Below are 252387 nucleotides of genomic sequence, written 5' to 3'. Positions count from 1 at the left end.
GATGGGTTGGCTTCAGTCCCAAACACTGAAGTTCCTCATACTTGCTTTAATGTGACTGAATGTTGTGCTGAGTCAGATAATCTGAAATGCTAAGTTTGTGCTGAAGTTCATGTTTTAAACAGGATACAGTGGACCCTCGACTTACAGACGGCTTGACTTACAGACTTTTCGAGTTACAGACTTCTCTGGCCGCAAAATCTAGGTTCGACTTGCAGCCGGAGAATTGACCTACAGACCAGAAAAAAACCAAAATGGAACAAAAATGGGACAAAAACAGCCGGTTATGGATTAATCGGTTTCAATGCATTGTAGGTCAATGGAGACTCGACCTACAGACTTTTCGACCTGCAGCCACCGTTCGAATACGGATTAATTCCGTAAGTAGAGGGTCCACTGTAGGTAACTGCTGGATAGCTCAGCGCTTTATGTATCTGGGTGCAGAGACAGAGGTTAGGAGTTTGATTCCCCTCGCTGTGCCTTCCTGACAGGGACTGGACTGGATTATCTATAGGGTCCCTTCCAGCTCTGCAGTTGTAAGATTATCGATAACCTGTGGTCCACAGGCATCTTATGAACTCTCAGCCTCCCAACCTTGATTTTATTTTGAATTGGAAACATTGGGTTTTTTTGCTCAAAAATGTTTCTGTGGTAGCTAGGAATTTGGTGGATAATTTTGTCGTGGTTTGAAGGTCCCCCAGAAATTCTGAACTTCCATACTCCTCAAATATTTCATTGTTTTTACTGCAGAAAGTGGGAGGAGCCTTTTTCAATTAGCCCTCCCCCTTTTTATTGTCACACCTTTTTATTGTCACACTGTTTTCCAGTTAACAAAAACCTATTGCAACAACCTTTACAAAATAAAGAGATAGAAATGAAAACTGTGCTCTTTTGCCATGCTCTTCCCTTTGGCTGGCAGCTCTGCTAAGTTCTCAAGACTCACAAAGAGAGTATGGTTCCGTAAGAAGCTGACAACATATACCAAGATCCAGGTCTATAGAGCCTGTGTCCTGAGTACACTCCTGTACTGCAGTGAGTCCTGGACCCTTTGTGCACGGCAGGAGAGGATGTTAATCACATTTCATATGCGTTGTCTCCGACGCATTTTTGGTATCACCTGGCAGGACAAAGTTCCAAATAGAGTAGTTCTGGAACAAGCTGGAATTTTTAGCATATATACATTACTGAAACAGTGACGTCTACATTGGCTTGGGCACGTCGTGAGAATGGCTGATGGTCGGATTCCAAAAGATCTCCTATATGGAGAATTAGTGAAGGGAAATCGCCCCAGAGGGAGACCACAGCTGCGATACAAGGACATCTGCAAGCGGGATCTGAAGGCCTTAGGAATGGACCTCAACAGATGGGAAACCCTGACATCTGAGCATTCAGCCTGGGGGCAGGCAGTGCATCACGGCCTCTCCCATTTTGAAGAGATACTTGTCCAGCAGGCGGAGGCAAAGAGGTATTCCCGAAACCAGCAAAATCAGGGAGCTGGACGTGGTAGAGATTGTATTTGTCTTCAGTGTGGAAGGGACGGTCACTCTCGAATTGGCCTTCTCAGCCACACTAGACGCTGTTCCAAGTCCTCCATGGAGAGCACGATACCATAGTCTCTTGAGACTGAAGGATGCCTAACTTCTGCTAAGTTCACCCACCCCTCATGTAAAACAAGGCAGAAGATTCTTGCAGAGGGGAATGGTGAAATGGGGGTGGCCCAAATAGGACTGATCAGATCTTTTAAACTTTTTTCTGAATGGTCCCAAAGAGGTTTTACAGGAGGCGCTGTGCTGAGGCATATATCATCATGGCAGCACATAAATCAGGGATGCCCCCTTTCTGTTTTGATAGATTTTAAAAGCACCACTGCATTTTTTGCTGAGTAGGAATTGTCTCTTGAGCTCAGACTTTCTTGTTTATGCAAAAAAGGGGGCCAGTTCATTAGCAACTGTTCCTTTACCCTGCCTCCCCTTGGGTAGCGCCCTCCTGCCCCACCGATTTGGCTGGAGCAGCTTATGAACGGTGCGCCTCATCAAGATCCAGACCCAGGTAATGAAACTCATTTGCCGGGATATCTCCAATTAATTTTCTGCCGTGCATAAAACTTCACTCCTCCTGACATTTCAGTGGAATTACTAATTATAAGTATCACTCAGGGGCAACATTTGCATAGTTTGCAGGAAATATGAGGCATACTGTTTGGGAAATAGATCCAACCCATCTTGTAATCTGAACCCGTACTGAGGAGGGGCAGTTCTGAGGGGAGGGCCCTCTTCAGTTTTTCACACTTCAAAAAAAGTTTCCCCTAAATGCCACAGCACATGCCCTCTCTTTCCCTTTCTCCCTGCCACCCACATGTCTGTTGTTTGATTGTGCTTAGGAGCATGGATGCTTTTCAGTGCTGGATGAGGCCATTTTCTGCTAATAGAGGCATCCCTATATTTACTGCTTGGTGAGGCTATGTCAATGTGTGTGTGGGTTTTTTGTAGCAAATGATGCCCTGAACTCATTCAAGTTGAGATGTGTGGTACTCAAACCTAGGGGAAAACCCACAATAACAGTGATGAATTAAATACCTAACCATTTTACTGCTCTTTTGTGTCACCTGATATCTGCTGTCTGGAGTGGTACCCTCACTCTTCCTAAGGATAAGATGACCATGGCTATTGAAAGACCTTTCAGTCATTCAGCAACTATGGTTATGATTCACGAACCATTTCTCTTCTTCTCACTTGACTCGTTGGCTCTAGAACCTTTCCTCATTGGCTGGCCCTTCTGGCTGTGCACCTTTAACATCAGCTTTGCCAGTAAGCATTAGGTGGTGATAAAGCTGCTCTTCTTGATTTTTAAAACATTTCCTGCCCCTACCTGCTGGCCAAGCTGATGCCAAGGGCACATGGTGAGGCTAGCTTGTTCCCTCCTCAGTCAGTTGGCAGCTCCTCCCTTACCCCTGCCACTGGAAGATTTCACAAGTTATGTCGTGAGCTAATGTTGTTAATTTTACAACATCTTTAAAAGATTTAAGAGGGGAGCTTCGGAGAAGGCTGCCTGTAAATCATTGTTAATTGGTTCCTCAGATGCTCCCTTCACTCATTAGCCAGGTCCCTGTTCCTACAGAGAGAAGTGACTCTAGTCCTGAAAAATTGCACAGAGACAACTCCAGTTCCAACAGCTGAGGGAAAATGTTTTCTAAAAACAGAGACCAAAACTTGGGCAGTACCATTTATTCTCATATCAGAAAACATGTCCTTTAAGAGTGCATAGATGTAAGAATAATCCTAGCTCTTTCCCTTTGTCCCTCTATGAGATAGTGATCTGCCTGGATGCCCATTCCAAAAATGGGACCCCACTGGACCCCACCCCATCCCCACTGCAATAAAGCCAGAGCAGTTCTACATGGAGATGCACACCAGTGGGGAACAATGTACAGGTTCCTGTTGAAGGTGTACCAATGAGTCCCAGAAGCCTTTAACTGTTTCATTAGTGTATTTGTGCACATGCACATGCGCCTGTGTGGGCAGTTTAGGATTTCCTTCACAATGCAGTTTGGAGCTTCTTGGCCTGTGTACACAACAACTATGTCAAAGGCAAATATCCCTTTGCCTCCAAACAACAACAGCAACAAAGAAAATAAAGTTATAGCTACTGTGGAGAAAAGATCAAAATATGATACAACAAATGTTCATATAAACACATAACTCTTTAAACAGATCCATGAAAGAATCCAAGAAGAGGCCTTTAGGCCTTTAGGGTATGCCAAATCACACCCTCCCAAAAAAGCCTTTTTCACTGTTCCTATCCATCTCCGTTGAAACAGGATTGCTACTATTTCAGTTAGTACCCCAAGATTATTAATTTAAGAACATATTATGCCATTTTTCTATTTTTAAAAAAATCACATTAATTTGCTACACTAACATCATCATTTTTATTACCAGTTGTTTGATCATTGAACATTGATTGATTGATTGATTGATTTTAATTGATTGATTGACTGATTGATTGAATGCATTTGCATACTGCCTGGCTAAGTGGCATGCCCTACTCTTTCATATTTATTATCTTTTTCATATTTAACTGGTTCTCCCACACCAGAGGTTTTGACTCACCCACAGAAGTCTGAATGGGCAGAGCTTGGCCCTCCAGATTATCTTGCTCTCCTTATTATTAAGAGTCTGGAGTTATCTGAGTTTATAGAGTGAGCAGAAATGAGTCATCCTAGGAGTCATGACACTCAGTGGGTCATTTGGAGTTGGGAAGTTCCTTCCACTCCAAGATATGTGTTTTCACCCACATATCTACCAAGCCCTTGTTCTTGGGAGTGCTGTTATCCTTCATTCGGTTACCTCATAATATGAAACAGTTGATGTATATGATATAGGAGCCTTGTGGTACAGAGTTTAAACCAGGGGTGTCCAACCTTTCACCTTCCCTGGGCCACATTAGAAGATGAAAATTTGGTTTGGGCCGCACATACATTTGGTTTGGGCCGCATGCCATCCTCCGCAGCCCCGCTCCAAGAGTGCTTACCGGCAGCTGCGATCTCAGACAGCAGAAGCTGCCAGCTTCAACTCCGGCGGCTCTATGGGGCCGGGAGGGGGTCCACCTATTGACAGGGATGGTGCAATGCAGTCACGCAGCCCCCCTGTCCCCTCCCCTCCCACTCCTTCCTTCCTTCCCTCTCTCCCCCTCCACTGTTGTGACAGGCCCCGGCCACATTCTGGCCACAAACGCTGGCAGTATAACTTGAATCTTTGGAATTTCTTTAAAAATAAAAAATTGCACTGGGCCGCATTATGAGCTGACCTGGGCTGCATGCGGCCCTCGGGCCGCAGGTTGGACAAGCCTGGTTTAAACAGTAGTACTACAACGAAGACTCTGCTCACAGCCTGAGTTTGTTCCAGGGCTCAGGTAGCTGGCTTGAGGTTCACTCAACCTTCCCTCCTTCTGAGGTCAGTAAACCTCAGGGGGGCATTGTGTAGTCTACATGATTAAATTGTAGACTGTCCAGAGAAAGTTTGAAGAACTATCAGGCAGTATGTAAGCAACAGACTTTGCTTTGTTGTATAGTTAGTATGGGGTGAAATTAATTGTTTTCCTTATTTCTTCTGAAGTGCTTCCAAGCTCTTTGACTTGATGGGCAAGTACGAGGAGGGAAAAGCAACTAGGCCGTTTCCCCCCTCTTCTGGCTAGTTTCTTTCCCCTTGCCCCCCCCCCTTCTTCAACTTTCATAGTTGTTATGACTTGTCAGCTTTGGTGACAGGCTGTGTCCGTAAACTCATCATAAACCATTAGGGTCTATTCCTGGCCAATGTAACACTAAGTTTTCATTTCAAGAATTGGTAGAGTACTGGACAGAAATGGAAAGGTTATTGCCCTGGCTGAGGAGTTTGAGGAGTTTAGTCCAAAAAGCCACTCTTTGAAGGTCCACTTGTTTGTAAGGCCAGTTCACCACACAATTTCCAAGAGAACTTGGTCTGCGTATCTGCCCAAGCTCTGTAATGCCCAGCCTGATGAAGACTCCCACAGGAGTTGAAGACCAGCTTCTGTTCATGAGATTTTAGTGGTCTAATAAAAGTATCACCCGCTCTTGCCTTTAGATTGTTTACAAGGGCAACACAGGGATATTTTTTCCCTTTTTGTTGGAGGAACTGTGAGTCACAAGCCCTTTCCAGTTGTCTCTTAGTCTGGTTCGAGGGCAGTGCACTGACATGCTCTTTGCCATAATCAAACACGACAAACGAGTCTAGCTCTCACCCTAGGTAAACATGAGCCAAGCAACAGGGAAAGTAAATAAAAAAAAGAATTTTGAAGAAAGGAATCAAGCAAGTTTAAGGGTCATATACTGCAGTTCATACGATGACTTCAGGTATATATGAACCTGTAGTTTATCAGCTTTTCTAGTTAAATATCTCAAATTTTTTTAACTGGGAGGAAGACACTGTACTTCCTTGAGCACCTTCTTCTGCAAGAAAGCATCAGACCTCTAGCTTCTCTGCGAGGATGGAGTGGAAGCCTCTTCCCTTACTCCTGTAACAAGGTGGACTGGTTTTGGTGAGAAGGATCAATCCATAAGCACAGAAAATCACTCCATCAAAATCAATGGTTTTCTCTTTTTTTAAAAAAGTTTAGGAGTGGTGCATTCATGTTAAATATGCTATGGTCTTTTCACTTGTTTGTGTGGTGGACAAAAAATAATAATCCAAAGACATATTGAGGACAAATTTGAAGGAATTTAATATTGATCATGTCAATTGGTAAGCTTTCACTCAAGACTGAAATGTCTGGTGATATGGTGTCAAACAAGAAATGGAAAAACTTGAAATGAAAAGAATCAAGGATACACAAAGGAAGAGAGAATCGAGAAAGCAAGGATATAAGATCTCAACAGCCCAATGAGTCCAGGACCAATTCCTGTATCTGTTGGGCTCATATTGAGCTAGTTAGGCCAAACTTACCTGTTGTTCCTTTTATCTCTTGACTCCCTACTTTAGCATTCCAATCCTCTATAATGAGAAGAACATCTTTCTTTGGTGTCAGTTCTAGAAGGTGTTGTAAATCTTCATATAATTGGTCAGTTTCAGCCTCTTCAGCATCGGTGGTTGGTGCATAAACTTTGATTATTGTGATGTTGAAAGGTCTGCCTTGGATTTGCACTGAAATCATTCTATCATTTTTGAGATTGTATCCCAGGACAGCGTTTCCCACTCTTTTGTTGACTATGAGGGCTACTCAATTTTTTTCTACGGGAATCTTGCCCACAAAAGTAGATGTGATAATAGTCTGAATTGAATTTGTCCATTCCCATCCATTTTAGTTCACTGACGCCCAGGATGTCAATATTAATTCTTGCCATCTTCTGTTTGACCACATCCAGCTTCCCAAGGTTCATAGATCTTACATTCCAGGTTCCTATGCAGTATTTTTCTTTGCAGCATTGGACTTTCCTTTCACTTCCAGGCACATCCACAGCTGAGCATCCTTCCGGCTTTGACCCAACCACTTCATTAGCTGTGGACTTATACTTGTCCTCCACTCTTCCTCAGTAGCATGTTGGACGCCTTCTAACTTGAGGGGCTCATTTTCCAGCATCATATCTTTCAGCCTTTTGTTTCTGATCATGGGGCGTTCTTGGCAAAGATACTGGAGTGGCTTGCCATTTCCTACTCCAGGTGGATTGTGTTTAGTTAGAACTCTCCAATATGACCTGTTTGTCTTGGGTGTCCCTGCACGTCATAGCCCATAGCTTCTCTGAATAACTCCTTCGCCACTACAAAGCAGCCATCGTGAAGGGGATACATTGCATAGAATTTGCAATTTACAAGGCAGCTGTTCATGAATTACGGCCTGTTTGTTGCCCTCTTTCTGTAGCCCCCGGCAGGCTGCAAAACAGGGAGTTTCTTGTGCCTCATTGGTCATACAACCATATATGGCTGAGGATGAGCACTGGTCAGGCTAATGAATTGCAGCCTATATGTGAAAGCAACCTAATTTGCCTTTAAAATGCAAAAGGATGCTTCCAAGATAATAACTGGTTCAGACTCTGCTTGTGACTTTGATTGCTCTCTAACAGAACTTCCACACCATCTCACGCAATGATCTCTCAAACAATCAGATAGGCTGTGGCTGAAGTCCTGTTGTGTGGCTCCCTGTGCGGCAAGAGGGGTGATATCACCACCACTAGCAGATAGCAGCTTGTTAAAGGGGATTTTGAAGGTGCAGGAGAGCCATATGCAATGTGACAAAGTCATGCGCACCCTCAAAACACCAAAGGTCTGCTTTTGAGTTAGCAATCTGTCTGCTGTTAAAGATAGCATTATGGCAGTTGCGCTTATGCAGTTATTATTATGTATAATGAGCAGTGATAGGCATTCTTTATTGTGTGCTACTAAGTTGATTCTGACTTACCCCTTTCCAGGATTTTCTAGGTAGAGAATGCACAGAAGTGGTCTACCATTCCCTTCTTCTGGGGTTGCCCTGGGACTGTGCGGCTTGCCCAAGGCCACCCAGGCTGGCTGTACTCATAGGAGGCACAGTAGGGGAATTGAACTCCCAATCTTTGGCTCCACAGCCAGGTATCTAAAACTACTGGGCTCTCCAGCCAGTTCTTTATTACTTTTGTTGTTGGTGATGATATTTAAGGCAGAGACTGGAATACTTATGCTCCTTATTGAGTAACTTTGCTGGCAGGGAAAGTTCCAGGCCAGTTATTAAAACTCATGCTTTGTTATAAATAGATGAACTGCAAAGTGGGGGCAGATCTGTAAGAAAAGAGGAGCTAATTTCAGAGGTTGAAAGTCTTTGCTAGTAAATCTGCTCATGGATAATCCTCTAGTTGTCTGGGGAATTTATATAGCTGGCTGAGGCACTCTAGTGTGAAAAATATGTCCTCCAAGAAGGAACTATAAACAGCACATTATTATGGAGAGGAATACCAACAAGGGGATAGTTTCTCTCTCACCTCTTCCTGGAAAAGAACTGGGTGAAAGGAACATGTCATAACCTCTACATAGCCCTTCCTAATGGCCTCACAATGACAGCAAATAAGCAAGCAGATAAGATGCAACCTCGTAGGTACTGGAGAAGGATGAGTAATCATGTATCATCAGGAGGAAGACGTCCTATCCTGAAAATGCTCACCAAGCCTCATATTCATGACACTTTCACTTTCTTGAAATTGGAAGAAAGCCTTCCTCCTGCACAGCCCTGCCGGTGTGTTCAGGTCTTCAGCAGCAGCTCTTTGGTCTCCGTCTCTGCTGGGACAAGTTAAATTGTATGTCTTCACCCTGGTTACTTTTCAGTTGTTGTTGTTGTTTAGTCGTTAAGTCGTGTCCGACTCTTCGTGACCCATGGACCAGAGCACGCCAGGCCCTCCAGTCTTCCACTGCCTCCCGGAGTTGGGTCAAATTCATGTTGGTGGCTTTGATGACACCGTCCAACCATCTCATCCTCTGTCGTCCCCTTCTCCTCTTGCAGTCACAGTTTCCTAACATCAGGGTCTTTTCCAGGGTGTCTTCTCTTCTCATGAGATGGCCAAAGTATTGGAGCCTCAGCTTCAGGATCTGTCCTTCCAGTGAGCACTCAGGGTTGATTACTTTCAATATGGATAGATTTGATCTCCTTGCAGTCCAGGTGACTCTGAAGAGCCTCCTCCAGCACCACAATTCAAAAGCATCAATTCTTCGGTGGTCAGCCTTCTTTATGGTCCAGGTCTCACTTCCATACATCACTACTGGAAAAACCATAGCTTTGACTATACGGACCTTTGTTGGCAAGGTGATGTCTCTGCTTTTTAATATGCTGTCTAGGTTTGTCATCGCTTTCCTCCCAAGAAGCAGTCATCTTTTAATTTTGTGCCTGCTGTCACCATCTGCAGTGATCATGGAGCCCAAGAAAGTAAAATCTGTCACTGCCTCCATATCTTCCCCTTCTGTTTTCCAGGAGGTGATGGGACCAGCGGCCATGATCTTATTTTTTTTTTTTTATGTTGAGCTTCAGACCATTTTTTGCACTCTCCTCTTTCACCCTTATTATGAGGTTCTTTAATTCCTCCTCACTTTCTGCCATCAGAGTGGTATCATCTGCATATCGGAGGTTGTTGATATTTCTTCTGGCAATCTTAATTCCGGTTTGGGATTCCTCCAGTCCAGCCTTCCGCATGATGTATTCTACATATAAGTTAAATAAGCTGGGGGACAATATACAGCCTTGTCGTACTCCTTTCCCAATTTTGAACCAATCAGTTGTTCCATAGCCAGTTCTAACTGTTGCTTCCTGTCCCACATACAGGTTTCTCAGGAGATAGATAACGTGGTCAGGCACTCTCATTTCTTTAAGAACTTGCCATAGTCTGTTGCGATCAACACAGTCAAAGGCTTTTCAGTAGCAAATTAAAACACTGTTTAAGGATTTCTAACCATTTGTAAATTAACTTGTACATTTTAATTCAACTTAAATTGACTTTAGATTGGTTGGTTGGTTTTGGTTGACCAATTTAAATAGCTTTGATGTTCCTCGGATAGAATTTTAATACTGAAATAAATACTACTTTCATTTCCAGTTGGAGGCATGAATGGGACTTGTTAAGTCAACATGTGTAAACATCTACCCTAGGTGGGATGAACAATTGGATGTAACCTACAGTATTGTCTTTAAAATATTGAGTATATCCCACAAGCCACAGGAACACTTAGTTAGCACATAGAATCTGGAAACTGATAAGGACTTAAGGACGCAATTCCATCCAGCGGCCAGCTGCAGCTTCAGAGAAAAAAAATTATCCCAAAAATGAATGTTGAAACTCTCTCCCAAAAAAGGAAAATTGGGGAAAATGTGAATAGTAAGAGAAGGCTTCTGGGAGCAACTATATTATATACATAGGAGTTTTACAGATGTGGAATTGTCTGAAGGACAGTTGAATGACCAACAGCTGACAGTCTAATGCTTCAAGTAACAGCTTGAGATACAGGCTCATGTTTACACATAGTGCTGCCATCTGCTGGGGACTTGCATGTTTTTCATATAATTGACTAAGATTTCATGACCATGAGATAGCTTTTCTGTCACAGATAAGTAGATTGTCAACAACAACAACAACAACAACAACAACAACAACAACAACAACAACAACAACAACAACAACAACAACAACAAATACGTCAAGTCAGTTCTGACTTATGGAGACCCTTTTCACGAACCCTTTTCTAAGTGGGGAGTACTCAGAAGTAGTTTCGCATTCCCTTCTTCTTAGGGGTGCCCTGGGAGTGTGCAGCTTGCCCCCAAGGCCACATAGGCTGGCTCTGCCCTCAGGAGGCACAGTGGGGAGTTGAACTTCCAACCTCTGGCTCCCTTGATAGATATCTAAACCACTGAGCTATCCAGCCAGCTTTGGTGGATTCTTGAGAGAATGAATAAGGAACCTGGTGGTAAACAATTGTAGTAATTATTAATAGCTATTAACAAAATGGTGAGCCCTTTTGTCACATATAGCAAAACATCTTTAATAATCATTAAGATAGAATGTATATTGACTGCACTTGAAAAAACATGGATAATTAATAATATCAAAATCCACTTCTTTGTACAACTCAGTCTATAGAAACTAACAATTTTCATTATAGAAACTAGTTTCCTTGTCTAATAATTCGCCATAATATTGAGAATGTTGCTTAGATTAATGTAATCAATTGAGCGTTGGTAATAGAAATGCTTTGTCGTACATCTACTTAAAAACTCCAGCCCTATCTGCTGCTTCACCGTCTCCTTTGCTGTAGGCATGGCGTTCTGCTTCCAGGCAAGCTGGTCCCAGAGGCGAGGTCTTTGCAGTCTGGGCCATGTGTCTAATAAACAAGGGTACTATCAGATAGCCAAGTAAACTAGGTGTAGCAGATCCAGAGCCAAAATCCAAGGACAATCCAAAAGTCAAGCCAGGCCTCTAGTCAACCCAAAGAAAGAAGGAAAGCCCAACAATTGTGGTCGAGACAGTCTAAAAAGTCAGACACAAGCAGGGAGTCAGCAACAACAGCTAGGTTACATAGAAAACATCATTAAGGACCAGAACAAGCATTGTCCAAATCAACTTCACAGTCCCAAGATAAAGCTTATGTAGCTGCGTTGCTGGAGCATCTCCCACTTCCCCAAGCTCAGCTGTAGGCATTTGGCCAGATCTACCATCTGCTACAGCAGTGGTCCTCTGCTACAGCAGGAGGTCTGCTACAGCAGTGGTCCTCAACTTTGGGCCTCCAGATGTTCTTGGACTGCAACTCCCAGAAGCCTTCAGCACCACCTCTGCTGGCCAGGATTTCTGGGAGTTGAAGTCCAAGAACATCTGGAGGCCCAAGGTTGGGGACCACTGTGCTCCAGGAAACTTTGGTGTTTTACAGAAATTTGTTTATTGACTTACTCACTTAATGCTCTCTTTTCTCGAAACAGAAGATCTTCTCCCAGTTCATTAAAGGAAGCTTACCTTTAATAAAGCAAATGCTGAAACACCTAAAAAGACAGTAAACTATAATACAATAACACTAAACATATTACCTTTTAAAACTAATGAATAAAAACCATTTAAAACAATTTAAAAACACATTAAAAAGGTTTTCAAAAATGCAACTGTATTAAACTCATTCCTGAGCAGCTAGTTACTTACAAAAAGGCTGCCTAAAATGAAAGGTCCTTGTCTTTCAATTGAAGGATGGTAGAAAATTCTAAAGACTAGGAGCAGCCATGGGGAAGGTCCTTTCTCGTGCCCCGACTACATGCACTTGTGGAGGTAGCAGGACTGAGAGGAACATCCCCCCCTTAAGATATCTAGCTGATTTTTTTATTGTTCAAAGCCAGCACTTTGAATTCCGCCCCAAAAGGACTGACAACCGCTGATGCTGTCAGAACAGGTAATTTCTATTTTCGCTGTATCCAGCTTTAGTTGGGAATTCAGCCCTAGAGTATGTCGTGGAGCATGAGAGGAGGCAGGCCCATGGCTGGCATGGAAGTTTCTAGTTACTTCTGATAAGGTTTTCTTGGCATGGATATTGAAGTACCTCAGCACAACAAGCTGAAGGGCCTCTGACATCACCCCAAGACCAGCTTGGCTCCTTAGGAAGGGAAATTGTTATGTAACAGCATGATTGGTACATTAACAGAACCCCCATTTTAGTCTTCTCCTACGCAGTCTTTCCATGGATCCAAGCATTTCAGCTGGAAGCTTCTATCCAAGCTTATGCCTTCAATCTACAATGTTCTCAAGGACTAGGAGGGTTTGTAAAACTGAGGAGTTCCCCACCTGTGTTGGGTTTGGGGAGGCCTATGGCGCATTCCTGCTACGGGGTTCAACCGGAGGGACCATGACACAGATTAATAGGTGGTGCATGTGACTGGATGTGACCAGAGTTCTAATAATTTAGTAAGTAAGTATTTGTATCTGTACCTCAAATTAGCCAGAATGTTTACACTTCATCAACCATTAGATTTGTAAGCTATTTGTTTTACGTATTTGTTCACTAAATACTTTTATCCTATCTGTAGAATTTGAAGGACAAAACCAAAACAAAACCAGCTGTCTTAAAAAGACAAAACAAAAACAAATGAAAACTAAAAAATAATTTCTATGTAAATGATATATTAGTAATTCAGTTTTGTAACAGCTGCAAATACTTGAAAACCCAGCTTTTTGCCAAAAGTAGTTTGTATCACTGGTTTGTCTTTATAAGTTTTGCAGTTGTGTTATATTTCAGTGAAATCAGTTAGTAGGTCACAACTAGAGTAGGCCCATTGAACATACATAGGAGTTGACTTACCAAATCCCCATTGAGTTTATGGGCCTATTCTAGCTGCAGTGTACTACTACACACAGAGAGAGAGACAGAAAGAGAGAGAAAGAGAGATTGAGATTGTAACCAATTAATTTTAAATCCCAAGAGCATACTCATTAGTTACATGCTTACACAGCAACTGTAGCTCATTGCTGTGCATGTTTACTTCTGAGTATAAGAAGTTCTAAAAGGGACGTGGTGGCACTGCGGGTTTAACCGCTGAAGCCTCTGTGCTGCAAAGTTAGAAGAAGACCTGCAGTCGTAAGATCGAATCCATGCGACAGAGTGAGCCCCCATCGGTTGTCCCAGCTCCTGCCAACCTAGTGGTTTGAAAGCATGCAAAATGCAAAAATGCGAATAAATAGGTACCACCTCGGTAAACAGCATTCCGTGTCTAGTCACACTGGCCACATGACCATGGAGGATTGTCTGCAGACAAAATGCTAGCTCTATGGGTTGGAAATGGAGATGAGCGCCGCCGCTTAGAGTCGGACACGACTGGACAAATTTTCAAGGGGAACCTTTACCTTTTATAAGAAGTTTTACTGCAGAAACTGTATACTAGGTTATAATCTTTAAAACAACCTTTATCTCAGAGGATACTAGTATGTGCTTTAGATTCAGAAGGCTGACATCTCCAAATATCAGGGCCTAGAGCTAGGAAAAGTTTTGCCTGAGATTTTGAGGCAGTCACTAGTCCTATTGAGTCATTAATAAACCGGGTGCTATGAACATGCTTAAAGGAGAGAATCTGGTCCTGTGCACTTTCATTATTATGTTTTTCACAATTTCATCACCAGGTCCAAAGAGAAGTGCCTTGTTTACTTGTAAACTGTACATGTATGCTAGAACACAGATTTTCCTGTATTTTTGCTTGCTTGTGTAGCCTGCATGAGAACAGGGCCCTTTATTTCAGAACAGTGACTGAATAACCTTACAATTAGGTTAGACAGTACCAGAGTAGATAAAGACTAGTACAACCCATTGGGAATTTATAATTATATATTTCCTAATTGTTTGTATCTCAATGAAAGTTTTGTTTTCCAAACTTTTGAATCAGAACCCTAAATTATTTGCCTGTAACACTGTGAAAGGTTGATTCTGTGCTCCTCTTTTGCAAGTCTTTGCAAGTTTTGGTTGTGGGTTTTTTGGGTTGTTTGGCTGTGTTCGGATCCTGGCCATGAAAACCTTCGAGAACACATCTTTAAATTTTGTTTTTGTTATGCTCTCTTTCTCCTTTTGTGTTGTTATATTTCTCATCTTCATTTTTTGCTCAGCTGTTGGTTCAGTTCACAACCTGGTTTGGGCATCCTGTTTTGCTGAAGCAAAATGAAGCACTAAACTGTTCCCCCCTTGGCATTTTGTTACGCTTTGGCAAAATGGATGCGTGCACACAGACCCCATTCTCACTGCCCCCGTTGCCTCTCTTCTTGGTCCTGCCGCTGTTGCCTCCTCCTCCTCCTCCTCTGCCACCATTGTCAGAGACAGAGAGCTGGCTTCCCATCCTATAGCTGGCTGCTGTCTCTGCACAAGTGCCCACCACTCAGCTGGTGGCGACAGTGGTGGCAGTGGCAGCAGAAGAGGTGGTGGCAAGGAGGTGGCAGGACAGGTAGGGATGCGACGGGGCAATGGGTAGGAGGCAGATGGGCGAGCAGTACCACCACCCCCCCCAGCATGAACCCTGCCATGAACTGGTTCCTTTTTTGCAGGGTTTGTGATAGTTTGTGGGTAGCCACAAACCATGAACCATCCCGCTTGCGCCCATCTTTAGTCTGTACAATGACCAAAGTGAAGGGTCAAGGGGCATAGTAGCTCTCTGTTTCAAATGGTCTTTTACAATTTTTTGAATTTTATTTTATTTCATTTTTACTTTTATACTAAGGTGAGTAGCTTGGAAGCCAATGAGAATCCAAACAATGGGACAAGAAGATAGTCAGTATTCTATTCCCTAAAAGCAGAGTGGAAAGGCAATTATATACTGTACACAGTCTCATCCCCTCCTCTCATGCCCATTCTCCCCTTGGTTGCAAGACCAGTCATGCAGCTGATCCCTGTGCTGTTGTCTTTTGGGTCTACATTGAGGCAACAGGCAACTGGCCTGTATGTTCAACAAAGGTGCACATCTCTTGTTTGGTGAAATGTGGGAGCATTCACACGACCACTGCTGCATTGTACAACACTGCAAACATCTGTTTAAGTCACATCCTGTCCATGTTTTGCTCTTGGTGAGTGAACTGGCCTGAAAAGAGAGGAGTAAATGCTTCTCTGTTGGTACTTAAGATTTAAAGCACTTGGTGGTGGCATTTGATCAAGACAAAGCAAAGGCTTATCCCATAGCAGGTTCAGGAGCTGGGAGTTGGAGAATTTGTCATTGGAACATGCACAATTGATCTTATTGATATTTCTGGAAATTATCATATTTTCTCTATGAATAATTAATTGCCAATAAAAAAAATAACTGAATGCTACTTTTTGATGCTAACCACCACCACCACCAGGCTTGATGTTTAATAGGATACCTCTTTTGGAAGATTACCATCGGCACTTCTCTTTGCAGTGTGGCACTGCATTTGCTGCTGGTGGTGGGGTGTGTGGCCCCCAGTGGGTTCAGGAGATAGGGTTAGGCTCCAGGTCCTGCCACAATGGGTGTTGATGCATGCAAGGGGGAGGTACGGTTTGCATTGCATCCTGAGGCAAAAAACCCCCAGGAGCAGCCTGTCCCAATTACCATCCTGAGGGGCTTATTGTAGGAGGAAACAGCAAACAAACACCTGGGTGCCTTGCCTTGAGCATGTGAAAGTACCCGCATAATATCATTATTGGATATAATCCATTGAAAATACCTTAGGCATGTGATAATTTAGCACACACTCAAACAAGCAACAAAGGACACAGCTGCAGCCATGCCAAAATACGTTATACAGTGAAATATTATGTAGTATACAGTAGTTGTATGTGACAAGCAAAATGAACCCCCCACCTTCATTTTCAATTCCTATCTCATTTTCAGTCCCTTCTCTATGAGTTTTTAATGTTTATTTTTCCTTAAACGTTTAGGTGTTTCCCATTTTGCAATGCTTTTATTTCATTCAGAGTGATCAGGTTTGACTTACTCGCAGACAAATATTTTTGAACGCTGGGCTTGGACGGATCTCACTGCGTTATTCTGGCACAGAGAAAGCACAGGCAACATTATCCCTGTCTGGCACGTTGGCCTTTCTTTATGTGCCCCAGGCAGCATGACGATGAGCATTCCTAAGGTTGGTAGGTCTAGCCAGGGGATTTCCTAGGTCTTATTTATTGTTGTTAGGGTGGAAAAGGAATTTTCCCATGGCTGAAATGACTCTTCCCTTTCTGCCTTGAGAGCTGCCTTCCTCTGCTCACCCACCTGCACTTTTAGAGTTCAAAGACACTTGCCACAAAGAGCTTTGGTTATCCTGGGCCCTAACAGAAAGGCATTGGGCATTGTCTGGTCCCAAAAGTATTGGTATTTGGTTGAGAGCCTCCCCCTTAAAACCACCTATTAGTAGTAAGACAAAGAAAGTCATCTACTGCTTCAGCATCTCTCTCTCTCTCTCTCAATAAAGTGCTTTCACAAGGGATGTGTGTACATAAAAAAGATGCACTCATTCAAGTGTCTTTGACCGCAGAGTGTTGTCTGGGTTCCTGGGTGAGTAGGATGGTTTTAAGGGACCTGCCTGAGGTACTCAGTTTCAGGGCAGAGACAGGGCATGACCTGGTGCTGATGAGAAGGTAGGTGGTTGGTTGATTGGTTGAGCTCAAAGGATGTTGGAAGCCAAAGGATGTTACAGTGAGGAAGTGTTCCAGTGAGGTTCCTTGGACTTGGCACCTAAATCCTGAACCCACACACTCCAGCTGCATTCAGTGGATAGCAATTTAGCCAAAACCACTACATAGGCGAACAGTTGGTCCCTTCAACAGCTGCAGTTTATGTATTGCCCACCAGAAATAAAAACAGGGAACTCAACTGCTTCAGTTCTCCCCCAAGTCTCTGACTCAACAGGGCATAAGGGCAAAAACTTGTTTCCCGCATATTTCCTATGAGAAAAAGATCTGGAATTAGGCAAAGCCAATTGCCTTTACAAGACAACAATATTTTACATAAAAGTGTTTAAGTGTGGCTTACAAGCTTCAGCTGGTTGAATATTTTTCTTTTTCATTCAGAATCCAGATGAGGATCGTGGTCTCCTAATTCAGTTGCAGTACAGACGCAGGCATTGCACATAGCTGAATTTTCATGACGAGTCATCTGTCCAAAATTATTTGTCTTTGAAATCTCAAATGTGAAATCAGGTACACACATCTAATCTGTGTCTTTAGAGTAATAGCAATATTGCAGTGTAAAATATGTACATAATAAATCTCATCATCATAAATAGCAGGAAAGAACAATTACTGAAAAGTATTGGTTACAAACATAGTTCATTTTAAAAGCAGTTTGGTTTGCTCATTATTGTTAATTGCTCCATCCCCCCCCCCAAGTTGTTTTATCAACCTCATGGTTAATCATTGCTTGATACTGTGTGAAAAATGGATGCAAAGGCAGGATACCTCCATGCACTGTTTTGTAACACAGGAAGTAAAGGCAGACTGTTGACTCATAGTCTATGGTTAAGTATGTTACAGGCAATCTGTCATGGTGGTAAGAGTATTGTTCCACATAAGCCAGCTGCATAAATTTCATATTTGTTTGTATTTATATTCTAATTGTCTAGAATCATTGTCACACCTATTACATAGGCCTAATTCCTAATCTCAGCTAGAATTGGTGCATTTAATTAATGAGATTTACCAAAGGGTTTACTTACAAGTCAGCAGCAGATTTGCTATATCATTTATGGTTGGGAGTAGCAATAGGAATCACTGGTCTAATTAGTCACTTGGACCAGTGGTTCCTAACCGTGAATCCCCCGATGTTCTTGGACTGCAACTCCCAGAAATCCTGGCCAGCACAGGTAGTGGTGAAGGCTTCTGGGAGTTTTAGTCCAAGAACATCTGGGGACCCAAGGTTAGGAACCACTGAGCTAGACTCTTAAAAGTATAGCCACACAAACATTCATACTACTTCTGTAGCCCAAGAAACTTTCCTTCTGTCTGGGTTGTTTTTTCCTATATCCCATCATGCTCACTGAAGCGCTTTCTTTTTCCCCACCTTAGCCATTAATATTTCTTATCTCCTTTATACATCCAAGAGTTCCTTTTGTAGAATCCAGTTCCTTATTGTAATCTATAGGGCCGTGAGTCAAGGAATAGCCTGGGAACACTTAAAAATATAAGGAGCCACACTTCAACTGATTGGTTTACAGACTGAATACTTGGCAGTCATGAATGTATGGAAAGTATAATTCTTTTACCTGCCATAGGGGTGCACCAGCTGTCTCTACACTTGATATGTGCACCATTTGTGAAAGGCGTCACAGCGTCTGTACAAGCTGAAGTGAAAACCAAGGCTGGCACAAAAGAGTTTGCCGTCTGAGAGTAAAAACAAAAACAAAACCCGATGGTGCCTTTCTACCCCCAGCCCTCATCAAAGTGTGTAGTGCTCAAAGTGAATCATTTTGTTTTAGCACAGGAGCCAGGAAATGCCTCAAGTACATTTCCCCATTCTTAGCAGTAAAAATATAATAACAACAGCAAAAATGGCTTACAATTTTCTGTGCTGCACTCAAGGACTAGAACCGGTAATCAATTGTAAACAGAATGGGCTCATTGGAATCAATGCGAAGTTGGTTAGTCAACTCCTCTGTAAGTTTCCATTAATTAAATGGGCCTACTCTAGTTGTGACTTACTGCTGGATTTCAGCCAAGGTTTGCCTTCTGAGGTGACCGCTTCACCTCCCCTTAAGCTAAGTTCAGCCCTGTGATAATGGAAGGGTTTTTAATTGTGTCTCTTCCTACCAAATGCATGGAGACCAGTGCTGGAAAGATGCTAGTGGCCAGAATCCCAAGAGAATTTGCTGCCTGAGAGTAAAAGAAGATAGTTCCTTCCCACCCACCCTGCCCCCATCAAACTGTGTAGTGCCCAAAGCGAGGCTATAGTGTGATGACTACGCAAACAGGCCTCACTCCAGATTTATCCCTGTGATATAATGATAACTTGCATGCTATACACAACGCTTCTAAGTTACATTTTTTTTTTGGAGTATAGTGCCCAGAATCCCACAGCTATTATGGCTGCTAGCTGGGATTTCAAGGACCTATAGTAGAGGGGAAAAGTAACTTGCACAGGCTCTGTTCACACAGATGAGCAATGACATAAAGTCTAATGTCAGAATGATTTGTTTGGCCTTTTGGAAATAAGAACTCCGGAAAATGTGGTTGTCACAGTGGCTTCTCCCCAGTGAAATTGAGTCAAAACAAGTAAGTAAGCAAGCAAGCAAGCAAGCAAGCAAAGCCATCACTTTTTTTTTGGAGCTGATTACAATTACAATTACTAAGGGCAGCCAGTTCAGCTGATGGCATTCGTGCTCATTCTGGGTCTGGGAGAAAATATACTTTTCTACTGTGAAATACATTAAATCAATAATGGGGCTTATTTTCAGATAAACTACGGTTACAGCCTGGGGGGGGGGGAAAATAAAAACAAGGCGACGAATAGAGCCAGACCTCTAAAACAGTGGTTCCCAAATTTGAACTCCCCAGAAGTTCTTCAAAACTCCAGGAAGCCTTCACTACTAGCTGTACTAGCCAGGATTTCTGGGAGCTGTACTTCAAGAACATTTGGGGTCCCAAGATTGGGAAGCAGTTATCTAAAATAAAATCATCCAGCAAGTCACCATAATCATCCATCAAAACTGCTATAGCAATGGAGGACACTTTGTGGACTTATTGTGGGAGAATATCTGGACTAGAACCCAATGATTGTCAGGTGCAGTAACTTGAAAAATACAAAAATCCCGCCTGATGATAGCAATCTTGACTCCGAAACAGGGAAGGCAAGCAGGGTAAGAACATGCATTGTTGTTCCCTCTGACAAAGACTCTAAGGTTGTTGTGGGTTTTTCGGGCTCTTTGGCCGTGTTCTGAAGGTTGTTCTTCCTGACGTTTCGCCTGTCTCTGTGGCCGGCACCTTCAGAAGACTGGAGTAGGAACTCTGTTGGACACAGTTCCTACTCCAGTCCTTTGAAGATGCTGGCCACAGAGACCGGCGAAACGTCAGGAAGAACAACCTTCAGAACACGGCCAAAGAGCCCGAAAAACCCACAACAACCATCAGATCCCGGCCGTGAAAGCCTTCGCAAATACAAAGACTCTAAGCTCCATGTCGTGGCTAAGCTGACACACATCTTGTTTGATATGCTGAGAATCACTGGGCTCAGATTGTCACAGGAGTTTGTGACATATTGGCAATTTCCCCCCTTTAAAAATACATTTATATGTGAGCAGAATCATTAGAAACCAAGAATCGAGTACAATGAGACACTTGCAAGCCGTTCCTTGCAAATAATTCCTTATGAAAGCATTAGCTTGAAACACAGCTGTCATCAAATTGCTTTTGCTGATCAGCACAGCGCAGATATTGCTCTCCAGTTGCTTGGCTTATTTAGCAGCATTTTGTGCTTATTGCTTAGGATGTGTTTGGGTGTCTTGGGGAAGGAGATTATTGGTAACCATAAAGCATCAGAATCTGTTGGCTGTCTGGTTTAGGAATGAACTAATTTAGATGAAATTTCCCAGTTCTCCAGTTCATAATGAGTTGGTCAGTTGTTGGTAAGGAATCTCTGCTTTCTCTCATGTTATGATACAGATTATTTTCCAATGTTGCCTTTTGCTCAAGACCTCTATTCTTCTTTTACTGGCTCATCTTGTGCATCATTTTATGAAGGGTACATCAAGAATATTGCAAAGTTTAAGGCTTCTGGGAAGGATGCTGTTGCTGACAGAAAATTCATCATCTGTAAATGTAACCATCTGAAGCTAATTATAGAGGTATTTGCTGTGAATAGTATTTATGTGAGAATTGCAAAACATTAGAAGTATCTAAAGTCAAAATTCTAGGTGTTCCACACTAATAATCTCCATGAGAGAATGTGTGATAATCATGGTGGCCCACTTCACTGAAAAGGGTTAAGAGAGTAGTATTTATAATACCTGGGTTAATTTCCTTTACAATTGACTTAACCTAATTATATCCTATAAATACTTTATATATTGCATAATAAAGTCCCTCAGGCTCACATGGGGAACCTTGAGGGATTTTATTAAGCAGTAAAGAAAGTTGTAGGAGACAACTTTCCTTACTGCTCAGCTATGCAAGCCAATAGGCTGGAGAGAGTGATTATTCATTCTCTCCTCCAAAATGCTACTTTTCTACTTCACCAGAGTGTCAGCGAGCCAATGTATACAAAGGTTTTGCCTGGAAAACACAAGCCCTGGGACGTTCTACTACGCTGTCTGAGGCCCAAGCATGAAGGTACGGAGAAGCTCATCACCAGAGGACAGAGTTTCAACAGCAACAACAAACACATTGATGGTGTGAAATAACTGCATCTGCGGTGGCGAAGAAACTACCATACTTATGAAACCACAGGTCTTTAAGTGGGGTGTGTGGCTGCATTTTGTGTGCCTTTGGCAATGGATCTCTATTGAGGATATTCAGTGAGATATACTGCTGTTGCAGGTGGATATCATGTCTTGCAAGCACCTACCTTGCCTTTCTAGGAGTGATGCAAGTAGAATCTGCAAGACCGACATGCTGCTTTTTCTGTGTGCCCTTCTTGCAGCAGCTCATTTACAAGCGCACTTAATATTAATATCCAGGACTACCGATGTACGTAAAAATTTGGAAGATGTCTATCACCCTTGCCTGGCCAATGGTCTATGTTTTTCTAATAATTCAGAATAAGCAAGTGCTTCTGTTCTGTTCCGCACTCCCTCGGTCTCACATTTGCTTTGCAATGTGCTTAAACCAGAACAGCTGATTTCAAGGTGCGTGAAACAGCTGAGACACAGTGTTTTTTCCTGAAAGGACACATTCTATGTTTCCAACTTCATTATATAAACCATAACTTTATAATTGTATCGAATACCTGTAGTGTTAGGAAACCTGAAATAAACCTTCATATATCCTGGTTCCAAACTTCAAAAATGAGACAGTGATGACACCAAAGCACCCATGTAAAAAAAGAGTAAATTATGAATTGGAAATTCCCCTCGCCATAGTTTTTTTGCTGAACATCAGCAAAATGTCATCACTTGTACACTTCAGTGATTTGGCATAATTTGCCAGATTCATGGACTGACGGTTCGCAGGCATTTCAAATGCCATCAACACTAGAAGGCGGCCCAGGTTATGCGGTCTTGCTTCTCGGATGTCAACATAGCTGTTGAATCACTCACACTTAACTACATTCTGTCTGCTATAAAAAGAGCCAGTCATGTAGAGTTAATGCTTAAGCCTGATTAATAGGAAATAAGTGTCTGAATAGGTAACACAGATAAAATAGGAGTGCTCCTTTTATTTATGTGCACGCAGGACTATTAGACATCTGAGTCAATTTCTATGGAGGACCAATGTGATTTTTGTATGTTTGTTTGTATAGAAAAGGTTCAGACATGAGATCATTATATAAATACATCAATGACTTTCAAAATGTTCCCAGTGCCCTCAGCGATATCTGTTTTCCAGATCCTGCGTAGGTGAATGATTTACCATCAGCCTTTGTGGTCCAAAGAGAACCATTTCTTAGTATCTTGCCGGTAAGCAGCTAAGGTAGCAAACTTTGCACTGAAATCATTGGTCTTTAGGTTTGCGTATGCATTTGTCAAGAACAAATTCGTTTGCCGATGATTGTTAGGTATGTTAACATAATGACCACAATCACAATGACCAGTAAAATTCAGGTTGAAATAAAAAGGTTTAAGTTGATTGCTGACTTTAGTGGATTGTAACTAAAATTAAACAACAATAAGAATTCTAAGACCTTGCTTGCCCAACCTTGAGAAGTGCAAGTGAGTTACACTTCTTCCTTTGTGTGAGTACGCCCACCACATAGAATCATAAAATCAGAATACAGTGGTGCCTCGCCTAACGAGCGCTTCATTTAATGATGAATTCGCTTAGCGATAACTTCTTCGGAGCGATCTTGCGCTCCGTTTAACAATGTTCCCTATGGGCAATTTTTGCATAGCGATGTTTGGGACCATGCTTCGCATAGCGATGACAGTTTGGCTGTTTTTAAATGTTTAAAAATGTTTAAAAATGTTTAGAATGCTTGAAATCATAGGTGCACTTAATAAACCCTTTGTTAAACTAACTTGACTTTGTTCTGACTCTTTTTTAATTTGTTGTTGATTTTTTTCCCCCATTAAGATGCATTGAATAGGTTTTAATGCATTTCAATTGGGGAACCGTGTTTCACTTAGTGATGTTTCCTATGGCGATTTTCGCTTAAGGATGGCAATTCGTTCCTATTGGAACGGATTATCCAGTTTTCAATGCATTTCAGTGGGAAACCGCGTTTCGCTTAACGATGTTTTCCCATAGCGACAATTTTTTTGGAACCAATTAAAATCGTTAAGCAAGGCACCACTGTAATTGAGTTGCAAGGGGACTGTAAGGCTATTGAGCCCAGTGTCCTGCTCAACACAGGAATCCAAAACAAAGTTGATCTGACAGATGGTTTGTCCAATTTTCTCTTGAATGCCTCCAGAATTGGAGTGCCCAACAACTCCTGAGGTAATTGATTTCTTTGCTGTACTGCTGTAACAGTAAGTTTTCATGATATTCAACTAAAATGTGGCTTCCTGTTAACTTGAGCCCATTATTATGTTTCCTACACTCTGGAATGATCAAGAACAGATCTTGATCCTCTTCTGTATAACTCCCTTCAAAATATTTGAAAAGTACTATCATATCTTCCCTCAGCCTTTTCTCAAGACTAAGCATGCCGAGTTCTTTCAATCCTTCCTCGTAGGGCTTGGCTTCACGTTCCCTGATCATCCTTGTTGCCCTCCTCTGAACTTGCTCCAGTTTGTCAACATCCTTCTTAAAATCAAGATGAGGCCTAATGAGTGTTGAATAGAGGGGAACTAGTACTTCATGAGATTTGGACACTATACTTTTGTTTATGCAGCCTAAAATACCATTGGCCTTTTTTTCCAGTCCCATCACACTGGAGTCTCATATTTTGCTTGTGATCTACAACAGTTCCAGGATTCACATGCCGTACTGCTGAGCCAAGTATCCCCCATCTTGTAACTGTGCATTTGGTTTAATTTCCTTAAGCATAGAACTTTGTCCTTAGCTCTGTTAATTTTTTATTTTTACTTTTATTTTTATTCTACTTTATCTTCCTTTTTTATTTTATGAATGTTTTTGGTGTTCCTTATTACTATTCATTGTATATTTCTTAAATTTTATTTGGTAACTGTTCTATATCTTGTCATTCTGCCATTATTGTTATTTATATTGTTGTAAACCATCCTGCCAACCTAGCAGTTCGAAAGCATGCAAATGCGAGTAGATAAATAGGTACCACCTCGGTGGGAAGGTAACAGTGTTCCATGTCTAGTTGTGCTGGCCACGTGACCACACAAACTGTCTACGGAGAAACACTGGCTCTACGGCTTGGAAACAGGGATGAGCACCGTGCCCTAGAATTGGACATGACTGGACTAAATGTCAAGGGGAACCTTTATCTTTACCTAAACCATCCAGAGTGGCCTTGGCTGCCAGATGGGCAGTATAAAAATCAAATGAATGAATGAATGAATGAATGAATGAATGAATGAATGAATGAATGAATGAATGAATGAATTTCATTCTGTTGTTTTCAACTCAGTGCTTGAGAGTAACAAAATCTTTTTGAATTTTGTTTCTGTCTTCCAGGGTATTAGCTATTCCACTCAATTTTTCTGTCATCTGCAAATTTGATTAGCATTTCCTGTATCCCTTTATCCAAGGCACGAGAAATATGCAACACCCGAGCAGTACAAAGGAGGTCTGCAGCAGCAGCCCACTCTAGAACATCTGGGCTCACAAAGTCTCTTTATACCTTCTAAAAAGTATGGGTGAACTTTGCCCTATTTTGAGGGGACCACCATGCCTAAGGCCACCACAACTCCCCCCCCCAAAAAAATTTTAAAACATGTTTTTTTTTCCAGAAAAAAAATCCTACATTTTATAAGAATTTTTTTGGGGGGGATGTTACTGGAGTGGGTACAGCTCTCCAAGTTCTAGGGGATCAACATGTGCAACACCTGCCCCCTGCCCCCCCCAATGTGGGAGCAGCTCACTCTGCTCTGTAGGGTCGATACAAAATAGAGATGGAGTGGGGGAGGGGCAGAGGGGCAGTTGCTGTACAACTTTCTAAATCTTGTATTTCCCCAAATGAAATAGGTAGGCCTCTTTCCCCTTTCTGACTGTAGAATACATTAGCTGCTGTTTTGGAGAAGGAAAATCGGTTTACACAGCATGCACATTCAAATACAAACGATTTCCCACCAGCGTTGCAAAGTGGGACCGTCCAGAAGAAGATGCATCACACAGGGCTTCTAATCATGTAGTTTGCCCCTTCCTCGTTTCCACTTGGGTGCTGGCAATCAAACAGACCAGCAATTTTGAGGAAGCCTGTCTTCCTTGGCCATCATAATCATCCTAAAAAATAGATCAGATTTAAGCAGTGAACTGTGGAGTGATGTTAAACTCGGTATCATGTTGCACAGCGTGCTCCAGAGGTTTTTTTGGTACTGTCTTTCATTATTTTCCAAGATTGGGCTGCCATGCTGATTAGGCTACTATAAAATAGGCAGTTGCTTATTATGTTACCAATGCCTGGTGTTACCAATGTCTTACTTAGTTATTTAAACTGGGGGGGGGGGGGGATCTCATCCCATGTACATAATAGCTGCCCAGTTAAACAGATAGATCTCTGCCAGTACTGTCAACATACCAATGGCCCGAGGTAGTGCAACATCAAGGGGTTCTATGTGGCAAAATAATAAATATATGCAGCAATGTTTGTGTGTGTGTGTTTTTTTTGGGGGGGGGGCTAGGCTACCTTTGGAAGAAGCTGCTGCTGTTCTGTGCTGTCAGGCCACCTCTGACTTATGGCAGCCCAATGAATGAAAGTTTATTTATTTATTTATTTATTTATTTATTTATTTATTTATTTATTTATTTAATGTATATGCCGCCCACACTACCCAAAGGTCTCTGGGCGGCTTACAGCATTTAAAATACAATAAAGATATGTACAATTAAAATACAATTAAAATATATATAAAATTGCCATCAGACCCACAGTTAATATTATTTCAGTTAAAAGCCTTCTGGAACAGGAAGGTTTTGACCTGGCGCCGAAATGTCATCAGCGTCGGCGCCAGACGAATCTCAGTCGGGAGGGCATTCCATAGTCTGGGGGCAGCTGCCGAAAAGGCCCTTTGTCTGCAAGCCATCCCTCTTACCTCCTTGAGGGACGGCTCTTTCAAAAGGGCCCCCTGGCTAGATCTTAACTGCCGGGTAGGCTGATATGGAAGGAGGCGGTCCTTCAGGTATCCAGGTATCCAGGGCCCAAGCCGTTTAGGGTTCTCCACAGCCCTATTCAGGTTTTGTAAACTGAAGGCTGTGGGTTCCTTTATGGAAACAATCCATCTCACGTTTGATATTCCTCTTTTTCTGCTGTATTCAATTTTTCCTGGTATTATGTTTTTGTTTTTTTTAGAGAATCTTGCCTCCTCATGTTGTGTCCAAAGTATGCCAGCCTTAGTTTCATCTGGAGAGTTTAGGCTTGATTTGCTCTAGCACCACTTGTTCATCTTTCTTGAGGTCCAAGGTATCTGCAAAGCTCTTCTCTGGCATCATATTCCACACAAATCAAACTTTTTTCTGTCATCTCTCTTCATTGTCCAGCTTTTACACCTGTACATGTGGGGAAACATCCTTACCCTTGATGATCTTTTCTAAATCCTTCATTGCTCAATCTCAACCTTCTTCTGATTTCTTGACTGTAGGCTCCATTAAGAAAGAGAACCATTACCTGTAACTCTGGTTCTTCGAGTGGTCATCTGTGAATTCAAATTAATGGGTTAATCTGCGCCTGTGCAGAGGTTTCCGGAATCTTCTAGAGATCAACACTCGTTCACCAAGACCACCCCCCTAGCACACGTGGTCCGCCCATCCTGGCTAGTGTCTCAGTTCCCAAACTGCCCGCCACTGAATAAAATGAAACAGACATGATGGACATAGGCAGATGGGCGGGAAGTGTGGATTCACAGATGACCACTAGAAGAACAACGGTTACAGTTAAATAACCTCTCTTTCTTCTTCAGGGTCTCTCTGAATGCCCACTAATGGGTGATTAACAAGCTTACCTGACTGGAGGAGGGATGCCATGGAAGAACAGATGACAGGACTGCTCATCCAAATGCAGTATCTGACTTAGCACAGAGGTCCAAGCAGTAATGAGAGGCAAAGGTGGCCGGTGTGGACCACATAGCAGATATCAGGGACAGGAATGCTGCAGAAGTAACCACTGCCCTCATCGAATGAGCTTTAACTCCAACTGGAAAAGTCTTTTTAGCCAGCTGATATGCCAAGCGAATGGTTCAAGCCACTTAGAGATGGTTTGGGAAGAGATAAAGCATCCTCTGTGTGGTAAGTGCGGAGAAATAAAAAGTCTCTTGGATTTGCGGAAAGAGGCGGTCCTTGAAACATAGAAGGCCAACGCTCGCCTAATGACTAAGAGGTGCAGAGAACACTCCAAGTCAGTAACAGGTGATGGAAAAAAGGTGGGTAAAATGATGGGTTGCTTAAGATGAAACTCAGAAACAACCTTTGGAAGACAGGAAACATAGGGATAAAGAGTGACCTTGTCTGGATAAAATTGAAGAAAAGGTAGGTTGACTGAGTGCAGCAAGTTCTGAAGCTCTACGAGCAGAAGTAATGGCCACAAGGAAGAGGGTCTTGTAGGCAAGAAGGCAACCAGACATTGTGGCAAGAGGTTCAAAAGGGTGTCATTAGGCTCCGTAGAACAGTATGTGGTGACCACTGCGGAGGGAGCTGTGGTCTGGTGGGTCATAGATTGGGGATCCCCTTAAGAAACTGTTTTATCATAGGGTGACGAAAGAGTGAAGAGGTTTTGGAATCAGGCAGCTGATGAGCTACTATAGTGGAGAGATAGACCTTGATGGTAGACAAGGACAAATGCTTGCTGGAGAGGTGAGTGAGGAATTGCAGCATGGTGTGAAGAGTTGTAGGTGCAGAAGCGAGATGACATTGAGTTACAAATTCATGAAAAGCAGCCCATTTATATCAGTACAACTGCGTAGTAGCAGGTTTTCTAGCCTGAGCTAGGATTGTTGTTGTTTAGTCGTTTAGTCGTGTCTGACTCTTTGTGACCCCATGGACTACAGGACGACAGGCCCTCCTATCGTCCACTGCCTCCCGGAGTTGGGTCAAATTCATGCTGGTAGCTTCAATGACACTGTCCAACCATCTCATCCTCTGTCATCCCCTTCTCCTCCTGCCTTCACACTTTCCTAACATTAGGGTCTTTTTCAGGGAGATTTCTCTTCTCATGAGATGGCCAAAGTATTGGAGCCTCAGCTTCAGGATCTGTCCTTCCAGTGAGCACTCAGGGAAGTGATTTCCTTCAGAATGGGTAGGTTTGTTCTCCTTGCAGTCCTGGGGACTCTCAAGAGCCTCCTCCAGCACCACAATTCAAAAGCATCAATTCTTTGACGGTCAGCCTACTTTATGGTCCAACTCTCACTTCCGTACATCACTACAGGCAAAACCATAGCTTTGACTATTCGGACCTTTGTCGGCAAGTTGATGTCTCTGCTTTTTAAGATGCTGTTTAGGTTTGTCATTGCTTTCCTCCCAAGAAGCAGGCGTCTTTTAATGGCATTGCTGCTGTCACCATCTGCAGTGATCATGGAGCCCAAGAAAGTAAAATCTGTCACTGCCTCCATATCTTCCACTTCTATTTGCCAGGAGGTGATGGGACCAGTGGCCATGATCTTAGTTTTTTTGATGTTGAGCTTCAGACCGTTTTTTGCACTCTCCTCTTTCACCCTCATTACAAGGTTCCTTAATTCCTCCTCACTTTCTGCCATCAGAGTGGTATCATCTGCATATCGGAGGTTGTTGATATTTCTTCCGGCAATCTTAATTCTAGTTTGGGATTCCTCCAGTCTGGCCTTTCGCATGATGTATTCTGCATATAAGTTAAATAAGCAGGGGGACAATATACAGCCTTGTTGTACTCCTTTCCCGATTTTGAACCAATCATTTGTTCCATATCCAGTTTTAACTGTTGATTCCTGTCCCACATATAGGTTTCTCAGGAGGTAGATAAGGTGGTCAGGCACTCCCATTTCTTTAAGGACTTGCCATGGTTTGCTGTGGTCCACATAGTCAAAGGCTTTTGCATAGTCAATGAAGCAGAAGTAGATGTTTTTCTGGAACTCTCTGGCTTTCTCCATAATCCAGTGCATGTTAGCAATTTGGTCTCTAGTTCCTCTGCCCCTTCGAAATCCAGCTTGTACTTCTGGGAGTTCTCGGTCCACATACTGCTGAAGCCTACCTTGGAGGATTTTGAGCATAACCTTGCTAGCATGTGAAATGAGTGCAATTGTACGGTAGTTGGAGCATTCTTTGGCACTGCCCTTCTTTGGGATTGGGATGTAGACTGATCTTTTCCAGTCCTCTGGCCACTGCTGAGTTTTCCAAACTTGCTGGCATACTGAATGTAGCACTTTAACAGCATCATTTTTTAAGATTTTTAATAGTTCAACTGGGATGCCATCACCTCCACTGGCCTTGTTGTTAGACAAGCTTTCTAAGGCCCACTTGACTTCACTCTCCAGGATGTCTGGCTCAAGGTCAGCAACCATACTATCTGGGTTGTCTGGGATATCCAAATAGTATACGTAGTTCATCTCTGTATTCTTGCCACCTCTTCTTGATGTCTTCTGCTTCTGTGAGGTCCCTTCCATTTTTGTCCTTTGTCATGTTCATCTCTGCACAAAATGTTTCTTTAATATCTCAGATTTTCCTGAACAGATCTCCGGTTTTTCCTTTTCTATTATTTCCCTCTATTTCTTTGCATTGTTCATTTAAGAAGGCCCTCTTGTCTCTCCTTGCTATTCTTTGGAAGTCTGCATTCAATGTTCTGTAACTTTCCCTATCTCCCTCGCATTTTGTTTCCCTTCTCTTCTCTGCCATTTGTAAGGCCTCGTTGGACAGCCACTTTGCTTTTTTGCATTTCCTTTTCTTTGGGATGGTTTTTGTTGCTGCCTCCTGTACAATGTTACGAGCCTCTATCCAAAGTTCTTCAGGCACTCTGTCCACCAGATCGAGTTCCTTAAATCTGTTCTTTACTTCTACTGTGTATTCATAAGGGATTTCGTTTAGACTATACCTGACTATCCCAGTGGTTTTTCCTACTCTCTTCAGTTTAAGCTTGAATTTTGCTATGAGAAGCTGATGATCAGAGCCACAATCAGCTCCCGGGTTTTTTTTTTGCTGACTGTATAGAGCTTCTCCATCTTTGGCTGCAGAGAATATACTCAATCTGATTACGGTATTGCCCATCTGTTGATTTCCATGTGTAGAGTCGCCTCTTGTGTTGTTGGAAAAGAGTGTTTGTGATGACCAGCTTGTTCTCTTGACAAAACTCTATTAGCCTTTGCTAGGATGGCAGCTATCAAGGGTGAATTCTCCACACTGGGAGGTGGAGTGCGAGAAGATCTGGGTGGTAGGCTTGACCCTGATTCTTGGTGAGGTATTGTGGGAAGACGGATGAAGTCTATGGAGATGGAGTGGAGCATGGTGAACCATGGTTGTCTCGGCCACTACGGGGCAATGAGGATTGCATTGGAACCCTCCTGGTGCAGCTTGATGATAGTCCTTAGAAGTAGAGGGATCGGAGGGAAGAGGTAAACTAGACATGACACCCATGGTGTCATCAGAGCATCTCCGATGGAGCCAGGGCCTATCCCTGCTCTGGAGCAATAGAGGGGACATTTTGTGTCTTCTGTTGATGCAAAAATGTCCATGCGTGATTGTCCCCAGAATGGTTAGATGACGAAAGATGGAGGGACCATTCATGTGTCTGCGAACTGAGTCTGCTGAGAGAGTCCGTGTGGTGCCTCTTGGCATGACGGTGCGGTGAAAGTGAACCATGGAATGCGAGTAATCCTGTCGATGTCTGTGGAAGTGGAGCATCAATATCAGTAGGACCATTCTCTTGTGTATTATGTTTTTTTTTTTTTAGTCCGCTTGTATGGAGGTTGTGGATCAGCGGTGGAAGCTGAATCTGACTGGCACTCAGAGACAGAGCAACCCGAAGGGCTCAAGTGGTCATAATGAGGCAGTAATGTAACGTCAGCCAAGGTATTAGCCCATGAGGGGGACTGAGCCAAGAGAGGCGAAGGTGGTTGGCCTGAAGGTGGAGGCAGATAATCGTCATCTTCTACAGATATGGAATCGAGGCAAATAGTTTGCTGCTCTTGTAGCGGGATGGAAGAGGTTGTCTTATTGTTCTGGTGTTTGGAGGATCGAGACTCAGAGGCTTCTTTGCTTTGGACTGTTTGTCTGGTACCGGAGGAGACTTTGGTACTGGTCTAGACTTCAGGGCCGAAGCACCCGTGGTAGACTTAGATTTCGATTTCACTGAAGATGCAATTGAGGCTCCAGGGGAAGCCGATTGAACCTGAAAAGGTGGTGAAGGCGCCATCGTTGGTATGGGATGAAGGGAACGTTCCCAGAAATAAGATTGTAGGTGTTGCTGCTTTATTTTAAGTACCTATTTTTAAAACGTTTTACAAAAAGGGCAAGAAGCCGGTTGGTGAGCTTCGCCCAAACAGAAAAGTCAGGAATCGTGACCGTTGGTGAATGGGATTTTATTGGAGCACAAAGTGCACCATTTAAACAGTCCAGAGGAGGCCATAAACATTTAAAATAAAGAAGGAGATTCAAGGCAGGGGGAGGGGGGTAGCAGAAGGAAGGAAAAAACAAATAATCTCACTATCTGAAGATCTCTAACGAGAAATATTCCTTTTTGAAAGCAGGAGGTGAATGCAGCTCATCTAAGAGAAGGAACCTCAATGGTGGCAAAAAGGAACTGAGGCACTAGTTAGGATGGGCAGACCATGTGTACTAGGGGGCGGTCCTGGCGAACAAGTGTTAAGCTCTAGAAGATTCCAGAGACCTCTGCGCAGGCGCAGATTAACCCTTAGCCCATTTGTGTGCATTCACAGAGACCATGAAGAAGAAATTGTAGCTGGTCAAAAATGTGGAAGTGCCTTCCCAGAATGCTGATGACTCTTTATATGGGAATGACCCATCCTGCAGGGTCTGCATGTGACCACATATTTTTGACTTTTTTTATATAAAAAAACTAGCCTAACATGAAATGCATTGTTTCCAATCAAGTCAAGGTGATGACCTCTAAAGCCTCAAAGATTCCAGCTGCTTCTTCCATACTAGCCCTTCTGGGTGGAAAGTACTGATGAAGACTGGACTCCTTTGCAGCCTCCGCAAGCGAGGGTGAGGACAAGAGAAAGGATCTCCCCATTTTCTGCATTTAAATGCTGAGATTCCTTGCCCATCACGGAGGCTAAGCTGGCACCTGTGTTAACTGCATTTCATCATATGGCACAGAACTACCTACGTATGCACAGAGGCATTTGCTTCTTAAGCTGTAGTGTATTTAATTACACTACCTGTTTGATTATGTTTTTAGAACATTCTAACATTTGATCATTGGCTTTAGCTTGCTAGGCGTCCTGAGTGATGTGTAAATCCTAGACAGATGAGAATACTCCTAAATAAAATAAAGTTTTTTTTTTTTTAAAAAGAAGAATGACTCCTAGTGAATGGTAGGACAGTGATTTCAACTTTGCATTTTCCATCTCTTGATTTTTTTTATGAGTTTTAAATTCTATACTCCAAAGTTCTAGGGATTTTTAGAATGCGGGGGGGGGGGAGAGCACATTTAGCTGTGTTAGAAATACGAGGTGAATGCAATCAAAGCTCTTTTTTGTTATTAAAGGCAACTGCCCTCTTCTGCACTTCACTCATCCTGACATAGGGCACAGCTGGAGAAAGTTAGGGCATAGAAAACAAAAAACTAAGGGGTAGAAATTGGCTGAGCATCTGGTATGTTTTCAAAAGTGATGAGTCTGAATACTGGATGTTACACATGGACAATTTATCCAGATGTTTCTTTCTTGGATATCCCCAGGCTATTCTATCAGTTTCTCTGGATGTATTGTGATGTTTTGGGTTGGTCCACATCTTTCTTTTCATAGATGTTCTCACAGGCAACAACTGGCCATTTCTGTACCCTATTAATATTCACACTCAAGGCTCTGGGGCCTCTTGGACCTATCCTTACACTATTTGCAAGGCTATATTTAATCTTCAGGAACCCTCTGTTTATGAATGTGGGATAGTGTGCTTCTCCATCTATGATTCAAAGTGCCAGGAAATGAATCAATATTGCTGCAACGAAGAAAAAGGATGCTTACATAGCAAAAGGGAGACTGAATGCCAATGCCACCAGTCAGGATTGTCTACAGGATACCCTCTTTGCTCATTACCGTTCACAAAGAGACACCAAGCAGAGGAAAATCCCAGAACTTGACTCTTGAACACTTCTCACTTAAACACAAAGCAATTTTCACGGCTGTTTTTCAACAAGTTCTCTAGGTATCTAGAAAGCCCTTCTTCCTGGCAAGTCTCTATCACATATGCTCAGTGTTATTTTAAAAATTCAGTTTCTCCCATTTTTTGAGGATAAATATTTCAGCCCCTGCAGCCCGGATTCTTTCCAAATAAAGAAAAGAGGGTGGGGCTAGCAATTATATTTTAGGATTGGTCTTCTCAATTCTTATGAGCTACAGTATTTAAACCTGAGGTAGCTTGAGGGTTGCCTATTTCTGAATTAGGGAGGGAGGAATTGGTTTACTTTTAAAAACAATTATTCAAAAACCCTTTGTCCAAATATCCCTAAATTTGGCACAGAGCAAATTCATCATTAATGCTTCTTCATTAATGATCTGAGGTCCAGTTTAAAATTTATAATTTTTTGCTTGTGCTGCCTCCGTTTTTAGAATTTCCTTATAGAAGGTTGATTTGCTCTGCTTCACAAAACCAAACATTAAGCAAACATCATGTCAGAAAGAGACAATTTAACAGCCCATTCTTATAATGTATGTGCAAATGTAAGGCCCACTGAGTTAAATAAGTCCCACTGTGTTCACTGAGGCTTAGTCCTCATGTATGTATAGTACAGCTCCATGCATTTTGCAATTCAAAAGTGTCCTGGGGTTTTTTTTCTACCTCCTAGCTTGGGATCAAATGAGGCAAGAAAAAGAAGTCACTCACCCCGAATCCCTCCTGGCATCTGGGAGGGCAAAAACGTATTTGAAAGAGGGGGAATTATAATTCAACAAAATGAAAGAACTCACGTATGGAATCATTCAAGGTTAAGTTGGGAAAGAGGAGTCTCATATTTTAATAGACTGCTTAAATAGGGTGTTATTTTGTAAAATCTAATAATTATAGGAAAGCTATCAGTGCAAGCCAAAACATGCCAACCATTTTCTTAAAAAACCAAAACTTGTGTCTCATTGAAATGGATAAATAGTATTTAGAATCAGGCCCTGTTATAGTAAGAATTAGAGATAATGTGCTATTTATTAATGATGTTCAATGTTAAGTAGTATGCAAAACACAGAATATATTCCCTGTCTCAAAACCTAAATTAAGACTAAATAGAATATTAAATCTTATCTGGAACAAGAGAGATCAAAAACTGAGAAGACAGGTAAATGTGGCCCTTATTAGTAAGTCTGGCTGCACAATCCTGCTTGTCTGCTAAATCTATTAAAAAGCACTACCCTTTGGGCAAAATCCAATTTAGATTTAAATAGAGCAAACCCATTGAAATGAATGGAACTTGTGTTAGTTGTGATAAAAAAAATCCCATTCATTTAAAATTGAGACTAAAATTAGATGTATTATTTGATTTTAATGGGGCTTACTTCAGGATTAAGGGACGTGGTGGTGCTGCGGGTTAAACCGCAGAAGCCTCTGTGCTGCAAGGTCAGAAGACCAGCTGTCGTAAGATCGAATCCATGCAAAGGAGTGAGCTCCTTTCACTTTGTCCCAGCTCCTCGCCAACCTAGCAGTTCGAAAGCATGTAAAAAATGCGAGTAGATAAATAGGTCCCACCTCGGTGGGAAGGTAACGGCATTCCGTGTCTAGTCGCGCTGGCCACGTGATCATGGAAACTGTCTTTGGACACAACACTGGCTCTATGGCTTGGAAATGGGGATGAGCACTGCGCCCTAGAGTCAGACACGACTGGACTAAATGTCAAGGAGAACCTTCACCCAACCTTTACTTTACTTCAGGATTAAGTGGGACTAGGATTGTAGCCACACTGTTCTTTCTTAAATAAAGGAAGATAATTGGGCAAATAACTACAAAGTGGCAATGAGTTCCAAAAGAAGGACACAGCAGAAGAAAAGGAATGAAGACCAGTGGCATAGAAGGAGAGCAGTGGAACAAAAGAATCATCACACATGAAAGCAAGCCGCTGAATGGGATGGACAAAAGGGGCTATGTAAGAAATAGAAGGCAATAAAAACAAAGGAGTATCACGATTAAGAGTCAATATATAAAATGTTATTATATAAGCTGCTTTGAGAGGATTTTTCAAAATCATTTTAAACAATTAAAAAAACATTGACATGCAGAAGAAGCGAGTCTGAGTTCATGTAATGCAGTCCTGAACAGAAACTTAGTTGTTATCCCTCCCTTGGGCACCAATGAGGCTTAATTATTCAAAGTGAGTTTAGGACAACAGCCTTGAGATGAGAAAAGCAAGAGCACCTCAAAGGGAGGTGCCAAAAATGTAAGGGGGATCAAATAAGTTAGCACATGGACATTCCTGTGTCCCCAGACACCTCATCTGGCATCTGCCAAAGCCTCCGCCTGTGATTGTTGTTGCTATAATTACAACAGCGAGCGCTACCAGAGAGGCTAGGAGCTGGGCCTGCTCTGTGGTGGCCACTTCTTTATGGGATGCTCTGCCTGTGGAGCTGCGCCAGGTTGCCTCCCTCCTAATGTTTAAGAAGCATATAAACACTCTGTTTCTCAGGAGGCATTTGAAGATATCCTTCCTTCATAATTGTCAGTCCATTAGTCTTATTTTGATCATTATATTCTTGTCTGTTGCTACCATCTTGATTTTTAGATATGTCATTCATGTGACTATCTCTGGAAAGTGGAAAAACGGAGGAGACAGGAAAGGTGGCTAACAAAGAAAGGAACAGGAAGGAAGGGTGCTCTCAAAGACTCTGAGGTATGGGAGAAAAAACGATCTCTGTGCTTAGTGGAAGATACCAAGATACCAGGCATGTTCCCCACAGCCACCCAGTGTTAATGGAGAAGCATGCAAGATTGCATTTTTTCCAGTTCTAATTTCCACTGATTTTTGGCAGAGGTAAGCAGTTGCTTACAAATGCTTTCAGTGAAATTGACAATCTTGGCTTGAGTACACCCTATAGATCTGAGCCAGCTAATTTTAATGGGGGCATTAAGGAAGTGCTTAAATCTCTCCTGTGAAAATAAATTGGGTTTAATTTTCAGTGCATTGTACCATTTTTGTCATGTGCACCAGGGATTTAAAACATTGCATATGGTGCCCTTCAAACATCACCCAGCATTATTTTCTAACAAGGTCTTGTGTGTTTAAAGAATACTTTTAAAGACACAGAGAAAAGGACACAGAGAAAGACTAAGGGGCTCTGTAATTCTCATTGAAATCAATGGACTTGCAATGCATCAAACTGCATTATATGTAGAAAGCATTCAGAGCAAAAATACAACAAACCAGTGTTTTCTCTATTTGGCTGGTGGAATGATTACAGGACAAAGGCATTTATCTATGATCAGTTTCTCTGTCCTTTCCAAATACAGTAACTTCATTCCTAATTTTCTTTTATAATCCTGAGATTATATATAGTAATTGGAAAACTGAAGCAGGAAAAGCTGTAACTACAACAACATTAGGGATTGGCACATGGCTACTTCCAGGCCAAATAGTTTGAAAAGAGGCTCCTTTCCCTTTATTTCTGCAAGGAACCCCACACCCTCTTTGCATGCCACACCACCTTAAAAATGAAGGCAATTGCCAAGTGCAGGATTGCTTCCTAGGGGTCTAGAACAGAAAGTTACTTGTTTGGTATCCTTTAGCTGCATGGCAGTCGAATTACAGCCCCTGAAAGGAACTTTCCCCCATTCAGGGTCCTGAGGCACATTTCTGCTTCACACCGTTTTGGATGAACTCCAGCAAAATATTATTCACAAGCATATGTATAAATGGAAACAGAAGCAGCAGTAAAAGTGGCTCAGGAAGAAAGGTTGCGTTGACATTTGTGTTTGCAATCTCAGTGCCAGCAGCAATTCAAGCATTTATCGTGGCTGGGCCTTAGAGGAGTTTCCCACAATATTGGAAGGTTGTGAAGCTGGCTGTCTTGGAGTAAATAATCCTAAAGGAGATGTACCACTAGCTGTTTCTTGTGTTTTGACATCTGCCTGAAGAAGAGAACATTCTTTCAAAAGCTTACAAGTTTTAATTTTTGCATACAATTCATGACATTTTGGTTCCCCTAATTAAAAAGAAAGAAAAGCATACTGCTTAGACACCACCCCATTGAACTTAGAGCACTCTCTGGGAGGCTTACAAGTAAATTATGCAGGCTACACATTGCACCCCGCCCCCCAAGCGAGCTGGGCACTTATTTTACCAACCTCAGAAGGATGGAAGGCTGAGTGGACCTTGAGGCAGCTAACTGGGATTAAACCCCAGGTCGTGAGCACAGTTTTGGCAGCAGTTCTGCAGTTTAACCATTGCATCACAAAACTCCATGATAATTTATCATATTGGTATGCATTTGAGAAATGAATAAAACAGAAAGAAATATGTACATATCTAGTTGCTTGATCATTATATTGATGATTTATTTCTTTTTCATTGTGTTTTATTTTACCTAATGTTGTAAATCACCCAGAATAGAGCTTTGCACCAATGTTGCCGTATATAAATAAAATAAAATAAAATTTAAATAGCATACTGTGATTCTATGCAGGTCCCTTTTCTCCATCTGATGCGTCTCAGTATAAGGAACATTTAACAAAACATATTGATTTTTTAAACGTCAAATTCACTATTAACAACCGATCCTGTCTCTTGCTTCAGGGATGGGCCACCACTTCTCTTCTCCTCGAACCATAACAAATCCCCTTTCAACAGCAAGGGTGATGAACTCAACTCTCTAGAATACTACTTCTGTATGCCCGATTCATTGTGTACAGCTGTGCTTAATGTCATTGGAAACCCCAGCCCACCTGTGGCTCCCGTATCTTCTTGCCTGGGTTTTGCCTCAACCTCGGCCGGAATGGGCTTGCCCTGTGGGGTTTCTGTACATGGGCTCTCTGTACATGGTTTGTGCTCTTGTCTCTGGATCTCCCTCCGCTGCCACACTCTGAACTTTTTTCTTCTTTCTCTCTCCTCAGTCTCACCTCAACAGGGTGGCTTTCTATAGACCTGTCTGTTCCATTCTTTTTCTGTGTACTCCCTGGGAACCTTAAACTCAGTCCACTCCCCCGTCCAGGGGTCCTCCTGTAATTATTTCCACCCAGCCTTTCTTTCTGTCATCCTTCTCTCCTCCTGCACCCAACAAGCTTCTGCCTCTTCTATTCCCAACTGCCCTCTTCCCCTTTCACCTCTCCTTTTATATCTTCCTCCTTTCCTGCCGAAATACCGCCCTCTAGTGAATCCTTCTCCAAACACAGTCCCTGTAAGTCTTCTACCAGGGTGGACCAGTGTCCCTTGGTGTCCTTGATCGAGGAGATGGGCGGTACACTCCGAGATGTTCCTCTGGAGGTACTCCCAGCCTCACATATACTAAAAGGAAACATTCTGAGATTTCCCTTGCATCAAATATCAAAAGAAGAAGTGGACAAGCATGCATTTAGAGCAGTGCTTTCCAACCTTGGGGCCTGAGATGTTCTTGGACTACAACTCCCAGAAATCCCGGCCAGCACAGCTAGTGGTGAAGGCTTCTGGGAGTTTTAGTCTAAGAACATCTGGGGACCCAAGGCTGAGAACCATTGATTTAGAGGCAACGAAAAGTGTTGTGGCTGAGTCCAAGTGCTCTGCTGTGGGAAAAGTCTGAGGGCATAATTGTAAGTAGTAGAGAAGTAAGGGGGTAATTCCTGCTTTGCTTCTAACTGAGCATTCATGTAAGATCATCCCTTGCTTTCAGTTCTGGTCAGATCGTTCACATGTCTGAAAGGACTCCCATCTTCAGGAAAAGCCATAATAGTTTTGCATCCAGAATATGCAACTGAATTCTGCTGTTCTAGGCAGAACTTTGGTTCTGCTACAGCTCTGTGTAGACTTCCACGTACAGTGAATAAGATTAGGATTGGGACATATGTAACAAAAAAGAAGTCCATGAATAAATTCGCTCCAGATTTGCTCTAGTAACAATTCCTGTTAAATTGGGAAAATCTAAATTATTTTGACGGATCTCTCCTTCTCTGCTTAGACATTCATGACACAACTCTTTGAAAAAGAGAAAGTTATAATGAGAATATTCCCCAAATGGGTTCAGAGGCGAAAAAAACACCTCAATCCATATTGCATAGCATAGGGGTGGGACATTTAACTATTCAGATATTGCTGGATGTTTGCTCCCATGATTCTTCACCACTGGCTATGCTTAGACACATTGGGTACCCCAGGCTCAGCAGGATAATAAAATTAGTTGATTTCCCCCCCAAAAAAGTGGATATCTTTAAAGGTATTTTTAAAGAGATAATGTGAATATATGCTTCTTATACCACAGTCAAACTGATAGTAGTCTCTTTCTGCCCAATGTCATAAATCCTATAGGTCTCAAATGTATATACAGCATATATATATTGAAGAAGATAAAATTGTGTGCCATTAAGTCAAGTCTGACTTATGGCAATTCTTTACAGGGTTTTCTAGGAAGAGAGTATTCAGAAGTGGTTTACCATTCCCTTCTTCTGCTGGGACTGTGCAGCTTGCCCAAGGCTACGCTCCTGCTGGCTCTACTCGCAGGAGGCCCAGTGGGGAATCGAGCTCCCAACCTCTGGCTCCACAGTCAGACACACAAACCACTGGGCTATGCAACTAGCTTGTCCTTCTGATAGAAAATTGATAGTTCATATTTGGTTATTTAGGATTTATTATTTGGAAAACATATGTATGGAAGAAATTTATTGACTTTGCCATTTCTGTGATTATATATGTGGATTTCTCACAGAAAAAACCCTGACATGTTTCTTTACATCCAAAGCCTTTCCATGTACATAAATGTGTAAAAACCGCATTTGATATGCATACCTATGACAAGTGCTTTTAAAAAAAGAGAGATACATATATAGTTATAATATGGGATGATTTACATGTCCATTTGATGCATTCCCCCCCCCAAAAGTCTTTCTGTGGAGAAAATGGTCACAAATGTCTTTGGATGAACTGTAAGCTGTAAGCACGTGTAAGCTTCATGTTTGGAGCATTTATATTTAGGCATAGAGAGTATCAAGAAACCAGGAGCTAGGTTGATCGGGAGAAACTTTGAAATTCTTCTGGGATAAAAATAGAACATATTCTATAAGAGCACAGCTTGAATTATTTTTATGAGCTGGGCTGAAATATTTAGTAACCTTTTGTCAGACAAAGGCTGAATGTAAAGCTATAAAATATGGGTTGTATTAGATGCGACTTGGTGATTGCACGCTTTCTGTCTGTACACATTATGAATTATTGTGGATTGCGCCAAAGCTGCAGATTAAAGGAAGAATTAAAGTACTGAATGGAACAGTGCTGATTACTGAAGTATAATTGTGAGGCAATTTTCGAACAGTAAGTGCGGCAGGTGCTGAAGAGACTAGAGAAATGTTTGAAACCTGTTTTAATAATAATGCAATCTAAAGACAGGTAAGTGCTCAGAAACTCTTAAGACGCAAAATGTTCAAACATGTTTAGTTTCCAGTGATTTCAGTGGGTGCCACATGTTCTCTTGATTGTGCTCAAATGTCCTTTGCCACCTCATTAATGAAAACAATGTTCTAAGGTTATGCAGAACTTAAGAAACAAATCAGACTTGGTTGAGGTGAATGGAAGACCACCCTGTCAAAGAGACTCTTCCCCACCCACCTCACCCTCCTGAACACCACATGGAACTCCTTGGATTCAAGCCCGTGCTGCTGTTTAGTAGCAAAAGCAGGCGAAGGAAACTATTCACAGAAAACCAAAGCCATTTCTACACATCCAGGACGATAATATGCTTGGGAAAATAATAGCTCCCATGAAGTAAAACTGAGCAGTGGTGACTTGGGCTCCATTGAGGCAAACAGGCCAAGTTTCTTTTCACTTCAGTTATGCCAAGAATGTTCTCTGGACAAAAATAAACCAAAATGGGATTATTTATAAATACGCTGATGGATTCATCCCCCAAGACCCCAGGGAGTCGGGGTGGGTGGGGAAGAATTCCAATGACAAGCAGAACATGTATCAGTTGAGACATCTGTGCTGAGAATTTGTTAGCAGTGTGTATATTAAAAAGCATGCTTACCTTTCAGGACGGGCAGGGCTTTCATTCTGGAAAGTGCCGGAACATGCTAGCTGCATCCATCACAGGGTGTTTGGTTTTGGCTTTTTTGCTGGATCTTTTATTTATCCTTGGTGTAGAATTGAACAGATCCCCAGCATTGTTGTATTAGCAGTCAAGGAACAGGAGGTGAGGCAGTACAATGTTCTTTCTTCCAGCTGTTAAGGGGTGTTTTTTTTTTTTTTAAATAAAGTGACTTGAGTTAAAATTTCAAAAAAATTACAAATAAAAATAAGGAGGACAACACGAAGACCAAAGAGTACCGAACGACAGAATGCCGGTTGATTTACAAGTGCTTGTGTGGGAAAAGGTTAAATTTAGATTGACGAGCAAATGTGTTCGCAGACTGCTGGCTGACAAATGGCAAAGCTATGCCAACGTATTTCTTATGCGGGAAATATATTGGAAGCGAGCAGGAGGACAGTCACTCTGTGTTAGTCCAATACACTCAAACGTATGGTAAACAAAGAATGCTGGGGTGACGAGATGCCTGTCGGAGATGCGTGTGCATATCTACAGCAATACAAAACTGACAGTATTGAACTGGGCAGAGGGATTACTCATATTTTGTGGACAGGTCTAGAAGAATGGCTTTGTTATGCTATTGATGGTAAAATTCTCTTTGGATGACTTTCCAGCAGCCTGCAGATAAACCTGTTCCATCAAACTGTTATGACTAATGGTCCTTTCCTGCTCTTAGAGAACTGCCGATAAAGACGTACAGTGCAAAGAAGTTATGAGTGTTGCTTATTTTGTCCTGCAGGTTCAGCACATTCTTTTCGAATATCATATGATAATCTATTCGGCTAAACAGATTTTGAGTCCTGTTTGTACTTTGATCTTCATTTTTCATGATCTAGACTATGCTACTCCTGCAAATATTTTGTAATAGAAATTAAGGTGGTGAAACCAATTCGCTTGAGTTCTGAACTGATTGAGTTTCTTGAGGCTGATTCGGATCAGTTCTGAAACAGGCATGTCATAGAGCCAGGTTGGTTTGAACCCATTTCCTTCTCTCCTGAGACTTTCCTGCAGCCAGATCACGCAGGGGAGAGTGGAGAAATACCACTGACCTCCAGAAAATCTCTGAAAGCGTTCCTGAAAGTTCACAAAAATCGATAATACCAATCCTGTTTAGGAATTGGTGATTCCTACAAAGGAATTGGTGGGCCACAGAATTGGAGAACTGTGGGGAGTGAAAAAGATAAACTATCAAAAGCCTTCTTGCAGCAATGTTGAGAAATCCTTTCTGCCAGGGAAGGCTTCACAGAATTTTTCTGCATGACAAAACTGAAAAAATGGTAAAGAACTGGATATTTCTCATGTCCCTAAACTAGAAGGCTTACAGACAAATAAAAAAAGTTAAAGCCATTTTACTTTCTCTTGGCAACTCAATGAGAGGTATGAAGATGTGGATTACCACATTTTGATTCAGATTCAGATCTAATCCAGACTGAGGCTGTGGCTACACTGGCAAGCCAAATCAGAGCAATTTGGTTTTTTCTGTGGCTTGATCCACAACCTATGTTACACTTCTTTTTGGATTAGGTGATCACATGAAGAGCACAGATATTATTTCCAGCACTAGTGTCCACATCCGATGTGGCTTGATCTGCACCACTGCCCAGCTTCCTTTGATTCCACCCTCTGCTTACCCCCAGCCTTCCGTTTATGGTTCATTGTAAAGATGGATGGCTGTTTAAAGTGTTGGTTGTTAGTGTCATTAGAAGACATAAGAACTAAGCCCCCAGAACACTATAAATTATTGTAACACTCCTTATTCAGCCTATGAAATACGTCACAGCCAACAATCCCTGTGTTCGGGTTTCGTATGTAGCGTGAATCAGAAGATTTATTATATCCTAATAGCCTTCACTCTCTGGATATCTTTGGAATAATCTGCCCAAGGAGTACACAAAGGGTTCAGAAAAATTATTTTTCCTCCTCTTATTGAATATGCAAGCAGAATTAAATATAATAAATTTTCTCTGAAGTTCTAATTTCTCCAGATGGAAAAAAGTAGAGGGGAAGAAAAACTCCACTTTAGAAGCAAAATGGGCCAGGCTAAATTGCATTGGCCTTTTCACCATGTGGTTATTTTAAAAAAATTGAATGGGTCCCTTTTACTTCTGCAGCAATTCCTGTACTATTTACCTGTGTAGTTGCAGCCTGAATCAGATCTAAATTGGAAATGGTATAACCGTTGTGCAGGCGGCTTTTGAACTAAAGGACCAGTCACATATTCAGGTGAATGGCTTGGTGACAGAACTGTTGTGGAGGCTGGTACCGTATGTTTTGCTCCATAAGACGCACCTCTCCATAAGACGCACCGAATTTTTAGGAGAAGAAAACAGGGAAAAATTAATCTGTTTTCTTCTCCTAAAAATTTGGTGACCCTTATGGAGAGGTATGTCTTATAGAACACACCCTAGCCCCCTCTGGCCCTGTGGGGGGGGTGGGGGAGCCTCCAAAAGGTCCTAGGGTGTGTTCCAGGACCCTTTGGAGGCTCACCCTGCCCCCCATGGGGCCACAGGGGGCAAAATTGCCACCTTCAGGAACTCTTCTGAAGCTTCCCAAGACTCAAAAGTGTCCCAGAAGGTGGCGATTTCGGCGCACTGGTCCTGTGGGGGCTGGGGGGAGCGTTGCAAGGGTCCTAGAAGGCTCACTTGGACCCTTGCAACACTCCCCCACCCCCCACCCGGCCAGCATGGGCGAAATTGCCAGCTTCCAGGACCTTTTGTGAGGCTGGAAAGGCTCAGAAAAGGTCCTGGAAGCTGGCGATTTTGCCCCTGCTGGCCCCGGGGGGGGGGAGCCCTGCAAGGGTCCTGGAAGGCTCACTCGGACCCTTGGGAGGCTTCCCCCATGGGGTCAGTGGGGGCGAAATCACCACCTTCGCTCCATAAGATGCACAGACTTCCCCCCACTTTTTTTGGGGGGGGGAAGTGCATCTTATGGAGCAAAAAATACGGTAATTCTCTTTCGTTAGCTCAGTTTAAAATACTAACAAGACCTGTACAGAGAAAGTGTAAGATAATAGCTCCAGTCTCAGAGCTGCCTTCCTTCACAGTAACTAGCACTTTTTATTTGTCAAACATAACTCTAGAAGCATTTTAAGTTGAAAAAGAAAATGCATCTTTACTTACAATTACAATCAACAGTTACAAACAGAAGAATAAAAGGAAGGTTGCTATTTCCATATATGGGAAAAACTACCTCCATGACTGCATGGTGGGAATGTTCAGGGAAAGAGAGGGCAAACAAAAGCAAGCAGGTCAAACAGGATGAGGAGAGGCACAAGCATGAGCCTTGCCTCAAATGCCAAAGGTGGGGGGAAAAGAACTTCACTAATTGGTTAGTGGCAACAAGAGATAGTCACTTTAGATTAGGAAAACTTCTTCCCACCAATAGTTAGTGCAAACTGTGTACAAGATGTTTATTATCCTAACAACAACTAGCCCCAACCTTTCATATCATCACTAATAAGGGTTGGGAGGGAATTTAAGCTGGTCTCCACATTTAAGTGAAGGGATGTAATTCACACTTCTAGACTAATATATGGATCAAAACAGTGATCCTTTGGACTGTGAGCTATTTTGAATTTTGTGATGGAGTTTTTAGATCAAACTGGGTAAACATGTACTGTATGTCAGTGAAAATTGTGTGATAAAAATCTAAATTTCCATGCAATTTTTTAAAAAAAAAAACATATTACAGACTGATGTGAGAATTGAACAGGACTGACTTAACGAAATGGACTGAAATAGATTTCTTTGTCCGTCTTTAACCACCATTGTGGCACATCATCAAATACAATTCTCTTCCATCATATCAGTTCTTGCCTTTGGCTTCAAAAATGATCAGATAAGGAGACATCAAGCAATAGGTATAAAGAAAAAAAATAGGCCAGACACTGGTTATTTTACCAGGTGAGGTTGGTGTGGTGACATTTAACTGATGGCAAAACGTGCTGGATTATACAGCTTGAAATTTATTTGCTAAAGATGAATCCATCATTTTTAGCAAGCAGTACTTCTTATCTTTTTAGAGTCAACAGTGTTAATTAATAATTATTGATGTGAAGCTGTAATGTGGAGGAGGTGAGTAACTTGGGGGGGGGGGGTTTGCTTCTAAAGATATGCTGGGGCTGTAACAGGCCACCCCAAAAGCCACAATTTGGAAAAACTGAAACTAGAACCAAAAAGGAGTTCTCTTCAGTTTTGAAAAGTTAGTATTTGGGCTTGTTGAATCACAGGGTGTTCTGTGACCTATTTAAAAGGTAAATTGCCACCACTGGAAACTTCCGTCAATTAATAGTTCACCGTTCCCCCCCCCCCCCCCGAAAAATAGCTGGCGGGGAAGACTTTGCTCACCTTGCTCTCATGTTCTAGCCATTGTGAAGATTTTGGCTACTTTTGGTTACTCTGAATTTTTTTTTGAACTTTAAAGATAACATATGGCATTATTACTTATCAGCTTAATGGATTATGTTTATAACATTCATTAAAAGAAAAAAAAATTAAGATTAACAAATTAATCCTTGAATTAGCACAATTTGGCATTTATTTATAAATTTTAACATGAATGTTGCCAAGTTCTAGCAGATAATGGTGATGCATGGAAAAAGACTTTCCAAAACTAGGATTTGAGGGGGAAAGGTGAGAATGGACATGGGAAGTTAACAGAATTTGGTCCCTTGAACACTTTGGTGCTCCTCCTTGTTGCTTATTATTGGAGAATCGGAGATGTATTCTTTGTGGTGTCATCAGCTATTTTTATGACCAATATTTGGTATAAAATATTAAAGGCTAGCTTAAGGCATTGATTCTCACAGTACAACATTTCTTTTCATAATGGGGTAAGAGGCCAGCTATTTTTTGTAAACAAACAATCCCTCAAAAGTCCACACTCTAGATTTGTTTTTATTTGTAAAGTATCGATTCTTTTAGTTGCAGGCATCCAAGCTCCAGGTGTGAGGGTTGAGGGCTGGATGTCAGGTCCAGAAGAGATGAGTAAACTGCAAGGCCCCATAGTCTTGCATACACAAAAAGACTCTTCCATGTGATTGATACACAATAGGGGGCTTCAGAGTCTTCGTCTTGCAAACTGGCATGTAAGGTGGATGTTCCAAAGATGCAGTTTTGTTTCTCTACATTATTGATGCATATAGTATCATTTCTTCAACTCTTTTCTTTCCCTCTTGGGCCACAGACATTGTCTATGTGAGCTCAGAGTTCTGGACTGAATAAGGATTCCACTACGCTCCCCCTTTCCAAGCCTATGATGGCCTTGGCTGGCATTCCACACGATTTAAGGAAAACTATTACAAAGTAATATGGAGATGGTATTTAACTTTGGTGGAATTGAATTTAATGAACAATGAAGTGCCACCTATTTCTTGGAGCTGTATGAAAGGATTTGGTACATACTTTCATACAGGATGGACATGTGAAATGATGCAGAAAGATTGGACAATGGTACTTAATGAGAGAAAGAAAATGATGGGTGTAAATATACAAAAGCATCCAGTGATAGCTTTGTTAAACATTTTTAATAATACTCCAATAAAATGGGGGAAAAGAATTAATTATTATGGTAATTGTAGCAAGATTGATATTTGCAAGAAATTGGAAGATTAACAATTATTTTAATGTGGAGGAATGATATAAAGAAATGTGGAATACCTGTATTGCTATTAATGATAAATTAATGTGTGAATTGAAAAGTTAGAAAAGGAATATTGCAAGTAAACTGTGTTAAGGATATATGGAATGTACATAGAACATGAGCTTGGGAAAGGTAAAAGTCCTACCCCATGACAAGACTCATATTTTTGGAGAGAAATCGGGTACATAAATTAGAAAGATTTTTTTTTAAAAAAATGGTTATATCCCAAGTGTGGAGGGTTACACTGGATGTAAGATATGGTTTGTGTTGTGTTGTGGTTTAAATTTGGTTTGTATTTCTTTCTTTCTACTTCTGTATTATTTTGCAGTGTTTACTTTAAATTTTTTAATAAAAATAATACAGGGGGGGGAAATTAGAAGTCGAAAATATAGCAGCCAGGCTGTTCTCTGACGTATGCTTTCAATACCATGTAACACCAGCCTTAAAACAATTGCTCTGGCTTCCAGTTTGCCTCCAAGCTCAATTCAACATCTGGTTTTTGTTACATAAAGCCTTTTAAATGAGCTGGGACCAGGATATTTGAGAGACTGCCTCCTCCTATATGTACTTGCCCAGAGTCTGAGATCCTCATCAGAAACTCTGTTGCATATCCCCTCACCCCGAAAGGCTCAGCTGGTGGGTACAAAAGACAGGGCTTTCTCTGAAGTGGCACCTCAATTGTGGAACTGCCTCACAGGAAAGTTAGGGTGACTCTTTCTCTGTTGCACTGCAGCTGAAACAGTTATCCTTCCCAAATGCTTTTGGTCTCGAGGATTTTTTTTTTTTTTTTTAAACCCTGGCTTTTAGAGATCGTTTTAGACCTGATTTTGACTAATGCTCTTAATCTGTTTCTTTTAAAATAATTTTTGAAAGCTATTTTAAATAATTTTAATTGTCTGTCAATTCCATGGGCAGCACTGGCAGAAGGATGACAAAATAAATACTTTGAACGAATGAATGAATCATGTATGTGAGAAGTAAGGGAATAACAGAAGCCCCCCCTTCCTTCCAGGATAAACAAACTTCTACTTGTTACATTATCTTTGCTTGAGATGCTGATTTTTCTTTTGAAGTGCTATGTCTAACTAGCATGGGAATTTTTAAAAATAAATTTATTTTATAAAAAAGCATAGTAATTATGTTGATACTTCCAAGTATTTTTCTTGCCAGCCTTGTGAATCTAATAAGCAGCATAACTGTCTTCAGTTTCCTTCCTTGGAATGAGAGTCTGTAGGAACAGATGTACAAACAATTTCAAGGAGATGATGTACAAAGCCCGGGAACGAAAACTTTGAGACATTTTGTGGAAGTTGTTTACCAGGTTTTGAGGGGAAGGGGGTTTGCTAGTCTAGATTTGGAAAGTGGCATGGAATGAGACACTTGCATTTTTTTTTGCAAATTAAATTTTTTTGCTGTTTTGGGTAAACCTTTGTATTAAGTTCCTTGTACTGAAGACATTACTTTTAAGTACAGTGCTAAGAAGCTATCGGGCACCTGGGTTCTTGGCTGTGTTTCAAGATAAAAAAATCAGTGAAAAACAGAACAAATATAAATACCTACATTTAGTTCTTGTCTCCTTTAAATGCATATCACTAAGACAACCCTTCTTTCCTCAGCTGAGATGGCTAGCCCAAGATTTTGGGGACCATGGAGAGCGTTTGTTGTGTAATTATATATATATATAGTATGCCATCAAGTCAACAACTAAACCACTGAGCTCTCAAGCCAGCCTGCTTAATGAGCCTTTCAATATTAGAGAGGTAAACGCAACACTCTATAATTAGTTCTTGTCTCATAATACAATGAAGTTTCCCTCTAGTGGCTGAAGAGAGTAAAGCTTTTTAAATCCTTTCCCCCCCCCCCCAAGGGAAAGAAGGGAACAGATTCTTCTGCTGTTCTGAAGAATGAAAAATTCTGCAGTTACTAAAAGGAAAACGTTTTCTGAGGTGAGCAAATTACAGGGCAAAGATCTTTGGATAACACTTAAAAAAAAACATTCCCTCTGCCCCTTAAAACCTTGTGTGGAGTTCGCAGGCCGCTTTCACAGAGGATTTCTTGCTTTGTGCATACTTGTGCTGGTCATGTGACCACCATCTGGATTCAATGAGATTCCCATTCACAGGCTGAGATATACAGATGGTGCTGTGTTCTTTTCCCAGAGATAACTGGCGTTATTATTTCAGCAGCAAAATATTTTCAGGAAGGGAATGGACTGAAACTGATGAGAAGCTCTTTCCCTCCCTTTTGAGCCAAAGCAACATCCCACAATAAAAATGAATAATGTGTGTTACGACTTTTCATATTTAACCCCCCCCCCCATCTTGGATTAAAAATGGAAGATTATAGAGCCTCTGTGTGTATATGTAACATGTTGTTTTCACTATAGTGTAGGGTGGGAAACTCACAGTTCTGTTCAGGTAGATGTGTTTGCTAGTGGCCTGTGCCATGCCTCCCAGTGAACCCCCTATTACAATGAAAATTTGTATATTTAAGCAGCAAGTACTAGCAGCTGTTAAACTAGTGCCAAGTAGATGCGATTACTTAATGGTCCCTATGTTGTGCCTATGGCGTACTTAAGGAAAAAAAAAATCATGATTTATGTTATTCCTATCCTTCTCTATGGAGAACCAACCCAGTGAAACCAGTTCCTCTAGGCGGTGTCGGTTCTGACCTCTAAAGCCTTCCCATCACCTCTTTCCAAAATAAACCTCATGGAGGACAGCCAAATGGTACCAGATCATCTGCCCTTATTCTCCTATACCCAACTTCCAAGGCTGGCTTGACAAATGGGAGGAGAGTGCTTATTCCAATGATACCTGCCCTTTGTCCTTCCAGAGGTTACGGGAACAGGAATCAAGAAAGACATATCCCTTTCCTTTCTGAAAAGTGACACTTCCTTTCCAGTTTGCTGCCTATGTAAGAGGATGGTAGGAAATGAAACAAAGCAGAATAGGTGCCAGAATTTTTTGTGTGAAGCACATTCTCAGTTTGCTCGGGGAATCCGTGAGACGTCTCCTGCCATCTGCCTGTGAAAGCCAAGTATGCGCAGTAGCAGATGCCCCACCCTGCCCCCCAAGTTCTTCCTACAAAAGTAGGACACTCAAGAAGCAAGTGGAGGAAATGGCAGCCTGGCCAGCTCTTCAAGCAGGCTGGAAGCAGCGGATGGCAAAGAGAAGCCAAAGTGCTTCTCTTCTAGGTGAAGAAAATCCTTTCACAGCGTTCAGACGGAGGAAGTGCTTTCTGTTCAGGGAGACTGAGGTCACTGAGATTCAGGGGCCCTTATCTTCAAGGAAGTGGGTAGTCTCAAATGATTGGACCTCGAGAAATCAAACACTGCTTGTTCCAATTATGCGTTGCTCATCTTCACTTCATAGTTACATAGTTAAGCATTTTTCTTCCTTGGAAAGGATATGGCCACAATATTTAGACGTTTCCTATTTTTTAAAAAACTGACGAATTAGAGCAGTTTCTTTACTTAACTGTTTAGAATCTGATATTCAGCTATAAGCAGCCTTGTTTGGGAGGGAGGGTGGAAATCAGGGGCAAAAAGCCAGGTTTCGTTTTTGATCTTTTTTATTCAAAAGTTTTCAAAAGAAATAAAACAGAAAAAAAAGCTAACAATCTAATCAAATTTACAGTTCAAAAATGTCTTTTGGCATTTAACAATAAGTCCTAGGAAACAAAATGACAGAGTTATCTTGAACCGGACAAATAAGTTACCACTGGCAAGTTTGTGGCACTAGTAAAACAAAATAAAAAATTAACTCTCTTGATCATATAGATATCTCTATGAAAATCTTTTTTTTCAATCTGTACAAAAGGTCTTTCTTCATAAATTATTTTTTTTTATAATTTAATGGCTGTCTACTATGTGATGTTTAAGTAACTGATTATTTCTTTATGTACAGAGGTTACATTTTGCAAATCTTACCCAGATAATGAGTATGGCACTTAGTCCAGACTTTTTTTTTTTAGCAGCTTCTATTCCCTCCCTCTGACCTAACAATGTTTAGCTAATTGAAAGAAAACAAGTAGCAAACAACCCCCTTTGCCCCAGATCTGGAAATACACCAGCTACAGGGAATGAGTTGCAAGAAGTCTGAACTGTTTGACAAAGCAGTCAATTCCAGGGAGCATAGAACCAATAATACCACAACTTTTTTTCCTTTAAAAAAAGAATTTAAAAAAATAAACAAAAAGAAACAAACACATTTCTTATGACTATGTAATTTACTAGAATCTACACTTCTCAGAGCAGCATTGACTTTTGAAACTATGAAATGTCACTGACATCTGTACTTGGAATACTCACATAAAATTTAAAAACTTTTTTTAAAAAAAGGAAAAAAAGAAAAAAAGAAGAAGAAAAGAAGTGAAAAGAAAGAATTGCTTAGGCCTAGCTCCTGAGCTAGGATGATTTGGTCTGTGGTAACAGGGAGGGCCAGCAACCTGTCCCATTACAAAAGGAAATAAACTTTGAGGTAGATAACTGATCATACACAGTTGACCAGACACGTACACAGTTTTGGAAGACAACTTAATTTATCACTTGATTTAATACACATGCGATCATAATAAAAACGAGCTTTAATAGCGGTGAGTTTATCTAATACGTAAAAAGTACAAATAACAGTGTATTTGTGAAATCAGGAATTTCATAGTTTCAAAATGTTTTTTTTCTCTTTACACTTAACACTTGTAGTGATGATGTAAAGTGTGGCACTGCTTGGATCCAAGTCTTCCTTCATGCTTTTTTTGTTTGTTTGTGTCCATACATCAATTAAAAATTATAAAACCTAAATGCAAATGTACAAAAAAAGGCACATTCTTCTAACCGCAAACTGGTCCGGCAAAAATAATAATAATAATAATAAAGAGTACAGAAGACGTAACTGCTGAGACAAATCAGGATTATTGGTTACTGGCTCTTTGTTCTTTGGTAAAGTTACCTTTAAAAAGTGCCAAGTCTTTATTTACCTAATATAGAGAGCTAGTACCCAATCTAGTATGTTTTCTACTTACATCTCAGCTTATGTTTTGGAAAAAAAAGAAGTCTTTTAGCTTTTGCTGTAAAAGCAAATGCTTCTAATCGGCTAGGTCTCAGTACAGTATCATTCTAAAGCACTATCATTACTAGAAAGGAAGGACAGAAACATTCTGCAATTTCCCCCCCACCCCGCCCCCCCACAAACCTCCCCACCCTAAAACTAGAACATCAATTAGCTTCTGGAAAAAGGCAAAAAGATTTGTTTACATTGCATCATACAGCAGAGTTCCTAACTAGCAGAGGAAAACTAATTGGCGTAAGGCCTTACAAACAATTTATCCTATTAAAATTTCCCCAGTCAGAAAAATGTGTTTCACACAAAACATTTCCCTACCCCCCAATCTTGCATTTCACAACCTTACATTATTATGTGAGGAAAAAAATCATTAAAAACACCTACTACACATTTTTTAAAAGCCAGATTTTTCAGCAATTTTAATTGACTACCTCTTAAAAGCCCTATCCTGCTGTTTTACAAAGGCATAATAGACCAGCTCATTTGGTCAAAAGCATTCTACACCATTAGTTTGGACTACGTACTGAAACAGCTACAGCATTAAAAGAGTTAAGGCAAATTGGAATTGATAGAAAAAGGATAAGACACTTCACACTACCTTAAAAGAAACAAACAGAAAGCTATGGAAACCGACACTACAACTGCAACACGGCACTAGAGCGACACTCACACAGCAAGCACAGAGCATCGGCATGGATGATTTAAACTAGTAACTTCAAAAAAAAATCTTATGCAATTTTTTAAAAATTATAAGAAAATAAAATAAAAAACCCAAGAGACGGATTCTGTCATGCACATGAATATGTCTCCATTGCAATCTGTGCATGGCTAGAATTTTTCTTTTTTTTTTCTTTTCCTTTTTTTTTGTCATTAACACTTGATAAAAAATTTCTTACTAAAATAAACCTGTCTGGGGCGGGCTGGGGGGGGAAACAGCTACTAGGATGAATTTAAGGATTTTTTTTCTTTTTCTTTTTTATGCACCTTATAGAACTTATAGCAAAAATAGTTTCAGTTGATTTCATTATAAATAACGTTTTCAAGAACCTGTGCAAAACTGTCAATAATTTCTAAAGCACAATTGATCAGTAAAATCCATGATTGTTTCAGCCTTTGCATCCTTCTCTAGGCAAGGTCAACACAACATATCTGAAAATGAGAAGAAAAGAAAACATGTCTCAGTCTTTATCTTATTCGTAACCTCCGGCCTGTGTAGCCCTTCATTGGCTGGAACCCTACACAGGGGGCCCAAGACCAGCAGCGTAACTTCCAGCAGCAAACTGCCACAAGCCAAGACGTTGTTGTACTCTGGGTACACTGTGAGAAGACTCACAAGAAAAGGCAATAATGCTGAGAAAAGTGGAAAGCAGCAGGAAAAGAAGACGGCCCAACGTAAGATGGATTGACCCAACAAAGTTTGCAGGTGTTGAGCAGGACTGTTAATGACAGGAAATTTTAAATGCCATTTATTTTTAATGTCATTTATTGTACCTATTACACTGATTCACACGACTGGTGTGTGACAGGAAATGCCTATGTCGACTTCTTCTCTTGAGGCAATTCACCGCGGAAAGATATGCCACAGCATTACATGGATAGGCATAAGTCATAGGATTCTGATTACTGAGATGTAAATTCAGAACTCAACCTGAGTAAATGCATATGACGACCCATTATAAGCCATGCATGCATGCATATGTACACCCTAAATCTGGCCACATAACAATCGTCACATATTTCTGAACGGAGAAACTGGAGCTCATATTCCTCAGGTGGAATTACCGTATTTTTTGCTCCATAAGACGCACTTTTTTCCCTCCAAAATGTGGGGAGGAATGTCCGTGCGTCTTATGGACCGAAGGCAGCAATTTCATTGCCGCTGGCCCCGTGGGGGGAGCGTCGCAAGGGTCCGGGTGAGCCTTCCAGGACCCTTGCGAGGCCCCCCCAAACCCCCGTGGGGCCAGCGCCGGCGAAATCGCCAGCTTCCATGTGAGGGGAATGTCGCAAGGGTCCTGGAAGCTCACTCAGACCCTTGCGACGCTCCTCCCACCCCCGCACGGGCCAGCACCGGCAAAATCGTCAGTTTCTGGGAGTGTTTTGAGGCTTCCCAGAAGCTGGCGATTTTACCCGCCTGGCCCCGTGGGGTGGTGTGGGGGTGGCAAGGGTCCAAGGGAGCCTCCCAGAAACCCTTGCCACGCTCCCCCCCCCACACAGGGCCAGCACCAGTAAAATCACCAGGTTCTGGGAGTGTTTGGAGGCTTTCCAAGCCTCAAAACACTCCCAGAAGCTGGCAATTTTACACCCCTGGCCCCGTGGGGGTGGGGGGTGGGGGGAGCGTGGCAAGGGTCCAAGGGAGCCTCCCAGGACCCTTGCCACGCTCCCCCCACCCCTCCACGGGGCCAGCCCTGGCGAAATCGCCAGGTTCTGGGAGTGTTTGGAAGCTTGATAAGCCTCCAAACACTCTCAGAAGCTGGCTACTCTAACCCCCCTGGCCCCATGGGGGTGGGGGGAGCGTGGCAAGGGTCTGAGGGAGCCTCCCAGGACCCTTGCCATGCTCTCCCCCCCCCGCACAGGGCCATCACCAGCAAAATCGCCAGTTTCTGGGAGTCTTTTGGGGCTTGGGAAGCCTGTGAAGAGTCCCAGAAGGTGGCGATTTTGCCCCCTCTGACCCTCGGGGCGGGGGGGGGGCAGGGTGAGTCTCTAAAGCGTCCTGGAACACACCCTAGGACCCTTTGGAGGCTCACCCTGCCCCCCCGCTGGGCCAGAGGGGGGGAATCGCTAGCTTCTGGGACTCTTCTGAAGCTTCCCAAGCCTCAAGTCCCAGAAGCTGGCGATTTCGCCCCCTCTGACCCCCGGGGGGGGGGCAGGGCGAGCCTCCAAAGGGTCCTAGGGTGTGTTCCATAAGATGGACCTCTCCATAAAGCTCACCAATTTTTAGGAGAAGAAAACAAATTATTTTTTTCCTGTTTTCTTCTAAAAATTTGGTGCGTCTTGTGGAAAGGTGTGTTGCGTCTTATGGAGTGAAAAATACAGCAGTTCTCAGTCCATTTCCCACCACTGCATGAAAATACGATGGTCATTTTCAAGCAAGAGTAAGGCAACTAATGGGATTAGAGTGGTGATGCTTGTAATTAAAATGTATTTGAAAGCGAACTTAAAAACTGCAGGTCAGTATTTAAATCCAAATGTGACACTTCGACACATCTGTCACAAGTGTCAATGAAAAAATGAACATTGTAAATCTCTTAATGAAGTGCCCTAAGCAAGCCAAAGAAAATTTGTTTGTCACCGCCATATATTACGGTGATCAACGGGAGTGGACATATCTGTCCTCTATTATCCAGTAACCTGATAAGTTGTGCAAGAGGCATCTCAGTCAAGTTACAAACACTGAGAAGGCATTCAAAGTCCCAATCGATGCATTAGCAGATCATATGTGTAAATTCTCTAATTTTTACACCACTATTGAAGACCCCACCAAATAAATAAATAAATAAATAAATAAAATTAATTAATTAATTAATTAATTAATTAATTAATTCTGGATCCAGAAAATAATCTGCAGCCTTTGCATTTGTACACAAGGAGTCCCCCCCCCCCCACAATATATATTCAAAGAAACAGGGCACCAACTCTTACCTCACAATTACTTGTTCTGCTGATAAGTATAGGGAGAATGATCACTGGACGTCTCTACTGTAACTTGCTGTTGACCACTGGCCTCCTGTTAAAAAAAAGGGAAGAAAGAAGGCAATGCAAAGTAGAATGAATTCCAGCTAGTTGTTCAAACCTAGGAAGACAGGGTCACCCTTTCCAGGCCAGTCTAAAATGCATAAAATGATCAGGTTTAATGACAATCATTCTTGCAGCAGTTTCCAAAGAGGCAACTCGGTAGATCTGTTTCAGCAGATTGGCAAAATTCGAGGGAAACAAGGGGGAAGGGTAAAGGAGAGAGAAAGAGAAAAGGCAACAGCCTTGTTTCACAGTGAGTGGCCATGGATCAAAATCTTCCTCCTTAGGTATGCTTCCTTCTCATAATCCACCCAAGGAAGCAGATGATGATTGACAGAAGTTCACACAGAATCAAATCTGTTGGTCTTTATGATGCTACAATATTTTGCCCTTCATTTTTTTCCACTTTAATTTTACTAACAATCACTATTGCCGTATCAGAGCATGTTTAATAATGAGATACAAGAACGCACAGTTTAATACATTTTTTTTTCACATAGAGTGACTAATTATCAAGCAAATTGGCTAATTAATCTGTGCTCCATCATTGCTTCTCAGAAGGACTGTACATACATCTTGCCCTAATTGTTATCACACCCTTCATATGAAAAGACTCAGTTAGCATAAGCAGGGTTCTCATTTACACTGGAGGATAATTGAACATGAAAAGCATGCATTACACCTTCTTCACAGCAACAAAATAATTTACTAAAATACACTCTGTCCAACAAAGATTTATGTACCTCAACTGGAACAGCTGCGGTCTGAACGTGTGTATACTGGGGTATATAGGCTCCTTGCATAGCTGTTGTGGCAGGCATGTACTATGAAAGGAAGAAAATGATGGATTCAGAGAGTACAATCAATGCAGGGTTGGATTAAAATAGGGAAATGCAAGATAGATGGCTAACAGTACTGTTCCGTGCACAAGTGATATTCATAGAATTTCTCAACAATTAAGTCTGCAGAAAGAATTATATTTATGAATTATGGAGCTGACTGTATTTTTTATCTGTGTACATCTAAAGCAATGTCAAGTTCTGGATTACAGATGGGGAGCAAGCATCCTTCCTTACCTTCCCAACAGTATGGATATCCAACCTGCTCAGGCTTTGGGAAGAAGCCAGTTTGCACACCCTTAAGACAAGGAACCATCATGTTTGGATTCAACATGAACCCACTCTCAGTGGGCAAGGCTTTAGCATGAATTGTCTTAACCATTCTTCACAGGCCAGCCCATATGAAAGAATCTCAGCCAATGCTGGGCCTGAATCCTCCCCTCTCCTTCCATGGTTGCTTAACTGCAGCTTGCTGTTTGTCCAAATTGGCAAATTAGTTAACTTTAACCATGACTTCAAATCAAATTCAGTTCCTATTAGCCACACTTGTACAATTGACAAAATGATAGTAAAACAAAGGTGGAAGAATAAGATTCCAGGTTCCTCCTCCCAGCCATGTGAGGACAGAGGATGGGTCAGCGCACCACTCTAAGGTATTCTGTGAATTGTGAAGTAATTGCAGTGCTTTAGCTCAGTTGCTGGACCTAGAAGGTCCAGAAAAGTGATGAAGCAGGGCTGGGCTGGTTCCAATCTGTGATACGTTGTCTGATGGCTGGCAAACAAAGTGAACCAGACAATGCTACAAAATGCAGTCCAAATAAGCACCTACTTGTACTCCAAGGCTATCAGTAACTATCCTGTTTCCCTGAAAATAAGACCTATCCTGAAAATAAGCCCTAGTATGCTCTTAATTTAAGCACTACCCCAAAAATAACCCCGTTAAGTGAAACCCTGCCCTCCATCATTGTGCAGCAACCGGAAGATGACATGACTGTATTTGAATAAATGTGGATTGTTGTACATGAAAAAAAAAAAAAACATTTTTGGAGCAAAAATTAATACAGTGGTGCCTCGCTAGACAATGATAATCCATTCCACTGAAATAGCTGTTTAGCGAAATCATTGTCCAGCGAAAAGCATTTCCCCACTGGAATGCATTGAAATATATTTAATGCGTTCCAATGGGGAAGAATCGTCGTTGTCTAGCGAAGATCGGCCATAGGAAACCACTTTGCGAACCGCCAATCAGCTGTTTAAATCGCTGTCTTGCGAAGCTTAGGTCCTGAAAACACCCGTTTTGCGAGCACAGAGGGAGCTGTCAAAATCGTTGTCTAGCGAAAATCAGTTTGCGAAGCAGGGAACAAACAATGTCCAGCAAAATTCCCCCATAGGAATCACTGTTTTGCGAATCGCTATAGCGATTGCAAAAAGTCAATGTCTAGCGAAAAAACTGTCATGTAGGGTGACTGTCTAGCGAGGCACCACTGTACAAGACCCTGTCTTATTTCCAGGGAAACATCGTAGCATGAAGGCTATATATCTCCTCCTGTATTAGATGCATTATGCCTCGGGGGAGCTGGGAAACTATTAATTTAGACGCAAACTCCCCAAAGTAGTGGACTCTCACTAGATGGGCAATATAGAAATGCAAATAAAGAAATAAATGCTGGGTAGCATGAGAGGAAGGGTGCTCATGTCCTGCTGGTGGCTTTCCCATATATTAACAATTTATCACTTTTAAGATCTAGAAATGCTGGCCATCCACCACAGCCTAGAGGCAAACACATCAGAGGACAGATGACAGCTTTGAGGCGGCAGAGCTTATATTTCAGAAAGATAACCCCCACCCCAACCCTCCCTTCTTCTATGTGGATAAAAGGAAATGTGGCTAGACTCCATCTCCTACCCTCAAACACGGAAATAATTACATCTCCCACCTCTTTCCAAACAGTTAAAGCTGCAACCCTAGCAACTGAATGGTGAATGGACATGATTCCACTTTAGAAAAACCAAAAACATGGGTTTCCAATGAACATACAATTCACAGGTCAGTAAAGGCACATGTCAGGTAGAACACGTTAATGACACCAAAAACACACGCAGTAAGAGCTTTGTGCTGTTTCACTCAGATTGACACGTACTGTTCCAGTACTGCCCAATGAAAGGTGACTCATCTGCTGTGCCAGTGGACTTATCATTGATGCAGGCTGCAACGACATGGTGTGCTCCATGGAAGGAGTTAATACAGCACCCTATCAACAGTAAAAGAAAAATGACTCAGATTTAAATACTGACAACTCACATGATTCCTATTGGTTTAAACCTCCTACTTTGGGGTATCTGTATGTGCTATTTGCAAAAGTACATGCAACTGAAAATCTTCTTTGATAACAGAACATAACAGTGTTCAAATACAGTGCTAGCAATATCCAATTCCAGTCAGAAGAGATTCATGGATGTACCCTGAAGCCAACAACCCACAATGTAACCATTGTTTTCAAATTATTGACTCCCTTGGCTTCTTTCTTAAAAAAAAAAAAACCCTAGCTAGGGAATTCTAAGAGCTGCAGTCCAGTACGGCAGCTTTCCCACATTCTTGTAAACAGGTGGGTAGGATGAAGCCATATTGAACAGAAATACTCCACAAAAATACAGAAGTTATTCTCTAAGTGGGAGCCAATATGTATCCCTCACATGTAGTGAAGATCCAGAGGTATTAACTATAGACATGGGGATGAATAAAAAAACCAAATTGTGATATTCATAGAAAACCGCTGATTTGTCAAATATTTTTCGCTTCATGTTTCTCAATTCCAAAGACTTCACCAAATACAACGGGTTAAAAATATTTACCTTTTTTTAAAAAAATTGTCCTAAGGTTAGGCTGCCGGAATGGCTGTTTCCATTCCGGCAGCCTAGCCTTCCCTCTCTGCCTATGCACCCACCAATTAGCTGTGTGGCAGGTGCACAGGCAGAGCGCACAAGGCTAGTCTGCCAGAATGGAAGCTGAGATCACCATCTGCATGATGGCAGCGGAGGTGGCAGGGGCAGCAGGACAACATAGGAAGGGGATAGGGGCAGTAGGAAGGGGACAGGGGTCAGTTGTGGGGTCGTGTGTGTGTGTGTGTCTCAGATTTTTTTAAAAACCAAAACGAGCGCCGACGAACCAATCTGGGATTCATCAGTGAAACATCAGTAACTTTGTGGTTTGTCAGTCTTGACGACCCACAAACCAAGATGAACTGCCATTTTGGTGGGCCATCCCCATCTCTAATTAACTAGCAATCTTGTTCTAATGCGTAGGACCAAAATCCACATATTCTTGTGTCTGCTAAAAAGCTGCCTTGGGTCCTTTTTAAGGAGAAAGGAAGGGTCCAGGTATTTTTAATAAATAAATCAAGGGAGATTTCCATGCATTGGTTGGATTGACACCTCCAGTTAAAATAAACCTTGGGCAGCAAGGCGATGTGGGAAGACCTCTGCCTGAGCTCCTTGAGATCTTGGAACAAACAGCATGTGACTACTGAACAGCTTCCTTAGGTTTCAACAATTTTGTTGTGCCTACTTATGGAACACGCTGGTGTGTCCGCTAAAATGTTCCTTCTTTATTTCCTCTGTACCAGCATTTCCCAATCTGGGGGTCATGACCCTTAAGGGGGGGTCATAAAGTGTTTTCTCGGGCGTGTGTGTCATGGGTCACTTATATGTATTGTAGCTCTTGTTAAATAATTTCTTCCTTGAACATTGAGAGCTGGATATTAAAGTTAGGCTGTATGTGTATGCATGGGAAACAGGCCCTTTGAAGGAGAAAGAGGCCTCTACTTTCTGAGCAGTGATGACTTTACTTCATTAAAAATGGATTTTTATGCAAACATAGCAGGAGGGCTACAAGTTACAGTACTTGGCTACTATAAAGTGATTCATGATTCAGAAAAGGCTGAGAACCACTGATCTATATAATGGAACCCATATGCTGCTACAAAGAATTCTAAATGCCTCAGCTCCTTCATCTCAACCCTGCTTACCTGTCCTTTTTATAAAAACATGATCTGCACTAAACAGCTTTCTACTTCTCTAACAAAGCCAAAGTCAGACCAGAATCACACAAGATGAGGCTAGGTCCACCTTGTGCAGTGGGTAGTAAGATCTAGTACCCACGAAGGAGGATGAACTAGGTGAAAAAAATGGAAGGCAAGAGAACACTCCTACAGTATGACGTGACAGTTTCAAGCATGCGTACATCATACTTACGGGATGCTGCATTATATACGGTTGTGGCTGCATCCAAGAAGGGCTTTGCACCTAAATGATAAAAGTGCTTTCCTTTAAAAAACAATTGCAACAACGAGGATGATGAGGATGCTGCTGCTGCTTACATTTTACATTAAAATTCAAAGTATCTGATCCCAAGTTATTCTTCCCTAACCTTGTGTTCCCAGAGATGTTGCCTGTGTATTATTTCCAATAAAACCAAACATCATGGATGATGGAAATTGTAGTACAGCCACACCTGAGACCCAAGATTAGGAAAGATGGCCTTCATCCATGGAGACATTCCTCAGTCCCAACCCCTTCTGTACCATGACAATGGGAAAGCAGCAGCAAATTCATAGCACAATACCTGTGGGGTCACCAACTTTCCCCACTCCTTTAAAACTGTCTCAACATTGTAGTTCATTCAGATCACTGTCAGGAGACTCCCAAAACAGACAATAAATTCCTCAGTAGCTCTGAGATTCTGGGGTGGTGGTAAAGTGCAGAAGGAAAAAAAAAAACCCGCAGGATTTGCCACTGATTCCTCAAGTTCACTTTTAGAAAGAACTGAAAGAAAACGCCAGGCCAGTTTGGTTTTCTTTTCTTTTGGACGGCACACAGTGAGACAAATGCCAACAATTCTAATATGAGATCAGAAAGACAGCAAGAGTACAGGATGTGATGTGCTCCTCTGTAGGCTTCTCTCAGACAGCAAGAAGAGAGTGGTTCTGCCGAGCGGTAACATCTGTTTCCTCTTTCTCAGACTGGCTGAGATTTACATTATCAGAAACTGCTTAAATCCTGACAGAATGCCCAGTCTGATGGCAGCTGGACACTAGAACTTTAATGTAGGTGAGTTAAGCAGCTATTTTTTTTTTTTGGAGAGCGGTGGCGGCAAAAAACTTTGCCATGAAGCAACAGTCATTGGCGAAAACCTGAAATGGGAAGAACTGAAGGATTTTTCTCCTCTCCAGTCCAATTAGCAACAGATGGGAACTGAGAAGCAGCCCTTCCACAAAATGAAACTGGTGCCTTTGATGCCGCATTATATTTCAAGAAATATTGAATATTAAATGTCAATTTCCTTTTTAAAAATGGCTAGTAGCTGAACAGAATCCAGAACTGGGTAGCGTTAGGAGGCTCTGTAAGTTCAGTTCTTGACTAGTAGAATAGGTGAATTCTTGGCAGCCATTTAAATCAGGTTTCCTGCTCACATGGAGAGCCTACATGGGAACAAGAACCACTTCCTCTCTAGATTGCGCTGCTCTCCATATGAGGAAAGGGAGCAGCAGAGTGAAGTAGACCTACTTCCGCTCACATGCTGGACAAAGCACAGTGAGTTAACTATGGATGGTACCTTCGTATTTAATGGACGTCCGCTCCCATACGTTGGTGGGAACCCACCAAGCCAAATTATGGGGATGCAAACCCCAAAGCAGCAGGAGGTAGAATAGCTTGTCTACCTCTATTCAATTCTCAGCCGTCCCTCCGGTAAGTTGGGAGAAGAGCACCCTGCTGGGCTCTGGGAATCGCAAGAATCTCTGAGGCTTGTGAGGGTGACTGGGAGAATTAGTTCTGATAGAGGCTTTCTCTCTCTCTCTCTCTCTCTCTCCAAGCTCTCAGAAAAGCTACAGGCTGTTGTGTTGGCTCAGCCCAGCGTCCTTCCCTTCCCTTTATCCTTCCCCACTCCCTCCTCTGATGGTTCTAGAGCTTCCACCATGCACTGCAACATCTGCTCTGAGTGCAAATTTCTGCTGCCACACATGGAAAGTGAGCACATGGAACCTCCACCTATGGCACTTCAGTTTCACTTCCCAATCTTCCCTTTCCCTGTAATTCAGAGCCTCCATATGGAAGGCGTGGTGCCGGAAGGGACCCTACGGTTTATTGAGTGGAGCCCCTGCTAAGGAGGCCCAGTAGGGAATTAAACTCCCAACCTCTGGCTCCACAGCCAAAGGCCTAAGCCATTGAAAAAGGCACAAGATTCATGAAGTGTCTTGTTAATGGGGATTGTTTTTTTTGTCCCACTCAACCAGAGCCTCCCTGAAAGGCTGACGCAACACTGCGAGAATTCTTGGTAAGTTTATGCCAGGCCTTTATGTCTCTTTGCTCACCCCAGCCCCATGGTAGATTTGAAGAGCGTGTAAGCGCTTTCTTCTCTGGCCCTGAACTTCTACAGTGGCCTGTCTTGGGTTCAGCCTTCTCCCTTCAGCCCCAAATTCTCTTTGAAGTCCTTTGCTGTATGGAAGCGAAGTGAATGCCACATCAGTTGTAGATGTTTGCAGCCCTCCACCTCCCAGTCTGAACTGGCTGAGGTATTTATCGTGTACCACTTTCCATAGAGATACTTCTCTAGGGATCTCTCTTGGCAGCATACAGTACACCTATAAGCTGCAGAAGTTCAGGGGTTTCCGAATGCACGTGCAAGGCAGGTCTGAGGTTGGCAAGCAAGCTGTCATTCAGGAAGGCTAATCTCCTATTGCTCATCTTTTCACTGAAGAAGGCTTGATGGGTATCTGAAGACACCCAGGGCTTCCTGAAAAACAATCTATTATCCCTGTCTCAGCAGTAAAGTGAAACAGTAGAAGCTGTTATTCCATCACAATCCACACATCAATCTCTGCGGTACAGGAAACAAAGATGACTTCAAAAAGGACAAACACTTCCAATTCTTATTACTGTAATGATTTTGTATTTTTTTTGGCGAGACATACTTCAGGGCCTCATCAAATGTCATTTTTGTCATTCCACATAACCACCCAAGCCTGAAATAAACAAAGCATTAAGCATTTTATCCCGCTAAACTTGATATACAGACCTGGTATGTAGAAACTGGAGAAGCAATATAGGGCGTGATAGACGTCTGAGTGATCATTCTGTTTGTCGCAATACTGTATGGTGAAGGGTAGAATCTAAAGATAATAAAAACAAAAATACAGGCATCCTTATTAATAACTTTTTAAAAAGGCACCACAGAATCTCTTACATCTATCAAGCATCCAGCTCAACGTACCCATTTTGTAAAGCAGCTGTAGTTGGATCATAAGTAAGTGTCAGCCCAGCCTTCAGGGAAAGGAAGAAAATAAACAGTCAATAAAGAGACGGCCTATCACTCCCAACCAAAACACAGCACTAGCCCATCTGTTGGAAACAGTCAAAGCTACCGCAATGCCAGCCTAGCCTTGGTTTTTTGTTTGTTTGTTTGTTTGTCAAATTCTGTTGGCATAAGTGATACGCAGCAAGTACTGTAATCTGTTTCGCTGGGTGCAGGTCCTGTCTACAAGGTTCCCTCTGGGCCCAGGGAGCTGTCTTTCTAAACTGGGGGGGGGGGACAGGGGGGGAAGAGATACTTCCCCACTCTGTGTATCAGGGACGTTTTTGTCTCAGCTTTGCCTTACATGGACCGTTCTGCAACTGAGTGATGGGGAACCCCATTCACCACTGCCTACACTGGCCAGAGCTGTACATCCAACAACATCCGGAAGGGCATCTGCTCCTAACCCTTGCTGCACAACCATTAGATTAGTGGAGGACCAGAGGGGTTTCTATAAGGAATTGGGTTTAGGAGCCCAGTGTCCTCTCACTGCTGAGCATTTGTGTTCCTATGGGTTTGTAAGTACTGTTTTTGAATTATTGTGCATTTATTTACAAAAAAAGTCAAAACCCCCAATGTATTTTAACATGTTTTGATATTCTAGTTACATATTGGAGCTACATTTTAATATTTCATTTATGCTCTGAGGTAGGCCCAGAAATAGTAAAGGGCTGAAATATGTCAGGCTCCTCAAAATAATAAAAAAGGGGAGAATTTATATAACCACTGGCATTCTAAAGTTTTTCCTTTTTGGTTCCTAAATTTAGCAGCGGCCCTAATTTTATAGAATTAGCAATCTGATTCTTTGAGAGAATCTTTTGGGATCTGTGAACCTGACTTTGATGTAATGACATGGATGATTTCTCACTTCACTGTGCTTTTTCTTGATTGTATATAACTGGTGTTTCCGCTCCCTCAGGCTTGTCTGAAGTGCAATTTTGATTTTATTGTATAGTTTTATTAACTTTTAAAGTCACAAGCAGGATGACCTTCAAATAAACAATGAAAACAAAAAATAAACCAAATACATTCCTACAAAGTACTGTACATAGGTGTGTGATACTGTTAATATGCATTTAAGTATCATTATCAAACAAGAGTTATAAAAGGTATTGTATAATATAGGATAATGCCATGTTAGTGTATCTTTGAATATTATCTTAATTTGCATGCACACACAAGAAACAAAAGGTTGAAATGAGGACTTACAAGTCTCACCTCGCCTTCTCTGTGCCATGCTCTTCCATTCTGTATATATTTGTTCTGATTTTGCCTCTTTTTTTGTCCTCCATCTGCAAACTTGCACAACAAAGGTTCTGCAGGAACTAGGGGGGGAAATCCCTTAGAATTAGTCTATGCAACTGCTTCTGATATGCAAAGTAATGTATATTTTTAAAGCTGCTACCTACAATGCAAAAATTACTGAACATGCCACTAGACTGCAATTGACTCCACCAGCAGGGGCTAGTGTTTATCTATAGTGACACCACTTTCTTTCAGTTTCTGGCAGGCATAATCAGCTACATCAATCCCAAAGGGAAGGGGCGGGTGTGTCCTAGGGTGATGTTGATGGTGTGGTGCTTTTTTTCCCAAGTGACATAGCACTTACTTGGTATTATAATTTGTTAGTCTAACTTGTGCAACTGCAGTACTTATATGGCATAATACTATACTGGAAAAGAAGAACAACAGGGTCCCCCTCTCCCAGAAGAAAGACAAGAGGTGCTCACTTGAGGGGAATGTTCTTGCTGTATTGCCTGGATGAAACGTATGTCATTATAGCAGGAATATCCCCCTCAAGTGATCACTTTTTGTTTTTTGTCTAAACAACTTTTTATTTTGCTTTTCAAATACAGCAATGTCATGAAGTTTAAGGAGGTGCTATATCACTACAGTTCTATGTCATTTGTCTTTTTTAAAAAAGAAGAAAGGAAGATGGCAGAGGAGAATGGGCAATCTGTTGTCCCAGTGAAAACTGTAGTGATTTGAGGTGCTAACTCTTGCCCTGAAAATTGTCCAGGATAATTAAATATTCTGTATGAATGACTATAGTGATTTAACCACTATGGGAAACTTTGAAACAACCCAGCCAAGTTGGGATAGCTTCCTTTCAAGCCACACCCTTAGTAGATTTCCCCACGTTGTTTTGCTTGGAAACCACAATATATCCAAGTATTGCTAATTCACAACATTTCCCTGCATTTCACAAATCCACCCAACAAGCAGAATATTCAGCTAGAGTACTATGAAAATGTCTGAGGTGCTGGATTACAGATCACATCCATGCTCTGGATTCAGCCAAAAAGCCTTAGGGCTAGATCCACAAATATGTCAATGGAAGAGATCCTGACAGTGGTGCGGTTCTGAAAGAGCAGAGTTTGTGCAAGCATACATTTTAAGATACTGAGAACTCCTTGTTAGCAAGCTCTAACGCTACAGTTCAGGAATGGCTTATCCAACTCTCACACAAAATTCGAAGCCCTTTACCAAGCTGATCATCGAGGTACATGGTACCTCAGTTTACAAATGCCTCAGTTAACGTAATTTTCGGTTTACGAATGAAAATCCATTGAAAATAATGCTTCGGTTTACGAATTTTTTGCAATACAAAATGTCCCAGAGAATGCATTAAATTTGTAAACCGAGGTACTACTATATTCCACAGGATACAGTCATGGCAGTTAATGTGGCATAAAACTGATGTAACAGTGCAGTGCAGATGCACTGTTTCTTTTAAAAAAATCCCTTCTGTTTGCACAATATATTACACAATAAATCACTTGTATGACCTAATTCTCAGTCCAACCTGATGTGTTTTAAATTGCATTCTGATTCCCCCCTTTCTTTCCTTTTTTATGGTATGAAGATAAATGCAACTTATATCTTTAATAACATTTAACATGGATTCAATTAAGCATAAAAACTTTTTGATGCAACAGATTTGTTATGCCCAGGATCTAGCACATTCATAGCCACAAAGTCTTTCACGAAAGACTCGCCATCACAGTTGGAAAGGAATTATACACACAGACAACTACATTACTTAGGTGACCCAGGTAGCCTCTTTTCCTCAGAGCACTACAGACACAGCAGAACACACAAAGAGTTCTGGAAGGGAAGCACAGTCTGTGGTACTGAATCAGTTGTGATGCCAGCATCCAGAAGGAGGCTGGAGATAACAGGCTGAAATTCTGTTGCATAGCATAATCAGCTACAACTAGAGTAAGCCTGAATCAGCAGAACTTAGGGGGGAATTAAGTCACCAAACCTCCACTGATTGAATGTGCCTACTTTAGTTGAACTTACTAAGCAAGAGGATTTCAGCCATAGTTTTCATGGAAAGAACTGTCAGGCAATCTTCCTTCATACTTCATTCTATATAACTTCTGCATGAGGTCACTTCCATATGTTTAGCAGCTGGTACTGTTCCACTCTATCCAAAGGAGAATTTCTTACTCAGCATAACAGCATGAATATATCTTGAGCACATTTGATTTCAAAAGCTAAGCAGGGTTGGGTCTGGTTAGTACTTGGGTGGGAGACTATCAGATAATGCCAACGATTCAAACAGGGCTAGGAGAGATTCCTGTGTGAAACCCTGGAGAGTCACTGGTCATCAGAGTAGACAATACTGGGCAATATCAATCAACTGCATCCTATATTTCTGTTTTTCCTTTGGTGCTTAATCTTCAGTGGCACATCCACACATACTAGCTGTCATTCAAATGACTGAGATTTTTTATGCAGAAGCCACTCTAACCACCAAAATATTTTGAAATCAAGAGCAGCTACTTCTAAACCACTAGAGTTAGAACTGAGAAGCTAATCATGAAACCTGTGTGGAAAAGATGTAGGACTGTAGCCAAGTGTCCTACCACCAACAACTAGCTCAAGATGATGTTCAACAAAGCTTCATTTCATGCCACACACAAGAAGTCATTTGAGTTCAGGTATACATTGTATATAATTTATATACGTGCTCTGGTTAGATTATATCTTAATTTCAAATGAAACCACTACACATTGCTTGTATGCACAATGTATATTTTGGCATCTAACATTTTCATTAGCTAAAACACTCAGGGAAGCCTAACCTTTTGAGTTTTGCATACCAAAGAAAAACAGCATGCTATGAGGCAAAAGCCTCCTGACTTCATTTCTGTGCTTTCCAAATCTGGTCTGTTCCTTAGATAAAAACATATTTTACAGAATTCAGTTGCATTCAGCTACCTCCCACCTACACACTCCATTTTGATAACCCAGATTCCTACAGGCAAGGATAAATCAGATACAGTACCTACACAGCAGATGGTTAGAGGGTGAATACCAGGATATTACCTAAGGTTAAGATTAAGACACTGCTAAAGACTTTTTTTGGGGGGGTTACACAGACTTTTTAAGCCTTTTATAGCAGAGGTGGGCAACTTGTAGTCTTCTAGATCTTGATGAATGTCAGTTCCTATCAACCTTGGCCAGCATAGCTGGTGGGGAAGCTTCTTTTCAACTTCAACAACAACAACAACAACAACACACACAGAGGACAGCAGGCTGTAAATTTAAAAATCACCAGAAGAGATTATAGAGATTGAAGTGTTAAGTCTAAAATTCAGGAGAAATCTCAAAACTAAGCTGTAACAGTCACATGATTTCACCCTTGCCCACCTCACAGGGTGGTTGTTGTAAGGATCAAGCATGAGGTGGAGAGCCGTTAATCCCAGTTTATGCTCATAGGAACAAAAGTGGGATGGCAGATGTAACAAAGAAACTTTGATGTTCATTTCTTAATTTCAGAGTGGGTTTTTGTTTGTTTGGCTCCATGTAGATGTTGTACAGCTTGATGAGCTTGTAGTATGTGTACATATTAAAACCGTTAACATAAATTGATCGCCTGTGCTCAAATGAACGTGCCTGAAAAATTCACTCAGTCAGAGAGGCCCTGTACAAAATGTGGCAAGTATGAGAAGCAGAGTCACCTGGGCACTAGCTCCACACCTATGGAACTTCTCTCCTTTGGAGACATGATTAGGTCTCCCTGTTTCTTCTTTAGTTGTACCCTAGAAGTTTTTGCTTTGATTTAAGCAGGAAGGCTAGGTCTGTGCTTGTTCTTAATAGCTGTGTCTCTATTAGACTTTCCAAGTAAAACTGGTAATTACAGAACTGCTTTTACTGTCCCTCTTGCTCATTACTCTTTATTATTTCAATATTGCTATATAATTAAAGTAAATCTCCATATTGTTGAAAAGGATTCTGTTCTGAAAGACAGTTTATACATGCATTATATATATATATATAATGCATGTATACATGCATTATATACATTGTAAACATTATACCTGTATTACAGAAACAGAACTCTGTATGGAGGATTGCATCATGCTCCAAGCAAACTGGTCCAACTTTAAGGAGAAAATTTCCAATGTCCAAGTTAACTGTTTTTGTTACACTTTCATAGCTTAACACACTCCCTTGGGAATTCCCAAGTAGCCATGTTTGTCTAAATCTTAACTCATTATCTAAATTAGCCTGTCTCCAACCAGATGTCCTCCAGATGTCTGAGACTATAACTCTCATCCTTCAGTCTGCATAGCTAGCTGGCTAGGCATGATGCAAGTTGTAGCTGAATACCTCTGAAAGACACCCACTTGGGGGAAAAGGCTGATCTAAATGCATTACATTTCTTCACCTACTTGAAATACAGCTCTTCTCTGTTATTTTTGTTACTGTCCTCCATCATTGATTTAAAATGTTGTTACCTTAATTTCCTGCTAACAATTCCAGGCTTCAGAAAACTGTATTTAGGTAACATGAACACTGCTGTATACATGTGTATCTTTTTAAGAAAGACCCACAGCTGATTAAGAGCTGTTGATATATAAATTAGCTGCAAGGGAGTGTTTGTTACTGAGAACCTGGATCAGCACCACTTTAGTAAGAGGAGGATTTCTAAATGTGGAGGTCTCAATTTCCTTTCCAGGGGGTTCCAGAGATTATTTCTAAAGGCTTGAAGACTCTTGATAAAGGATCATGAAATGAGCAAAGTGGTACCTCAGAACTAAACAGCTTGGAGCTCAGTGAGTTTGCCTGTTTGAGATTGCCTCTATCAAGCCTTATCGGAAACCAGAGAATGCTATTCCAACTAAACCTGGGCATCTGACATAAGAATACACTATGTGCACCTTGGATTCTTAATGTGGAGTATGTGATCTGTATGCAATACTTTACGGTTTGTTATTTTATTTGTTATATATTACTTTATAGTGGAGTTATACACAATTGCTTGTGCAGTTATAAATAATTAAAGTCTTTATGTCAGACACATTCATTGTACTGAGTTTTACATAATTGGAGATTCTGTTTAGTACACCATATGGAGTATTTTTCAACAGTCATCTTTCTCAACAGGCATGGGCTAAGAAAAGAAAAATCCAGTCTTCAGAGCTTGTCTGTGGTGGCAGAGAACCACATAATGAGCTTGACAGTTCTAAGGTTCTCTGTCACCATTTTGACATCCATGTGGGATGCATTTGGAACAGCAATTCACATTCCATTTTGGACTGAATGTAATTTTTTTAGCAGTCAAGACATGGTTTGGACAACAGCTCTTTTATTGCAATGTTGCAAAACTGCAAGAGAAAAAGAAAAATACTGTGGCACTTTAAAATTTAACATGCTTATTTCTGTGTGCGCTTTTGCGGATCAAAATCTACTTCTTCAGACATAAGATCCATATAAGTGCACACTGGAAAAAAAAACCCTGTGAAGTCTTCAACATATGGTGCACAATATTTTGCTCCCCGCCCCCACTTCTGCCCTTTAACTTTGCCTTTCTGCTGAAACAGATTAACACAGCTACTTCTTTGAAAACGCCTTTATTAGAACATTTCTACAATGAACAATGGCAAAGTTTCTCTGGTGTCTTCAAGTCTACAGCTTTCTTCATATTGGCCAATTCCAGCTATGATTTACTTTATGAAGTCACAGTACTGTCTGTTCACTTTTGGAAACAAAAGGAAGACAGGCTGAAAAGAGTTTTACTCCAGCTGCCTCACTGGATAAAACTTCTTGGCAGCAAATCTCAACCTATCCAGTGCTTGACTCTATGTCCCCAGGTAAACTCCATTAATGCAAGAAGAAAGCGTTACCTGAGTCAGTTTGTGATATACTGTAATTATTTGACCCCATCTTCTCCCCCAGCATGTTCCATGACAACATCAGCAATAAAACTTTTGGTCATAGCATCCTCAGACATCACGCACAGAGAAATTTGTCACAGCCTAAATCTGAAATTGCTTTCTCTCTCTAGTGAGAATGTGGGAGAGGGGCCCACAACTAAATCTTTTATTGGGTCCAGATGCCCAGTAACAAGATCAATACAGGACTCAGGAAAAACTAATTTAAGAATTCTAATCTTTTCACAATTCCAAATGCATTCTAGAAGTTGCCAGTCTCTGCTTGGAGAGGTGCACAAATCTGGAAACAGACCATTTTCCTAGCCAGTTTAATAGGGACACATTGCCCAATTAAACTTGGGTTGGGTATTCGTCCCGTTTTGGAATAAAAGCACACATAATTTCTAAAACAGACAAGATAGGAATCTGCATTAAGGATGAAGCAGGACAACGGAAACCTCATGACAGTTATGATGGGCCAAAAGGAAAAAGAATCAATCTATGCTTGAAGGAAAAGGAATGTAACATTACTTTTTGTTTTTTATTTTGTCAAAAGAGTAGTAGTCAAACAAGGTTTAAAATACTAAATTCAACAGATTTATCTATGATGAACATACTAAAAAATAGTCACATATGTTATGGGCCTTATGTCCTTAGGACAAAACTTGCTGGGTACTTTGAAATGGTTCACTGTAATTCTGGTTCTCACTTTACAGTATGCTTACGGAACTGTATGAGGACAACAAGGTTACTAGGAAGGAAGGAGAAGTCTCTTATGTCCCTGGGAGGGTCTGAAGAGGGAGGACTATCTACTCTGATTAGGTTTCCCCTTCCTTTGTGACGTAGCATCTACATGAGCAGGACTCCTCACCTGATTAATGCAAAGGCAATGTTTCCCCACAGACGTTCCTTAGAAATACTTGTGCTAAATATACCGTATTTTTTGCACCATAAGACGCACTTTTTCTCCCAAAAACAGTGGGGGAAAATGTGTATGCGTCTTATGGAGCGAATACTGTCCCCTCCACGCCACCATCACTGGCTTCTGAGGCCTCCGGAGGCCTCCGAAGGCCCCGCGGGGGGCCCCCCTTGCCATCATTGCTGGCTTCTGAGGCCTCCGAAGGCCCCGCGGGGCCCCCCCACGCCATAATCGCTGGCTTCTGAGGCCTCCAGAGGCCTCCGAAGGCCCCGTGGGGGGCCCCCCACGCCACCATCGCTGGCTTCTGAGGACCTCCAGGAGGCTTTGGACTGGTAAGGTGCTGCTTTTTACTTTTTTAAAAAATGTTCTGGGTGGGTTTTGGAGGGTAGATTTGGGCTGGGGGTATGTTTCTATGTTGGTTTTTTTTTTTTTTTTTTTTTTGCAGTCCCAGCATGGGACTTGCTCTGTTTATTTTTATTTTATTTTTTGGTATTTAAAAATTAGGTGCTGCTTTTTACTTTAAAAAATGTTCTGGGTGGGTTTTGGAGGGTAGATTTGGGCTGGGGGTATGTTTCTATGTTGCTTTGTTTTTGGTGATTTTTTTGCAGTCCCAGTGTGGGACTTGCTCTGTTTATTTATTTTTATTATATTTTTTGGTATTTAAAAATTAGGTGCTGCTTTTTACTTTAAAAATGTTCTGGGTGGGTTTTGGAGGGTAGATTTGGGCTGGGGGTATGTTTCTATGTTGCTTTGCTTTTTGGTGATTTTTTTGCAGTCCCAGTGTGGGACTTGCTCTGTTTATTTATTTTTATTTTATTTTTTTGTATTTAAAAATTAGATGTTGCTTTTTACTTTAAAAAATGTTTTGGGTGGGTTCTGGAGGGTAGATTTGGGCTGGGGGTATGTTTCTATGTTGCTTTGTTTTTTGATGATTTTTTTTTTTGCAGTCCCAGTGTGGGACTTGCTCTGTTTATTTATTTTTATTTTATTTAAAATTTTGGTATTCGAAAATTAGGTGCGTCTTAATGTCCGGTGCGTCTTATGGAGCAAAAAATATGGTATGTGTTTTTTGTTTTTTAAAAATCCCAGCTGGTTTAGTTTTCCTAGCACTAGCTGCAGACCCTGTTCCTGATCTGCTTCAAACAATCCAGAAGGCCCAACTCCTTTTCCTGTAAAGCTATTTAGCCACTCGGTGTCTGATTCCAAAAAGCTGTTATTCCAGCAAAGCTGCAGAATGACGGCATGCGTTGCTTAAACAGATGTTCTTCCTCTCCCTACCTTTTCATTGCCTTCTTCTGGCTTCTGGGCCCTGAAAAGTCTCTTCCCCATCCAAATCAAACCTGCTGACTTCCTCAAATTTCTGTTGCCCCTGGTGGGACATACCAGGTTGACTACTGAAGATCTCTCTGTGCGTGTGTGTCACATACATTTACTGCCCTTCAGCCAGGAAAGCTTTGCTAATGGAAAATGCAGTTGGCCAAGCACTCAAGTCTCCTAAATGTGGTGTGAAGCAAAGCCTGCCTTTCTCACAAAGCCAAGAAACAAGTTACGAGGGAAAGAAATAGGCCTCTGTAGCCAGAGGCTTCAGCGACATAACAAGCGTGCATGGAGATGCAAGCAAGGAATGTGATATCCTCTGTGAGAACTTGAAACAAAGAGCTTTGGGTGAGCAAGAAGACATGGAACATGGAGGGAAAAGTGAAAAAAATGTGTTCTGCTGAAAGAACACAGGAAGCGCTGGAAGTTAAACATGAGATGTTCTGATACAGGAGAGGAGAAGGAATGTAAAGAATGATCTCTAGTCCATGCCCTCATTTTCCCTACATTCTACAGTTACTGTGCCACTTACCACAACTTAATGAGCAACCTTTTGTCACTGACATCCTGAATACAGACCTATGTCTCTGAATGCCAAAAACTTGCTTTCTGCAGCTGAGCACTCAAGCTGAGCCTGTGGAGTTCTCTCTCCCTCCAGTATCTGCAACTGCAAATGTTAACCTCGCTGTCCTAGTTCTTATGAGATCATAAGCTAGAGATCAACAGAAACTCTGGCTTACCACAAACAAGCAGCAGGTTGATACATGCTGGCTGATTACTCCCATTTTCCTGCTCTCACTTTGCTCTGCAGCTTGCTTACTTTGCTCACATCTGGCAGCCAGCAGCTTCCATTCTCTGCTTTGTTCCTTCCCAAGAAGCCAGAGCAAGATGCCAAGAACAAGCCCTGGGCTGGAAGCAAGAGTGCCTGAGCAATATGCACCAGCACCGTGGGCACAGTGGCACTTGATTCCCGCCCCCATAGGAACTAATGGCAAGGGAAGGGTGGAACACTGAAACATCATTTAAATATGAAATCATTGCATTCCTCTTTCCAGGGGTCAGTCCTTCCCCAACTTATCAGTCCTATCTTAGCTCTTAGTTTAGTTGGTCCTGCTGAATGCTGTTAACAGCTACTGAGAACAAAGCCTGCTATATATACGTAACTTCAATATCTATCAATTTCAGCCACCCTCTGGGTGGTACTATTTGCTTGAATTAGGAGGGAGCCCTTAACAATCCTGACCCTTAATACCTCCCAATTTCAGTCAAATCATGTTCCCAACTAGTTTTCTAAAGACAGTAGGTACGGGGATGATCATAATAGTTAAGCCCCTGTCTTTCAAGAACTAGCCATTTCTTTACAACATCATCAGCATGTACGGCGCAGGAAAGATTTGTTCTCCTTTCCCCACCAAAGCCTGCCCATCACGCTGATCAAAGCCAGACACACTAGAAATGGATGACGACTAAAGACAGGTTCAGTTAGCAGAACAGCAGGGGCTGGCAGGAATGCACAGAACAGAAACACTTTTGCACTCAGAGAATTATGAGGAAATCTACAATGGTGCCCCACCTCTCAAAGAGTGTGCAGCTTATAGCCCCATCCTGAAGATCACAAAAAAGCAAAGAGAAAGTATTGAAAGTATTAAAAACACTTCTGCTTTAATTCTGTCTTCACTTAAACCCTGCCATACATGCTCTTTAGTTTCCTCCTCTCTGCGGTATACAATTATACCGCTCCCAGAAAATGGAAGCAACATCTTTCTTTCCTGTATAGTAAATACCTTTCTTGCGCTACACTTCACTTATGGCTCACTGCTTGTATTAATTTAATCCTGTGCAGAAATAAGCTGCTTCTACCTGGCAGACGCTGATAGTGAAAGGCTGGTTTCTAAGAGGACCACAGTAGGCAACCAGATCAATTACCTGACAGCTATCCATCCTAGAGAAACACATATATTCCATTCCATGGGTTTTGCTTGTTGGTTTGGTGCTGGTGGAACATGAATAGATTTGGGCAGGGGGAAAAAAACCTTCTTAAAAATGTCAGCCCCATCTGGGTTCTGTATTTGGGCATCGTATTTCCAAATGACAATTCAGCTTCAGTTTACTGGATAAATTAACACACATGGAAAGGGATCTAATTAAATGAAGAAACATTGTTCCCCATCCCACCTCTCTCTTCACAACCTTATTCCAGAATGAGTTACTGCTGTTATAATGGTCATCTTGTGCAGCCCATTCCTTTGAAAGCACTGGGATGATTAATAAGAGTTCAGAACAACAGTTACTCAGGACTTAATCTGGGCCCACTTGATTTATAGTGAATGGGATAAAAGCTGTCCATCTAGCTGGACAGTTGGCTGCAGGAGGTAACAGCATGCTTAGTCTCTCTCGTACGTTTTCACGCACAAGCGGGTGTGTTTGAGCTGCAGAACAAAAATTCAAAGGGCACCACTCAGATGTGCAATCTTCTCCTATGACAGGGAAACATCCACAATGTTTACACAGTGAATGGGAGAAGCATCAGCTGCTATCAGTGAAGTACCAAAAAGGCTAAGATCCCCCAAGAGTACATACCTATGCATGGCAGACACACAAACTCCTGCTAGCCATATCAGCAACTGTCCAATCCACAAGTTATATTTGCTTATATCAATTATGAGGTTGAAAGGTCTGGGACTGTTCACATTTTCAAGGAGTAATGTGTGAGCTCTGGCTCAAATCTAGCAGTCCTGTCCTGCTTTCTTGGCATGCCAGGGAAAGGATGTGGGGAAGGTTTCCTACTCCTTCCCACCCCTGAAGTCCTATTCTTCCACAACCTGAACTACAGGAGGCACTATTCCCAGATCACTAGATATTTCAACCTTCTATCAGGGTTGGAATACAGAACCTAAATTGAGTTGCAGAATCACATTTTTTAAAAAACAGGCAACACAAGAAACATACCAGAAACTCCTGGAGGTGTTTTAATGAACTTTCCGTTAAAATGAGCAATTACTGCTTCACATTTTTCTGTTGATTCCATCCTGCACAAAAAAGTGAAGAGAGATACCTATACGTTAATGTGCACTCTTTTTTGGGGGGTGGGCAATTAAGACATCACAATGAAGCCTCTGATTCAGTTTGGAGAGGTTGGCATCAGGTAAAAGAGGCCAAGGCATAGGCGGTTCCTTCTCACTTTACACACTGAAATTCTCTCCATCCCAGTTTGCAGGCAAACTGAGCAGATCACAATGTTCTGATCAATAAAGAGTCTCTGGAGTAAAGAAAAACCCAAAGCGCCTTCACCAGAGCCTGGAAACATTACTCCTCTGTGTTATAACCCTGAGAATCCCCCAGCCCATATGGTCATGGGCCATGCCAGTTAGAAAATTTTGGGAGCCCAATCCAAAAAAACTAACTTTCAAGCTTTGTTGTTTACATGGTGCCAAACTAAGATTTCTGTCTGTTAGTGTAGGCCACTATGTTTCCCCAATCCCCAGGGCCTGCAGCAGGATGTTTTTGACAATTCTGGCACATCCTGAGCCTATCTTGGCACACCACCCACCCAAAAATTAAAAAAAAAAACATTTTGGCCACTAGAGGGCACCAGGAGACTTTGTCAGTATTCCCCCTTCCCCTCCCCCTTTTAACCCCAAGAAGAAAATCTGGGGGGGGGGGAGGGTTGGGATCACAGGAATGAATATAGGTCTCTCAAGTTCCAAGACAATACCCAGGCCTCTGGAGGCTGCCCATCCTGGTGTAACAATCCTGAGCTAGGCCAACCAACAGTTTCACTCTGGTGTAAAGCAGCGTTTATTTTTAAATTCATCCTCTCTTTTTAGTACCTCTGTGTGAGAAAGCATCATGCTCTTATTTTTCTACTTCTCACCCCGTCCCCGTTCTACAATGCAGGGGATGATCAAAGCCTGGCCCTTCGACAAGCTTGTACACAACTTGCGTGTGTGCATGAGAAGAAACAAGTTATCCTCACCACTGCTTTGGCAAAAGATACTTTAGGATCAGATCCCACATTTCCCTTAACATCTACATTTTTATTTTGTTTAACAAGTGGTTTCCACTAAATGGTCAAGATGCAAATGCTATGGAAAATTAAATAAATTAAGTGAACATTCAAACGCAAAACAGTCTCATCATGACCTACAACCCAATAAGAAAGGTAGTTCATTGTTAATAACACACAACTATCATTCCCTATTCTTATCTGGATTACAGTGTAGAAGATTACTAATCCAGCTCAATATTACAGAATTAATATGGTACTATATTTATATACGTATAGTAAAACCCCAGAATTATTCATGAGTTTCAGTTTGTACAACTCTTCAACAACTGTAATACTTGACTTTGAACAGTGCACACAAAATAAGGTCACAAGATTAGGGTGTGGATGTCAGTAGACTGATGACATGGTTTGATGGCAGTTGATTACTGCCAAATAATAGACCATGTCTAAGCAATGCCCTACCTTTCAACTGAAAGCAGCAATAAAATGTGAACTGCACTCTAATATACTGAAAGCAGGCAAGAGAGCCCCTCTCTAATCATTTAATGGAAACATCTCATCCTCTATAATTGCATATCTACAACAGTGTATTTTCACTGGTGTAAATTTCACTGGAGAACTGCCACATGTTAAGAATTCAGCTTAGGCATTGGTACTGCAGAGTGAGGCATGTGACTGCTGTGTGACAGCAGATCCTTATGCTGTGTTCTTAAGTTGAAGCATTTCTCTATTAAAATTTATGCTGATAGGACAGTGCCTTCTACAGGTGATAAAAGTTTATCTGTTTAATAAAATAACACTAAATGTTGACATGAACTAAACCAAGCATATTCTGGTCAAAATGACCAAGTATATTATCTTTGTTTTCTGTTCCCTTTGCAAATCAAGATGGAGCATACTTTCCATCGTGAAACATCTTTTCTTTAATTTAACTGCAATCGTTATCATCATGGAGATACCATTTATGGAGGACATTTGTAAAAGTTATGTAAAAGGCAGCTACCATCATACCTTGCAAAACCAACTCCACGACTTGTGCCATTAGAATCACGAAGTATTCTTGTCGAGATGACTTGTCCAAAGGGTTTCAGCATATTCTCAAGCTCTTGCTCATCCATTGAAAGTGGCAAATTGGAAATATATAAGTTAGTTGGATCCTGTTCTTGTTGCTGGAAAGGAATCAATTTTTCCCCATTAGTTTTCAGAAAGAAGGGCAGTCATTATGAGAATAAAACAGCATCCATGGGATTTTAGTACCAAACTCTTCAGAATCAAGTGGTTCCAGCTACAGTCTAGGCTGCAACCCATAAAACTTTAATTCTGAAGTAATCGAACAGCAGTCTCTCAAACTTCACTGCGAGATCAATGCAACTCCCTTAGAGAAATAGCTGTGGTCAAAGTGTATGATTATATCTATTCAGTGCTAATAGCATCACAACATGAAGCTCTTTCTTCTTCTGATGACTTAGAAAGAGTTGTCATTTCTGACACTATTATCTCTACAGTTAAATTCAAAGGGAAACAACTTAATAAAAGAGAAAGCATTTGCTGCACAGTGCCAGCAGAAATCAAAGATGGAAGGGTGTGCTGCTTATTTTGATTTATGTGGCCAAGTCCTCCCTTCTGTGCAAAAAGCAAACTCTCCCAAACATAACCAGTCAGTCCGTTAAGCTGATTCACATGAAAGTCTAAGGCAGGATGTTGTCAGGCAAGTGGTCTTGCTCATAATTTTTACCTAGTAGTGGCTTTGAGCAAGCACCCAGCACCTCAGTACTGATTAAATCTTATATCTGAGTCAAAGATTCCAGTATACAAACAGAAGGCATTTCTTTTATGCCTTTATCACTGTCAGTTTCACATAAAAAAGCCATCCCTGGCAGTCTCCGAAACAAGTGGGGCAGCCATGGAGAGAAGGAGAATCTGGCAATTTGCAATAGGATATTTTTATTCAAATATTTTCATAGATCTCCTCGTTCTTTTGCCTCCCCCAACCACCTCCCTCTTATCTTCAGGAGCTCAAACATCTAATAAACTGCTCCTTGAGATACCACAGACCATCCCACTCCTGGGTCCTGCAACTCCCAGTGAATTATCTGGGAGAAAGGAGAATAGGTGAAGGAAGGGGGGGGAAAGGGAATTTGGCTGCCACAGCTCCACCAAATGCTGTGCATCCAACCCTATACTGTACAATGATGAGCTTCATAATTCTGTGTATGATATCAGAACGGTATACCTGTAACTCTGAGGTTCTGACACAAAGCTCTCCTAAGACTGAGCTCTGAACTAGTTAGTAAAGATACATGAATTGCAAAGGGCACCTCCTGGCCCAAGTTTTAAAGTCCTCTGCTTCTTCCTCTATACCCTTAAACCTTCCACCATTTATACCTGGTGCACAGTTCTCAACAACTCAAAAGTCTGTTTCCTTTGTAACTTCTTAGCAATCCAATAAAGGTACAACTGAACCCAGAATGAGATATGTGTGTTTCTCCTGAAAGAATGACAATCAAGCTAAATACATGCTGCAAAATTATTCAGATTTTTACAGGTTTCACTTCAGCTATCTGTAGCAGGTCCTGTTTAGTAAAACAAGCTGCAGCTGCTGTTGCACTTTTAAGCGTTTAGTAACACAAGACATTTGCTACTGTTGTGGGGTTTTCACTGTTAAAAAAAATGAAAAGGTAACAAAGAGCCTTCAGAATCTGCTGAATTCAATTTGTTTTTCCTCAAGTGTAACAAAACAGTCTAGTTCTCTTCTGTATGTACAGATGCTATTTTCCCTTCGGCAACTGAGGAATCCAGTACCTAATATGCATGCATAAAGCTCTTTATTAAGAATGGGAACCGGCAGCTATGAGCATCAACTTGAACGGGGGGCGGGTGGGGGGAAGCAACTGGAGGTCCTACATGTGTAAAATCTCTACTCATCATCTGAAACTAATTAACAGAAACTCTCTGTTCCTAACACGCAAGCCAGGAGGGGGAACCAACAATTTGGCAGCAGGGTAAGACATCTGTTTTCTCTTGCTCTGTACAGGGTCACAGCTAAAAGCCAGCCATTGAGAAACATGTAACTGACTGGGGTTGCTATCAGTATGGAGGATCCTTTGGCAAAAGGATATGCGCATGGCTTCCTATAGAAACAGCCGTATACACCACCAAGGGAGATGCACCTCTTTTAAAAACATAACTCCGCAGCTTTAACCATGTTTTTTGCTTTGACCGATTCAGCACAATTAAACAGATGGAATGAGCCACTAGTTTAGAGTCAAAATGAAATGCTTTTTATTCAGAGAGGGAGAGAGACCCCCCAAACCCTAGATTAACTAGCTAACTAATTTTATGTTTTTCTCTCCTCAGCACATCTATTATTTTTAATTCACCAATCACAAAGGTAATATTTAAACATAATGTTGGTTACAATGAACCACTGTTGGTAATATTAAGAGTCAGGTTAATTGTTTAATGATATGGTTTCTCAGCTTTATGCACAGCCTGCCTGTTCTTAAAAAACGAACAGCAGAAGGCACGCATCTGAAACGATTTTATTTCAAAATGGTTTGGAATACCATAGCTGAACCCTGAAATCACTATTTCTATAATTAGAAGCACCCTTGTATTTTCTGTAAGTGAATTTCAGTACTTTGTATCGGTAAAAAGGCAGTCCTGGAAATGTACATTGTATTTTAAAAATTAGGTTTGAGCAGCAGTTTACTATTAGCTGGCTCTGAAGCCAGGTCTGCGGCCAAGGCGCAGTATGATAACAATGCCTGGCAAAGGGATTTATTTCATGGCTGACAGTTGAGCCATGGAAAAGAATTGAAAATGTATGGAAATAACTGGTAAAATGTTGCACATGTAGTACAATCAGAAATGGCATTTGCAGAACCCTTAACCTGCTATCATTATGTTAATCCCAGCGATTTGCTCTTTTCTGTGAGTCGCTATCTTTGAAATTACATGCAGTGCAGAGTGCTGGGTTTTAACCTTCTCAGTCAAAATACCTGCACTTAAATGGCAGCTTGCCAGATTCTGGTCATTTTATGTAACAGGAAGTGCAAAAGCAACAGAAATTCCAATTATAACATTTCTGTTGGTGTATCTGACCCTTGTTATTTGCAGGTCCTGGAAAAGAGAATGTTTACAGTTTGAGGGGAAAGGTTTACATCTGGAAAAAAAAATACAAATATAGGAAACAGTTAGGTTACTTACCTGTAACTTTGGAAAAACCCACAACAACCATTAACTTTCTTCGTAGTGGTCTCTGTGAATGCACACAAATGGGTGAATAGCAAGCTGTACTCACCGGCAGGAGGGCCATCACGGTATCATAGATGACAGTATCGCCCGTCCAAATGACGCATCATTTTTGGCTTTGACATCCAGTCGGTAAAGGTAAAGGTTCCCCTTGACAATTTTTGTCCAGTCGTGTTCGACTCTAGGGGGCGGTGCTCATCCCTGTTTCCAAGCCATAGAGCCAGCGTTTGTCCGAAGACAATCTTCCGTGGTCACATGGCCAGTGCGACTTAGACACGGAATGCTGTTACCTTCCCACCGAAGTGGTCCCTATTTATCTACTTGCATTTGCATGCTTTTGAACCGCTAGGTTGGCGGGAGCTGGGACAAGCGACGGGCACTCACTCCGTCGCGTGGATTCGATCTTACGACTGCTTGGTCTTCTGACCCTGCAGCAGAGGCTTCTGCGGTTTAGCCCACAGCGCCACCACGTCCCCTACATCCAGTCGGTAGTGTCTGGCAAACGTCAGAGGGGTAGCCCAGGTGGCTGCTTTGCAAATGTTCTGCAGTTGGACACCTTTAAATAGGGCTGTTGAGGTGGAAACCGCTCTGGTGGAATGTGCCTTTAAGCCCTCTGGAGGGGGTTTCTTGGCCAGTTGGTAAGCCAGGTGAATGAGCTGAACAATCCACCATGATATTGAATGAGAAGAAGCAGGAGCACCTTTGTGTGGTCTGTGGTAACATAAGAAGAGACGCAGAGAGCGTCGGATGGACTTGGTGCAGGGTAGGTAGAAGGCAAGGGCCCTTCTAACATCAAGAGAATGAAGTTTGCGCTCCAACGGTGTAGATGGAGGCGGGAAAAAAGGTTGGGAGCACAATAGGCTGATTGACATGGAATTCTGACACCACCTTTGGTAGGAAGAAAATGTCCATGTATAAGGTAACTTTATCTGGGTGCATCTGCAGGTACGGAGGGTCCGACCTTAGGGCAGCAATCTCGCTTGCTTGTCTGGCTGAAGTAATGGCTACTAGGAAAGCTGTCTTCAAGGAAATACGTTTTTCAGAGCATGTAGCCATTGGTTCAAATGGAGGTTTAGTAATGGCCTCTAAGACCAGCGGAAGGGACCATTGGGGTGCAATGGTTTGGGAGGGTGGTCGTACATTTTGGAGACCTTTTAAAAATCTTTTGAGTGTGGGGTTGGAAAAAAGCCTCGCAGAGTATGAACGAGGAGGCTGGTGTGCTACAATCGCTGAAATGTAAACTTTAAGCGTGGAGTGAGCAAGTCCCAAATTGAAGAGATGCAGCAGAAAGGTAAGTACCGTGCGTAGAGAAGCTGGTACCGTGGTCATGCCTTTAGATTGGGCAAATTTGGTAAATGCATTCCATTTGCCTTCATATAAGCGTGAGGTAGAGGGCTTTTGTGTGTGGTCTAGCACCTCGCGGAAGCGGGGGTTATCCTCCACGCTGTCAGGCGAAGGGACCGAACATCGCGAAGGAGAGCCTCGTTGTTTTGCGACAGGAGGGACGGTATCTGAAGAAGGTGGTAAACTTCTAGTGCTATGTCTGATAGTGAGCGAACCACGGTTGCCTCGGCCACCAAGGGGCGATGAGGATTGCATCTGTACCGTACCGCATTATCCTGGTCACAGTCCTGAGAAACAGCGGTATTGGAGGAAACAGGTACGTTAGTTCCCCCGACCATGGTATGAGGAAGGCGTCTCCCAGGGAGGCGCCTTCCATGCCCGCCCTGGAGCAGTATCGGACACTCTTGGTGTAGTGGTGCGATGCAAAAAGGTCTAGGGAGGGCTGTCCCCATCGTGCGCAGATATTGCGAAAGACCGTGTGGTTCAATGCCGACTCATGCATCCTGGTAGAGAGCCTGCTCAGGTGGTCCGCCAGAGAATTGTCCTTGGAAGCGATGTGGATCGCCTGTGGGAAAACGTCGTGGGAGCAACACCATTTCCAAAACTTGATGGTCAGGTGGAAGAGACGCCGTGATCGCATTCCACCTTGCCTGTTGATGTAGTGCATCACTGTGGTATTGTCCATTACCAGTTGCACGGCATGGCCTTGGATGCAAGGGAAGAAGGATTGAAAAGCCTTCATGACGGCTAGCAATGCGCGCCCCAACCTGAGGGGCTGGCGTCGGTGACGACCTGTATGGACAGGTGAGGAGAGTGGAACGGTCTTCCTTCCCCGTGACAGGTTGTTGGAGCTGGACCACCAGGCGAGGCGCCACGCTATGAGAGGAGGGATTCTCAACCTCTTGGACTGCAGGTCTGTCATGGGATCAAACTGAGTGATGAATCAAGACTGCAGGGGTCTGGGTTCGAGTCTGGCATACGGTACCACCGCGGTAGTGGATGCCATGAGCCCTAGAACATGTTGGATGCAGTGCGCTGTAAGTATGGTACACAGCTTGAGCTTGCTCACGGCTGCTTTGATCTTCCGAATTCGCTGTGGTGGAAGAAAAGCCTTTGTGCGAACAGAGTCGAAGGTTGCTCCTATGTAGGAGACTACTTGAGAAGGCATGAGATTGGATTTTTTTGCATTGATTTTTTAGTCCTAAGTTCTTTAGAATGGACACAGTGAATCTCGTGGCCGAGAGCGCTTCGTGATAGGATCGGGCCACCAGAAGCCAGTCGTCGATGTAAGGAAAGATTTTTATCCTTTGGGTTCCTAGGTACACGACGACTGGTGCCATGCATTTTGTGAATGTCCTGGGGGCCGTTGAAAGCCTGAACGGTAAGGCAGTGAATTGGAAGGTATCGTGGTGGAACTGGAACTGGAGGAATTTTTGATGAGATGGGTGGATGGAGATATGGAAATATACGTCCTGCAGATCGATGGTGACAAACCAGTTTCCCTGAGACAAGAGGGGAAGAATGGAGTCAATGGTGAACATACGGAATTTCTTGTGAAGTATGTACTGGTTGAGGTCTCTTAAGTCCATGATGGGCCTTATGCCCCCATCGTTCTTGGGGACTGCAAAGTAGTGTGAGAAAAAACCATTGGTACTGTCAGAGGGAATTTGGATTATGGCCTCTTTAGATAACAGGGATGAGATTTTGAAATGCAGTGGCTTGGAAAAGGGAGTAGGCCTGATTGAATTTGGTGGAGGGATATGGAAAAATTCTATTCTATATCCATGTTGAATGATACTAAGGACCCACTTATCAGTAGTGATGTTTTTCCATTCTCATAGGAATGGAGATAATCTTGTATAGAAGGGAGATTCATGAGAATTGCTTACCCCTATGCTGAGTCTTGCGAAAGGACTGCTTAGGGCTACGAAAGCATTGTTGCTTGAAGAGCGGCGTAGCAGGCTGCTGAATTTGCTGTTGCTTACTGTACCGAGAGAGCTGGTACTGAGTAGATGATTGGTACTGTGGCTTTTTGTAGGCAAACTTTTGGTACCTATACGGCTGGTATGGTACGTAAGATTTCGCCATCTTTCTCATCTTATGGATATTGTCCATAGTCTCATCAGTTTTAGAGTTGAATAGTCCCGCAGCATTGAAGGGAAGTTCTTCGATCTTGATTTTGGTCTCTTCAAGGATGTTGGCTGTTCTAAGGCAAGCGTGGCGTCTAACAGCAATGGCAGTCAGCATGGATTTAGAAGCGATGTCAGCTGTGTGTTCTGCAGCAAATCGCTGTTGCCTGGTAAGAGTGTTAGCCTCTTCATAAATGTTAAGGGCTTCTGCTTTTGCAGGGTCAGGTAGTGATTGCAGTACTGGAACTATCCTGTCCCACAAGTGCTTCTGATAGGCGCCCATGGCGGCCTGGTAGTTAGCAATTTTAATCAGCATTGCGGCGAACGACTACAGCTTCTTATCAAAGGTGTCCGATTTCTTTCCGTCTTTGTCAACAGGTGTAACTGATGATCTGGTACGGGATTTGTACTGAGTAGTTTTGACCACAATGGAATTGGGTGAAGGATGCTTGGCCAGAAAGTCAGAGTCTGAACCATGAGTCTTATAGTGGTGCTCAAGCTTGCGTGGCACCTGTACCAATGTAGGAGGTTTGTCTCAAGAAGATTTTACCAGCTCAAACAGAGCAGGAATGAGACTGAGGCTAGGAGGAGAGGTTTTGTCCTGTTCCATATCATGGAAGACAAGGTCCCGTTCTTGTTGAGGGATTTGTGCATCAAGCTGTAGGGTTTTCGCCATCCGCATAATAAGCTGTGCATAAGATGAAAAGTCCTCTGACGAGGGCTGAGATGACGAGCCTTGGGCAGCAGTGTTAGGGGCGTCAGAGTCGGTGGACACCGTAGATGGATTAGATGACTGCGAGGCGATCGAAGGAGAACGCCTCGGTACTGCATCTTCTGGTGCCATTTCCACATCTGATTGGGCGGACTGGGAGAAGGGCACGGTATCGTAGGCATCAGGACATGAGTAGAGCGTCATGGCTCGAACCAAAAAATGTCCTCCACTGTACTTAGCACGCTTGGGAAGTGCTGTAGGTACCGTGGGAAATTGCCTCTTACGAGATGGTGCCTGAGGTGTAGAAAATTCCTGTCGAGTATGTGGCTGACACGGGATAGATGAAGCCACGGAATGGTGCCACGGTACTTGTGCCTGAGGCTCCGGCTGGTAGGCGTAGCCTGGGTACGGACACGGTTGGAATGGAGCATAAAAAGAGTGGCCAAACTGTGGTAGTCCTTACGGACGGTACCCATCGCCTCCATCGCGAGGCTGGTACGGAGCGATATTTTTGTGCTTCGCGGTACGCTTCCTAGGAGTTTCATGATCAGACTCCTGTTCAGATGGAGACTCGGTATCAGCCCACCCTGAGTATCGAGGGCTTGAATGGGCAAAGGCCCAGCTGGCATCTGGCTCAGCCTCAAATCGGCCTGAGTTAGGTAGCATGCACATATGTTCCTGAGCCGTCTGGGCTAAAGGAATGTGCTCCTCTGTATCAGAGAGTCCAGTTGCTTCCCTTGAAGACTCCTCAAGCAATATCGAAGGAGCAGGAGGAGGTACAACAGGCAACTTAGCCGGTTTCTTCGCTCTCTTGGGCTTATCGGTAGCCTTCTTTTTTGCAGGGCGCGAAGGCGGTTTGGCTTTTGGCGGTTTGGAAGCATCGTTAGCCTTAACCGGCACAGAGGCGGTAAGCAGCGGTTGGTCTGCCAAAGAGTCCTGTTTAGAAGCCTCAGCACGCGGAGGGGACAGTGCTGTGAGGGAGGCGCTTTCCATGTTTGGAGACAGAGTCTTTTCGCAAAGGAAAGCTCGAAGTCTTTGGTGCCTCAGCTTAATTGCTTGCTTTGAAAAACCTTTGCAAGCAGAGCAAGACTGATCTTGATGCGATTCTCAAAACAGAACAAACATTTATCGTGTCCGTCTGATAAAGGGATTTTTTGGGAGCAGACGACACACTGCTTGAAGCCCCGAGGGGCCATAAACAAAAAAGAAAAAGGAGGGATCATTGATCGGGGGGGGGGGGGGGGGGCGACAGAGCAAAAGAAGTAACTTAAAATCAGCAAGTTCTGTCGAATAACTGTTAAAGTAAGATAAAGTAAATAATAAAACAAGAGAAAAAGGTAGCTAGCTAGCTAAGTACTTAACGGTCGATAGCTCTGCTCTTCCTACATCCTACAGGAACAGTGGAAAAAGAGGAACTGAAAGGAAGATGGAGGAGGTGGGGCACGGGGGTGAGCTATTTGACTCTTTTTTCTTAAGCTCTAGAATCTTCCGGACGTTCCTGCACAGGCGCAGGATAACCCATTTGTGTGCATTCACAGAGACCACTACGAAGAACAGGAAATACACATACCAATACAACACATTGCAAGCCACACACACTAGATATCAAGAACAGCCATGTAAGTGTAGCAGAAACAGTGTTGGCAGACAAGGACAACATGGATTCTCCTCCATAGATTCAAACTGTCTTGATTCAGTAAGCAATTACAGTGGTGCCTCGACTTACAAATATCCCCACTTACGACCATTTTGAGTTACGACCAGCTCCGGCCGCAAAATGTTGCTTCTACTTGCGACTAGAGTTTCCACTTACGAACAGAAAAAGGCAGGAAAAAAAGGCAAGAAATTCAAATTGCTAACTGTAGGTGGCGACGAGGCTGCTTCTTTGTACAGTGGCACCTCGACTTACGAATGTCTCCACTTACTAACATTTCGAGTTATGAATGGCTCCGTTCGAAAAATGTTGCTTCAACTTGCTAACGGAGGTTCCACTTACGAACGAAAAAAAACCCCTTTCCTGCCCTTTTTTGACCTAAGTTCGTCTTAGGTCAAAAGAAGAAAAAAATAAAAAATTCCCCCTAGTGGTAGAGTACGGATTAACTGGCTTTGCATTAGTTCCTATGGGAACTAATGCTTCTACTTGTGAACAGCGGCTCGACATAAGAATGAAAAACAGCTGGAATGGATTAAATGGTTTTCAATGCATTCCTATGGGAAATTTTGCCTCAATTTACAAACTTTTCGACATACAAACACTGTTCCAATACGGATTAAGTTCGTAAATTGAGGTACCACTGTAGCTATTTCGCCCCAGCAGTTAGAGAGTGTGTGGACACTTGGGACTGCCTCCCTCTGCTTCTGAGTGTGTGTGTGTTTGCAGGGAGGCTTCGAGCTGCCTGGTAAGGTAAGGTGCTGTTTTTTGCTTTTTAAAAACTGCTCTGGGTGTTTTTGCAGCATGGTTTTGAGTTGGAGGGGTTATGTTTCTGTGCTGTGATGGGTCTTGGGGGATTTGCTTGTTTGGTTTTTCTCCCCATTTCAGATGGGTCTTGGGGAGTTCAACTGCTTTTTTGGTCCCCCCCCCACTTCCGATGGGTCTTGGAGGGTTTGTTTGTTTTTTGGCTTTTCAGATCTGCTCCGTTTGTTTTCTGTGCATTTCCAATGGATCTTGCATGCTTGATTGCTTTTACCCCCCCCCCCTTCGGCCAGAAGTGATTAATCGCGTTTCCAATGAGTTTTGCAGTGATTTTTTTATTTGGTCGGAATGGATTAATTGCATTTCAATACATTCCTATGGGAAATGATACTTTGACTTACGACCATTTTGAGCTACATCCATCTTCTGGAATGAAATATGGTTGTAAGTCGAAGCACTACTGTAGCATTTTTTATTTGTTTTTGTTGTTTAGTCGTCAAGTTGTGTCCAACTCTTCGGGACCCCACAGACCAGAGCACGCCAGGCCCTCCTGTCTTCCACTGCCTCCCGGAGTTGGGTCAAATTCACCTTGGTAGCTTCGATGATATTGAACAACCATCTCGTCCTCTGATGTCCCATTCTTCTCTTGCCTTCACACTTTCCCAACACCAGGGTCTTTTCCAGGGAGTCTTCTCTTCTCATGAGATGGCCAAAGTATTGGCGCCTCAGTTTCTGGATCTCTCCTTCAGTGAGCACTCAGGGTTGATTTCCTTTAGAATGGATAGGTTTCTTCTCCTTGCAATCCAGGGTCTCAGTCAAAAGTCTCCTCAAGCACCACAATTCAAAAACATCAATGCTTCAGTGGTCAGCATTCTTTATGGTCCAGCGCTCACTTCCATACATTGCTACTGGAAAAACCATAGCTTTGACTATGCGGACCTTTGTCAGCAAGATGATGTCTCTGCTTTTTAAGATGCTGTCTAGGTTTGTCATCACTTTCCCCCCCAAGAAGCAGGTGTCTTTTAATTTCGTGGCTGCTGTCACCATCTGCAGTGATCACGGAGCCCAAGAAAGTAAAATCTGTCACTGCCTCCATATCTTCCCCATCTATTTCCCAGGAGGTGATGGGACCAGTGGCCATGATCTTTGTGTTTTTTTTTGATGTTGAGCTTCAGACCACATTTTGCACTCTCCTCTTTCACCCTCATTAAGAGGTTCTTTAATTTCTCCTCACTTTCTGCCATCAGTGTGGTATCATCTGCATATCTGAGGTTGTTGACATTTCTTCTGGCAATCTTAATTCCGGCTTGGGATTCATCCAGTTCTGCCTTTCGCATGATGTATTCTGCATATAAATTAAATAAGCAGGGAGACAATATACAGCCGTGTCGTACTCCTTTCCCAATTTTGAACCAATCAGTTGTTCCATATCCAGTTCTAACTATTGCTTCCTGTATCACGTATAGGTTTCTCAGGAGATATAGGGTGGTCAGCCACTCCCATTTCTTTAAGGACTTCTCATAGTTTGTTAATGAAGCAGAAGTAGATGTTCTTCTGGAACTCTCTGGCTTTCTCCATAATCCAGCGCATGTTAGCAATTTGGTCTCTAGTTCTTCTGCCCCTTCGGAATCCAGCTTGTACTTCTGGGAGTTCACGGTCCACATACTGCTGAAGCCTACCTTGTAGGATTTTGAACATAACCTTGCTAGCGTGTGAAATGAGTGCAAGTGTACGGTAGTTGGAGCATTCTTTGACACTGCCTTTCTTTGGGATTGGGATGTAGAATGATCTTTTCGTTGCACAACCACTTTGCTTTCTTGCATTTCCTTTCCTTTGGGATGGTTTTTGTTGCTGCCTCCTGTACAATGTTACGAGCCTCCATCCAAAGTTCTTCAGGCACTCTGTCCACTAAATCTAGTTCCTTAAATCTGTTCTTTACTTCCACAGTGTATTCATAAGGGATTTGGTTTAGATTATACCTGAGTGGCCCAGTGGTTTTTCCTACTCTCTTCAGTTTAAGTTTGAATTTTGCTATGAGAAGCTGATGATCAGAGCCACAATCAGCTCCAGATCTTGCTTTTGCTGACTGTATAGAGCTTCTCCATCTTTGGCTGCAGAGAATATAATCAATCTGATTTCGGTATTGCCCATCTGGTGATGTCCATGTGTAGAGTCACCTCTTATGTTGCTGGAAAAGAGTGTTTGTGATGACCAGCTTTTTCACTTGACAAAACTCTATTAGCCTTTGCCCTGCTTCGTTTTGAACTCCAAGGCCAAACTTACCTGTTGTTTTTTTTAATTTGTTATAATACGCTTAATGGATAAGAAATTATTTTATTTCACTTATTCTTACTTTTAAGAACTTCAGTGATGTAGTCTATGCTTTTGATTGTGCAATTTTAGGTTATAAGTTCTTGTATTTTTTGAATGTCATTAAAACTTAATTTTTTTGCATTTTATTGTACTTTTTATGCTCCTTTATTTTGGACTGAATTCTGAGTTAAGCACTTGCCTGCAAATTCAGATTAATTTTCATATATTTTAAAGCACTTGTGCCTACAGTTTTTACACAGCTGTAAGATTCTTGTATTTTTACACCAATGAAGTATTCTTATGGAACATAGAAGCAAAGTAGATAAAGCTTGTAGAACTAGGTAAGTTGATGTTGCCTAAAATCATTGCAACAAGGAAGAGACGTCTACCTTGATACCCAGATGAACTTTGATATGATTGGAAATGGTTGTCTGATTTCACTCTGGAAGGAACCCTTAACTGGCATAAATGCCAGTTTTGACAAATACAGATTTTTCCGTAGAGGTCTATAAAATTCTATTGGGCTCTTAGGAAGATGTTCAGGCCTTAGACTTGACAATGTGACCATATTACCTTGATACTGAAAGAGCTTGTTGCGAATTGCTTACCTGGCTCGGTTCGATGTGTTGATTTTCACCTTTAAAGCCCTGCCTATCTGACGGATCGCCTGTTTTGTTATGAGCCTGTCCAGACTTCAAGATCTTAGAAATACCAATGGTTTCAGAAGTCTGACAAACACAAACACACACCCTTCTTCTCCTGTGTGGCTACTGAATGTAGACATTTAGTTTGGTTTCCTTAAGACTGAGTGAGCAAAAAAAAAAAAAAAAGTTAAAAATAGTAATTTCAGACTGGCTTCTGATATTTAAGTTGTCCTGTTGTGTTGTTTTTAATCTGCATCCTTTGTAAATTTAATGGGCTTTAAGGTACTTTGCTGGATTTTTACTGTTTCATGGAGGAGCAGGTAGTGTATGATTAAAGTTTGAGCTAAATGTTGGTTTTATCTATTTTATGTCTTCTAAAAAGTTTGTAAGCCACCTTATTTTTAGTGGAAAGGTAGAGTATAAATTTAATAAATTAATATATAAAATAAACAAACTGGTGTCCTGTATTACTTGTACAATGTCTATGAAAAGCCAAAGGGCACTGGGGCTGGAAACTCCATATGTTTAACAGAATTCATATATCATATTCAGGTGAATAAATCACCATGAATATATTTCTGTTGTTTAAGTCTGTGAACACAGTACAAGTTTATGTTCTCATATTTGTAGCAGCAAAATTATTTGCAATGCCGACTCCTACCTTCTGGGGGCAGGAATACGACAATACTCCTGGTAAATAAAGACCAGTTTTTAAGGCCTTCCTTGTCTACATATGATTTATGAAATACAGTTTGGATTAATGGGGTTGCTGTTATGCTACACCCTGCCATTGAATTTTAAAACTGTTGGTTTTAATTGGTTTTGCTGTTTTTACACCTTATTCAAATTGCTTTAATTTTTTGTTACTAGGAAAAAGCAACAAATGCATGTATAAATAAAGACAGCTAGACAGCCATGACCCCTAGATAATTAAAAAAAGATTAACAAGGATTAGTACAGATTTGCTTAACTGGCTACACCCTCAGTATGCATCTGTGCTGGCACTACCAAAAGGATATCCTTACCTAAGGGAGTCAGTATATGCATTTCTTCCTCCTTCTTTAAGAAAGTGGGAAGAAGAAGAAGAAGAAAGTAGCTGCAGGAAATTCATGACATCCTCGTTTATCTAAATGAAATGACTTGCTGTGACAGTGGGAGCTACCACAACAAGTTAAAAAACAAAGCCATAGAAATAAATGCTGATTTCAGAAAACAGGATGGTGTATTCCGTCCGTCACCCCAGGAAGATTAAAACACCATCTCTCTTGACCTGTCTGCAGAACAGTGCATGCTAAGGGCCTGAAGCAACATTTTTGCACATGGCCTATAGCCGGCTGAACTTGGCTGAACTCTGATAGTATAATTTTAACCCCACAATATTTGGTAAGGAAACGTGAAATCAACCCATGCACTTTACTTCTGTAATTATTTCTACTGTAACAATGGAAGAAGGTCCTGCCTACTTGTTAAGGTGGTGATCTATTTCCTTTCTCCTCTTAAAATGTAAAGTTTTGCTTCTTCTTAAGTGGAGATCAGAAAGGAAAAAAAAGGAGGGAGATATGACCATGATAAATGGGGAGGGGGCTTCAAGGAAGCCCACCGCTTATAAAATGACACCTTGTTGCCTGGCAAAGGGCAAGGACCTCTCAAAAGAAACTCTGGTGTGTGAAAATCACACTCTTGAGGACAGGTGCCATATAGTTCCTTAACCTCCATTTCCTTCCTCAACTTTAGGATGCAAGATGCAGAGAGGCAAGACTCAGACAATTTTTGATTCCATCCCTACATTATTTGTCCTAGACAGAGGTTTGAATCCTTCTCCTGCTCTGCACAGAGAGCTTGGCTGTTACACCCAATTCCATAAGATAACAGTGTCTGCTGATAAGTGTTTTATTGCCTTTTTATTTTTACAACTATCCTTAGATTTCATTTCTGTAGCAGAATCATTGCTACTCAGAAGTAAGCCCTACTGAATTCAATGAGGCTTAATCTAAGATTTAATGGGCAACTTCAACATGTCTGTACTGAAACAGAGGTCAAGTGTGACAGTATTATGAAATTCAGATCGTCCACACAATGTGGGACTTCTTTGCAATCTGTCTGGTTAAAAAGGAAAAGGCCAGCAGAACAAAAACTGATTCTGTACTGAAACACTCTGCACATCTGATGAAGAATTACAGTCTGAATAAGCTCATGCTTTTAAACCTCATGCCGTGCTGTGAGACATCTTAATTCCCCATATGGACTTTTCTTTTACAGAATATAAACAGAAGTAGAGTAACAATGTTACACAAGGTACAAGACTGTCACTTGCACAACAGTATACAATATCAGCCACCTGATGCATACGGTTTTTCATATAAACAGAAAATATCTGAGACCAGTGAGAGGGGTGGGGGAAGAAATCCCTGTTAATCTATAATGTTTGCCTCTGGGGCACTTTTCTGTCCTAGACAATGGACAAAAATGTCCCACACTATTTTCCCAAGAATTATGATCTGGCATGCTGGTTGGATAGCTCAGTAAGTTAGATGTCTGGCTGTGGAGCCAGAGGTTGGGAATTCAGTTGCCCACTATGCATCTCTGGCCAGCCTATGTGGCCGTGGGCAAGCTGCAGAATCCTAGGGCAGCCCCCAGAAGGAGAGAATGGTGAACTACTTTTAAGCACTACTTTTAAGCACCATGACACTAAAAACCCCTGAAAAGTCAGAGCTGATTTGATGACATACAGTTGTTCTTAGAATATGACACAGCGAAGCAAAGGTGGTACAGTCTGGTTACTGGTAGGTTGGCAACATTCTGAAATGTCTTTCTTTGCATATATCAAGGAGTTAATCAAGATCTCGAAACGTTCATTCATTCACTCACTCATTAATTTCTGACACTTACACACTTCCTGACGTAGTGGTACCACTATTCTGGGCTGTCATTATAATATATACCCTAACTCCCACCCACCATTCCCCAACACAATAAATAGACAACACACCCCAAATTCAGAAAGCAAATGAAATAAACAAACCAAACAGAACTAAGTGATGGTGACTGCTTTCAGGTGACATGGGCTTGAAGGGTACACTAACTGGACAGGGGGAATATCCAAACATAAAATATGTACATTTAACTTTACTTAATCTGACTTTATTTTACTTTTATTCCACTTTGTGCTTTCTGGCAGAGGGGCTCTTTGTGTGGAAGAGGCTTGCTTTTGCATTCACAAATTCTGTCTGGACCTAGTCTTTTTATATTCTTTAAAACAGTGAAATTCTCATTGGGGACCAAAAACCCAACACACCACAATTCACAATTCATGTTCTTTTAAACATCCCCCACCCCCAAAAACCTACTATATGAGTGTTGAAGTGCCACAAGCTTCTTTAAATTATTGCTTCTAGAAAAACATGGTTATTTCCTTTTGAGTTTATGATGTGACCCCATCTCCCCCTCCCACAATGATATGAGCATTCATGTGTGTGTGTGTGTGTGTGTGTGTGTGTGTGTGTGTGTGTGTGTGTGTGTGTTGCACAAAAACAACCACTCACTAATACTGGGGGTTTGGATATTCTGGTGATCCAGCTCTTCTTGCTGCATTGACTATCATAGGACTACAGAGACATTTTAACCTCATGGTGCTCAGCACAAAATCCCCCGATTCAATTCCACCATGGAATTTTCAGTGCTGCCACTAGAAAGCTTCATTTAAAAAATGAAACTGATGAATCATTCATACGACTCTTAGATCTATATATGTACAGAAAAGACTATCTTTGCTTCCTGATTATATTATAGTGACATTCAAACAAGACAAGAAGCATGGCTGAAAGACGCCTTTTATTTCATGCCAGGCCACGGTACAAAAACACAGTTGATAAAATGTGAAACAAGAGTTGCTTTTCAATTCATGAGAATGGAGACATTCCTCAGTGCGGTCAGGAAGACAACCTTTTGTATAAAGACACTGTTTAAGAAAACGACGTTGTGAGACTTGTTAGAAGCGACAAATCTGGTTCCAGATTATTGAGGGGGTGGCAACAGGCTTCTGTGTGAAACAAAAATACACTGGCTTGTGAAAGCATTGTAAATCAAAACTATTTATTTTGGTTGATTGTTTTATAGGTATTTACAATCAACTGTATAGATCTATTGAGTCCACTACCTTCAGAGGATGAAATAAGCCCAAGAGTGGAGCAGCCACATTTACTCTCTAGAGCAGCAGGGCATGTTAATTTATGTAGCATGATGCTGAGCCTCTGTTGTGTAGTGGTGAGATGGCACTCACTTCCTTTCTGCCTAATCCACCCTCACACGGTTACTGTGAAGATGAAGACAGGGCAAAGGGCCATGGCAAGTTGTCTTGAGCTTCCTATAGAAAGGCTCAGATGTAAATGTAGCAAATATTAGATGCAAACAAATATGGAGGCAAAGTCAAGACTATAAAAACTAGAAATGAGGCTAGAGATTATCACCACAAATGTTGACACGTGATTAGTGGTGTGCAGATTTATGTTTTTGGACTACAAATCGCAGAATTCCCAAAGCAGTATAGTTGCCTAGGGAGTTTTGGAGTTAAAGAGTACAAAACTACAAATCTGCACACCAATATATATTATATCATGCAAGTTTCCCCCCAAAATTTAGACAATCAAAAAGCAACAAAAAGAGAGGAATGGAATATGTGGAAAAAGCAGGTAAAGATCTCAAGGTTCTACATGTCAAACAGCATATCTGTATTCTAAAATGCACAAAATGATTTTAAAAAGTATGCATAGGCATTTCTAAGAACAGGATATAATAGTAATAAAATCTTAGAACTGCAGAGCCGGAAGGACCCTATGGATCACTGAGTTCTGCCCCGTCAGGGAGGCCCAGTGGGGGAATCAGACTCCCAATCTCTGGCTCCACAGATACCTAAATCACTTGAGCTATCCAGGATAACACACTGCATCCAGGTATCACTGGCCAAAGACATGTATCTCCTTTTGTCTTAAAACAGCATCTTCCCTGCATCACAGCAAGCACCTTAGTCATAACTTGAAAGCATCAAAATGTTTCCTAACTGCTTACCTAAACAGACCAAGTATCTTTCACCAACCAACCAAAACAAAACGGCTGTACTCTTTGCCAGTACAAAAAATATGGTTTAATCAAATATATGAGCTAAAAACAACAGGTGTTTTTTATGCAGATAAGTAGTCACCTTGGGTCCCCTTATCAGGAGAAAGGTGACCCTATAAACCAACAAACGAATGAATGAACCAACCAACAAACCAATCAACCAACAAGCAGAATGTTAAAACAGAATGCCTCTTTTCATATTAGCCCTTTCAAGGGTTCACATATGAGATTTTAAAAAAGCATTTACCAAAGTAGTGCCTGGAAATGCACAGATCATTTATGCACACAAAGATTCCTTGTGACTACCATCAGCTTGTTACTGTGCAATGTGAGTAACAGTCCTGAGTAATCTCATGTAATGTGCAAGCAGCATATTTAGAATATGCCATTTTAGATGTAAGCATCATTTGTGGGAACAAAATAGGAATCAGTTGTGCATTACAGTTGCAAACAAGGAAGCTGAAGACAGTGTTCTTTTATGTTCATTACTAGTAAATTCTATTTCCAAAGGTTATTTTGGAAATATTTGAAACCAAAGTCTATAATTTCATCTGTCATTATGACTTATGTAACAGTTTACTTTCCTCAACCTAGCCATCATGTTCAGAAAGTGAGCATCTTGTCTCCAAAGGCAAGATACTTGAGCTTCACCAGTAGTGATCTAAAACTACTAAAACTAGATTCTATTTTCTCAGATTGGATTCTTACATTACAGTGGTGCCCCGCTTGACGATTACCTCGTTGTATGACGAATCCGCTGTACAATGAGGTTTTTGCGATCGCTATTGTGATTGCAAAACAATGTGTCTATGGGGAAAATCCGCTTTACAATGATCGGTTTCCTGCTTCGGGAACCAATTTTTCGATTAACGACGTTCAAAACAGCTGATAGTCATGTTTCCAAAATGGCTCCCCGCTGTGCAAAATGGCTCCCCGCTGTGTTAGGGACGGATTCGTCGCTCTACAGGGAGCAGAAAACGGCCACCCTATGGAGGATCTTTGCTTTACGATGAGGTATTTCGCCCATTAGAACGCATTAACCAGTTTCTAATGCATTCTAATGGGTTTTTTACTTTCGCTTGACGACTATTTCACTCTACAGCGATTTTGCTGGAACAGATTAACGTCATCAAGTGAGGTACCACTGTAATTTCATTTCTTATGGAGTTTTCACAACATCAAAGATCCCAGTCTAACTGGGAGGAAACTTCAAAATGCATCATCTCATCACAACAGGTTCACTGCTATTGAAAATTTGGATAGTACTGATAAGGGAAATCACTGCAGAGGGGAGTCCTCCTGCGTGGTTGGTCAGAAAGGGACAAAGCTACCGATACAAAGCTTGCTAAGCATCATAAGAACTCAAAAACACTGCCATCTTTGCATAGAGATTTAGAAAGAGTTTAGCAATTTAGGCCATACTGTTACATTAAACTCTTTCACTACCTGAGTGAACCAGAGTAACAATCTTAATCAGCTAGTTCTCTTCACATCAATACATGTATTTTCCATTCTATCATTATCATCATCAAGTCAATTCTGACATGGTGACCCCTTTTCAGGGTGGGTTTTTTTTTTCTTTGAGAGCACTCAGAAGTGATTTACATTCCCTTCTTGGGCATCCTGGGACTATGCAGCTTGCCCAAGGCCACATAGGCTGGCTCTACTCACAGGAGGTACAATGGGGAATCAGACTCCCAACCACTGGCTCTGCAACCAGATACTTAATTTACTGAGCTATCCAGCTAACCTTCACTAATACAGGAATTCTGATCAGACAACATACTACATTCATTAGATGACTTAAATTATACAGCTATTGTTTAAAAACATTACTCATACTTCATCTCATTGAAGCACATTTTCAAAACTTTACTTTGAGCTCACACTGAAAGACTCCTTTATACTTTGACACCACACACACCGTATTTTTCTGTATATAAGACTCCTCCATGTATAAGACGCCCTCCACTTTTCTAATCCAAAATTAAGAAATCTAAGTGGGGTTTAGCAAGTGTAGGAGGAAAGGGATCAAAGCGCTGCAGGATCACTTTGATCCCTGCTTTCTCCCTTTGTGCTAAGCCCCATGGGGCTTAGAAAAAGGAGAGGGAAAGGGATCAAAGCAATCCCGCAACTGCACAATCGTTCTGATCCCATTCCCCCTTGTACAGCCATGGGATTGCTTTGATTCTTTCCCCCCTCCTTCTGTTAAGCCCCATGGGACTTAGCAAGCAGACGGGAAAGCAGGGATCAAAGCCCTGCATGAATAATTTGATCCCTGCTTTCCCCTCCACTTGTTTTTGTACTCTCCTCAGCTTACTTCCGTGTATAAGACAACCCTCAATTTTTGGTCTAAAAATTTTAGACAAAAGTATAGTACATGGAAAAATATGGTATATGATCAACACACTTGAATTTTTGGCATCATTTTAGCCTAACTAAGGAACATGCATGATTATTTGAGAGGGTGGCCATCATTGCTTGGCCATTCAGAGCAATGAATACTTTTCAGATTTACACCATCATGTATTCTAAACCTTAGTCCAGAATGAGCCTTATTGACAGCACACCTGTGGATTTTAGAAAACGTACAAAACAATCCTGTTTCTCTTAATATATTTGCAATCAAATTCAGATCCAGAAGTAGTAGAAGTTTATCATAATTGAAAACAAATGTGTAATATTCCTTCCTTTTGGCATAGTGTCACATGCAAAGAGAGCTGGCTTGACTCTAGCAAAAGCAAATGCATACGCATGTGATAAAAAGTGTGTTAAGCAATAAACGTATGGTTTTCATTTTGTTTTCCTGGAACCCATCCAAAGACATTTCAGATAGCTAGTTGAGAATCTGGGGAAAAGTATCAGCTGAAAATGCCTCCCTGCTTACACAACACTGAAGAGACACACGGTTGATAGTAAAGGAAGACTAGGTCTAATGTTCAGTCATTCTGAAGCGTTTTCATCTTTAATCACTTAAACATTTAATGTACCATTATGTTTTTTGAAACCTCAAAGGAGGCATTTTAATGAATGTCAGAAGAATACATACAAAAGACAGGGCCGACATATCACTGGGGATTCAACATATTGCTCCAAGAAGACGTACAGTTCAGATAATGTGTTATTCCCGGTTTGCAAAAGCCCCCATTCTTTCCTTTCTCCAAATATTCCTTTTCTTACTATCACTTGCTGACCAGACAAGTGTCAGATACAAGCAAAGGACAACATTGAAGGAATCTGATAGTTGCATGCCTCAAATGTGTAGCATCTTTCTACTCAAAAGCAAGCATGGAGAATTTGACATGGACTTGGTACCTAGTATGGGGAAAGAGGGGCTTTAGCTATTCCCCCCCCATCTGTTCCCAATCCTGTTTAGCCCCACTTAATTACTGAAGAGGAAAAAAAACCCCTTCCTAATGAAGCATTTAAAAAACCCTGTAAACTGCAGGTGCAGGACTTGAATTTGGGCTGGAGCACAACAGAGCAAAGGATTAAATACTCCCTGCCTCCATATACAAGAGACTCCAGATTAGGTGTTATTAGCAAATGCCGACTTTTATTAGAGCTCCTCAGAACTGGTACCTTTTGCGTATTTATTTCTCCCATCTTCACCCTTGTTTTCTCTGTACTGCATGCCATGCCTTCCCTTTGTCTGCTTTCCTTTACAAAACAAAACACAAAACCAAAACCAAAGAAAGAAAGAAAGAAAGAAAGAAGAAAAACCCAGAAATTTTTCTGCATTTTCTAAAAACTGACATGCAATTTCTGTGGAACAAAGTTCCTATTATCGACTCTTTAATCCTTTTCCTAATTTACATGCATTCAGCCAGCAACACTTCCTCGGCTGACATAGATTTTATTTCTTGTAGTGGCTGAAGAAGCCAATTCTAGATCATACAATCTTCCCTCTGCCGCGCCCTCCTAATCCACTTTTTGTGACTAAGATGGGAGAGCGGCATCTCACACTCAAGTCCAAAACAAGGTGATTTCTTCTCATTGTACCACATGCTAGACCACAGTCTATGATGATTGAAGGCCCAAATATTTCAGGTGCCCAGAATTAGGCTTTTGGAATACAACTCCCAGAAAACTGGGTGCTATACTCCAAAAATATAAATCAGTGCAGGTTTCATTTAGGAGAATTGGCCACTCATCTATTTGCCGAGTTTAAGAGAAAGTTGACTAAAAAGGACTCCCCAAACTAAAAGTGATAGGCTAAAACTGTTAGTGTCAAGTGAAGTAAACCCACTGAATCCATAGGATTTACTTAAGTGTTGCTTACCAGAATTCCACTGATTTAGAGGTCTTCACCAGCTGAGAGACTAGGCAATAAATGTAACTCTGTTTGTGACTAAAGAAATCTAGAGTTGCAAGGTGCTGTGATGTTTGCTCTGACTTAGATGGCCTTCAGTAGGGATAAACACTCTCGTGTGTGGACACAGCTGTTAAACTTTATTTGTCGCGCCACATAAGCAGAACCTCAGTGTTTGGATATAGAGATGGCTAAGGTATGGTCATCATATCCTGCTTCTGGGCTTCAAATGAATCTAAGGGGAGTTGAACCAGACCGAAAGCCCACCCAGTCCAGCACTCTTTTTATGCCTTGGTCAACAAAGGTGTCTGTGGGAAGCCCAAGTGAGGTTTGAGCACAAAAGAACACAAACCACGTTCCCTTGCTCATCTACTCAAACAACAGCATATTGCCTCTGATAACTGTTTCTGTGTTGTCAGGCCAATCTGGAATTATGGCAACACTCCCAGAGTTTTCTAGGTGTGAAATAATCAGAAGTGCTTTACTAGTCTCTCCTTCTGGTGGCACTCTGGGACTTCGCATCCTGCCCATCAATTTGTTCTCAAGAGTGCCAGGAGGCACAGGAAGGATTCAAACTCCTGGACCCTGACTCTGCAGCAAGGGCTCCAACCCACCGGGATATAAGTTCCCGCTTGTGACCCTGAGGTAAGATTTAGTCCTACGACAGCAGGCAATGACTTTCTAATCCCATTTTAAAAGTTGTCCATCCCCCACACCTTGTCCTGAATGCAATAGTTTAGCCATGCATGATGTGAAGAAGTATTTTCTTTCTATCTTCCACCGTTCTACTTCATTGGATGAATATGGGCTCATGCATTACAAGAGACAATCTCCTTGATGCTACTCTGTCCTCACCATATACAATTTTACCCAACTCACGAGGACACCTGAGTGATAACCGCTTGCTGAAAAAAAGGTTGCTGGACAGATGGTTGCTTGATTTAATAGAGAACATTCTCGTTCTCCACAGTTAATGCTTACACGCTGTCTGGTGTTCCTCTTTCAGGGGTCAAAGTGCACCAACCTCACCTTTGCCATCTGTGCTTGGACTCCAGTGGCCTTCAGGGCGGATACTGCTTTCTGAGCTGCTGCTGGGCTGTCAAAGTCTACGAAACCATAACCTGGAATTTAAAACATGGTTTAGTTGTTGTTGTGAGAAAGGTAAAATTTTTCACCTCTCACTTGATCACTTTCCAGTCTATCGGAAGGCTTGAGGTTGTAGCACTTTATAAATATATGCATGTTTCTATTTTACCCTCACAACGACACCATGGGAAATTTCAGAAGAGAAAACCCATGACTTACATTCAGCAAATTTTGTGGACTGGGATCGCTTGAAGCAAGCTCCTCCACGTCTTAGCTTTTTTTTCCTTAAGCAAGTTTATGGTGCTTGTTTAGGAAATTTGTTTTGCAGACTTTAAATGTATAAATGTAATAATGTATTTTATTTTTGAGTCTTAAATGAATCCTTTCTTAACTTTTCTTTATATGGGGGTGAGGGCAGATAAATAAGACACTAGTTCTATTTTAGGGCAATTTCAGATGCAATATTCCTGGATTAATGAGCTGGAAGGAATATTGGATGTTTGTTCTCCCTGCTTTTCTGCCTTCCTGCCTTTAGGAGTGTTCAAATCACTGTTTTATGATATATAGATACACGAAGAGAACTGTGGTTTACTAACCAAGATCTGAAAAGGTTATTTCAGACCTCCATCATGAAAACTATGTTAAACCACAATTCCTTCTTCTGAATGTGGCACGAACCAATAGGTAAAAATTACGGCCAAATTCCAGTAGTGTTATTTCTGGAGGGGGAGCTGCAGAAGTTAGGAGGGGAACCACAGATTCTAAACATCAGGAAGTATACCACTGGATCATAGCTACCAGATTTAAATGCCAAAAGGAGGATATAAGGGGAAGACGTATACAGGAACGTGTGAGCCTGACACTTTTTTCATGCTTAATCAATAATGATTTTATTAAGCCAGGAATGTTCCCTTCAAACTAACTCTTGAGAAGGAACATATGTCCCCATGCTGTGAGCTCATTCATGTGTGCCAGAATCTCCATATTAACAAAAATTGTAGTTAATGTCTGACTGGCTCATAGTGGAGCACCTAATCTCATACTAGGTCCAAGACCACTTTTGCATTTGTGGAAGGTTAATTCAATCATGCATATGAAAACCCTGGCACATTCCTCTTCAGCTTCCAGACATATTTTGATTTAGTGAAATCTATGATACAATCCCCCCAGAAAATAGAAAATACATACCTTAACTTGAAAATAAGTTTTCCTGTATTGGCTGTTTCACAATTATGCAGAAACTGGTGTAACTTTTAGAGGAAAATTGATGTAAACTAAGAAATCCCATAGTCCTTATCTGTTGCATACTGTGTCATGGAACTCAGTATTCAATAAGTAGTATCTACAGAGATTTCTTAATTTACTGCAATTTGCTTCCAAAAGTTAAGCCCTTTGCATAACAAAGCAAAAAAAAATAATAATAATCAGCTACCATGTTACTGAGGGTGGGAAAAATGTTAATGGATTCACTGTTAAGCCAAACCCAGGAAGTCAAGTTTCTCTGCATTAATTCACTTCAGCCAGCCACACAGGAGTCAACAGACAAAAGAAGAGGAAATCAGTCTTGTTTGCAGCTTGTTAACTATTTGAACCCTCTTCTCACCACAGCTGGTGCCTGGCTCTGCTTTCATTTCCACTTCCACTTCCATTCCTCCCTCCCTCCCTTTTAAAGTCTTGCTGTCCTGGTGCTAACGTAGGTGGCTAACCAAAGGGGGCAAAAAGAGCAAGGAGTTGGCTGACAGACAGAAGGAAGCTTTAAAGTAGCTCTCTCTAACCATGCCTCCTACAAATCTGGATGGCTAGAGCAAAGCTATTTTAAAACTTCCTCCTCTCTTTTTGATTCCTTGTTCTTTAATATTTTTTTCCTCTTTGGCTGGCCTAGTACTAGGACATAATTATGCAAGGAACACTTTGCCCCTCAGTGAGCTGGTACTCGTCTTACTGACCACAGAAGAAAGGCTGAGTATTTATTGCTGACTACCAGAAATACATATTTTCTGGAGAAACCTGAATCAGATATTTTTTAAGAATCATATAAGTTACAATAGTTGAAGAGAATATTTGACTGCTTGGGAAGGAGTCAATAAAACAAATTTGACACACTTGAATCTTCAAACAAATTTAAAGATTTACTGAAAAGTTATTATTTATCCATACTTCCTATGGATAGTCAACTGTGATCATATCCAATCATGGTGGCCTGATCCAGAGGGCAGTGGAGTGGAACTCTGAAATGATCCTGAATGACCCAGGACTGCAGCTTAATTTGTTTAAACACCTCCCTTTTATTTTCATAACCCCCATCCCTCAATGGATACTCTTAGGAATAAAAATAAACTGGAGAAATCCATGTTTTAGGTTATGAAAGTCTCCTCTGCAATTAAAATGCTCTTTATATGACCTGTAAAAACTGATTCCATAATACCAATCTCTGAACAAATTGCCCAGATTCAACTGATGATGCATTTTAATGTTCTTTATACTTGTTGATCTACTTTCCCCCCTTTTCACAGTGAAAGTAAATGTCAACATAGTTAAATTGGCTGATGTTTCTTCTTTGCTTAGAAAGCTTCCTCTCTGTTTGAGGAAAAAGGGCTGAAACCTGATATGTCAGTGTTTGCTATTATGTTCTGCCCACTACTCATTTTGTTAGGAAATGATCTAATCATAATTACACTGAATGCTGAAGGTCAACGAACTAAATTAATGCACCCAGTGCTTCAGAAAGAAATTTATTATTTTTTTTCTAGCTATAATTAAGTCAGTGAAAATGAAACCCTTTCCCCTCTTTCTGTTAAACTCAAAAAAAGGAACAGAACACAAACACAATTAAGGGATTGGAACATGCAATTAGGAACTGCTTAACATCCTAATTAATAAAGCCAATTTACACAATATGTAATCTTTTCAGACACTTCATGCAGTCAAATGGTCTTTTGTAAAGAGTTCTCATCTCGGCAGCAAGGAAAAACCGTTTGCAAACGCCCTTTTCTCCTTCGAAGCAGAGGCTGAATGCCAAACTGTGCCATGCATGTTATATTTGACTAGAGGTCATTAGAAGCTTTGGCACTCAGCTTAAGCACTGGGTATATTCCAACTCTACTAGAGATGAATGTTCTAATGTAATGCAAAACCTATGTACCTTTAAAAAAAAGTTAAAAACTGAATATAAAGCCAACATTTTAAAAAAGAATTAACAAGGCACATACCTTTGCATTTGTTTGTTGTTTTATCCAGAATAGCTTTCGTAGACACAATTTTCCCATATCTAAAATGTTTTTTTAAAAAGGAAGAAAGTAGAAATTACTTTTAAACATCCTGAACTAAAAAAACGACAACATGTAAAGGTGCACTTCTAAAAAAAAAAATTTACTTAACTGTTATCCTTAAAAGCGAGAGAAACAGCAGCGGCAATGAGGAGAATACCCTGATCTGAACAGCTATCCTGTCTCCAGTAACTGCATACACAGAGCTTTGCACTAGGAAAGCTACAATGACATCCTGTATGAAATAAGCAGAGCTGTTCAGCTCACCTACCTTGTTTCCCCAAAAATAAGACCTAACCTGAAAATAAACCCTAGTATGATTTTTCAGGATGCTTGTAATATAAGCCCTACCCCCCAAAAAATAAGCCCCAGTGGAGTGAAACCCCGCCCTCCACCATTGTGCAGCAACTAGAAGAAGATGACATGACTGTATTTGATTACATGTAGATTGTTGTACATAAAAAATAAAAATAAAACATCACCTGAAAATAAGCCCTACTGCATTTTTGGAGCAAAAATTATTACAAGACCTTGTCTTATTTTTGGGGAAACAAGGCAGTTTCTATCAAAGCGAAGTTGGGAACCCTTGAAATTACACAATCCTGGTACCAGGGCCAGGTATTCATCGGTATGGGAAAACATCGCTAAGCGAAATTCGTTTTCCCATAGAGATGCATTGAAAACCGGATAATCCATTCCAATGGGAACGGATTGCCGTCCTTAAGTGAAAATCGCCATAGGAAACATCGCTAAGTGAAATGCGGTTCCCCCATTGGAATGCATTGAAACCTTTTCAATGCATTTCAATGGGGGAGAAAAAAAATCACCAAAAATTCAAAAAGAGTCAGAACGAAGCCACATTTGGTTAACAAAGGGTTTATTAAGTGCAGTAACGATTTCAAGCACTCTAAACCCTTTTTAAACAATTTAACACTTTTTAAAAATAGCGAAAACGGAGCTGTCAAAAACATCACTAAGCAAAAGAGGGGACCTACACTGTCATCGCTAAATGAAGCAAGGTCCCGAACATCACTATGCGAAATTCCCCCATTGGAAACATCGCTAAACGGAGTGCAAGATCGCTCCAAAAACCTCATTGCTAAGCGAATACATCGTTAAACGAGGCAATCGCTAAGCGAGGCACCACTCTGTGTGTGTGTGTACACACACACACACACACACAAACATATATATACATATACATACATACATACATACATACATACATACATACATACATACATACATACATACATACATACATACACATATACATATACATAACTACCCAGTATCTGCTCCAGCAGCACAAGAAGACAAGCTTTTAGTCTCCACACAGTAGGGAGAAATGGATCCCAACCACAGAAGTGATGCATGTTTGGCGCATCATGTCTACCATGGCCATATGCTTAAGATTTTATCTGCGGAACACTGAGGCATTTCAGAGGCTGTAATCCCCTTGCTGCTCTCTGTTCTCAGACATGATATATAAAAATGCTTTTGACAGAGGAGTTTCCAACCTGCAGAATATTCTAGTTTTGTTACACTTAGCTTACATATGTAAAAAAAACAGTATTGTGATTCTTATGGTTTGGAATGTTACAACATGTTTTGGGTAGGGGTGGAAAAGACTGAAGTCTGGAACTCCGTACAGCAGCAGTCTGGAAGTATAAATCATTAGAAGCTTTGGCACTCAGCTTTAGCATTTTTAGAGAGATTGATCAATGGCAGTTTTTGTGTGCTCCAAATAGGCACCAGCCAGACTTTAAACATGTCTGGCTCGAGAGCATCAAGTCCTCTTAAAGAAGTCTTTGGCACCATGTGCACATCTCCTTTAACCATTGCCTGATGCCGTTTTTTTTTTTTTTTTTTTACCCAAAGTCCTTAATGTTTTGAGATCAGGTAGCTGGACTGCCCCTAAACACAGATAGAAAATTAGTGCTCAAGCAGGTACTCTAGAAAGCAGACTTGCGTTTCGTGCACCTGTGGAAAGCGTATTTCCCACTAAGTACGTGTTAGTGCTGAGAGTACAGAAAGAGTTTAATGGCTGAAACCTAAAGAATCCCAAAGTAATGAATTCCCATCCTTTCTTACATTATTCAAAATACAATGTGCTTCCTTAGATTCTTTGGACGAGAACAAACTAATAAACCTTTTAAAAATATTTTTATCTTGTGGAATTAATAGAAAAGGATTTACACTTCTAAGTCAACTGCAATCTCAAAACAAAAGTTCCTAAATTCTACTTAGTAGCTGATGGGAAAACGGCCACATTGCCAAAAGGCACCTGAGGGGAAGATCTCCACAGCAGTGAGTGGTTGTACTGGAAGAATGAAGTCACCTTGTGTAGGCACAAATTTGTTGATTGTCCAACAGTATTGTACTGGTAGGATGATGGGTTCAGGCCCACATGGGACACTACTGTTAAAGAAAGGCTGTAAATCTCAGTGAGGCTGACCTACCTGCCCACCAAACATGACCACAAAGTACCTATGGTAATGGGATATCATTATTTTTTATTTTGGTTTTCTTACAGTAGTATTGGCACAGATGCACCTGATGTATCGCCAGCGGGCTCATTTTTTGCTAACATCAAATCTCTCTATAGCTGAGGTCATGACTTGTTTTCATTATCAGGAGTCAGAATTAGAACAGCCTTTTGACAAGGCTGCGTGGTATCAAGAGGCGCAGGTGGAGGTCCGTTATATGTAGTTGTTACTTGTAAGGAAGAAGCACGGACCTGTGAAAGTGTAGTATCCTTATGTTGTAAGCTGCCTAGAGTGGTTGAAATGACTAGATAGGCGAGGTATAAATATAACAAATAAATAAAAATAAATAAAATAAATAGTGGGTTCAGTAGACGAAATTGGAGCCTTAACCCATGAGTGAGATCTCTTTGGTACCATCGGTTCTTGTGCTACAAAAAGGCTCAGGAAAATGATTCCTTTTGCGAGAGGATCTATGTGGTTTCGGTACCATAGGTAAAGGCGTGGTGTCATCCTCAGATGAGGTTTGGTAGTAGTCATAGGACCGCAGCCAGTACCGAAGAGGTGGTGATGAATCCAACACATCCGAAGGATAGTAATATCCATACTGTGAGTGTTTAGGTTCAATGTAAAGTTCAGTATTGGGTTGCCAATATCGATACGCTCCATGTCGATAGTGCTTAGGGGGAGGTTCATAATAAGTTCATAGAGCATGACTTGTTTTGGGTGACAATACTGAGTCAAAGAATCATGGGATGCCAACAAACCCATAGAAGTCGGCTGTTGTGCGAGACTGGCATCGGATCGGCAAGTCTCTGGTGTGTGGTGAGTATTCCTGGATCGCTTATGTGGAGGTGATGGGTTGGGTAAAACAGAAACCAACTCCGAGTCACAGAGATTGAGCAACCCATGAATTTGAGGCTCAAATGTGCTGATTGGGAAATAACTGTCTCAGCTGAGGTGTTAGCCCAAGATGGAGACTGGGCAAGGAGTGGAGATGTCGGTTGACCAGAAGCTAGTGACATAAAATCATCATCCAGAGAGTCAAGACAGATAGTTAGTTGGTCCTGTAAAGGAATTGTCGGAGTAGCTTTGTTGAGTGCCGTAGATCTTTTTGCGGACTGGGAATCCGAAGAGGATTTCTTGGTCTTCTTAGGTTTGGAGTTTTCTGGTACCGAAGGAAGGTTTGGTACCGGTATCGACTTGGTAGTCGATGTTGAAGACTTAGATTTAGAAGTGGACTTAGACATGGGTTTAGAGGTTGGTAGCTTCGTTTTTGGAGAAGCGGTGGACATCTCAGGGGATCCTTTGTGGGGCTGAGAGGTTTGGGAAGCCTCCATAGTTTGTGTTGACGTAGAGAATGCTCCCAAAGAAAGGATCTAAGACGTTGTTGTCTGAGCTTAAAAGCTTGTTTAGTAAAATTTTTGCAAGACTGGCACAAGATGGTTGGTGAGACTCCCCGAGGCAAAATTGAGAAAGATCATGTCCGTCTGAGAGAGGGATCTTGTTGGAGCACAAGGTGCACCATTTAAACAGTGGTATAGGGGCCAAATGGCAGGGGGCGGGAAGGGGAAAGGGGGCAATCCGAAGAGGGAGAAATAGCTCAAAAAGTCTCTTACAATTTTCCCTGTTATTTTTATTATAGGAAGAAATCAAAAGCAGTGGCGAATGGAGAGCTTGACGAGAGATGAAACATCTGTGGCAGCACAAAGGAACTGAGGCAATCGGCAGGATGGGTGGACCACATGTACTGGGGGGGCGGTCCTGGCAAACGCATCATAAAGCTCTAGAACAGGCTTGTCCAACCTGCGGCCCGAGGGCCGCATGTGGCCCAGGTCAGCTCATAATGCGGCCCAGTGCAATTTTTTATTTTTAAAGAAATTCCAAAGTTTCAAGATATATTGCTGGTGCTTGCGGCTGGAATGTGGCTGGGGCACGTCACAATGGTAGGGAGGGAGAGGGAAGGAAGGAAGGAGGGGGAGGGGGAGGGGAGAGGGGGCTGTGTGACTTCATTGCGCCATCCCCGTCAATAGGTGGACCCCCTCCCAGACCCATAAAGCCAACAGAGTCGAAGCTGGCAGCCTCTGCTGTCTGAGATCGCAGCTGCTGGTAAGCACGCTTGGAGTAGGGCTGCGGAAGATGGCTAGGGCTGCCCCCCATGTGGCCCAAACCATATTTATGTGCGGCCCAAACCAAATTTTCATCTTCTAATGTGGCCCAGGGAAGGTGAAAGGTTGGACACCCCTGCTCTAGAATATTCCGGAAACCTCTGTGCAAGCGCAGATTAAACCCTATAGTGTGCATTCATAGAGACCATGAAGAAAAATGATTTTTAAAAAATCAAATTGATTTAAACAACAATTTAAATTGCCAAAAAAATCAAAATTTTACAATTTTAATTGTGGTTTACGGCTCCTATTATATATCTAGTTGTCCAATAAAAGTACTGTAGCATTCTCCTTTTATTTGATCTATGGTTCTTGTTTTATTATGTAATGGTTTATGAATATTCATGTTGCTGAGAGGCGGAGTCAAGAGAGATGCTATAAGAGGCGGGGTCAGAGAGAGAGTGGGGAAGATTAAGTGAGTTAGGGTCAGTGAGAGAAATGTAAAAGTCAGGCAGGAGAGAAAAGCCAGACAGAGTAACAGAGTGTGTAGTTTGGGAAATTTAAGGTGATAAGCTGCAGAAGATATTTATGAATCTTTGTAATCAATAAACCAAGATTTTATTTAAAAGAACTTGAAGTGTGGACCTGAATCTTTCTGAAGTAATGGTGATTTAGAGATCACCTGGTGGCAGCAAGTGTAAAAGAAGTGTGTTTGCCTTCCTGTGCTTTGAGGCTTGACGGTCAAGCAAAAGGGGCACGAGGGTGGATGCCACAAGTACTAACAAATTCCGATTTCTGCTCATACAGTGTACTCACTCCACCTCCACCACCTTCTTATATATTCTAGTACTTCATGTATACATTTCTTGCTGCCATGACTACATATGATTACATTCCATGTTTCTTATTTATTTCATTTGTATACCACCCAATTAGCACAAAAACCCCACTCAGGCAGCCGGCCACTAAGAGAAAGTCTGCCTGAAAAGAAAGGTCTTTGTCTGGTTGTGGAAGGACAGCAAAGATGGGGCCAGCCGGGCCTCCCGTAGGAGGGAAAGTTCTAGAGTCTGAGAGCAGCCACAGAGAAGGCTCTCTCCCGTGTCCCCACCAAAAACCCTTGTGAGGATGGTGGGACTGAGAGAAAGGCCTCTCCTGATTATCTTAACATCTGGGCAGGCTCATAAAAGAAGACACAGTCCTTGAGATAGCTTGGGTGCAAATTGTTTAGGGCGTTATAGGTTAGAACCAGCACTTTAAATTGTGCCCGGAAATGGATCAGCAGCCAGCAGGCAGTTTACAGGATTAATACTTACAACCCTCAAAGTCCAACAGCAAAAATACATTCAAAAAAAATAGGCAATATGACAGACAATAATTGAACTGTAAATATAAACAACTCTATAATTAGTTAAAGAAAAATTGACAGCATTCAGGAGATTAAAGCTATTAAAGCAGGGATGGGCAATTAATTTCTATGGGGGGGCCACATGAAAAATCTGAACTGTGTTTGGGGGCCGAACCAACTTTACTTAAAAATAAAATGAAACAGTGATGTTATGATTGTTTTTATTTTAAACTTGCTAATCTTCACAAATACTAAAGAGTTTTTTTGCAGTATGTTAAAGATAAGCAACTGATCAACTTTAGACAAAAAGTTATAAATGGTTTTGATGTTCAAAACTGTCCGCGGGCCGGACAGGAGTGGCTCGCGGGCCGTATCTGGACCTAGGGCCGCACTTCGCCCAGGTCTGTATTAAAGCTATCCAGCTATTAAAGGCAGCTTTGAATAATTCCATCTTTACCAGCTTTCTAAACACTTCTGTTTAAATTTGGCACGGATACAAAAAGATAAATCCATATAAAAACTAGTTATTCTGCAAGTTGTATCTTTAATACTGATAACTTTTGTGAAACACAGCACACATGGGAAATATAGCATCGAAGCAGTATTATTAAAAAAAAATACACAAGTCACTCTGCATGACTATTGCCAATATTTATAATCTCTATTTACATGTCATTTTACAGTATCATCAAAGAGCAACTGCTCAACAGTATGCTATCTACAGAACAGTGGGGAATTAACCAAAGGAAGAAAGGGAGAGAGAAAGGTAACAAAGTCTGGTGAGCAAAAGCATTCCCTCAGGTTAGAAGATGAACCTACAAAGGGCTGTTCAGAAGTAAAGCTCTCTGTGATCAATGAGGCCTACTTCCAAGTACAGTACATAGATATAGGATTGCAACCTCAGGCTTTGTTTCATTTGGGAATGAAAGCTAGAGAATTAAACCAAAGGCATTTTAAATCATGAATGCTATGTGACACAGTGGTTTAATCGCAGTACTGCATTCAAGGCTCTGTTCATGACCTGAGTTTGAATCCTGGGCTCAGGTAGCTGGTTTGAGGTTGACTCAACCTTCCCTCCTTCTGAGGTAGGTAAACTAAATACCCAGCTCACTCTCTGTGTTGCTCTCTCTCTCTGTGAGTGCGTGCGCATGCATGCACGCAGACACACTCTTAAATTAAAAACCACCCAGAGAGGGCTTTAAGCACTATGGAGTAGTATATAAGCAGCACACTTCATTTATGTGAAATAAAATAACTTTTAATGAAAGACCTTTAAAAACTGCACAGCAAATACCATCCCTATAGGTCTCGTATTGACTCTTTTCATTGCTTTTCCTACAGTTCAAATCTTCTTGTTATTTATTAAGCAACAGCTCAATTTTATACTTGTTATTCTTATGAATATTTCAAGTTCTAAATTCCCTTCACCAAAAAAGGGAAGGTTCTACAAATAAGCTCATTATTCTGCCATATGCTAAGCAATAATAGTGCATGCAAAACTTCTTACAAATGTACCTTTGCGGTTTTCTAGTCAATATCACTTTTAGCTAACATCAGGCAGACCATTTTAGATCCTTTAATAAGCACAGTGTCTCCGAGAGCATTTATCACATCCAAGAAATTCAAGTCAAACCAGTTTCTCTTGATGTATAAGAAATTGTAAATGGGAGTTTCTGAGCAAGTCATCGTTCCTCCCTTTGCACGGTGATGGTGGAGAGAATAAGACAAGAATAATGATACAGACTTTTATATTTTGTGCCAAAAATATACAGCATACATGTTTAGTCCAGTTGGAGGTGGCTAGATTACATTGGCTTGTCTTATTCCCACTCATTATTTTTCTCTACAAAATTCAGGATGACGTGCTTGAGGCCTAGTCCTTTGGATCTCCTCAGCAATCCTGTGAGGGAGATTAGGCTGAGCCAACACAATATAACAATATAACGAAAATCACCCAGTGTGCTTGTTAGCTCAAGTGAGAGTTTGAACCTGAGCTTCAAAACCACAACGTCTAACCACTGGACTGTGCCAGCTGTTGAGACTCTCACAATGTACTTCAAGGACTACACAAGACATTTAGATAATTACCAGTGAGTCCCTTCACTTTCAGCACTTCTTTGCTATCACCAGTATGTACCAAAATAGCTGACAGTCTTTTGGCATATGAAATGAGGAAATAAAAACACTCCAATTAAACACGTTTCAATTTAATTTTGGAGCTTCATTCTCTTTTTATTTATTTAATTTTATTTATTTAACTTATATGCCGCCCACTCTACCCAAAGGTCTCTTTTGCAAGAGTCTTTCTGCATCACCTTCAAGAAGGTACAGTCTTATGGAACTGCTGGAACATATTCATTAATTAATATTATTAAACATGTTTGTATCCCACAAGTCTCTTTTAAAAGGACCCAAGGCAGCATTCATCATTAAAAGACAATATCTGAAGTTAAAATAAGTACACAAGTGGACCTGCTGATTTTTTTGGGGGGGCGGGAGTTTTCCCAAGCATCTGTGGTGCCGATATTCACATTTGAAATTGTAATTGTAATTTTATGATTTTATATATTTTTATACTGTTCTGTTTTATTTTGTAAGCCGCCCCGAGTAGACATGGTCTAGAGGGGTGGGGTAAAAATCAAATAAATAAATAAATAAATAAATGAATGAATGAATGAATGAATGAATGAATGAATGAATGAATAAATAAATAAATAAATAAATAAATAAATAAATAAATTTGTATCTCTAGGGATACAAATATGAATATTCCATGTCTGCAATGAAAACGTATACCATCCCTTACACAAAGGACTCTAATGCGCAGACAAACTGATTCAAGACAATCGTTTCACTCATTTGCAAGAAGACCAGTTGCACTCTAGAGATGGACATTCTTGCGTGTCTCAGCTTCACAGGCAAAGATGAGGAATTACATTATTTTTCTCACTAACCAAAAAGACAAGTTTTTGTCTTTCTTAATAAAAGTTCTCATAGCAGTGAAAATATTCCCCCCCCCCCAAAAAAAGACTTACCAGTGTTGAGTAGAACCACACATTTTACGGGGAAAAAAATTGCATAAACAATCACAAACTAGACTGGTTGCTGCTGTATTTAACAACAGTAGTAATAATAATAATAATCTTAGAATTGCGGAGCTAGAAGGAACCCTATGGATCACGGAGTCCAGACCCTGTCAAGGAGGCGCACAGTGAGGAATCGAACTCCCAACCTCTGGCTGCGCAGGCAGAGGCCTAAACCACCGAGGTATCCAACAGTTCTTTAAGAAGTCTGAGGCACACAATGTGTTGTTTGCATCTTTCTTGGTAACTACCCAGTGCTCTGTGCTTGTTGTGTGCATATGTGTACTTTGCTTCCCAATAGAGATCTTTACAAAGTTACAGAGACCTCAACCTCTTTGTCTTGCTGTCCCGTAGAAGCGAGAGAGTTTGCAGGGCTTTAAAATTCCTCCTAACAGACAGAAAGAAGACAGGCTAAATCCTGGGGAATATCAAAATGCTAAAAGATACTATGGACATATATTACTCTTCTCTGAGTATACATGAAGCAATGTACTTAAAATCAGAGCTAGCACACAACTGAAATTTGGAGGAAACAGCTTCCAGGCATTATCACCTATTTGACATGCTATGCCCTAGGACCTTTTCATTCTATGCCCCAGGACAGACCTGGGCAAAGTGCGGCCCTCCAGATGTTCCTCAACTGCAAATCCCAACATTCCTCACTGTGTAGGCTAGGCCCAAATCTCCTCACTATTGGCTGTGTGGGCTAGGAATTATGGGAGTTGCAGTTCAGCAACATCTTGAAGGCCGCATCTTGCCCACCTCTGCCCTAAGATCTCTTCAAAACGCAGTGGAACAAAGGACATCACACACTGTGGAGTGATAAAGAAGAAATGAAAAAAGCAAAGATTTGAGATGCTGAAGGAGGAAATAGATTTGTCTTCACTCCTACCACTGCCCATACTTTGTCAAAGAAAAACCATGTTTGAGACACCGTTTCTGTACAAGACCTGAAGGATGGAAGGGGCTCTCCTATGCGGGAGAGAAGTGGCGAACACTGAACATGAGGCACAGAGAGCTGGAATACAAGTGAACAAGAAATATGTTGGGGCAGGGAGGAGAGAATGAGAGATATACTCCATGAGTAGGAATGTCGGTACTACTTGACGGCCAGGGACATGAAGGGAAAAGCTCCGTACAGTTCCGTTCTGGAGTACGTTTTAAGACATATCAAATGCCTACCTTCAGTGGAACTAATTTCCACAAAATGAATGCCCAGTTATCCGCTGAATAGTTTTACATTTCATTTAAGAGTACCATTACGTTTTGTATGGTATACACGATGAAGCACATTATTATGTCTGCCATACACAGGGACCAACTAAGCTTTAAGATGTTATTTTGCCAGACTCAATAGGATAAAATATTTGAGCGTGGACAGAACCAAAGAAAGACAGGCACTCGTCTGCCTGTACAAACCCTTACCTATTAGTTTGTACAGCGCTATTGTGAGTAGATACTTTAGCAGTACTCATGCTTCTCATAAAAAAGGCTGCAAAAGGGGAAGAACTTTAGATATTCACTTTTCTCATTGGAGTGTAAGGCGTAAGACAGGAACTCCATCAGTGGAAGATGCCTTCCATATGCACAAGAGCCCTTTTGAAAGAAGAAGGCTTTTGTGTGTAGAACAGGATTTTGTGACTGTTTATGCAATTTTTGGGGATAAGGTAAAGGCACAAAATCAGAGAGAGAGAGAGAAATGGGAAACAAGATGACTGAAAACCAAAGGTGCATCTCTATGTCCTCATGATGTTGCATAATCACATGCACAAAGTCCCAAGATGGTACTAGCAAGAGATGCTGTGTACCTAATTGCACAACACCTCAAAGGGGCCTGACAGACAAAGGTATTGCACAGTCTCTTGCTTGGCATAGTCCTCTTGTCTCCATAAGTGTTCAGAGACCACCACCATGGCCTGTATTTCTTACACTGGTGCATCACTCACAAAACATTAAATAGCTTGTTGCAGACGTTTGTTACAGAAGCTCCAAAATATTTCTCTCACAGAATATGAGGTGATATTAACAAAAGGGTAGGGAAGAGCGCTTGAGAGAACAGGAAATGTTTATTTCCTGTTTGTAGAGGATTAGATACTCCCTGTACTTCAAAGTCCAACTGGAAGCAAAGCAGAATCTCTTTTTTTCTGAATGTGCAATTTTCTGTTGCACGAGGAAACCATCCTATATAGATGGTTCCAATCCAACTCATTAAATTTACTATGATCTCTTTTTCCAGAGAATATAGCGACCACAGCAGGATCCTGTCAAGGCCAATGATGCCTTCTTAGCGCACAGCTGTCAAGGGGGACTTATCAGGCCTGGAAAGACGATGGAGATGAAAGGATCCAGGTGGCTCAAACAACAGGTCATGTTCTCAGCGTCCTTCTGCTTTAGCTATTTCAACAATGTTACCTAGGCTGCAATCTCTTTAAAAGACTGCAGAGTGCATCTCAAGGCTCATTTGAGCAACCTGCACATATTTATACAACTGCCTGCCCTCCCAATGCTACTTGATTATGTAGGTGGACTGGAATGGTCAATCACTAGAGGAATCTAGACGCTTTATAGTTTGGGGAGAGGCGTCAGTTTCACATAACTGAACAGCTAGAGTACAGTGGGGTCTCGACTTACGAACGGCTCGACATATGAACGTTTCGACTTACGAACAGCTCTCATAGGAATATATGGACTCGACTTACGAACTTAGATTCGAGTTACGAACTCTTTTTTTCCCTTTTTTTTAAAGCTAAGTCATCTTAGGTTAAAAGGAAAAAAAGAAAAAATATCCCCCTCTAGTGGCAGAAGGCGGAATAGCAGCTTCCCATTAGTTTCTATGGATGAAAAGAGCAGATACGGATTAAATGGTTTTCAATGCATTCCTATGGGAAATGAAGATTTGACTTAAGAACTTTTCGACCTGAGAACTGCCTTCCAATACGGATTAAGTTCGTAAGTGGAGACCCCACTGTACATTTCTTAGGTTTATTGTTATTGCAAGTGTAATTGCAAAGACTTCTGTTGTGTGAACCCCATATATCTGACAACAAACTATCCCCAACAATAAATTCTGTATTTAAAGGGCTAGAGCTTAACAGAATTCCAACAACACAATTATAATTACTGTATCTGGACAACACATACACTCCTCTTATCATTCTAATGACAAATTATTTTTCAATTTCAAATTTAATTGCAAATTTATTACGACATGCAGGGGGTTGTTTTTTAAAAAACAAGTTCAGGCAAACACTATTATTTCCTCAAGGAACTGTATTCTATGGAATGCTTTAGGTTACATATTGGGAAATGCAGCTGATATTTTTTAACTCTAACTTTGTTTTATTTTCATACTTCCTTAAAACATTTGCCAAAATCCTGTTGGCTAGCACAGTAAACTGCAACTAGAGTAGGCGCTGCCCTGAGAAATCAGGTTGGACCCCCTCTCTCTTGTTCTTCCGTCATCAGGCAAAGACCTACCTTTTCAGGCAGACTAAGCAGTAAGTGGAGACCATTTACAAAATATACTTTTAAAATCTTTTTTAAAACGTTTCTTTATCTTTTTTTAATGTAAAACTAAGATCTGAAAGAACTGAGAATTATGATGAGGCAGTTGAAACTGTGAAAGTCACAATGCCTTTTCAAGCAGTAATAACATCTCATTCTCTCCTCTAAATTATTATTTTTTGAGCCAAATTTTTCCTTTAGAGAAACAAAAGATCAGAGAATTTAAAAAGGATAAATTCAAGGTTTTAAAATGCAACAAACTGGTACACATGATGAACCTATTCCTTAGTGTTGAATCTATTACTGGGACATTGATTTAGGATTATCTTGCTCAACAACATCTATTCTATGAAAGACAGTCAGTCAGAGGATTCTGTAGAATATCGGTAGCAATTTAAGAATGTCTTGGCTGGGTCACCAAGCCAAGCAGAGAGATTAACAACAGCTAAGAAAAATGCTGGATTTACTGAACTCAAATCACCTGTTCTTCTTATTAAAGAAATGAAGAAACAAAAAGCAAGTACAATAGAAAGGCAGATCAAGAGCATTGAGTGGAGCCACAGAGTCTCCCTTGAAGAGATGGAGCCCAGGGCAGCAGCTGAAGTAGAGAGGTGGGGCAGAAGTTCTTCCACCACTTACAAAGTCCTAGCACTATCACTTCAATATTTATATGTCACCTTTCTCCCAAAAAGAGTATCCAAGGAGGCTCCCAGTATTAAAAGAGACAATATTAAAAGCCAAAATAATAAATTATTAGAATATTAAAAAGGAATTTTAAAAACATATTAAAAACTTGGGAGATAAAAGCAGTACTAAAGACACATGTTGAACATGTGTTCAGTCAAAAACTGTAAGTCTCAAATCATGTGAACTGTCTGTAGGAAAGCTGATCTGCAAACCGTAACATAGGCCTCCTGGAAAGAATGTGTATTTTTGCCCAAATTGGCTTTAGGTTTGAAGGAATTCTTCTCAATAGATGATACTTAAGTATATGCACTGAAATTATCAAAAATCCAACTTCCAAGGAATACCTCCTTCTAAAGGGACTATCTTTTCATAGCTTAAAGCCAATTTAGACAAAAAAATAAGTATTTTTCTCAATTCTACCTGCTACACAAATATTTATTTATTTAAATTGTTTGTATGCCGCCTTTCTCTCTATAGGTGGCTTACAACAGATAAAACAACAGATGTAAAAACACTACAGAAATATCATATTTAAAAAAACAATTAAACATGTATTAAGATTAAAATCAAATTTAAAAACAATTCAAAAACATTTAGAAACTTGTAGGTTAAAATCTAGCATTCCTGAGACAACTTACTGCTTAAAAACTTGCCTCAAGTAGGGTTGCCAGATACATTGGTACCAAAAGGAGGACATAGAAAGACAAAAAGGAGGACAAAGGAGGACATATTGAATATTTCATTTGAATCCACATTAAACCCGCAATTAATACAATTTTATTACAATTCCTGCCAATAAACGTCTCTTAGTGAACTGTCCAAGAAACAGTCATGTTAAAAAATAAAAATAAATTCAATGGAGGCTTTTTTCAAAATACCAAAGAATATTATTTAAACAGCTAATTGTACAACTGCTACCTTGAAATACTTGCTGTTCTCAGCAGAGCTAAATGCAATGGAGATTAAATTTTGCAATGTTCCTTTTTCCATGGTTTTATGAAAAAGTCAAGTCTCCCTGTGTGTGTGTATGTCTCTCCCTCTCCCTCTATCTGACACACAAACCCTTCCTCAATGTTCAAACAATCAGTTGCTTCAGTTCACTATGTCCATTTCCTCTCATGCCCATTTCTACCCATCCCTCCCTTGCACCTTTGAGCCGTCTCTCCCTTGCAGTCACAACTTTTCATGATTTTATAAAACTAAGTCTCTTTCTCACTCACATACATCCTCCCTCCCTCCCTAAATTTTCCCCAATCTTACTTTTAAACAAGCCTCTGTCAAGCTCTCTCGCACCTTTCTTCCCTCCTTGATTGAAGTTTCCCTCGTGCTCTCAGTCACCTCCCCCGGAAGCAGTCACTGATTGCCCCGGGCTCTGTTGCACAGCAGGGGACCAATTAAACTGGCTTATCTCAGATCAGAACCATCAGAACGGAGGATTTACAAAAAGCTGCTGCCGGGAGGATTTACAAATGCCTTACAACCAAGGAGGGAGGGAGAGGTGATTTACATTTTCAGGTAGAAATGCCGGACATTTTAAAGCTTTTTAGCTTTGCCTGCCGTATGCAGGATTTTCGCTTAAAAAGCAGGACATGTCCTCCCTTTTCCGGACGTCTGGCAACCCTAGCCTCAAGAGGAAAGTCTTTGCCTGATGGCGGAAGATCAAAAGGGAGGGGGCCAACCTGGCTTCTTGGGGCACTGCATTCCAAAGCTTGGGAGCAGCCACTGAGAAGGCCCTCCTCTCTAATGTCCTCAACAAATGAGCTTGGAAAGGTAGTGAAACTGAGAGAAGGGCCCCTCCATAAGATCTTAAAAGCCAAGAAGCCTCATATGGGGTGACACGATCTTTCAAAATATATATAGCTAGAAGTATCACAAAAATGATGGGCAAACGTCTTCCAAGGAAAGCATATTTGCTCAAGCAAACTCTTTAAGGATTCCAGGTTAAGAACCATACAAATTGCAGTTCAATGGTATGTTAACTCTTAACCACCTATCCAGAATATTTTCACATTCACATAATCTTGCCAGCCTAATGGTGAGACTCTCTCTCAAAAGATACTTGTAACAATCGGTTTGGATTTCCAAAGGTGTGACACAGCATCTAAACTACCACTCAATAATACTTAGATAGTTCTCACTGTTTATAGAAAAGAACTCCCGAATTTCTTACAACCCCTTTTTTCTCTCAGAACAAATGCTTTCACATGGATATGTCTTGTACCTTAGCATACTTCTGTACCAGCTAAATTCTGAGAAAAAGCATAAGGCAGTATTAACTGCCCTGGCAATTTAATGCCCTGCTCCGCTTCCTGGGAAAATAGCCAGGGTTGCCTTGGGCGAGTTTCACAGACTCAAAGCATCCCCCCCCCCAAGGTTGGGGGGAAACAGGTAAACCACTTCTGAGTATTCTATACCTAGAAACCCCTGGAAGAGGTCACTAGACATCAGAATTGACTTGATGGCACATGGTCATAATCTGGGTCACTGCCTGCTGCCAGAGACAGCTACAGATCACAGGAGGGAGATGATGGCCTCCTTCTATTGTTCTATCACATGGCCTGCCTATGCAGTAGCCCCTGTCTATCTCTCTTCTCCTAAGGGCCCACTGTGGCATCCTAGAATGATCCACCCAAGCATTCCTGGTGCATGGCTACAGGCTAGGGTCACCTCATCACCACTCGCCCCCTCCCCCAAACCAATCATCATAGCATTCATGCTTGCCAAAAGCTATAATATACCAAATGGCAAAGAAGATGAGGCTGCTCCTCATTGTTACCCTCATCTTCTTTGCCATTTGGTATAGCTTTTGACAAGCTGAAGACTGACTACAAGGATCCCACAAACCAGCATTCTTCTGTGTTGTGTTTCTGTGTGGAACAGAGTGGCTGATGCTGGGCTTCATATGCCTTTACTGGCTTACCACAGTTGGAAGTATATGAGTAAGCTGCGATGAGAAGACTGGGACTCTATGACTCAACAACCGTCATGAATACAGATATTTTAGTGCACTGTCAGAAAAAAAAAGGTGCAAACAAGCATTTTGCTTTGCATCCTTGTTTTACTGCCTATATGTTTTGGCAAGCTCCTAAAAGACAGCGTCTGGGAGACATGGTCCCAGCAGAGTGAATGCAGAAAATCCATGTAACAATGGATTATTGTTCAAGGATCTGGTATCAAGATTAAGCTGTAGAAATTGATAATCACAGTTGCAACAGGAGGCGGGAGTTCCCCTCTTTTCTCCCCATTCCACCTTCAGATGTGTCTGCTCTTTAATATTTATGGAAAGCATGTATAAATACTGGGATGTTAAAAGTGATGAGTATAACATGTAATTATAATTAGTAAAACCTGTTCTTGCTTCTGTTTCATCACCTTTGTCCTAGGACCTAGACCACAAAGGAATGCATTTCTTCTGTTGCTTTTATAGCAGTCTGTTAATCTGCATAATTATAATGCATTTATTTGTATAGCTCAGTGAGTTAGGTTTCTGGCTGAGGAAGCGCAGGATTAGAGTTCAATTCCCCACTGTTCATCCCAGGAAAAGAACCAGCCTGTGTAGCCTTTTAGGAGCTGCACAGTCCCAGGGCACCCCAGAAGAAAGGACTGGTAAACCACTTTTGAGTAGTTAACAGCTATGCTGCTGAATAGTATACATACTGTTAAAGTACCTAAAATAATTAAATAAATTCCTCACTTTAAAAAATCATATTCATATTTAAGTTATTTGCTTCGTAGTGTTCTTTACCTTAGTACTGTCGTATTCCCCCACCTGTTATTAAAGAAACACGGATGGATGCAGAATTTGTGCATAGCCATTCTTCCCTGAACACATTTTTCCTGTTGGCAAAGAGTCTGATGATGATCTCCGCCTTCAAAACCTATATAACCCTTAGCAAGTTAATACTGCTACATACAAAGCTTCCTTTTCCATCAAAGCTACTTTGCTGCTGAAAAGTCACAATCCACATCTTCAACTTCACAGACAAACCCGCCTCCAATTTTGAGGAGATATAGCACTTTATGGAAGAAAAAGACTTGTAGTGGAATAAAGTAAAATGAATAGGGATATTAAAAGAGAGAACTGGGGAAGATAAGCCACAAATGTCTGACTTCTGGGGTTATATAAAACATTTACCACAACAGGCTGACTTCTGACAGTCTTCAAAACATTTACCACTGTATCATGAGGGCATCTATTTGTTCAGCAACATCACTACTGTATCAAGTTCTTTCTTCACAAGGTAGATACTAGAGCAGAGAATTTAGCAAATGCACACGTGTATTTGTTACAAGTTTAGACTTTAAGCCATGTAAACTTACTATACAGTGAAGAATATGATCAATACTGATTATGAGGACATTTACTTTCATGTGCCATAGCCAACTTCATTCGATACATAAAATACTGAGGTAATCAACACAAAAATTGACGTGTGTGCACAAAAATAAAGGAGTTTCTCTTTTTTTTTATTACTAAATCTGGTCCAGTGGCCCCCAATGCAAAATTTTACTGTATGGTTTCCACATGCAGAGTACAAACAAATACAAAATCCAGTAAAAACAAGGAAGATACTAACAGCGTTGAGTATGACCTACATGCAATTCTGGTAATGAACAGGCACAGCAAGATGAACAGTACAGTACAAGCACACAATTAAAGGGGGGGGAAGTTACTTTCTGCACTGCAATTGTGAAGCAATAACCTAATTTTTATAGAAGAAAAGAGCATAGGTTCCTTTTTTGTATTTGACAAAAATGGGGGGGGGGGGGAGACTAGAGTTTGTATGTAACATGAGGTAACGGATGAGCTTGCATATACCGTATTTTTCACACCATAAGACGCACTTTCCCCCCACAAAACAGGGGGGTGGAAAGTCTGTGCGTCTTATGGAGCGAAGAAAACAGATTATATTTTCCTGTTTTCTTCTCCTAAAAAATTGGTGCGTCTTATGGAAAGGTGCGTCTTATGGAGCGAAAAATACGGTATTTGCTTGAGGCTGGCTGACTGAGTTGGCTGGAGCTTTGTGTGTTTCTGGCTCTTTGTTCAGCTGCAGCCATATCCTCTGCTCAAGTACATGGCGTTAGGAATAGGGGCTGCAACTGAGCAGAAGAGCTAAGAGGTCATGCTTGAAGGTGTTACAATGTATCTAAATCTTATTTCCACAAGGATGGTTGGAATTTATTTATTTATTGAATTTGTACCCCACCCATTTAGTCAACTGACTATTCTGGGCGGCTAACAGCATATACTGTAAAATAAATCATTTAAAATATGGTACAAATAATATATCAATAGACACTCAAGGTGAGAGAACAAAATCAATCAAGAGGTGGCTGGAGGGAAGGCTTGCCTCAATAGCCAGGTTTTCAGTTGGCATTTGAAAATGCCCAGTGAAGGGGCCATACGGATCTCAGAAGGGAGGCCATTCCAAAGGTGAGGAGCCACTGCCGAGAAGGCCCGGTTTCTTGTTTTTTCCTTCTGGGCCTCCCTCGACGTTAGGCTCCTCAGCCTCACCTCCTGGCTAGACCGAATGATACGAGTAGATTTGGGTGGGAGGAGGCATTCCGCCAAGTATCAAGGCTCTAAACCGTTTATTTATTTATTTTATTTATTTATTTATTTAATTTATATACCGCCCACTCTACCCAGAGGTCTCTGGGTGGCTTACAACAATTTAGGACTTTATACGTAAGCATTAGAACTTTGAAATCAACGCGGAACCGAACCGGCAGCCAATGTAAGGCGGCCAGAGTGGGGGAGATATGATGATTTTTCCTCACCCCACTAATAAGTCTGGCCGCCACATTCTGCACCATTTGGAGTTTCCGCATTGATCTCAAAGGTAGCCCCACGTCATTACAGTGATCTAACCTCGAGATTACGAGCGCATGGACCAGAGTGGTGAGTGACCCCCCATCTAGATAAGGACGCAGCTGGGCAATCCGCCACAGATGGAAATAGGTGGATCAGACCACGGACGCCACCTGGGATTCCATGGTAAGCGCCTGGTCCAGATGAATCCCCAAGCTGAGAACCTCACTCTTTGCGGTAAGAGTCACCCCCCCCAAAGAGGGGGAGTTTCCCAAACTGCTGATGGTAGGTCCGCCCACCCTCAGGACCCCCGTCTTGTCCAGGTTCAGCCTCAGCCCATTCTCCTGCATCCATTGCAGTACAGACCTCAGGCAGCGCTGCAGGGACAGAACAGCATCCACTGTAGTTGGAAAAAAAGGAGATCTAGAGCTGTGTGTCATCAGCATATTGATGGTACGCCACTCCACACCCCCTGATGACCTTGCCCAGCGGCCTCATATAGATGTTAAAGAGCATTGGGGAGATAGCAGAGCCCTGTGGAACCCCACAGTTGAGGTTCCACAGGGCAGACTCACTCTCCCCAAGCTGAACTCTCTGAGGACGATCTCCCAGGAAGGATCAGAGCCAGGCCAGCGCCGAGCCACCAATTCCCATCTCGGAGATCCTCCTCAGGAGGATACAATGGTCAACAGTATCAAAGGCGGCTGAGATATCGAGGAGGACCAACAGAGAAGTTTTTCCCCTGGAACCTGTATGGTATTGTACAATGGTAATTTAAATACAGCACTCCCCTTTGGAAATACAGTACAAACCCAAGAGAGTCCCAGCACTCACTTTCAGCTTTAAACTCTCTCTAGCAGCTGTGCATCTATAGTCGCTAGCTTCTTCCCCTACGAACTCAGTGACTCATTTCACAAGGCAGAATCAGGATGCATCATGACGTTAATAACTTTGAAGAGTGGGTCCAAAAATAAACAAAGTAAGTTTCAACATGGAATTTATTTACTGCATTTAGTTCATTTTCTATGAGATTTAGGCAGAAAAAAACCCGACCTGGTTTCTGATGTTTCAGAGGGCAGGAATCAAAACTAATGGATTCAAATCAAAACAAAGGGGATTTCAACTGAACATGAGGGAATATTTCATGAAAGTAAAATAGTTTCAACCATGGAGTGAATGTCCTTAGAAAGTGGTGGACTCTCCTTCTCAAAAAGTTCTTAAGCAGAGGTTGCATGGCCCTCTACCACAGAGGCTTTAGCTGTGTGTGATTGGGTTCTTCAAAAGCTGGTGACGGTTCCCTCATTTTGGCGGGAATAAGAGATGGAGGCGGTTTTAAAAAATCCAACAGGTTCAACTTTATTTACATCAACTTTGGGTTCAACTAGATTAAATGGATCAAAACATCTTAGTTCGGGTAGAGTCTTGTAGCAGGTCAGTCATTATCACCCTCAAGGGGGTAGTCCTTGCCACGCATACTGTCCCGCAACAGGGGTGTCTTGCCCAGTCGCCTTCGAGAGGTGGATTATTGAAAGAGGGACCGGGATGAATCACCTTCCTCCCTCCATCTTGGTTGCGGGGGTAGACCACCACCGTCCATTCTAGTGGTCTAGCCCCCTTGCCCTACTGCCTCAGTATGCCTGGATCCGGGAGCAATCCTCCACCGGTCTTCAGGGTAGGAAAATCTTTTGACAAATCACAAATCTTATTAGAAGTAGCTTCATTCGCCTCTGTTTGTACTGCGCAATCCCTAGTACGTCTCTGCGTCTGGTTCATTTCCACTCTAAACTCCCGCGCATCACCCCACTTTTTTATAATCTCCGCCCACACTATCAAATCTTGCTCCTCCCCTTTATCCTCCTCCTTGTCCTCCGCCAGACATACTTCTAACGTCTTCTCTCTCACGCCTTCCTCCTCTATCTCTATAAACACTCCTCCTACACATCCAAACGTCTCCTCCCGTACATTTTTGCTTGAGGACGGCGCACTAGCCTCCTGTCTTTCACACTGTGGATCTCCTTCCTCATGAGAAATGTGGTTTCTCATACCATTAGGGTATTAAAACAATGGCTTAACTCCTGTTGTGTATGTTAAGCAAAGTTGTAACTTTTGGGCCATTCCTTGCTGGTAAAATAACAACTCCTGCCATGATTCTTGGGCAAGGGAGCACACATGCCCAAGCCAGCATGTGCACATACTTCTGAAAACCATGACAGCAATTCTGTATTTACCAGACAGAAATGAACTGAAACTTTCAACTTTGCTTATGTCAAGCGCTGGGAATTCAGCCTAGGAGTTCACTTTTTCTGCACCTAACAGTGCTTTCTTAGGGCATTATGAAGGATTTTTATTTCCCAAAGTTCAGTCAGTAAATTTTTTATTTTAAAAAAAAAACCCACCACCCACACAAAACCAAGAAAGAAGTGCTTAGCATCAGGGTGGATTAAAAATGATGATTTAATTTATTTCAATTTTTAAAAGATTTTTTTAAAAATCAGATTTTTGAAATTTAAATTGGAATTTTTGAAATTTAAATCAAATTTATTTTAATGAAATGTTTTTGTAGGAAAAATCTATCTGAAGTCAGTGTTCTATTTAGGATACATTATAGTTCAAACGTTATTCTGCATGAAATAGAACTTAGTTATGCAGCATGAAGCTGTATATTTATACAATATTTGCATTTTTGGTAAATTGATTCAATTAATCCAATCTGAAATAACATGCACTTTTTCATAGTAAAATGGTATAAAATAAACAAAGTTCAGGAAAAGACCTTAATCCTGTTGTTGTTCTGAAAATGTACAACAAACACACTGGTGTGTAAGCAAATACAGTGGTGCCTCGCTTAATGGGCACCCCATTTAACGACGAAATCTCATAGTGATTAACTTTTTGCAATCGCTTTTGTGATCGCATTGCAATGTTTTAAATGGGGGAAATCGCTTTGCGATGATCGGTACTGTTTCGCTTACCGATCATCGCAAAGCGATGATTTTTTAACAGGTGATCGGCGGTTCCAAAATGGCCGCCAGGTAAACAAAAAAAAGACTGCCTGCTATTTTCTGGGACGGATTCCTTGCTTACCGGGCAGCGAAAACGGCCGCCGTATGGAGGATTTTCGCTTAAAGGTGAGTCTGAAGCCCATAGGAACGCATTGAAGGGGTTTCAATGCGTTCCTATTGGCTTTTTAATATCGCATAGCGATGAAATCGCTTTGCAGCGATTTTTGCTGCACCGATTATCATCGCTATGCAAGGCACCACTGTATAAGAATATGTATGCTATATGTTATTGTTTTAGTTAAATAAAGCAATTTGAGTAGTTCTCCAAATATGAGTGATCAATGTACAGTATTAAACAAAAATCTGTTCCAATATAGCTGTTTTACTAAGCTGACCTTATTATTCTAAATATGAAATCTTCATCTGGTTGCAAATATTAAAGATTATAACTTCAAGCAAGAATGAGTCTTTATATTTAAAGATCATGATTTAAATTGACTCTTTGTTGTTGTTTAGTCGTTAAGTCGTGTCCGACTCTTCGTGACCCCATGGACCAGAGCACATCAGGCCCTCCTGTCTTCCACTGCCTCCCGGAGTTTGGTCAAAAAACAAATTGACTCTTATTGAGTAGTAATTCAAACTGGTTTACATTGTGATTTAGACCAACTTGATTTAAATCAAATCCACCCCGCTTAGCATAGCAAATCTCAACTAGAATAAGCCCATTTGAATCAATGGAACTTAAAGAAGATTTGTCTCACTACATCCCCGCAAATTCAATTGGCCTATTCTGTTTGCAACTTACTATGCTAAGTAGCGGGATTTCAGCCAATAAGTTGCAAAAGTAATTTTGTCACATTAAGGATAATGTAATGGTTGGGCAGTGGGAAGGTTTTCTAATGAGTTACACAACTGTTTTTTTTAAAAAAAAACTTACTATGCTAAGCACTTCTTTCTTGCTTTTGGGTGGGTGGTGGGTCTAGAGTGGTCGTTCAACTAGATAGGCGGGGTATAAATACAATAAATAAATAAATACAAAACTTACTGAACATGTCTTTATTTCAGTACTGTGCTGATATTGCCTAATCATGACAGACTGGGCGTGGGCAATGGGTCTGGCTATTCTGTTCTTCCAAAAAGATTTTCACTTTTAATACAGCTTGTTTTCACCTAGTGAAGTGTTTACATCATCCAGAGTGCTTCTAATAGTGGACGGAATATTGTCCTTGTAATCAAGGTTTTGATTATAATGTAGCTGCCAAAGAAGCAACACAGGTTTAAGGCTTGGCAATAAAAATCAGTCAATGACTATTCCAGAAATCACTCATGTTCATTTAAGAATATCTTCTTCCATTTTGTGATAGCAACGCGGGGGGAACACACTTTAAAATCTTTACAATGAAGAGTTAGTACTAATCTTGGGGAGGGGGAAGATTTGCAGATATAAATGGGAAAAAGAAAGGTAAATTGACAGAATATGAGGTGGTGGGAATTGACAACGGAATTTTCTGTACATTTATCTCACTGCATTAAAAGAAATGAGACATATTGTTAAAAAAATCCATTACAAAAAACCCACAAAAAACCCTTTCATTCTAAAACGAACAAGTCAGTAAATGGCTGCTTATTCCCCCCCCCCCGCCCCGTGCTAGAAAGTCATGCTTAAGTGAAACATCAGACCTGTACTGAGGTCAGGCTGCAACTTTTTCTATTTACTATTCCTAAAATCATGGTCCAATGGAAGAAAAATAAGGAAGGTGCTTGGCAAATTAAATCGCTCCAGAAACAGTTAATTCTATCTCTCTTTTTAAAAACAATCCTTGGAAAATACCCTCAAAGGTTTTAAGAGCACTACCATTTTGGAATGTTAAAAAAAAAAAACAAAAAAAAACCACCACACTTTATTTTTGAACAAAAATCCCAGAAACTTCCAATCAGTAAACTATCTAAGAGGCAATTTTGCAGATGTGCTCTATATCTGACCAGTCTTTTTTAGACCTGGTTTGAAACTACTGTAGTCCCTTGCGTTTGATGGGGTGTATCCAATATTCACTCAGTTAGCATGCTTTTCTGAGAAACATAACAAAGCAACTGTAATGGGCATCCTACAGCTGAAAACACCACCAAATCCACGGGTGAACTTAAGCAGAGGCCAATTTTAAAGACAAAACTAAGTTCAGTCTCACTGTCCCCCTACAAACATACAATTTGCTGCCTGGATAGCAAAAATCAAGCTTTGTATGAATGCAGGAAATCTAACCACACACCAAATCAGACCTCTAGATCTGTTGGGGAGGAGGGCACAAAGTATGCTACAACTGCTGCTAAAGGTGAGTCCTACATGTGAGGAACTATTGGAGAATTTTTCTCTCCCTTTCTGTTTCCCCACAAATAGGGCACGTCACTTAAAAAAGGTTACTCATGCACATCTACGCTTTATTATTAACTCAAAAACGTTCGCTGTTCTTATTTGTTCTTGTTTAAAAACTGGAATATATGCACCATCATGTTCCTATCATTCTGGCCGTTGTGTGACAACAAAGCTACCAAAATATTAAGAGTGAATACAAAATCAGTTAAAAGAAATCCAGTGAATTTTAAAAGGGCTTCTGCCTCATTCACTGACTGTGCCCAAAGTCTACACAAGCTTCAAAGAGCTGAAAGAACAATCCATAAAAGAAAAGGTCTTTATTCAATATTTTTTCTAGGAAGAAAGATCAACAGCTTTTGGAAATTGAATTTATACATGTACCTACTGTGCTATTTTGAGTGATACAACCAAAAAAAAAAAACAAAAACAAAAACAAAAAAACAACTCACCCACCCACACACAGAAACAAAGCTTTTAATTTCTTGAATCTTCAAAGTTTGGGCAGATCAACTCTGGTTGCAAAGCAAAGGTAGACTCAGATACTGAAGAGGACGAATTATCAGTTTCTACGTTCTGCTAGATATTGTGTAAGCCAAAACGAAAAGGGGTAGGGGGGAGCAGATCATCTTTCCCTTTAGCACACATAAAGCCATGATGACAGCAGTGCCCGCTATCAGGCAACAGAAGTTCATCTGTAGCTGGTCTTGCTCTCCAACCATGGGGGAAGTGGTCCTTAATTATCCTATGGTCTCTGATGCTTTTTAGGTGTCTAAGAAGTCAAAACCCAGCTAAATATTCTCCTGTTTTTAAAATACTCTATTTTTGTATTAGTTAGTTCAAAAGCCCCCCCCCCGACATGACATCTTAGATTTTTCAGTGTTATTTCTTGTATTTCATACTAGTGTTCGACTAGAAGCCAAACAGCTTTCATTACAACACAGCAATTGGTGCCTGTATATATTGGTGCCTGTGCAATAGATTTATCCAAAATCTACGGATGAACAATACCTTCATCTGTTCTCTAGTCTGAAGAAGAGTCTTGGAGAAGTTGAGAACTTGCATATTTTGTGAACAGATCCAAATGAAGATTTTGCCCATTTCTGTGTTTGATTCACCCCCCCCACCTCTTAACTAAGTCAATTTCCATCCACAACAACAGCCTAGATCAATGCTACAGGGCAGATTTTTCTCATCCAAATGTTCTGCTCTTATAGTACTCCACAGTGTATTGTCCATTTTTAGAAATACATTATTCCATCTAATTCATTGTAATATAATGAATGAACACGGCGTAAACCGAACTAGGCAACCGGAACAAGCATAATCTTAGCCAAATATAGTGCCAACACTGTAATGTCCCCCCACCCCGCCCAGTGATTATCTGCATATGAAATACAGTTCTTTAGCCACGATGATGTTAACATCCAACCTCTTAAATAATTCAAAGGGACTGTTTGCTAGTGGGTTATCCTATTTTCCAATTATTCCAAAATCATAAAATCAGGTTAAGGAAGGGGTATGGTGTAATTCTAATTTGCCAAGCCAGTTGAGAACAGCTTGAGTCGGCACTAAGCCAGTTGAGGATCTGCTGAATCCAAACCTCTCCCAGCGTAGGAATGTGGGAAATTAATTAGGATGCGCTTGACTTTGGCTTAAATTGGTGCTGGCATAATAGAGATGAGCTTGGGCTGAAAGGAGCTTGGATCTGATCTGACGCAACTCAGCTCCTGCCCCACTCCTCTCATTTTTTCACTCCTGTTTTGGGCTCTCCTGCTTGCAGATCTCAGCCAGCAAACCAACTGTGCCAGCAGATCCAAGATCAGCCAGCAAAAGGGCAGTTGTGCTGGCACAAAAAACTTCTGCCCATTCCAAGCACACTGCAGCTATCACTGAGTTCAGATTGCTCTGCCTAGCTCTTAATTTTGTTTCAAGAAATAATCAAATGTGGATTCCCAGTGTGTTGTAGTGGGTAGAGTGATGGACTAGGATTCTGAAGAATAGGGCTTGAATCTCCACTCAGCCACAGAAACTCACTGGGAAAGTAAAACTGGTCAAACCACTCCTTAAATATCTCACTTACAACTATTAGGGTTGCTATAAGTCAGTTCTGACTTGACAGCACAAAACACACACAAACATTCAGAATGTTTTTCATTATTGTCTTTTCCCTAACCAAATATTTTAATTACTTTGGGCTAATGGGAAATACATTATTTTGTGCAGCATGTACAATTTTCATGGCATTTATTTACTAGAGCAAGGTGAGTTAAATATAAATAAAAGAAACACACACACACACACACATATATATCCCCATCAACCTAGGGCAGTGGGAAAATTTCAAATTTACAGTTTTTCAGAAAACACCATCACTGATGAAAAGTTGAAATTTATCAATTACAAATGGGGAAAAATCAAAAGTGCAGTTGTATGAAACTGCAAATCAAAAGTTTCATTTGCACAGAGATTATCCATTTGAAATTCTGAAAACCGTACAAGTGAAATGTTCAAGATGTCCTAAATGAATGCTTAACATCTGACCCCTACTAACCATATATAAAAAGTTAATCCGTTTCTAATTTCCCCATGTGGAGTAGAAATACCAGTGACATAACAAATTAGGATAAAACTAATAGATAACGGAATGATCAAACTAGAACAAACATGTGTTCGAAGGAGAACCTCAACCTCTCACACAGTGAAAAAAATGGTACTTAGCTCTAAAGTGCCATGGCCTAGCACCCCACATTACCCTTGATGTCAAATAGTAAGGCTGTTGACCCTTCCTCCTTTCTTTCCAATACTAACTCCCAAGAGGTGCAATATTTGAGTCTTCAAAGCTGCTGGTTGTTTATGAAGGTCTGTCTTCAAAGTGCCTCTGACTGAACACAAGAAACCGGAATCAACAAAACCCAAACAGCAAACAAGAAACACTGCAAGGAACCCCTGCACACACTGAACTAATGTTTTGATCTATTTAAAAATAAGGCTCACTCTGATACCTGCAAATCATTAAAATCCCTGCAAGGTATTAAAAACTAAAGAACAAACCATCCAAAAAGGATTGTGTAAATAGAGATATAGTTGTTTTTTCTTAGAGTAGCAGCATGTTAGGCACTCCCAGGGGCACTGGCTCAATAATAAGGCTGGATTCAGCAACTGGGCAAGTCTATCTAACCTATGAACCTTCTATACAACCGATATACAGTGGGGTCTCGACTTACGAACGGCTCGACATACGAACGTTTCGACTTATGAACCGCTCTCATAGGAATATATGGACTCGACTTACGAACTTAGATTCGAGTTATGAACTTTTTTTCCTTTTTTTTTTAAAGCTAAGTCGTCTTAGGTTAAAAGGAAAAAAAGAGAAAAATATCCCCCTCTAGTGGCAGAAGGCGGAATAGCAGCTTCCTATTAGTTTCTATGGACGAAAAGAGCAGATACGGATTAAATGGTTTTCAATGCATTCCTATGGGAAATGCAGATTCGACTTAAGAACTTTTCGACCTGAGAACTGCCTTCCAATACGGATTAAGTTCGTAAGTCGAGACCCCACTGTACTGATAAGGGAAATTTGATTTTGGTTTCTCCATCCTCCAGATAACAGCCATTTGACATGATTACTTCAAAGTTTTACAAAGGCTCTTACTAGATTCCTCCAGATCCTACTGCTAGGTAAAAGAAATTGGGAGTAATCCTAGCGGGTTTCTCATCAAGAGACCTCTGGTTCTGCTGAAGCAAATAGCAAGCAGATTTAATGGATGAAGCAACTTGAGAGAAGCGCCACAGCCCTGGGAAGCAGCCAAGTTAACAGAGCAGGAAAAAGATCTATTCTGTCCTGAATCTTATTGACCAGTCTAATTATTCACAGAAGACTTCAAAACAAGGCTTCAATATTAGTTGCAACACCAAATTAAGATTATTTTAAAATGAATTAATCATGATTAAAACAGGATCCATATAAAATGGAACAAGTTTACACCATAAAGGAATTCACTTTTAAGTTATTTAAACAGATTTTTCTTTCCCATTTTCTGGAAGTAGGGGAAAAACTGACATCAAGGGGGGGGGGGAAGAACATTACATTAAAACACACTGAAACAATTAGCAGATGTCTCCTAATGTCTAAGTGAACAGCTATGCTTGTGAAAGATGTTACGACGGTACATCAAATGTTGCTGTTCACTTTCTACACTGTTGTTCAGCATTTCTGTACAGGAAAAGTTGTGTTTTTTTTAAACTATGTATATGTGCATTACCACATAACACTATTTGCACCTTACACATTTTCTTCTTGAGATACCTACAAGCTCATTAATATGGGGGACAGAGCAGGTAAGATAATGTGAATAGTAACATTATGACACCAATACAGAGTTAGCAGATATCCCTACGGAAAGGTATCTTTCTAGATTATGGAACTCCCTCCTTCAGGAGGTGTGGTTGGCCCCTTTTGTCTGTCGTCAGTTGAAAACATACCTTTTTAGAGCAGCTTCTGGAGAGTGGGGAGCCAACGGAGATGGGGAAGTATTTTAAAATTTTTGAATCTGCTGTACTGCTAGGGTATACTTTTCAAAATTAGAAGGTCAAGTCCCGGTTATCTGCCTCTCTGTAAGCATCTTCTAATGACAAGGGCAGGTACAGAGGAGGGTGGAGGTGTAGCAAGAAGTTGTTTAAATATTTATTCATGCCAGTGGTGGTGCATAATGAGTTTCCTAACAAAACAGACACTCAGGTGTCCTGGCTTTCCTGAATGGAATTAGGATGTCACTAGTTCAGAGATGTGACATGCTTGCCAAGACCAAGAAGGGCTAACAGTACAGTATTCCACCTAGGTATGAATACAAGAACTTGCAGCTGTCCTGTATAAAAGGAACAACAACAATGCTGTAAATCTTAAGTCTGCAATGTGTAACCATTTGCCTATAATTAAGTCTTCTGAACCCAAAGATCTTCTAAGGGAGAAAGTCTTAGTATGCAATCCTGTAGCCACCTACCTATGAGTAAGCCATGCTGAACTCAATAAAATGTGTTTTCTAGGACAAATCCGTAAGGCAATGCTGTTCTAATTCCTATGAATAAACTCAAGGGACATAGGAGTCTTCCCCCTTTCAGACTACATCTGCTTGCAGCAAGTGAGGAACCCAAGTACAGAGGAGTGTGGACTAGCGTTCTCTTCTCCTTGCATATTTGCTCTGCATGTTTTTATAATGTCTGAACAAGGCTTGAGTCCTCCTCATATAAAAGGGTGGCACAAACGGTGAAACCTGTCATTATGAATTTAGGCACTCTTACAGAGGTGGAATTCACTGTACATAATGATTCAGAAAATGACTGTAAGTGTTTGGCAACAGTCCCTGAATTACCAGTACAAAAGCTAACTGTTAGAGACTACATTAACATTTATAGGTATCTGCGTAACTACTTTTAAGCTTTTGCACGAACTACCGTAATACCAAAATAAATAAATAAAAAAAAATAAAAAAAAATCACCTTTCTGTTTCTTTGGTGTTAAAGCTCTCAGATTTCTAAAGCTGGGTGTTCATCTTTTTCAAAAATATCTAGTAGGTTGTAAAACCATGCGTTTAAAACATTAATAGTCTCTCTTGTCCATGCGCTATTATGGCTGTTCTGCTACCCATTATTGTGTCCACCCTGGAAGAGCACAGTGATCTGTACTGGCAATTATATCTCTAATTTTATTATCTTAAACCACCTGCTTTTCTAATTGTAATCCAGGTTGGGGTTTATGTTATACTCATAACAGCAATACCATGATGAATTTACTTCAGCTAACTTTTGTTTTCAATGCTTTAATTTAAACCTCTGCCAAGATTTTATGGTTTTGGACAGAGCACACAAAGCTGGACATGTTTTTGTATCATAATACAGCACGGTTGGTTCATAACAGCACCATTCTCTTTAAAAATGTGTACAAAAAAAAAAGCTTTATATGGTAACATCCAAATAAATTGGACCCTGCCCTCCACCAGACCAGTATATATTACACAGTGGAAGATGAAATACTACATAGGTTATTGTGTTTTAAAAGCAGGCAGTCCCATGTCCTTTCAATATACAGTGGTGCCTCGCTTAGCGATGTTAATTTGTGCAGAAAAAATTGCTGCTAAGCGATAACATCACTAAGCGAAAATAAAAAGCCCATAGAAACGCATTAAAACGTGATTAATGCGTTCCTATGGGCTAAAAACTCACCTTTAAGCGAAGATCCTCCATGGGGCGGCCATTTTCGCTGCCTCTTAAGCGAGGAAACACAGCGGGCAGCCATTTTGTTTTCCCGGCAGCCATTTTGAAACCGCTGATCAGCTGGCCGAAAATGGGGGCTTTGCGATGATCACTTCCCTGCGATGGCAAAAAGTCCATCGCAAAGCGATTTCGTCGCTATACGGAGCAATCGCTATGCGAGGCACCACTGTACTACTTTACTGTATAACTCCAAACTATGACAAGATGTTGGGCAGCCCAGATAAGGCAGTTTAAAAAAAACAACAAAACTATACATATGAATTCCTTTACTTAGATCAACGCATGTTATGAACTTTGTAAGATTTGTACAAGCATTCTCCTCAGTCATCTTTATTTCAGGGGCAGTCTCTCACCTCAGCAATAGCACAGTTGTTCTATTTAGAGTTATATGATTATTGGAAAATGCAACGCAGTGTATGAAAATATCAGAAGGGAGGGAGGGAGAAAGAGAAATCTGACCAACACCATTCCCATTTCATTCCATAGCCACAACAGCGATTTCTGAAAGAGCGGGAGGGGGAGCAATAGAATCCCATAAATGTAGAACTGGCAAATTCATGTTTCTATATACTGGAATTTACTAAAAACTGGTTCCCTCCTAGTTTCAGTTGAAATTTCACAAATGCTATATGAAAACATCTGCTCTCCCAGTTGAGTATTTGATGTGCACTACATGAAACTGTGTTCCAGTCTGGGAGAGAAATGCAAAAGTGGTACACTGGATAGAAAGGCTAGAGGAATAAAGATTGAGACTGAATGAAAACATTATGGGAACAAGAATTAAAAGGTTCTGAGGAAGTACTCTTCTGCATTAATCTGTTTAAAAATCATTCAAAGGAGTCTGCAAACACATGCAAACTATACAGTTATGGATAAGAAGATATACATACAATATAGCTGTATTGAATCAATGTGACCTCTTAGAACAAGCAAAATAAAAATACTGTACGCCCAATACCTCAAAGGGCTCAAATTAGCTGCAAACAGTGGAATAAGACAAAGATGCAAATTGATACTGAAGTGCAAGATTTTACGCAAGTAGGGCAATATTGCTTCCAAGTGTACTCTGTTAACTTTTATTTGCTTATTATTTGTTTACTTTTAGAAAATCACTGTGATTACAGAATTCATTACTATATACTATAGGCTTTTACAAAAATAAAAGCAAACATTTTTGCCTACAATCTATGCTCATATAAAGCAAGCATATCATATGAATCTAAGCAACTAGAAGTAACAGCCGAATGGATAGCTCCGTGGTTTAGGTATCTACCTGGTTGTGGAGCCAGAGGTTGGTAGTTGGGATTCCCTATTCTGTATCTGTGGGCAAGCTGCACAGTCCCAGGGCGCCCCTAGAAGAAGGGGGATGGTAAACTACCCCCTCTCTTGAGAACATCCCTACATAAGAACGATTCAAGTTAAGAATGGCTCCAAGCGCAAAAAGCTGCTTCAACTTGAGAACGGAGCCTCGACTTAAGAACAACAACAACAACAACAACAACAACAACAACAACAACAACAACAACAACAACAACAACAACAACAACAACAAACCCCTTTCCTACCTTTTTTTGTCCTAAGTTCACCTTAGGTCAAAAGAAGAAGAAAAATTCGCCCACTAGTGGTAGATACGGATTAACTGGCTTTGCGTTAGTTCCTATGGGAACTAATGCTTCGACTTAAGAACGAAAAACAGCAGATACGGATTAAATGGTTTTCAATGCATTCCTATAGGAAATGGTGCTTCAACTTAAGAACGTTTCGACTTAAAAACGCAGTCCCAGTACGGATTAAGTTCTTAAGTCAAGGTACCACTGTATTCTCTACCTAGGAAACCCTGAAAAAGGGTCACCATGAGTTGGAATTGACTTGATGGGACATGATTATTATTATAAGAAATACTATGAATATAACAAATATGCACACATATTTGTTATATTCATAGTATATTCACTAAAGAACATCTCAACACATGAGACACCCTGTTGAAAAAATTGTGAATTGATTTTGCTTGTTTATAGAGCAGCAAGACCTGTGCTTTTTTGTCAGTAATAGCATTTCTACTAGCACAAAAATTTATATCTTGTTCAGAATACAAGGGTTTCTTTTTTTCACAAAATACGAAGTTCTTTGTGCAAAAAACACTTCAATAATTTGAAAAAGCCTTGACATATAAGAAGTGCACAACCACGATCCTGTCCATACCCAGCTGGGGGAAAAATCTTTTGGATTTTTCATTCTTATCTATGAGAAGAAATTAAATAAAGACTTGCATCCCCAGTAAGCAGATGTTATCAGTGAAGCAGCAAAGTCAGAAAACATTACTAATGCAGAGAACCTAGTACTCTGAAGCACAAGATATTCTTTTATTCCCTTTCCAAATAGGGTCATGTAAAATAATAATAATAAACATGTGCAACCAAGTCAGTGCTGACTTACGGTGACCCTTTTCAGAGTTTCCCAGTAGAAAATGCTCAGAAGTGGTTTACCATTCCCTTCTTCTGGGGACACCCTGGGAGTGTGCAGCTTGCTCAAGGCTGACTCTACTCACAGGAGGCACAGGAGGGACAACTCTCTGCAGCCAGATACCTATGCCGCTGAACTATCTTGGCAGCTTCTGAATCTAAGCATAACATTCCTATTTCAAAACCCATTTTGCAGTAATAAGATGACAAACCTGCTTTCATTCCTTAGAGGCTGACAGCATAAACCTATGTATGACTCATCATATGTACAAAGGATTATGAGTTAAATGGGACCTACTCCCATGTTAGTGGGTATAGGACTGCAAGATAAAGAGACTTATTGTGGCATCGGTTTACATAGGCAACAACTCATTTATTTATTTATTTATTTATTGGACTTATATACCGCCCCATAGCGCTACAAGCACTCTCCGGGCGGTTTACAATTTTAATTATACAGGCTACACATTGCCCCCCCAGCAAGCTGGGTACTCATTTTACCGACCTCGGAAGGATGGAAGGCTGAGTCAACCTTGAGCCGGCTACCTGGGATTTGAACCCCAGGTCGTGAGCACAGTTTTAGCTACAATACAGCATTTTAACCACTGCGCCACGAGGCTCTTAATGGCCGGCAGATGGTCTTTGGCTCCTTCTGGGTGTAGGCACGCTGGTCTGGTGCGGTCCCAGGGGCAGCTCCGGCCTGAAAGCTCTCTCTCCCCCTAGGCCAGGTGGTTGATGTTGAGAGGGGGTGAGGCAGCCAGGAGCAGCAGGCCGCAAGGCCTGTAACCACAGAGGGAGATCCAGTAGGGGGCCAACCACAGACTCACTGTCTCTCACACAGTGAGCTATGGCCGGCAGATGGTCTTTGGCTCCTTCTGGATGTAGGCACGCTGGTCTGGTGCGGTCCCAGGGGCAGCTCCGGCCTGAAAGCTCTCTCTCCCCCTAGGCCAGGTGGTTGATGTTGAGAGGGGGTGAGGCAGCCAGGAGCAGCAGGCCGCAAGGCCTGTAACCACAGAGGGAGATCCAGCAGGGGCCCAACCACAGACTCACTGCCTCTCACACAGTGAGCTATGGCCGGCAGATGGTCTTTGGCTCCTTCTGGGTGTAGGCACGCTGGTCTGGTGCGGTCCCAGGAGCAGCTCCGGCCTGAAAGCTCTCTCTCCCCCTAGGCCAGGTGGTTGATGTTGAGAGGGGGTGAGGCAGCCAGGAGCAGCAGGCCGCAAGGCCTTCTTCTGGGGGTACCCTGGGACTATAATGTGCACTTTCTGCTTTCAAGATATAAAAAAGACCACTATGTACAGAAGTAACTTTAGCGCACATATGCACTAAAGAGGGAATGGGAACAGAGAAAGGTCAGTAGAAATGAGTACTCAGATGAAGTACACAAAGAAGTGACGATGATTATATGCAATTTTACAGTGTTACTATTGCCTAAGGCTGGATGCACAGGTCCTAATGCACCAATGGAACATTCAATACTTGCTCTGCTGGACTTAACACATTCCTTTTTACTTGGCTATTTTGCCATTCCACAGGAAGGATCCGTTTCCACAGCATTCCAGGGCCACAGACTGGTTCTGGAAGCCAAACTAGAAATCTGAACAACATATCTGCCATTTATAAACTAAGGAAGAGCTGTATCACTTGCTCTGCTTGTCCAGTACAGGATGCAAAATTTGCTGCTGTAATAAAAGCTGCTCAATCAACTATGGCAATGAAAAGTCATTAAATATAACACAAATGCCCCTCCAAAAGGAATGGAAAGGAAAGACTAAATAAGAGGAAGAATGTGGCATGCGTTTAATTTTCCACAGTCTGTTAAAAATTATTTAGAAACACTTTTACAATTTGGCAAAGACCCAGTCAGTTTTTATCGTCTTCAACCATTTGCTTTAGTTGTTAAGAACAACACTGAAAGAAGTTAGCTTCCACAGAGCCCCAGTGGTTTGCCTGCTATGACCCAACTCTAATACAATAATTTGGAGATTTTCCACAGAAGAAGTTTCTATCTGTTTTGTGTATACTGTATTCCAATTTGTTCAGTATTCACTCAGGCTTGGATCCAAAGAACTGTGACTAAATAGAAAACAGCCACTAGTAAATGCTTACATGATACAAAATAGATAGACTCTATTACCATTGCTATGTGTCCAATTCCATAAGCTCTTGTGCATGTGTAACCTCATCACTGAATTTAGGTCGCTTTTTTGAAAAAAGTCATACTCTATGTACGTATGCCACGATATAGTATTTTCTGTGAAGGGAATACAACTTCTTTTGAGGTGTCTCTGGATCCAACTCAACAGAACCATAATATTATATAATGTGACAGCACAAAATATTTGGTAGTTTTTAATTCAAGTAGTATTACCTGAAGTAAAAACATTTTTAAAAAAAAAAGTACATCAGTGGTGGCCTTATACTGATGGCGAAGTCAACAGATCCTTCAAGGTGAGATGCCTCTCAGACATAAACACACGACCTTCCAGAACATGCGGGCACCCATATGTAGGCTGACAGGCTTGACTGCCATGTATTTTTCTTAGACAATCAAAAAGGAATTGTCCCTCCTCTTTCTCTTTGCACTCTCTCTGCTGAATAGCCATTTAAACAGGAATGGCCAGAAGCCAGACTGGGATCTGCTGACAGGTCCTCGGAGGATCTGTAGCAGATCGCCAGCTCTCGATAACAGGAACAAAAAAGTGGCATTCTGGGCTGTAAATTATATCACTGTAAAGGAGACACCTCGGATCAGGGTGGGGGGAACAGAACTTCAACTTTTGAAAAGACTGGTTTCAATTCAGTAATAGTAGGGGGGGCAAGTGGTGGGGGGAAATGCTCACAGTCAGAATACTTTTTCCCATCATATAACCTTTGTACTGACAAACCTAAAGCTTCTAGCAAAACAAAACAGAACAATTAAAATATATCCCACAATCCTAACATCTGCCCATTAATAATCCGTTCTGGCTTAAAGCACTTTCACATAACATATTTTTAACTGCCTTTCAAAATGGATACTTACGGTTGGCATAACTTTACTAAGTCCTGGTCAGTGGTGTTTGGAAGCAGCCCTCTGATATAAAGGTTTGTTTTACTTAATTGATCCCATCCTGAGTTGCTGCTGCTGCTGCTGTTGTTATTGCTGCTAGGGCTAGGAGGAGCCATTGGATGGGCAGGCACGATGGGCTGCTGGAGAAGAAACAGAGAACGGTCAGAAAGAACAGGGAAGGGAAGCTTTCTAGCATGCCCCAGAAACAAACTTCCAAGCATCCTGAGGGCCTCTGATGGGTTCTGGAAACACTGGGGTCCTCCTCCGGCATTCTGACTCTACGGCCAGCACCCTTTTGGTGCTTCTGGAAGGTTGGTGTAATTAGCCACGACGTATGGGTACTTATAAATGACAAGGGGCTGGGGCACATCTCAGTGCCTATGCCTGGCCGTGTACTTGACTACACAATCAACAAGGGCCCCAGCATCACATTAATTAGCCACTATTTTCATGGTACACTGTGCAAACTTTATTAATTCACATGTCACATATCTGTACAATTAATTAATTAGATTTCTATCCTGCCCATCTAGACCAAGTCTATTCCGTTCTGCATTTGTACACAGGTATGGCCTTGGAAGCATAAAGAACACATCACCCCCAATGCACGGTGACATACAGCTATTATAGGGTCACACATCACTTTCCACAGCATGGTACACTATAAAACAAATTGTGATTAGTCTTATGAACACAACGAAAGAGAGTAATATCCAGCTTAGAAGGGCACATTATACATATATATTACCTTCTTTAAGATGGTGGGAACTAAATGGCTAAAATAAACTTTACAGAAGAGTTAGTAAATATACTGTTTTCCATCGTGTCAAGAGAAAACCTCAAACATACAATTTACTTGGATTCCATAATACTTTCACAGATTTGATTAACTACCAGTCTTCTTCTATTGTTAAAGGAAAATAAAAAGAAACAAAAAGAGTGGGGATAGCAGGAACCTTCTATAGCTAGTATTTCTGTGTGATCGGACTAAATCCATTTATGTAACTTCTACTTTTGGACACTGGAAAAGCTAATTAGTCACCAAATATGCATAACCTGAAGACACCTGTAACTCTTCCACACAGAGAGAAAGACACTGTGGGAATGTGTTCATTGTAAATCATGAAAAATTTTCTACTCCTTTGTACTCATGGGAGAGAAGAGAGGATGCAGAAGAAAATACTTCTAGACAGAAGCAATATATTTAGACAATGGTTACTGCTGATTGGTTAAATCCTCACTGGAAATATTGGGTGGATATCAGGTCAGAGGCTATCCTTGGCTTGAGTCATCTTGGCCAGTACCCTATTGAAATGCCGTTACACACCAGGATAATCATAGAAGTAGTAGGCTGCCTATGGTGGAGTATCAGGTGTTTGATCAGTAATATGACAGACATCCTGTGAAATGCTGAAAACTCTGCGATTATCACTGTGAACATGGGACTTTCCCACGGAATATTGGCTCTTATTATCTTTCTTTATGGTGTCACATATCTGTACAATAAACAGTGCAATAAAATGACTGGAAAACATTTTTACTCATATACTAATCTTTACTTCCATGGAGAGCAGATAAGCCATTAATTTTTAAATTTCGAAAAGCTCAGAAAAGGTATTAGAAGCTGGCGATTTTGCCCCTGCTGGCCCCGTGGGGGGGTGGGGGGAGCCTCGCAATGGTCGTGGAAGGCTCCCTCGGACCATTGCAAGGCTCCCCCCATGGGGCCAGTGGGGACGAAATCGCCAGCTTCTCTCCATAAGATGCACAGACTCCCCCCCTCACTTTTTGGGGGAGGGGAAGTGCGTCTTATGGAGCAAAAATACGGTATGTTGGTCCCATGATTTCGAATTCTTTCTTTTCTATGTGTGTCATTATTTTCTTTTCCCTGTTATTCTTATGCCCTGTTGTTTCTGCTCCCCAGACTAGTAGCCTTGCTACTAGTTGGGCAGGATTAAAAATGTAAGCAAGGAAGTAAGAAGAATTTTTAAATGTTACTTGAATTCTTTGTGATTGTTGAGATGCATTTTGTATTTTAAAAAGCCATACATGATCATTTAATTTAAAATGTGTTACAGTTCAAGATCTCATGAAGCAGTGACTATTAAAACTTGTGATTCTGCATGATGTTAAAGTGTTGCAAATAGGTTACAACAGTTCTTGGACTCGAGTCTCAGTTTTATGGAGCTTTACAGGCTTCTGTACAGATTAGTCTTTTAATCTTTTTAGTGTACCGTGAACTCAGACTAGTGCTCAGTGAAGAACATACCACCATAAAGTACTGCACTTCTCAAATTGGGTTTTCATCTCCAGAAATGCATACTTTTAAAAAATATATGAAATTAAGAAATAACAGGCTTGATTAGTTGTATTTTCCACTGATGACTGAAGTTATGGTTGTCATACACCTGCCCCCCCCATCCATATATAATGTTGGAAACCTTTAGAAATGCTATTAAATCTCCAGGATTTTCAACAACTTCCTTGAAGCCAAGTCTTCAACTCTCTAAAAATGCACTATTCGGCTACTCACTGCTCACCATCCAAGTGGATTCACAAATGCCTGCTCCAATGAGCTTTGATCACCAAAATAATCATCCACTGTGAAGCTACTCGGAAAATTTCTCAAAGTAGTTTTTTTTTAAAAAATAAATTCCTCTTTCTTTCAAATGTGCAGGCCTTCATAAAATAAAAATGGTATCATCGGGTCCTCTGAAAAAGCATGTATTTTGATGCTTGGGACTTGAAGCCTGCCACATATTCAAAATACAGAACCTACTAAGCTTTCATTATAAATCTGTCTGGAAACACTGAGGAATTCTCAACTCCAAGAGCACCAGACATATTGTTCAAGTACACATTTTCAGCAAAGTAGGGTTGTTGTTGTTTTTTAAAGGAATGTACAACCTATTCATAGTAAGAGCCTGAAATTACTGTCTGAACCTGGAGATATAGAAAAGTACTTGAACCTCAGGGTGTCATCAACACAGATCTTTCACATGAATTGAATGTTTATGAATATATAGGATGACACTTAAAATCCGAGAGACTGATGGATGCACTTAACACTGAAGATTGCTAAAGACACTTGCATGGCATATGGATAGCCCAGCAGTTTAGGCTGTGGAGTCAGAGGTTGGGGGTTTGATTCCCTCCTGTGCCTCCTTGCCAGGGGCTGGACTCAAACTCAAGAGGGCTTTGTACAGCTCTGCAGTTCTGTTGTTGTTTATAAAAAGAGTACTGCACTCCATTTTTATTCTCATTCAAACTGTTAAAATGATTCAACATTTAGTCCACACAAGTGTTCCGCATCACAGAATAGCGATCTGACAACTTGGGGATGGAGTTTTACTTCTGTTGAAAAAAAATGGGCTTGCCATTGGGACAATGAATTCTACTTTGCATCTGGTACTGCTGGACCCAAAGCCCCCATCAGCTGTATGGCGAAGGATGACTGGAAATGTAGCCCAGTTTCGTGCAGAGAGCTCTGTATTGTTCACTTGGGTCTGGGGTTGTTGGGTTTTTTTTACTGTGTTTTTCATATTGCCCAATGGCTTTATACACTGATGTGAAATTCTCCAACTGCTGCATGCGCATTAGAACATCCACACACTTTTCTGCCCACAGAACATCTCCCGGGGACACACAGAGCTCCGAAACTGCCAAAAAGCAAAACTTGGGAGTGGCTAGTAATCCACACCCAGCTTAGGAACATGGGATATTTTTTTTTATTTTCACCCCTATGTATTAATGTTGCTATTTGCTACCGTGTTTCCCTGAAAATAAGACAGAGTCTTATATTAATTTTTGCTCCAAAAATGTATTAGGGCTTATTTTCAGGAGATGTTTTATTTTTCAGTCATGTCATCATCTTCTGGTTGCTGCACAATGGCGGAGGGCGTGGTTTCACTTAACCGGGGCTTATTTTGGGGGTAGGGCTTATATTACGAGCATTCTGAAATATCATACTAGGGCTTATTTTCAGGTTAGGTCTTATTTTGGGGGGAAACAGGGTATTTTGTTACTCTGTTGTTATTGTTATTTGTTGTTAACCGCCCCGAGTGGCCTTGGATGGCAGATGGGTGGTATATAAATCCAATAAATAAAATAAATCAGTAGTCCAGTCTTCATTGGAATACGGCAGTCAGTCAAGCAAGAAAGTCTGAATTCTAGTTAACCTGGTTAACACTGGTCTTGTATAATTTTTAGCTCAAGTCCGGAGGTTCATGCTGGAATAGGAAGTGACAGAGATGTCATAAACCCAGTCTTTTATTAGGAGTTTGCCAGTCACATATGGGCACTGTCCACAATGGAAGACTTTGGATAATGCACTATTTCTCCCATCCTGTTGTTTGCTGACAGGGACAGCATGTGTAGAATAAGGCATCAAAGTTTTTTTTTAATAACCAGCAATCAGTAAATTTTCCTGCTTGATGATTGAAGAAGAGGACTGACTTTTGTTTTGGCTTTTTTTTCTTAAAAAAGTAAATTGTTTCATCTTAAAACAGCTTTGAAGTAGCTATTCCTCAAAACGGGTATGTCAAAAGATGCTTTCCCCACCCCCATAACATATAGCTCTTGGTTTTTTGTGTACATAGTTACTGCTTCTGCATTAGTCTGTATGAAGTTGCCGGGGAGGGGGGCATATTATCATGAGTCTGCATTTGGCCCCAGGGTTGCTCAGTCGCAGGCAGGGTGTGTACGCACACACGCACGCACGCACGCACGCACGCACACACACAAAAGTGAAGTGAGGGTAAAATTATAATACAATAAATGCAATTAAAACCGTAGAAAAATAAAAACATGGAGTATGGCAGCATGATAGATGTTATGTTATTGGACACTATTGTATCAGAATATAGTTTATTCAGGGAAGGCCTGTCTAAATAGCCAGGTTTTTAGTAGCTTTCTGAATGTGCCCAGTGAAGGGGCCAGGCAGACTTTGGGCAGAAGAGAGTTCCATAACTGTGGTGCTACCGCCGAGAAGGCCCGATTTCTAGTGGTTGTTTTCTGGGCCTCTCTCTGGGTCAGACCTCTCAGCCACCCTGCCTGCAACAATCTTATAGAATGGGCAGACCTAACTGGACGGAGGTGCTCGGCCAGATATCAAGGTCCCAAATCTTTCAGGGCCTTATAGGTTAGTACCATCACCTTGAAACTGGTACGGAAGTGAACAGGTAGCCAGTGTAAGGCAGCCAGAGTGGGGGAGATGTGTTGGTTATTTTCTATCCCCATTCAGAAGTCAGGGGACTGCTTTCTGGACCCATTGCATTCTCCGTAGCAGTCCCAAAGGCAGCCCCATGTAGAGGGCATTACAGTAGTCTAATCTCAAGATTACCAGCACATGGACCGGCGTGGTGAGGGACCCAGTGTCAAGGTAGGGACGTAGCTGGGTGATCCACTTTAGCTGGAAATAAGTGGGTCGGACCGCAGATGCTATCTGAGATATCATTGATAGCGATGGGTCCAAAAACATGCCCAAGCTATGAACCTCATTCTTCATGGAAAGAATGTCCCCCAAAAGATAGGGAGGCACCCAGACCACAGACACTAGGGGCCCCCAACTGCAGGATTTCCATCTTGTCCAGGTTCAGCCTTAGTCTGTTGTTGTTCCTCATCCGTCTCAGCACCGCATCCAGGCAGCGCTCAAGGGATGGGACAACATCCACTGCAGAAGGGTGGAAGGAGAGACAGAGCTGCGTGTCATCCGCATATTAGTGACATGAAGCTCCAAAACTCCTGATGACCTCCCCCAGCGGCCTCATATAGATATTAAACAGCATTGGGGAGATGACTGACCCCTGCGGGACTCAACAATTTAGAGTCCACGGAGTGAACAACATCTCCCCAAGCTGCACTCTCTGAGGCCAGTCCTCCAGGAAGGATCGGAGCCAGGCCAAAGCCTGACCACCAATCTCCAACCTCAAGAGCCTCCCCAGGAAGACACCGTGGTCAACGGTATCAAAGGTCACTGAGAGGTCGAGGAGGACCAGCAAGGACATTTTGTCTATCGGCCTCCCTCAAGAGGTCATCTTGCAGGGTGACCAATGCTGTCTCCGTGCCATGACGCAGTCTGAACCCGGGCTGGAACAAATCAAGGGCACTGGTCTCCTCCAGGAGAGCATGAAGCTGATCGGCCACCACTCTCTCCACCAGCTTGGCAATAAAGGCGATAGCTGTTAACATCATCAGCCATCAGATTGGGGTTTTTTTTCCAGATAGGCCTAATGAGTGTCTCCTTGAGGGCAAAGGGGACCCTGCTCTCAAGGAGAGACCCACTGATAATAGCCTCTGCCCATTCAGTTGTTATCGGCCTGGATGCTTTCAACAGCCAGGCCAGGCAAGATCTAGCGAGGAGGTGGTGGCCCTGCAGTGATCAAGGACCACGTCAACCTCAATTGATGTCATGGACTAAAATTGTGTTGAAATTCCTGGGCAAGGTGATGTGCCAGACGTCTCTGTTTGATCCACTGATAAAGAGGAGATATCTAGGTCCCGGTGGATTGCCTCCACTTTTTGTTTAAAGAAGTCTACCAATTGGTCACATTCATGTCTACGGCTACATTTGAGACTCACAGGGTCAAGGTAGGGCTTTTATGCTGGAAAGGAGGAATGCAAGAGATCAGTCTTCTTCCAACCTCTGATGTTTTGTTATCATCACATCATTTCCCAAACTCCATTCTTCTCTAAGGAATTAAATAAAATGCACATAAGGTTTACAGGGAGTTTCCCACTCAGCAGCAGAAGATGACAGGTTCTCCAACCACCTCAATGGTCAGTCATACTCTCTATACAGAACTGAGAGGGAAAAACTGTGGCCCTTGGACCAAATTTATGTGGTTCTCAGTATCTGCCAGTTTTTCCTGATGCTGGGTACTCTCTCATGCCCCTCGGAAAACTCCCTCTCCCAAAACCACTCCTTCTTCTACTTTGTGCACGTTTCGTTGTGTACACGGCCCAGAAGGGTATGAGTAGAGATGTGACCACAGAAAGCAAGCGATGCAATCTAACATCTCAACCACTTGTGGAGCTGGTTCTGCCCAGTTGCTCCCTTTGTTCTGGCACTTCTTGTGTGTCAAAATACTTTCTGGGGAAAACTTCCCTGTCACCAACCCTCAGTTCATTTAAGGGCCCATCAGAAAAATCTGATCCAAGCACATGTTTCAAGACCAGCAGTGTTTACTCACCAATTATAATGCTTTTATAAACCAAGATTTCCACTACTACCACCTCTTGTGTGTTTTACATTAAATATAACAATAAAACATATTGCATTGACAGGATCTACCACATGTTGTACAGAGCATTATCATAACACGCTGAATTGGAAGGTTTAGTTGGAATGCCAATTTTTTGCAACAGCCTGTCCTGGCAATTTAAATAAAGCCACTCCCTTCGACCATGGGCAGGTACAGAATTCACACAAGTGCCAAACAGAATCATTTTCTCTGGTGTCTTAATGCATTCCTATGGGCTTCTTTGTTCCGCATAGGGATGAATCCGTATAGCGATGATTTTTGCTGCACGGATTATCATCGCTATGCAGGGCACCACTGTAATTTTTAAAATAATGTAATAGAATTCAAACAATATTCAAAACAGGGCTTATTTATTCATAAGGCAATGTTTTGTTATTCAAGCAGCAGCGTTTTACCCAGGGAAAAGGGTCAAATGTAATACCTTTATTGAAAGACAAATGAAATAGACATGCCACAATGCCAAAAATGGCCATTCAACTGTTTTGATGGATAGAGCTGTCTCTCTCTCTCTGTCTCTCTCCATGTGTAGTCCCAGAGGCACACTCTTCCTAACACCTAGGTTAGGAGGTTCATTTTGACATCACATTTGTACATACAGAAAGCAGAAGGGAGCTCTTTGGCTGTGAAATCTCTGGTTTCCTACCAGCTGGGTAGGAAACCTCTCCAACGGGGTGTTCTGAGAACAATTAGCCCATGCTAGGCCACCAGCAACTCTCGGGGTGCTCAGTTTCACTACCGTGGAACTGATTTAGCAGCAGCAGAGCAGCATCAAAAACTACAACAATGGGGGGGGGGTCGTCATTCCTCAACTTGTATTCTAGCCAGACAGAGCTGACAGGGCTTAGGTTTTGAAGATGGATTCTTCAATCCATGCTCTCTCCCACAGTCCATTTTGTATTTTGTACTGATTTTGTGATGGAACTGAATGATGCATTCTAGGATGGACACCTAGACAGCAATCTAAACTCAAAGGTTTATTCACCGTATTTAATCAGCCAGAGGTGAAGCTCAATATTCTTTTGCACACTCAGGGTGGAGGCAAAAATATTTTTCAATATTCAATCCACATACAGTAGTACCTTGGTTTGTGAAATGGATCCGTTCTACGCAACGTTACATAGTACGGACATTTCGCAAACTGAAACGCCAATTGCGCTACAAAAGGGGCGGTGCTATAGGCACAATGTGCCCTGGGAAAACCCTTTTGTAGTGCGAAAAAAATAAAAGAAAACAACATAAACCAGGGTTTTATTTCTTATGGATTTCCGTTCGTCAACTGAAAATTATGTAAACTGAGGCATTCACAAACCAAGGTACTATTGTAAAACCCATGACAGACAGGTAACATCAGTGCTGTATGTAACAGTTAGTTTGCCACAAAGTCTTGTGGATCAACAAATACTAGATCTATTTAATTTTTTTAATTTCATAAAAGTGAATATACAGTGGTTCCTCGCATAGCGATTGCTCCGTTTAATGAAGAAATCGCTTTGCAACGATGTTTTTGCGATCACTTTTGCGATCGCTTAGCAATGGTCCCTATGGGGAAAATTTGCTTTGCGATGATCACAGGGAAGCAATCATCGCAAAGCCCCCATTTTCGGCCAGCTGACCGAAGGTTCCAAAATGGCCACCCGCTGTGTTGCCTCGCTTTAGAGGCACCGAAAATGGCCGCCCCATGGAGGATTTTTGCTTAAGGTTAGTTTTTAAGCCCATAGGAACCCATTAATGGCATTTTAATGTGTTTCTATGGGCTTTTTAATATCGCTTAGCAGCGATTTTTGCTGCATGGATTAACATCGCTAAGCGAGGCACCACTGTATTACAATAAATCATGCACACCATGACTTCCATCATCAACGTTTCTGGACTAAAAGCGACTTGTGGAGTTCCCATCAGTGATGAGGGGCAGAAAATAATTTTCAGCAAAAAAACAAATGAATCAAACCAATAAAAATAAAAAGCTTATCCATACATTTTCAGTGCCACACTGTTCTCTAGAAAAAACCTTTAATGCTTCCTGTTGCTTTAAAATGATTCACAAAATTCATTAATAAGAATGAACAGGTGCAATACAATATTAGGAATATGATTCTGTAGTAATGTAAGCAGGTGGCTACATGGGCATTTGCCTCACTGTTTGGTCTGCTGTGGGGATGGGCTGGTTTGCTCCTTTTTTTCTGTGCCCAGATGATGCAAGTGCCAGCACAAACCAGCCTGTGCCCAGTGTTCCCACCCACACCTTTCTGCTTTCCTGTCAAAATGTTACTCTTTTTAAGGCGTGGGTAGGATTGCTGTATTTTGGTTTGTTTTCAGCATACTGTATGTGATCACTAGAATCAAACCAAAGCAGAATTTCCTTCTTTAAAATTTCCATCCAGTTTCCCAATAAGTTTAGAGACTTAATGATATCAGGAAACTAAAAACTCCCTTCTTCTTCTCCTCTGCAGTGGAACAGTGTGAAATTAATTTTTAAAAAAAGCCTATTAGGGCAAAGAAAGAAAAGAAAAAAGCTTCCTCCCAGAAGGAGGAGCCAGGAGGGGGCAATGAGTGAAATTCTTTTTGTTTTCTTAAGGGAGATGGGCCAAATAGTGTCACTTGGGGTCCATATGCCATGTGGATTCAATAATTGCACCAAATGGCACACCAGACCTCTACATGTCCTCAAGTGACCCTATTTATCCTGCTCCAGCCCACGCCAACTAAGCCATCTAGCCAAGCCCTAAGTGATTCTACAAATATTTACAATAAAATTGGAGGTTCCCCAGTGACTTCAGAAGAGAAAAAACTCTCTTGGAAGTAGATTTAGTGGGCAATAACAGCATATCATGCACTGTTCAGGTATATTAGAATTTGTGGTTCAACAGTTTTCAGTTCCTTATTCCCTTAAATTTAAAGTTTGTAAGGGATATACTGGTCAATTAAAAAATTTAAGGGCAAGCATTCCAGGGGACTGGAAACCAAGCCCTATGAGAAAAGACTGAGGGAACTGGTCATGTTTAGGTTTAAGTAAATAAGACTGAGGGGAGATCTGATAGCACTTTTCAAATGCTTGAATGGCAGTCAAACAGAGGAGGGGCAGAATCTTTTCTCAATCATCCCAGAATGCAGGACACATAATAATGGGCTCAAATCACAGGAAGCCAGATTGAGGCTGAGTATCAGGAAAAACTTCCTAACTGTTAGAGTAGTATGACCTTTGCCTCGGGAAGTGGTGTGCACTCTAATACAGGAGGCATTCAAGACAGAGTTAGACAGCCATCTGCCAGATCTACTTTGACTTGGATTCCTGCATTGAGCAGAGATTGGACTCAATGGCCTTACAGGCACCTTCCAACTCAATTATTCTAGGATTCTATTGTAATACAAATGATTTCTGCACAGAATTGTTATATACTGTGCAGTAGCGAAGGGGCTTGAGTAACTCAGAGAAACTATGGGCTATGCCGTGCAGGGACACCCAAGACGGACAGGACATAGTGGAGAGTTCCGACTAAACGCAATCCACCTGGAGTAGGAAATGGCAAGCCACTCCAGTATCTTTGCCAAGAATGCCCCATGATCAGAAACAAAAGGCTAAAAGATATGACGCTGGAAGATGGGCCCCTCAGGTCGGAAGGCGTCCAACATGCTACTGAGGAAGAGCGGAGGACAAGTACAAGTAGCTCCAGAGCTAATGAAGTGGTTGGGCCAAAGCCGAAAGGACGCTCAGCTGTGGACGTGCCTGGAAGTGAAAGGAAAATCCAATGCTGCAAAGAAAAATACTGCATAGGAACCTGGAATGTAAGATCTATGAACATTGGGAAGCTGGAGGTGGTCAAACAGGAGATGGCAAGAATAAACATCGACATCCTGGGCATCAGTGAACTAAAATGGACAGGAATGGGCGAATTCAGCTCAGATGATTATCATATCTACTATTGTGGACAAGAATCCCGTAGAAGGAATGGAGTAGCCCTCATAGTCAACAAAAGAGTGGGAAAAGCTGTAATGGGATACAATCTCAAAAATGATAGAATGATGTCAATACGAATCCAAGGCAGACCATTCAACATCACAATAATCCAAGTTTATGCACCAACCAGCATTGCTGAGGAGACTGAAATTGAACAATTCTATGAAGATTTACAACATCTTCTAGAACTGACACCAAAGAAAGATGTTCTTCTCATTCTAGGGGACTGGAATGCTAAAGTAGGGAGCCAAGAGATAAAAGGAACAACAGGGAAGTTTGGCCTTGGAGTTCAGAACGAAGCAGGACAAAGGCTAATAGAGTTTTGTCAAGAGAACAAGCTGGTCATCACAAACACTCTTTTCCAACAACACAAGAGGCGACTCTATACATGGAAATCACCAGATGGGCAATATCGAAATCAGATTGATTATATTCTCTGCAGCCAAAGATGGAGAAGTTCTATACAGTCAGCAAAAACAAGACCTGGAGCTGACTGCGGTTCTGATCATCAGCTTCTCATAGCAAAATTCAAGCTTAGACTGAAGAGATTAGGAAAAACCACTGGGCCACTCAGCTATAATCTAAACCAAATCCCTTATGAATACACAGTGGAAGTAAAGAACAGATTTAAGGAACTCGATTTGGTGGACAGAGTGCCTGAAGAACTTTGGATAGAGGCTCGTAACATTGTCCAGGAGGCAGCAACGAAAACCATCCCAAAGAAAAGGAAATGCAAGAAAGCAAAGTGGCTGTCCAACGAGGCCTTAGAAATAGCAGAGAGGAGAAGGGAAGCAAAATGCAAGGGAGATAGGGAAAGTTACAGAAACTTGAATTCAGACTTCCAAAGAATAGCAAGGAGAGACAAGAGGGCCTTCTTAAATGAACAATGCAAAGAAATAGAGGAAGATAACAGAAAAGGAAAGACCAGAGATCTGTTCAGGAAAATTGGAGATATTAGAGGAACATTTTGCGCAAAGATGAACATGATAAAAGACAAAAATGGGAGGGACCTAACAGAAGCAGAAGATGTCAAGAAGAGGTGGCAAGAATACACAGAGGAATTATATCAGAAAGATGTGGATATCCCGGACAACCCAGACAATGTAGTTGCTGACCTTGAGCCAGACATCCTGGAGAGCGAAGTCAAGTGGGCCTTAGAAAGCCTGGCTAACAACAAGGCCAGTGGAGGTGATGGCATTCCAGTTGAACTATTTAAAATCTTGAAAGATGATGCTGTTAAGGTGCTACATTCAATATGCCAGCAAGTTTGGAAAACTCAACAGTGGCCAGAGGATTGGAAAAGATCAGTCTACATCCCAATCCCAAAGAAAGGCAGTGCCAAAGAATGCTCCAACTACCGTACAATTGCACTCATTTCGCACGCTAGCAAGGTTATGCTCAAAATCCTACAAGGTAGGCTTCAGCAGTATGTGGACCGAGAACTCCCAGAAGTACAAGCTGGATTCCGAAGAGGCAGAGGAACTCGAGACCAAATTGCTAACTTGCGCTGGATTATGGAGAAAGCCAGAGAGTTCCAGAAAAATATCTACTTCTGCTTCATTGACTATGCGAAAGCCTTTGACTGTGTGGACCACAGCAAACTATGGCAAGTTCTTAAAGAAATGGGAGTGCCTGACCACTTTATCTGTCTCCTGAGAAACCTATATGTGGGACAGGAAGCAACAGTTAGAACTGGTCATGGAACAACTGAGTGGTTCAAAATTGGGAAAGGAGTACGGCAAGGCTGTATATTGTCCCCCAGCTTATTTAACTTATATGCAGAATACATCATGCGGAAGGCTGGACTGGAAGAAACCCAAGCCGGAATTAAGATTGCCGGAAGAAATATCAACAACCTCCGATATGCAGATGATACCACTCTGATGGCAGAAAGTGAGGAGGAATTAAAGAACCTTGTAATGAGAGTGAAAGAGGAGAGTGCAAAAAACGGTCTGAAACTCAACATCAAAAAAACTAAGATCATGGCCACTGGTCCCATCACCTCCTGGGAAATAGAAGGGGAAGATATGGAGGCAGTGTCAAATTTTATCTTCCTGGGCTCCATGATCACTGCAGATGGAGACAGCAGCCCTGAAATTAAAAGGCGCCTTCTTCTTGGGAGGAAAGCGATGACAAATCTGGACAGCATCTTGAAAAGCAGAGACATCACCTTGCCAACAAAAGTCCGAATAGTCAAAGCTATGGTTTTTCCTGTCGTGATGTATGGAAGTGAGAGCTGGACCATAAAGAAAGCAGACCGCCAAAGAATTGATGCCTTTGAATTGTGGTGCTGGAGGAGGCTCTTGAGAATCCCCTGGACTGCAAGGAGAACAAACCTATCAGTTCTAAAGGAAATCAACCCTGAATGCTCACTGGAAGGACAGATCCTGAAGCTGAGGCTCCAGTACTTTGGCCATCTCATGAGAAGAAAAGACTCCTTGGAAAAGACCCTGATGTTGGGAAAGTGTGATGGCAAGAGGAGAAGGGGACGACCGAGGATGAGATGGCTGGACAGTGTCTGCGAAGCAACCAACATGTACCTGACACAACTCCGGGAGGCAGTAGAAGACAGGAGGGCCTGGCGTGCTCTGGTCCATGGGGTCACGAAGAGTCGGACACGACTAAACGACTAAACACACATTTAAGCACATTAACAGTTCTTCCCCCCCATCAAATATTCTAAGGCAGGGGTCTCAAACATGCGGCCCGGGGGCCATTTGTGGCCCGCCGGACGATAGTTTGTGGCCCCCGCCTTGCCTGCCCCCCCGAAGTGCCCACGAGTAAAAAAAAAAAAGCCTTGCCTCGCTTGCCAGCTCTCTCCCAAGACAGCGCCTCTTGCACCCTCCATCCAGAACTGCAGCATGCCAGCCAGCCCGCCTGTCTGTCCACTGGCAGGCTGCAGTTTCGGATGGAGAGTGCAAAAGGCTCTGTCTTGGGGGAAAGCTGGTGAGTGAGGCACGCTGCCAGCCCTTTTCCCTGAGCGCTTGAGCCGCTGGCAAGTGATGCCTGAGAGTGAAGCTTGCTCCCAGCTTGTCCTCGAAGAGTGCCTCCAACAGCAGCCGCCGCCGCCTCTTCCAGGGAAGCGGCTCTCTGGCTCTCTTTCTCTCTCAGCACCCCCAGCACCAGCCTGGCCAGTGGCCGCCTCAGTGCCTGGTGGTGCTTCCTCCTCATCCTCTTTGTCCTCAGCTCTGGAGGCTCCCTGGGCTCGGCTCGCAAAGTTTGCTCCCCTGTCGTGGTGGGGGTAGCTGCTGCTGCTGAGTGTGCCTTTTTTTGAGGGGGGCCCTCAGAGGAAGGTTGCCGGACCTCTGTGTGTGTGTGTGTGTGTGTGTGTGTGTGTGTGTGTGCATGCGCACCTGTGGGGGCCCCCACCCCCTTCTGTTTAATTTCACAGGTACTGGTGGGGGCTTTTCTCCTTTGGCAAGGTGAATTCTGTGAGGGTTTTTAAAAAAATTATGTTGTGCCCTCCTCCCCCTCCCCCGGCTAGGCGGTCACCGGTGCTCCCTCCCTTCTCCTCTTCTTCGTCCTGCTGCTGCTGGTGGTAGTGAAGAAGGAGCTGGAGGGGGTTGTGGCAGGCGACGAGGGCTTGCCCGCCCCTCCTCCACCTTGGAGCCCCAGCCGGGCTAAGGAAACTCCTGGGCAGCTTCCTTGGGCTCTTGCTCCACTTGGCAGAAAATCTGATGCGGCCCAGCCTCACCCAGACTGCCTCCAGAGGGCCCCGGGTAAATTGAGTTTGAGACCACTGTTCTAAGGTAATGGTTCCCCTTGACATTTAGTCCAGTTGCGTCCGACTCTAGGGCGTGGCTCTCATCCCCATTTTTAAGCAGTAGAGCCAGCATTTTGTCCATAGACAGTTTCCGTAGTCACGTGGCCAGCGCAACTAGACATGGAACGCTGTTGCCTTCCCACCGAGGTGGTACCTATTTATCTACTCACATTTACATGCTTTCCAACTGCTAGGTTGGCAGGAGCTGGGAGAAGTGACAGGAGCTCACTCTGACACATGGATTCAATCTTACGACTGCTGGTCTTCTGACCCTGCAGCACAGAGGCTTCTGCGGTTTAACCCACAGCGCCACCAAGTCCCTTTCAAATATTCAGACTCATCAGCAAATGGGATGTCTGTTGAGGTCTCTCTCTGCACGTAAATACTTAAGATAATTAATTACTATGAAGGAACAATCAGGAAATTGAAATTAGAAATTCTTAAAAATTCACCTAAACAGTATGACTGCACTGTCAGTGGCCAGAAAGACTGGACTTTAAGCTGCTACCTTATAAATCCTGGCTTGTCGGGGCCAAAGAAGCCTAGGGGGGAAAAATAAGATATCAGACACAGATGTCTCAATAAGCTACCCTCTCATTTAGTTTTTATGTACTCAAGTGAAACAAGAAGTGAATAGGTTGTATGTGTCAGCACTGCACTTTTTTTGCAATGAGCCAAAGGTCTTGGCATATTGTTATGTTTTTAATTAAAATGATTCAGAGATGACAAACTAAAGAAACTGAACACCATGGCCATTGAACAAACAACAACAACAATAAAAACAAAGCACACAAAGGTAAAAATTCTGTAGGTCTTTTATGACTGAGACTAACAATGGGATTTACCACAAATACACAACTGAAAAAGTTATATAGTAAAACAACAAGCACAAAAATGTCTTTACCATCCTTTTCACACCAAAAGCTCAGGTCTGTCTGAAGGTTTCCAGAATCAATGTTCCACAACCAGGGCACCAAGAGTGAAAAAGCCCAACCTCTGATCACTATGCCTGTGTGTAACTGATGTGTAACTCTCTGTGTGTAACTGGTGCTTCAATTAGAGCATATTAAATGGCAATGCTAGAAAAACAACTGGAATGGTGAGATTAGCAAAATTCTTATCTAGCACTGATAATTTTTTCCCTGTTTGTTGACACATTTTCCCCACCTAGAAACATGAACAGAATGAACAGAAACATGGCAGATCTTAGGTGAACCAGAAAAATCCATCTGTGCTCTAACCCTGTATCAAAGCAAGCCAGCTACGATCCTTGTTCTAACAACACTAGAGTATGCCACAGAAACATCTTAACATGGAGTATCATGGGTGTAACCTTCTTCCATCAGAACAGCATTTTTTTAAAAAACACAAAACCATCACAATATAAACACAATCTGACAAGTCCAGCTGTTCAAAGAAAATAGACTTCAAAATGCAGAATTTTTTGAAATTGTTCAGGAGACCACCACTGAAGAGGTATATAGTTTGTGCCAAATGAATCCAGCACAAACATGAAAGACAGATCAATCCAAATCAATTATGTTTATTTGTACTGAACATGGAACCTTTGCCTCTTCCTACCAAATTCGGGAAAACACCCACACTTTTGTTATTTGAAAGGGGGAAAAAACTGCTACAATTACTCAGATCTTCCAGACCTTGGTAAACATTTGTGCTGAGTTCCACGTGAGACACATCTGCAATGGGTTTAACTTTAACCCAACCAACTTCTGTGCTTTAGCCCATTTAAGCATGTTGCTGCAGTACTGTTTCCTTTGTTGTTTGGAAGAGCCCCCTTTTACCAAATGTCCACTTTTAGGTGGAAGAAATCCAAACTGGATAAATCTACATACATATACACATAAACGAAGGATAAATGAAGACCATGATACTTTGTTCCATATCATGTTCAGTCGAGAGCCAATGTAAAATGCTAGGAAAATATATTGGGGGGGGGGGGGGACAGAATGGCACAGCAATTTCCCAAGCACTCCTTGTACATTTACCCCAAACGCTAAAGTTCATATTAAATAGAAGTTGTTGTTTTTTTAGCTATACTGGTCACACAGAATAAAGCATTAACAGATTAGACATATTCTCACCAGCATAACTGCTCACTTAAAGAGTCTGTAAACATTCATACCTTGCAAGATTCTAATCAAAACTTACTGATAAATACTGTTTAGGCTGGAATTCTGTGATTCTGTTACCTGGGAGCTGAGCCCCATTGAACGCTATGGGGACTTTAACCTCCAATTAGGTTTTGTTTCTGAGTAGCACAGAATTGCATTGTGATTTCCTTAAACATTTAGATTTCAAAATGTTACGACTAAACATTACTTTTATCTAACCTTTGGTCTTTGTAGAATTAGCTATGTTTCCAAACTTGCTCTTAGTAGCAGCATCATTCTAAAGAAAGTGTTGCAACATATCCTCTTTACCCTGAAATTATGACTCACAGAATAGAAGCAGGAAAGCTGGGAGTTTACATAAGGAAACTATCAAAGACGCACCAGGCCTAGGAACAGCCAATTTAAAACAAATGGTGGATGCATGAGGTAGGGGAGCGGGCAGCACTTGGTAGAATGCACAAAAAATTGTATGTTTCCATAAGTGTATCAGCAGTCAATTACAAATTAAAGTACTGTTGCCTCAGTGATATTAAGTAAAATGTACCAGAGACAATCTGATTTTAAGAAGACAGTCCTCTCTAGATAAACCTGACCATCTGAGGACAGTTCACCTGAATTTCATAATTCACTTTATTCCAATCTGTAGAACTGTCTTAAAAAAACAAAAACAAATACTCCACAACTGGCAAGCTCCAGGACAATCCCTGTAGCTCAAGATTCAAACTGAGGGTGTGATCAGACAGGTATTTCATTCTCTGTTTGGTCTGCTGTGAGGATGGGTTGGTTCACTCCTTTTTCTGGACATCATACAATGTAAATGCTGGGATGAACCAAGCACTTCTACCAGAACCTTTCTGGATCCTGGTCAGGAACTTCTAGATTTTTGCTGCGGTTAGGATAGTTCTGGTCTGGTTTGTTTCTAGTGTGTGAGATCACTGGGAACAGACCAAAAGTCGTCCTTCTGGCTTCAAATTTCAATACTGTAAAGTGACTTAATAACTGAGCCCCTGCAACGTACTGGCAAATTGAACACTTCCTCTGCTCCTCAGCAGAATCAGAGAAGTGAATAGAAAACACGCGCACCCTAACAGAGCATTGCTGCATCAGTTTTATATATTTATATATTTCTCAACTGCCCTTTTAAGATGAGGCAAACCTCTGTGTGTGTGTGTGTGTGTGTGTGTGTCTGTCTGTCTGTCTGTCTGTCTGTGTGTCTGTGTAAAAAAATAAAAATACATACATCTTGGTTTGCCTCATCTTAAAAGGCCAGTTGAGAAACTGCTGGCAGCCCAATGTGCAGCCGTCGATTTGGCTACCAGCAGTTTTTTGATTGGCCCTTTAAGATGAGGTAAGCAAAAGATTTTTTAAATAAATGATGCAGTGTGCTAGTGATGGCCTACTACAGACTTTTTTTTAAAAAAAAAATTACTTCCCCTGCCTCTCTGTTGAGAAGCAGAAGTGTTCAGTTTGCCGACACTGTGAAGCGGCTTGATTATTAAGCCCCTTCATGATATTGGAAATTCAAACTGGAAGAAGTCAGACCAAATAGGGTCTCTTGAGCTGATACGCCACTGAGATGGAAAGATCACACCAAACAGCATATCACATCTCCACCCTGCCACAAGCAACCCTATTTAGCCCACACCAGCTCGCTCCAAAATGACCAGTGTAGACAACTCCCGAGTAGAAAGCACGTTTCAAAATCTATCTTGAAACAAAGATCAATCTTTCATATTGATCAATGAAAGAGTATGTCAAGGATGCATAGCAGGTGAATGAAGACCTGCCATGCTGGATTATACCAAAAGCTCGTTTAGGCCAGCAATCTTTCGACATAGTGGGCCACCACATGGCTACAGGAAGCCCGCTAACAGGGCATCAAAGCCATAGTGCCTTCTTCCCTCTTACATTCCACGCCAAGTGGTATTCCAAACAGTGATTTCAACTTGACTTTCCAGATTAAGAAGTCTACAAAAAGGGTGAAAAGTAAGAGGGCATATATTACTGATGAAGACCGGTAGCATATCTTTCATTGAAAGATCTCATTTAATGTTGCAATCTTTTTTTTGTTTTTTTATAGAGAATAATTTATAGAGAATAATAAATTTTCACTCAACTTCCCCCATTAATTAAATTAAATACACAAATAATAACAGGCCTCAATACTCCCTGTTGTGCTTTCATGCATTTCATTCTGTGAAATACTGGCCCAAATCCTACTGGCATAAATTTACACTGATGGAAGCGAATTATGTCATCAGTTGGTGCCAGTAAAATTTTATTTAAATTAACGAAAAACCTCCTACCACCACCACCCAATTTTAGGGTCTGATGCTCCCGTCTTCCCTTTCAGAAGCTTTTGCAAGTCTGTATGTCTTAGTATGTTTCTTAAATTCCTTCTACCCATTGTATGGAATGTCACTGCACCTTCTGAATTTTTTAAAACGCCATTTACTTTAATAATATGCTGTCAAGTCAATTCTGATTTACAGCAACCCTTTTCAGAGTTTTCCAGGTAGATGTTTTTTCCAGATAGTTATTTACTTTAGATACATAATTTTTTTAAAGAAATTGTTGGCCTTCCAGGACACCAATTACATGCATATCCAGTGTGACATATCTGAAAATGAGGAAAAAAATCTGGAAAGCTGTCTAACAAGTCACTCAATAACATTTGGAAACAGATAGCACTCTCCAATGACTAAAGGGAACCAGTGAACGGGTATCTTGCTTAGTCTGAAATGCCAAGATGCTCAGAGTGAGAAAGGAAAGGATGATGAAGACACTTGCTGTGTTTGATTGCTTCAGAAAATTTGACAAGTCATGATAACTGACAGGAATATTTCCACTGTACATTGTAAAAGACTTGCAGCCACCTATGCAGAGACACATCTAACCCACACAGGCTCCAGTGAGTTCAAAGGGTCTGACTTCAATGTATGTGCTCACAGAACAGGAGTCAATCCTCCAAAACACTACTGTTAGATTTAGGTGGACTGAAATATAATATTTATAGTTCTCTGTTAGACTGAGAAAAACACTGAGCAGATCACCGAGACCAAAATTCTGTTTGACTCAGTCAAACAATCTGCCAACAGAAACACTGCTGGGTCAGTGCTGCCTAGGTGGAGATCACACAGAACCTGTACTGACAATAACAGGGGGCACCCCTTTGCGCAAAGCTCACGGCTGCTGTTGCACAAGTGGAAAAACGGAAAAAGATTTTGCCCAAAGGGCTTGAAACCTTCAGAGATCCATGGGACATGCATGCTGGATCTCAAAGGACCATACAGTGGTGACCCGCATAGCGACGATAATCCATGCAGCAAAAATCGCTGCAAAGCGATTTCGTCGCTATGTGAAAATAGAAAGCCCATAGGAATGCATTAAAACCCGTTTAATGTGTTCCTATGGGCTTAAAACTCACCTTTAAGCGGAAATCCTCCATACGGTGGTCATTTTCACTGCCCGGTAAGCGAGGAATCGGCGCGAAAACACAGCAGGCGGCTGTTTTTTTAACCCGGCGGACATTTTGGAACCGCCGATCAGCTGTTGGAAAATCATCGCTATGCGATAATCGGTAAGCGAAACAGCGAACCGATCATCGCATAGCAATTTTTTCCCATTTAAAACATCGCAATGCGATCGCTTTTGCAATCGCAAAATCTTCATCGCTATGCAGATTCGTCATTAAACGGGGCGCCCGTTAAGCGAGGCACCACTGTATCTGCTTTCATGACCTCAGTCCCCCATGTTTTGTTAAAAAACAAACAAAGAAACAATTTTTAAAATATAATTGGGAAAAAAAGATTTTAAACATTTTTAGGGGGTGGGGTGAATGGAACCCTCAGAACATGACAAAACTGCCAACTTGCAATTCACAAGGGGGATTTTAAAAGCCATTATTTTTCAAAACCATTGCACAAATTTGGGGGCTACGAGCGGAACATGTGTTGCCCTCCCATGCCATACTGTAACTGAGCTACATGATGCAAATATTCATTTAATTTTAGGACTGCAGAGCTAGGAGGCATCCTATGGATCATTGAGTCTAGCCCCCTGCCAAGAAGGAACAGTAAGGATTCGAATGCCCAACCTCAGCTTCCACAGCTGCATCCCTAAACCACTGAACTATCCAGCAGTTCATCATAATGTGTTTACTGCAATTTGAAGGGATGGTTACTATCTACACAGTCTATTTATTTATAAAATTTACTCGTATGAAACAAATCCCACTGCCATATCCAGCATTTCTGGGGTACATTCCATTAAGGATTATATCACTGCAAATCCAGTTTCGCAGCATAGCATGCATACATCAGGAAGCTGCAGCCAGCTCCCTGCAACATGAAGCATATCCTTCACTACACACTCTTTCATAAAGCAGAAATCTAAAACATTGTTAAAAGTGGCCTTTGTGTTTTCAAATACAACTATAGCTGATGCATGCATTACATGCATTTGTACAGCTTTAAGCTGAGGACCTGCCTCACTAACAGTGTAAACATAACTACTGTAAAGCAGGACATCATGAAAACATACACTGCACTGAACAAGTAAGCTTAAAACACAGGATATGGACAGACCAGGAGCAATGAGTAAATGAGTGTTCAGCAAGACTAACATAGTCCATTTTAAGGAGGTGCAAGCAGTTATTTCCCCTGAAATGGCTGGGTCTACATGTCAACTGAGCAGGGCGTGGGGCCTACAGGAGCTCAGGAACAGGCAGCTGAATGTACAAATAAGCTCAATGATTAATCAAGAGCACTACTACAGGCTAGACCAGGGGTCTCCAAACTTTTCACAGTGAGGGCCACATAATATATTGCCCATATTTTTGAGGGCTGAAGGAGCCTGTGCACATATGTGCTTGTGCACTCCCACCCGCCTGGGCCAGATAAAAAGGCAAGGCGGGCCGGATGAGGCTTGTACTTCGGAGACCCCTGGGCTAGACAAACAACCCATGTGATGCTAATACCTCACCCAAAATGCAGCCAATTGTAGCTTGCAGCTTTTGATGTAAAGAAGTCTAATTGTAAATTCTATACACTAGACAGAAACAAAATTTATCTCATCCTTACTCTGGAGAAGTGATAGTACAATATAACTCTGATCAGTACTGAACATGTATGTTCACCACTAAGTAATTTGGCCACAAAACACTAAGCATGAATTTTTAATACAGTAAAAGATATGTAAAAGTGACAGAAACATAAAATATTATAAGTATACCTGTCAATGGTTAGTCTTTAGTAGAGAGAGATATAGTATATCTGTGAGCGAGGAGCTACCCGTGTGCCGTCCTCCAGGACACCCATCGTTGAGGAAGACCACGGCTGCATAGAGGGGGTGTTAGTAGAAATAGAACAAGAGAAGGGAGAGAGGAAGGAGGCGTTAGAAGTCTGTTTAGCTGATGACAAGGGGGAGGAGCTGGATTTGATTGTCTGGGAGGAGGTGTTAAAAGAGGGGGAAAGCGCACACGTTTTCAGTGTAACGGATGAGGTAAGACTGGAGAAGAAAGACCAGGCGGTACAAACAGAAAAGGAGTGTGAGCAGGAGGATGTATTGGGGTTGATGAAGGAGTTCCCTAACCTCCGGACAGGAGGAGGTTTGCTACCGGACCCAGCGGGCATCGGAGTGGTGAGAGAGAACCTTGAACCTACTGTATGGACAGTGGCTGTTTATCCACGCAACCAGCGGGGGGGGGGGAGGAAGGTAATTCGTCCCAGTCCCTCTTTACTCCAGCAGCCGCGCAAGGGGGACTGGGCGAGGTAGCCCTGCGGTGGCACGATTTGTGAGGTGCGGAGCACACCGTTGAGATCCTTGACGGATCGAGAGCGGTTTGGAACAGCTCTGATGTGAGGAGTGATTTAGTAACTCCAGATGTGAGCGTCCGTAGCTGTAAGATTCTACCCGAGTTGAGTTTGATTGATCTTTTTGAAGCTGTTGAGTTAGATGTGTTAAAGAATAAAAGAGACTCTGTTAAAGTTTCAAACAAGCCTCCGTCTCTCTTTCCCGCACAAACTTGGGGATCGCCCATGACAGAAGAAGAACCCGATCACAATATCCCAAAGTAGTACACATGACAGTGAAATCTATCTCTCTCAAATTAGTTTTTAAAATAGATTTAAAGATGGTGGTGGGTAAAGAATTTTACTTTGCAATCCCTCAAGCCAGAAAATGGCTGAAGTCAAAGTTTATAGAACTGTGGACTATTTTAACATGACGGTTTAAAGTCACATGTGAATATAACCCATTCCTTTTAAGATGCTGCAAAATGTACTGGATATGAGAGACATGACTGGTAATTTTATATAATGAGAACTGAGGTGATGCCAGATTCTAAGCTGTGAGCAAGAATGTTTGTTGTATGATAACCTGTGGACCTGCTATAAACAAGAAGAGTATCATGTTAACATCCCATCTCCTAATTATAATGTTTACAGGTTTCTCAATACATGACTCTTGTGCATCATGCAGTTAGACTCCCATGCTGCAATTCTACAGAACTTTACTAACTACTAGATATAGTCATCAATTGCGTTAACAATAAATTATTGTACCAGCAGGGTACAACTGAAACTGACAGGTATCTGAAGGCCACACATTCCACATCCTTGAGCTATCTTTTGAAGAAAACATCCAATATGCTGCTGTAATCGTCCAAATACTTCTCTCCTTCTCCACCAGACATACTTGCCCAACTAGCAGCAACAGTTGCCCTATACTGAAAGAGATCTTTGATCCATTAAGCTGAGCATTTCTAACATAAACTGGAGAAAGCTCACTGGAACAGCAGAGTTTTCTAGACGTAGGTTCTTTCTAGCTCTGTGTGGAGATGTCAGAGACGGTACCTGGGGCACTTAATATGCACAGCATGTGCTTTGTCGCTGAGTTTAAAGGATCCTTTGGAAAAGCATCAATGGCCTTAGACAATGCATGCTTCATGTTGCAAGTTTTTCAAATAAAAATCCACCCTCTGTAAGCCTCAGGCTGAAAAGAAGCTTTTACACACAAAAGTACACAACCATACTTGCTGTGGGTCCGGAGCAGAAACATTTGTTAAAGATAAGGATTTATTTCCCATATGTTCTTCCTACGACTACAAAATCCTCCACCCTCCAGGCCTGTTCTGTTTTTTGTGCCTAGCATAGACACATAAAGAGAAGTGTTTGAAAAACACAACACTGATGAAAGCATGGGTGGAAGGAGGATTGAACAGAGTTTTAGTGTGCAGTCATAACACATTATGGACAGAAGTATACATGAGAAAAGAGAATCGTTACCAAGCTCTTTACATGTTGTAACATAAGACAAATCAGCTGAGTCTCCAACAACCAACTCAGGTACTGTATTTAATTTTCTATCTCTCACTTTATTAAAACTTTTTGGAGGTTATAAAGCTTCAGCAGAAATCAACCCTCTTTTCTTAAAAAAAAAAGACAGAAAGGGTGTTAATGCATGACATGTCACTATCCACAAGAACATCTAATGCAAAATAGCTTGTGAAGAGAAATTACAGAAACAACTAAGCCCCCAAACAGAAGGTCACTAGAATACCTTAAAGTGGCACTTTTGCAACCTGCAAGAAAAATGAATCTCCTCATGTAAACAAAACAGCCACTCAACATGTTATGAATTATTAACAATGTTTGGTGTCTGCATGCAATTTCTTTTAAAAGTAAGATAGCAATTTTGGTAATGCTTCAAAAAAGCCACAATACAGCAACACATCAATGGCTGATCTTTATCAGGAATGTGCTGTGCAGGTTTTTTAGACTTGCACTCCCAGAATTCTCCAGTAATTTCTCAGGCTGAATTCTGGGAGTTCCAGCCCACAGAACCAAATCTACAGACACCTATATTTCATTCGCCTGGATCATGGCCTTGACTTAGAGGTTACATGGCCGAGCTCTGTCTTACTTTCTGTTGTAAATGTATAACAAAGACGTTGCAGTACTTCCTAGGTACCCCATTTCTTTGAGAGGTGCCCTCTTTAGAGCCCAAAGAGCCATGAGATTATAGGAAGCACCATGGCGGCTTCCTTTGACATACATTTGCAACAGGAAGTAGGCCAGATCTTGGCCCTGCAGCCTCTGAGACCACTTCCTGCTGCCTGGGGAATTCTTGGAGAATTCTGGGAGTTGGCTGTTTAAAAATCCAAATGGCACATCCCTACTCCATACTACTTAGGTTTATCATCTTTCTCTCTCCAAATTCTAAAAAGATACACAAATTAATTGAATAATTTCTTATTTGGACTGGGAGTTCAAGAATAAAGGTGCATATCTGCAAAGAGTTCTTAGAGGATCTCATTAAGATGTTAAAATGCGTTAAAGAGTTAAAATATGGTTTTGCCCAAGCTCTGAGCAGGATAAAGTCCAGCTAAATTCACTCATTGTCTAGGCCAAGCCTAACCAACAGTTTGCTTCAGCTGACCTAAAAGACTGTATGAGGCGCAGTGCCAAACTACAGTATATTCACTCTTACAGCAATTTAAGTCACATTATTTGAATGCTTGATGGCTTTATCGAGATCTTACAAGATCAAGACTAAATAGGCAGGTTTTGGAAGAAAAGAATGGCATCAGCATGACTATAACTTTAGAACATCTCTAATTAAACCTATCTTAGGAGGCAAGCAGTATTCCATTTAGAGACTGTCAGTGTTACACACCCTGCCAAATTAACAAATGGCTCTCTCTACCCACTCCTCTCCACTGTCTGAAGCACATCCCTTCCCTTTCCTGTTGCACCAGGCAATTGCAAATTGAGAGGCTTCTGTAGGGTGCAGCTAAATTTACCACAGAGCAATGCAATCACCAAAGGTATCCTCCCCATGATAATTGCTTCAACCTCTTCTTTCCATTCAGTCGAGTACTTCCCTCCCCAAAGCATTCTTCCTTTTACAGACAAAATTTCCATTATTTGGGAAAGTAGTTCTCTGAAAACTTGCCTTCAGTTTGAGATTCTTTCTTCTGAGTAGTCAACCTCTGTAAAGTGGAAACAGCTCCATGGGAAGGCAGAGGAGACAAGCCCTTTCTCAATACCAGCAGTAGCCAAGTGTCACTATCCTGTACTGTACTTCTCTAAGTTCTCTCTAACCAGATCAGATGGTAGTAGCTTCACACAGCATACTGGGGACAGCTTGCTTACTGGGTCTGTGGGAAACTTTGGAAAAGATTTGTTCCTCTGGCACAATGTTTCTAAAGGAGCAGGCAGACTTCAGGCTCGCAAGATTCCACTTCAGTTTCTTACTAGGTCAGCCAACCAGATGCTCTAAGGGCCTCAACACAGATCAGGGCTTATTCAGAATCTGAATCCTAGGCATATATTAATAAGTCATATTTCTGTAATATATTAGAGGTATAAAACAGTGCTCTCTCTACAAACTAGCATTCCTATGACAGCCAAATCCACCTGACTTACAGCTACTGTCCTGGCAAGGCCCTGCTAACTAAGGTAATTTACAGCTGGATATATAGCTGAAGTAATATATAACCCATTCCTGCATTTACAAACCATTACCACTTTGTCTATTATCTGTATTCTCACCTGGTCATGGGGATAGGTATAAACACAGTGTTCACGTATTTGCACTCTTTGTCTGCAGAAGTGAGCTTTGATCTTTGAAAATTGTTAGTTTATATTAATGTAATTTTTTTTGCTAACAACCAGACCTTGTGCAAAAGAGGTACATACAGAATTCAATAACTCTTAATTCATAAATAACTTTTGAGTTCCGTTCCTGGATAGTACTCACAGTCCTTCCAAACAAAAATTAATTCCTGGTTCTCTGTAATTCATCCACCTTTCTTCATTCCCACAATATAATTTGAAAGGATGGGTGGATTTTGCTAAGAGCCAGAAACCCTGGCTTACATATTTGAAATTACCCAGAGGTCTACCAATAAATTCCAACCTACGTTTTGCCCATCACTTTTACACTCTGGCTGATAACTATCTAATATTTTGAGGTGGAGGTGGCAAGGGTCAAAAACTCGAGGCCTTCTGCATGAAAGACATAAGCTCTATCACTGAGTTATACCCAATCCTCAAAGAAAGAGACTACAAATGATATTCACAATGCACTGGTACTTAGCACTATCTACCTAGTTAAGTATGTCCAATATCAAATCCCTCTTAAACCCTGAGCAGTTCCAATACTATAACTGGTAATCTAACATCCACAGTCTCCTATAGCATAGGGAAGGCAGTTCATTTACACTTTACTTCTTTAAGAATGAACAGTGCACAAATTATAATACTGGGCCGTGTATGAATTCCTTGAAAGCTAACTCAGACGGCAGATGAGCACAAAGGTATATGGGATTCCATCTTTCAATCTCCACAAAAATTTAGCCTATCCTGAGATTTAGTTTTCTTATATTCAGACAGAAACAGACAAAAAGAAACACTGATATTTTTGCAGTGAGAAATACCAGTTATTATTACTACTAATACATCTGAGACAATATAAGTTAGTTTACAGCTACTTTTCTAACAGCACCTCCTTGAGACTATGTACTACTGAATTTGGTGGGGACTAAATCTGCCTTGCTAGGCATGCTGTTACTCCAATATAAGGGTTTGGATCCAATTAAAGCAAACAACAGTCCCAACCTTGGGTCCCCAGATGTGGTTGACTAAAACCCCCAGAAGCCTTTACCACTAGCTGTGCTGGCTGAGGTTTCTGGGAACTGTAGTCTAAGAACATCTGAGGATCTAAGGTTGGGAATCACTGAAGTCATCCCAGTAACAAAATGCTCTTTGACACAGTGAGGCTTCTACCAGCAGAATAGGGATGGAAGTGGTTTTTTTTTTTTTTTTTTTTTTTTTTGGCAATTCTCTCTCATTGCTGCAACTCTTATTCCCCACACCCACAAATATTACACAGATGGCTGAGAGGCTCTTGGGGAAAAGCCTGAAAGTTGACAGGAGGTAGGGTGAGGGCGGGCGCTCCAAAAAGTATAGAGGAGTTGCTTAAAAAGCTGCTGAGATGGAAAGGATTTCTCTCACTATGGCACTACCCAAAGCTTCTACTGAAGCAAAGAGGATGTCCTCTGCTGAGTGAAACCAGCTGGATATATGCTGATGCCTAGGATTCAGATTCAAGGTAACTGTGACTCTATGCTGTTTCCTCCCCTGACTCCAGGTAGACAGTCCTTGTGTGATGTATTCAATTCACTGCTTCTGGAATCTGGGTCAGCTCAAGGCACAGCTTGCCAGGGAAACAATCACTCTAACTACATCTGCACATGTGCCAAGACCAGACTTTACAAAACTTGAGTAAAGTAGTACCAAAAATATTCCAGAGTGAAAACAGGAGAAAGATGTAATTCAATAGCCTTTTAAAAGAAAATAGGATGAATAAAAATCAACGATTTTTAAAAATCAAATTGATTTAAATCATGATTTAAATTTCAATTATTTAAAATTTAAATGGTAAGAATCCATTTTTAATTTAAATGATTTAAATTAATTTGATCTAAATCAAATCTACCCTGTAAAAAAATCAAGCACTGATGTACAAGACTCTAAGACAACACTTTTCCTACAACGTTATGCACATGGGCATATATTCAGCTCATTAAGATGTCCAGCCAAGAACAGACAGCTAGGAAAGGATGTCATAGCTTTTTTTCTGCAACCTATGTTTGGGTGGGTTTGATGAGTGGGGTTGAACACGTTTATGAGCAATTTGTTCAGAAAGGCCAGACTAGACATAAACATGTTTGAATTTGCTTATGGATTCAAATGTAGGTTGCAAAGAAAATGTGAAGTCATAGAAATCCTCCCTTTACTAGATCACTATTATACTGTAGCTGCAACACTGATAACATAGGAATCATGTGCGTACATATTTGGCAGGATCTCCATGCCAAGTATAATGTGTTCATCAGCCTTTGCAATGTTCAGGACTGACTGTGGTCAGGGCTTCATGAAGTTTACTTTCCTTGACAATAGGCAACAGACATCAAATATATGTTGTATCTCTACTGCAATTTGGTACTGTTAAAAAAAAACACTATCTTTATTACTACTAGGTATAAATGCACACATTCTCAAGTTTTTGGGAACTTTTAAAAAAAACTGGGAGGGAGGAATTTGGGAACAGGGTTCTGAAGCCCCCAAAAATTTTGCTAGCTGTTTCAAGCAATGGAGATCTGTAATAAAATTCAGTCTGAAGATATCTGAACCCACATGTGGATTTTGATGCTATGCCAATAAAGGAACACATGAGTATTTTATAGTATTAGAGTCTGGCATAATGATTAACAGATATATTGCAAGAGCCTGGCTAAATCCATCTGGAATTATTAGTCACCAAGAGAAGGAGCCATTCATGGTAGGAAATAAAATAGTTAAAGGAAGAGCCCACATTAATATTCCTTGACAAGGGCAGCGGATGCCTTTATTAGATCATTAAAAACATCACAAATATCAGCTAGCTTTTGACTCTGCAAAAGTCTTAATCAAGCTGGCCATTACACGGCATGGTGCAGCGCAAAAGAAACACAGAAGTACCAAAATCCAGTCAAATCTGTAGGCCAATTTTTCTTATTTAAACCAAGTTCCAAACGGGGGGGCTGCACAATCAGGTCAGAGGTTTCAGACTTCACCTCTGGCCACGTGGATTAAAATGTCACTCCCAATCTTGTTAGAAAAAGAGTTGACAGTCTTTCTGCATCCATTCAGCTCTGTAGCGTCCAGAGTGATAAAGACTTATAGAGAGTTGAAAGCTAGCTTAAAGTAGGGCTTGGGTACATGGATTGGCTGGTGCAGACTAAATAAGGTTGACAGAAGGTCCAGTATGCCATTTGGTGCAATCCCTGCATCCAAATGCCATATAGATCTCAAGTGACCCTATTTGGTCCCGACCATCCTGCTGTCAATTTGCCAGTAACAGTGAAGTGGCTTAAGAAAAGAGGATAGTGGCAGTCTAAACACTTTCATGGCTCCATGGAGGGTCCAAGGAAGGGAAACAAACAAATGTATTAGGACAGCACAGATGTGCTGCATCAATTTTTTTTAAAAAAAGACAAATAGAAAACTTCCTCCTGAAAGCAGGAGAAGACAAGAAGGAGCAATGAGGCAGATATTTGTTTGTTTTTCTCTTAAAAGTAAGAACCTGGCCACAGTCATATCTTGTGCACCAACATAAATGTCACTGTGATTACCACATATCGTTCTTGACATTCCCACTTGAATCTGCTTCCTATTCTGGAAAGTTTGCCAACAATTGCTCTTTTAATATGACTGTTCATAGGTGAGTTGCAAACTGATGCCTAAAACGCTAATCCAGAAAACAATTCTATGCATATACTTCTATAAATTTCAGCATAACTATAAAACCCTCTAAGTGCACTACTTTAGAATCAAAGCATGCATTCAGATTTCCCTTACATTTTAACTTTCTGGAATTTATCAAGCTAAATAACAGTGGAGTGGCCTATTTTTTTCTTTTGTAAGACATTTCTGCTTCACATTTCTAATTTGTGCAACATACATCACCCTAAAGAAAATGTGTTTATTGTTCATTTCACATCCAAAAAATGTGTCTAGATTGTTACAAAAAGCATAAAAAATGAAGAGAGAATGTTACAACTTAAGAATAGCAAACAGAGGTTGCACCTTGCTACTACAATTCAAATCCAAAAATCTGGGAACCAAACACCACACATTTTGAAACTTAGATTCCCAGACAGTTTTTCATCACTTCTGGATGACCAAGTCAGTATTTAGAATTTTGACAGAATCAAAATTAATGGTAGCATACATCCCTGGTATAAACAAACCTGCAAGCAAAGATTAATCAACAGCTTTGCCTGTCACCTCTAAACAAGGCCCACTAAACTGGTGTTAAATTCCTCACATGCAGTTACACCAAGTTAATCTACTTGACAGCAACAAACTATGTAAATCTACTTATGTGGATGGGATAAACATTACACTCATCAAAATGTAACATGAAGTAAGTACTACGGCTACTTGGCAAATGTGACATCAGTGGGAAGGGGTAAAAAAAAGAACATTTCAAAAAACGAGTCAAAATCCATTCATCTTAAGCAACATCCACTCACTAAAAAAGTCTATTGAGCTACTTAATTATTCATTCTGTCTGAGTCATCACCAGCCCACCATTTAACAGAATTCCAATAGGAAGGAAAGCTCAGTGCCTACAAAGGCTGAAAAAAAATCTGATCAACCTTCTCTAGGTGCTCTATAGATTGTAACTGTGCAGAAAGAAAAAGCCAACCTTGTTTTCGCAAGTAAAGAAAATGTGTTTTATCCCATTTTTTCACACCTGTAATTCAAATACAAACCAAAATTTACTAAACTGCTCTGTGTCATACTATCATTCACAAGAGACCAAAACCACAGGATAAAAAAAACACTATTTTTATTCCCTATGAAAACATTTGTATTCTGCATTCATTTTTGCAACTACAGTTACAAAGGAACAGTTCCAATTTACAAAATCCAAACAGATTTTTCAGAAATGTTTCACAATAATGTATCTCTGGGAAAAGCCCTGAAATCCAGACACACGTCCAATGAAGTAGGATTTTGTCCCTAAAATGTCATTTTAACTTTTAAATATCATGTCCTGAAAAACACAGAGAATTTTAAGACTTTTAATACTATTTGCTTGGATAACTACTATTTAAATATGAATAAACAACTAGAAGAAGAATATGTGTGCATTTCCATTGCATTCAATGGTTAGGTACTGCCAACCTCACAACAGCCTCATAAGTAACTCTGAGCTCAAGGCGGGTACTTTAGCATGCTCCATTCTGTCCATGATGCAGGAAAATCCTGTTTAACAGATGACTTCAGAGATCAGTGTTTACTGCTCACAGTGACATGCTAGAGTACCGGAAAAGATGAGGCACCACCTATCTCTTTCTGACCTGGAAAAGAAAAGTGTTTGCTGCTGACTGACTCCTAGAAATAATACAGAATACAGAGGAGAGAAACAGAACAAAGTAGACCAGGTCTTTTTATTCAAAGGACAGGAAATGTGCATTCCTTTGTAACACAAGCAGGGGATTTTGCCAGAAAAAGGCTAGTGCGCTCAATGGAAGAGGCAGAGATATGCTTTCAAAGTTTGAAACTGGCAAGCAGCTTCTTTCCATTGGACAGGCTGTGTTTCTTTGGCTAGTTTCAGCCCATTACCCAGCCCTGCCAGCAATTAAGGCTGCAATCCTATACTCACTTCCCAGGGAATATACCTCACTGAATACAGCAGATTTCTGAACAAACATGAATATCGCTGCATCATATATATATTTATATTTTTAGAAAAACTACTACAAAAACAATTTGATAAATGTTGACATAGACTATCTGCTGTAGTTTGGAATGCTATAATATTGCACATGGCACATTTGTGTCTGTTCAGCTTCATTATAGGGGCTCATACCAAAACACTATGAATGTTCTCATACAGTATTTTTAAAAACTCAGTTTCAGAAGGAAAGAAAAATCCTACCTAAATCCTGTTACTTCATACAGGGGTTGCTTTAAAGGGGTTGTACAGGGCAAAAATGCTAGTACAGTATTTCCTCTTAATTTATATCACAATTTTTAAACCTAAATAATTCTGCTAAACAAACTTACACAAATACACCCATTTTGAAAAACAAAACACAGGTTATTCCAACTGCTAAATACTCTCGTACAATTTCAGTACAACTAACATGATTTTTCTATTAAGACCAGATTTTTTCTGTATTTTGCTACTAGTTTGGCCGAATCAGCTTCACTCAACTTTTTATCACAAATATTGATAAAAGACCTCAAACAAAACTAAGATCACAGAAAGCGACCAGGAACTACAAGTTTGCCCCAATTAAATCCAACAGGGGTTTATCCAGACTAAAATGCACTCCCGCATTCCATGGCCCCCTGGGTGGGGAAGTGTTGTACCAAAGAATGGCTTGATGCCAATAAAAGGAATCCTTGGTACCCAGGGTCTTAGGACTGCATAATGACCACACATTCATTCCCCCCCCTCTCCCTATTCAAAGAGAAGTCTGTTTGTTTTTCTGATTCAGTCAGCCCTTTTAGCTCTTTGAATTCAAGGAGTGCACTGTGAAAAGAAGAGCATCTTATCGGTGTGTTCCAGACCAGCAGGCCGACTCACATCCGCATGCAAAACATACAGCCCTTCCAGTAAAAGGCTCACTCTCTTTGCTTCTTTCCTCCCCACCCCGCCCCGCCTTTCATCACTAACACCCCATGGTGCTACCGACAAATCAATGAACACACAAAACTCTAGAAAAAAGTGCCCGAGCTTAATTAACTAGCATTTCAGGCTCCGAAACTCTGAAGTACTTGTTTGCCCACTATCTGCAGAACAGTCTAAGAACTGAATTAACCATACTGTATTATTCACAGAGCAGAATTCTTTCTAAGAATGGGAAGTGGGCCTCCCACTGGCTAAAACCAACAAATCAATTAATTCAAGATCCTAAAGTTAATACTTGCCAAAATATTACTTAGCCAAAATTAAGCCAGGACTCTGCATTTTCCAAAACGTTTTAGAGAAATACTAATATCCTCAATATTATTTTAAAAAAATAGTTTTAAAAGTTTGATCAATGTTCTGTGAAATTCCTAACACAAACCAATGCATTTGTATTCATATGCAGTGAATTTGAAGAAAAACACTAGTAAGTGTGTGACGTTATTAGATGTAATCTAACTGCAGCAAGTACTGTACACTTATTCTAGGACAGTATATCACTAAAGTCATCACAATTACTGAGTCACTCTGCAGTTATTGTGTATTTATTCAAATAAATAAGTAAGAAAACGTAACTACTTTCCCCCTCAGTTAAATTTCTTGCTGGTCATCTCTAAAACAAAAGATTCTGTCTACAGGAATACATGTGGATGTATCTACACACTGAATGTAACCTGTCAAAGAACAAACTGAGCATCAAATGAAAGTGAGCTGCTCTATACTGTGGAGTTCAGACGCCCTCACACCAACCACCATCTCCTTTTAAAGAACTGAACACAACAGCTCAACCTTTCTGGGAGCTTGGCCTACCAGAATGTGTCTGTGTTGGGTGCAATCAAAGGAATAAGACTAATAAGAGAACCATCCCATTTTCTCACAAGCTGAGACTGGGTGGAGAAAGCAAGGGGAAAGGAAAGCAACCACAATTTTAAGCAAATTACCCCTTAACGCGTTTTAACCACTCTTTCCAAGGATCAAGAAGGGCACGACTGCACACACTTTCAGCCAGTTTTACACGACCTTACTAAAAACAGGCGGCTGTCTTGTCCCAAAATAATTTTCACGTACGGATCATAAAACCCAGCGCCAATGCCATCTTTTCCCCCCACACACACAATAATGGGGCTGGTTTTGTTTTTGTTTTGTTTTGTTTTAATAGGGGAGAAGGGATCCATTCGCTCCTGGCCATTCTGGTTAGTAACGGAAACGGTCGGCCTTCCAGTTTCGATTTCAAAGCATGCCGTCGCCGTCACCCGTCATCCTTGCAGACACGAAGAGAAGGAGGGGGGGGGGGACCGACTTGTTGCTGGAGCTCCACGGAGCTTGGGCGAGGGCTCCCCTGGGCATGGGACAGAGACCACGGGGCTCCACCCCCCCCACCCCCGTCTCGGTCAAAGTGGAATCTCTTGCCTGGCCTAATGGAAGAAGCAATTGGGGGGAGAGGGGAAAGATGAAAGAGAGAGATTCTCTCTCTCCTTCTTCTTCAACCTCTTCTTTTTGGCTGCTTGTTTGGAAAAGGGGGCGACGCGCGCGACCCAACCGGCGAGGAGGAGCAGAAGAGAGCAAGAGGCAGCAAGGAGCCGCGCGACAGCCGGGCGCGCCGCCTGCCTGCGAAAGCCCCGGCGGGGAGGGTGCGAGCGTCGGGGAGCGGCTTCCCCTCGGCAGGACCTTCCCTCCGAGCCGCGACTTCTGCAACAGTCCCCACCCCTCTTCCTCTCCCGAAGACCTCCTCCCCCCCCCGGCTCTCTTCCCCCGTCCACCCCCGCGCACCATTTGCGAGCCGAAGCCAACCTCCCCCCCCTCCCCGCCTTCCTTCTCTCTCTCTCTCTCTCTCTCTCTCTTTCTCTCTTTACCTGCTTCCTATACGGAGTCCTCCCGCCGCCCGCAGAGTTACAGTTGCTGCTGCTGCTGCTGTTGGGGAAGATCATCGTCCAGCCGAAGCCCGCGCTTCCCTTCCGGGCGGGAAGCAACTTTCGGGGCAACTCGGCCGGCGCGCGAGGCACGGAGGCGACCCCTGGGAACAGCCTCTCCCTCCCCGGCGGCTGGAGCTGGGCTCCTCTTCGCCGTCTCCTCCTGTTGCCGCTGCCCAGCTCAACGCCAACGCCGCCGCCGCCTCCACCCCCCTCTCCCTGGGCTGACTCTCTCATGCAACGCGCCTGTCGTCGTCGTCCTCGTCCTCCTCCTCGCCACCGCCGCCGCCCTTCTTCTCTCCTTTCCCGGGGTCACCGGCGGCAAGAAAGTCCGACTGAGCCGACAGGACCAGCCGCACCGCCTGCCATATAAAAGTCACTTCATGGAGCTCGCGAAGATTGCGACCCGCCGTGGCGTCGTCGGCGCGGCTGGCACAGCAGCGGAGTCGCTCCCACCTCCTCCTGGCGGCCTCAACCACCGCCCAGAGAGAGAAAGAGAAACACACAGAGCGCGCAACCGAGAGGAGGAGGAGGAAGGGGGGGAGGCTGAGCAGAGAGGAACAGCCCAGGGTAGGCGCTGCACCGCCTCCCGCCGCCTCCAAGCTGCAGCGCCGACAGCAGCGCGTCTCGCGCCCTTGGCGCCGCTCGCCTCTGCCGCCGGGGCGCGCGCGGGCGCGCGGGGCTCTCTTCACCCCACCCCACCCCACCCCCCCAAAAAGTGCGCGGGGTTCTGCCTCGGCCGCTCCCGTGTCCCGGTCCCTCCCCACCCCCACCCCCGCCGCCGTCCCTCCGAATGGGTTGCTTCTGCCTCCTGCATACCGCGCATTCCTCGGGGCAGCCAGGCAGTCGGCGCGCTCTCGCTCTGCCTGCCTCTCCGGGGTTTTGTGTCTGTGTGCGCGGGTTGCGTATGCGTGCCAGGGGCAGGACGAGCAGCGCGGCATGTTTTTGCGGGCCGGCGAGCCGGGAGTTTTCTGACGAAGGCCGGGAAGGGAAAGGCGCGCCAGGACGGGGCGAGGGTGTATCGCCAGGAGAGACGCAGGGCGTCTCGGAGACAAAAGAAGCGGGGACTCCGCAGAAAGAGACTTGGCGCGCGTGGCGGGGGGGGGGGGGCTGCGAACACCCCCGGGAAGGGCGCGCAGTGTGCGAGAGGGCGGCGGCAAGAGCTCACTGGCTGGAAAAGGCTTCTCCTCGGGGCTCGCCGTGGCGAAGGGCTGGCCAGGAGTGTTGGCTTTGCCGTGCGTGGGGCTAAACGGCCCCTGAAGAGAAGCCACCCGGACCCGGGGCAGAGGACCTCCTTGGCGACGTGCTTAGGTTGGAGAGGCGAGGCTCTCCCAGGACCCCTAAAGGCTTTTCCAACACGGTGTACATCGCCAAGGAAAAGCCGCCTTTTCAGCAGCTGCAATAAAGACATTCTTTGGAAAGTTTGAAATGGACATCTGGACTAGCATCAAGGGATGAAACTGAAGCGCGGCTGCCCCCTCTCCCCCTCCCCCCAAACGTCAAGGCTGCAAGCTGTACTAGTGACAGGGGATCGAATGTGCCTGCATTACACACACAAACACACACACTCTCTCTCTTGACAGAACTCCAGACCTTGTGCCAAAGCCTTGTGATCTCCGGTAATATGATCCCTACACAGGCGCTGACGGGGATTGCGAAACTGCTATGAAAACGCCAGACTTTGCTCTCATCCAGTAAATAGATTCCTACTAACTGCTAGACCAAATTTAAAGAATGACCTAATTTAGATACATAATATTTCCGCTGGCTCAGGCAGGCAGCAAGTTCAAGAGAACAAGGCAAATGCATATATGTATATGTATATGAATGCATATAAATTGCAAGATGGAATAATTATTTTGCTTTAAATTTATGTGCGTTGTGGATTTTTGACTCCCTCCCCAGGTCAGGTGTGGCCCTCCAGATATTTTGAACCTAAAAGTCTTTGAGGGGATTGTGGGAACAGTACTGTAGTTCAAAACTGCTGCAAGGCCAAAAGTTCTGCATCATGTTAAAAAAGCTGAGTTAAAGGGTAGGAAAAATGCCGTTCAGATATCAGGTTTAGAATGAATAAAAAGATGGGATAGAGAACTTAAAACTCAATTTGCATTTCCCTCCTAAAATGTACCTTTAGCGATATAGGAACACATGTTTATAATAGCTACAAAGTGGATGCTTTTAATGCACACAGCTATTAATGCAAGTAAGATCACTCTGAAAATTACTAGTTAGTCAAAATGTCCATAGATTGCAGCCTGGGTTCATTTTTCTTTCTTTTTGAGGACAAGGTGTGTTCAGAGCCTTGAAGTCTAGACTTAAACCTTACAGAGCATGATTAGTCACTCTAATAGTAATGGTCACCTCGAAAGCAATGGTTTAAAGCTCAAAGATTTCAAGAGAGTTGAAACCAAGCCTACTGGCCTCATCCGTGTGTACTCAGAAACAAGACATTTGTTTTGTTGATGTTCCTATTGTACATCTGGATAGGCTTTCTGCATTGTTTCCCAAACCCTCCCAAAAAATAAGCTGCAAGATTTATGAAAAGCAAACACTCTCAGAAATATGAGCAACTGTATCTGGTGGAGAGGGGTAAGATTTTCTTCATAAAACGTCACTCTCCCACAGTATTGCAACAGGTGTGCATTATGCCAGTTTCCAAGGGCACGCAGTCATGCACGTGCACACACACATGCACGCACATCCTGCGGAACCTTAAAAACCTAACAAATGTAGTATGGCATAACCATGTGTGAACTGCACCCTACTTCACCATATGTTGTTTCGCATAAGCTTATGTCATGTAGCATTTCTTAGCCTTTGTTCATTGCAATACCAGCAGTTAACTTTGTACAAAGAAGGGTAAGAAATGGTGGCACCTGGATGTTTTGCCTCTGGCTGACTCTGACCCGTCTGTGAAATAGGAAGACATCATAGCTAAACTAAATATGGAACTTACTTGCAGTTATGTTCTAAATTAAACCTGACCTTTGAATGATAATGCAGCACTATGAGGAATATATACACCTCTGCATCATTAAAAAAAATTCTAATTTTCTGATGGCTTGAATTAGTCTTGTAAATACACTTGCAGTGAGGGAAAAGCAAGTGTGTTTTGCTGTTCAGTCCTAAGTACTGCCCACAGATAATGTGATGGACTGACCAGTGTCACGGTCACTTGCATCGTGCTTGGCCAGTCATTTACCCAAACCAATGCTAGACAGAATAGCCTTCACCACCAGAAGGTGAAGTATTTTCCATATCTCATCACGTAAGACTGTGCTTTTTCAACACTGAGAAAGACTTTTGAATGATTCGATCTTTTAAAAAAGGCATTTGAGTTAACATCTCCCTCTCTAATATTTGGCAGGAAGGTGTTATTAAAAATTGAGATTTGAAACTGACGTTCCCTTTTTCATCCCACTTGCTTTACAGCTCAGCTCAGTGTCAGCATGTAACAGCTACATGATATCTGATACGTAGATTACATGTCTCAGATTACAGAAACAAAGAAATTTCGGAAGCTACATTATTTTGCTTCCAAAAGATGAAGGCTCCCAAGTAAACATAGCTTCTTTATGGTTTCTTTCCTTTAGCACAGAGGACTGTAGAAAGTTTAGAATTTGGAGAAATGAAAGCATTCCATGTACAGTCCTAGGTATTTTTAACACTCTAGTCACTCTGGAACCTACGCATAATTACAGGAGTTAAAAGGATTATGGTAAATTCCAAAAAAAGTATTGTGAAAGGAGTGCTCCTGCTCTTCATGTCATAGGCTGCTATTACTTAGAAAACATGAATTTCAGGGTTGAAGAAATTCACATTACTTCAGTATAATAATTTTATAATTCATTTTTTTTAAAAAAATCAGAACATTTTCCTGTTGCTTTTTTAATTGAACTCCTTAAAATTAGAACTGAGGTCCTTTATTTCAAATACTGTTCCCATGACCTTTGTCCAGAGGAATCCCAGATAGTATACAAATTAATACAATATCATAAAAACAAACAGCCATAACAAATGAAAATGTAAAACAAAGAGGACAAAACTGCAGCTATAATTTCTGGGTATGTAGGATGATTTTAACCTGGCACAGAGCTGGGGGGTTCCACTACAAAAGATCTGGGAAATACACATTTTATTACTTGCATATATCAAGTTACTAGATGAATAAAAAAAAAAAGAGTATGCATATCACTAACTGTTTTGTAGAAGTTCTGCTTTGCTCTTGATATTTTTGTCATGATCATACTATAACCATGACCATATTCAACCAGTTTCATCAGTTTTCCATAATTTTCCTAAACAGAAACGGTAGTCATGTTAAAGCTGTATTAAGTATCTGACAATGGCATTTTAAGGAACACAGTGTAAATAAAGTGACATTTTGGTGTACGCATGTCTTTAATGGAACTGGACAGAACTAAATTAAGAGTTTGCAGACATAATTTTACTTGTCTATGTTTTTTTCTAATTGAAGGAAGTAAGCATTAATTGCCAGGAAGTGTTTGGTTGCTGATGTCCTAAAATACATTCACAGAGCAACAAAGTTGTCAAGGAAATCCAGCCTATTTCTATGCATGTTCCATTGTATTCAACTAATTTTTAGTGTTGAATTCAGCACTTATATTTCAAAGGTATGCATGTCTCCCAGTAGGACTGCTTGAAACTGTGGGACATCTGGCTAAATGTGACTAGAATTAACCATTTGGATTTGCCTTTCTAAAAAATTGACATCAACGGGGCTCTTAATGCCAATGTTAAACACTTATTTGCTGAGAAAAGGTCAGATGAATGCCTATTTATTTTAGTAAAGTTTGGTAACTTTAGCAAATCAAATAATGAACAGACAGAAAGAGACTTTCATAAAAGTCTACATTACTCTGCTTCATGATCCTACTATGGAATGTATGAACAGAATACAACAATGTGTTTGAAAGTGGGGATGTTGAACTTGTGAGTAGATGAACAGATATTCTGCTAGATATATTGTAAAATGTTGTTGATGGAGTTAGCAAACAACCTAGTGTTAACATATAAATGCTTTCTTAAAGAAAGCAGGAATACATATTTTAGAATAGAATTATGATGCTCATTTTTCTTTGTAGGTGCAGCTTAATGTAAGAACAGAAAAAAGGTACTGAAATTTGAATAGTACTTCAAACAACCAAACAGAAACGGTCTATGGCATTTCATGTGAGAAATCATGTACACATAGCATCTGTAATTGTTTTTAATATTTTGCTTTTAATTGCATTTCTCTTTCACATATGGTATTTTGTAAATTACCTTAAATCCCTTTATTGGAGAGAACTGGAGTATAAATAAAATGAATGAAATGCACACTATACCTAATAAAGCAGATGGAAGGTTTTGGATTTAGTGCAGAAATCCCTATTCTCATTTAATCCTGATTCCTTTAAATTGCTTTGAGATAAGAACAAGGATAACTACTAGAAAGAGTAGGGGAAAGAATCAAGGTGGAGAAGATTGCAGATATTGCTCCAGCTTGACTTCTAAGAGGACCATTAATCACCAGTGGTCCAATGGAAGAGGTTCCAAAAGAGAGAGGAGCAAGCTGAGACCATGTCAGAGCCCTCCTCCTTCAAAGACATCTGCCAGCAGTTGCAAATGAAAAAGCATCAACATATGTAATTGGAACCAATGGGAGAAGAGAGCAATCGCCAGATGGGCTTGATCTGGAGAGTGCTTTCTCTCTTCGCTTGCTCCTTTTAAGATAATATATAAGAGCCTTTTTTAAACTTTCAAAGTAGTTTGACAAAATTGTTTCATTGGACTTCTAACTCTTTGAAGAGTCACACAGTGACAAAGATTTTGTCAAAACTGTTGTTCCCAGATTTCATAGAGTTTCACCACATTCTCATTAGTTCCAACTGTTTAAAATTTGTAGTGTAGATGTACCATTTGGAAGCTCCTGATCTCTTCACTTAATCTGCAGCCTAAACTGCTAAAATAATTTCCATGTGAAACTAAAGAGGAACACTTTGTTTCATCTTCCACAACCAAATGTAGTCATTTTCCCCATACAAGATTTGTTTGTTTGTTTGTTTACGGGAAGATGGTTTTCCAGCATGCTACATCCTTGACCAGAAGTGCTTTTGCTTTAACTAATAAATGGTTCTTCAATATCAACAGCATTGCGTTTTTATGTTGTTGTGCTTGACAATTTTGCACTTTTTATGGACTCTGTAGTGCTTGTAGTCTAGTGCAAGTGGTATTTCTGTTTTAGTTTCCCAGAAGACTATTACAATGATATTGTATTATCAAGTTTCTAACCATTCGATTCTTCTGGGGTTAAGTATATGGTTCCTCACGAGATGATGGATAGCCCATAACCACAGATTCAAGCACTGAAAACGTCCAGTAACAAAAATCAATTATTTTCACCACACAGAAGCCCAGTTATTCTATTATTAACCATGCAAGAAGTACAGAAGCTTTTTATGAGTTTGTTTTCTAGATATCTGGTATATTATTTCTACCCTTTTCTTTTAGTATAAAGATAATTATAAAGGTGTGCATAGAGGTACATGCGCTGCCATGCTCATTTTTGTTGTTCCATTAGTTTCCACCCTTGCTGAATTTAGTGGCATGCTGCCAGAGGTTGCTAAAAGTTGATAGCAGAAGCTCAAAGATCCCACTTGAAAGTACATGTTGATTTTTGGGATACTAATTTATTTCTCACTTCCAGATCAAGAGAAGTACCACTTATTCTGCTACAGTCAGGCCTTACCCAGAACACAGTGTTCAGTTCTGTGCACACCAGTTCAGGAAGGATATTGATATGGTAAAGAATGGTAAAGGATCTGGAAACCAAAGCTGTGTGGAATAGCTGAGGAAGTTCAGTACTGTATATCTAGGCTGAAGTATAAAAACCTGAAAGATGACATGATAGCTGTCATCCCACCTTTGAAGGTTATCCTCCACTGAAATGAAGCAAGCCTATTTTCTGCCAAGGCAAGGCGCAAACTAATGAATTAAAATTACGAGAAAGGGGATTTTAATGAAACATTAGGAAGAGCTTCCTGAAAGTAAGAGCTGTTTGACAGTAGAATGGATTACTTTGGAAGATGGTGGACTCTACTATGTTCTTAAACAGAAGTTGGATTGCAATCTTCCAGGTATGCTTCTAGCTGATTTTCTCCATCAACAAGTGATTAGATTTGATGACCCCAAGAGGATTTTTTAAAATTCTACAATTCTAATTCATGATCATTTGGATTTTTAAAAAATGGAATAATTACTGTCCACAAAAAAGTAAAGTGTAAGAAAAGAGAGTTGCTCCATCAAAATTAATTAGTGGTAGTTTTTTCAGATGACAGTTCAGGCATTTGGACTAGTTGTTCCAGTAGCTGGTGTTGAAAGGCATTCTGCCTCTCGAGTTTAGGTACCATGCAGCCAACATGACTAGAACCCATGTGTAGCCTTATACTTCCTTGGTTTATTTAACCTTCTTTTAAAGCCATCCATTTTGGCAGACATTTTGTGGCAATGAATCCCACAGTTAGTATGGGCTGTGTGAAAAAGTATTTCCTGTATGACAAAGTACTTCCTGGCTCCCCAACAATTCTTCTTTATTGGATGACCTTGTGGAGATTTAAAAACTCTCCGTTCACTTCCTCCGCACAATTCATCATCCTATAGGCTTATATCAATATCTCTATACGTACTAACTTTTTCCTGTGGCAATGAATCCCACAGTTAGTATGGGCTGTGTGAAAAAGTATTTCCTGTATGACAAAGTACTTCCTGGCTCCCCAACAATTCTTCTTTATTGGATGACCTTGTGGAGATTTAAAAACTCTCCGTTCACTTCCTCCGCACAATTCATCATCCTATAGGCTTATATCAATATCTCTATACGTACTAAATTTTTCCTCCGCTAAATTAACAATGAATGTTGCAACCTTTCCTCATAACGAACATGCTTCAGCCTCTTGATCGCTGATTGTCATTAAAAGCGAACCCAACAGATTATCATATTATTATGTAAAAACAACAAGACTAAAAGTAATTTTTTAGGGGGGGGGGAGTGAATTGCTTATTGTAACCATTTTACTTGGCCTGTCCACAGTTAATCTCTACTTCAAATAATTTAAAAAGTTCTTGCTGCAGTTTGGTTCAGTCCATTATTAATGTGTTATTTTCTACTTTTCTCATCTATGATCAAAAAAATTGTATCTACCAGGATCTTAAAAGTGACAATACCGAAAGCTGTGTAGAGGATTTTTTTTTAATGGAAGATAATTTTCATTGGACCATAGTAGAGTCTAAATAAGTTTAATAAAGCAAAGGTACTGTACTAGATTTATTTTTGAACTTAATCTACTCACATTTTGTGCCAAGATTCTCTGATGGTGTCCAGGCATCCTACATTAGTTTATAAGCTATGGTTTGGAAAAAGTTACAAAGTAAAATTTGAAACCATGGTTTGAAGCTAACTTGAAAATTATTGTGTACTCATGGTTACATTTGTCTGAATTAATAACTCTCTGCCTCAAGAAAACTGCTACATCATGGAGACAGAGGTGAGCAGACAAAACTGAGTGTTCAGTAGATGAAAAGTCAAACCATTTGCGGTGTGTCTGGAAATCTGAAACCATAAAGTGGGTTACTGTAGGAAAACTATGATTTGGTATTACATCTAGTCAGAGACATTGTGGCTTTATGGTCAAAATATTAGCCATATTAGATGACTTATTCCCAAATACTATGCAAGAAAAGTGTTTGTTAAAATGAGTAGTATCATGGAGGCTTGAACATTTCTGAAATGCAATACTGGTTTTTCATAAAAGAAGTAGATGACAGCTTGAAAACAAATAATTTCTGCTTCTTTTACATTTATTTTTGAGCAACTGTATCCACAGTTGCAAATTGTACTACAGCTAAGGAATACATAAAAGTCATGTTGTATCATGTCAGCTGGGTTTTTTTTAAATCATTTTTTGTTTACCAAATGAAAAAAAAATATTTTGATTCCATGTGCTTACTCAGTGCACTGACCATATTAGTTCCAAAAATCGACTTCAAAACTACAAATGCACGCCAAGAAATAATTCCACTCAGAAGACACAAGTTCCTTTTAGGTTTACTACTATTTTTAGAATCTTGTTGTTGTGACTTGAACAGCCAGTAGATATGCAGAAAGTGAGCAGGGGAAGCTTTTTGTGACATGAGGTAAAGTAAAATAAATTAAAATAAGGAAATACTTTGTTTCTGTGCATCTATCAGCTGTTTGAGACATAAGAGCAAAACAGGGCCAACAAGCAGAGTAAGATGCCCAGCTTAGGCACCTGGCCTGGAGTCTCATATAAAGGCAGTATGTATTTAATGATTTAAATTTTGGGGGGGGGGTTGTTCTTGCAAGGGTGGGATGACAGGTGCTTGGGGGACTCTCTGCCTCATCTCAAAATAATGTGGTTGGTCCTGGGTCAGCCTTGACAGGGGAGCAAAAATTTGTGGCTCTGCCACAGGCAACGAAATGACTTAGGCTAAATCTGTCAAATAAACTTTTTTTAAAAAAAGAATAACGTTTTAGAACAAACATGCTTTTATTCTTTTCTCCACCGAAGTTGAAAGCAATGCTAACATCTGTCTTCAGTGAGCAGTGATCAGGTCCTGCGTTCAGGCAGTTTTCCACTGTATAGTGGGACGCATGCATGAGGTTTATTAATGAACCAAAGATGCACTCCAGACTTTTAATTATACATAACTCTTATAGACATGAGGAAAACAACAACCTTGTTTCCAATCATTATTTTCCTTCATGTCACTACATGTGAATTTCAGAGCATTATAACAACTAAATGACTTAAGACATTCAGCCATGTGAAACTTGGACAAAGTGTTTAGATTTTAAAGAACATTGTACCCTAGGTACGAATCTTTCAGATTTTATTCATGGAAAGAAAAAGAAGTAAAAGCTTGAAGAATCATTGCTGGAAGTTAACAAAAATGCTTCGTATGTGCACTCAAATCTTAGTAATAAAAGCATACATGAGATTTAAGAAAATTCCACTGTTTCTTGATGCTTCAGTTTGAATGGCAAATGAATTTTAAGACTGCAGTGTCCAAGATATATATGTGTGTGATGTGTGTGTGTAGTTTAAACACCACCTTTATTCCCATAGGGGACCCAAGGTGGCTCACAACCATTAACACCATAAAATAATAATAAGGTAAAATACTATACATAACTATATGTTAAAAACAATTAAACACTGATCAAGATTAAAAACAATTTTTTTAATTAAAGAAAAAATTAAAAAACTTTTTAGAAGTATATTTTTAGTAAACAAAGTGTTCTCTAGATCCTCACTGATTGCTTAAGAGCCTGCCTGAAAAGGTAGGTCTTTGCCTGATGACAGAAAGACAAGAGGCTGGGGGCCCCACTTGGTTCCTCAGGGCAGAGCATTCCATAGCCTCAGAGTAGCTATTGAGAAGGCCCTCTCTTGTGTCCTCACCAAACAAGCCTGGGAAGAAGAATGCATAACACACACAGGACAAATTCCCCTTGTAACATCAATATAGTGGGCTGAAAACCTCTACCTTTTCAATTAAGTTTTCTTTCTGCAGATTGTGGAGTATGTCCTTCTGTAGGTCTATGGAAGCACTTGATAGAAATCAAGAACTGCTGAAAATGGCCATTCTTTGTGATTCTGTCCGAGCCTCATAAGAATAAATGGAGGTTGTATACCATCAGTCTCATAACTCACTCTTTCATGAATTAGTTTTTCATTCATTCATTCATTCATTCATTCATTCATTCATTCATTCATTCATTCATTACAATTATACCCCACCTTTCTCAAAAAAGAGACAGACCTAAGGCGGCTTACAGTATTAAAAGTGAAGAACAATACACTATTACAGTATTTAAAAAGAATTAAAGAAATACATTAAAACTAGTAGATAAAAACAGTTCTGAGAAAAGCAACAGAATCACAATGGTCCCATTTTAAGAGTCCCCTTCTAGGCAGCCAAGTCACTAAGAGAAAACCTGTCTGAAGAGAGGTCTCTCCTTGCTTGCAAAAGGGCAGCAATGACAGCCTGGTATCCTAAGGAAGAGAGTACTAGAGTCTAGAAATAGCAACAAAGAAGACCCTTCCCTGTCCCCCCCTTCCCCCTCCCCACAAAACACATGTGTGAGGCTGGCGGGACTGAGAGAAAGCAGGTTCACTAATTAGGGAAGATGGTGAATTGTTCACAGGTGAGGTAGAGAGCAAAGCCTCAGTCTTCACCCATAAGAGGACTGTGTTCAGTGTGGGACCAAAAGAAGATGGGCTATAACCAAGAACTTAAAAATCTTCTAAGGACCAGGAACAACTCTATGATCAGATGAATTATATCCATGGGTTCTCAAGGAGTTTGTGGATTTTGTTTCAGGGGCACTGTCTGTGTGAGACTTCCACAAAACAGGAGACTAAAGACCAGCAGATTATTAACCAATCAGTTCCAAAGCTTGCAGAAAAGAATGTGCTGATTGCCAGGAGTCAGCGGCTGAAATTCAGTAGTAATTCACAACTAGATTGGGCCCATTGAATCAATGGAATTTACAGAGGAGTTGACTCGCTGATTCAAAGGCTCTAATCTTGTCGTAACTTACTGTTGGATTTCATATAGGTTTGTCAGAGATAAGTCATGTCAGTTCCTCTGTATTGCCTTTTTTTTTTTACATCATTAATAGTACAATAGATCATGGTAATACTATAGAGATTTGTCATTCGATTTCAGAAAAGCATCTGACAAGATTTCTCATGGTATTCTTCTTGCCATCTGGTAAAATGCAGTTGAAGGGCACACAAGTGGTTGAACCACTGTACTTCAGTGTTCCTTAATTGCTCACAGCATCTTTTTTTGACGGAGATTTTGAGTGGAGTGTCACAGCTTCTAAGCTCTGTGCTATTCAACATATTTATAAATGGCCTGGATGAGGTTGTAGATAAATGGCTTATTACATTTGAGGATGATAATAAGCCAGGGGGATATCACAGAAAATAGAATCTAGATCTAAAAACAGGCTTGTCCAGCCCACGGCCCACGGGCCGCATGCGGCCCAGGTCGGCTCGTAATGCGTCCCAGTGCAATTTTTTATTTTGAAAGAAATTCCAAAGTTTCAAGTTACACTGCCGGCGCTTGTGGCCGGAATGTGGCCGGGGCATGTCACAACAGTAGAGGGGGAGAGAAGAAAGGAAGGGGTGGGAGGGGAGGGGACAGGGGGGTGCGTGACTGCATTGCGCCATCCCCATCAATAGGTGGACCCCCTCTCGGCCCCATAAAGCTGCCAGAGTAGAAGCTGGCAGCCTCTGCTGTCTGAGATCACAGCTGCCAGTAAGCCCGCTTGGAGCGGAACTGCGGAGGACAGCTAGGGCTGCCCCCCCAATGCGGCCCAAACCAAATTTTCATAGTCTAATATGGCCCAGGGAAGGTGAAAGATTGGACATGCCTGATCTAAAAGGATCTAGAAAACTGATATACTGGAGTGAAACTGAGAAAATTATATTCTGCAGAATATATTCCCTCAAATCAAAATCACAAGCATACAATAGGAGAGACTTGGATTGGTAGTATTGTATCTAAAAAGGACTTGGGTACTTTGACGGCTCTCAAGCTGATTATTAGCTTGCAATGGCCAAAATCCTATTGCTTAGCATAGTAAATTGCAATTAGAGTAGGCCCATTGAATTAAAGGGGATTTATTGAATCAACTCCAAATTCATTTTGGCAAATAATTACATGAGCCAAAATCCTGTTGCTCAGCACAGTGTAACTGCAATTCACTGTACTACGCAACAGGATTTTGGCCAATGTAATATAGCAGCTAAGATATCTTAACATTGATAATAGTTTTCTAGATTTGGAATCCTTCTCCCTGTTCTTTTCAGCTTCTACAGAAGCCAGAAGCTGAAAAATGAATTGCTTATTACATGATCATGTCTCCACAATCAGCCAGGTTTGATTTCAAATTAAAAGGGGCAAAGTTAGGCACCTTTTAAAAAATCACTTTTAAATGTGAATACTGCAGCCTTACAGCTATGGTTAATGGAATACAACTATGGTATGGTAAAAATTACCTTCTGTTGCTTAGAGTTGTCTTTTAACATGTTTCAAAATCTCATCTCCTCTTTAAATAATTAAACCACATACTGAAATCAGTGGCGATGGTTCTCAGGCTGCTGTTTGTGTCATGGGTGGGTAAATTTTGGCTTCCAGATGTTTTGTCCATAGGGTCACTAAGCATAGCCAATGAGAACAGATTACAGGAGCCATGGTCCAGAGCAAAAGGAGAGAACACAGTCTCCCCTGACCTGCTTGGCCTGGGATTGCTGAGATCCCAGGGTCTGAATACTGGTTTCTTATAACTGAGCCAGAGCAACCTGGAGTGGCTGTCTGGTTTTTTTTTTCCTTCTGTAGAATTCCTGTTTGGATTGGCTCTTGTATGGTCATGTCTAGAACAAGAGTTTTCTATTTCTTACTATTTGGGAAATACTGTAGTTTAATGGGGGAATGCTATCACTAATATTGATTGTGATAATGTTATCCAACGGTTCTAACTCTGTTTAATCATTCTCAAATGTGTGTTCACATACAGTGAAGAGACCACTCTAGCTTTGCCCTAATCTCTCTGGCTTTCAACATGAAAAAGCAACAGAGTGAAGAAGGAAGTCTGTTCTATCCTAGCAGGCTTTCCATGTGAACCAAATTCCCACATTTTTCATGTTCTGTTAAAGAGTCTACATGAATAAAAAAGCCTCTTCAGAATGTCATTTTTTTCTGTACTGAAAGTGATAATGGGGAGTAGGGAGAGCACGTTTCCCTCCATCTGAGTGGAGAACACACATTTTAGGAATGAATGAATAGGGCTTTTGTGGTTTGCAGATCTTCCTTGGTCTTGTGCAAGTTGTGTAGATGTCTGCAGGCAAGTTCTAGTGTGTTCTTTGAAGTCTGCAAAACTTTGAACAATTGAACAATTTCAAGCAGAAAGATTTACAAGATCTGGACTTCTAGCATGCATATTTTCATTTCTGCTACTTGCATGCAGTGCAAATGCCAATTAAAATTCCTGTGGACCGATAAATACTTGTTGATTGCACTGGAACTTCTCAAGAACTGAAAGAAAATCTCAAGAACTGAATTTCGAAATATGAACTTTTTTCCATTTGAGATCACTGGACAAATCAAAACTATTTTCATACATTCCCATTTTTATTCCACTCTGCCTGTGTAATGAGAGATGCCTCGCCCAAAGCATGAAAAGTAACACATGCACATAGGTAACAAAAACGTGAAAAGAATGGAAGTTACCAGTACTGGAGGTTTCAACATGATGGGTTTGCACCAGTACAGGCACACCAATGTATTTTCTGATTGGTCACAAAACTGTACATAAGTCAACTGTACATAAGTCATGTGTAAAATGAACGTCTCTATCTGCTGTAAGTCAGATCACTTTTTCCTATGCTGTGTCTTGCTTCATGTCATGTTATGCTGCCAGAGGAATGTCTATTCTCTATGTATATATGTACACAGACTAAGTTGTTGGTTTTACTCTCTCAGTGTCATAGTGTCATAAGTATCTCTGCTAACCAATATCTCCTTGCTCTGCTGATGTTATGAGAATACACATTATAATCAAAATTCTCAACAACAAATAGCAGAGAAGGGAAACAAAATGCAGGGGGGATAGGGAAAGTTACAGAAAATGGAATGCACACTTCCAAAGAATAGCAAGGAGAGACAAGAGGGCCTTCTTAAATGAACAGTGCAAAGACATAGAGGAAAAGAGTAGAAAGGGAAAAACCAGAGATCTCTTCAAGAAAATTGGAGATATTAAAGGAACATTTTGTGCAAAGAGGGACATGATAAAGGACAAAAATGGTAGGGACCTAACTGAAGCAGAAGACATCAAGGAGAGGTGGCAAGAATACACAGAGGAATTATACCAGAAAGATCTGGATGTCCCGGACAACTCAGATAGTGTGGTTGGGGACCTTGAGCCAGATATCATGGAGAATGAAGTAAAGCGGGCCTTAGAAAGCATGGCTAACAACAAGGCCAGTGAAAGTGATAGCGTTCCAGTTGTACTATTTAAAATCGTAAAAGATGATGCTGTTAAGGTGCTACACTCAATATGCCAGCAAGTTTGGAAAACTCAGCAGTGGCTAGAGGACTGGAAAAGATCAGTCTACATCCCAATCCCAAGGAAGGGCAATGCCAAAGAATGCTCCAACTACTGTACAATTGCACTCATTTCACATGCTAGCAAGGTTATGCTCAAAATCCTCCAAGGTAGGCTTCAGCTGTATGTGAACTGAAAACTCCCAGAAGTACAAGCTGGATTCCGAAGGGGCAGAGGAACTCGAGACCAAATTGCCAACATGCGCTGGATTATGGAGAAAGCCAGAGAGTTCCAGAAAAACATCTACTTCTGCTTCATTGACTATGCAAAAGCCTTTGACTGTGTGGACCACAACAAAATATGGCAAGTTCTTAAATAAATGGGAGTGCCTGACCACCTTATCTATCTCCTGAGAAATCTATATGTGGGAAAAGAAGCAACAGTTAGAACTGGATATGGAACAACGGATTGGTTCAAAATTGGGAAAGGAGTACGACAAATCTGTATATTGTCTCCCTGCTAATTTAATTTATATGCAGAATACATCAGGACTGGATGAATCCCAAACTGGAATTAAGATTGCCAGAAGAAATATCAACAACCTCCGATATGCAGATGATACCACTCTGATGGCAGAAAGCAAGGGGGAATTAAAGAACTTTTTAATGAGGGTGAAAGAGGAGAGTGCAAAAAACGGTCTGAAGCTCAACATAAAAAAAACTAAGATCGTGGCCACTGGTCCCATCACCTCCTGGCAAACAGAAGGGGAAGATATGGAGGCAGTGACAGATTTTATTTTCCTGGGCTCCATAATCACTGCAGATGGAGACAGCAGCCACGAAATTAAAAGACGTCTGCTTCCTGGGATGAAAGTGATGACAAGCATCTTAAAAAGCAGAGACATCACCTTGCTGACAAAGGTCCGCATAATCAAAGCTTTGGTTTTTCCAGTAACAATGTATGGAAGTAAGAGCTGGAGCATAAAGAAGGCTAACCGCCAAAGAATTGATGCGTTTGAATTGTGGTGCTGGAGGAGACTCTTGAGAGTCCCCTGGACTGCAAGGAGAACAAACCTATCAATTTTGAAGGAAATCAACCCTGAGTACTCATTGGAAGGACAGATCCTGAAGCTGAGGCTCCAATACTTTGGCCATCTCATGAGAAGAGAAGACTCACTGGAAAAGACCCTGATGCTGGGAAAGTGTGAAGGCAAGAGGAGAAGGGGACGACAGAGGATGAGATGGTTGGACAGTGTCATCGAAGCAACCAACATGAACTTGACACAACTACGGGAGGCAGTGGAAGACAGGAAGGCCTGGCGTGCTCTGGACCATGGGGTCATGAAGAGCCGGACATGACTTAACAACTAGACAACAACAACATATTAGCTGTTAAAGACACAATTTCTTTGTCCATCAAAAACTGGAGACACTGTATGTATATTATTGTCATTGCCAATAAATATGGAACAAAGTTATGTTGTGACATCTTTAAAATATAATTGACTTGATGGTGATCACGTTTTAGAAGATGAGTTGAAAATATAATTTATTTTCATTGTTACATTGCATTTAAGAGGTGTATTTAGCTATAACAGGGGAGGTGATGTAGAAAAAATATTTTCATCCATACTGTGTTAGGAAATGCCAATAAGAATATTAAATTTAGTTATTTCCAAGTGGGTGGGAATTAAAATTTTCTTAAGTTAAAAAAAGATCAGCACCTTCAGTTCTGAATCTTTGCTGTCAATTTCAGATTCTAACAGTTGTAAGCTAGATTGTAGGTACTAATTTAGGAATAATACTTGCCATGTTGTTCAGTTAGGGGGTTAATTTGCCTATAATCCACTTGTGTATTTCCACTGGTGTTATTTCCATTGGATTCTCCTCCTTCAACCTGAATTGGCAACTTCCCTCCTTCTTACATCCCTGCTAACTGTAAAAATATGCTCCAGAAGACTAGGAAAGCATAAAGGACTATAGTAATAAAGTAGCACGAAGTCCACTATCAAAAGTACATTGTTGAATCTTGGCCTGCTTACTCTTAAATACAGATGTTCATGTCTGGCAGTGAAGTTAGGGGTGCTGAAGCATTTTTGAGATTCTTAAAACATATACATTCAGTTTTCCAGCTGTCACAAATGTTACTTTCCAATTTAAACAAAAATGCTTCCTTTCTTTCAACATTATAGGGAAAATGGGGAAAATATTAAATATGAAAATAGTTACAGGCCCCTTACTTTCAGTATTTTAGTCTAAGCAACTTTGCATTTCAAATTGAATTTCAGTTTTTCTAAGAAACTACGTCAATCTAAACTGAACCAAGTTGCAAAACAGGCCAACATTATCAAGAAATGCATTCATGTAATCTTTCTAAAGCAAGAAATTCACATTTTCCTTCTGTAAAAAGCACATAAGAATCGCTTTAAACATATTCTTCAGAGGATTGCAAGAAAATAAAAATATAAAACAATTTTCACAAAATGATTTTAAGTGTTTTCTGTGAGATATTTTTCATATTATTTTCTAAGTCCGAGAAGACATAAAATAATGCAGAGTTGCTCTATTTCATATTCTAATACTGAAATAATAGTCCCGCTTAAAAAAAAAATTCAGTCTCTCTCTGTAGAAGTGTACCTTGGGAAAAACAGTGCACCTTTAGAGCAGTGGTTCTTAACGTGGGCGATAATGCCCCCCAGGGGGCGATTTCATTTTTCAGGGGGGCGGTAGAATGAAAAGGGGCGGCGTGGGGGCGCTGGAGCAGAAGGGGGGCGGTAGGGGGGCGCTGGAGAAAGCCAAACCTGTGAAGATGGCTGCAGCCTTTTTACAATGTGCATGAATATATATTTTCCTCCAATCTTAATTTAGTTCCAGAGTTTTCGTCTTGAAATTTTTAGTTCCTGCATTGCGGTTTGTTTTTATGCCCTTTTAATATTTCTTTTTGAGTCTTAAAATTCGCTTGCAACTAAATCATTAAATGTTACTTTTTGGGGGCATTTCATTTTCTTGGAATTGAATTTTGTTTTCAGGGGTCATTGGATCTAAGTGTCTTAAATAAATAAATAAATAAATAAATAAATAAATAAATAAATAAATAAATAAATAAATAAATAAATAAATAAATAAATAAATAAATAAATAAGATATCATCACCGCGGGGAGGGGGGCGATGATAACTTCCTCAATGGCTCAAGGGGGCGTTTCTTTCAAAAAGGTTAAGAACCACTGCTTTAGAGTACAGGCAGTTAGTAACACGGGATGCATCTGAGACAAAAAGGGACATTCTTTTTACAGTATACTGTTGAGCTTAAGGTGCCCACGGGATAGAGATGAAACCTTCAGCTGTTTCATTGAAACAAAACAAGCTCCTTTCACTCTGTCATGTTTTAAGAGAGACATCCAAATTCACATTCTAGCCCATATAAAATGTACTCTAGTGCTAACTTCAACTTATTTTACATTGCATCCTCTCCACTCTGGAAGAAGACAAGATGGTGGAGGAGGAGGAGAAGGAGGAGGAGGAGGAGGAGGAGGAGGAGGAGAGAGAGAGAGAGAGAGAGAGAGAGAGAGAGAGAGAGAGAGAGAGAGAGAGATCAATGACACATTGAGCAGATTTGTGAAAGGTGTGTCCTCTCTGAAACCTAGTTGAGAAAGTTCATTGTAACAGTCATCCTGCATCTACCTCTGTGGAATCAGGAGGTAGGAAAGTGTTATGATTAGTCTTGAAACAAGAAACAAAAATGAACAGTTAATCAATCCACGTGGAATAGGTGAAATGTATAAAGCAATAGTCTTACAGCATCAAAATGCCTAGACCCTGTGTTTAGCATATATATAGGACCCTGCATTTACCATGCACTTGCACTGTGCTTAAATCCATCTGAAATGGTTCCAACCATCTGCTTTTCTAATGACTAGCAATCTCCTATGAATATCTACTCTGAATAAGTCTCATCGTTTACATGGATCTTTGATTAAAAATTACTAGAAGACGATTGAAACACAGATCAAAATCCACACTTCAGACAAGATATTCATTGGGAAAGTAAGTAAACAAAACTATTTGCCACCCTTTATTGGAGAGGGTGGATAGCTCAGTAGAAGACTAGCTGGCTGGCTGGTTCAATGAGGTAGGTATCGGAGTGAGAGGCTGAGAGTAAATTCCTTCAGAATGGATATGTTTGATCTAGTTACAGTCCAGGGGACTCTCAAGAGTTTCTCCTCCAGCACCACAATTCAAAAGCATGAATTTTTCCTTGGAGAAGAGCTTGGAGGCACTGTTGTAGCCCTGGGCAAGCTACACAGTTCCCAGAGCACCCCCAGAAGAAGGGAACAGTAAATTACATCTAAGTATACTAAATTAGGGGACATGGTGGCGCTGCAGGTTAAACCGCAGAAGCGTCTGTGCTGCAAGGTCAGAAGACCAGCAGTCGTACAATCGAATCCATGTGACAGACTGAGCTCCCCTCGCTTTGTCCCAGCTCCTCGCCAACCTAGCAGTCCGAAAGCATGCAAATGTGAATAGATAAATAGGTAGCACCTTGGTGGGAAGGTAATGACGTTCTGTGTCTAGTCATGCTGGCCACGTGACCACAGAAACTGTCTACGGACAAACACTGGCTCTATGGCTTGGAGACGGGGATAAGCACCGTGCCCTGGAGTCAGACACGACTGGACTAAATGTCAAGGGGAACCTTTACCTTACACTAAATCAAGCAGGCTCTAGAAAGTGTCACTAAAAGTCTGAATGGACTTGATGGCATGTGATGATTATGATGATGATTACCACTGTGTTTCCCCAAAAATAGGACAGGGTCTTATATTAATTTTTGCTCCAAAAATGCTTTAGGGCTTATTTTCAAGGGATGTTTTATTTTTTCATGTACAACAATCTACATTTATTCATATACACTCATGTCATTTTCTTCTGGTTGTTGCACAATGGTGGAGGTTTCACTTAACTGGGGCCTATTTTGGGGGTAGGGCTTATATTACGAGCATCCTGAAAAATAATGCTAGGGCTTATTTTCAGGGAAACAGGGTACTATCACTGTTGTTCAAAGGTTGAAAACATCTTTTGCATGCAGAAAGTCCCAGATTCAATCTGCCACATCTGGAAAATCTGCATGAAAACCTGCAGAACAGCTGCCAATCAATGTTGACAATACTGACCAGATGAACGAAGGGTCTGACTTAGTAGAAGGCAAGGCAGCATTCTATATCCCTATCTTCATATTCTGTGAGCAATTCAAGTGTTCAGAAACAGTATCACTATTTTATGTAATACTGAACACATTTCACTTAATTGTGTATGTCCCTAATAACTGGAGTGCTAGCTTAAACCAAAAATGAAATAGAGGGTCCAGATATTTTGATTCATTTCATCAGCCAGCCATTAACGGTGGTTGTCAGCTCAAGAATGGCTCTCTCTTGAACCTTCTGTGTATATTATAGTTAATCAAAGGAGTAGTCTCTCACCACCAACATTTTTTAGTGGACATTGGACAAAACTAGTGTGAGATACTACTTTTTTCTGCAAAAGCCCTACACCAGTGCTACATGCTTTCTACCTCTTTCTCTCTGAGGTGAGAAAAGGTTACATAAACCCTCCAAAGTAATTTGTTGCCGTTACTGTTAACTTTTAAAAATTGTTACATTACTCATTCATTTTTGTTACTCTCCAGCTACTTTTCATCTCCTTTTAAAAACAAACTCCCAATAATTTATAAGAGAATGGCATTGAGCCTGAAATATTCTATTCTAAATGCCATTAAAATGCCCTAGAAAGTTAAATTTTTTAAATAAAAAGTGCTCACTGCACTCTTTCCAAGACGTAGCCGTTCCCACTTATTATACAATTTCTGAAATATAACTTGGCTGTACCTCAAATATAATGAAGAATGAACAAATGAATAAATAAAATTAAATAAAAATCTAATCTAATCTATTTTTTTTAATTTATAGGAAAATATATAACTCAATGTGATGTAGCTCCACACTTCAGCTAGCTGTGCACAACAGCTTTGCCTTCTGTTATAGCTGTCTGCAAAGCAAAGCAAGATTTGGCCTCCACAGAGACTCTGGGTCTTTCACTCTGGAGGGGCTTTTTCAGAACCAGTGTGACCATATATATCATGACGTTTCTACCATCTTCAGAGGTAACATACAGCAAAAGACTGCCCTCCCCTGGCATCCTCAGTACCTTGCAGAAGTGGTTCTCAACTCTTGAACTTTGCCATAGATTTGCTAAGTAGGTTAGGAAAAGTCCATTGGAGCAAATGGGTAACTTCAAGTTCAGTCTGTCCCCAGCCAGCCCACCACTGCTTGACTCCCTACCAGGAGTTGAATTCCTGCTGCTAATTCTTAGCCTCACATTCTGTGAAGGAGGGAAGCAAAATCAGGTGGGAACACTTTTGATTTGGGAGAAAGATATATTTTTCTGCTTCTCTGCAGTTTCGGAGTGAATGAATGAGATGAACCAGACTCTGAATGCTTCTGCATGCGTGTATACATGAAAGCTGGATTGCTTGTCTGCCTCTGTCTGAACGTGTGTGTGTGAGGGGAGGGACAGAATTTAGTTGTACCTTGATTGCTGTCACCCTTGTTTCGCCCACTACTAGTTGCTGAATAACTGATTGGTTCACAACTGATTGGTTGAAAATTGGGAAGGGAGTACAACAAGGCTGTATCTTGTCTCCCTGCTTATTCAACTTATATGCAGAATACATCATGCGGAAGGCTGGACTGGAGGAATCCCAAGCCAGTATCAAGATTGCCGGAAGAAATATCAACAACCTCTGATATGCAGATGATACCACTCTGATGGCAGAAAGCAAGGGGGAATTAAAGAACTTTTTAATGAGGGTGAAAGAGAAGAGTGCAAAAAACGGTCTGAAGTTCAACATAAAAAAAAAACCCCTAAGATCATGGCCACTGGTCTCATCACCTCCTGGCAAATAGAAGGGGAAGATATGGAGGCAGAAGAACAACCTTCAGAACATGGCCAAAGAGCCCGAAAACCTCACAACAACCAAAAGTTGTTTAGGATAAGCACCTGTCATTGAGAAAAAAATAAAAACCAGTACAGCCCAATCCTATGCATATTTATTGAGATAAAAGTCTTCTCTGAATTCAGTGATTGCTTTAATCCCAATAAGTGTCCCCTCTCCTCTTTTGTTTTCTTTTTGCCACATTGATACTTTCACTTCTTCTGCTTGCTAGCTAAACTCTTCAAATTGACATCTATTACAAGAGCAGAAATTTATTTTTTTACAATTAGGTGAATGGTAGGCTATTCAGTAAATGCAAAAATGAAAACACTGACATTGAATCATAAGGACTGTAGCCCACAAGCTAGTTAAGTTGACTCACAATTTATTCTTATAAACTGCCACACAAAGAAATTGGTAGCTATGATTTTTACTCCAGACAGTCTCAGCTTGTGACATACTGGATGTGGCATGGCTAAAAGTCATCAGGCATCATTACCAGTGAATTTGTGAGTCACCTTACCTAAGTGGGTTACTCGTTGCTATAAACTGCTTAGAGTGGTGCTTAGTACTAAACCAAGTGGTCTATAAATGAATGAATGAATGAATACAGTAAATAAATAAATACAGGGTTGCAGCAATGCCAAAAAGGATTGTGAGGCTGGAGTACTTATATTCATCCAAACCTCTTAAAATTGCAGAAGCTGCTGTAGTATTTCCAACCTCCTCCCCTGCTGCCCTCCCCCCACCACCACATCTTCTGTTTTAGCAGATGTCTCACCATGAGCTCACTATAAAATATGGGAAGGAAGGGAGGAAGTGAAAGGGCTACTTCATTTCTAACTACTTCAATAATTTTAAAGGAAAGGGGCATGTTGGAGATGCAGTCAGGAAATCCAAAAGGAGGCTCCGGGCCAGGTCCCTATTGAAGACTTCTCCTTTAACCACTTAAAATACATTTTTAAAAGACACAATATGTTCCAAAAAAATGGCTTACCATGCCCATGGCAATTAAGGGTTACAAGCCCCATTTTCTAATCGTGTTCATGGTCATGTGATGCTACCGTATCACTAGGTTAGGTCCCTTTCTAGTCACCTTTTGTAAACTGTAGGCCTGCCTATTTCAATCTATGGGCTTCGGATGTAATGTGGAAGCTTGGCCTGTTGCAGAATATATATTTGTATCTCTTCTCATACAACACACAGAAACATTCACCCACAGCCTGCTTTGCATCAGTGGCATGAAATTCTAGTTTGACTTTTTTTTCTAAGTCTTAGAAGTCTTACATAGGTTACTTCCCCCTCTAGTAGTCCACATACTAGCTCCACCTGGATCAGGAGACCCTTCCCAGCAGAAATGTTTTTATCTGTTTGGAATGCAGTGCCTGACAGACCCTGGAACATTTTTTGGACACCAATTGGCCATGTCTGGGAATTGTGGTCCAGCAAGATCACTTTAATAAGCTCATCTTGAAAACAAGCTCATCCCTTGAAACACCTTTTCATTTACTTCTACGGCGTGTTTAGACATTATTTTTAGTTATGCTGAAAATAAATATTATTTATTTTTAACATTTTTTCTAATCTGCTTCAAGACTTCATGAAGTATTGTGAATGTATAAATAGTTTTCAAGATGTAAGCATTTATAACAAAAAGCATAACTTTTTCCTGACTCACTAGTTCAAGCAAAAGTCAGATAGCACAGTTCTCCACAAATTTATCCGTCTCATCTACCCACAAGAATATCTATTACACATTTAATTTTTAACATTTCAATTTAACATTTAGATAAACTGCCTTAAGCACAGATTTGTGAATCAAATATGTATGTGCCCACTTAAAAACACACATACACATTAGCACAACTGTAACAGCTCACTGCTGTTAATATATATTAAATCAGCACATAAACAAAAGTGAATCATGTGTCTATCAATCCACTGTAAATTTGTTTATCAGCACAAAAAGGAAGTAATTTGTTACTGCAAATCTGACCAAAAGAAACAAACATGGGCAATCAGCCAAGTTTTTTTTTTTCTGGAATGGTACTTAAAAAGACACACATGAAATATGACATTCTACATTTTTAAAAGGTCTCTAATGATTCTGGAGGAGAAGAAAAAATCTTAAGTGAGCTTATGTCAGTGGACTCCTTGACTTGGACAAGTGATAGATGCTGAAAAATCTGATGAAGTTGATGCAGGATGAACCAAAAGGCAATTTCCACAATGGCCTGGATTTACCAAAAACAAAAGGAAGAAGGCACAACATTCTTGGGAAAAAGGGCATTTCAGAATAAACTTGTGGGCGTTTTAAAAATAGGATAACTAGCATTCATTATTCATGAATGTTGCAGGAAGCAAGGGGAAAAAAAAGGAAAAATTACTCTTTGTGCTGATGAGGAAAAGAGCAGGCCCTGCTTCCAGCGTATTTTTAAAGGGAGGCATCTCTCATTTTCTTCATGTGTTCCCTCACATTTGATGACAGACTTGTACATTTTGTCCATTAGTACGAATATCCAAAACAAAATGGAAAATGAAAATAAGTCCAAAGGAGCCAAACATATGGCATTGTTTTTCAGAGAAGTAAATGTGTTATTCTGTTGTCTCAGACAGGAAAGCCAAAAAAGAATCTTTGGCCAACAAGCTTTATTCAGCACATGCTTTTGTGGGGCTACTGCCCACTTCTTCAAAGAGATTATAACTAGAGAAGGTGGCATTTGTATACAAATATGAATATCCCCACGCAGGTGGTGTTAACAAGGGTCCAGCCCCATTGGGCCGGATGGTCCACTCACAGTCCGCCGCGGACGCAGATTGCGCGATTCTACCAATGGCTCTGCAGCGCGTGATCCGCTCGCTACTCCTGGCAGGAGGCGGGAGGCCATGCCTTGCTGCAAGGTCGAAGAGTGGTGAGCGGATTGCGCACTGTGGTGCCATTTGTAGAATCGCACCATCCGCAGAGGATCGGTGAGTGGACCGTCCGGCCCCATGGGGCTTGACCCTCATTAATGCCACCTGTGCGGAGATATTTGTATTCGTATACGAATACTCCCATTTCTAATTATATCCTATAAAAGACTATGGCAATCAAAATTCTTGGTCTTCAAAGGTACCAGAAGAGTCTTTGTTTGCTTTGCTAAAACACGCTGTATGTACCAGTTAACAGTCAGCAGGTGATTCACCAATTAACATGGAGGGGTGACATCAACTGAAGGTTTGCCTAAATCAGTGGTTCTTAACCTTTTTGAAAGAAACGCCCCCTTGAGCCATTGAGGAAGTTATCATCGCCCCCCTCGCCATGGTGATGATATTTATTTATTTATTTATTTATTTATTTATTTATTTATTTATTTATTTATTTATTTATTTATTTATTTATGACACTTAAATCCAATGACCCCTGGGAAAAAATTCAATTCCAAGAAAATAAAATGCCCCCCAAAAGTAACATTTAATGATTTAGTTGCAAGCGAATTTTAAGACGCAAAAAGAAATATTAAAAGGGCATAAAAACAAACCGCAATGCAGAAACTGAAAATTTCAAGACAAAAACTCTGAAACTAAATTAAGATTGGAGGAAAATATATATTCATGCACACTGTAAAAAGGCTGCAGCCATCTTCACAGGTTTGGCTTGCTCCAGCGCCCCCCTACTGCCCCCCTTCTGCTCCAGCGCCCCCACGCTGCCCCTTTTCATTCTACTGCCCCCCTGAAAAATGAAATCGCCCCCTGGGGGGCATTATCGCCCACGTTAAGAATCACTGGCCTAAATGATCAAGAACGTTGAAAGTCTGCACGCTGAGATGTCTTATCTGTCTTCACTACCAAACACACTTGCTCAGAAGAGACCATGGGTAGCATTTGCTTGCAACACATTTTCAACTCCACTCACTTGTGGTTATGAGAGATAATTTATAGGTTTACAGAAGTTTAAAGAGTCATTTTGGCAGGTACTTTTCTATGCTGGCAGAATTATTGTGAGACAACATGCAACTCTGAAATTCCTTTTGTACAAACTAATACAAGGTACAGGAACCCTGTCAACTATTGTGTCACTTTGGAATGGTGCTATCTAGTACTTCACAAATGTGGTAATCACAGGCACCTGAAATACCTACACACAAGAGTATATAATGCATATCCTGACAACAGTCCGAAACAACCATCTAAACACCAAGGGCGGGGAATAATTTTATTGAACCACCAAAATTTATATAAGAGGGGAGTTTTCCAGTCCGGCAGTGCTCTTCTTTAGACTGGGCACTGCAGGGCTTTTGCAGGGTAGAGGAGAAGCTAAAATTAAAATTAACCTGGCTAACTATTGTGGTGCCAAGATATTTATTAAACTAACAGCCCAAAATGGAGACACCAAACTAGTTACATCCACAAGATATAGAATTCACTTCAGGCAGTTTAGAATGAATTTTCTATTCCCCATCCCCCCCCCTATGTTCTTTGTAACCCCTAGGGAAGTACATGGGTCATCTTCTCAAATTCACAAGTCCCCCATTTTTGGGCCGGGAGACAGAAGAGGTGAAAATCTATTTTACTGCTCAAAGGCACTGTCAAAGTGAAGCACAAAGTGAGTGAACGATCCCAGCCTTTCTTATGACACTGGGAGGAAGGGGAAGGGAATGGGGTGGGAAAAGACTCTAATGGTTCTCATCACCTTCAAAGCCTAAAGAAGTATTCCAGGTGGTATCCAGGTGCAAATGAAAGTGCATCCTAAAATTCTGAACACTGCATTATTCTTTGATTATATTTTATCCTCAAAGATCTTGAATAAAATTCATGGCAGTCACTAGGCATCCTTCAGTCTTGAAAGACTATGGTAACGTGCTCAGTATGTAGGACTTGGAACAGCATCTAGTGTGGCTGAGAAGGCCAATTCGGGAGTGACAATCTCTTCCACACTGAAGACAAATACAATCTGTCCCCTGTCCACGTCCCTGATTTTGCTGCTTTCGTGACTGCCTCCTTGCTTCGCCTCGCTGAACAAAGGTCTCTTCAAATTGGGAGAGGTCATGATGCACCACCTGCCTCCAGGCTGCACGCTCAGATGTCAGGGTTTCCCATCTGTTGAGATCCATTCCTAAGGCCTTCAGATCCCACTTGCAGATGTCCTTGTATCGCAGCTGTGGTCTCCCTCTGGGGCGATTTCCCTGCACTAATTCTCCATACAGGAGATCTTTTGGAATCCGACCATCAGCCATTCTCACAACATGCCCAAGCCAACATAGACGTCGCTGTTTCAGTAATGTATATATGCTAAAAATTCCAGCTCGTTCTAGGACTACTCTATTTGGAACTTTGTCCAGGACTCACTGCAGTACAGGAGTGTGCTCAGGACACAGGCTCTATAGACCTGGATCTTGGTGTATGCCATCAGCTTCTTATTGAGCCATACTCTCTTTGTGAGTCTTGAGAACATGGTAGCTGCTTTCCCAATGCGTTTATCCAGCTCGACATCTAGTGAGAGGGTGTCAGAGATTGTTGAGCCAAGGTACACAAAGTCATGAACAACCTCCAATTCTTGTGTGTAGATGGTAATAGAGGTGAGTCCACGCCCTGACCCATGACTTGTGTTTTCTTCAGGCTGATTGTTAGTCCAAAGTCTTGGCAGGCCTTGCTAAAAGGATTCATGAGTTGTTGGAGGTCTTCAGCAGAATGGGCAACAACAGCTGCATCATCTGCAAAGAGGAAGTCCCGTATGCATTTCAGTTGGACTTTGGTCCTCGCTCTCAATCTAGAGAGATTAAAGAGCTTTCCGTCTGATCTAGTCCGGAGATAGACACCTTCTGTTGCAGTTCCAAAGGCATGCTTCAGCATGACAGCAAAAAAGATCCCAAAAAGGCTTGGTGCAAGGACACAGCCCTGTTTCACTCTGCTTCAGATGTCAAAGGGATCTGATGTCGAGCCATCAAAAACTACAGTACCTTTCATTCCCTCATGGAAGGACCTGATGATGTTAAGGAGTCTAGGTGGACATCCAGTCTTGGGAAGTATTTTAAAAAGGCCATCCCTGCTAACCAAATCAAAGCCTTTGTGAGATCTCTGAAGGCCACAAAGAGTAGCAACTGTCTGAGTGAGAATACTATGTCAATGCTGGATCTATTAGCTCGAAATCCACACTGTGATTCTGGATAGACTCTGTCTGCAAGCACCTGGAGCCTCTTCAGCACAACACTGACAAGCAGCTTCCCTACAACGCTATTTACAAGACACAGATAATGATCATACCATATAATATACTTCTGTGGGAAGTAAAATTAAAATTCTGTAGGAACTTTGTTTCCCTCTCTAAATAAGACTATGCATGTCACTTCCTCACATAATATAAAAGCTTGGATGTGTGGTGCTGTTTTCATTTCTTTTATTTTTTTTGAAAAACAGAAGCAAAGATTGCCACACTATTGTAACTCAGTGTTTTGTTAGAGCAGAGGAAGTTAAACATAAACTTCATGAGCCAAAGATTTGCTTTAAACCTGGCACACTGCAATCACGATAATTAAAATATTGACTTTAAGCTACAGGCCATAAAATGCACAATTAAAAAAGATTATGAGAGCCTCTTATCAAATGGCACAATAGCACAATGCCTATTCTACACTGTCATGTAGTCGCAGCATGTCTGGGCCTCACTTGTTGAGATCTGTTTCTATTTAATCAGGTTTTGTGAAATAAAACAAATGAATTAGCAAATCTCTGAGGGTATTTCAAAAGATCCTTGCTTCTCAGATTCCTTGTGCCCATTGTTTAGACTCTAAAATTAAGTCTTCTAGGTGCTGCTTAACTGTAGAAAGTAGAAAGAAGTAGAAAACAAAAGTTTACATTCTTCAAATTATAGAAGTACTTCTATAATTTGGCAGCAATCATGGATTTTAAAGCAGACTATGAAAGAAAAAAATAGAAGCATTATAACTTTGGCTTTATCATACAATTCTAGGAATTTCCTGGACTGCAAGAATGACCACTGAAGAAGAACTCATGTTCTTCATTAAAAACAAGAAATCACAGAGCACATTAAATGTAAAAACTATAATACTTTGGCTCATGCAATGGAAATCAAGGTATAGATTATTACAGGTAAAGATGCAAAGAAAGAAGACCATCTTAGTTGAAAACACCTAGAGATAGGTTTGGATACAACATTAGAAAAAACATTTTTTTAAGCTGCTGCACCTGAAATCGAAATAGTCCAGCCTCTAATAGGAGAGGAATGAGAATCAGCAGTGTTAGGAAGATGGCTTTGATATTCAGAGTGCAAGTTAGCCTTATGTCCCTGTATTCTGGTGTTTTTTTTTGGGGGGGGAGGGGGGTTGCAGTTTTTTTTTCCATCTAAGGTCTGCTAACTAAGGTCTGTGACCCCCACCTTAGTTAGCAGAGCAGAAGGCATAGAAATGATACCCAACATGCTGCAGTGGATAGAGTGAAGGACTAGGACTCAGGAGCCCAGAGTTTGAATCTCTTCTCAGCCATGAAATTCACTGGGTGTGTGGAATTGGGAACGCTACTCTTCTCCTTAAATATTTCATTTACCTTGAAAGCACTATTAGGGCCACTGTAAGTCAGTTCCAACTTGACAGCAGAAAACAACAGGGCTTAGAAATGTTATGGGCTGAAACTCCAGGAGAAAGAATCTTACCCTTCAATATACTCAAGTGTTTGAACGATGGTTTCTGAGTTGCCCCATACCTGCCCTATTAGGAAAAATAGAAAATATTACACACAAAAAGTCCTATATATATCAACACAAACAATGAAGCCACACAAAACAATTTAAAACAGAAGTGGGTAGAGAGTTGGGTTTTCTGATCTGACCTTCCTCATCTTATCACAGATCACAAGCAGAGATTGGGGTATTTGTATTCATATATAAATGCAAATATCCTCTCACCAATCTGCCGTGGATGCAAATGGTGGATTCTACGAATGGTTCCGCAGCACGCAATCCACTCGCTACTCCTGGCAGGAGGCGGGAGGACAAGCCTCGCTGCAAGGCCGAAGAGTGGTGAGCGGATTGCGCACTGCGGAGCCATTCATCGAATCACGCCATCTATGCGGTGGATCAGTGACTGGACCGTCTGGTCCCATGGGGCTGGACCCTCATTAATGCCACCTGTGTGGGGATATTTGTATTCGTATAGGAATATGAATACTCCCATCTCTAATCACAAGCTTTCTCTCAGTAACCAGCCACCTGTGTGTGATTTTTAGATATTATTATGCACTACTGCTTTGACTGGATTGTTTGTACTACTTGTGTTTTCCATTTCTTAGAGTGACTTTTTTTAAATTTTTTTGTATACTTATTGATCTTTGCCTTAATATTGCTTGTTAATTGATGTAAGATGCCCCTTATTAATTGTTCATAATTTTTAAATATTATCTTTTAAAGATGTTAGCCACCGTTGCATACACATTGTTTTCAACTTTAAATATTGTCGTTCATTGTAGTAAGCCACTTTGGGTGCTTTTCAAAGAGAAAGGCAGGGTAAAAATATTTTAAATAATAATAATCTCAGATAACCAAGAGTATTTTTCTCCTCAATTGTTCCTGCAGAAACATAAATGGTACCTCTGCTAAGAGTTTACCAGTCAGTCTTACCTATACTTTAATTGTTCTAAGAAGTATACAAGTTTCTCGGACTAAAATAATGTATACTGCTTCTTTTCATCCTCCAGGCAGATTACTATCTCTCAGCTATCCACTCTTACTTATGGCTGAATAAGGATTTGAATCGGTCCAATCCCAACTCCATCTATTATGACTGCACCGTATTGGTTCTTATGGCCTTGGAGATTTTAAAATTTCAAAAGTCTTCACTGAATTGTCTCCCACTCCTACTTGCTAACTCCAATTGTGGTAAAGTGGGGAAAGAGTTACTACCCAATATTCCCAGACTAAAAAGAAAAGGGGTAAGACTTCTGTTAAATGGGAATGCAAACTAAATTTGCTTTTTTTTTGTTCTGTGATATGCAATAGCAGCACTCACACAGGACAGCACGATAATAGTGGTTTATAATCCAGTTGTGATTCCCAAATGTATTCCCAGTGAATAAGAGGTGTTGATTTATCATTCAAAAATAGTTCAGTGAGCAAAAATTGGAAAAGTCCAACAGTACCGAAACAAGAAGATCTCATAGAGAAGATACGGGAAACAGCAGAAATGGACATTTTATCAGACGTGATGAAGGACTGTCCTTTACAAAAGGCAACTGAAAGATGGGACTTATTCTATAAATGGATTGAGTTAACAGGCAGTGTATGAAAAGCATATATTGAAATGAGAACTTAAATCTGGAAGGCAGAAAATAGTAAAAAGAGTAATTTGGAATTCTGATATGGCAATGTGTATAGAATGGATGTTAGTATGTTATTGTTTCTCCTCTTCCCTCTTAACCTCAATTCCTTTTTCCCTTTTTGTCACCCCTTGTTAAAAATAAAAATAAAAATTAAAAAAAATAGTTCAGTGGGTCTGTTCGACCTGAGACTAGAAACTGGATTTAGACCAATGAATTTAGAGGGAAAACATATAACTGCAGTGACCTATTTTCTTAAACATAGCTGTAGTTTTTTTAAAAAAACCCCACCATATTATTAATGACCATATGCTATATGATTATTTATTTATTTATTTATTTATTTATTTATTTATTAGACTTCTACCCAGCCCATCTAGACCAAAGGTCTACTCATCATCTATGATGATGATGCAACAGCAGCCACTATGCTTTATAGAATGTGCTCCATGTGGGATTTCTAAGTAGAATTGAATGAAACACATTTTCCTCACAAGCAAGGGCAACGTGCGATTCAGCCTTTGCACTAAATGATGCTACCATCTTTTTTCCTCACTGGAGGGCATTCCTGTAATGTGTGACATTGGAAAAAACAGCACCACTTTCCTCATGCAAATCCACTTAGTTCTTAAAAAGCCAAAGCTAAACAAGAGCTACGTCCTTCTGTAGGGGTTATTCCAATGTGTAAAGATTGTTTTTAAGCCACAGGAGAGTCAAGTTCATAGAAGTTAGTGTACTCTGGTCTATAAAGGGGAAGAGGAGATGGTTGTGGTCTTCGTGGCAAAAAGAAAGACCATGAGAAAACATGAAAAAACATATCCTACTCTGGTAATAATTACATGAACAAACAATTCAGGAGTAATTTCCTCTTCTCCCTAACTTTCTCCAGTGAGAAAAAGTTATGACTTTTTTAAGGGTTGTATAAACTGGTAGAAATGCTGATGGCTCCAGAAACAAGGAATGCCAACTCCTTTTCATGGCTTTGAAATGCATAAATGTAAGCTAGTGTTACTATATTTGTCACAGTGGTCACTTGCAAGTGAACTTCCATGGACAAAAATAGCAATGTTAGAAGCAGCCATAAGGAGCCCTACTTCTGCCATCCAGAGGTGTACTGTGAGAAATTTCCATTTTCTTTATCCTTCAAAAGCCTCACATTCCTCACAGGAATAACTTAATTTACGCCCTGCATGAGTACCTTAAATTGTTGTTATATATGACACTTCAATGGAAGGGAATATTGGGATGCGCAAAGAAGGACATTATTCCATTACTGCCCATAGTCAAAGGTCTTGTTTGGCTGTGATGCTAAACCATATTTTATCTCTGAAAGAATGAGCTAAAATCAGCTCCTCCAGCAAAGCTGCAATACAAAGATCAGAAATGTTGTTTCCCCTGTCATTTGTCATTAGATTTCAACAAGGAGCTCCGGTCAGTTTTGACAATGGCTTATTTAATAAAGCCAAGGTTGCTAATCATAGTTTGATGTTGCTTCATTCTGACAAATCTCAGCTAAAACTAAACAAGTTTATTTGGATAGAGGCATCACAACAATCTGCGTGACTGTACACATATCTTAATATCCTCAGTCTAGTTACTGTGGATGAGGAGAAGGGCAGAGAGAGAGAGAGAGCATGAGCTAAAGACTGGCCAAACTTGTTTTCATGGAACTAAACTATGATTTCGCATTAGCTCTGAAGGAGGCTAAAGCATATGGTCATTTAGAAACCTCAGCTGAAGAACTCAAGCTATCTACTTAGTGAAAGTGCTGGTGTTCTTCCTTAAGACAGCACTGAGCCATAATAGATATTATTTCCTACTTAGTATTATTGCTATCCATTATTTATAGTCATATGCAGTATGTGAAACAGGAATATAAAAACTAGAAGACCAAAGGATAGATTTGACAAAACTCAGTGTCTGGGAACGCTATGCTAAGCTGGGTAACGTTCCCCACTCTTTCCTTTATTGTAAAGAACATATGTATTCAAATGTGGGAAAAGATTCTATTGGAAGTCAGTAAAATCGAAGGAAAATCCAGCTTGTTGCTAAGAAGAATCTCACTGTGTTGTTGTTTTTTAAAAATCAATTTTTTTTCAAAGTTTCTGTAGAGTTCTTCACTGCTGGAAAGGTTGGCAAACACTATTTCAAGTGTAGGAGGAAAAGAACAGTGCCTTTGGCACAATGCCTCACTATGTATCAAACACATGCCAAACTCTGAAACAGCCACACACTCACCCTGTCATTGGTCTTTCTAAAGTACTAACCACAGATATGAAACTCGGCATGGCATGCCCTATTTCCATTAACTAAACAAGCAATTTACAAATACTTCAGATTCGAATTCTCAGCTAAGGTTTATTTGTTTCTCTATAGAACAGTTCTGCCCTGGAGCAAACAACACTTCCTTGCCAGTTCCACCCCAAAACAAGTGGTCCTACTTTTCTCATAATAAGAGGGTAGATAATTCTGACAATGCACGAGCACTGTATTCAGAGGTAATGGGTTCAGTTTGTGACACTTCCAGCTGAAGGGATCTGAGATCAGCAAGTCCAGCAGATACACTGCATAGTTGCTGACAGTCAAAAGTGTCATGTACTGAATTCAAATGCAAGGTATCTGTAGAAGGTTTCTTGTTTCTCCTGGGTTTATGACCTCTTCTTCTGCATTATGTCCTAGAAACGACCCTCATCAGGCTGAGAGACTGTGCCTGGTGCAAGATCACTCAGTCAGCTTCGGGGCCAAGAAGATATTCTAATCCAGGGATTGTAAGAATTTATCTAACATGCTAACCCCACACAGTGTAGGCTATTTGCATTCTGCAGCAATGTTTACAGGAACTTATACTTCCATTATTAAGAAAGCTGCTAATTAAGAAAGGGATTTTGAAATGACAGTCAGGCAAAAATCAAAGCTAAAATAAAAAAAAAGATGAAAAAACCATTGTGGCACCTTAAAGATTAAATGCTATATTTTAATGTGAGCTTCCATCTACAAGTCCACTTCTTCAGACAGGAGAATAGGACTGCATAGTAAATAGTTGCACCGTTATACATGGCCCTAAGACAAAGAGACTGATTGTTTCCTGGGCACAAGTAGCTGATGATGTGGCATTTCACATCTGGCAATGACCATTAAGGCCTCTGTTGAAATTCAGTTCCCCTTCCAGAGAAACATGTTAGCACAGACTAACATGGCTACCTCTCCTAAAACCGAAACGAATGTGCATTTTCAAACTATGCCCACTGTTTATAGGAAAGGACAATCCCCCCTCCCAAATTCTTCAGATAAATGAGAGAAGGCTCTTTGCCCCTATTCCTTTGGATAAGGCTCCTAAGGAGAGATATTTCCTTGTTTTTCTTTCTGCCCTGCAATGTCAGATGTTGATAAAATCTATATGCTCTGTTATGTGCAATACCTTTACATAAAATTAGATACAACAATGTATCTTTTTAACCTGAGTTTGTTTTTCTGCTTTGAGATGACCCCCCAACAAAACAAACAATAAAGAAAAAAAGTGTGCTGCTTATATACCACCCCATAGTGCAGTGGTGTCGAACTGTGGCCCTCCAGATGTTCTTGGACTTCAACTCCCAGAAGCCTTCACCACCACCTCTGCTGGCCAGGATTTCTGGGAGTTGAAGGCCAAGAACATCTGGAGGGCCACAGTTCGACACCACTGCCATAGTGCTTAAAACACTCTCTGGGCAGTTTACAATTTAATTATTCAGGCTACACTACTCTGCCCCCTCAGTAAGCTGGGTACTCAATTTTCTGACCATGGAAAGATGGAAGGCTGAGTGGGCCTCCATCTGGGATTGAACCTGGGTTATGAGCAGAGTTTGGGCTCTAATACTAGAGTTGAACCACTGCGCCGTGAGGCTCCAATAAGCAAATTATATGCACTACCCTGTTTCCATGAAAATAAGACCTAACCTGCTAAGAAGGCCTAGTATGATTTTTCAGGATGATCGTAATATAACCCCTATCCCAAAAATAAGCCCCAGTAAAGCAAAGCAAAAAGCAAAGCATGCTGCTTATATACCGCCCCATAGCGCTTCAAGCACTCTCTGGGCAGTTTACAAGTTAATTATGAAGGCTACACATTGGCCCCACCAGCGAGCTGGGTACTCATTTTACTGACCTTGAGCCGGCTACCCGGGATTGAACCCCAGGTCGTGAGCACAGTTTTAGCTGCAGTACAGCGGTTTAATTACTGCGCCACAAGGCAGTAAAGTGAAACCCCGCCCTCCACAAGGCAGTAAAGTGAAACCCCGCCCTCCACCATTGTGCAGCATCCAGAAGATGACATGACTGTATCTGAATAAATGTAGATTGTTGTACATGGGGAAAAAATCCCCTGAAAATAAGTTCTAATGCGTTTTTTTTGGGGGGGAAGCAAAAATTAATATAAGACCTGGTCTTATTTTTGGGGAAACATGGTATATCCTAATTTATTATCTGAATGTACTGACATTTTTAACAGAAGATTAAAGTACTGTAAGTCTATACAATGTTGTTTTAGCAAAAAATAAGATTCTCAGCATACAAGAAAGCAGAGAGAGTGAGAGCAAAAGTTTGCATGAGAGAGTTCTCCCTCTATGGCCACCTTCAAAATTTCTTGGCAATTTTTCATTATACCGCGTTAGGAAACTTTACAAAGAACAAACAAACAAACAACAAGAACGAGTCCTTATTCACATTTTTACAACACAGACTTAAGTGCATAATCATTTTGTCATGCTTATCATTTTCACCAACTCAAGAAGCCCATAACCGTTGTTCAATGGCATTCTACATCTTTCTTAGTGACTATAATTTAAGCAGGCAAATTGGAAAATACATATCCTGCTCCAGATCTTCCCACTCTTCAAAATAAATCATACTGAAGTCACAACCATGTAAGACAGCCTAGGAAGTGCCACATTCAAGTGCCTATCAGAGCTCTTCATTCATTTCACAGTTGCAAGCAGAGGCTGAAAACTGTAATTCTATCTTGCTGTGCTGTGCGTCTTTGGCTCTTGTACAACCCAACTCTTCATTCCTTACTCTGATAAACATCATCCAAGGTTTATTATGTTCAAAATAAATTAGACACAGAAAGTTTAAATGTATTTAAATAACAATAAAGAATCTCTGTATGAGACAAACAGTAAAATTTTGAAATTGCTTCCATGAGAGCACAGTTCACTTCATCATAAGATAGCAGAAAATGATGAAGGACTAACAACATTACAATTTGCAAATATGAACCAATCTACAGTACATTAATGGAAGTTTCATAGTGTAGGGACACACAGCTTGAGAAACCACTCCATGGACAGTATGTCAGTTTCCTCCTGAACGATGCAAATAACAATTGAACAATCTTCAGGCTAAAACTGAGGGATTTATGTGCACAATCCAGGAGCAAATTCTTTGCACTAGATATTATTGGGGAAAAATCAGGCAGTAAGGTAAAAGTGTTTTACCTAGACCCTGTCACAAATCTAACAATGCAATCTATCATATCACAGCTGGATGCAAATATAATTTTTTAGCTGTTAGCCAAATCTTATGGATTATTCACATCTTTTCCTCCATATTATAAATTCCAGCCATCTCCAGTTTTAGAAAATGATACTGCAAGACTTAACTGGGACCAGCAAGTTATCATGGATAAAAGAGTTGATTTTTAAGTCAGATATTACACTTCTGGATAAGCAAGAAAGAATATAGAAGTGGGTGTTCCATTAAAAAGCAACCTCAAAAGTACACAGAGTATCAAAATTGCATAGTACTAAACGTTAAGGAAAGAAATTAAAAGAATGTGGAAGTAAAAGCAGATCATCCTTCTCTCCATATAATTTTTAGCAACTGGTGTCATTCTAAAACATTTGGCTATCAATTTAAAGCAATTGTCAATAGGTGCTAATTAGCATTCTGATATTAAAAAAATCAGTGATTTTGCAAACATGCAACCCTGCTGATAAATTTTTAGGACTTGATTCTTAATTTTTTTCCACTTGATCATGCACCAGCAACTTGAGAAACAAGAAGCACATGACTGTTGTTTAGGGCTTCCTGGGTATAAAACATTGAGAAGTGATTTACCTGTCCATTCTTATAGGGGCTGGACAGATGGTTCTTTTCCCGGAAGGCTAGTGGGGAATTGTACTACTGACCCCTAGCTCCTCAACTCATTGAACTATTCCAACAGCCCATTTACTTATTCGAAGCGTTTCTATTTCATCTTTGAGTTAAATATTTGCAATGAAGCTTACAATAAAACATGGCAATAAAAGCAAACAGAAAAATAATAAAAGCCACAAAACAGCAAGTGACAATAAACTGTGGTATAAAACAATGCAACAAAACATTCAAACTTGGAAGTTGAAAAACCTCACCAATTAATATTAATCCAAGTAATACTTAAAGAAAGTTCTTTACCTGGTTTCTAAAATTCAGTCAAGATGGTGCTGGGCAAGCAGCCCTAAGGAGAAATGCTCCCAAGCTTAGGGTTGCCAGATGTCAGGCAAAAGGAGGACATGTCCTCCTTTTCAGCCTAATGTCCTCCGTCAGGCAGGCAAAGATAAAAACCTTTAAAATGTCAGGCTTTTGTATATTTTATGTTATAATTTTGGATGGGAGGGGGAGAGGTGGAAGGACCCCCTTCCCCCTGGCTTTCCCCGCCCCCACCTGCCTGCCCACCCCTGGTATTTTGAAAAACAGCCTCCACTGAATTTATTTTTAATTTTTAACATGACTGTTTCTTGGTCGGTTCACTAAGAGACATTTATTGGCAGCTATTGTAATAAAATTGTATTGATTGTGGGTTTAATCTGGAATGATTCAAATGAAACATTCAATATGTCCTCCTTTGTCCTCCTTTTTGTCTTTCTATGTCCTCCTTTTAGTACCCGTGTATCTGGCAACCCTACCCAAGCTGGAGTCCTACCACTCAGAAGGGCTTGCCTGTATTCCGAAAGCAGGAGGCTCAGAGGTCTTGGCAAGCGGGACCTCTAATCATGACCTCAGTGAAGAGGCAGATTATTGAAGAACAATCGGGAGAGACGCAGGACCAGCAGATCTAATCATTCAAATACTCGGGTAACTCCGAAATAATATGAGCAACCACCTCAAAGGATTCAGAGTCCATAGCATGAACTGGGACAGGGACACAGGAAAGACTAGCAAAAAGCTGGCAGGAAGTTTCCCTACAACTTAAGATTGCTACAGCCCAAGTAACAGCTTATTTGCACTAATTTTGCACACACAGGGGAAATTCCTATTCCATGATGTTGGACTGATGTCCAATTGGATTGAGGTGCAAGAATTAATTAATTTAAAATGATTCCCCCCTTAAAAAGTGTGCAGCTTATATAACATCCTGTAGCACTTTAAAGCACTTTCTAGGTGGTTTACAATTAAATCATGCAGGCTACACACTGCTGCCTGCCCTCCGCAGCAAGCTGAGTACTGTACTCAATTTAGCAACCTCAGAAGGTTGTAAGGCTGAGCAAACCTCAAGCTAAATATCTGGGATTGAACCCAGGTCATCAGCAGACTTTTGACTGTAGTACTGCACTTGAACCACTGTGCCACAATGTTCCATCCCTTTCCCCCTTTTCAGCTTCTGAGGCTCCCTAGGGGTCCCTTTTATCCTGGGGAAACCTTTGGAAGCCTTACGACAGGGCAGAGGGAAGAGTTCTTAAGAATCAAAAATTGTCACCAGGTTGCTGCCAGCATTCCCAATCCTAATGGCAGCAATCCAGAAGTGATTTATTTACTTTAAAGTGTCCCTTTCCTGTTCAGAAACCCCCAAAGGCTTCCCAAGGGCAGAAAGGAGTCCTAAGGAACACTGGAAGCTGAAATGTGGGCAGGGTGAGCTTTAGATCAATTTAAATGAATTATTTCTGGTTCCCCAATGCAATTTATGCCAGCATAAGCTGCACTGTGTGCAAGTACAAGCACAGCTGCATCACTATGTCTCACAGAGTAAGTTTTCCCCCCCAAGAATGACAGATTCTCTATGACTTTTATCAACATCTTGTCATTTCTGTGTTTCTAGGTTGTGGAGCAAGTGGGGATCCACAATGGACTGTTTCAAAGAGAAGCAAGTAGACTACAAAAAGAAAATTCCCTGCTACTAAACAAGGCACTGATTCCTTTTCTCTTTTGCTCTCTATACACACTTTCACACTGTACTATCCCCTCACATAAACTCAGTCTTTGACTAAGAAAGGTTTGGGCAATAACTAAAAGGAGCACTTTTTAATGATTCCATTGATCTCTCTCTCTCTCTCTCTCTCTCTCTCACACACACACACACACACACACACACACACACACACACACGTGTGTACATTGAAAACCATCATACTTCACCTAGTGCAAATCATTAACACACAACAGAACATTTCCTTATCTTTTGTAACCCATTCATTCTTCAACCATGTCTCTTCTTTCCTGAGTTGCAGTCTACAAAGCTTCCACTCCTAACCTTGCTAATAGGGATTTATTACAGAAACAATGACAGGCTCTTATCTACTCAGGATGAATGACATTCAGCACAAAGGAGGTCTGCTGTGTAGCTACCAGTCAGGAGTGTCATTAAGACTACAGCTCTGTACACACAGACTTGGAATAAAATCTTACTGAACTCAATGAGATTTACTTCTAAGAAGCCATGAACAGAATTGTTGGGCAAAAGTCTCTCAAAAGGAAAGTCTTCTGGCAAGAATTATAAATGGGAAAAAGAACATTCACTTCCTTCAGGTACCATGAAGAAAGATGAAAAGGATAACACCCGCACTTTTACTGCTATTTTAATGACACTAAATAGTAGTAAAATAATGTCAATATATATTAGAATATAAAATTATTAAACTGATGCACAGGCATTGCTGATAATAAGCAGTATTGTTTTTTGAGATTTAGGGCTTTCACTGGGAATCAACCTCTGAAGCAGTTTCTAAGTTCAAATCTTGGCCCCACAAGATGAAATAGGAAAAACACAGAAAAAAAATCTTAATATATATACAGTGCCTGTCCATCACCACAGAGTAAATACAGCAAGCTCTAATTCACCTACAATTAATACTACATTATGTTAAAGAAATTTAAATAATGTTTAGAACCAGAGCTTAGAAGTCAGAAAGAATGCAGTTCCCTCTTCAAAGTTTATGTTGGGGTAATTAGGGTGCTGTGAAGTTAAATTTCAAAAGCAATGGAACTAGGTATTTTGCTAGGGCACTAATACTTTCTTGTTAATTTTAAATTAATGAGAAATGGCATTCCTTTCCATTTTAAAGGAATTTTAATGGCATTCTTTTCCATTTTTGAAATGAATTTTCTAGGTTTTACATTATTTCCTATCCACTACTCCACTATCACTGTAAGTCATTCCAAAGTAATAATGTAAAAAAAAAAAAGAAATGCATAATGCTATGAGTTACTTGTTATACAATGAAACCAGTATCGGTAAACAGATTACATTTAAAACATTATATTTAGTAACAAGGATGAAAGTTTTTAAAAAATAGTTTTTGGAGCTCTGCTCAGAGGGAACCACACTTCTGTGTTTTAGGGGAGGGGAAATGGTATCAAGATTGAGGGCCTGCAATGTTGGTGAAATTATTTTAACCCTGTCTTATACTACATTTTTCTGCCAGAAACAATTTACTGAAGGTGCTGATATAATTCCATAGCATTAGTATTAGTACGAATGTGCTGTATATTGACACAGCTGACAAATTCCCCCATGAAAATTGACTATCTCTGCTAGGTAGAATATTTGGGCTGGGAAGGAGTTTCATAAAGAAGCAAAAGCAGCAATCCTACATTTATGTTACCTGTTTCACAATACAAGTCTCACAGTGCATCCTAGACTATTTTCTGTCAGTTGTGGCTCAGGCCAGAAAATATTTAGTTAGATATATGTTATCTGCAACTACTTATCGTATTATGAATAGGTTCAACAGCACACATAAGATCACTTTCTTCTACATCATGAGACTTGAGTACATCCTAACACGTAATTTTAAAATTAACTAACAACTATTAGAAATTATTAGAAAGTATATTGGCTTAAGGCATCTCCCAGGTCAGATGGGTCATAATAGCCTTTAACGTACAGTATGTTTTGTATAATTAATTCTTCTCTAGTTTGTAGGGCACATGCATGTTCTTGGGGACACCAGCCCACATCCTGCTGTGTAAGTTACACTTGTGGAAGAGCCACAAAAATCTCTCCCTGGCGATATATCATCATCCCACAGATGAGCTCTGCATTAAAGATTCCCCCCTTCCTCTCCTGCAACATTCACACAATAGAACAGGTTACTTCTGAGTTAGACAAAGTGCAAGACAGACGTGGAAACATGAGAGGTGAAAATCTCCCCCTGCTGGTGATATCCTTACTCTTCTACAGTGGAACTTATTCAATAGGATTTGGACCATTATCTCATTATCTCTACTAAGCTTATAAACAGTTAGGATTCTGTTTTTTGAAAAATGGAAGTCATAGTTCTCGGCTCCCTGTAGTGTCAAGTGGCCCTCTGCTCATGCAACATAAATTCTCTTTTCTCTCCTCCCCTTCCCACCTGCCAGCCAGCCCAAGACATTTTACTATCTGAGATAGAACAGCAAATTGTGCCCCCCTTCACCTAAGTCAGATGAACAGAATACCCCAGAACAATCAAGTTACTTTGCCAGATGAAATAATCATGTGATAATTCCAAAAATGTCTCTCCCATATCATTAGAAGTGAAAATACAATAATGACAAAGTACATGAGGAATAATTTGCTGCTATCTCGTGATACTCAATATCTGTTGCTTGGGCCAGCCCTCCAGTTGTTGCCCAATGACAGCTCTAGCCCTGATGCTGCCCCATATTTTGTCCAGAATGCCTTTTAACATTCCATGGCAGATTTAGGAGAAAACTGACATAGGAGACAAAACTGGAGAGAGGAAATTCATTTCTCCCACTGTTTCCATTGTGTTGGTAGATGGACTTCACTGGATGTAGTCCTCTGTTTCTAGCACATGCACAGCTCTTCATTAAAATCTATCAAGCTTCCGGGGGGGGGGGGTAGAAAACCAGAATTATAGAACAGCATAGTATGATCTCACTACTCATATCTGTACAGAATCTGCCATTTCCCTTTTATATACAGTGTGTGGCTTACAGATCTAAGATGGATGAGTTCTCATATCTTGTTGATTTACCTCTTCTAAAATACTTTACTGGAAGTCTGACACTTCACAAAATACATTATCAATAAGAGTCTCTGTTATCCACAGTACAGGAATAGAATTTTAATAAACTATTTTAAATGTAACGTAAGTATTTTCCTTCCATAGTCTCTCATATTCTTGGAGGATTCACAAGAAGAAAGGACAAATGTGCTGACGTGTAATTGTATTTTGTGGGGTGCAGTGGAGCAAAAGGAATACAAATTAATTTTACAGATGCAGCAGATGAATATTAACTACTGATCATGTTATAACCAACAGATATAAGCATACGCCTGCAATTCTGAGCTAGAAATCCATCAGAATTTAATTACTATGCATAACCTAGTTTCTGACTGTTTAGATACAAAACGTTATTCTTTATGCACTCAGAATGCATAGGAAACAGTTACAGAGGGCTGTTTTCTACTTGTATTTATGTGAAAAGTTCCAAGAACCACTATCATATGAGCACAATGGGGGCCTTTTAGCAGTGTGCTGACACAAGAGAGCTGTGGAACAGTGTTGTTTAATTGTGTATTCTCCAGTGCTAGGCAACTCTCCAAAACCTTATTGTAAACCTTATTGTAAACATTGTATAAGGTTTGCCAGGATCAGCACAATAATGGGGCTCATGCTTTATACGCCTAACCAAAAGTGACAGTGACTTCTTCTTTAGGATTTACATTTCCCTTCGTCTGGACGGCGAATTTATGCCTTTGACTGACCTTTTCCAGGGACATGATTGAAACCTGCCATTTGCAGCTCCAGTCTCATAATATGCTCATGCACTTGCCTTTTTTAAAAGCAGATACATTCACTGGTTAACTTTGGATTGCCTGTCTCTCTACTCCTGGCAGCACATCAATTTGCAAGGCAATTCATGGCAACACAAAACAAATTAAAAGTGACCATACATTTTGTAAAAATTTTCTAATTATTATTGAAGTTAAAAGTGCAAATTCTTTCACAATATTAATGTTTTCAGTGCTGTAACTATTATTTTTCCACTTCCTTTTTAGAACTTGTATAATCACTGTTGTTAGCTTTAATATTGTCTTCTAATAATGTAAACTGCCTTTGGTCTTTTTTAAGATAAAAGGAAGGGTAAAAATAAATAAAACACTGATATACTATCACTGTGGCCATTTTAGAATTTCATTCTAAAACAAATTATTTTATGGTCAATGTACCATTTGAGAGGTGAGTATTGGAAATGGAATTTGCTGATGGATGGCTATGGAACAAAAAGAAGTACAGCCCAGTGTAATTATAATTTTAAAAGCATTTACTATTCAAGCAAAGTAATTCATACATTCAAAACTTCCACTGTTTAACTTCAATGATAATTGCAGGAATTAGGAGTGGGGGGAGTGGTACAACTTGGAAATTTCCTTCCACATGCCCAGCACACACTCACCATAAGCTTCCAAGCTTTTTAATTTTCTTCATTTGTAAAAACTATGAACCTTTTATCTTCCTGCAGAAATGCCACTCTGCATGCATGTTAATACTGATTTAAAAAAAATAACTAGCATTCCTAGTTAATGGGGGATGTTAATACCACTCAGAAACTAGGCCCTTCAACTTCTTCTTTAGAGAAAGAATTAGCTAATTCTCAGATTAACATTGAAGGCATACCATTGTCTTTTTATTTTGCAATACAACTAAAATGATAACACCATACATTAATCAAATTTTGTGTTCATTCATTCCTTTATCCCACTCTTTCCAGCGAAGCTTTCCGTGAACTGTAGGTCTTAATTTCAGAAGAAAGAACTGGAAAACATTCATTATTTACATACTGCGGTCTGCTTCCTTGCAAAAAAAACTATTGTATTTCAGTCATTTTCTAACTGTGTCATTTGATTTGAATTCCTTGCAACATGTTAGTCATGAGACACATTCCATTCTTATGAAGTGCTGACTTGAGGGGAAAAATGTATGTTTCTTAACCTTATGCTGAATTCTGATCCTTCACAGAAACTGAATATTCTGTCCATCCTCACCAGAATACTGCCCTTGTGTGGATAAAATCCTGTCTTTGTATATGTGCACTTCAGGTGCTATTGCCAATGGGACAGGGTCACTGAACGGAATTCTACATGCTTATTTTACTTATATCCCATCTTTCTCCTAATAGAGTGACCCAAAGCAGCTAATGATTTATTTTAAACACACACAAGAACCAGAAAACATCATAACATTAAAATGAAGCTGAGCATGTATTAAACACCCACTCACTTAAACAAATTTTAAACATTCTAGAACATAAAATACAAGAGCGGGGGCGGGGAGGGAAGGCCACTGTTCTCTATGAAAGCCAACTTTCCCTGTTGTTTCTCTTCTCTCTTAAATAACAGCATAGCTGGTGCAAGTGAGCAGCAGCGTTAGGTACCTGTTAAGGCCTCCTGCTGGCAACCAGAGATTCCTGGCACTTCCTATGCTCACCATTTCTATGGCCCAAAGAGAGAATATGAACAAGGGAGAAGTGGGAGCAAGAAAATAGAGTGCCTGCCTGTCACTCCTCTCTGGGTAGTGATGCGAATTGGGATCTAAAGGAAAGAGTTGGATGATGGTGGGTAGAAAGGGGAGGACCACTGAGGGTCTAAGAATTCTACAATGAGAAAAAATACTAGAGCTGGCAGTGATGACTTAACGTAATCAATGATCTGTGGGGTCTTTAACAACTCCAATGTAGTGCACAAAATGTATTTATTTATCTTTTCTTCCCCTCCCGTTTTTTTGACACCCTTACTTTTCTCATTAAATTAGGAGACTTTGTCCAAACAAGCATAGGTATTAGTACAGCAAGTAATAAATCACATACTCTGATGCAGCCTTCACTGAGCTCCTGTATCTATCAGAGTAAGCAATCAATAGATCACCATATTGAAGTAGTGAAAGGCCAAGTGGGTGGGTATATGTGCCAGATTAGTGACAGCTGCAGTAGGAGAAATTTGTCCAAAGAAACCAAAGAAGAGTTAGAAAGCATATCATGGGGTCTCCTTTAAAATGTTTAGGAAGCCTTGGTGTTTAGCATGCAGAGGAAGAAAGACAGGGTGAGTCCTATTATTAGGCAGAGTAAGGTGGATACCTCCTATGGCAAATTTGTGGTGTCATGAAAGGATAGAGAATTCCTAGGTACTGTTGCTGATGTATTTTTGCTGTCAGGGATGGGAAGAGATTGTATCAAGATTTTCTGTCTCCGGTGCCAAAGTATATTTAGGATACTATACACCTTGAAGTGTATATGTGGGTGGTACCATTTCCTCTTCTGTCTCAGACACCAAAATGTCCTAAGCAAGCTTTAAGAAAGGCCTCGTCAAGAAATTGAACAGTGCCTTCAGGAGGGGGAGGAATGGCTATGTCCTCCCATAAACTTTCTCTCTTCAACTCAGAAACTCTTTTGAACTTCAGTGTGCTACATAGGATGGCTCGGATTCATAAAGAACACGGAAGTTAACAGGGCATGAAAAATACAGATACAGTGGTTCTTTGATAAAGGAACATTCCATGGGGGGGAAAGCAGATGTGTTTTTCTACTAGGTGTGTACTCAACCTGTCATGCAACGGAAGCACAAAACACCTCCTGAAAACAAAGATTTCTTCATTTATTAATAAATCTCCAATCACTTCCCAGGTAACTACACACTGAGGTGTAGTGAAATAAAGCATGTTTTTACAAGTTGCTACATGGTGTTACAAAACAAACTGCTGATGGCCCTAAGACATTTCATGATCTTTCAGAAAATAAACTGACATCTCAAGTCCATCTAAGGGGATCCATGCACAGAAGCAGTCTTGAACATTCATTTCATTTATTGAACCTGGGGAGGGGGGATCTATTTAATGAGAATTTCAACACAACTTCACAAAATGGAAGAGGCGTAACACAACTGGAATGGAGGCAATGTTTAATTGGGGGGGGGGTAAGAGATCTGAACAGCTCACCTAAATATTAATAAAGAGAGACAGGGATTCTAGAATCTGCCACTATACAAAGAGCTACTGTCCCATATCCCACTCATTCCAAACAATAGTAGTGAGAGATGATCCCAGGCATATGAATAATGTATTGGTTAGTTTTGTCCACGTGGGAGAAGGCTGTATTTCAAATAGGCAGGGTCTAATTTATTTTGGAATTTTTTTGGCAATAGCCAACTCCTTGACCTTTACCTAGAAATCTATTAAATCTAAAATCAAGGGCGCTTAGTATCTTTGTTAGATCACTAAAATACCAACATTAGGGACCTTTCTGGGTACTGCATGACTACTCCTAAGGCTGGGGCAGAGTGGGGACTGAAAAGTTCAAAAATGACTTCAGGATTAAAGGATAGTCCCAAAGTGGAGGCTGCGAACTTGTAAAACTAGTTGGAGATGTGTGGGTGTCCAATGCCATTTCAGGGGATGTAGAATCGAATTTTTCTTCTCCAGTTCAATAAACAAAGGGATGGCATTCAGCCAGTGAAGCACATGGTCCCTGCCTTGGAAGAGAGTAGAAACACCCAGAAACATGTTGGTTCCCATATCAGAAAAAAATGCAGATTATATGTCATAGCAGATGATCCGCAGAATTAGTAGGTTAGCACAATTACCATATACACCCTTATCCAAGGGTATCATGCTATATATACTGGCTATACATACAAAATGAGTTTCGTAGGCCAACAATCCAATTTGTAATGATTAATTAATCTACATTTTGTTTTGGATTTAAAATAGATTACTTACAGCTTTTTATTACAGATGATCAAAAATTTTACCAGCATTTTATTAACCACTTGTTTAAAAAATAACCACCAACTTTCACTTACATATTCTCTTATCAGCAATTAGCTTCACTGGGTGAAATCCATTGGCACCCATCTGCCATTGCATAAAAAACCACTGGCAGATAAAATCTGTCTTCCCTTTACAATCCCCAGAGCTTTCATAATCTGCTCTGAAGGGTTGAGAGATCATCCAGAGAAAACTGGGGTGTGTTGTGGCACACTGCAGATGGGAAGAGAAGGCATGTCACCTTCTGAAAATGCAACAAAACAACGGGCAACACATTAAAAACTGTTTCCGCTTCCTCAATTAAGATTTGGATTCAGATTACTTATTTTTAAGCATCAATACTACAATATATATATGGAGAATATCAGGTGATAACTTACATGAGAAACAAGACTCTCTCTTCAGAAAATCATCCTTAAAGTCAGGGGGTGGATAATGTGTAGCTCATTTAGTGTATGTTTAACTCTATGAATTATGTGTATAAAAATAATATGAATTTAAGACACAAGCCAAATTTAAGAGTCTGGAAATAATCAGAGCCTCCCAGCAGACACAGAAGAAGCACATCTTATCACTGGTAAACTCTGCTGTACTGCAACACGACCAGTTGGGGTGGGAAAAGTTGGAGGAGGGAGGATGGAATGCAGCTTCCTGGACTACAAACCCCATAATTCTTCAATCCAAGAGTCCCGCCTAACACAGAGACACCTACAAACATATACATTTGGCTCACTTGGGATAAAGACCTAAGATGAAAGGTTCTGTGGCCTATCTTACTTCATGTGCAGAAAGAAAGCTGCTTTAAACCTTCCTTTCTGAACAGGAAGCTAAGTGGAGTTAAAACCCTTCCACCTTACAACTTTCTATCAACTGAGCCACGTTTAGGTGTCTGTCAGGTGGGATTCCCAGAATGGAGAATTATGGATCTGCAGTCCATTAAAAAAAATAAATCAGAAAACCCCATGCCTACTCATTACCAATGCTACTCTCCTCCCTGTTCAAACGTTTATATCGCTTTCTGCATCTTTTATTACCTTTTGACTCTTTTGCCTTAATGAACTCACCAATTCTGACATAGTAGAAATGAATAAGGAAACCCTCAATATGTGTGGGATAAAAACCCAATTAAAAACATGGCTGTTTATTCAGGCCTTCCCTCCAGCCAACTCTTGATTTTTTTTCTTACTTTTCCTTTTTATCTTTACTGCTGTTCTTGTTTGATTATTATGTATTTGTCTATGTTTTATTATTTGATTTTATATTTGGAAGCCGCCTAGAGTGGTCCGGTGGGCCAGATAGGCGGGGTATAAATTAATTAATTAAATAAATAAATAACACTGAGCAAGACATTTATGACTGAACTCCATGTAAGGAAAAATTCTCACAAGAAGGCTGGAATTGTTTGCTTTTGTCAAACCCTCTACCCGGATGTGAGCCCTCTTTGGGTAAGGGTAGCCAAGTTCACAACATATAGATGTTCTGCTGCTTTTCTAGCTAAACAAGCAGTCTATCAAAGCAAAACCTTGTATGAGTTTTTCAAAAAGTAAATCTGAGATTAACCTTCCTTGTGACAAAGCCATATGTCAAGTGGTGCCTGTACTGTTTTGTTTTGTTCATTTCTGTGTTTCCCTCCCGATTCCTGTTTCGTATGTCAGGCATGAATTGCAGCTGCTGTTCTTTGCCCTCCAAAACAACAGATATTTATTACTTCCTGTTTTGTTCTCCATGGATTCTTCCTGGATTCTGGCCACATAGCTTCTGTGACTGCCACAGAAATGCCCCAGAACATGTGGGAAAAATGAAATGCCACTCAGCTCCTCTGTTTTGTATGTGGACTTTTCCTTTATGGGTTGCAGGCCTTTGGAAATATGTAAATGGCTGCAGTTTAGCAATGTTTATACTGTACACTTAACATATGTGGAATACTTTCAAATGTCCACACACATTCTATTTCACACACAGCCTATAGTACTATTTCCTCCCATTCTGTAGCCTACAGAACTGAGGTTGAAAAAGAATGAATTTTCTAAGGCCATCCAGCAAGAACAGAGGTGGGTTTCAGACACACCTTTTCTAGTTCATTTTTAGCCACTCTTAACAGATCAGCTCATGAGGAACAGAAACAAAGCTTGGGAATTACTTCATACAAGGGACAACAGTAGCTGTAACGTGTTACTTTTGAGGATGATATCAGGGTAACAATGTTCTTTTTACGAAATAATGAAATTACTAAAAACACGTTTTTGCACACAAGTAATGTTATATCTGCATCGTTATGGGGGAATTGTTTATAGTTATTTTTGGACGTGCTGATATTTTAAAAGTACAGTAGTTCTAAAAACTAATTTGCAGGTAACAACCCCCCCCAGTGTATTAATAATATGATGTTCTTAGCAACTATAAATACAGAATTAAAACAAAAACAAAAAAACAAAAAATGGCTGATATATAACTTTAAAAAGCGGGGTGGGAGGATTCTGAGCTCTGGATAGACTCAGATAACTCTTTGAAAAAGAACAAACCATAATGCAAACTCTTGAAAAAGGATGCAAGCTTTTTTTATTGCATCGTAAGATGGGTAAAAGTGATCACTGGTCCGTTTATTCAGTTTAGAAGCAAACTGTATGCTTCAGACAGTTTGGTCCAAAGCAACACCTGATTTGATTCAGACTTGAATTTGAATTGATTCAGAAATTTGGGTAGACAGCGCTCCTGCTGAAGTTCATTAGAAAACCAAAAATAGCTATAAACATTTATTTTATTCTCTGATGTACTGAAAAGTGCTGTTTCATATTAACAATATAAATTAAATATTGAATATAATAATAATATATATGTTTGGTGAAATAAAACTACTATGCTTCTAAGCAGAATTCAGCTGAATGCACAACTGTGCACCTAACAATCCTTAGAGCAATAAGGGCAGGGGGGATTAGTTTGACAGTTTAACATTCACACAAGACTCAAACACAACACACTGCTTCATACTGAAATAAAGGCAAATGTGCATTCTGCTAAAGTACTCTAACAAGGGAAAACTGATGGGAAACTGAGAGGCAGAGACCCAGGGGAATCATCAACAACTAAAGCTATTCACCACCACCTACCCTGTGTCCCTGAAAATAAGCCCTAAACTGAAAATAAGCCCTAGTATGATTTTTTAAGATGCTCATAATATAAGCCCTATCCCAAAAATAAGCCCCAGTTCAGTGAAACCCTGCCTTCCACCATTGCGCAGCAACCAGAACAAGATGACATGACCGTATTTGAATAAATGTTGTACATGGGGAAAAAAATCCCCTGAAAAGAAGCCCCAGTGCATTTTGGAGCAAAAATTAACATAAGACCCTGTCTTATTTTCGGGGAAACACGGTAGTACTGCAGCAACAGCTAAATCTAACAGCTAAATGAACAAAGAGTTGCATGAGATAATTGGCAATGACCTTCTCTGCAAGCACTGTGATTGCACAGTAGTAGTGAAATCCCTGTCACTCTCCTTCTCTTCCCAATCATACCACCACTGCATTTTCCGTATACAGTCATATTGGAAATGCACAGTCTGCCTTTTTCACACTCTTTTTAAACGTTGGACTCTCCAAACCTTTTCAGATCCTGCGCTTTACTCTTGAAGCAAACCTGGTCATTCACATCAGGACTCTGGTGCAAGATAACTGCTGGATAGCTCAGTGGTTTGTTTGAGAGTTCAATTCTCCACTATGCCTCCCTGACAGGGGCTGGACTCTATGATCCATAGGGTCCTTTCCAGCTCTGCAGTTTTGAGATGATGATGATGATTTTAGTGGGAGATGTGCCATATAAATACGAAGTATTACTGTATTATTACGACACCATGAGCCCCATCTAAGTCAACCAATATTAAATGCAAGGGCCATAGTCCAGTGAAATCAATGGTCTTCAAAAGACTGAAATCTGTGTTTAAGTTTGCACACACTGGATTGTGCCCATTAAGTCTGTATCCGAGCAGTGTAGGCTTGCAGCTCATTTATATAAGTAATTGTTCAGTGATAACAGCTCCTCTTTAGCCCCAGAAGTAATGTAGTTTAAACTGCTAGCAGTCAATCAAAAGAATGCATGAGCTTAAAAGTAAAAACAAGAAACCAATAAGGAGCCTGGATTCTTATTCTGGAGTGCAGTTTCCATTTTGAGTTCACGGGAAACTATTAACAGTCTGAATGCTAGAAGAAGCCAAGATACTCTGAATAAACAAAGGAACACACAACACCATAAAGTCCTTTGAAATACTGGATTGAGTATTTATGTTCTTCATGAAGTATTATGTGACACATTCCCCAAACAAAGGGACAGCTCACAGACTGAGCTGGTGGGGAACTCACTCTCAAATCCCAGAGAGCACCCCTGCTGCTCTGGTTGTACACCAAATATGCCATACAAAACCTCTGTACAACTGCCTGCCACAACATGGTTGCTATGTGTCTGTCAGCAATGTGTTGTAGATCTGTAGGTCTAACCATCAAGAGAATTTGCACCAACCAGAGATGTCTCTCAGGTCACCTGTGTTAGAGACAAGCAACTCTAGAAAGCATCTCTTTGACTGCTTTGTTGACAGACAGGCAGACTGTCTCTGTTTTATGTATTTGTTTTAAGCACTTGTGTTCTGCTTTGTAGTATAAAATTATCTGCTAGAGGAACAAACAGAAACAATATTGCATCAATAAAAATTAATGCAATAAATCAGAACTGTTCGGAAAAATAATTTTCTTTTAAAAAGGGAAAAGCTTGTCATTCTCAAAAAGCATGTATGTTCATTAAGATAAAAGATTCAAAATGCTGTTTAGCCATCTCATTATTATTAGGTGAAAATGCATGAAAGAACACAAGTCGGAGCTGAAGTTGACTTGCCCCCTTAATGAGAGTGAAGTAGCTTCATAACGGAAGTCTAACCTTCCGCTGGAGAATCCCAGTTATGCCCAAATACAGAACCATGATGCTTGAGGTGCTTGAAGGAATGCATAATCACAGTGCCAGTGGTTTTCCTGCTATACCTCCCTCCTGGCAGAGGGTGTTTGGCTCTAGGTTGGGGGAGAAGGACTTGGTAAACCAGTTTGGGATCACCTTCCTTCTGTACTACTTCTGACCCTGAGATCCTGGTTTACTTGCCATACCCACTGGTTTCTTACAGCAATCAGACACAAGGCGGTGGGTGTACCAATAGAACATTCTGTGTGCTAGGCTCCTTCCTCAGCATCTCCTCAGCACCTGGACTGGGGACAGCACACTGGTTGCAAACAGGCAGCCACTTGTTACTGGAGCCTATTCTGCTCACCAGGACAAATCTCTTTTGAATTTGTCATTCTGAAGCTGAATAATTAAGGTATGACTGCTGCTGTTGTCATCCTCCTTGCCTCACTCCACCATGCCCCTATAGGCACAATAGGAACTTCACAGAACATTAACATATCGATTAATTATTAATTATCATGTGGCTTGATTTGTAGCCTGATAAATATACAGTGGGGTCTTGACTTGAGAACTTAATCCGTATTGGAAGGCGGTTCTCAAGTCAAAAAGTCTGTAAGTCAAGTCTCCATTGACCTACAGTGCATTGAAAACCGATTAATCCCGTAACCGGCCGTTTTTGTTCCATTTTGGTTTTTTTCTGGTCTGTAAGTCAATTCTCAGTCTGCAAGTCAAACCTAAATTTTGCGGCCAGAGAAGTCTGTAACTCAAAAGGTCTGTAAGTCAAGCCGTCTGTAAGTCAAGGGTCTACTGTATGGCCGATTGCTCTGTTCGTTCTCATCCTCTGTGCTTCACTCAACTCCCCACTGCAAGCCCAATGGGAATTTGAAAGCCATTGGGGAACATTTTTACTTTGATGTATCAATGATTTATTTACTGTAGTTGAAGAAATGTTATCAATAATTCTGCAAATGTAAAGTCTGCTATTGTGTTCCAGAACAGAAAATAGATGGCAAAGAGACAATGCTGCTCTTCTAAAGAACTGAAGAAACTGAAGGTTTCTTCATACCTGCCATGAAAGAAAAGAGCCGGTCCTTCTAGCGGGAGGCTTGCCTTCCAACTGCACTTTTATCTTTCCAGCACAAGGCAAAGGCTTCTTTATTCTTTCAGGCTTTAAAAAAAAATCTTTAGATCTGTTTTTATGTAGTTTTGTTTTTGTTGCCATAGGTTATAGTTTCCATTTCTTATTGGGGTTTTTAAAAATAATTTCTAGAAACTAATGTTAAGGAGCCAGGCAGGCAAGCAATATGGTGCAGAATTACCCAGAATCGCTGCCCTATCTGGCAGGATAACAATTTTGCAAATTGCTTACATGCTAGAGAAATGGGTGGGCCAAGAAGGCTAGTTGGCCCATGTACTGTGCTTGAGCACCACTGAGTGCCTTCCCCATCTTGCCAAAACAAACTAGAAAACAAACAGAGGGACTCTGAGACTAGTGATATTGTGATACAATTAATTATGAGTGCTACAGCCATTTATTTTCAGATGCATGATACCATTTATTTATTTATTTATTTATTTATTTATTTATTTATTTAATTGTTCAAATTGACCACTTTAGGCAGCTTATGAAAGAGGGAGTCAATCTTCATGATGAAAGCACCATTTCCTATAGATTCTTTCAGACAGGCTTAACCTTCCTACATATGCAACACTTAGGTGAGAGATAGAGAGACAAACACACTAGTGAACGATAACACAAATCAGTGAAAGGCTAATAAGCAGCCTAAGGCAAGTGCTATTGAAGAGAATGATGACCTGGGCATGACCTTTCAGACAGAAGCAAGGGGGGGGGGAGAGAGTCTGATTATCCATCTGGGTACCCTAGATTTTCAGTCCTCCTTTAGACAGTGAGGAGACAGAACTGAGCAGTCAGTTCTAGTGTGAGTTTTGAGCTGCAGTGGAGTCTTCTGAAAAGAAAAGCAGCAATGTTCACGGTATTTCCTGTTCCCATTTGACTGTTTGTGAGGAACCAGTGAAACTCAATGGCCATTAGCACAGAAAGCAGTGGGGGTGGGGTGGGCAAACTCCCTGAAGCCACCATGGACAGTAGCCTCTGAACTCAATCACCAAAGAGGATACTTTGCACACACCGGTTAAGGCAGGCTGAAAGGTAAACCAAAATAGCTGAGGATCATTGAGACTGAAAGAGCCTGTCACCTTAAGGCAGAAAAGGGGGGAATGGGGTGGGGTGAGGTTAAAGGAGGAACAGAGAGGAAGAAAAATCAAAGCATTTGCCAGGAAGAAGTGGCAGAACAAAGCTCAGCTCAGGGTTGTTTCAATCCACAGCAAGTAAACAACGGGCACACTGTTAGTTGAGTCACCTAGCAAAAAGCTTTCCACCTAATCTGAAAGAAACTGACCCATCATCTGCAGATCTCTAACTCACACTTGTGGCCAGATGTCTTTTACAACAAAAACAAGACAGAAACCTCAAGAAGGGGAAGAACCATGTTGCTGGCAGGCCAGAGCTCTTTATCCTGATGGAGCTGCTAAGCTAGCCGGAACCCCTTTAAGTCCGAGGAAGCAACTCATGCCAGGAAATAGAAGGACCAAGTGAAGTAACCGGGAAGCAGACAAGCCACCCTTCCACACAAGCCTGCCTAACCAGCCTTAGTAAAGCAGTTGGGGTGGACGGGAAGGAGGGCTCTCACCTCAGTTATATGTACATTAGATTGATATGCAAGGGCTGAAAGCTATGCTAAGCCAGAATGCGGATGGAGAAGAAAGTTTCCTTTTCTGGAAGCAGAAGTACACATTTCTGCAACAGCCCTGGTTTCAGTGGAATTTGTGGAAGCAGGAGGTTTTTCAGGCATTGCTCCCTGACGAGGCCCCAATAGAGTCCATGGCAACAGCTGATGCAAGGAACACTTTTATTTGGGCCTGAGCAATCCTATCAGATTTGAATCGGTGTAGGGGGAAATTCTGCCCATTATTGTTACATCACTAGGAAAATATACCTGCTTTCAAAATTATGGTGCATGTGAAAACAACTACACACTTTTTGGGGGCATGAACATGGGTTATGAATGAAATCCTTTGGCTGACAGCTGGTTGAAGATTTTATTGCACAGTCTTCCTTCTCACGAGAAGACTGGATTTATTTATTTGGATTATTATTGTTGCTGTTGATGTTCTTATTATTGTGTTTATTTATTCATTCCTCAGACCGGCCTGAACATACAGATGTGGGCTATCTCCAGATTGGAGCAACCACTGACATTTTTGACATAGCTGTATCCCTAGGGCAATAAAGCCCAGGACTCTGAGTTGCCTTTAATACTTGTTTTCACTATTTTAAATATTATGCTTATAGCTGTTGTTAGACCACATTTAAAGTAGGTTTACTTTGCCTTGGCTTGCAGTCACTAAATTATAGCCAAAATAAGTTGGTCCCTGAAAAATGTTAATAGGATCTTAGTATCAAATTCATGAAGCCTACGCCTTAAAGAATTCTTGCATTTTTGATGCAACATGTAAAGGTTACTAAGGCATATTTATGAGCCGTCTAGAAGAAAATTCATTCCTGCTGTTCCAAAGTCTTTTATACCCCAAACCCATCCAGCAGTTTCACTAAGCAAGAAAAGTACTAGTAAAGGGAATAAGTGGATTTGATTTTATGTGCTTATTTATTCTAAAGCCAAGTGCTACATGATAAACTTTTAATTTCAACATATTCATCACATCAAAATATTAGTCTTGTTTATACACAGCTTGTACTGTACAATGGTAGCCTTAATTTATATATCCTCAATGATCTGTAGACAAATGGAAAAATAAAGATACAAAATCTCTAAAACTATGAGCTGAAATTAGAATGTTGGTCTTAGCCAACGTTGTCCAGTGGAATGTTTGTCATAAATTTGTTAAAGAGAGGATACAATAAGAAAAACTATCCTTACTCTCTCAGGGCTAAGTTGGAGATGTATACTTGCATCTATTCTGTATGGTTTTCAACTACTGTTAGGGGTCCTACCTTCAAAGGCATGCAAGAAGACATTAATCTCTATATTCATGTGTTTGCACTATATACTACCTATTGCATATTAGCACAATACTGGTGTGTGTTTAAAAATGGCCTGCATTCTACATGAATATGGACTGAACCTCAATGAAACAGCTATAATTACCACGGTTTTATTGTCAGACAAGCTTAGCAGATCATTTATTTTATAATGACATAAGCAGTATGTACAGAATCCAACTAAGGCTGAGTCCTACTGACTTCAGTCACAAAGCTTTAGGGACAAGTTCAGCTTGTTTGGTAATTCAGACCTGACTATTAGACCTTGGTGAAATTTCACCAGTGAAATCTTTCTGCTTCTTCAAAACAGATTTTAAAATACCTGTAAATGGACTGCACATATAAATGAAGAACCCTTATTTAAAATCTGTTCCATATAGGACTAATTTTTTTACTTTGTAGAAAGTCATTGCACCCTTATTGTGGGGGGCGGGATAATCTCAGTGTTGAGAGAGGAACCCTGAACCACAAAAACATACGATATTTCTTGCTTCCATCTCAGATTCTATTGTAGAAATAATTAATATGTTTCATGGCTGGCTGCAATGGAGATATTAAAAATGGATATTGGGTCATTTCAATTTCTTCATACAATTGGATTTGGAAGAACTCTTTTTACAGTCATTAAATCACTGCATATGAATGTTTTAGAATCCCATTAGTTGTGTTTTTCTTTTTTGCAACTTATAATTATAATTTTTGCTGTTTTCTACTGATTCCACACATCTATTGACTACAGGTTGTGGATTCACTTGCTTTTAATTGCTGTGGGTTGTATCCAGTTGATTTCACTCCTGAAAGAAACTTGTTTGATCCAGGTAAGGATTTCGGTGAGAGAAACAATGAGTAAGAAATTGTAACAGATATCATTTTTGCTCTTGAGCTCTACCCACACAAAAAAAAACTGCTCCAGAGGATAGAGGCACCACATAGCAGCCATTCTCAACTCTTTTTTTTGCCACAGCCATAGATACAATACAAAATGGGCCCCACTGAGAATGGCTGCTCTATAGAACCATGTGTGAATGGCATGGGAAGGTTTGGGGGCAGAGGAGAGAATCTCCTCCCACTTTGAGTCACAGATGGAAACCAATGGTACCTCAAGAAGTGATATCAACTGGATACGAACCTATGCAATCTTTACTTGGATCTGCTTTTAAAGTTTTTATTACATTAAGCTACCTCTTTTGTTGTTGTCCCAAGCTATTTGAATTACAATAGTAATAACATGTTTGGGTAAAACTACACTTTTCAAGCTAAACTACATTAGACATGAACTTTTGCAGACAAAAACCATCTGCCCACATGTACAGTCCAGATTTGCCCGAGGGGAAAGAAATTGCTTTCTTATCCCACGACATTATATGAAAGGAGCAATCTGACCTTTCTCAACTGCATCTCCAATTTGCTTTTCGTCCCATGCCTCCCTTAAAACATCCAACAACAAGATGCCACTGAAACAGGAAATTTTGATACAATCATCAAATCTAACAGTTCACATATGTAGGTCAAATGGATGTGTGGGCCTCTTTTATGAAACAAGGAGATGAAGATTAATGTAATTTCAAACTATAATTTTATAGGAATGACTGCAAGACATGTTTTGAAGCTGTCACTGACTATAATATAAATCAATATTAAATGCTTTATACAGGAAGCACAGTTTCAGAAGATGGTCCTTAAGGCTTTTCTCGAGATCATATCCTAATTACAACTGCAAGCTTATTACTGTGTATCTCTCTCTCTTCAATTATTTACAGGGCAAAAAGGCAAGAAGGACTGCATTAGCTGTATTAAAATATTATGCACCTGGTTTCTTTATTATTCATGGCATACAAAAATAGCTCAGGTAAATATTTTTGTGCAAACCTGTTTGTCTCCACCTGAGCTTATTTATTTATTATTCATAGCATTATGTGTTGAAAAGTGGGTGTTTTTTTGTTTTTTGTTTTTAAAAAACCCACTGCCCTCTAGGCTTCCATTCTGTATTGTCAAAATAATAAAGAATACTGTAGATTCCATGGAGGCTGCTAGCCTATACCATCATCACATGGAAGCAGGACCCTTTGCCATCAAAGCATGTATTATCTTATATACATCCTAAAAGTAAAGAACTGAATCATCAATATAAGAGTTTTTATACAATGACCCTATCACAGTTGGCACAGTTGCTTCACTTCAAGGTCAGTAAAATCCTAAAGCATTTTTTTAAAAAAACCCTTGAGATTACATTTGATGAAAGTTGCTTAGTAAAACTTGAGATTATTTTTAATGAAATGTGGCTATTCACAGTTTGACGTGGAACAATATAATTTCTAAGACACAAATGCAAATTAGCCAAAGCTCAAAGGAAATATGTTCATATATTGCTAAAAACACCAGAACCAAAGATAAGCCAAAGCTCCGAAGTTTTCATGACAGGAGGCCAGGGGATCCATAAAGAGGCACATGTAATTGCAAGGACAGGTGAGAGTTCCTGCTCATTCCTCCTTGTCACAGACTCAGCAGTTTTGCCTCCTTCACACAACCTGGTGATTGTTCCACTTAATAAATTGCAGACAAGACAGAGGAAGGTTTGTGTTGCTTTCTTCTTACACAACCAAGATACTCCCTACATAACTGTAAAAAAGGGTAAGAACATTTTAAACCTATGTACAAATCTGAAGACTGCTGATTGCCAAAGATGAATTTCCTGAATGTTTGAGAAGGGAGAATAATTTCCCTCCTTTTTGGAGATATATCTTTCAACTGTTGATAATTACATCTAGATGCATACCAGTGCATAGCTAAGATACCAGAAAAATGTATAATTTTGACTGAGACAGTCACTGTTCACATGTGCATTCTCACTTTCACCAGCTTTCAGACACTCACAATATTAATGTGAAAGCCATAATACAAGCTGTTCATAAAGACAATGCTAAGTGTTGTACAAGGCTGGTAGCTGGCAAACATTTAGGATTCCAGATATTCCAGACAGTTGATGCAACCAGCCCTGCATCTGGCACTTTGCAGCATAATGTCTCTAGAGCAGTGATACTGACCGGTCTTTGAGATTTCAGGGACATCCACAGATATTTGCACAAGATGCCAAATGCACCTGAACAAAAACAAATGGAACTACAAATCTGTCTTCAGCCAAACAATCTTCAAGGCACTCTTTTACTTGTAAGTTTTCCTTGACCACTGTCACCACTACTTCCTCTTTTGATAATGCAGAGAAAAGGAGAGATAAGCCGAGATTTCATTGAAATGTAAGCCGCAGATCCCAGTGACCAATTTGACTTCAAATACTCCATCACACATTTTTCATTTTCTAAAAGCAAACTTTGAAATGTGCATGTGGGTTGTTGTTTTTTTTTTTACAAAGAAGCATTTGAAAATAAAATCCAGGCATCTGCAGAGTTAAAAGTATCTTCAGATTAGTTGAAAGTTGTGATGCAGTTATGGGGGGGTGTGAGGGAGGGGAGGGCAATAAATTGCTGGTTAAACGTTTCTGCAGAGAATGCAGAGAATAAAGCGGTAAGGAGCAGAGGCAGGAAGGCTTCGCTCAGTTCCCCAGAGAAGCCCCAAATCCCAGGAGCAATGAACTGCCCATCACTGCACTGATCTCCATGTAACACTGGGGGAAGGGAGTGAGGGACTGTAGCTGAGAGGGTAGGTCTTGGAAGGAGGTGGGGGGGGGAAGGAATCGAATGGTCTCCGGACGAAGGAAGGAAAGAAGGAAGGAAGGAAGGAAGGTTGGGGGGAGGGGAGGGGAGGCATGGAGATGAGGAGGGAGAAGCCGAGGGGAGCGTGTCAGGAAGAGTCAGGGGAAAGGGAAAGAAAGGCTGCGAGATGACAGCGAGAACATGGGCAAGCGAAGGGCACCGGAGGCGGCTCGGTAGCTCAGTCCCAGGCAGCGTCAGCTGGAACGCCTGCCCCATTGCTCCCTTTCTTTCTCTCCCGAACACGCAAACACACACACACACACACACACAGACAGACAGACGGAGAAACAGCCACACTCTCTCATTCTGAGAGGGAACATTGGCGGCAGAGTCAGAACGAGCCTACAGTCTCTTTTGGGTGTCAGTGTGTGCGTGTGTGTGTGCGTGTGTGCGTGCGTGCGAGAGCGATCGAGCGGCTGTAACCCGATGCCCCCTCCCTCCCCGCCTCTGGACCCCCCCTTTCTTCCTCCCCTCCCCCGTTCCTCCTCCTCCTCCTCCCCCCGACTATAGTTAGCAGCCCTGCAAACTGCAACCCAGCCCTGCCCTGCCCTGCCTCCTCCTCCCCCCTCCCGTGCCCTTTTCCCGGGCGAGGACAGGAGGCGAGTATATCCAAACAAACACACACAGACACACACACACACCCAAAACCCGGCGGTAGTAGCATACCTTAGCCTGCAGATACTGCGGGTAGTAGTAGGTGGTGTACTGGGGGTACATCTGCTGTTTCCACACTTTGCCCATGAAGCTGGAATAAGGGAGCCCGCAGCGCAGGGATGAGGGAGGGCACTTGACAAGGGGAGGAGGGGGGGAGGAAAGAGAAGGAGAAAGGGAGGGGGCTCGCTCGCTCTAGCTCTCTCTCTCTCTCTCCTCTTCTTGTGCGCGAGCCCTTGCTCGCCCGCTCTCCTCCCAAATCTCCCCCTTGGCTTGGCTTCTTTCTTCACGGCCGAACTTGCTGCGCTGCGGTCGGTCTGCCTTCCTTCTTTCCTTCCTTCCTCAAAAAGAGAGAAACACCCACACAGAGACACCCCTTCAAAAACAACCGCTTTCTCCTTCGGCACTCAAAGGCGGCGGCGGCGGCGGCGGCGGCAGCAAAATAAAAAAGCAGAGAGAGAGAGAGAGAGAGAGAGAGAGGCTGCAGAGGGCACCAAGGACAAGAGCACTCTCGCCTGCCTTGCCTGCCCGCCCGCCCGCTCGCTCGCGCTCTCTTTTGCTGACTCGCGTGAGTGCGCGGGGGCGCGCGGGGAGGCGGGGGCGCGCGCGCGCGCCCTCCCGCCACCACCACCCCCCGCCAGGAGTTTCCCCTCACGCAGCCCGGGCACAACGACGACGACGACGGCGCAGCAGCAGCAGCAGCAGCTGCCGCCACTCCTGGTGCCACCGCGCCTCACCAACGCCGAGAGCCCCTTGGCGTAAGAAAGGAGCCAAGTGCGAACTGCGGCTGCGGCAACGCTCGGTGCCAGGGGCGGCAGGAGAGAAAGAGAGGGGGGGGAGCGGAACCAGAGAGAGACAGGAGAAGCCGAGCTCTCTCTCTGTGTGTGTGTGTGTGTGTGTGTGTGTGTGTGTGTGTGTGTGTGTGTGTGTGAGAAGGGGGGGAGAAAGGGCGAGGAGGAGAGAGGCGCGCGGGGAGGACAAGGGGCGGCGCCTGGTTCCTAGCAGGGCTGGAGAGGTGGGACCGCGGGTGCCACCGCTATAGGCTTGGGAGAAGCAGCAGGGGCTGGGAGTCCAGCGAGCTCTGCCAGAGGAAAGTGGCCGTGGTCGTCGCTGGAGGAAGGAGCAGGTCTGAGAGACAGCCAGCCAGCCAGCCAGCCAAAGAGCAAAAGGCGAGAGACAGGTCCGTGAGGGAACTCGTCGGCTTGGATTCGCCTCTCCACGGGAGGCACTGAAACAGAGGTCTGACTCCGGGCATTTCCCTTCGAATAATGCTGCGTTAGCACTTTATTTATTTATTTATTTATTTATTTATTTATTTATTTATTTATTTATTTATTTATTTATTGGTCCGGGTGGAAGTTTGAAAACAAGGAGAGTGGGAAATCACCCTTGCCTTGAAGAGAGCTCCTGTGTCTGTCGTCTCTTGCGTCGGCTTCTCTGGTTCCAAGGCTGCGCACGGATCCTGAGCGGGCTGCTTTCCTGGGAGCCATTCCTGCCCTTCGTGTGTCATTCCGGGGGACTTGGCGGGGCCTTCTTGTTCTTCCTTTAAACTTACGGAGGATATGGCGGTGCAGCTCGTCTGCTGTTGAACATGTGTGTTGTTTGTGTGTGTGTGTGTGTGTGTGTGTGTGAGAGAGAGAGAGAGAGCCTGCCTCTTCTCCTTGGACAAGGGAATCTTCAAACGTACTTGAATGGGATCCGTGGAGCAGAAGAGGAGACACCCAAGCATTTAGTGTTGTTGTCAGAGGGGTTCTTCCAACGAATTCCCCAAGTTAAATTCACAGGAAGTTCACGAGTGTGCAGTGATGTGCAAGCTGCAATATAACTACTCTCCCGCCCTCGCTTGAATTTACTCCCCGTCAGGATTCTTCCTTGGCTGTATTTGCCACTATAACCTTAAGGACATCCCTGGGGCAATGCAGTCAAAGATCGTGTGAATTAATGTTGCTTCCGGTTCTGAAATGTTCACATCTCTCTGGCCGTCAGCGTTCCAGTTTTTTCTCTCTGACTACACCAAGCAAACATGTGCAAAACATGCCTCCCAAACTGCATCTCTTACCAATGCCCCTTATGCAGACCCCAGTTTTAGAGTTGGTCCTCCTGATCTAGTCATCCCTACCCACCTAACTGCAATAGCCTCTCTCCTGGAATAAGAGAGTAAGGAGAGGAGCCTTTCCTATGTGTCAGTGTGTAGTGCTGAAACAAAGGTCTGTGTCTCTTTAAAGAGATTTAACAAAGAATGCAATAACAGAGAGGCCTCAGCTGACATGTCATCAACATTTGGGGTGCTGAAAGCCGAAGAGAGAAAAAGGCAGGCACCTTTTTGGAAGTGAAAACGTCTGTGCACATGAGTGTAAGCCATATTAAGCTCCGTGAGGCTTACTTCTCACTATGCATGTGCCAAACTGGGCTGTGGGGAAGGTCTAGAGAACAGCAACAGTTATGGTGATGAAATATTTAAGAACACATACTGTGATATTTTCACTTGATATTTTTTATCTTATTCTGCTTTTGTGAATTCTGGAGGCACTGCTGAAAGGTGAGATACACTTTAAACAGGCAAGCAAGAAAAATAAGAATACTTTCTCCACATTGAGGTATTATGAGAGCTTAGGCATGACATGAAGAAGAGCTGAGAGAGACAAAAGTGAGTGGATGCCGCAGAGAACTGTTAGATGTCAATCCAGGAGAAAGATTGTGGCCACACAGGGTGGGTAGAACTTTTAATTGCTGCAACTCTTTAGAAGTCTAGGCAGAGCAATGAGTCCAGAAGCTGTGTAGGAGATATGTCGTGCCCAAAATTGTAGGTTTAACTCCCCCCCCCCCAAAAAACGCTCAGTCCATGCACTGTCTGTACTAGGAGCATACCTACCATGAATGTTCCTACTACTGTAACATTAGTATTTTGGGTAAATATGTAGTATATATTCCCATGAATTTGGTGGAGCTCTGCAATTGCTAGACTAGCCAAAAAGTAAATTTACTAGGAAAATGTAGGACTGCATTGCTCCCGTGGATGATTTTGGTAGAAGCAAATGTAGGACACAACCTTCCGTGCTGCATGATCTCTTTGATTCACAGGCAAATGTATGAAATGATTTTGGTTCAAGGAGATCAATTGCCTTTCAAGTTCTTGTTCTGTATAGACAAGTGTATCCAGCTAATACTTTCTATAGTTATTAATGAGAAAACTGGTAACTGTGAAATACAGATAGTGTTTTTGTATGGCCAAACAACTTCATGATACATCAGACAACATGATTTTGCAGTGTGTATAATGTCATGTAAATATTAGGATAAGTCCTGCAGCACTATTGTAAACCAAGTAAACCAAAAATGTTCAGCATTCTTGCAATTATAGCATCACGAATTCTAGCTTCAGCTTTAAAACTATCCAACGCAACTTACTAGCAAACCAAATACATAATACTGGTTTGTTAGTAATTGTGCAGTATATATTTTTTATATTTACAGATAGACATCACTTTCCCTTTATGATAGTTTTTTTTACAAAAGAATTCTCCAAGTTGCATTTATGTATATTGATTATCTTTTTATTTTGTTTTGTTTTACGTTTTAGTATATTAACTTAATCAGTGGGGTAGTTCTAATAATATAGTGGCTCCTTTCCAGTGTCATTGTATCTGTAAGTAAATGACAGGAATAATAAGATCTCTTTTATTAGTATACTTCTCTGCCATGTAGCAGAGTAGTGGCAACCCACATAAGGCTAATGAAGATGATAATGATAGTGATAATGTTAGTAAATGCTATACATGAACAACTAGGCTCTGTAAGGTACAGTAATTATATCAAAATAAATTAAACTTGACTTCATGCTTAAAGCATGCAAGCCAACAAGATAAGAAGGAAATGGCATACTCGAGGAAAGGGGGTAAAGATGAAGGAGGAACAAAAATGAGATAATTTAGGCTTGGGAGAAAATTTCTGGTTTAAATACTGTCAAAATGACTCTTTAACTGGTTTGGATGCAACCCATTTTCACTGTTTACTAATTTTCTTCCAAAGTTTGTGTCCCTTTGGATAGCCAGGATGATGTCTGTCATCCTGTAGTAGAGGAAAAGGATAATAATAATAATAATAATAATAATAATAATAATAATAATAATAATAATAATAATAATAATAATAATAATAATAATAATAATAATAATAATAATAATAATAAAAACACCATCAATACTGTAATGATAATAATACAGTGGGGTCCCACTGTAATAATAATAGTAATAGTAATAGTAATAAAGTGATTTGTATGAACAGGCTAATAGTACAGTTCACTGCATATCTACATTGAGGCTCAATGATACGTAGGGCCAGTCCAGACTGGCGATTTTGGTGCAGGTTGGATCATTAAAGGCTTTCATTGATCATCTGCAGAGGGAAGTGAAATTATTTTTTATGTGTGCTAGATTGTCATTGATGCAATGAATCACTTCAGTCAATTTTTTAAAAAAATATTTTTCTTTGCCGGTCTGTGTATTGCTGGTCAAGAATCTGCTCAGAGCTGCAGTTTCAATTGACATTACACCAAGAAGTGAAGAAAAAAAGTAATCAAAGTGATTAATCACATCAGTGATGATCTAGCAGAGAAAATGAAAAATTCACTTCCCCTGGCCGTCCACAGATGATCAGGGGAAGTGTTCAGTTTCAGGTATCCTTAAGCAGCTTGTAAGCCACTTCAGAATACCAGACATTGACATTGGAAGGAGCTGCAAAGCTCTTGTTTAGTCTGTTCCATGTGACCACACTCACTAGGAATGAACTAAACTGGAGCCCTTCAACCCACACCGAAATAGGAGAACCCCAGTACCAGAATTCAAAAAACTGCAGGTTTGAAGAGATTGGTCAACTCCAACAATGTCCAAGTGTGGATGCCAGAAAAAAAGAGTGGACCAACTTGACCGATCAGCACACCAAACAGTGGGACAAATGCACATGTGAGCAGGCTCTTATTCTCAGATGTACTGTGGCAATCTGTATGACTTCATGAGCCACTTTATCTGTCCATGGTTATGAACATGAAAGTTAACATGATTCTGAAGATTCTTCAGCAATCCTTATGAATTTTCCGATTACAAAATTCTGATTATTATTTTGCACTTCTTATTTCTCAGCATTGATGGTACATGAGGTGAACCAAAGGGTCAGCCTCAAAAATTTGCAGGTAAGATAACATGCTTGCAAAATCATTGCTTTTTGGATGTCAAGAAGCAAATTAGTGCTGTTGGCAACTGTTTTAAATTTGTAGCTAAAGATGCAGAACTACTCCTGTTGCTGTAATTAGGGGGGTGGGGGAAGATCTTATCTTGCTTCCATATTCTTTCAGTTCTTTGCTTTAATGTTTGGTATTTTGTACTATCTGTATTTTTGAAGTTGCTTGTTGATGGAAATTCTACTTCTATACAAGTCTGTTTATACAATGTTTTCTTTGTTGCTTATCCAGAAATATAATGTCCAGCTTATTAAAATCAACTGTTTTATCTGTGATAACTTGCTTGTCTCAGTATAGTCTGCAGCTTCATTTTCTAAAACTGGAAGTGGCTGGAATTTATAATGTGGAGGACCCTGCTTCAAAATTATTTTTCTGATAGTATCTAGTGCAAATAACCTGGATATGAATCCCTCAGACTGAAATGACCTAATTTGAGCCACAGGTTTGCTGTTTATCAACGTTATCGTCCTAAAAGTAACTGGCCTGCTGTCTTTGAAATGATTACTCAAGTCATACATCTCTATACTGTGGGGGTTTCATAATGTAGGTTGGTTCTCACTTGTAAGTTGTAATACTGTTAGTCCTTTATCGTTCTCTAGTATCATATGGTGAAGTGGAACCATGCTTCCATGGAAGCAGTTCTACAGTTTGTTTGACCTACACAGAGATTCCTGAGGTTGACAAGCCCAAGCTGGCTCATACTCTGTGAGAAATAAAGGTGCTCCATATTGGTTTTTCCTATTTAAATGATCAAGATCACTGTCCTTCCAGTCCAGAGTTCCAAAAGTATGTTAATAAAGAGTTTGCCAAGCTATTAATAGAAGTAAGTTTTTCCCCCTTTCGTATCAAGTTCTATTTTGAATACTGCCTTCACTCTATCAAAGAACTTGTTTCCTGAATAATAATTTAAATTCCTTGTGGTTTATATTGAGATTTTTGTGGACGACTAGATATATATGTAATTTTTGTGCTCCTTTAAACATTGAGTAAACTGTCCCTTAATGAGGTCACAGTTACTGCCTTCTGAGAATTTGTCTCTTCTGATGTGGATAATAGCATGCATAATAATAATAGTAATAACTGTTATAATAATCACTACTACTACTATCCTATATTCTTTCAATTCCAGTTCAAATGGGGAACTGCCTCATCTCAGGCTCTGGTTAACCCTAGCCAGCCAACTTCTGCCAGACTCCTTACCAGAAGCAAAGGATCAGGGCTTGCTTGTCCTCCCCTCTTACCAAACTCCTAGCCTTATTATTCTGGACACCACCCTTCAAAAAGAATGCTGACAAATTGGAACAAGTTCAGAGGAGGGCAACAAGGATGATCAGGGGGCTGGAAACCAAGCCTTTTGAGGAAAGGCTGAAAGAACTGGACATGTTTGGCCTTGAAAAAAAAAGGCTGAGGGGAGATACAATAACACTTTTCAAATATTTGAAAGGCTGTCATACAGAGGAGGGGCAAGATCTGTTTTCGATCATCCCAGAGTGCAGGACACGCAACAATGGGCTTAAATTAAAGGAAGCCAGATTTTGGAAAAACCTCCTAACTGTTAGAGCAGTACAACAGTGGAACCAGTTACCTTGGGAGTTGGTGAGTGCTCCAACACTGAAGGCATTTAAAAAACCTTAGATAATCACCTGATATGCTTTGATTGTATTCCTGCATTGAGCAGCGGGTTGGACTTGATGGCCTTGTAGGCCCCTTCCAACTTCACTTTTCTATGATTCTATGATTATCATATTTGGAGAGAGGGTAAAATGAGAGGACAAAGGTAAGGGACCAAATCAAATATTCAGCTTTGAAGCCAGGCAGAGAAGGAAGGAGAAGCAGGTATGAACATTTTAATTGGAGGGCAAGGTGCATTTTATTGCTCCTCAGCTGAATGTTGGCAAAAATGAACTGTGTAGAGGATGAAGTAGTGTCTGAGAGATGCCTGCATCTCTGTGTATGAGAGAATGTGTGCCTCCTTGCCTGTCCGCCAACCTCCGCTTGTGTATTTGTGTGTGTGTGTGTGTGAGAGAGAGAGAGAGAACAAGGTGATGGAGAAAGAGTATGAGAGAAGGAATGCTCATTTTTTCCTATGGTTCTGATTGTCATTGCAAGCTCTACCCACCTGTGGCTGCTCTGCCTTCCACCCCATGAACCACAATGGACAAGTGCTGTCACTCAAAAGAGACAAAGAGATTTAAAAAACCACACTATCTGTCATTCACTGTCTCAGCAGCCGGTGTCCCCCGCCCCTCAGTCTCTTAAGAAAGAGAAGACTTGAAAGCTCTTTGCCCCAGGCGTACACAAAACATTTCCTGTGAGGTCCATTTGTTTCCTCAGCTTCTGATGCTCAGAAGTGACTGGGAATACTCTTTACAGCCACAATGGCATCATCTATATCTACAAGGATCCAGGCTGCATTTTAAAAGATTTGCAAACTATTTATTTAGGGGGTACATATGTGGGAGGAGCCCCCAAACTATGCAAATGAGGACTAAGCCTCCTTGGAAGCCTGAGAATGTGCTGGGATGGAGAACAGAATGAGTATTGTGACAGATGGAAGCATGGCAGGTTAACCGACAGTGCAATCCTACACATGTCTGTTCAGAAGTAAATCCAGCTAAATTCCATGGAACTTATTCTCAGATGTATATGGGATTGTAGCCACATACAATGAACATGAATATTCAATGCAGTACCCCATTTCTTTTACTTGCTGGATGCAAGGACTATAGGAATGGGTTGGTTCACTCCTTTTTTCTGGTGATCACATGACGTAATTGCGGGAGCAAACCAGTCCATCCACAGAGCATTCATATCTGCACCTTTTTTGATTCCTGTTAGGGGCTTCTACTGTTTTCATGTGGGCAGAATCACTCTTTTTTGGTTCATCTCTAGCATGTGCAGTTGCTTGAAAGGAACCAAAGCAAGCCTTTGGCTATCAATTGTCTCCTTCCACTCTCAATTTCTGGTATCATGAAGTGGCATAGGATGAGAGCCACTTCAGGATATTGGCAAATTAAACACATCTTCTGCTACTTTGTGGAGGGGCAGAGGATTTAAAAAAAAAAAGACTATTAGGGCAGTGTAGTAGTGCCTCATGACTTTTTTTAAAAAATTGAGGGAAATGAGGGGCAATATTTTTCTTCTCTTTGGTTAGTCTTAAAGGTGCAGTCAAGAACCTGCCCACGGCCAAATCATGCCCCTTATTGCCCTCTCCAGTCTCCTGTTTCTGGGAGGAAGTTTTCAATTTAATTTTGTAAAGCCATGCAGCACACCTGCATTGCTCTAATAGAGTCTAAAATATATTTTTAAGTTCCCATACCCCTCCACAGAATAGCAGAGGAGATGTTGAATTTACCAAGATCCTGAAATGGCTCTCTTCTTAAGGCACTACACAGTATTGGAAATTCCCAGAAGAAGGAACCAGCTCAAATAGGGTCATGTGAGTTCCAGGATGCTAGGATTGCACCAAATGGCATACCACACCACTACCCAACCCTAAGCAACCCTATTTAGCCAATAAAAGCCTGCTCCAAAAGACCTTGTTTAGACAAGTGTAATTTTATTTAATCGTCTACTTCTTCAATCCACAGAATACAGCATGAACCTAAAATATGTCAGAAAGCTAGAAGCCTGGTGAGATACATATGTTTGTGTGTGTGTGTGTGTGTGTGTGTGTTTGCACACACACACACAGAGAGAGAGAGAGAGAGAGAGAGAGAGAGAGGGAGGGAGGGAGGGAGGGAGGGAGGGAGGGACTGTGTATTTGGTCTAGCTATTGCATTCTGTACACTTTGTTTAGCATATAGTCATTGAGGGTTGCCCCAAATACAAGGAAGGTATTACCAGATAATGCAATTCTTTGGCCAGGCTTATAGTTTCAGTAGATTGCTGCTTGAATATCTTGATTAATTTGAGGTTTTATAGTTGTGTTATCACTGTGGTGATGTTGACTAATAAATTTAGCTCACTGCTTGTTGATTACTCTTATGAAGAACAAGAAATAGTGGCTGAAATATAGTAGTAAATTGCAACTAGAGTAGCCCATTGAACAAATTGAACTTACATAGATGTAGACTCACTAAGCCCCCACTCATTCAGTGGCTGCCTGTAGTTGCAGCGCCTAGTGTGATGTAGTGGATAGGATGATGGACTATAACTCAGGAAAACCGGGTATGAATTCCCAGTCAGCCACAGAAACTCATATGTGTGTATGTTGGGATGGAACTAGTGAAACCACTCCTTAAATATCTCGCTTACTTTAAAAATCCTATTAGGGTCACTATAAGTCGGTTCCAAGCTGACAGCACACAATTGTGTTTGCAACTTGAGACCCATCCAGATCAGAGGGGCTTCACTTAATCATGACCAATCTACATTACATGGATAAGTATAGCAAATTCTGAATCAAGCAAAGCATCTAGATTGATGGAAAGCCACAGCTCACAGTTTTCCCATCTGGACCATCAGCTGCTCATTTTCTTTGTTTGTTTGCTATGACCTATGTGCAATATCCACCCGTTTCATCCCTGTGAAAGCCAGCACCATATGCAGGACAAGATTCATTTGCTTTCCCCCATGTCTTTACACCCAAATGTGCTTTATTAAGGTGATTAAGTACTTATGTAGTTTAGTAGATCTATCCCTGTTATCTTCACCCTGACCATCACACTTACAATATTAGAACAGCATGTCTCTCTCTGGCATTTACAAAGGTCATTAGATGCACAGTGCTGTGGCACCATAGAAGTTCATGAAGAGACTCTAAGTGGGAAATGAAGCATGTTTAGAATGAGATAGGATCAGATTTGGCAAGGCTAATTTCTTTTAAAAAGTATTATAGTACTTTTAATTTAATAAAGCAAACATATTTCCTGTAAAATTTTTGAAAGCGTAATCTTAGCTATTTGAAGTTGCATAGAATCCCCTTACTCTTGAATATAATTATAGTTAAATCTAATTTTGCAATGTTTTACTTGTAGCTATTATCAACACAGACAAGAAGACAGGCCTGTTCTTAGCAACCAATTTATAGGTTCTCTGGAGAACTTCCTTTCCTCACCCTTAACCATGATATTTACCTCTTCCCGAGGAAGCCTTATGAAATAATTAATGCTGTGTTGTATTACCAATCTAAAGGGGAAAGCTATGTAGCCACACGAGGGAAATGGAAACAGATACTGTACAAGGAAATATCAAGGTGTTCAGAAGAGCAAAAAGTCTTTAGGATGTCCTCTCCCTCAACCAGGGAGTTTGATTCCCTACTGGGCCTCCTTAATAGGAACTGGATTCAATGATCCACAGGGTCCCTTCCAGCTCTGCAGTTCTAAGATGATGATGATTAATGGAAGCTGCAGCCCACCAATAAAAACTGCTAGTCTTTAGAATGCTCAGTTGATATTCAGTGTTTTGGAAGGTGGGTCGGTAGAGAAAATAGATGGGAAGGAGAATGGAATGAAATAGCTAGAAGACGTCGATGGAGGAAAGAGACAAATTAATACAACTGTAACCTGTTCATTTTCTGGAGATATCCTCTTCTCATTAAGGAATTATTTTTAAATGTGTTCTGCAAGTGATAGCCACACCCACAGAAATGAAGGGTATGAGCAGATGGCAGGAAAGGTGTATAATCTAATTGCAGAAAGGGTTGCCTTGGTGGGAGCAATCTCCCTAAAAGCAACCCCATTTATTGGGGAATCACGATAGCTCGGTCCCAAAAAGCAGTAGGCCTACTGCTGGACCAAAAAGGTCCAAATTGGGCCAAATCAGGGTCGGGCTGCAGCACTGTTGCCTGGTATGTTCTGGGATCACCAGGATATCACTTGCACCAAACCTTGCCACAAGTGGTTCAAGAAATTAGTATATACCTGTGTGATCACACTCTTAAGTGTAAGTCCCAAAGGAAATGAATTTTATGATTGCCATATTGTAGGCTAGGAGAGGTCACAGGCGGGAAAGAGTGATTTACAAACAGTCCTGCAAGGTAATCTACGCTGAATATAAGAGGTCAAGCCTTGAGTGGTTGGAGCAGCTTTACATTGCTGTCCAGTGCCACCCTTATTGGAAGGGGTAAGTGGGTTGAAGTGGAAAATGTATTTTACAGCAACTCTATAGATTGCTGCCTATAGAATTTATCTCTGGGTTGTAAGTTAAATCACTTCTGGTCCTGCAGGGAAACTTGCAACTGATGGGTTGGTAGAATGTATTTCCTTTTAGTACTTTCTTTGAGACCCAAGGATACTCAAGTAATCACTTCAGTTTATGTAAACATCCGTTGGTATGATGATGATGTGCCATTGTGAAGCCCCAGGCCAGGGCCAGCAAGCATTTATAAGAGTGCCGTCGCTCCCGGCTTATTCTAAGGAGACTCAAACCTCCCCTCCCCCCCCGCCTTCTCCACCTAAGAAAGAAAACAAGAAGGTGGACCCCCAAGAGTCAGAGGAGATTAGGAGCAGAGAGAGACAGAAACATCAGGGAGTGAAGAGGTTAAATGTGGCAGTTCAAACAGGGGAGGTTTTGGCGGGAAAGGGAGAACGGTTGATAGAGGCGGGAGCAGGGGATATAAAAGGAGGCCGGGAAGAGATCCTGGGCGGATGGGAGAAAGTCTGGGTACAAGATCCCTGGACAGGCCAATGAGAGCAGGTGAAGGATCCCCATGAAGAGGCAGAACAGCGTAGGACCCAAGGGCAGCAACCACGTCCCTCCTGTTGGGGAGAGATGGAGGCCAAGGAGTGGAGGCGACGGCTAAGGGAAGAACGAGAAGCCGTGGCAAGGGAGATTGAAGCCAAAAAGTCATGGCATCTCTCCGAACTCCAGAAGATGGGATTCTTCCTGGACCATGGCTGGCTAGTTTGGGAGAGGGGTCCCCACTCTGGGGTTGGACCAGAGACAAGGAAATCTTACAGCTATTAGCGTCAGAAGACGACGACAAAGAACCACCCACACCAGAGAAAGTGTTATCTGGACCGTGGGATTTGGAAGAGTTGAACCCTTTTGTTAATAATGTATAGACACCCTTGAGGCCCCGGTTTAGGCAGCAAGAGCCGTTAGAACCGACATATGTTGACGTTCCTGTTAATGTTGATGGTTTAATAAATGAAGAAGACGTGGTTGAGTTTAAACAGCCTCATACTTTATTTGGTGTGACTGGAGTCCCAGCAAACGAACCCTCACAGCCATCCTGTCAATTCTGACTTATGGCAACCCCTTTCAGGGTTTCCTAGCTAGAAAATATTCAGAAGTGATTTACTATTCCCTTCTTCTAGGGATGTCCTGGGACTGTGCAGCTTGCCCCCAAGGCCACACAGGCTGCCTCTTCTGGGATGCACAATGGGGGAATCAAACTCACAACCTCTGGCTCTGCAGCCGAATACCTAAGCAACTGGACTATCCAGCCAGCTGTTGGTACAATACCAGTTCTATATACCTCTCTCCCCCAAGAGTATCCTGCAGATATTTTGAATTACAAGGTACACCATCTCGAGCTATTGACTGTGTTGGTTGGGGTTCTGTAACTGGGAATTGTTATGTCAGACGTCTTGAGTGTACCATGCTGAGGACGTCTGCTGTAAACTATTAAGTCCTATCAGCCCCAGCCAACATGACGAGTGGGGAAGTATAACAGCAGTTGCAATGAAAAACATCTAGAGGACACCAGCTTGGGAGAGGTTACTACAGTATATATTAACTTTCTATAACATGTACTATGTGCATGTTACACCTCAAGAGGTTTTGTGATAGCCTAAGTATCTGAATGAAAATATTTTATGGAAGAGACCTCTCTGAGATCACTAAATGTGGTCAGAATATTTTGTTACAAATGGAAATTGTAAATATCATTATACGTTTCCTGGGTCATTTGGAAACATAGGCTCATGAGAAATGAATGCTGTCCACATGTACCTGAGAGTAAGCCTCAGTAATTCAATTTTGTCCAGAAGTAAACCCCATTAGTCAAAATCCTGTTAGTTACATTTGCTGATATAACTCCTCTGATATAAATCACAGCTATAAACTACTGCATGTTAAAAAGTTGGTATAGGTATTTTAAGAAGTTGGGGTGACTTGGTGAATGCCATTTACACCAAGAGATTTAAAACTGTAATTTTTTTCAATTAGATTCTAGCCATTGAATTAAGTGAGACTTACTCTCAGATAAGTGGGAGGTTCCCACTCACTTCAGCCAACGTCCAAAGAGGAAGGTGTTTTGTAATTGCAGCAAGAAGTGTTGGAAGAAAAGTTCCTAACATAAAACATTTTGCATTTTACCAAAACAACAAGAGTTGTTCTCATCAGTGAGAATGATTTTTGCACAAACTGGATAAAACAACAATGGATGCTGGTTTGTTTGAGTGGATTTTAGATATCAGAATGGGTTGTTTGTGTCTTTTACACAATTAGAATCATACAATCATATATCATTTAGTTGGAAGGGGTCTATAAGGCATTGGTTTCAACCCCCTGCTCAATGCAGGAATCTAAATCACAGCGGATCTGACATATGGTGTCCAATTTACTCTTGAATGCCTCCAGCATTAGAGCACTGTGCTTCATCTGTTCTGAGGAAAAAGCAGTACTCTTGCATAGAAATATCCAGCACAAATTGCAGAGACACATCCGGGGGGTGGGGGACTGCTGTTTTTCTCACCCTTATTCTGGAGACAAGAAATCTTGTAAGGCTTAAAAATTCTCCACAAAGCTGTCTTGTTATGTTGCGACAGCCTGAATCAGCGAGAAGGAAGAAGTCATAGGTTATTCTTCACATCACATGTATCATTTCACAAAACTTGGATATGTTTTTTTTTAAAAGGCATGATGAAGCCAACCGTACATGATAATGGGAGAGTTTATCATGTACCTCACTCTTTTGCATTTAAGTCACTGGGACAATTTGGGCTTTATCAGGGCTCTAATTTTTGCTCAGATGGATACAGCAACTACATATGATACATCCGGCAAGCGTCCAGTTTAACCAAGGGATAGCACAAAGGCAGTAGGACTGGAGAGCGTTTTCTTACAGGACACACCATTGTACAAACTAAATCCTCTTGAAAAGCATGAGGTATGTATAATCAACACCGAGCCATCAAAAACTCAAAAACATCTGCCAAATGAAAAGAAGGTTAACTGTTTTGCCTAATGAATATGCATATTAAGAGAAACGTCTACAGCATCAGCCATCACTTGGAAAAGCTAGTCAAGGAAGCTGATGGTATTTGGAACTGTGACTCGGAAGGGACAAGAGA

At 41.1% G+C, this 252387-nt stretch overlaps 1 protein-coding gene and 2 long non-coding RNA genes across 9 annotated transcripts; 1 reads left to right on the top strand and 2 right to left on the bottom strand.

The window, feature by feature from the left end:
- Positions 1–15143: 15143 nt before the first annotated feature.
- On the bottom strand, positions 15144–42290 carry LOC144583088 (uncharacterized). Its single transcript, XR_013536680.1, has 2 exons — positions 41957–42290; positions 15144–17574 (listed from the first exon to the last, which is right to left on the bottom strand). It is a non-coding gene; the product is annotated as an uncharacterized LOC144583088 (long non-coding RNA).
- An 8921-nt stretch (positions 42291–51211) lies between these two features.
- Positions 51212–238507, bottom strand: RBMS1 (RNA binding motif single stranded interacting protein 1). Of its 7 annotated transcripts, none has more exons than XM_020798368.3 (15): positions 237925–238507; positions 141799–141965; positions 105584–105642; positions 102318–102409; positions 100559–100636; positions 79064–79221; positions 76993–77072; positions 65848–65963; positions 64558–64607; positions 64363–64456; positions 61542–61592; positions 59432–59542; positions 57195–57275; positions 56359–56443; positions 51212–53868 (listed from the first exon to the last, which is right to left on the bottom strand). In XM_020798368.3, exons 1-14 carry the CDS (start codon positions 237997–237999, stop codon positions 56366–56368), a joined length of 1290 nt encoding a protein of 429 aa, XP_020654027.1. In that variant the 5' UTR covers positions 238000–238507; the 3' UTR covers positions 51212–53868; positions 56359–56365. The 7 variants fall into 7 exon arrangements, with proteins under 7 accessions (XP_020654027.1, XP_072838486.2, XP_072838490.2 ...); XM_072982385.2 differs by lacking the exon at positions 237925–238507 and adding an exon at positions 177042–177587; XM_072982389.2 differs by lacking the exon at positions 237925–238507 and adding an exon at positions 177042–177587 and having other exon boundaries at positions 65857–65963.
- A 103-nt stretch (positions 238508–238610) lies between these two features.
- On the top strand, positions 238611–243423 carry LOC140702505 (uncharacterized). The gene is made up of 2 exons (XR_012081691.2): positions 238611–239148; positions 239269–243423. It is a non-coding gene; the product is annotated as an uncharacterized LOC140702505 (long non-coding RNA).
- The last annotated feature ends 8964 nt before the right edge of the window (positions 243424–252387 follow it).

The sequence above is a fragment of the Pogona vitticeps genome, chromosome 1, assembly GCF_051106095.1.
Source record: "Pogona vitticeps strain Pit_001003342236 chromosome 1, PviZW2.1, whole genome shotgun sequence".
Classification (NCBI taxonomy): Eukaryota; Metazoa; Chordata; class Lepidosauria; order Squamata; family Agamidae; genus Pogona; species Pogona vitticeps.
This window is presented reverse-complemented; position numbering and strand designations above follow the sequence as displayed.

Bases quoted from the DNA above. Each gene is read 5' to 3' on its own strand.
- RBMS1 (XM_072982385.2), bottom strand. From the start codon at position 177,335: ATGAGAGAGTCAGCCCAGGGAGAGGGGGGTGGAGGCGGCGGCGGCGTT. The intron at 79,222-100,558 runs GTACCAGTTCTG...ATTCCTTTCCAG, and splicing joins GAGAAATAAATACGCAAAAG to CAACAAGAACAGGATCCAAC. The intron at 77,073-79,063 runs GTATGATGGTAG...TTTTTTGTGCAG, and splicing joins CGTGGAGTTGGTTTTGCAAG to GATGGAATCAACAGAAAAAT.